Source organism: Galleria mellonella, unplaced genomic scaffold, assembly GCF_026898425.1.
Source record: "Galleria mellonella isolate WM207_F2 unplaced genomic scaffold, CSIRO_AGI_GalMel_v1 utg35, whole genome shotgun sequence".
Lineage (NCBI taxonomy): Eukaryota > Metazoa > Arthropoda > Insecta > Lepidoptera > Pyralidae > Galleria > Galleria mellonella.
The window spans coordinates 1,338,743-1,627,100 of NW_026442082.1; the positions used below are offsets into that span (position 1 = coordinate 1,338,743).

The 288,358-nt window shown below is 31.7% G+C and overlaps 5 protein-coding genes across 5 annotated transcripts in view; 1 reads left to right on the top strand and 4 right to left on the bottom strand.

The window, feature by feature from the left end:
* Positions 1–36,182: 36,182 nt before the first annotated feature.
* On the bottom strand, positions 36,183–206,368 carry LOC113514404 (dopamine receptor 1-like). The gene is made up of 8 exons (XM_026898488.3): positions 206,108–206,368; positions 81,268–81,425; positions 55,578–55,665; positions 51,071–51,251; positions 49,845–49,973; positions 44,893–45,138; positions 38,483–38,730; positions 36,183–36,778 (listed from the first exon to the last, which is right to left on the bottom strand). Exons 2-8 carry the CDS (start codon positions 81,295–81,297, stop codon positions 36,471–36,473), a joined length of 1,230 nt encoding a protein of 409 aa, XP_026754289.1. The 5' UTR covers positions 81,298–81,425; positions 206,108–206,368; the 3' UTR covers positions 36,183–36,470.
* LOC113509474 (uncharacterized) lies at positions 117,557–123,757 on the bottom strand. The gene is made up of 4 exons (XM_052896816.1): positions 122,674–123,757; positions 121,395–121,895; positions 120,740–120,855; positions 117,557–119,775 (listed from the first exon to the last, which is right to left on the bottom strand). The coding sequence occupies exons 1-4, from the start codon at positions 123,755–123,757 to the stop codon at positions 117,871–117,873; spliced, it is 3,606 nt and encodes a 1,201-aa protein (XP_052752776.1). The 3' UTR covers positions 117,557–117,870.
* On the bottom strand, positions 124,418–125,414 carry LOC128201100 (uncharacterized). The gene has a single exon (XM_052896817.1). It carries the CDS (start codon positions 125,396–125,398, stop codon positions 124,418–124,420), a length of 981 nt encoding a protein of 326 aa, XP_052752777.1. The 5' UTR covers positions 125,399–125,414.
* Positions 130,175–133,773, bottom strand: LOC128201110 (uncharacterized). Its single transcript, XM_052896837.1, has 2 exons — positions 132,831–133,773; positions 130,175–132,306 (listed from the first exon to the last, which is right to left on the bottom strand). The coding sequence occupies exon 2, from the start codon at positions 132,299–132,301 to the stop codon at positions 130,895–130,897; it is 1,407 nt and encodes a 468-aa protein (XP_052752797.1). The 5' UTR covers positions 132,302–132,306; positions 132,831–133,773; the 3' UTR covers positions 130,175–130,894.
* An 80,309-nt stretch (positions 206,369–286,677) lies between the features above and the next one.
* The window catches only part of LOC113514569 (peroxiredoxin-2-like), a 5,463-nt gene continuing 3,782 nt past the window's right edge, over positions 286,678–288,358 (top strand). Inside the window, exons 1-3 of the mRNA XM_026898673.3 lie at positions 286,678–286,842; positions 286,939–286,987; positions 288,187–288,328. Coding sequence (XP_026754474.2) covers positions 286,810–286,842; positions 286,939–286,987; positions 288,187–288,328 — 224 coding nt within the window. The 5' untranslated portion in view covers positions 286,678–286,809. The remainder of the gene's footprint in view (positions 286,843–286,938; positions 286,988–288,186; positions 288,329–288,358) is intronic.

A 288,358-nucleotide genomic window follows, 5' to 3' on the forward strand; every position in this document is an offset into this window, starting at 1 on the left:
GCCTATTCCTCCACCATAAACTCCCTTAGTCGCTTCTTACGACACCCACGGGAAAGGAAGGGATGGCTTATTCTATACCGGGACTTACACGGCTCATATAATATAATATGTATTTGTGTAGGTGTTTATATGCATGTATGTATATGTATTTGTATATGTGTTAGTATATATATATATATATATATATATATATATATATATATATATATATATAATATTATTATTATATGTATCACATCTTCCATATTTAGAACTAACAAAATTTTTCATCGTGCCTCCCACCAAATTGTTTATAATTACTCCTCTCCATCCAAAGGTTTCCTGGAAGAGATCGCTCTTAGCGATAAGGTCACCCATTGTTTTCTCATTGTGATTATTTCTTGTAATTATTTATATTTATAATAAGTTTACTATTGTAATCTTTTGGAAGAAACAATAAAGAGTGTCTATCTACTGTTTGTATGTTATGTTATATTGATACATTCTATCAACACTATGTTACCGATATGAACAGTATGCTATCATATAGACGATGACCGAAGCGATAAGTAAAGAAAATATAGAGAGTGTATACGTATTTTCCCGACTTGAGATAGCACGGTCGAAACTAAAGTGTCACTTTACAGCTGAAGTGAATTGGCAGGTGGTTTATAGCGAATGAGTGCGAGTGAGTGAGACCCCTAATCTATCCCCCGGGGAATCAAATGAAGAACACTTGAGTGATTTCTCAAAATTCCAATAGGTTTGTCGACGTTTTGTAGGTTAGTATAGTTGTACCTAGTATAGGTGATTACCAGATAATAAAGGGCGCAGTTTTAATTTATTTTTTGTTAGTAATGCGGACTACCAGTCCCATCGCTAGTAATATATCCTATCAGGTCGACCTCTACGTAGTCCCCCCTGCAAACCATAGTGTTTACTTCCAGGTGTATTCATCACGATGGATTAACTGGCCAGCCATTTTCATTCTCATCTATCATCCCTCACTGGTTACCCTCGCCCATTAAGTTCCCTCAGTGGCTTCTTACTATAACTACGGAAAAAAAAGAGTTGACCCATTCTATGCCGAGACGACACTGTATTTGTGTTTTAATAGAAGTTAATGAAAATGTAACCAAATTACGTTGAAGATTTCATACTCTTAGAAAAACTCTAAGCAAAAATTAATACAAATCGAATTATTCAATTAATCGATTTTTGCTTGGTATTACTATTGGATATCAACAGACTATCATGTGTTCACATCAATTTATTCATTTGTTAACACTTACATTACATTCTATTAAAACAGACTATAAAATATTAATGATAGAATATTATGCATATAAACAAACATATATCACTAATTATTTTACAACTAATTAATATTTTGTTTTAAACTTTAAAAATATCAAATTTTGATGGTAAATAAAATCATCAAAATGTCACATATCAATGTGAAATAATAATAATAAAAAAAAACTTATCCCATAATTTTTACATGTAATTAGATGCCTAAATCATTTTAATAGCTTTCATTTGAACGTAAAAAATCTAGTCATATGAACTGTAAATTAAAAAAAAAGAGGTCTTTTAAATGAAGGTTTTAGCATACTGAAAAATTTAATAACGTCGCGTACAGCGGTTGCAGTGGTGTTTATTGAGGTAACTGTCGCAAATGAATAGGCTGTGCACTTTAAATGAAAAGAAATAGTAGATACTCCAAAATAACAGGGACAATGTTGACAAAAGAATAATTTTGCTATATTACATAAACGGTTGACGTTTATATTAATGTTTGCAATATTTTGCAAAGAAAGGAGGTACTCAGTTCGAAATATATTTTTACGTTTTGTACATTTCTATTCGAAAACTCCTATTTGATTTGAACGATTCTTCTTGCAGGATCCATTGGCACATTAAATTTGGCATGATTTTTACGACGATGAAACAATCTTTAAATTGGTATGTTGTATAAAAAACTCGTAAATTGAAGTGTGAGAAGCCTAGAAGCCCTACAAAAAATTAAAACAGTCAATAAGTGCCGACCCAAACAGCTTACGAGTATCTGATACGAAAGTAAATATCGTAAGAATTTGCTGAGCAAATAAATACTGGCGAGCAGAGTTGCACGGTAGGTAAAGGAATATTCTGGTATGATATTTATTAACTTCAGCAGAGGCAGTGTATTTTTAAAATCTCGAGTAAATTGAATAAAATCGGTATAAATTTAATTAATATGATTAATTTTTCGGATGCCAATTGAAAAGGATATTAGATATGATAAAAGGCTTTGTATTGTACCACTTTGGTAATTATTAAAAAAATTTGTATGATGCCATAAGTTTAATTAATTTGATATTATAAATTATATAGATATCTTTCCTATCTATATTCTCATATAGATAGGAAAGGAAGGAGTGGTCCATTTTATGCCGGGATCAACACGGCAAGAGCTAAATATGCTGGGAAGAATATGGACATATCGAGTTTTATACTCACTACATTGGCTGGTTATGTGATTAGAATTATTTTGTTCAATTCCACTACAATTAGTATGTGTGTGATTGCTAACACTCGAACATTGACCTCCACTATCACTACCAAAGTTGCACAATCTTCCATATTGGCCATCAATCTCCGAATGCCATTTTAATCACTCACATTTTGCGACACGTGTATCACCTTTAAACGAGGCATTTTCAAGCAAATGAATAGATCCCTTTATTCCAGGAGCCCCGTGTTAATCATTCGGCGCCCAAACTGTGAATGATAGCGGAATTAAACAAAATAATTCTAATTAAATAACTAGTGATACGGCCTTCCGCAAGATAACACCTAGTTCAGTAAAATATTCACTACAATGGAGCCTCAACGACTAATGCCTCTGTTATCCAATTGAATATGTATTTTTCTAATATAAAATAATATGATTAATATATTGACGATGAGAGGTTACCAGAATACTGCCACATGCAAGAGTTCTCGATAATATTGAAAATTCTCGAATCAATATTAAATTTCGATAACGAACAAAAACTTTGGATTACCAATAACGAGAAACATTTATAAAACAGTTGGTGCCTACTCGAGGTTGTAATTTACTCGTATTTATTAAAGTACTAGCTCATAATATAGCTCAAAATATTTGTTAGCTGTTGTAGTATCTAATGGTTTTGCCACATTAATTATATATAATATTGTAAATGTGAGTTTTTTTTTTTATGGGTGCAAATGGAATGGTAACGCTGTGGAATGCAATGGAATCCTGTGCTAACGGGATACGCTGGCGGAGCACCAGTGAAAGGTGATAGATAAGAATGAAAACAGGCCAGTTAGCCCATCATGATGAATTCATCAGGAATTAATCATGATAGTTTCCAGGGGAAACCGCGAGGAGGTCGACCTGGTTGGGTATATTGCTAGCAATGAGATTCTCAATCTCCCTTACTAACAATCCCTTTCCCCTTGTAAATGTGAGTTTGTTTGTTTGTTATAACATTATAATGAGTTAACTAATCACTACAAAATTGAATGTACTCGTACACGTACCATATTAGATAAAAAAGGATATAAGCTACATTTTATTTCGTTTAGTAAATATATCTCGCTCATACCGACGAAGTCGCGCGTAAAAGCTAGTAAGGTATAAAATTAAAATCGTGAAATAGACAATACAAGTATTTTTTACAATTATTATGAGAAGAACCTCATCAATAGAATGTTTTTTTTTTAAACGTTTAATTAATTTAGCAATAAATAAAAAAATCGAAATTTAAAAAAATCTATGGCAATAAAAGGTGCCAGTATGTCGGCCAATTAGGGTTTTGCCATGTACCAAATTTTTGGCTATGTACCAAATTCAACTCATGAACATATATTTATATGGATATTATTTTATGTTATTAATAAGATTATAATTTTTGTCTGTATGTTTGCTACAGTCTGTCTGTATTGAATTAGATATATTTTTACACTTGTTCTATTCCTAAAGATCTAATTTAAAATCAAATTTATGTTTTATCTCAAAACCTACGCCATCTAAAACTATTTACTTTGAAATTCACATGTACAGCGGTAGCGGTCAGAAGCTAGTTTCTTCATAATAATAATTAATTAGTATAGCTAAATGTGAATATACAAATATATGTAAATACATTTACTGTTTACAGATAGAAAATGTACATTTTGGATGTATAGATTTTTCCTCAAGGGAAAAATCTTAGAAAAATAACCAGTATTATATGTATATAGATACATATATAAATGAGACCCTATCGGCTTACTAGCATTTAAGCCACCATGGAATTTCGGCCAGCCCAATACTGCAATTATCCTATCTCACCTAGATGCCTCCTGATGTAATCCCCGATCGATAGATACAAATCCGTTAGTTTGGGGAGCAAGCCCTTTGGGAAGTAATGAAATCAGTTTTTCAGATGGACAAGAGTTTAGTTTTTGTATTAACAGAATATCTGTGTGGGTGAAAAATAAATATTCGGACATATTACACAAAGTTACATAGATAGATACTCTTTATTGTCTCCTTTAAAAGATTACAATAGTAAACTTATTATAGATATAAACAATTACAAGAAATAATCACAGTGAGAAAACAATAACACTTGAGTCCTCAATGGCAACGCATGGGGGGGTATCATGGGCGAAATAGTATACTCTGTTATGTCCATGGTTCTGCTTATGTCTATAGGCGACGGTTACCACTTTCCATCAGGTGGGCCGTCAACTTATTTGCCATTCTAAGTTGTATAAAAAAAACAATGTTATAAACAGAGCTATCTAGATATAAAGCAAGTAGAGCTTGAACTATGAATTTCATATTAATTTCTAGTAGTTGACGCATTATCGTCATATCAGTCGTTAACTGTCCACTACGAAATATAGGCCTTCTCCTATTGGGACTTTTTGTCAGTATTTGTCACACTTGGCAGGCAGGTTGACAACGCAGTTAGGCTTTGGTAATATTTTAAGAGGGACGTTGCTACTGTCCCTTAACTATTAAATATTCACAGTCACTTCTCTTTCGTAGAGAGTAGATCATTTTTTGCCAGGACTACAGATCAAAGCCAAAGTATAGTAACAACTAATAAAAATACTTAAATATTTTTTTTAAATGATATGACTAGAAAATATTTAGAATATTTAGTAAAGAAAATGTGATATTAAAGAAAATTGAAGTAGAATGTCTACAAATTACATGTTCCTCAACAAAGATTAGCACTGTTTTCAACAAGTGTATACTGCATGGCTGTAAAAATACATAATCACTTACCAGAGTATTTTGGGAAATTAAATATATGTTATTAAATATGTATTATTATTCGACGAAGGAATATTTAAATGATAAAATAAGTACGTGATATAAATATGACATAACTCATTTTGTTTTCGCAATATAATATATGTTGTTATAATATTTATGTGAATTTATGTATAAAAATGATGAGTGAACTACAAATTTATACGCCGGAAACGGCAGGACGTGATTGGGATATTTATTTATAATTTAAGATAATTTTGTACCCATGTTCAGATAAATAAATGAATCGTAGTGAATTGAATTGACCAATATACACAGACATATCGTACTTAGGAATACAAATGTTTATATCATACAAGAATTGAACTTGTGACCGTTAAAAATGACGTGATATATTAAATCATCATCACCAAGATCATCCGTTATGTTATCTCATTATATCAGCCTTTAACTATTTTGCCAGTAATTGCCACGCTTGGCAGGCGGACTGGCAACCGCTTCTTTTAAAGGCTTTAGAGATGTTTAAATAAGGACGCTATTGCTCATCCCTCGCTCTTCTTTAGTCGGTTCTTACGACACCCACGTGAAAGGAAGGGGTGGCCTGTTCAATGGCTGGACCACACGGCAATAAAACATTATGTTATCTATAATATTTTACACCATCTATCATAAAACACGTAATTCTTAGGCCATCAAAGAACAGATGTATTACTTTTTAAGGGTAAAAATATAATAAGAATTAGGATGAAAGTAGTTCAGTTGGCCCTAGTAATGAGATTTTTAGACCCTTTACTAACAATTCCTTTCTTCCCACCATCTGAGGTTGTGCCTCTTGCTTTCTTCTATTTACTTATTTTATTATTACTGCTTTTTTATACCTACAATTTTAAATAATAACAAACTGATAAAACTGCACCACAGATTACACGTTAGTAGTCTATTTAATGCATTGCCATTCTTGAGATATTATGCTTCCGTATCCATAAAAAAAAACCATAAAAAGAGTTATCTGCAACGACTGTTTCGAGAAACCTTATAAACTTCTTTTATTTTCTTATATATAATTCGCATAAGAAACCGTTTCTATTTACGTCTTATTATAGTCTATGTAAGAACCCGTAATTGTGTAACAATGACTGGCGTTTTCATAGTCCAAAATTGCTATGTCCGCACGACAGTTTGATGGATAGGCGAATCACGCGGAGCTGTTATTTCAATAACGGTTTTGTAACCATTAATTTTTACGTTGAATCTTTTTTCTTTTTTAGAAAACAGATTTTTTAAACCTTAATGTTTTAAAAACGTAATAGTTTTAATTATTTCGAGTATTATTTGTAATGGAGGCTCTAAGGCGTAATGACACAAAGATTGCTTTGCGTAAATAGGATCATAAGTTCTATTCTCGTCATAATCAATCTATAAAGCAAACTTTTCAAAATTGATGAAATTTGTAGAACATAACGTACTTAAATTATTATGGTCAAATTAAAAATAGATAGATGTCGTCATTTTTATATAAATGTATGTAATCTATATTTACTGTTTTATATTTGTTACAGCGTAATTTTGTATTAAAATTGTTTTGTAAAATAAAATAGATGTAATAACATGTAATAATTTGTTACCTTGTAAAATGTTAATAAGAAAGAAACTTTACTGAAAGCTTCTTATTGTAAAGTTTTCTCCTAGGATTTTTAATTTTAGAATGTTATATGGATACATGATATCTGTCTTCGTTTCATTACATAGTAAATAGAGAGAACTAATAAATTGTATTTCTTAACCAACTGCAAAAAGAAGGAGGCTCTAAATTCGGTTGTATTTTTTTATATTTGTTACCTCATGACTCCGTCAGATCTAAACCGATTTGAGAAATTCTTTTTTATCTGAAAGGATATACTTACAGATTGGTCCCATAGATGTTTTATCAAAAACGGTATTTAATAAAAAAAAAAAACAAAAGTTTTGTCGCAATTGAAGTCGGTTTTTTGTTTTGTGAGTCACTTAATCTTGATCTTTAATTATAATAACTTGTTAGAATTCCTTAAGAATAGATATTATTTTGAATAAATAGATAGATTAGGCAGAAGATAGTCGTATACTTTCCATTGTGTTCATAGCAATATCGGGAAAATGTTTGTTCCTTCCAATCCTTCCATTCTCGTAGCTTGGTAGGGTTGGCACTTTATTCATTCACTCGTGAATGAGTGAGACGTACGCTCTAACGGTGTCGCGTCTCGCTCGCGAGCGTTGACTGATTTGGCCATTAAAAATAAGCGGGCCTTCAGTCATGGAAACGTTGGTTCTACGTAGATATTTATTCTTATCCTTCTTTCAGACATTTATTTTAGTCTTTCAGACTGTATAGTGATCTATTTGATTATGATTCGGCAGTCTAATTTTCCCCAGATTCTACTATATCTTTGTCTCCACAAAAAAGCAAACAAACAGTTTACTTGCCCAGTAATATCGTTATAATTTTTATTTTGTCTTTTTTTATACAACTTAGAATGGCAAACAAGCTGACGGCCCACCTGATCGAAAGTGGTAACCGTCGTCTATAGACATGAGCAGTACCATGGACATAACAGAGTATACTGTTTCGCCCATGATATTCCCCATGCGTTGCTATTCCTGAGGACTCAGGTGTTATTCCTCTGTACCCTGTAATTCTACTGTCATATCCCACCCTTCAAACCGAAACACAGCCATGCAAACACAACTGCTTCACGGTTGAAACACGAATGGGACAGAGGTACCCAAGCAATTGACTTTTGTACAAAGTCTCCCTCCGTCTATTAATGTCTCTTCCTTTTTATCAGCCACTAACTACAACTACTATATTTAAAGCATTACTAACGTAAATACAAATTGCATTCTAAATACAATATAGTATCACACAAAGACTGCGTTTAATATGGAAACCCCTAGATAGTCCTCTGAGGGAACATGTTAGTACCTATTGTATAGGGCTTTGATACAATTTTGATTAGAATTCTTTTTACTCAACATTTCTACGGTTTCTCAGTGGATTATCCTCATGCGAGTTACCTTAAATTACTAACCAGCGGCTTTACTCTTGAGTCTAATATCAGTATCAATCTAATCTATTGCCAATGACAATTTTATGCTGTTCTCATGTATGTACTACTCATGTCTATAGACGACGGTTACCACGTTCCATCAGATGGGCCGTCAGCTTGTTTGCCATTCTAAGATGCATAAAAAATAAATAGATAGATAATTTATTTGCATTACTTACAGCACACAAATAATAACAAACATTATACAGTAAAAAGAGATAAAAAAAAATACATATACAAAAAACACAATATACGATAATCAGTGAATTAAATTAGCTAATATTAAAATATATATATATTTTAAAAAGCTAATTTATGTAACGTACAAACAAATCCAAGGAGACAACATCAGCTGTATTTATGGGCGGATAGATTCAAGAAAATTGACAGCATCTTACGGTGTCAAAGTTGTTTTAAAGGATTTCGTCCGGCTTTACATCTTTGTCGCTACGAACTGTCAAAACGAATCGCATTTTGTTATCTTTTAGTTGATAAGTTTAATACTTCGGCTGAAGTTTGCTCGGCGTGTTTGTCTTTACTTCTATAATGACCTTGAGGGTATAGTTTCATCTTCAATTCAATGGTCGTATGTTCTATTCCCGCAGAGTATATAAGAATTTATAATCGTGAGTATATGTATCTATATCGGGCTTGGTATTTACTATCTAAACTAATATTATAAAGAGAAAAGATTAGATTTTTTTATTCATAATAGATAAACATGTTTTTTTATCTAAAAAAATCTTTAATCGGTCTATTATACATCTCACACATTTGTTTTATAATCCATAACTATGCGTGGAGATTATAATTGACTATTTATTATTATAATATACATTTTCTGTTATTGTTGGAAAAGATCAATATATAAATATAACTTCCAAATAAATAAACATAATTTGTAGTAAGCTATATTATCAGAACGCAAGATAGATAATGGCAAACAAGCTGACGGCACACCTGATAGAAAGTAGTAACCATCGCCTATAGACATGAGCAGTACCATGGACATAACAGAATATACTGTTTCGCCCATGATACCTCTCATGCATTGTCATTTCTGAAGACTCAGGTATTATTCCTCTGTACCCTTCTTATAAATTCTTCTATCTTTTAAGCTAGAACCTATCTATATACCAAATTTCATTCAAGTTGATTCAGTAGTTTTTCAGTAAAATAATGACAAATATCCATCTATTCTTTTTTTTTTATTTTTTTAAATATCTATTCTCACAAACTTTCACATTTATGATATTACTAGGATTTATAAAGAGATCAAGTCGGCATCAGCTGATATGATTTGATTTTCACGGTATATATTACAATTTATCATCCAAGACGAAATACAAATCCAAAGGCACATCGTTTGGAAATTCCTCTTTGGAAATCTCTAAGATATTGGTTCGGTACAAGTACTAGATCCCTTTTTCCGATAGTTTCTAAATTTACGACAGCCATCAACCTTCGATAGCAGAAGCTGTTGGAAGATACAATAGTGATAAGTGTTATCTGTTGAACTTGGCGTTTTAGTACATATTTGCATATTAGGAGCGTTCATGCTTTAGCTTACCGAGGTGTCGCAACGACGCAATTATCTGTCAAGTTTTAAAAGTAATCTAGCAATTTTCGTCTCGTACATTAATTTAAGATTTTGACTATTGAGTCCAATCAAAAAATGTTTGATTGTGGCCACACATGGTTTGATTTGGCAAATGAAACTGAAGAAAATTACTGATTTCACCTCTTGATTTATTTCTTTGTAAGCACACGTATTTTAATTATTTTTACAACTATTTTAAGTATTTTAGTTAGTTGACTTAATGCAATGAAAAAATGTGTCGCGGTCACGCCAGGACGTGGTGCAATCAACGTCGAAACGTCGGCAATAAACAAGCAAGTACTCATAATATGTAAATATTATTTACCTATGAATGATTTTTCGTCGCGTTAAGTCCCGATTGTGAATTTAAAATATGTGTAAACAACGCGAAAATTTAAAATTGACACTGTCAAGTATTCTGATTGAACAGAATTAAATGAATTATACCTTTATAATTTGCTGAATAACTGAAATATAATCACGGAGACACATTTACTTTTCCAAACGTCGAAGGGAAGAGAGCGGAAATCAACGAATTTCCTAGTTACTTTTTTTACTAGATCATAGACTAAGAGAAACTGAGATCCTGTCCATTAGGAATAAATTATGACTAATTGATCTGAATACATATAAAAATGAGATTTAGATATATTGAAGTATATCCTTTTTTTAAGGTGCCATCTTTTACCAGAAGTTGGCAATCATCATGGCGATTTTAACCTTAAACATCGCCATCCTGTGAACGGATTTGGTGCTCATTCCAAAACACTGCCTTAGATTTTTAAACAGGAGATTCGACGTCTCTCCCGATCTTCGGCAACCTTAGATCTTTCCCTGCATTATAAGCTACAGAAGTCCGTATTTTCTATTGCTCTTTTTTGTTTTGCTCTAAAACATACTCTTTAGACATAATCTACCTATAAAATATCTAACCGGTGCAATTGTAATAATATTTGTTTTATGCAACTTAGGATGGCAAACAAGCTGACGGCCCACCTAATGGAAAGTGGTACTATAGACATAACAGAGTATACTGTTATGTATATATAGTCTTTGTCTTTTTGTCAATGTCCTCTACCCAAAGGTTGTCTCGAAGAGATTGCTTAGCGATAAGGCCGCCTTTTGTATCACTTCTCATTAATATTTACTGTATTTGTTATTTCTCTTTTTACTTGGTGCAATAAAGTGTAAATAAAATAAAATAAATAAAATATGATATCCCCCAGGCGTTGCCTTTCCTGAGGATTCAGGTGTTATTCCTGTGTACCCTAAAAAATTAATTGTTTAAAACATATTATAAAATCCATAATATTACATCATCATATTCATTATAACAGCCATTAACTGTCCACTGTTGAACATAAGCCTCCCAATAATGCATTATTTGGGCAATAGTTGCCACGCTTGGCAGGTGAGTTGGCAACTGCAGTTAGCCTTTGATGATATTTAAAAACGGAAATTGCTGCCCATGTCTTGACCATTAAGTACCTACCCTTAGTCACCTCTTACGATACCTACAGGAAAGGAAGCGCTGTTCCATTCTATGTCGGAACTACACAGCAATAATACATGTCGATTAAAAATTAAACTGGGTCAGAGTGTAAAAGGCAGTGAATGTGAGTGACGAAAGTAAACCAAATAACGCTAGTACGTCGGAAATGAAACGACAGAAACTGTTAATAAGCTAGCTAGAATTAGGGATGTGTTGTATTCATCTTATTTGATACTCGAATATTTTGGTACTCGTTAAAACAGAATCAAGTTCTGACTCAAGTGAAAGGACTCGGACACGTACTCGATTGCTTGTTTGGGTGTTCGAAGTTTTTATTAGACTCGAGTAATGTTTTGAATGATTTCTGAAGCTTACTTTAACTAAACGAGATAAACGATGCTGTATAGTCTCGGCATAGAATGAGTTATCCTTTCCTTTCCCGAAGGTGTCGTAAGACGTGATTAAGGAAACTTAATAGTCGAGGGATGGACAGCAGCGCCTCTTAAAACATTAAAAAACACCTGCCACGTGTAAAAAACCCCCCTTATAGGCTAGGCTTATAATAATAATAATTTTTATTTTTTACTATTGAACTGTTAATGGCTGACATGATAAAAACGATAAAATGTTACGATGAAACAGATATATAAATTGTAGCACCATAGATGTTCAAAACCTGTATCCGAATATCTTTTATCTGAATCCTGTATATTGAGCACTCGAATATCTAGGTCCATAGTATTTTTTTCAGTCTATTCAATATATTTATTTTACAGACACAGTCCATTTTAAGTGCCGTATTCAAATACTTATAGTATTTATTCGAGTCAGTACTACTATTACTAGCTTGACTTGACACGTCACTAGCTAGAATTGCAAATTCGTTGTTCAAACTACGTTGAATTGATGTTACAAAACTAATAATAACGTCACTAGAGACTACAATGGAATTATAATCAATATTGTTAGATAATTGTCAAAGTTGTACAACTATGCTCTTAATGCGGAAACTTTGGCTGTCGATCTGTTAGTTCGTAGCTACTGATCGAGTGAACCAATTTTCAATGCGGTTTATTGGTTAAAAACTAGTTTAAATAGATGTCAGTAATCAGCTTAACTAGTTCCAGGAACCGGTTATTTGATTATAATTATTTTGTTTAATTCCGTTATCATTAAACAGTGATATAGTCTTCCGTAAGATAACGCCTAGTTCTGTAAAAAATGTATTCCAGAAAGATTAAAATAACTTTAATTAAATATAATTTAATTTACTTCGTAACGTTTATATCTAACCACCAATTAAATGCGGTGGTTTAGCAGTAAATGACGATGTTATTGCTATTTTAAACAAAGTGAAATTTGCAATTTGCAAAGTCAAATTGCGGTATTAGCGCATTATAATGAAGTCAAGTTGGATGGCGCATCGTGACGAATTTAGCCGAAATTAAACACAGCGGTTTCCAGGGGCCATGTGAATATCGACCTGACAGACTATATTGTTAGCAATGGGACTATTAGACCTTATGACTATCAAACCCTTCCTCCTTGGTATTGTTGCTGTAATATTATATATTGAACTAGCTTTTGGGATAAAAAGTATACTATATCTTCTTTTATTCTGTATATCAAATTTTATAGTGATTTCATATGCTTTTAAGATGCCAAGACTTAACAAACAAACTAAATCATCCTCACTTATCATCGTCCATTGATGCCCCGTCAGCGTATACAGGTGGGGTTACCGTTCCATTGTCACTCATTAAAAAACTCATATATTTATAATATTAATTAAGAAAATTGTACATGTGTCGCAAAACGTGCTTGGACGGAATGGCGATCGGAGATTCATGGCCAATATGAAAGATTATAAAAAGCCAATATAATAGTAATAGTCAATCTTCGAGTGTTCTAATTAACTAACCAGGGATATGGACTTCGCAAAATAGCACCTAGTTCAGTAAGGATTATTAATTTTGAGATAAGTAAATAAACTTTATTAAAAACAAACACTACATCTAGATAATCTTCCAATTCAATATCAAGAGACTCCGCGAAAATTGCCGCCCCGTCTGAGTGCAAATAATTTTCGCTTATAGCTCCTTAACAGGAATTAATTTAGCGATGGGTTTTTCCCAACAATTTTGCACTTCGACATCAGCAATTTATATCAATAGGTCCCATCTCGTGGATCGAGAATCCGAGAGGGCGATGCGTATTCGTACCCTGACGTTTTGTCCTATTGTGTGCGTATGCTTAATATTCTCAATTCGTCCCAAACTGTATTCCTAACTACCGAATAGATTACTTTTAATTACATTCTTATCGTAATAGAAATGTATTCCTTATCTATCCCAATAGTCGACTCGGGGGAGAAAGAGTTTGTTAGTAATGGAGTTTGACAGCCCTATTGCTAGCAATATGCCCTATTAGGTCGACCTCCACGTGGTTACCCCTGGAAACCATCGTGAACAATTATTGTTGAATTCGTCACGATGGGCTAACTGACCTGCTTCACCCTCACCTATCATTCTTCACTGGTGCCCCGCCGGTATATACAGATAGCGCGGGCGGGGTTACCATTCCATTATCACAGATTAAAAGAAAAAAAATAGTTGATTCAAACATAAGACAGTCTACTGATCTACGTACAAAAATAGCACAAATCAAATATCTCTAAATTGATTAATCGTTTTAACTTGTTGTACAAATAAAAGTAAAAATCTATTATTTATTAAATATATCGATTTATTACTAATTTAATTTAAAGAGTACTTCTGTATTATATTTTAACAAAATTTTATTATCTTTTCGATAATTGACACGGATAACATTAAAAAAATACATGAATTAATTTAAATTTTTAATACAAAAAGTGGAATAAAGTATAAAAATGTTAGTATAATATTTTAATAATATTACGTGATTGATAGATTAAAGTATTCTCAATCAGTAGAAATAGAAGCAATCTGGGAATTGATAAAATTACTGTACAATAGTAAAGTAATTTCGTGAAAATATATGGCAGATACAAAGTGAAATATCGTCTTCCGCAGACAAAATATTCCTCATCTAAGTCGTTGTGAGAAGAGAAGAGGTCTGATGTATGGACAACCCTCGCCATATATATTTGTCTAACACGTAGAAATTATGGTATTGCATGTTGAAACGCATAGTTGCGTGCAATTACTCGGCTAAAATAAAATAATCTTATTTGAAAACTACTTTCAAAACATGCTTTTGTAGTGTAAATCGTCATTTTATGTCTACGATCATTTTAAAATTATGTAAATTATTTTGTGGTTATCTACACTTTAAGCTCTTTTCTAGGATTAAATATCCACTAGCCGTATTTCATGGCTTCGCTCACGCGAATTATGAAGTATCCTATGTGCTGTGTATAACTTGCCCGTGTGCCAAAATTCATTCAAGCTTTTGCGTGAACATGTAACAAACATTCATGCATCCATCCATCTATGTTTACAAACTTACGCATTTATATCTAATATTAATAGAATATTAACAGGATTGACAAAATATATACTATCCGCCATTTTGTGGTGGCAGCCATTTTGTAATTGCGATATTGAGTATTGCATATTGTACCATCAACGGAACTAAGGTATACAAAATTTCAGCACAATGATTAGGAACAACTTGTTTTAAATTAGTTTGCAAGATTTAACTTAAACGAATTAACATGCAATTAAAGTCAAATAAAAGTTTGTAAAAACGTTTCTAGATAAAATATCTAATAGATGTCGTGACAATTGTTAATTCATTCGTAGGTGTTTGATCCAAATACTAACATACTGAACTAATTCTGATTTATTTTTTATGGGACTAATCTGAATGTCTATTTTTGCAGATTAAAAATATTTTTTCTTACAGATAGAAAAGAAATTAACAGAGTTATATTATAACAAACATAAAAAAAAATTAACTGAATTAAGAGCCTCCTACTATTTTGAATTCGGTTGAAAAGTTCACATGAAATATTAAATTGCACACCACCTTTCATCATATTGCCGCTTTATAAGCCCGCCAGTCACATTTTGTCACAAATTCATTTATCTTGTGAGCGTTTAAAACAAAATTTCATTAATATTGATTTGACGCCTTTTTCCGGACGTGACGCGGCGGCCGCGACTCGCTCAAAACTGTTAATTATATTCATCCATAATGAATCGGGTAATGGATGCGGTAATTAATTTATTGGAATAATGTATTTATTGTCAATTGTTATGCGAAAACCCCTTTGTTCTATATATTACTATGTATAAGTATAATGTTTGGCTCAAGTCTTATAAGTAACATTTAGAACTATTATTTATTTATTTAACACTTTATTGCACCAACATAGCATGATTTATTGTAATTTTATATACTATTTACTATATTGTTTTTATATCATTATTATCATAATATCAGCTTTTAACTGTCCACTACTGAACGAATTAATTAATACTGGCAGCTTGGCAACCGCAGTTAGGCTTTGCAGATGTTTTAAGAGGGACGCCGCTGCCTGTCTCGTCCTCCTTAGTCGCCTCTTACGACACCCACGGGAAAGGAAAGGGTTCTATTCTATGCCGGGACCACACCTCATCACATCATGTACACAATGTGTTTATTATAATTTGTTAACTCAGTCATAACGTAAATAATTACTAATATTATAAACGGGGGGAAAGGGGTTGTTTGTAATGGAGATTGAGAATGCCATTGCTAGCAATATACCCAACCAGGTTGACCTCCTCGCAGTTCCCCCTGGAAACTATCATGATTAATTCCTGATGAATTCATCATGATGGGCTAACTGGCCTGTTTTCATTCTCATCTATCACCCTTCACTGGTGCTCCGCCAGCGTAACTCGTTAGTGCAGGCGGGGTTACCATACCATTTTCACCCATTAACAAAAAAAAATTATAAACATAAAAGTGAGCTTGTTCGTTTGTTTCTTGCCTGTTATAGTTTTATGAAATTTGATATATAATACATATACTATATGGGATGGAGAGGGACATAGGTGATTTCTTATCCCAGTCAGTGAATATATCTCGGTGGCGAAAACGAAGTTGTGGACGCTGGTAAATAATATGAAAGTATACAATTATAATAAACTATCTGATCCTACAAATATTAATTTGATTCCTACTGTCATATAGAAGGTGCGTTTTTCTCTTATCGCGATAAAAATTATCCTGTCTCTCAAGCTGGAAAAAACAATACACTTTTACAAAATTTCAAAAACAGTTGAGATATTATATATAAGAGATTGGTGTGAACAAACATCAAGATACAAACATATTAAAGAAAAGAACAATTATTGGTCAATGATTAGGTAATTATGACAGGCGTGACGGATATGTATTTATGTGTGATTACATAATTAATACCAAACAGGAAATGTGCGCACATCTTATTTGTAACGTAGGCGTCTGTGCGTAGATCCCGTGTTGATCTTCAGAATACGTGATTGAATCCTATTCATTCACTATTAGCCATCAAGATAAATCTATGGAATATAAAGATTGTTGTGTCAACTAATAAATACTATAACAGAAATCCATTTTCCGAATCCCAGATCAGGGGAATCAATCAGTTATTGGATATCATTGTATTGTTCGATGACAATACAATAAATGTGATATCTAAAAGCTGTTATAACATCGGATGTATAGGACCAAAAGATATTTGAAAGACTCATCCTAAGTGTAGTAACAATACTTCATCATCACATCATCTGTTAACTGACCACTACTGAACTTAAACCTCTCCCTATTTTTTTTTTGTTGTATAAAAATGGTATGGTTTTTCCAAGAGACTACAGCATGGAGTTCTTCAAAAGGGGAGTAAAGAGGTTTCTTCAGAGTCGGCAACGCACGCGTAATGCCTCTAGTATTGCAGGTGTTCATAGGCTACGGTAACCACTTACCATCAGGTGGGCCATATGCTTGTTTGCCACCTCAGTGGTATAAAAAAAAATGGCAACCCCGCCTGCGCTAACGGAATACGCTAGCGGAGCACCAGTGAAGGGTTACCAATGAGAATGAAAACAGGCCAGTTTGTCCATCATGATGAATTCATAAGGAATTAACTGTGATAATTTCCAGGGGGAACCGCGTGGAGGTCGACCTGGTTGGGTATATTGCTAGCAATGAGATTTTTAGTCTCCTTTACTAATAATCTCTTTCTTCAACCTCTCCCTATTAAGGGCTTTTGCTAATAGTTGCCATTCTTGGTAGGCAAGTTGGTAACTACAGTTAAGCTTTGGTCATAATAATAAATTGGTCCTATAGATATCAAAATAGCTTCAGTGGTTTAATGTCTAGAACAAAATAACTGGTTTTGTCACAATTGAAGTAATTTTTCGTGGAACTCAATTATTAATTATAATAATTAACTGAATCTAAAGAAGAAGAAAATGTTCGTTCAAAATGAAGACAATATTGTGTATTTTCATAAATAGAATGTCATAAAAATATTAGTAGCTTAATGTAATAAAAGTACGCCATTGACGTTGAAAATTAAATTATCTGCTAGGGACATAATAACCAGTAACCAGCACAATGCGCGGTATTTGAACTGTTTTAAATGCCAAGAATACAATGCTTTTTTAAATCTTTATTAAAACAATTTGGCCGTGGTAGAAAATTTTTTTTAATAAAGAGTTCCTGTAATGTAGTAATAAACTATATGGAGACGTTAAATTTAAACTTTCGCGTTGTTTACAAATATTTTTTTTAAATACACAATCGGGACTTAACGCGATGTCTTTACATATATATAGTGCCTACATACCTCGTCGTCGTGACCACGACGTGGTGCAATTCACGTCGAAACGTCGGCAATAAAGAAGCAGTGTGTAGGTATAATTTACCTGTAAAAGCTTTTACATCGCGTTAAGTCCCGGTTATGTATTTAAAAAAAAATATATATGGAGATATTATGTAATACTTGATTTATATCATAAAGTAAGAAGTATGGTTATATCATGCGGAAAAATGAAAGTCATGTTTTAAAGATGTCAAATATAAAAGTAAACGAATGTAAAATGGCATGACGAAAGAATGGGTCAAGGTGATATGTATAAAAGAGGAGTAAGCCCAGTTTGATGACTAATTTGTAAAAGAGGGAAATATAGGCCGACCCCAAATAATCGAGAAAAGACAAAGGAGTAATTATATAAAAAGTAAAATGTTGATTTTTAAATAAATAATAAATATATTATTTAAAATTGATAAAAAAATATTTTAATGTAATAACTACTTTTAACTACGTTTAACTTACGTGTATTGTAGTCGATAAAGCTCGACTAGTTTCGGGACTATCCGGGACCCTTAGTCATGAGCTACTATGACGCGACTAGGCTGGCCAGTTCGACTTAGGCTCTCTCTCAACTCAAAAACACGTTAGTTAAACCAGTAATTATTAAAATATACATTATAATTATAATATACATTAAAATATAATAAGTGCTTGCAAAATTTCTAACAATAAAAATTACATTTCAGTATTTTTTTATATTTTTTTACATGTACCTAAAAAGTTAACAAGTAAAATTTTGGGGACAGTTTATTCTCTATTCAATCGCTAAAACATGATTGAATAACAAACATCTAAACATTCAAACTTCTTTCAGATTTATAAAGAAGGAAGTTATTAGTATAATTCATCTCCATTAGATAAAAATAGGAGCAGGAAAAAATCTTGTTATAGATTTATTATACCTAATTAACTTTTCCATACTTACAATAGCAAATTTATATTCGATTAAATTAAATTCAATAAAAATGTCTACATTTTCTTAACTCTTATAAAAGTATTTTTTTTTTTTTTCTTCAAAACTCGTTAAATTGCGCAAATTTTTTTCCTAATAACTCTTCGTAAATCTAACCATTTAAATTAAATTGGAGAAGCGGAATGTTTTTTCAAACGTGGAATATTTTTCCGATCTTCGCATGTAATTTATCACTCTCTTGGAAACTTTGTATATAAATCTTCCATCACATTTAAAACACTAATTACATTTCAGTAATAATCACTTATTACCATTAGGCGTATCTTCTTTTAAAAACCTTCTGAAATTACAAAGATAAACCACCTAAATATCTGATATATAAAAAAAAAATCAATCGCCGAATGTATGTAATCTAGAACGGCTGTATGTATTTAGCTAATTATTTTTATAATTGTCAAGACCATATTTGTATAAGAGAAAATGTTTAAAAAATCAAAAAGCTATTTGAAAAATTCAAACTTAATTATAAGCAAAAAAGACTACTTAATTATAAGCAAATATTAATGATAAATTTACATTAACCATAATTTTGTAGTAGATAAAGAAAATCAAACCAAATATCAAAAAATGTATTTAAACAGCTTTTATGCAACATATTTGTTTTATAAACCTCTTATATGACGATAAAATGGTTCGTGGCTTTCAGAAATTGCAACGGATGGAAGAATATACTGTGACGCCATGATAACCTTATCATGATCATCACAGTGTATTCTGTGACATCCGTGGTACTGTTTATATTTATAGATATTACCAGTTATCATCAAATGGCTCGTTAGCTTGTTTACCATTCTAAGTTGCTTAAAAAAGTCATATATGTGCATAATGAAATATATGTCTGCTATCAGGTAAACTATGTTTTCTCCAGCTTGGTGGTATGAAGAGGAAATCCTATATAATTTTCGTCTACAAAATAAACCAGCCTTTCTTTGAACTTGACGTCAAAATCCATTTAACAATAATCCGCTCCTTAATTCGTAATTCAACATCATGATTTGACAATCGACTTTAATATTTCCGCCCCAAATATCATAAGGACGGCCGTGCATTTACGAAATATTTTCCTTTATTAGATTGCGAGTCCATTCCAGGCTGGAGTTGGGGCAGTTTATAAAAACAAAAGGACAAGTGTGACTCGATTCCGCCCACTCGAGGTGCCGTAGTAGAGAAAAATGCTATTGCGTTGCGAGAAATTTGAGGTGTAATCTATGTATGTATGTATTGTAAGTATATACGTAAACAAAAAAATGGCCAAAAATATTTTTGTTACTATAGTATCTTAGATCTATCTACATAATATGTAACGGGAAATTAATGAACTCACTGTGTTTTTGTCTTGTCCAATAATTATTCCAACTTCATTCGAAAGACTTACCTGGCATAACACAATTCATTAATTTCTCGTTACATATGTAGATATATATGTATAGACATTAGATAAAAATGAACATAATCTTTCAAAATAGTATCTTATCTTACTAATCCTGTTATTATTATCTAGCGTAAAATGTAAGGATGTATGCCCTTTACGTAAAAATCACGAAACAATTTGAATGAAACTTGGTACACGGTTATATTAAATTCTCAGTCAAATACTCAGAACACAGATGAGTTTAAACAATGATTCACTCAGGCAAAACCACGAGTGAGTAGTAAGTGAGTTTTCGTACTTTGCGGCCTTTATTCGCGTTAACAAGATATGTTTTTTGACCGGGATAATAACCTTATTTCCTTTTCCATCCCAAATAGTACATGTACCTTTACCAAATTTAATAACGATTGGTCGAGTTGTTAATGCGCCAATAGGCAACGAACAAACAAACTCACTTTCATATTTATAATATTAATAAAAATGGTAATAGTAGGTATAGACCAGTATACTCTTCATATATAGAGAGACCCGTACCCACCTGTGGGACGCTAATGGGTTATTACAGAAGTAGGATAAGCTACAAAACAATTTGTTTTTGCTGCATATTCCATTTCCAACAGTTCAATTATCAAGGGTTTATTTTAATAACCGCTGAACCCTAAAAAGGAGCGCAATTTGGCATCAAATGTAACTTCGCCAGTTATGATGGGGCCCTCCAATTAAAACTTGTCTCACGATTAACTCCACAGGGCCTTAATATTTTTTTTTTTCATGAATCAGTTTTATTATAGACTAGATGACCTAGTAAACGCTATTTTGAACCTCACCGCCACCTTCTTAACTAAATAAAAACTATTAAAAAATCTTTATTATTTAGAAGAGAGAAGAGCTTCTGCCACCCAACTCCATTACCATCAATAGAAGACCACACCGCGTCATCCGAAGAGAGCTTAGTACAGTAACCCGGGGGTAGTTGCCCCTGGAATTGAAGCCGGAGCCTCAAGGTCCTCACCTAAACCTCCTAGGAAGGTCTAGATGGCCCGAATTGATTGAAACTACGTTTTCTCTTAAATCTATAATATCTATATTATAAGTGAATATAGAAAAGCATATAAACAAATAAATCATGTTTAGACGCCTTGTTACAAAATAGTGTCTATTAACTTCTATATAAACAAATAACTTTGTTTTATTAAAAATAAAAGATATTTAAAGGAATCAATTTTATCATTTTGAACATCTTTTATCTTCTTTTTATGGAGGAAGGGAAAGAGATCTCTTTGAACTATTTGGTGTTCCATTGTTGTAATTTATAGACTATTATACTATAATTACAATTAAATATTGTTGCATCGATTAAATTATGTTTAATTATTGCATTCTGTTGGAAACTGTTTATATTATATATACTGCTGTAACTGATTTAAATTATTTTTGTGGTTAGGCTGTATATGTTAAATAAATTCAAGGGCTTCACTTAGGTGACATTGAATTTCGCAGTTGATGACTGAAACGTGCTTTATAACTTTATGATCAGAATAAAAGAGTCGTAAAGACGGATTCTACGCTGCACGTCGGCTCCAGTTATCTAGTACAAGGTATGAACTCGACACGACTTTAGAACAGTAAAATCATGTCTGTTTTATGACGTTTATTACTTCATATTATTAACGTAAGAAGGAGCTGGTACAAATAAAAAGTTTATGCTGAAAAGAGCTATAGTGTGGATTTTTTCTGAGGGATTTTTATAACAGGATGCAATTTAAATGGTAACCTCTCCAGAGCTATCGCTATATACTAGCGGGACCCCAGTAAATGATAACAGGTGTGCATAAATTTAATTAAGTTAGCCCTTTGTGACAAATTCATCAGGAAGTAACTATGATAATTTCCAGGGAAGATGAAACGGAAGTCGACCCAATACAACTAGAAATGGAACTGTTTCACATCAGCCCTTAACTATCTACTGCTGAACATAGGCCTCCTCCATATGGGGGGTTTTGTCAGTAACTGCCATGCTTGGCTGGTGAATTAGCAACCACAATTATTCTTTGGTGATTTGTTAATAGCGAAGCTGCTGCCCATCTGTTGGCTATTAAGTTCTTTTAGTCATCTCTTACGACAATTACAGGAAAAAAAGAAGTAACCCATTCTGTGCCGGAACCACACAATAACTGGGTGTGTTAGACCCTATTATATAGAGGAATAGGCCTCTAAAAAACTGAATCAAACTAAACCAAAATATAAAAGAGCTATATCGGTATAGCTAAAACAATTAGCAAACTGAAATAGGAATGGGTTTGTCCATAACTTTTTTCTATCGTTGAACTGACCACTCTCATAAACTCATCATTTACTTGCACGTCAAAACCGGATACTCTTAATGTCTGCTTCAGACAGTAAATGATTTATGTGGTCACAATGCGTAATATAATATCACATACTACTTAAATAGCGCTTAACTGGGATATGTAAATCCTGTGATTGAATTTCAGCCTAAAGCTATGATATTTTTAAATTCAATAACCCATATCATAAATCTTTATAAATATCAAATCCGACTTAAATTTTCTTGACACTAGAGGACAATACTTTCACATCAGTTATAATAAGGTGATATTCATGGCATTCTTCATATTTATAGTCGACAGATTCCATCCATTCCGGCTGTCTATAAATCTCTATTTTCAATAGATAATATGCTTATAAATATGTTAATAACAACCTTATCACCTTTTGTTGGTACCTTAATATTTATACAGACATCGAGTTTGAAGGTTGAGTGACCTAATAATGATATACTGAAATGTGCGCTCAATTTCTCGCTAGCTTCAAAACATCTGTTGTCCTACTATCTTTTATTTTAAGTACTATTTTCCCGTGTTCCGTCTTCATCTTCCACTTTTATTTTCTCTTGTTGTATGTGTGCTATTCGGTATGTGTATGTTTATATATATATATACACACATATATATGATAGTGTGCTACCTACCCTTTGTTTATTTTTTCTCAATGCCCCCTACCCAAAGGTTGTCTGGAAGAGATTGCTTAGCTATCAAGTCACCTTTTTTATTACTTTTCATTAAAATTAATTTTATTTACACTATTTTAAAATGGTACAATAAAGTGTAAAATAAATAAATAAATACTTAGTACTTAGTTATAATTTCTTTTTTTAAGTTAAATTTAATATTCATTATAACGCAATACCGCCTTAATTCTTATGTAAATTGTACCACTCGCCTTGGGTTGAGATTTGCTGTAGCAAGAATGATGGCACCAGAAATGGCGAAATAAATGTTATAATTGTGATGAACATGCTTTACTTTCTTACTTGTGCAGTTCCAGTGTACTTTTCTACTTTGTCGTATTACCTTTATTTTTATTATGAGGCTTAGACTAGTGTTACTACTTACTTTTTATTTTATTTATAAAAAAAACTGGACCGGATAAATGGACCGTTACCATTTAATATAAATTGATAACCACCATCAATAGACATGAATAGCACTAAAAACATCACAGAAACACTGTGGTAGCCAGGCACCTCTTAAACGTTGCTATTTATGAGCTCTACGGTATTATGCCTCCATATTCTGTGAAATTAGTTATACTTGTAATATCTTAGCTTGAGAATCAGGCAATTGAAGTGATTTTATATTTTTTTTTTTAAAACAAATGGTATGGAACAAGTACTAACCAGAAACATTTGGCCATCATTTAAGCACATTTGTACTAATCATAATAAAACGGAAAAGTGTATCTTAACTTAGTACAAAAGATATTTTATTTTAAGATTCATGTATGCTGAGCCGAGCGAAGCCACGGGATATAGCTCCTTATATGTATACCCTTATATACATACATGTAGGTAATAGTGGATTTATCTAAATTTGCTTAATTTTTTCTGTTTGAATGCGCTAATCTTTTGAACTATCAGTCGGAATTGAAGAATTCTTTTTTGCATTTGATACCTCATTTCTTGAGGAAAGATATCGGCTATTCAATAGCACGATACGGCCACAGGCAAAGCCATAGGATACAGCTAGTAATGTATATCTACATTTTGTTATCCATAGATAATCCTAGATAAATTAGACAAGATACTACTATCACGTGCATTTGTTTACTGTTCAGGAAGGATCCCAAACTTACCTAAGTTTGTTATTTAGCTGAAACACAAGTAATTGTTTGCTGAACCCTTGTACAGAGCCGTATCTTGTTTACTTCTTGTTTACTTGTGTATAGTTGTTTAATTAGTACAAGTAGGACATTGATCCCGTTAATGATAAATTTATTTAAATTTATTGCCAACTGGGTTTAGACACAGAGGATGTTCCTCTATGGTTTGAGGGCAAAGTACGATTGTCTAGTGAATTCAGTCTTAATTTCTAATTGTGTTATTTAAAAAGAAGCAAAGTTAAAAACAAATTTGAAACCAACTTTTTGTCATGCAACATAATCTATAATTATTAAAGTCGCCTTTGTAATATATGATGCTATTGTAACATTCGATCTTTAGTTTCTGTCATTTGCCAAAATTGAACATTTTACACGTGACATTCCTAGTGATGCAGTCGTCCATAGGCTACAGTGACCATCTACCGTCTGACGAGCTGTATGCCTGTTTACCACATTTTAGTATAAAAAAAAAACAAGCACTTTTATAATAACTTAATTTTTTTCTACCGGCTAGTGATGAAATAAGAATACAACAAATTAACAGTACACTATATCTGCCTCTTACAGAAAGACTCAACTCCAGCAGTGGAAAAATAATAAAGCATTAAAGTCAAGGTATCCTTATTTTTATTAAGATATGAAATCTCTTTCTTACATAGGCTCGCGAAGTTGATAAAATAATTATATTCGTCATCGTCACCATTATTTCAGTTTTTCATTGTCTATTGTTAAATTATGACCTCCGTGGTGCAATGGTAAGCACATTGCTTTAGGTAATGAGATCCTGGATCGATTCCTGGTCGGGCCAATACAAAGAATGAATTTTCTTAATTGATTCAGGTCTAGATGATTTGGGTTGTGCCCTCAAATATTTTTTAGCTGATTTCTCATAATATAGGCATCCTAGCTTGAGTTTCAGACGATCGGTGTAAATGTGAGACATTTTTCCCGCTATTGCAATTATTAAACATAGGTTTATCTCATAGATAGAATATATACTGAGTTCCTGCAATAAGACCTCAAACTACTCCATTGATTTCCTTTCTCCCTCATCAGTTGTCTTTCGAACTATTTGGCTGGCCTATTACTTCAAATTGCCACTTTGGGTCTTCTGCGGACATACTCATTTCCGATTCTATCACGAGGCAGATTACATATGCTGCTCGTGTTTCTGCCACACCGAAGCTGTTGTATGTTTGTTTTAGTTTGAACGGTGGGATAATGGTGGTGAAATTACCGGTTATAATATTTTAATTCTCAGGAATGACAACGTATGACAGGTGTCAAGGGTACAACACTATGTTACATATATGAGATCCATAATGTTGTTCATGTCTCTAGTAAACGCTAATAAATAATAGACTTAAATCATATAATTAAATATAGTTTATTTTCGACTAGAAACTCTTAGTAATACCAAACACCATCTTTGGCGTTACAATTCCTTCATTACATCAAAGAAGCCACGTGAGAAACATTAAGAAGTAGAAACTTATATTTACACCATTTAATGAGAACTAACATTGCTTACTTCTGGTGTCGTAACACTTTGATTTCATTTAGTTAAACTGCAGTGTATATTATTGTAGAAACGTATATAAATGTATATATGATTAATTTATCATTGATTTAAAGTTAATTTTTTTTTTAGTTAACAAAGTGAAATTGAAGTTATTAATACTCTTTTAAGAACTTTGTGAGACTAAATGTTTCTTTCAAAAAAATTTAGAAAAAAAGATCGACAAAAAATTTGAGCCTCTCATACTAAAACTACTAGCTCAGCTATCAAATAAGCAGTATGGAGTATATAAGAAAATTTGTCATTGTTCGCCCTTGTTTCCTAATTTTTTTCTCAAGAAATATAGGTAACAAAAACGACAAAAAATTGAGCCTGTTATACTCGTATTATAATGGCTATTATGTTGGTCCAGCTGTAGGTACGTAGGTAGACTGATAAATTATTCGTGTGGAAAAGTATAATTATTTGTCGTTTTTGACTCATATTTGTTAGAAAAAATATTCAGCTTCGCTGTTACAATATATTACAAATTATTTATTTATTTATTATTATTTTTTTTACCTTTAAACTTAAATACTTATCGTATTACAGTGATACCCAAAAACAGAATTAACATAACGGAAGACTCTTCGGGAAAAGTCTTTACTCGGGTCCCGTCAGATCCTGTTAGTCACGACGAACATTTCCGAAAACCCTACTAAGCGGATATCTAAGCTCCTTTGTTTAAAAATTCAAGTTTCCTATGTATTACTTGTTGTTTACTTCAAAAGACTTTAAAACGAAAGTACTTAGTTTTACTTTGAAGATTTTGGTAATGTAAGTAGTTATAATAGTATTGTGCCTATGTTAGAATTAATACACTGCAATTAAACAGACGTATCGTGTATCCAACTGAAAAATTATATCACACTGCAGTTTAATAAAATGATCATTGACCATTATTCACTATTACCCTTTAATTAAATATACCATTTTTAATTAAATATTATATACAGAAATCAGTTTAGTCGGAGTTTGAACAGAAATTGTAACATTCGACCATTTTATTACATTTAATTACAAGTTACATATGTACCATTTAAAATTAAAATACACATTATTTTAAAAATAATATTATCTTATATTATCAATTATAGTATATAGAATCATTTACATTTATTTAAAATTATTTATTCCATCTGTTTTGCAGAGATACAACTGTATTATATAGAGTTCTTTACATTTTGTATGTAATCTAAGATTCGGTATAATTATTACATTAGAAACATGTCATAGATTGATAAAATATATTTGAATAATGTATGAAACAAATATAAATATATTTTCTTTGTAGTTAAATTATATCATAAGAATAAGGATAATTGTATAGTTATTTTATCAAAAGCCATATAATATTCAAATAAAGTTATCCCTATTTTATTGATATATTATATCTTGTTCTAAATATATGAAATGTAAGTATCTCTACGAGGTATCTATTTTAGTATCTATTATTTTGAGAAAATACTTGAAATTGGACAACTTTGTGTTTGAAAAGTCGCAGTTCTAAATGAAACGTCTCTGTGTATTATAATAAATAAACAATTGTAGATAATAATTTTAGCTAAATATTAATAGCTTCGGCTATGTGGTGATGAAGAAAGAATGCAATATGTCACCACTTTTTTTCATCGCAAGGTTATTGAAAGAGGCAAATATAGAAACTAAGCACAAGAGATGGAAAATTCGAGATTATTCGAGATTTAACCGACGTGGTGATAGTGGACGTTATCCGTTCCCTGAAACTCCGAATGTGTCTTAGTGAACGAGTAATATATTTATTAAGTCGCTATCACACACGAAACGTGCGTCTAGAGAATATAAAAAAGGAATACATATAAACAATAGATAAATACTCTTTATCGTACCCTCCAAAATATTACAATCGTAAACTTATCATAGATACAAATAATTATAAGAAATTATCACAATGAGAAAACAATGGGCGGCCTTATCGCTGAAAGTGATCTCTTCCAGTCAACCTTTGGATGGAGAGAAGTGATTATAAACAGTTTAATCCGAGGCATGATAAAAATTCTATCATTTTAAATATAGAATAGAATTTAAACATAGCATTAAAAAAAATATATATTTATCATGTCGCCAGCAATATTCTTATTTTGAGAAGAGACCGATATACATCAGTAGGACGTTAAATGTTTGATTAAATAACCAGAATTGCTGGCAATAAACAGACACTTTGAATGAGAATAACTGGATTATCTCTCTTGCGTATGCAATCAAAATACGAGTAACAGTCTGTTGAAACATAGTTAAAAACTTCAATACAGGAACATTCGCTTTTGATGAACTATTTTCCTGTTCGTTATTTCCAGTGAGGTGACGCGACCTAGTTCATATCTGATGCTAATAAAATTTCTATTTCTTTTTTTATAAAATGCTGGCTGAATTCTGTTCTAAATATAAAAACAGATTTTTTTTTAATTGACAACAATATATGAAACATCATTTTTCATCAGAAACAAAATATTTTTAAGATAAAATATAAGACATTAATTGATGTTAAGTTTTTCCTAGACCTTTCATTGAAAATTACGTACAATTTCTAAACTTTGCAGTGTGCTAAAAATAAATGTTTTTTGACTAGAACTTTTGACAAACTTAATAATTAGGGATGTACCATTTGATTACAAATAAGGTACCTAAATTATCGATTGTACTATGTATAAATACCCGTAACTGGCGATCGTGTATGAAAATATTGATGAATGTGGAAGAAGCTAAAGAGACTTGTTTGAATCGAAGCATTTGGCGTTCTATTATTAATCTAATTCGAGACAGGCGTGACAGATTATCAAATGGTATATTAATAATCTTAAAATCTTCCATTTAATATTTTTCAAATAAAATTAACCCCAACACATTAGTTTACATAATGCCAGCGAAAACGTGGCAAATTAATTGTAACAGCTAACAATACCATTGATAACCTAATCAGTGATTACAGTCGTAATATAGTTTCTTATTCGTTTCTGTCAAAGCATTAGTTGCTGTCAAAACATAGTTCTAAAGCAATCCACTTAATGCATTAAACGGTAAACAGATGGAAACATGTATGAATAATTAAATACAGGAAAATGGTATTGCGTTGGTGTAATAGATTTGTTTAGTAGATATGATAAATGTTAGGTACGTTCACTTTTTATTAATATTCAAGATACGGTCTACGATAACGTGAAATATCAGTGAAAAATTGAAATGTTCCGTTTGACGTAGATATTACTTTCTAGTAGATATCTATCTAGACATTTATTTCTATTATTTCTTATGAACAGTTTCATTTTGCTTATTTTATTATAGAGGGTTTTCTAAAAAGTCGGTAACAATAAAAGAATATTTAATTCATTTAATACTATGTAATTACGATATCGTTTAATGATATGAAGTTGTATGATATGATGAAGGATGCTTTAATTACACAATAATTATTCTGTTTTTTTTTTTTTAATAATATGTGCAAGGAACAAATTACGTTTAAGTAAATTCTATATATGGTACACATAATTAAATTCTCTATTTACACAGACTTGAATTTTGTTTCTAAAAACTTATATGCATATATATATATATATATATGAAATTAATAATCTTTTCTATTCTGTAAATATTTTCTAAGCCGTTTTTATTATTTTTAATTTAGTAAATTATTAAATGTGAATAATTTTAATAAGTTATAGATACGTAATACATTTTTCTGCATAATACGTATTATTTGTTTCTAAATTATTTACAATTGTGCAATTAAAGAATTATTAAGTATTTTTTATCTATGCTATATTTATTTATCTTATGTTATTTATTAAATATATTTACATTATATTACTATTTATAAATTCATTCGGAATGACTTGATATGTCCTACGATATTTAATACTGACACGTAATACTTATAAATTACATGATTTATATATAATTAATAAAGTTCATTAGCGCTTTTCCCCATTTTATGTATTAAATTATATAATTTTTTTTTTTATTAATTAACACAGAGTGCATCTAATTGGTTCGATGTGATTTTAGGGAAAGTACTTATTATGATGAAATTACTTGAATAAAGCGAATGTTTATTGAATTGTTAAAAATTAATGCGCATTCAATTCAAAATGTACTCAACTAATTTTATGTACGAAGAATTCTCAATCTTAAAGATTCTATTCTGAAAGTTCTTATTTTAAAGCAATTGTTTAAAGGAGCTTGTCCATGTATAATGTTCGCTATATTTTTGCCAACTATGAGTATATTTTGGTAGATTTTTCTTAACCGATCGAGAGTTTATTTCCATGTTAATCACATATTAATTTTGTTGTGATTTATATAGCTGTTTATTTTTTTTTTTAGTCTAAAAATATTATGTCGTATTAATGTTATTGTAATATATAAAAAAAAGTAGTTGACATTTTTTATTGCAATTATATTAAAATTACATTAGTATATTAGTTTTTATTTATTTTAGACATGAAGTAAAATAAATATAAAGTAATATATGCATGAATACTGTTATGGATCTAAAGAGCATGCAAAATATACAGCCAAATGAATAACCTCCTGTTTTAAAGTCGGTCAGTGAATTCGCTTTACAAAAGCAATGATATCGATATGTCCATAGAATATGGAAATAAGAAGACGGTACATATAATCTAATAATTTATGGGTATAGTTACAGTTACACATGAACAATTACTTTCAAAGTTAACGGTTAAAATTAACTGAACTAGAAACCGTGCTATTTAGAGCGACAAATCATATTTAACACATGAAATAATTTACCGTATATTTCTGAAGCATCAATTGAGTTGATTCAAATTTCTGGCTAACTCCACAATAATAATAAACACCGCTAACAAGTTTGCTCCAAGAGAGGGCGGTGGGCATGTTGGATTCTATACAAATAGCAAAGTTGCCAAGTATTATTTACAAAGCGGTGACAGTTGATATTAGTTGTTATTGAAATAAATTGTCATTCATTCATTTCATAATCAAGTTTTATTGAAATTATTTTAAAAACATGCAAAATGCTATCAGTTACGAGCAGATAGACAAAGGAATCTTTAGGACATCGGCAGATCGTCTAATATTCGAATCTAATATTTCTTTGCTTACATTTCATTAAGTTCTATTGAAACGGATTACCTATATCTGGTGTAAAAGTTAAAAACGACTGCTTTACACGAATTATGATTCAATTTATTTCATCCTCTCGTCCAGGGGGTCTACCATGAAATGAAATTCCGAAATTTCGAACTCAATTTCGTATTTTCGTTTATATTGAAATCGGCCTAGTAAATGAAGCTTAACATTTCGTTCCTCATAAATCCTACTGTAAACCTCTTAACGGAATGATAATTAAATATTTTTATAATTTTTAAATGGTATGTTTTATGTAATTTTAACATTAAATTTTTATTTTCTTCGTAATTTTCCCAAAATTTCAAAACACATTTCATGGTCGGCCCTCTGTTTAAAGGCATCACGCGCCGAGGATCAATTATCGGATTAGTACTCAACATTACAATTAAAGGCGGATTACAGCCATTAAAAAAAAATTAAAAAATTAAGTATACTTATTTAAGCAACACCCATTAAGGTCATAAGATTTTTTTATGTCTAATTATTAGATATTAAAAATAATTAAATAATATTTTAAGTAAAAATATAATACGTAAATATATAAATTTAAAACAGCTCTGTCTTGTCCTTTATAGACAATAGAGTGTTTATATCATTGTTATACTATTTATGAAATAAAATTATTTAAAAGGCATCCAGTCTAAGATGTCACAGCGTGCTAGTTTATCTCTTAAATTACTTCATAATGAAAATATTCATTTTAAATTAACTAATTAATCTCGACGTGATTAATTGACAGTATGTAATAATTATGTTAACGTTATTACAAATATTAGCTTAAAATAAATTAACTGTCAAGATACGATTGACAAATTGGCGGGGCTTATGAATGAAGCATAATATTAAATTAAAAATACTTGCAGCAATATTTTAACCTGTCAGAATTGTTTTGTATGTTTTTTTTTAATTATTTAAGATATTAAGTTCTCATCTGAAACTCAAAAATATTTATTCATTTCAGTGTATTTAGTGACTATTTGCATTTAAAATTTAGTAGATTCACTCAATTTAGACCAAGGCATAATAATAAATATTTTTTGTTATTATTAATCAAATTCAATATTCATTCACTGTAAAAGGAATATTTGAAGATCTTTTCACTAGATATCAAGCTTAAATATTTAAAAATAAATAATAATCTCGATATTGATATTGATCGTTAGAAAATTTAAAAATAAATTTTATTTTATTAAAAAATAAATTAGACATCTGAGCGCTGCGAGAGCTCATACTAGATATTATTAAAATATAAAGTTACTAAAATATAACCGCCTGATGGCTTTTAAAACATTATTTTTGGTATTAAACAATAAAGTTTAAAATTAATCGTCAATTAAATTTGTGTGAGTAACATAACAAACCAACGATCACATACGAACACATATATAAATTATTATTTAAAAAATGCACGGTAATCAGCGTTGAGCTTATTATTATAAATGTAGCTTAATTTATATAATTAATTTATATCTTATTCTTCATTTATTATATTTACAAGATTATTCGCAAAGACTAAAATTATTTACAAAAGTATCACAGGAGTCTCAAAATATGATTAAATTTGGAGGGAATATAAATAATATGCGAGTTTTCAGACAGAATGCTCTATCTTTATTCCGATTTAAGAGACAAGCAGTGTCTAATAATGGATTATTATTTGCTATTAATTGTTTTTTCCATATATTTGCTACATTAAATTATAATATTAAATAAAAAAAATATGTGGATATATTTGAATACAAATGTTTGATAATTTTTGTAACTTAATAATTGTTAAGTAGGCAGCAACAATATGTAAAGTCTTTTCTTACTTTTCTCTAAATAACCATTGCGAAAGAATAATAAAGGATAATTCTATGTAAATTAGATTTGAATAAATGTATTGCTGATGTTGCTGTCTCGGAATCGGTGGGCTCGATGACAACCAAAATATCATGTGTATATATTTTGGTATAAAGAGAAGTAAATTAAATAAATAAAATAACATTAACGATATCTAATCAACATTGTTATTACTGGAATGTGAAATAAAATTAATTCATCAATAAAAAAAAAACTTATTTAAATCTCCCAATAAAATGCCATAGAAATCGTAACTGTACTATTATAATTTGTACTAATAAAATAAATAAATGTATTAAACACTAGTTAAAGTTATGTATAATTTGTATAGAATTAATTAAAAGTAATGTATCTTATTTGATATGTTTAGTTTAGAGTTAATAAAGTTTTCAATATGGAAATAACACACCTTTATCTTTGCGGAATCCATTTTCTTTGTTTCCTGCGGGAATTTCGAAAACCTGCACTTAGTCGATGCTTACACGATATTAGAAAGCTCTGTATAAAATTTTAAATGTATACTTGTTGATTAAAACCTGTGGAAAAGTACACAAGTCACCTACGAGTATTATAATACATTCGGTAGTTCCTAGAATGAATAAAAATGTAATAATTACTTACTAAAATTTATGTAACTATGTACTAAAAGTTTAGCTGTTGATATTGACGACTAAACTATTTAGGTCATGGTGCCTAAACAAATCAATTAAATTTGTTTACTTCGTATATATAGCTCAATCCATTTGGCTCTTGTAGTTTAACTTTATGTAATAGTCACATTAAATTAGTAAAAATTAATTTACCTAAATAATTTATTTAATTGATTCTCTTTTTAAGTAACTGAAGTCACTATTAAGTCAACGAATGATGGATAAATAAACTAAAAACATTAAAGTAAAATTAATAAATTTAGATATATTGAATAATTTACTTTATTTATTCTATTATTTATCCCTATTATATCCCTATTTATTAGGCAATCAACATGAACAGTTACAAGATTATGTCTCTGTATTCAATTAATTGCTGATGTCAAGTTCGATTGCCCCCGGACAATAAAGTTAATTTGGTTATGTTCTGAATTCAAATTTAATAAAATAACGTTTTCAGTATAAAAAGGCGGAATCACAGATATAGAAAAAGATAGATAACACAAGTAAGTAACACGATAATATAAAACCTAAGCCAAATGTCATGCTATAACTAAAAGACGTGCTGTGATGTTACATATGGTAAACTATTTAACCCTCTCTTGTACAATAGTTATTTGAAAAATATTATCTTTAAAACAGTTTTTGATAATGATAATAACAAAAACTTATTGATGTATTGATCCCAAATGATAAAATAAATGAATAAAGTATATTTTTCATTATTAATAATAATTATACATATTTTAATTATACATATTTTTTATTAAATTTGAACGCATTTAACTACAATCTTACCTGGTCTTAAGTGACATTGAGGTCTAAAGCGTAACACGCAAACTCAAATAATGTCTATTCACTGTAGCTTTCGAAAATCCTTGTTAAATTAATCTGAATGCTCGCTGGAAAAAAGTACTTCTCTTTGACTATTTATATAAGAAATAATGAAGCCATATATGATGATGTATAAAAACCTAAACTTATTCGGCATAAATTTCATGTAGAAATTTCTCAACTATTCAGTCAAAAAAGGGGGTATATTTTGAATGTCTGTGAAAGCAAAATTTACACATAAAGCACGAGTACTTGCGACATCTATTTTAAAACTATATCTGTGAGTCAGAAAGTTGTACCCATAAATAAATCTGGATAATAAAATCATCCGGCATTGACTTACACACTTGGTATTGTTCCACTGCAAAATATAAAAATAAATGACTGCTTTGTCTTTTCCATTTTGTTAAATTAAATTAGTTATAATCTAAAATTAGTAAGCTCGCATAGAAATATATTAAGGAATATCAGATAGGATTAAATTAATTATTTAATCATACTTATCATTAATTTTGTGGTACAATTTAACTAATAACAGAGAACGAAGTTTAATAGAACTAAATAGAATTACAAGGACTGGATTTGTTGACCGAAAATAACTTGAACATAAATTTTAGTACCACGTGACCTGCGCAGTAATATTTTCACATACAAAATCGTTTACTGCGCAAGCTTAATTGTCCATGGTTTTGTCATAGGAATAAATATACAGGTAGAACTGACACTCTCATAAATTCAATAATACGAGTAATACCTGCGTTGGCACGCTGACGGCCCGCGTCCTATTAGGAGCCTTCATAACCAAATATGGCAACGTTGCAATCATCTGTCAAATTTCAAAGACAATTAAACATTTTTCAATATTTTTGATTGATTGTTTAAAAAGTGCTCTGCTGATAACTTAAAAGGTTAATAATACAATAATATTTTTTATCAAAAATGTATTTGCAAAATTCCAAAGCAAAATATGAAGTAGATGCAAAGTTTTAATAATAGATCTAAATGCAATGTTATCTATGATTACTGTTTTAATGCGCTAGCAGAGTACTTTTTAGCCAATAAGTTTTTTTAAATTCATTTGTGCAACTTAAAATGGAAAACAAGGTAATAAAAAGTGGTAACTGTCACTCATGGTAATATCTATAACATTGATAGAAAATTGTTACGTTGTCACCCTTCGATAAGCCAAAGTTATGAACGCTCTTAAAAGCTAAATGAGACAGTAGGCAATAGATACCAAAGTAAGGGCATGTCTATCGCTCACTCAAACGTAGATAGTGTGAGTTACGTATATAATGCGACATAAAATTACTGGTCAAACTCAAATAAATTTATGACAGCTCTTCCATCCTACGCGAGAAGAAGTAAGTGTACACCTTGGCGGTAATATTGCATTCACACGTGCATGCACTATGAGTGTTAGCTCAACCAGTCTATTTATTCTTATAGTTTCCTTCAAGTATGATATTTACTGCAAACTACACAATTTTTCTTAATACATTAAATATTTAAAGATAGCAAGCAATTATTCAAGTTCCATAAAATTTTACATCATAATTGATGCAAATATTGCTCTTCGCAATCTTAATACCTATTTCAAACAACATCGCTTTTATCGAGTAGCCCGTTGTTGCTACTCCCGTCTTCTTGTCAGATGTGGTAATCCCTGAGTGGACGCACTGATTCTGCTGAAGACCTTGGAGTAGGATCGATGCCGGACAATCCTAAGGAACCGCTGCGTCGGACCACTAAAGTCTTCGTGCCATAATCAGTGACAAAGTTCTCGTTTCTCGTTGGAGTGTTCGCTCTTACTGTTTGATAGCCGCAGCATGGAGGGTACTTGGAAGTTAATATCTTCTTGAAGGCTTCTCGAAATTCCGTGTTGAATATCGAGTATATAATTGGGTTGAATGCGGAATTTGAATACCCGAGCCATGTGAGAATTTTAAAGGCAAGATCTGTAACAAATGTGTTTGATTAGTAATGGGCCATTAATAAGTAGCTTCAACGAACCGTTAAACTATGGGGAAGAAAGTGGGGATACTGTGGCGTATAGTTCTCCATTAGATGAAGCAGTGACTTTAAATATGATCAATAGTAGTCTTTGGAAAAGAAAATAATTATAAATGTGACCTAAGGTACTTAATCTATGTTCAGCTATATAAGTCTGAACGAAATACTTTTTTAGTACTGTTTTCATAGTGAATCCAATTCAAACAGATCTCTTTTGCTTCCTCTATATTCACATTTAACACGCTCGCTAGTAATAGAAAGAAAGAAAGAAAGAAAACATTTATTGACAACAACAAAAAGTTACATACATTATGAATTAAAAAAAAAAAAAAAAAAACTTTACATTTATTATTGCCAACATGGTCACCACTCAGCATGTGCTGCAGCAATTTAACTACAGCGCTTATTCTGTGGTGCCCAACGTGACATTACGAACGACGACAGCAAACATACGCATGTATATATATTATATATATATATATATATATATATATATATATATATATATATATATATATATATATATATATATATATATATATATATATATATATATATATATATATATACATCCACATATACACATATACATACCTACATATACATACATACATACACTTAACTGACAAGATATACCCATATAGATATGTACAACAATAATACAATAACAATACAACAACACTACATTATACAACGAAGCAGCAATGTTATGCAATCACAAGGAGCTACATGCTTTTTGTAGATTTAAATAATAGTTTTTAGCATAATTTTTAAAAGTATAAGTTGTTTTTAAATTTCGTATGGGAGGCGGGAGGTCATTCCAGATCTTGGAAGCTGCATATTTGAACCCTCTCTGAAAACTTGCAGTTCTATGTCGTGGTACCTTTAAACGTATAGAAGCTACTCTTAAATTATATATACTATGCTCTTGCGCCCACGATAATTTTCGTAAAGGTATTGAGGTTTACCTGTATTTATTATATTAAACACTAAACATGCAAGATGCAACTTCCTACGTGAAAACATTTTCATGATACCGGCATTGTTTAAGAAAGGAGTAACGTGATGGCGCGGAGGAATGTGATAGCAAAACCGGGCACATGCATTTTGCACTCTCTGGATCAGTCGTTCAGTTCTAGACAACAAGCAGGGGCCATACACTACATCACCATAGTTTAATTTGGATAAGACAAGAGCCTCACACAACTTTTCCCTAGTAGACACAGTTAGATATTTCCGAAATCGATATAGCAACTTAAGACGATAGAAACATACTTTCACCGTTTGCATAATATATGTTTCAAAACGAAGATGAGGATCAATGACTAATCCTAAATTACGTGCTTCTTTTAATTGATCAATAGGTTTATTATTGATTTTAATACATGGTTTATGTCTTTCTATATCAGCTATCAACTTTTTTGTCCCAACAACCACAAACTTACATTTATTAGGATTAAGCATCAAACAATTTTTATCGGACCAACTGGAGATACGATCCAAATTTTCATTTAGTTTTTTAATGGCACATGCTATGTTACAGGGGTCAAAATGAATGACATATAATAGGTACTTTTAAATTGGTCCTTTTTCGCCATGTTATCTACTTGGTGGACATACATCTAGGGTGGTTCCTACTCATAACTTACCTGGTATACAAGTCTTGCAGAATGCAGCTACGATGTTCACACAGAAGAATGGCACCCAACATAGCAGAAATACGCCCATTATAATTCCGACTGTGATGGCAGCTTTGTGATCGGACACGTGATACGGAGACGAGTGGACGTGCGTGTGTACTCTGGTACGAACTGATTTCGTCCGATTATCCGGCATTTGCACCGTCCGGGTAACAGCACGGATAGACTTCACGTGTTTTTGAGCGTAGCAATAAAGCCTGTTGAAATAAATTCTTTGTTTTATAAATTCAGAGCAATGATCAGGACCAATGGTATACTAACTAATGTTAGATAACTAGTGTGACCTATTTATAGTGGAACTAGGGATCTCACGTACATATCACCCTTTTTTTTATTGTTTCATTGATTTCCATCTCGTAATTATTTATGTTCACAGCTAAGTTGCGTGCAGTTTTACGCAACTAGTGAGCTGTTTGACGTGCGGGGCTTCTCATGACACAGCATTGAACTACGCTCATGAATAAAAGCTCGGACTATACCCTTGTGATTGGAATATGTTCATTGAGCAGAATAAAGAGTAATCTATGTTTTGTTTCTAAATTTTATAGTGATTAGTTAAGAAGTTGAGGATCCAAGAGATTACAATAATCAAACTCACCTTGGACACACACAAGACAAAATGGACGAAATCAACTTTCGTGTTCGTGAAATTGATTAATTGTTTTATGAAAGTGATTGTTTAATAAAACAAACTAGTTTTTACTCCGCAAAAAAGAACTTTAATGGTTACAAAATCACGGAAGTAATATCAAAACCTTTGCAAATAATGAAGATAAGACGTATCTACATGCAAAAATGAATTGGGAATCTGCTCTCTCCTTTTTATAGTTATAAAATGTTGTAAACATTTGGAGTATTATTTAATAAATCGTTAAAATATATATTTAAAGAATGACAAAACTCAGTTGTAATGGCAACTTATCAATTCGAAACACGCAGAAATCGCGCGAGCGACTTTGAAATTTACGAAATAATTAACGGTCTTTGGAAATTATTTAGCACATGAACTAATCTAATCCTTAGAGGAATGTTATCATGAAATATTCGAAACTTTCGAATGTTACGAATTCAAATTATTTCTATTTAATATTACGTATATTAATTTTATGTATACCTTAAAATTTAATATATTCGTAAATCATATATACTCTTTGATGAAATATGGAATATGCAAGAAGGTCCCAAAAATAGTCGATAACACTCGGATGCTGCATAGTTTTTTATACTAAGTACATAACTGTTATGAAGATAGTGATATAAATAAAGAAACGTCATTTTTTAATAATAAAAGTTATAAATTATAAGATTAATACAACTTTGAAAGTACACCGTTAAAGAAAATGTTAGGCTGTTTTCTAAGCATTTGTGGGTAGACACTACATATCTAGATGCCCCTAATCTAAGATGTGTAGGTGCAGTAAACAGAATGAAATTAAAAACGATAGCATTCACTTTAAATGAGTATTTTACTGATGAAATTTAACATTTGCACTAAAGAATACGGGTTAAAAAGGGACAAAAATAATGCGACAGTACAGGGATTTTAATTGTACGTACTACTAACTAGGCATGCGTAAAATACATAAGTCCCGCTCCAATATCTATATTCTAAGTTTTGAAGTTAAGAAAAACATCATCTCCCATTTCGATATCGCCTATAATAATTTAATATCTCTATTAATTTCGATTTAGTGCTTTATTTTGTTTTTATATATTGGATAACTGACAATCAATAATTCGTTCTAAAACTAATTTACTTACATAGATACTAAATGAATAAACGAATGAAAACCATTTATTGCTCCCTTGAAATGAAAAAATTGATACAGATTATAAAGATTAACAATATTTACACAAACAAAATGAATAATTAACTAAATAAACTTAATCACATTAAAGCAAGATAAAGAGGCAACAATGGGCGGCCTTATCGCTATATCGCAAATAGCTATCTTTTCCAGGCAATCTTAGGATGGTGAGGAATAATTAAAATTGTGTTTGGTTAAGGCATAACAGAAAAATAATAGGTCTAAAGAAGAAAGAAAAATGGGTTAAAGATAAATTTAAACGCAGAATAAATAATAATACATCCAATATATAAAATTCTCGTGTCGCGGTGTTTGTTATCAAACTCCTCCGAAACGGCTTTACCGATTTTTATGAAATTTTGTGTGCATATCGGGTAGATCTGAGAATCGGCCAATATCTATTTTTCTTACCCCTCAATGATAAAGGTGAGCTTCCTCAAATTTTTTTTTTAATTTTTTTGTCAATTTTTTTTTTATATTTATTTTATTATGATTTAGCATTGAAAAATACATAGAAATTCAAATTTTCACGCTTTTACCATCAACTCCTGTTTTTTAATCGCGATTTTTATATGCCGCAATAGAGTTGCAAGATGGCAATTGAATATAATAATTGTAGTACGATACATTTTCATGTATAGTTCTCGAAATAATGTATATGGCAAAACAACATTTGTCGAGTCAGCTAGTATTCATATATAATATATATATGTATATTGTTATAGGTGGGCCGTGTGCTTGTTTGCCACCTCGGTGGTATAATAAAAATCCTCGTATATTATGCAACCTTCCCGCTAACGATTTCGATTTCTATGCTTGTATACTCACCGAGTAAATTTTTGAAGTGTCATGCACAATCATATCTGAAATTATAATCGAGTATAACTGTTCACAACAACGGTGCCAGTCAACAAATGGTGCTGACAACCCCATTAAGGGTTATAGCAAGTATACATATTTATTTTGTTTATATTTTATACTAAACCACAAAATATATATATAACCTTAGATATAGTACATTACTTGGCTAAAATTATGTTACATTCCCGTATGTCGCATTATCTACGTGACTTTTAAGCCGAATTTAAATACGTGTACGTTCCATTGTATAATTCTGTAGTTAAATGTACCGTGAGATATCATGCTGTAATTCGCGAAGGCCGAATTAAATTGCGCGTAACAAAAGATCAATTAGTTTGATTCCCCTCAATTTCGCTAACAATAAGTTCGAATACCAAAGTTTCCACGTACGACGTTATTCAGAGGCAATTTGTTCGATGCATATTCGCTTTTCAGGAATGGGCTCATTTAATTTTGATGTGTTTGAAACCTACTGTTATATATATAGTGTTAAAATATTTCTTTACACGAATCTTTAATCAAACCACTAGACTTACTGATATAAAAGATAGCTGTTTGGTCTTGTGAGGGGCTACAGAAAAAAATTTAAAAACACATTTTAATTTATTGGACTAAGCTGGAAGTTTACAATTTTCATTTAACACACGATTTTGATTGATTTGATACACTCTTATGCTTACATAGCTATATTGTATATTAGGCTAATTTTGTTTAAGGAAATAATGTTATTGTTATTCTTATTGCGACTTATATAGACTTCAAAGATCAGAACTTTGAATATAACCATCGATAAAGACTGGAAAACTTTAACTGTCGATTCGAATTGTAATAATTTTTCGATAAAGAGAAGCAAAATACTATTGGCAAAGCAAAAAATTATAAGTAGTTATTACATTGAGATATAATGTGTGCTTACGATACTTTTAACAATAAAACCAAAAAATGACTGAAAAGTGAAGTTAGTTACAAATATGTATGTTTAATATTAAATTCACTGCGACAGTCTAAGAATGCCTTTGACTGGAGGAAGGATTTGTAATTTTTTTTTATACAACTTAGAATGGCAAACAAGCTGACGGCCCGCCTGATGGAAAGTGGTAACCGTCGCCTATAGACATGAGCAGTACTATGGACATAACAGAATATACTGTTTCGCCCATGATACCCCCCCCTGCGTTGCCATTCCTGAGGACTCAGGTGTTATTCCTCTGTACCCAGTAAATTCACGCTATATCCCACCCTTCAAACCGAAACACAGCCATGCAAACACAACTGCTTCACGGTAGAAACACGAATGGGACAGAGGTACCCAAGCAATCGACTTTTGTACAAAGTCTCTCTCTGGTACATAACGGTGGTGGTGGTAAATAACGGGGATTAAAGGATCCATCGATAACAATATACTCTATTAGCTCGATCTTCATGTTTCCCATAAAAATCATTATATTAGATTCATCACGATAGGCTAACTGATTTGTATTGGGGGGAAAGGGATTGTTAGTAATGGAGACTGAGAATCCCATTGCTAGCATATACTCAACCAAGTCGACCTCCTTGCGGTTCTCCCTGGAGGCTATCATGGTTAATTCCTGATCAATTCATCATAATGGGCTAACTGGCCTGTTTTCATTCTCATCTATCACCCTTCACTGGTACTCCGCCAGCGTATCCCGTCAGCGTAGGCACCCCGCCTACGCTGTAACCCCTACCATACCATTTTCACCCATCAAAAAAAAAAACTGATTTGTATTTTCATTCTCACCTCAGTATTTTCCCGCTAGTGTATCGTTAATACAGGCAGGGCTGCCATTTCATTATTATTCATTAAAAATGCCTTTGACTACCTAAAGAAAAGAATGAAAGAAAGAACTACCTCATTTCTAATTAAATTATTTATTTAATTTATTTTAAGATTCGTTTGAATAATATAGCCCATGGAATTAATCTCGCTTTGAGTTGGACATTTAAACCGACTTGAAATGGCATAGATAACATATTTCTATAGCCCTGGGAATGCTTTAAACAGACAGTCCACTGTCTACAATGTACCCTAATTTCTACTATATAATGCTAAGAAATAGACAAAGTTATGCTTTAGAAATACCTTAGTCCTTACTACTATTCTAGAAACTGAACTATCTTTTGTGTCGAAAATTATTTATCTTACCCTTCAAGTAAACTATAATATAAGCTAATGTAGCTAACGAACTATTATGTAAACTTATTATGAAAATTCTTATTATTGTTATATAAACATTAGTTAAGATGCCAAAAAAATGCAAACAAATGCATAGAATAAATAATAATTACGTTAATCAACTGTATATTAACTTATATAAATTATATTTATGCATGCATATTAGTATTTTTTAGTATTCTGTCACTATTTTGTATACTAGTTGTATCCTTTAGTTGGATCCATTTACATCAAGCTAAAAGAATCCTGTACGTTAAATTAGGATAAAGTCAAATTCCAAACGGCTTTTATGTTTACATTATAAGGTAATTTTTTTATGATTTTACAAGATAAATGATAAATATTTGTAAAGATTAAAATTTCAAATTTCTGCAAGCTAGTAATCTGTACAAACACTTCGTAAGACCTATTTTTGAAGCTTTTCGTTCCGGCGTTAAATAAAATTACCATATGACCTCTCGAAGAACAATGTTCAGGGTCATTAATATGCACGTGAAACCCTTATAGAACCCGTTTGAATTAAAGTAAAAAATTCTATGCTATGTATTAATGTAATATAATGTGTCCCTTGTGGATGAGGTTGAGAGAGATACATTCATTTATTTAAACTTTATTGACTAATGACATATAGTACAAAACACAGGCTTATTATTACAGCTATTCTCTCTCAGACGACCTTTATATATTTAGTACTTAATGTATACTGGAGGAAAAAATTAAGGAATATAAAAAAGAAATCTAAATTTTAAGTCCGTATACCAAAAAAAAAAATTTAAATTATTTCAAAAAATTTGTTTTTATTATATTCATTAAGATTGTGCGATACGTGTTACTTGGATTTTTTTGCAAGATCCAAAAATTAGAAACATCAAGTTTCAAATTGCCTTTTATGACCAATTTTATCAAAAATAAAAAATAAATTGAAAAATTGTCGAAAATTTAGATTTCTTTTTTGATCTCTTAATTTTTTCCACTAGTGTACTTTTTAATGAATCTAATTTATCATCTAGTTTTATTACTCGTCTCATACATACATTCCACTTTCATTGACTCTTAACTTCTCCCACAAATAGCACCTGATCTATATGCTCAATATAAAATAGTCTAGATCTCTTCCGAGATATCAATCCTTATACTATATACCATACTAGCAAATCACTCCAATTTTGTAATTTTTTTTAATAAAATATATGTTACTCGCTAATAATGTAATCTTCTATAGGTGATATTTTTTTAATAAAATTTTTTTTTAACTATTATTTGTGGAGATGAACTCTTCATCATATCAGCCTGGATAGATAGATAGATATAAGGAACAGTTCTGAGCCACCTGCACCTACTGACTCTCTGCAGTACATTTGAGGTCGTCACTCCATCTAGAGGGGAATCGTCCCACATTACGTTTGTAGGTACAAACCTACCTGTACCTGTAGAAGGTTGCCACTCAAGAACCTTAAAATAAACTTAAAATAGTTTATAAAGAAACTACTGACCTGCAATATATACTTATCATCACAATACATGGGAGTATAAAAGATATGCAGCTGGAGACGACCGCATAGGTTGGAGTCAGTACCAGCGCGCAGGTTGGATACCTCGGTGGTCTTTGTGTGGCTAACGCCTCTTCATCAGGCCGATGGAGCCCAAGTGAGATGGGAAGGAAACTGACTAACGCAGCGAGGAGCCAAATCATAGCAATTGTGATTATAGCCACTCTTCGAGTTACCCAACGACCGTATCTGAAACAAAAAGATCATTAATAGCTAAGAAGTATAACTTCACGATCAGACAGAGGGGAATCAAAAGATTTTATGGGTTCCCAGGATTGACGTGTACATACAAAAATGATTATTAAAGTATCATTGGCACTTGGTCCTCTGCCTCTTCCACAAAGAAGCTCATGTGAAGATAGATACTCTTTATTATTCCATGTGGAAAACTTAGCAGAAAAAAATATAAGACATATATCATATAGATCTTTCAACATCCTTTTTCATTTCATGCGATCTTCTGTTGAAAATCGGCGATCATATAAACTAACTTAACCTAACTTTAAAGACTACCATCCACAAAAGGAATCTGGTTTTTACCATGAATCAGTCTACAGAATTTTTAAGCCAGGAAATTCTAATGTTTCATGGAGCCGATTGATAAATTGTTTAAAGGCACGATATTTTAATTAATCTATTACATTCTGATCGAGAAATGGCAAGGTTTCTCATAAGGAAACTGCACCTACCCGAGTGCTAAACTTTAGCTTTGAAAAAAAATAAAAGAAAACTTCGCAGTATACGTAGTTTATACCATTAAGTTACTGGAATTTGTAGGGAAGAAAATTTTACTTATTATTTGATTAGAGTTATTTTGTTTAATTCCGCTATCATTACTGTGTGTGTGTAACTGCTAACACTCGAACACGTGTCGCAAAACGTCCGTGAATCAAATGGCAGCCGGTGATTGATGGCTAATGTAAAAAGCTTTTTTTTATTAAACTTAGAATGACAAACAAGCTGACGGCCTACCTGATGGAAAGCGATAACCGTCGCCTATAGACATAACCATGGATATAACAGAGTATACTATTTTACCCATGATATCTCCCATGCGTTGCCATACCTGAGGATTCAGGTGTTATTCTTTGTACCTGGAAGTTATGGAATTTCTGGCAGTAACAGTGGTGGTCAACCGTCGAGTGCTGGCAGCCACATACATATTAATGGTAACGGAATTAAACAAAACAATTCTAATTATTTTGTCAGTGATATAGACTTTCGCAAAATAATATCTAGTTCAGTAAAATATTTTGAGAAAATTATAACTTTTATACTGCAAAAGTAGTAAATCGGCATACTCAGTGATTACAATAAAGCAATGACCTTAACCTATAGACGCATACAGCACAAAGTATATCACATTACCAAAGAATACTCTTAATGTACAAGAAAACAACCAAAATATATTCGTAATAAAATTCATCAAATCTAATCTTCAATATACCAATTTTATTTCCACAATATAATCCGTCTGACCAGTAAAAGTTTGTTATCTGACAATATATCCTTTTCGATATTAAATTTTCGTCATTCAATCCGGTAGGCCTTTCCGGGAAAGCAATAAAGTTACACTCTATCGAATTTTAGTTAGCTCCGTTGCGTTTCTAAGGATAGCTTCATTCAACTGACAAAATTGGAGATGACTCTGCAAATATATGTATTTCATTAAGCTAGTTTTTTTTTTATAATATACAGAAAAATCAGTGTCAAGGTATGAACTGTCCATATACTTATGTAAGTGTAGATTACAACAAATTTTATCAATTCTCGAAGTCTGTAATCGCCGTAGTCACATAAATTTATGTAAGTACGAGTAATCTTTTTTTTTACAACATAGGAAGCAAACGAGCATGCGGCTCACCTGATGGTAAGTGACTACCGCCGCCCATGATCACCCACAACACCAACGGCATTGTAGGTGTGCTGCCGGCCTTTTAAAAAGGAACATGCTCTTTTCTTGAAGGTTATGTTGTCGTAATAATCTGTATTAATACTAGCATTTTCCCGCGACATTATCCGCGTGACTGGCATGTGTTCACTGACAAGTAACAAAAAGTAGCGTACGTCCTCCTCCATTAATAATATACAACAAACAAACTCTCTCACATTTATAATATTAGTAAAAATTTGTAATGTTATTTAATATATCACATATTTCTCATTTTTAATTATTTATTTATTAGAGCCAATAACAAGGCATCCACTATGATTACAGTTTTTATCTCATGCAAAAAGTTCAGGTATACAATGTTGGCTTAAGGTTGGTTACCATGGTATGCATTATTTTTTCAGAAAAAAAAAGGAAAAAAATATTCTAGCCAAAATACTCGTAACATAAAAAGATGACGTGCATAAATATATATGTATATTTGAATTTATGCTTATTTACTTCATATTAAAGAGATTAACTATTTATTTATTTTATATTTTTACACTTTTATAGGAAGGATGGGCAGCAGCGTCCCTCTTAAAACATCGCTAAAAACAAACGAACGGCAACTACTGACAAAATATGGTGAAGGCTACATTTAGCAGTGGACACTTAAGAGTTGATACATTAATTATACTTTTATACTACTTAGAATATCATATAGGCTGACATTTTATCTTAGGGAATATGGTATCTAACAGTTACCAATTACGTTTTAATTACAAAAACAGTCTATGATCACAATGCATGAAGCATTGTCATTCCTATTTATTTATTTATAATTTACTCACCACACTTACAGTATCAGTACGTATAGGGAGCCATCTGGTTTATTTAACAAACTTAAAAATTTTAAACAACATTTAAAAAATATATCTAATTTATAATGTCATTAAATATCTGGCTGCTGAGCAATCAGAGAATTGAGCAGAGACTATGGACTAAGATGTTACGCCTCCGTACCATGTAATTTTACTGGCATGTACTAATATTAATACCGAATACAATCATATTAGAACTTTCATGGCTGCCTGAGCTTTGTCTGTTACAACAGCTACTTGGCGACGGAAACACTAGTGAGACAGAGATACCCTCAGACGACTCTTATACATACAATCGCTCTAAATCTTTGAAGCAAGGTTTGTTTGGAAAGTTATAAACTATTCAACATAAGGATAAGACCACAGGCGAAGCCACGGGATATAGCTAGTTCACTATAAAATCATAATGAAATGAAAATATATTTTTTCCGTGGTAAACTGAGTAGATTTTTGTTTAAAAAGATTTTATAATTTTAATTTATTGTTATACATAAATTCTTTGAAATTCTACGTAAAAATATGTAAGTAATCGGATATTATTTTATAAAGAAAAACATGTTTTGGATAATTCCGGTTAAAGGATTTATAATGTTTTTATGAAGAAGAAAATAAAAACATTTTAGTTTTACCGGGAAAGGTACTTTTTAATTCTAATTTTAGAAATAAATTCTGACAGCTTGTTTACCATACGAGTCGTATTAAAATAATATAAACTTTATGTTTATTAAAACAACTTGTCATATTTATAACAATATAATTAGACGAAAGAGTTTATTTTCTTGAATTTAATTTATAGGCACAAAGAAAATAAACAAAAAAAAAGCATATAATAATAGTTTTGAGAATATAAATGAATTAATAAGTATATTTATTTAAGGATAACCAACAAAGCATACGTTTATATTAATTTAAAATACATGATAATATGGTTACATTATAAAATGCTTAATTAAAGACCGATTATTATTTTATTTTTATTACTTTACTTGCATAATACATTATAGGAAATAAGCAAGACAATAAACGTAACGATACAATTACATAAGTAGAGTAAGGTGGTCTTTTTGCTGAAAACAAACTTTTCAAGACAACTTTACCTTAATAGCATAAAATGTCTAAATTTTAAATATATATAAAATAATTAGCTTATTTATTTATTTATTATTATGTATTTACTAAAAGATTAAAAGACATATTTGAACCCGCTCTCAAACTTAACTAAATGACTGAAACTGTCACTAATTTGAAAAATTTACTTTTTTGCATTTGATAGTTAATTTCTAGAGATAAGTTATTACGATACAATCACGGTAGAACACGCGGTATACATATAGTATTATAGAAACTAGTCGATGATATTATAAATATGAAAATGGAGCGGTCGCAGCTAGCTTGGAGAGCGTTTGATTTTGCGGTACGGTAAACCTAAGATTGAATCCCAGTCTAAACATCTGAATTCATAAATTCAATGTTAATATATAAATGATAATAAATGTTTATAAATTTCATGTTGTTGTTTTATTCATTCTTGGGAAAATATGTAAAACCGTTGTCAGGCAAGCTACGTCAAAGGTCTTCTTATATAATGTTAATTTACAATAAATCTGCGGAAAATTATTAATATACACTAGTTTTTAAAGGGAAGAAGGGATGGTTAGTAATATGGATCCATTGCTAGCAATATATCCAGTTAGATCGATCTCCCGTAATCCCCTTGGAAACCATCGTGCTGAATTCCAGATGTATTCATCACAATAGACTAACTAATCTGACTTTCCATTCTCACCTATTTTTCTCTCTGATACTCCGTCAGCACAAATGGGGTTACCGTTTCAATACTATCCGGGGGGGGAGGGGGGAAAAGGGATTGTTAGTAATGGAGACTAAGAATCCCATTGCTAACAATATACCCAACCAGGTCGACCTCCTCGCGGATCCCCCTGGAAACCATCATGTTTAATTCTTGTCGAAATAATCATGGTGGGCCAACTGACCTGCATTCATTCTCACCTATCATCTTTCACTGGTGCTTCGTCGGTGTATACCAATAGCGCGGGCGGGGTTACCATTCAATTTTCACCCATTTAAAAAAACTAGTGTTTCTAATTATAATAAAGTATTATTTATTATTAAAATATTACCTCAATGGATCTTTGATATGTATGTATCTGTCGAGTGATATGGCGCAAAGGTTGAGTATTGAAGCGGTGGAACACATGACGTCACAGGCCACCCACGTGTCACAAAACTGCTCTCCGAACACCCAATACCTGAATAATAAATAAAATAAATAAACATTCTTATGACATTTATGTACTTATTAATTATTATTATGGTCGCGTACAACGCGGTTTCAGAGATGTTTTCTTCCACGAATGCTTAAGTTATGGAATGAGCTCCCTGTCGAGGTTTTTCCAAAAGACTAAAGCATGCGGTTCTTCAAAAGGGGGGTAAAGAGGTTTCTTCAGAGTCGGTAATTCACGCCTAATAATCCTAGTATTGCAGACGTTCATAGGCTATGGTAACCGCTTACCATCAGGTGGGCAGTATGCTTGTTTGCAACCTAAGCGGTATAAAAAAAACTTATTAATTATAAATTTTATTTATCAGAAGATAATATTGCAAAAAATAAAGATTTATCTTTATTTTTTACTTTACTTAAATACATTTTGACAAAGGAAATTCCATTTAAGCATACTAGGATTCCCTGTGTCGTGGAGTCTTAGTCTCTTCGTAGGTAAGTTTATTTAAAAGTAGATAACAATAATTTAATCACCATTAGACCTATTACCAGATGGAGACTTTGTACAAAAGTCGATTGCTTGGGTACCTCTGTCCCATTCGTATTTCTACCGTGAAGCAGTTGTGTTTACATGGCTGTGTTTCTATTTGAAGGGTGGGTTATGGTGTGAATTTACAGGGTACAGAGGAATAACATCTGAGTCCTTAAGAATGGCAACGCATGGGGGGTATCATGGGCGAAACAGTATACTCTGTTATGTCCATGGTACTGCTCATGTCTATAAGCGACGGTTACCACTTTCTATCAGGTGGGCCGTTAGTTTGTTTGACATTCTAAGTTGTATAAAAAAAATATTAGGCTTCAATGTTGTTGAGAGTGTTGGCAAGCGATTCGTGTGTCAGAGGAACTTTTATAAATTATGCATTTAGTTTGATGAGCTCGGTTGCGCTGCGGTAAGCATTTTAAATTTGAAAACAATTTTTTTTTATTGGCTTGGACGTGGGTGTTCTTGGCTGTCGCCACAGAGGTCCTAGTTTCTCATAACACAGAGTATCCTATATTAAGCACTAGGCAATTGGCAATATTGTATGATACTTGTTTAAAATAAATAAAATATAAACTAACCCTAGTAGATCATTGACTCCAGCGAAAGTCATGACTGCAGCGGCCACTAACATATCAGCAATAGCAAGCGATGCCAGGAACAAGTTGCCAATACGCCGCAACCCTCGATCTGTGTATATGGCGATGCACACCAAAATGTTGCCAGCGACACTCAGGAAGATAAGCAACGAGAGAAATATACCTGTAAGAAAAAAAATTAAACTCTATTATCTTCTTCTTTTTACCCTTTTCCTGTAACTGTTAAGGGTCAGTGTGATATGTTTTCTTTGTTTCAACTATATTTGCAGTTATTTGATTATTTACTTCCATTTCATGCCATCTATTACACAGTATGTCTATTTCTTTCTGGGTCATCCTCTACATTTGTAATCATCCCCATTCATACGTAATATATGTTTGATAAAACATTAATAAATACTCTGGTTGGTGCAGTTATAGTACTTAATATATTTATCGGTTTTAGTTTTTCTTAAATAGTTACATTATAATAAAATTTACAGAGCAATAAGACAGTCTTGTAGTAGTATAGTGTCACACAGAGGGCGTCTCAACCGCACGATGAATATAAAAAAATGCAGGGTAGTATGGTGATTTATTGCGTTGCGCTGTATTAATATGCACGGCCTACCTGCTACGTTTATGCCGGTCCGCCATTGTCTAGGCATGTATTAGTGTCAACATACCATCTTTGAAACCGTTCAATCGATTGTACGGAAATTTTTTAAAGTTGTTCATGACGTTACACTTTGATAAATAACATAGGTTTTATCATGATCATTATAAGAACTCAGCAAAGTGCAAAATAGTGTTAACGGGGTCAGCTAGTTTAACAGAAAAAAAATCGAAAATGTTACAAAATTTACTCATAAAACTGTACCGAATTAAAATAGGTACACTTATTCCGTAATCTAATATTAAACTGCTTTAAATTAATTTTTAAATACTCGTGTCAATAAATTATATCTTAGACAAGTCCAAATTAAAATACTAAATTAATACTTTTAATTTATAGTAACATACAATTCTAATTAAAATACTAAATTCTAACATATTATTAATAATCTATATATATATATATATATATATATATATATATATATATATATATATATATATATATATATATATATATATATATATATATATATATATATATATAATATATTTCAAATATATCAAAAAAAAGTCAGTCCCATTCATGATCTGCCATAATATAATCATAACTAACCTTTAATCACAACCAAACACATACGAACGATGAAGATATAAATATATTAGATACACATTGAAAATATTTCAATTTGGAATACGGAATCGTGTTTTGCAAAAAACAGTTTGATTTTTCCATTCTCTGAATTACGTTAAATACTTAATATTACTTTTATATATCTACTTTTTATATAGGTATTTTTTTATGGGTGAAAATGGTATGGTAACCCCGCCTGCGCTAACTGGATACGCTGGCGGAGCACCATTGAAGGGTGATAGATGAGAATGAAAACAGGCCAGTTAGCCCATCACGATGAATTCATCAGGAATTAACCATGATAGTTTCCAGGGAGAACCGCGAGGAAGTCGACCTGGTTTGGTATATTGCTAGCAATGGGATTCTCAGTCTCCATTACTAACAATCCCTTTCCCTCCTATATAGGTATTAGCATAAACAAGATACAATATACAGGTAGTGCTGGTACACTAAATTCGGTAACATAATATAGGTATGTGAGAGCCCGTCTGCTGCAATTTAGAATTTAACAAAATGCAATTCTTGGTTAGCATTGCTTCTCCGAGTTGCATTAGACCGCATTTAATATTAAAGTGAGGATCTACTCTCCAGTAAATACTTTGCAGAGAGACAAGTACGCTACACTTAAATAATAAAATTGTCTAATACCAACTTCACTGGGCAAAGCATGAAAGTATGATACTTCCTCTTTAAATAGGATAATGTTGAAACGACTCACTCAATATTAACTCAGTATTTATATTGTCATAAAATGGACTCGAATACTGTAGTGCATTAATAAAATGAACAACAATTGTATTTCTGTATAATAATATTTGAAAATGTATTTAAAGTTTCATAACCCTTCATTTCCGTGTGGTCCCCGCATGGAATAGGTTACCATTTCCTTTTCCGTGGGTGTCATAAGAGGCGACTAAAGGGCAAAACTAATTGCTGGACATAGTCCTCCCCCATAAGAGCGAAAATAGTAAATTTTATGTAAAAAAAAAAAATTAATTAGTAGTTTAAAATTTAATTAAAGCGTAGTACTATTATTTACTAACCATTGAACGAATGAACTTGCTAGAATTCGAAAACTAAATCCCATATTCTTAAAAACATTTTAAGTCTTATAAACATTCTATATTTTGTCCCTTTCGTTTGCGCTACTTTTTCAATTCGACAGACAGTGACAAAACGCTCTAATCTACACTTATAATAAATCTATACTTGTAATAAATCTGTAGAGAGGTCAATTCTGTACATGAAATATATTTACAAAATAACTATCAAAGCTAAAAATGCAATCAGTAAAATTTTTGCCTGTCTGTCTGTATGTTCGTTATAAAAACAAAAACTACTTGACGGATTTTAACGAAACATAGTAGTTTTTTATATTTCTGGGCAGGTTATAGTATATTTTTTACCACGCTACAATCAATAGAAGCAGAGCAGTGAAGGGAAATGTGTCTGTTACATCAAAACCACTGAACCGTGAGGAAGGACATAGGCTACTTATTTTACGAAAAATGACGGAAACGCGGACGAAGTCGCGGGCAACAGCTAGTAGTTAATATAAGTTTATAGAACGTTTTCAATGAGTAAGGAAATAAATGTTCTCATTAGAGATATTTTGTCTTTATTTTTATTAATTACTAGCTTTTATTGACGACTTTGTCCTTGTGATCGGGATATAATTACAGACCGGGATAAAAAGTCCGTCTTTTTACATTTTGCATTAAAACATACAGTAATAATAACAATTATTAATAACGTAAGCAAAGTTGAACTTATTCCTTACAAAGATCTCTTCCAGTCAACCTAACACAGTGAAATAGGAAGTAAAGGAAGGAAGTAAATACCAAATTTCACAGTGATCGGTTAAGCTGTTAAAATGCTAAGAGGTAACAAACAAACACGCTTTTACATTTAAACATTAGAAAGAATTAATATTAAGAAACATTATTTTATATGAAGTAAAAATGTTTAATTCTATTACTCGTCCTAAAAAACTCAAATTAATAAAAATTTACCTTTTAATTTCAATTTAGCATAATTGTTTTCATAATTAAGAAGACAAATTATTCTAATACATCAACCTCTATTAAAATGAACTGTTTGCTAAAACACAGTGCTCAAATAATTTTAAGTTAGTAAAATTTTAAATAAAGAAAAGTAAATAGACTGTTCTAATTTTTAAGTAACTGTTTAAACTAGAATAAATTCGTATTTGTTTTTAAATATTTTATTTTATTTATCTTAGAACTTTCATTGTTTTTCTCTGTAATTCTCCTAGTGACCTAACAGGTTATATTACTAGCAAGGGGATCATTAGTCCCTATTACTAACAATCTCTTCCTCTAAATAATCACTATAAAACCCGATTTATGCATCATCATCATTTCAGCCATTATTCGTCCACTGCTGGACATAAACTTCCCCATAGACTACCATAAAGAACGGTCCTGAGCCACCTGCATCCATTGACTTCCTACAATGCATTTCAGGTCGTCACTCTATCTAGTCGGGTTGCCCTACACTGCATTTACCTGTACGGGGTCGCCACTCAAGAACCTTTCTTCCCCATCGGTTATCGGTTATTCGAGATATATGACTAGCTTATTGTCACTTCAGCTTGCTTATTCTTCGGGCTATGTCGGTTACGTTGGTTCTTTTGCGGATATCTTCGTTTCGGATTCTATCACGCAAAGAAACTCCGAGCATAGCTCTCTCTATAGCTCGCTGAGTAATTTGAAGCTTTTGTATACGGACAATCATGTAAAATACCGTCGTCTTGAGACTCGGAGGTATTTTAGATAAAAATATATGGCGTAGTTTTCAGATTTATGCATACTATGTGTAAATTATCGCAGAAATTTAAAAAGTTTTATGTTAAAAAGATGTTTAACCTCGAGATAAAATAGGTATAATTATTCATAATTTTAATTATACATTATTGCATAAAAGCAGAGGCATGCTTTCGTGTATATACTTGATGGTCGGCAAAAGTAGAGGAACTCCATTAGCAACTAGGATACGTTATTTAAATATTTTATTCTGTAGTTTAAACTTTATGTGGTACTAATTCTACTCTAGTAACGGTGGCGCCCTCTAAGTACAAGAATTTTAAGAACAACCTCTGTTTTATACGGAGGTCTCTCACGTGGCTTTCCGGGCAATGACTTTACGATCCTCATATCTCTTATGTATAGATATCGTATAGTTAAAATTTTCTTATATATATATAGAAATAAAAATAAAAAAATATATATATATACATACCAACAAGCAGTATGGAGAGTAACGTTACCGCATCTGGCTCTTCACCATCGTCGTATTCCACCGTCGTCTCGTTCAACTCTATCGCCAACTGAAAAGAAAGTTAAATTTAGTTTATACACACGAGTACGTTCTGCTCTGCAAAAAACTACTTGATTTGTGAACACTTTTTTTTTAAATAAATGATTAATGACATAAAGCAATAAGTGACGTGATATTTCGTAGATACCCTACATTTTTAACAGGCTTCAAAAAAAAGATTCTCAATTCTTTTGTATTTTTTTTTTTTTTTATTTGTTACCTCATATTGATATTGATATGTAAAATTCTTTGTTATCTGAAAAAAAAAAAACACTTTCCACGAACGCTCAGGTTATAGAATAAGCTCATTGTCGAGCTCTTGAAAAAAGTGACCACAACATGGGGTTCTTCAAAAAAAAAAAAAAAAAGGTTACTTCAGGGTCTGCAACGCTCACGTAATGCCTTTGGTATTCCAGGCGTTCAGAGGCTACGGTAACCGTTTACCGTCGTATACTTGTTTGCCACCTCAGTGGTATAAAAATAGAATATACTTACAGATTGATTCTATAGAAATTTTATCAAAACAAGTTTAGTAGTTTAGTTTTTAAATCAAAATCACTGGTTTTGTTACAATTAAAGTTAGGAGTTTTTTTTTTTTGTTTTTGTGAAACACTTTCCTATATTTATAAATATATAATTTATATGATACTTTAATCTTCAATAAATTAATATAAGATGAACGCAGAAGTAAACCCTAATAATTATAAAAAGAATTGCAAAATTTATTCAATATTGGAGACGTAATTACTTTTTGACGAATTGAAAGAAAAAAATAAGGATATCAAAGTGCCTTCGGTTGAGAACGATTAATTTTTAATTTGCACATATAAATAAATTAAAGTATTAATTAAATTCATGACATGACATGACACCAGAACAGAATAAATAAAGATGGTATTATATTTATTCTGTGACATTAGTCTACCGCAGCAGCAATTCTCAAAGTACGCTCCACGAAGTCCCGAGTTTCAAGACGCCACAAGCCGTCTACGAGAGATTTTCCGTAATAAGTCCCAAAGAACAATATACGAGTACATTGTACACGACGAGTAATATTTTGTCTCAGAGAAAATGGTGTGTGACGGAATTAAATATTACAGTGAGGAAATGTAAATAACTTTATTTCAAATTTATAGTAGAACAAACACAGTGTCAAAGCTACTTCGTATAATTTTCGTTAAAAAATAATCATAACATCAGATTTTTCTATTTAAAAGTTACGTAATATATTATATAAAAAAAAGGGTTGTCATCAAAAAAAATTTATATCAATTTTCTATGATAATTCAAGCAGAGACAGATTGTGCAAAAGAAGCGAAAATAAATAGCTGGTTTACCGGTAGCTTTTCATAGTAATATGCAAATCACTCGAATGAGTGAGATCACCTTATCGATTTTTAAAATGCAATAGTTATTATATTATTGAGAGACGAGCTTTTTCAAGCATAAAAAACTTATAACAATGTGACTTTGTTCTCGTCCTTTTTTAGCTGCTATTTCCTACTAATGATAGCAATTTTATGATGTTCTTCACAACGATGTTTTTTTATCTCCTCAGGGTATAAAGAATATTTTTAAAAGGAGATATATCGTTTATATATGTGTGGGCTACAACCACAAATTGTACTACTGCTACAGTGTTATTTCCTCATTATGCAAAATATGTAAAACTTTTTAGGCATTATCCTAGCTTGACAATGTATTTATTTAGTTTGCAGTTTCCAGTAAGAGCTCTAATTCTATGTGTATATTACACATATTATTTTTACTCAAGAGTTAATTACAGTAAATGCAATTGTTGCACGTACCACAGAGAAGTTGTACAAATTCCTCAATTTATTCATTAATTATCAAAAGTTATCTGCTGTCCTTCTTATATTTTTGCCACAATGTACCTGTGTATAGCTGTGTTTTGGTTTGAAGGGTAGCAGTCTTCTTCATATTCGTCGTCAAGAGGATAGATGTTTTTGAAATTATAGGGCTACAGAGGCAAAACATTTTAATCGTTAAAGATGGCAAGACAATGAGAGATATCTTAGGAATCACAGTATATTGTGATGTCTATAGTACTATTCATGTCTATAGGTAAGGGTTAATTTTTTCGATCAAATACACTGTCAACTTATATCTATGGTATTCCTTTATATTACTATAAATTTTTAGCAGTGACTTTATTTATATAACAAGAAGAACAAGTAGCCTATGTAATTCTCCTTCGCTAAAAATACATGTCGCCAATCGCATCATATTATTGTAAATCGTTCATTCAACGAAAAGTAACAAGTAAATATAGAAATAAACAAACATTTGCATTCATAGTCATAATATTAATAAGGACACCAATAAAAGACTGTCAAAAGAAAATGCTTAAAGTTATTGTAACCGGTGCGTTTCCACGAATAACGGTTAAACATTATAACGGTTCGTGATCGCATTACAACGTAATCCGTGCGTGAAATTCATTGAATATACTTATCGAAAATCGATAGATACTTACTTGTTTAAGACTTACTCAGACTTCATTTTAGTAAACTGTTATAGTTTACAAAGTTTCTGCATCGATGATGTTCATGAAAATGTACTTGTTGCATTTAAAGTACATGTTTAACGAGATTGGAAAATCAACACGTTATAACTTAAGCAAAAGTAACAGCTAGTTAATAATAGTTATTTATGCTTCATAAAAACGGAACGTATTTTAAATACACTATCGGAACTTAACAGGATGTAAAAGCTTTACAGGTAAAGAATACCTACATACCTGATTCTTTATTACCGACATTTCATATTAAAATATTCGTAAACAATGCGAAAGTTTAAAATTAACTAAAAACAGAACGGTTATAAAATTAATATTTATTCAACTTAGAAAATATCAAAATCGGTTCAGAACTGGCAACGTTATACGTAATATAACTATAAATAAATAACAGGTAAATTGAGATTCCTCGTCTTTCGCTAAGAGTTAAAAATCAATACGTTATACGAGTAATATAAATCAAAGTTAACGACCAGAGGAGAATAGTTATTCTTACTTTGCAAAGAGCACCTGCAGATTCGATTGTTACAAAATATATGAGGCTAACATTGGAGTAAAACCTATCGACACAAAAAAATTATCAAAGGCAAATTCAAATTAGCAATGTTACTATATAACATAGCCATAAAAACGAAGGCTAATTGACAATAATTCTCTTCACTTGGATCAAAATTGGTAACTGATAATTTCCACTATTTGGAATTGCTTAAAAATTTAAACAGTTTAAGAAGATCGCCTTAAATATAGCCATTTCGCTTAATATCGAATTTAAAAACTAGGTACTTAAAATTTATTTGTCTGTTTTATTTCTATTTAAATTAAAAAATATAAATAGCTTATAGTACCTAATTATGGTGTTGACAATTATTTAGCCAAGTTTAATTGTTGACTTGGTGAAATATCGAGTTTATACTCATTGTAAAACAACAAGAGGTTTTTAGAATAAATGTAATTTATTATTATTAACTTTAACCAGCAAGGTTTAAAACAACGTAGCGAATAATGAAAAAAAAAAATACCCGATGAAGGAAACGCACTTAAGACTTAACACGCAAACCTACTACCATGATAATCAGATTAAGTTTAATTTAAATTTTTACGACTTTCGTGACAGAGCGGTGAGATTGTCGCTTTGTGTGCTGAGTTTGATTCTTGATTGGATCACTTGATTATATCAATCGTACTGTCGACTACTGGATTTAGGTCTCCCCTTTGGAGAGTTCTGCCAGTAGTTGCCACGCTTGGCAGGCGGGTTTGCAACCGCAGTTATGCTTCGTTGATTTTAAAGATGAATGCTACTACCCATGTTTCGACCTTTAAATTCTTTTGATGGCATTACAAACATCCATGGGACAAAGCGGTGGCCTATTCTATCCCAGAAGCATACGGCCAGATTACCACTTAGGTAATGCATATGCTAAAGTTTGGTAATGCTTCAAAATTGATAAGATACATATACAAGTTCTAAATCGAATAAAGTCTGGGTAATATAAAACTTTTGATGTTCTTATATAAGATAAAACTGTTGACTGTATTATACTTAAAATGTATCATGTTAACGTATAATATAATACTGATAACTAAATTCACGTCAAGTAATAGTCACGTTAACGACTAATCTAATTGTTATAAGAAATGAGAATTAACGAGACCATTCACGTGAAATATGACCTAGGTTTATCTTGACGTTTCGACCGTAACACAGCTGATGTAACGTTATTGAAAATTATATTTTACCAAAATAATCGTATCAATTCCACGCCTCTTATAAACCATAAATCATGTAACCTGAAAGTTTAAAAGTTAATATAAATAAATAGTTTTCTTACATATATTACCAAATAACACACAACACAAAGTAAGCCGTTAATTGTCCACTGCTGAGTATAAGCCTCCCCCTGTTTGGGGTTGCTAGTGGTTACCATGCTTGGCAGACGGCTTGACAACCGCAATTTATCTTTTGGCAGCGTTTTAAAAGGGACGCTGCTGCCCACATCTTAACTATTCGACCACTAAACTCCTTTAGTTGCCGCTTACGACACCCACGGGAAAGTAAAGGGTGGGCCATTCTATGCAGAAATTACATGGCAATACATATATTAATGGAGTAAAAATACTGATACGACGTATCACGGTCTCCATCCCTAATCATCTAATATCCTGGGGATAGGATATTTTTTTTTATAGTTGGAGGTACATGTGTTCAGGCATCCCGTCCTCGCTATTTGGTATGGGTGGCGGGATACCTGCTCTATTGGACACATAAAGTATATATATTTAAGTATAGAGTGCAAATTAATGGACAAAAAGTACGATCGGCGGCCTAAGACTGCTACTGAGATTAGAGTGGTTAGGCCTCGATTGGGCAACCTCAATCATCTTCCGGTCTCACATTCGACGATCGACTGCTCATATTAAAAGGTAACTAAGATTACAAAGTACCACACCCAGTGCAAAAGAAGTAAATCTCGAAATAAAACGCTATTATACTAAGCCATATGACCAGCACAGTATTAAAACTGCTAATACCTTCTTATTTTTTTATACAATCTTGTACCCAGTTGTGATGGTCCCCCCTTACACCCCTTATAATAACTACCCTCTAAACTAAGCTACACATGGAAAACCTACAAAGCCTAAGAAAAGCCTACGAAGGCTTTACCTAATGAAATCTATGAAAATATAATGAAAATCTACCCTAAAGAAAGGCCTAACACCCTCAATATAGCCCATACCTATATTACCTTATACACCCTAAACATCTTATGAATCTTTAAAACCCTTACAATAAACACATAATATTGAACAAATCTTTAGTAGAACACTTGATCATCTGGCCAGATAAATAAATGTGTGATCGTCTAGTAATGTAGGACCCGTTGTGTGTGTAATAACCAAAAGGTTCTTTAATTGGTATATGATAGGAGTTAAATAATGAAGATGATTGGTAAATATTTAAGGATTAATAATAATTAATGAATTATACTCATAATTCATGTAACTAGGAAGTTAGAATATAATATATTAATTTAATAGTAAATTACAGAATAATTGTAATAATAAAAAAAATGGGGGAGCGGTCGGGCCCCTCACACGCCCGGACCAGTGGAAGACTTTCCAACTATCTATAACTCTTCCTCCTAAAAGGTAGGGAAGGGTATTACTATTTATTAATGCACTCTGATGATAATAAAGGCATGAGTATTCTCAGTTCCAAACCAAACATAAGTACATTTACTTCAACATTACAGTGGCTCCACCAGCCCCACGATGCTTCCAGTATAAATTGGAGTTTGCCAGAGGCAAAAGGATCGGAACTGAAATCCCAGGATCACTCCGACACGAGAGCTTACTCATGGGCGATGACCCTTTCAGTCCTATATGGCGACATAGAGATCACCCACTAACAGTACGAAACTGTTTCCCAGCGTCACCCTGTTACGAGCTTACTCAATGGGGTTTCCCTTCGGCTCCACAAGAGATCAGACCAAGAAGCGAGATCACCCAGACACCAGAACCTACTTTGATGGGACATAACCCTTCGGCCCTATAATGTGACATTAGAGATCACCTGTGAAGACAGTCCGATAGAGATGAAGATTTGTGTGATAGGGGATACCTTCCACACCCTGGAATTGGCCAAGCCATATAATGTTGATAATTGCTATATCATAACATAGCATTGTCAATTTAATATTATTTACTTAATACCAAGAATACTCAAGGTTCAAGTTACATCTGTTGATTAGGCCAGAGCCTAAGAACGAGTAGTCCAACCCATAGGTCGAGAGCTACTAAAAGTAATGAGTGCTATTGAATGAATTATAAGTCCAGTCAATTATATATAATATTATTGTTGATTAACCACATTGTGAATTAACCAATTATTTATTCAGAGAGATATATCTAAAGGAACTATAAGTCCTTTAAAAGACACTGATTAATCACAAGTTAACAACGTCTCGTGAAATAACCAGTTGGGTTTTCTATAAGTTTGAGAACACTAAGTCCAACAAGCTATTATTGTGTTGAGAGTAATAGAGATCTTTTGTAATATTTGTAGAGGTTTGATTAATCACATTGTGAAATAATCAGATTAAATAATTATGTAGCTTTATAGAGAGGACTATAAGTCCTAATTGGTTGTTGTCATAAGTACTGATAAATTACACATTAAAGTGCTAGGTCAATTATTATATATAGGTATATAGGAAGGACAATAAGTCCTATTTGTGTATGTTGTAGTAGTAAAGGCAATATATTGCATAATTATAATGTGAAAGATATAGATTAAATATATATTTGTATAGAAAGGACAGTAAATCCCATACAATTATTGTAGCTGTACTATAGTTATACTATATCTACTTCCTTTTAGTGTCTTAGTAAACCTATTTACTAAGAGGATTTCTCAGATAAACAAGTGTTTTAGTGTTTAAATCATCATGATTAAATCCCTAAGAAATTAGGTCTTTAAATAATTATCATATCATTTAAGTGAAATTTCTCATATAAATAATTCCAATATTTCCCCTACAGTTATTATAAAATAACAGAAAATTATATAAATTTTCTATAGACTTAGATATAGAATCATAACGTGTATAATCTCCTTTTGTTTGACATCTGTCACATTAATGACGTATTGAATGACGTATTGATGTATTGAATTGAATTTTGATTATCTATCACAACTGTCAACGTAACAAATACTAGCAAGTTTGTTTATTTGTATTTGTTTAATATAATTAAATATAAAATCATCATATATCAACCGTAATATACAACATATTAGTGACATAAATAATCATGGTTTACACCAGAAATAATTAATAGTATCCAGTAATGCTGCAGTTTTATATTCATATCAGTAGCCAAGCTTACTTTCAAATTCAAGAATGAACAGAAGATTAGAAGTTTAACATTCTTATTGCAATTGTACTTGCAATAATATATACATACAGTACTAATAATCAAGAACATTCCTCAAATACATGTGTGGTGAAGATTTCCCAATATGCTATCTATTTGATTCCTAACCTCTAATGTAAATTTATTAAAGAAGTGAATAATCAGTGTTAGTGTTTACTTTATTAATATTTAAAGTAATTGTCCTAACTTGATATTAATAGGATAATATCTCCTTGGATACAGTCCGACATAAACATATAACTCAATAATTAAATTTATAAATATTCAAAACATGTATATTAAATATAAATCCAGTAAATATTCACTAATATTAACCCTGTCTGAACTTGTCTAGTCAATATAACATGAACAAACAACACACATACAAACCTTATCGCCAGGACAACTTCCTTTCTAAATATGAGTAAAATACATAGCTTCACAAGTGTCATACAGTACCAATTTTATACTGAACCTCATGCCTAGTTAAGAGTAACTATAGTCAGAGAATCTTTTAGTACTTTTATTACCATTAGGAAATAAATCCACACCTATAATATCAGCATAATTAAATATTATTAGTAATCAGTAATACACACAGAATTGTTATTATCAGCTTGCTTACTACAACAAAATCAATATTAAAGTTTATAATAAATCAAGACAAAATATCTATTTAAACAATACAGGCTTGTTTACCATAAACACCCCACAGTCACATGAATTTATCTAGTAACACAATTAATAATGTATTAAAAGTATTACATTCACATAATATCACTTGCAACAGTTAAGCTGTCTCTTTGTACATCTGGTGTAAAACAAATCCCCACATGTAGTCATGGATAATCAAATATAGACTAAGAATCATTAATCTGGTCGACCGAGTAATGGTATAAAAACACTTCACCATGAAGCGTTAAGTATGAACAGATATTCCAAACCAACACTGTAATAGTGTAATAAATACAAATATTTCATCATCATCATCGTCTCAACCATCACCAACCCACGACTGAACACAGGCAATTTCCACCGACTGACACAAGGAACGGCCCCACAATACACATAAAACAGTCACTCCAAACAATGGAGGTAGCCCACACCGCACTTGCATTTACAGGGTCGCCACTCAATAACCCCTCTCTCTCATCAATGGCTGTTTCCCCAGCAATGAGACCAGACCATAGTCACTTTAGTCTATTATCCTCAATAAATAAATACTTTATAATAACTAGATATGAAACTAGTTAGTATTGTAATAGTTCAATAGTTGATTCAATAAGTATTTTCCAAAACTGGACAATTAGAACATTGAATCAAATTGATGGAGTTCTATCAAACGACCATATAATTGGATTTTGTATATGAGTAGAATAACGTAAGTACGTAAATTATATTGATGTAAACTTTGTTCAAATGTGATTGCATTTAACGATATACGCATTACCTAAAGGTATATGGACTCGACTAAATACGTATTTTAATAGTTGTTGGGAAAAATATTAAGTATAGACTTTGGCTGTGATCACAGTCAAAAATCTAACTACGTAGTAATAAATGGAACAAGCTCACCGGATTCTCCAGTCTTCTATTGATTAATTTCACACACTTAATCCATAGTGATACACTAAGATCTCAAACCCCTTCATCGAACCAGTCCCTCCTAGATCTATATCCCAGTTATTTTTTTTTATTTTATTGCGCAATCCCTAAAACAAGACTCCCGCGCCATTTGCCGTCCTCTTTTTTTTTTTTTTTTTTTTTTTATTCCGCAATTCCTAAAAAGCGCTCCCGCGCGCCCGCCGATCTGCCGTCCTTTTTTTTCTATTCTTTCTCTAATAACGTCATAGATTATGTCACCGAAGGGTAGATATTTCAATAATCAGATTTAGCCTATTATTCGAACTGAACTTTTCTTTAAATTCAATTTAATTATATGTTAACGTATTTTGGTATTTTATATTAAATTAATTATCGAATTTATAAAACTTTAAAGGCTCTCATAAACCTTATTAAACTGTGTTGTATGCATCCTTTTTTACATCTGATGAGAAAAAGGTAAACTATAATTTAGTTATATATAAAATATAATATATTTTTGTTTAATTTATTAAATTTTCTTGTGACATCCACTACACTTTGGAAACACATCAAAGGAGTTTCCTTTCTGTGTCAATATTTCATATATGGTAACGTCTTCTCTGTACGCTATTGTGAACCTTGACTTTAAAGTTTGTTTATATTAAATAGCTCAGTTTTCGTAGCGGTCACCCATAGGAACCCCTGTTTCTTTTATGTACTTATGGTATTAAACCTATTGTACTATAGGCGAACCGTCACATCCGGCCCCCTAATTATCAAGGAGTTTACCGGATTGATAATTACAACAAGATAAGTTTATTGTTACAATTTTTTTTTCCAACCCTAAAAATGTACTTCACATATGTGTATATAATTTAACTTTACAGAGCTTAAGATCATCATTTAAATTTTTCATTGATTCATCGATACTAGCCTAACACTCTGACATTCTTAAGACTCAAAACAATAAAAGTATTAAAAAGATCTTTAAACCCGAAGTTATGTGTTGTTGAATGATATGTGTATGAATAGCCTTAAAATTTCTACTCAATATATTAATAATTAAGCATAATATTTATTTATGAATAGATTTGTAAATAATTATTTATAATTAATTTGCATACGCTGTAATGATAGAGTGAATCCATTAAATTTTATAATTACAATTTTTTATACTCGTTTATTTATATGTATTAAATTCAATGCATGTAATTACAATGTCATAAACAGCATAAATGAATACAATCCTAAATGTGTGTAAAGGAGTCTATAAAACCTAAATGTATGAAAAGCCTAAGTATGTGAGGAGTCTAAATGTATAAAACCTAAATATGTGAAGAGCTTCAAGTAAAGAACCTAATAGACACGTCATTTGTATCAGTAAATTTAGATAAAGTATCTATTTAAAAGATACGAGTCAAAACATCTAAATGGAAGTTCATAATTAAAAGCTTAAATGTATGAGTATAACATATCAACAATCGAAAGAGCCTAAGTAAAAAAATCTATAGCGAAATGAAGTGAAATAATTTAAGCATTAAAATGTAATAAATGCAAAAAGGAATCCTAAAATAATTGTCTAAGTGTAAATAAATGATTAAATAAAATCCCAAGTTAATTAAATATTAAAATGAAGATGTTCAAATAAATTTGTTAAAATAAATTTAAACAATACGAATAAAACTTTATGAAGCGTCTAAGTAACCACAAATACATATTTCATCTAAGAAATAACCTAGTGTTCATTGAAAAAAAAAATAATAGTCCCTAACAAAATTCAAATAAATTTAATTTTTATTTATTAATTTTAATCATAGAAGTAAAGCTTATATAAATAATAATTTATCACCACCGGCCCTCCTGTCTGACAAATTTTGCACGGCCCCCCAATTTTAAGACTCCTATAAATATGTTGCATAAAATAATACAAACGGCCCCATAGTTTAAAACTCTTATCTGTCTGACAAATTTTTCACGGCCCCCCAATTTTAAGACTCCTATAAATATGTCGCATAAAATAATACAAACGGCCCCCATAGTTTAAAACTCTTATTATAAGAAATTTCTTTAATATACTTAAACTACCAATGACTATTTCTTAATACTCTCAGAAATAACATGATCAATAAGTTTTATAATAAAATATTATGTAACCCCATTAGATAGGTAGATAGACCCCCCCCATCACCTCCTCCAAAAGATCACAACAGCAAACCCAACATAAATACAACCAACTATATTAGATACATCAATTAATTTATTTTGTACAATAAATTATCATTTAAAAAGATACAAATGTCTTGTGTTATGTGCAATTACAAAGAGCAAAATAAACTAAGTGTGCGCAACATCTAAGTATGTAAAATGCTTAGGCATGTAAAGAGTGTATATGTATAAATAACCTACAAAATCTCCCTCTGATATAAGTATAAAGTTTTTTTTTTTTTCTTATATTAAGTGTCTAAGTCAAAATAAGCGAATAATCAAATAAAATCTGAAATATAATTGTAAAGTGGAATAAAGAAATTATGTATAGAACCATAAATAAAATATTATAATAGCATCCTAATAAATTGTTGGAATTAAATTTAACAACATGAAAACACCTAATTAAATTTTCAAATTTAGGTAATCAAATAAAGTAACTAAAGGCCCTAACTAACCTTAATGACATTTTATGAAACGTCTAACTTTCAATTTGAAACCCCTATAAAACATTATATAAGCTATTTAAACATCTTAGGATGATCAAAATCAAATCATAATTATTTAATATTATTTTTTTTTTATATATATATATAATCAATGTCACTGCATCATAAAAGTTTATGAAATAAAAGTCAATTGGATATTTCCTCAGAAATAAATAATATCATTAATTCATCTTAAATCATTTCTTTCACAATAAAAAGAATTTAATAAATTTTATGGATAAGTCATTATAGCATAATTATTGTTTATAAAATTTATATAATGTTAAATTAATAGTTCGGTAAGTAATGAGAATTAATGAAGCAAAAGAATAATAAATGTGTCCTATAGCATAAAATTAGATCAATGTGAACTGAATATAACCTAGTAAGCTATCCTCACTACTATTGTTATGTACCTATTAGTGTAATACTTAATATTATTTACTCAATTGATATAGAGTAAAATAAAATATAAACCAAATCATGTAAATTTGTTGTATAATTGACTCCAATAGGTAACCACTGAATGAATTTGATAAATTAAATCCTAAGAACATGAGATAACAGTAAAATAGGCTATTTACCTATAGACATAGAAATCATGAAATTAGGTCCAAATCCTAGATCTATGACGGTATAATTATTTAGTCATAATCATCAAAGTTGGTTTTGAGTTATACTATTAGCAGATATTACTGTTTAACTTTATACTCCTTCATATTTTAATAACCAATCCCTGAAGTCACAAGCTCCAATTGTGACCAAGTGTTCATATTGATCTGATATGTAAATAGCCATGAACCAATTATATCCTGGTCACGGCACCAATTGTGATGGTCCCCCTCTTTTTGTGTGTACCCCTTTATAATTATAACTACCCTCTAAACTAAGCTACACATGGAAAACCTACAAAGCCTAAGAAAAGCCTACGAAGGCTTTACCTAATGAAATCTATGAAAATATAATGAAAATCTACCCTAAAGAAAGGCCTAACACCCTCAATATAGCCCATACCTATATTACCTTATACACCCTAAACATCTTATGAATCTTTAAAACCCTTACAATAAACACATAATATTGAACAAATCTTTAGTAGAACACTTGATCATCTGGCCAGATAAATAAATGTGTGATCGTCTAGTAATGTAGGACCCGTTGTGTGTGTAATAACCAAAAGGTTCTTTAATTGATATATGATAGGAGTTAAATAATGAAGATGATTGATAAATAATTAAGGATTAATAATAATTAATGAATTATACTCATAATTCATGTAACTAGGAAGTTAGAATATAATATATTAATTTAATAGTAAATTACAGAATAATTGTAATAATAAAAAAAATGGGGGAGCGGTCGGGCCCCTCACACGCCCGGACCAGTGGAAGACTTTCCAACTATCTATAACTCTTCCTCCTAAAAGGTAGGGAAGGGTATTACTATTTATTAATGCACTCTGATGGTAATAAAGGCATGAGTATTCTCAGTTCCAAACCAAACATAAGTACATTTACTTCAACATTACAGTGGCTCCACCAGCCCCACGATGCTTCCAGTATAAATTGGAGTTTGCCAGAGGCAAAAGGATCGGAACTGAAATCCCAGGATCACTCCGACACGAGAGCTTACTCATGGGCGATGACCCTTTCAGTCCTATATGGCGACATAGAGATCACCCACTAACAGTACGAAACTGTTTCCCAGCGTCACCCTGTTACGAGCTTACTCAATGGGGGTTTCCCTTCGGCTCCACAAGAGATCAGACCAAGAAGCGAGATCACCCAGACACCAGAACCTACTTTGATGGGACATAACCCTTCGGCCCTATAATGTGACATTAGAGATCACCTGTGAAGACAGTCCGATAGAGATGAAGATTTGTGTGATAGGGGATACCTTCCACACCCTGGAATTGGCCAAGCCATATAATGTTGATAATTGCTATATCATAACATAGCATTGTCAATTTAATATTATTTACTTAATACCAAGAATACTCAAGGTTCAAGTTACATCTGTTGATTAGGCCAGAGCCTAAGAACGAGTAGTCCAACCCATAGGTCGAGAGCTACTAAAAGTAATGAGTGCTATTGAATGAATTATAAGTCCAGTCAATTATATATAATATTATTGTTGATTAACCACATTGTGAATTAACCAATTATTTATTCAGAGAGATATATCTAAAGGAACTATAAGTCCTTTAAAAGACACTGATTAATCACAAGTTAACAACGTCTCGTGAAATAACCAGTTGGGTTTTCTATAAGTTTGAGAACACTAAGTCCAACAAGCTATTATTGTGTTGAGAGTAATAGAGATCTTTTGTAATATTTGTAGAGGTTTGATTAATCACATTGTGAAATAATCAGATTAAATAATTATGTAGCTTTATAGAGAGGACTATAAGTCCTAATTGGTTGTTGTCATAAGTACTGATAAATTACACATTAAAGTGCTAGGTCAATTATTATATATAGGTATATAGGAAGGACAATAAGTCCTATTTGTGTATGTTGTAGTAGTAGAGGCAATATATTGCATAATTATAATGTGAAAGATATAGATTAAATATATATTTGTATAGAAAGGACAGTAAATCCCATACAATTATTGTAGCTGTACTATAGTTATACTATATCTACTTCCTTTTAGTGTCTTAGTAAACCTATTTACTAAGAGGATTTCTCAGATAAACAAGTGTTTTAGTGTTTAAATCATCATGATTAAATCCCTAAGAAATTAGGTCTTTAAATAATTATCATATCATTTAAGTGAAATTTCTCATATAAATAATTCCAATATTTCCCCTACAGTTATTATAAAATAACAGAAAATTATATAAATTTTCTATAGACTTAGATATAGAATCATAACGTGTATAATCTCCTTTTGTTTGACATCTGTCACATTAATGACGTATTGAATGACGTATTGATGTATTGAATTGAATTTTGATTATCTATCACAACTGTCAACGTAACAAATACTAGCAAGTTTGTTTATTTGTATTTGTTTAATATAATTAAATATAAAATCATCATATATCAACCGTAATATACAACATATTAGTGACATAAATAATCATGGTTTACACCAGAAATAATTAATAGTATCCAGTAATGCTGCAGTTTTATATTCATATCAGTAGCCAAGCTTACTTTCAAATTCAAGAATGAACAGAAGATTAGAAGTTTAACATTCTTATTGCAATTGTACTTGCAATAATATATACATACAGTACTAATAATCAAGAACATTCCTCAAATACATGTGTGGTGAAGATTTCCCAATATGCTATCTATTTGATTCCTAACCTCTAATGTAAATTTATTAAAGAAGTGAATAATCAGTGTTAGTGTTTACTTTATTAATATTTAAAGTAATTGTCCTAACTTGATATTAATAGGATAATATCTCCTTGGATACAGTCCGACATAAACATATAACTCAATAATTAAATTTATAAATATTCAAAACATGTATATTAAATATAAATCCAGTAAATATTCACTAATATTAACCCTGTCTGAACTTGTCTAGTCAATATAACATGAACAAACAACACACATACAAACCTTATCGCCAGGACAACTTCCTTTCTAAATATGAGTAAAATACATAGCTTCACAAGTGTCATACAGTACCAATTTTATACTGAACCTCATGCCTAGTTAAGAGTAACTATAGTCAGAGAATCTTTTAGTACTTTTATTACCATTAGGAAATAAATCCACACCTATAATATCAGCATAATTAAATATTATTAGTAATCAGTAATACACACAGAATTGTTATTATCAGCTTGCTTACTACAACAAAATCAATATTAAAGTTTATAATAAATCAAGACAAAATATCTATTTAAACAATACAGGCTTGTTTACCATAAACACCCCACAGTCACATGAATTTATCTAGTAACACAATTAATAATGTATTAAAAGTATTACATTCACATAATATCACTTGCAACAGTTAAGCTGTCTCTTTGTACATCTGGTGTAAAACAAATCCCCACATGTAGTCATGGATAATCAAATATAGACTAAGAATCATTAATCTGGTCGACCGAGTAATGGTATAAAAACACTTCACCATGAAGCGTTAAGTATGAACAGATATTCCAAACCAACACTGTAATAGTGTAATAAATACAAATATTTCATCATCATCATCGTCTCAACCATCACCAACCCACGACTGAACACAGGCAATTTCCACCGACTGACACAAGGAACGGCCCCACAATACACATAAAACAGTCACTCCAAACAATGGAGGTAGCCCACACCGCACTTGCATTTACAGGGTCGCCACTCAATAACCCCTCTCTCTCATCAATGGCTGTTTCCCCAGCAATGAGACCAGACCATAGTCACTTTAGTCTATTATCCTCAATAAATAAATACTTTATAATAACTAGATATGAAACTAGTTAGTATTGTAATAGTTCAATAGTTGATTCAATAAGTATTTTCCAAAACTGGACAATTAGAACATTGAATCAAATTGATGGAGTTCTATCAAACGACCATATAATTGGATTTTGTATATGAGTAGAATAACGTAAGTACGTAAATTATATTGATGTAAACTTTGTTCAAATGTGATTGCATTTAACGATATACGCATTACCTAAAGGTATATGGACTCGACTAAATACGTATTTTAATAGTTGTTGGGAAAAATATTAAGTATAGACTTTGGCTGTGATCACAGTCAAAAATCTAACTACGTAGTAATAAATGGAACAAGCTCACCGGATTCTCCAGTCTTCTATTGATTAATTTCACACACTTAATCCATAGTGATACACTAAGATCTCAAACCCCTTCATCGAACCAGTCCCTCCTAGATCTATATCCTAGTTATTTTTTTTATTTTATTGCGCAATCCCTAAAACAAGACTCCCGCGCCATTTGCCGTCCTTTTTTTTTTTTTTTTTTTTTTTTTTTCCGCAATTCCTAAAAAGCGACTCCCGCGCGCCCGCCGATCTGCCGTCTCTCTTCCTCTTTTTTCTTTTTTTTTCTATTCTTTCTCTAATAACGTCATAGATTATGTCACCGAAGGGTAGATATTTCAATAATCAGATTTAGCCTATTATTCGAACTGAACTTTTCTTTAAATTCAATTTAATTATATGTTAACGTATTTTGGTATTTTATATTAAATTAATTATCGAATTTATAAAACTTTAAAGGCTCTCATAAACCTTATTAAACTGTGTTGTATGCATCCTTTTTTACATCTGATGATAAAAGGTAAACTATAATTTAGTTATATATAAAATATAATATATTTTTGTTTAATTTATTAAATTTTCTTGTGACATCCACTACACTTTGGAAACACATCAAAGGAGTTTCCTTTCTGTGTCAATATTTCATATATGGTAACGTCTTCTCTGTACGCTATTGTGAACCTTGACTTTAAAGTTTGTTTATATTAAATAGCTCAGTTTTCGTAGCGGTCACCCATAGGAACCCCTGTTTCTTTTATGTACTTATGGTATTAAACCTATTGTACTATAGGCGAACCGTCACATCCGGCCCCCTAATTATCAAGGAGTTTACCGGATTGATAATTACAACAAGATAAGTTTATTGTTACAATTTTTTTTTCCAACCCTAAAAATGTACTTCACATATGTGTATATAATTTAACTTTACAGAGCTTAAGATCATCATTTAAATTTTTCATTGATTCATCGATACTAGCCTAACACTCTGACATTCTTAAGACTCAAAACAATAAAAGTATTAAAAAGATCTTTAAACCCGAAGTTATGTGTTGTTGAATGATATGTGTATGAATAGCCTTAAAATTTCTACTCAATATATTAATAATTAAGCATAATATTTATTTATGAATAGATTTGTAAATAATTATTTATAATTAATTTGCATACGCTGTAATGATAGAGTGAATCCATTAAATTTTATAATTACAATTTTTTATACTCGTTTATTTATATGTATTAAATTCAATGCATGTAATTACAATGTCATAAACAGCATAAATGAATACAATCCTAAATGTGTGTAAAGGAGTCTATAAAACCTAAATGTATGAAAAGCCTAAGTATGTGAGGAGTCTAAATGTATAAAACCTAAATATGTGAAGAGCTTCAAGTAAAGAACCTAATAGACACGTCATTTGTATCAGTAAATTTAGATAAAGTATCTATTTAAAAGATACGAGTCAAAACATCTAAATGGAAGTTCATAATTAAAAGCTTAAATGTATGAGTATAACATATCAACAATCGAAAGAGCCTAAGTAAAAAAATCTATAGCGAAATGAAGTGAAATAATTTAAGCATTAAAATGTAATAAATGCAAAAAGGAATCCTAAAATAATTGTCTAATAAGTGTAAATAAATGATTAAATAAAATCCCAAGTTAATTAAATATTAAAATGAAGATGTTCAAATAAATTTGTTAAAATAAATTTAAACAATACGAATAAAACTTTATGAAGCGTCTAAGTAACCACAAATACATATTTCATCTAAGAAATAACCTAGTGTTCATTGAATAAAAAAAATAATAGTCCCTAACAAAATTCAAATAAATTTAATTTTTATTTATTAATTTTAATCATAGAAGTAAAGCTTATATAAATAATAATTTATCACCACCGGCCCCCCTGTCTGACAAATTTTGCACGGCCCCCCAATTTTAAGACTCCTATAAATATGTTGCATAAAATAATACAAACGGCCCCATAGTTTAAAACTCTTATCTGTCTGACAAATTTTTCACGGCCCCCCAATTTTAAGACTCCTATAAATATGTCGCATAAAATAATACAAACGGCCCCCATAGTTTAAAACTCTTATTATAAGAAATTTCTTTAATATACTTAAACTACCAATGACTATTTCTTAATACTCTCAGAAATAACATGATCAATAAGTTTTATAATAAAATATTATGTAACCCCATTAGATAGGTAGATAGACACCCCCCATCACCTCCTCCAAAAGATCACAACAGCAAACCCAACATAAATACAACCAACTATATTAGATACATCAATTAATTTATTTTGTACAATAAATTATCATTTAAAAAGATACAAATGTCTTGTGTTATGTGCAATTACAAAGAGCAAAATAAACTAAGTGTGCGCAACATCTAAGTATGTAAAATGCTTAGGCATGTAAAGAGTGTATATGTATAAATAACCTACAAAATCTCCCTCTGATATAAGTATAAAGTTTTTTTTTTTTTTCTTATATTAAGTGTCTAAGTCAAAATAAGCGAATAATCAAATAAAATCTGAAATATAATTGTAAAGTGGAATAAAGAAATTATGTATAGAACCATAAATAAAATATTATAATAGCATCCTAATAAATTGTTGGAATTAAATTTAACAACATGAAAACACCTAATTAAATTTTCAAATTTAGGTAATCAAATAAAGTAACTAAAGGCCCTAACTAACCTTAATGACATTTTATGAAACGTCTAACTTTCAATTTGAAACCCCTATAAAACATTATATAAGCTATTTAAACATCTTAGGATGATCAAAATCAAATCATAATTATTTAATATTATTTTTTTTTTTATATATATATATAATCAATGTCACTGCATCATAAAAGTTTATGAAATAAAAGTCAATTGGATATTTCCTCAGAAATAAATAATATCATTAATTCATCTTAAATCATTTCTTTCACAATAAAAAGAATTTAATAAATTTTATGGATAAGTCATTATAGCATAATTATTGTTTATAAAATTTATATAATGTTAAATTAATAGTTCGGTAAGTAATGAGAATTAATGAAGCAAAAGAATAATAAATGTGTCCTATAGCATAAAATTAGATCAATGTGAACTGAATATAACCTAGTAAGCTATCCTCACTACTATTGTTATGTACCTATTAGTGTAATACTTAATATTATTTACTCAATTGATATAGAGTAAAATAAAATATAAACCAAATCATGTAAATTTGTTGTATAATTGACTCCAATAGGTAACCACTGAATGAATTTGATAAATTAAATCCTAAGAACATGAGATAACAGTAAAATAGGCTATTTACCTATAGACATAGAAATCATGAAATTAGGTCCAAATCCTAGATCTATGACGGTATAATTATTTAGTCATAATCATCAAAGTTGGTTTTGAGTTATACTATTAGCAGATATTACTGTTTAACTTTATACTCCTTCATATTTTAATAACCAATCCCTGAAGTCACAAGCTCCAATTGTGACCAAGTGTTCATATTGATCTGATATGTAAATAGCCATGAACCAATTATATCCTGGTCACGGCACCAATTGTGATGGTCCCCCCTTACACCCCTTATAACTACCCTCTAAACTAAGCTACACATGGAAAACCTACAAAGCCTAAGAAAAGCCTACGAAGGCTTTACCTAATGAAATCTATGAAAATATAATGAAAATCTACCCTAAAGAAAGGCCTAACACCCTCAATATAGCCCATACCTATATTACCTTATACACCCTAAACATCTTATGAATCTTTAAAACCCTTACAATAAACACATAATATTGAACAAATCTTTAGTAGAACACTTGATCATCTGGCCAGATAAATAAATGTGTGATCGTCTAGTAATGTAGGACCCGTTGTGTGTGTAATAACCAAAAGGTTCTTTAATTGATATATGATAGGAGTTAAATAATGAAGATGATTGGTAAATATTTAAGGATTAATAATAATTAATGAATTATACTCATAATTCATGTAACTAGGAAGTTAGAATATAATATATTAATTTAATAGTAAATTACAGAATAATTGTAATAATAAAAAAAATGGGGGAGCGGTCGGGCCCCTCACACGCCCGGACCAGTGGAAGACTTTCCAACTATCTATAACTCTTCCTCCTAAAAGGTAGGGAAGGGTATTACTATTTATTAATGCACTCTGATGGTAATAAAGGCATGAGTATTCTCAGTTCCAAACCAAACATAAGTACATTTACTTCAACATTACAGTGGCTCCACCAGCCCCACGATGCTTCCAGTATAAATTGGAGTTTGCCAGAGGCAAAAGGATCGGAACTGAAATCCCAGGATCACTCCGACACGAGAGCTTACTCATGGGCGATGACCCTTTCAGTCCTATATGGCGACATAGAGATCACCCACTAACAGTACGAAACTGTTTCCCAGCGTCACCCTGTTACGAGCTTACTCAATGGGGGTTTCCCTTCGGCTCCACAAGAGATCAGACCAAGAAGCGAGATCACCCAGACACCAGAACCTACTTTGATGGGACATAACCCTTCGGCCCTATAATGTGACATTAGAGATCACCTGTGAAGACAGTCCGATAGAGATGAAGATTTGTGTGATAGGGGATACCTTCCACACCCTGGAATTGGCCAAGCCATATAATGTTGATAATTGCTATATCATAACATAGCATTGTCAATTTAATATTATTTACTTAATACCAAGAATACTCAAGGTTCAAGTTACATCTGTTGATTAGGCCAGAGCCTAAGAACGAGTAGTCCAACCCATAGGTCGAGAGCTACTAAAAGTAATGAGTGCTATTGAATGAATTATAAGTCCAGTCAATTATATATAATATTATTGTTGATTAACCACATTGTGAATTAACCAATTATTTATTCAGAGAGATATATCTAAAGGAACTATAAGTCCTTTAAAAGACACTGATTAATCACAAGTTAACAACGTCTCGTGAAATAACCAGTTGGGTTTTCTATAAGTTTGAGAACACTAAGTCCAACAAGCTATTATTGTGTTGAGAGTAATAGAGATCTTTTGTAATATTTGTAGAGGTTTGATTAATCACATTGTGAAATAATCAGATTAAATAATTATGTAGCTTTATAGAGAGGACTATAAGTCCTAATTGGTTGTTGTCATAAGTACTGATAAATTACACATTAAAGTGCTAGGTCAATTATTATATATAGGTATATAGGAAGGACAATAAGTCCTATTTGTGTATGTTGTAGTAGTAAAGGCAATATATTGCATAATTATAATGTGAAAGATATAGATTAAATATATATTTGTATAGAAAGGACAGTAAATCCCATACAATTATTGTAGCTGTACTATAGTTATACTATATCTACTTCCTTTTAGTGTCTTAGTAAACCTATTTACTAAGAGGATTTCTCAGATAAACAAGTGTTTTAGTGTTTAAATCATCATGATTAAATCCCTAAGAAATTAGGTCTTTAAATAATTATCATATCATTTAAGTGAAATTTCTCATATAAATAATTCCAATATTTCCCCTACAGTTATTATAAAATAACAGAAAATTATATAAATTTTCTATAGACTTAGATATAGAATCATAACGTGTATAATCTCCTTTTGTTTGACATCTGTCACATTAATGACGTATTGAATGACGTATTGATGTATTGAATTGAATTTTGATTATCTATCACAACTGTCAACGTAACAAATACTAGCAAGTTTGTTTATTTGTATTTGTTTAATATAATTAAATATAAAATCATCATATATCAACCGTAATATACAACATATTAGTGACATAAATAATCATGGTTTACACCAGAAATAATTAATAGTATCCAGTAATGCTGCAGTTTTATATTCATATCAGTAGCCAAGCTTACTTTCAAATTCAAGAATGAACAGAAGATTAGAAGTTTAACATTCTTATTGCAATTGTACTTGCAATAATATATACATACAGTACTAATAATCAAGAACATTCCTCAAATACATGTGTGGTGAAGATTTCCCAATATGCTATCTATTTGATTCCTAACCTCTAATGTAAATTTATTAAAGAAGTGAATAATCAGTGTTAGTGTTTACTTTATTAATATTTAAAGTAATTGTCCTAACTTGATATTAATAGGATAATATCTCCTTGGATACAGTCCGACATAAACATATAACTCAATAATTAAATTTATAAATATTCAAAACATGTATATTAAATATAAATCCAGTAAATATTCACTAATATTAACCCTGTCTGAACTTGTCTAGTCAATATAACATGAACAAACAACACACATACAAACCTTATCGCCAGGACAACTTCCTTTCTAAATATGAGTAAAATACATAGCTTCACAAGTGTCATACAGTACCAATTTTATACTGAACCTCATGCCTAGTTAAGAGTAACTATAGTCAGAGAATCTTTTAGTACTTTTATTACCATTAGGAAATAAATCCACACCTATAATATCAGCATAATTAAATATTATTAGTAATCAGTAATACACACAGAATTGTTATTATCAGCTTGCTTACTACAACAAAATCAATATTAAAGTTTATAATAAATCAAGACAAAATATCTATTTAAACAATACAGGCTTGTTTACCATAAACACCCCACAGTCACATGAATTTATCTAGTAACACAATTAATAATGTATTAAAAGTATTACATTCACATAATATCACTTGCAACAGTTAAGCTGTCTCTTTGTACATCTGGTGTAAAACAAATCCCCACATGTAGTCATGGATAATCAAATATAGACTAAGAATCATTAATCTGGTCGACCGAGTAATGGTATAAAAACACTTCACCATGAAGCGTTAAGTATGAACAGATATTCCAAACCAACACTGTAATAGTGTAATAAATACAAATATTTCATCATCATCATCGTCTCAACCATCACCAACCCACGACTGAACACAGGCAATTTCCACCGACTGACACAAGGAACGGCCCCACAATACACATAAAACAGTCACTCCAAACAATGGAGGTAGCCCACTCCGCACTTGCATTTACAGGGTCGCCACTCAATAACCCCTCTCTCTCATCAATGGCTGTTTCCCCAGCAATGAGACCAGACCATAGTCACTTTAGTCTATTATCCTCAATAAATAAATACTTTATAATAACTAGATATGAAACTAGTTAGTATTGTAATAGTTCAATAGTTGATTCAATAAGTATTTTCCAAAACTGGACAATTAGAACATTGAATCAAATTGATGGAGTTCTATCAAACGACCATATAATTGGATTTTGTATATGAGTAGAATAACGTAAGTACGTAAATTATATTGATGTAAACTTTGTTCAAATGTGATTGCATTTAACGATATACGCATTACCTAAAGGTATATGGACTCGACTAAATACGTATTTTAATAGTTGTTGGGAAAAATATTAAGTATAGACTTTGGCTGTGATCACAGTCAAAAATCTAACTACGTAGTAATAAATGGAACAAGCTCACCGGATTCTCCAGTCTTCTATTGATTAATTTCACACACTTAATCCATAGTGATACACTAAGATCTCAAACCCCTTCATCGAACCAGTCCCTCCTAGATCTATATCCCAGTTATTTTTTTTTATTTTATTGCGCAATCCCTAAAACAAGACTCCCGCGCCATTTGCCGTCCTCTTTTTTTTTTTTTTTTTTTTTTTATTCCGCAATTCCTAAAAAGCGACTCCCGCGCGCCCGTCGATCTGCCGTCTCTCTTCCTCTTTTTTCTTTTTTTTTCTATTCTTTCTCTAATAACGTCATAGATTATGTCACCGAAGGGTAGATATTTCAATAATCAGATTTAGCCTATTATTCGAACTGAACTTTTCTTTAAATTCAATTTAATTATATGTTAACGTATTTTGGTATTTTATATTAAATTGATTATCGAATTTATAAAACTTTAAAGGCTCTCATAAACCTTATTAAACTGTGTTGTATGCATCCTTTTTTACATCTGATGATAAAAGGTAAACTATAATTTAGTTATATATAAAATATAATATATTTTTGTTTAATTTATTAAATTTTCTTGTGACATCCACTACACTTTGGAAACACATCAAAGGAGTTTCCTTTCTGTGTCAATATTTCATATATGGTAACGTCTTCTCTGTACGCTATTGTGAACCTTGACTTTAAAGTTTGTTTATATTAAATAGCTCAGTTTTCGTAGCGGTCACCCATAGGAACCCCTGTTTCTTTTATGTACTTATGGTATTAAACCTATTGTACTATAGGCGAACCGTCACACAGTAACGGAACTGATTTGTAATGCAAAGTTAAAAAAATATTTTCAAAAATTCCAAATCATTTTCGACTTGGTATACTCATACTTGGTATACTAATCCTAGATAAGTGAATAATATGGTCATTTAATCTTAATATTGTACAACAAACTGGAATTATATAATACGATTATACAAAGACAGTAAAGATAAGATGAATACGGATTAAGGTAATAAGTATACTTAAGCCGGAGACAAGGCCACAGGTGTCCCTTTTAAGGTAACTTTGAAATATTTTCCATTTAACGAATACAAGCGAATGTCTGCTGCTGAAGAAATAGTTTAATTTCACCAGAGGGAGACTTTGTACAAAAGCCGTCTTCTTGGGTATCTCTGTCTCATTCGTCTTTCTGTGAAGCAGTTGTTTGCATGGCTATGTTTCGGTTTGAAAGGTGGGATATGACAACGATATTACAGGGTACAGAGGCATAAAATCTTAGTCCTCAGAAATGGCAACGCATGAAGGATGTCGTGGACGCCAGAGCATATTGTGTATATATACATGAATTTTACCATTGTACTGTTCGTATCTGTAGGCGACGGTTACCACTTTCATTCAGGTGTAGTGGTGGTGTTTGAGTTGTAAGTTATTTAAGTAATCAAGACAAAACCAGTTATTTTGTATTAAAAACTTAACGACGGAATCGATTTTAATAACATTTCTATGGCACCAATCCATAAATATGTATATCCTTTCAAATAAGAAAGAATTTTACAAGGTTTACAACTAAAGAAGTTATAATGTAATAAACATTAAACACGAAAACATACAAGCAAATTGATAACCTCCTTATTTTTGAAGTCGGTTGAAAAACAATACTTACATTGGTAGGGAAAATAGAGGCGAACTCCATTTTAGTCCAGGAAGCTGGTCCGGTACATCATCTTCAGGTTTTGGTGTCTACTTTCAGCAGGAATATTTGCAGCCCACTGTACCGCCACGCGATGTGTAGCGACGCCATGGTGTTACGAATTTACATTTCTATAACAACAAGAAAATAAATAATTAAATTGTGTTCCAAAAATAAAAAATACTACAATTGTGGCAAAACCAGTCATTTTGATTTAAAAACTAAACTACAAAATCGATTTTGATAAAGTTTCTATGATACCAATCTGTATGTATATTTTGTCTGATAAAAAAGAATTTTACATACCAAAACATTACATACAGTCTGTCACATTCGTGTTTCAACCATAAAGCAGTTGTGTTTGCATGGCTGTGTTTCGGTTTGAAGGGTGGGATATGGCGTGAATTTACTGGGTAGAGAGAAATAACACCTGAGTCCTCAGGAATGGCAACGCATGGGGGGTATCATGGGCGAAACAGTATACTCTGTTATGTCCACGGTACTGCTCATGTTTATAGGCGACGGTTACCACTTTCCATCAGGTGGTCCGTTAGCTTTTTTGCCATTCTAAGTTGTATAAAAAAAAAAGTTTACAACTGATCATATAAGGTAACAAAAAAAAAAAAAACAAATGAATTGAGAACCTGCTTCTTTTTGAAGTCTATTCGAAATGTAAGATATCTATGATATCATATGATACGATTTTGATAAAATTTTTTCTTGGATCCATCTGAAAGTATATTCTTATAGATAAAAAAAGAATTTTCCAAATCGGTTAATAACAGACCGAGTTATGAGGTAACAAACAAAAATACAACCTTCTTTTGATATCAGTTGAATAAGGTACAGAATTATCTGTGTCTAAAAAAGAAAGTTTATTGAAATGTAATTTTTAAATTCTGTTACAATTTAGTTGTACATTTTCTTTAACGGATGCCAGCTACAGAGGATCCGGCCTGTCATATACGCCCATACACATCGATGCTTCGAATAGATGCCAGTTGGAACGTTTAAAAGACAACTTGGCGTTCTTCTATCAAATTTTATGGATATTTTATTCACGACTTTATTTTTGTAAGTCACGTTTTGGTGTTTGGTTTATATCAATATATTTATACTAGTTTTTATCCATGAATTTGTCAACGTGAAAGAAATATTTTTGACCGATATAAAAATAGCCTGTGTTTTTTTCTATCCCAATTATTTATTGTATACTAAATTAAGTAATTTCATTAAGAATAATTGAGTCATTAAGATGTAAAGAAGTAATAAATAGCTAAATAAATAAACTCATACATTTATAATGTTAGTAATAGACTCCTATTGGGAGGAAAGGGATTATTAGTAATGGAGACTAAGAATCCCATTGCTAGCAATATAACCAACCAGGTCGACCTCCTCGCGGTTTCCCCTGGAAACTATCATGGTTAATTCCTAATGAATTTATCATGATGAGCTAACTGGCCTGTTTTCATTCTCATCAATCATCCTTCACTGGTGCCTCGCCAGCGTTTCCTGTTAGCGCAGGCGGGGTTACCATTCCATTTTCACCCATCAAAAAAAAAATAGAACTCTTTACTCCTATTGCTCAATGAACAATAAAAAGAATTACTCAATTTTGCATACAATTTTACTTCTACATCATGTTTATTGATTATTCTGAATTCCTAATAACGATCATATATGTAGTTATAGTTATATGCTTTTTTAAATGTCATTGACAAAATTATTATAAAATAATATTTCTTTAAATGTTGTAATTAAAATTATTAACTAATAATGGTTTTACCTATTATGTGTTAAACAGTTTAAAAGTTACATAAACAAATATTGCACCCGTGCGAAGCCGGGGCGGGTCGCTAGTTATTGTTATAAAAGAACTGTTAATATTGAAAGGAGATTGCGATCATGTTCATTTTTATGATGGGGCAAAACCATTAAGGCGAGGTCATTCGATATCCGAAGGATTCCGCCCACTCAACATGAACGCTTATTGCTTTATAATTAGGTTATTTCAGAATTGCGAAACGTATTAATTTTTATTGAAAAATAAGTCCACGGAACCTTTTCAAAATTCAATAACATTTATTTCTAATATATTATAAATTAAAAAAAAAAGTGCAAATAATTTAGACAGAGCAATAGCACAGTGTTAGGAGTATACAAAAGCATACATAGATATATGAAAAGCAGAATTCTTTATACTATGCTTACTCCCGGCCTAATGATACCTATACTATCCCGACTTATAAATTCGAAAGTACGAGAATTCGAATCTAGCTGACTCAAAACCCGTTACATGCACCATAACGACAATTGCTGAGAAATACCTCTGACTAATTTATTAAGAATTGTAGTTGTCTTAATAATTTGAATACATAATAATTAAAATAATTTTATTTCAGGCATGCACCCAGAATTTATATCTAAATCTTTAGTATAATTTAATTGTATTAAAGTAAATTTATACATTAGACAAATATAAATTAATAAAATATGAGTCAAAATAATCTATATGTATACGTAAAAGAGGATGCAATATAAGTAACTGGCTCATTATCATCACACAGCCGAAGCTACTGAATCTAAAGTCTGGAAATTTTGCAAACAGGTTCTTCATATCATCATCACCATGTCGGTCGTTAACTGACAACTGCTGAACATAGACTTCTCTCATAAAAAGAGTTTTGTCAGTAGTTGCCACGCTTAGCAGACGGATTGGCAACCGCAGTTAGGCTTTAACGATGCTTTGAGAGAAACACTGCTGCACATCCATCGACCATTCAGTGTTCTTAGTTGCCTCTTACGACACACACGAAAAACGAAGGCACTTTCTTCAAGTTCTTTATATAGCGTAGGTGAAAAAAAGGAATTTTTAAAATCGAATCCCTAAGGTGGAAAGCAAAGTCCACGCGTACGAATTCGCGGGCAAGAGCTTCATTTGCTTCGTTATTAAATTCTTTGGTCGTCAAATACGAAAAATAAAATTTGTACTCAATTAAAAATGGATATAAATTTTACTTCACTACAGATATTACTACGAAAAATAATCATATATTGGGAACACTAATGAGAGACCTTAGTAGTATTTTCTTTTCTTTTTCAATATAAATTCGCCACAGTTTGAATGTAAAACCGGATTTTCTTAACAATAATTTTGCTAATTTCCGAGGTATCTCGCCTTAAATCATTTTTAATGGATCCGTTATTTAGGAAAAGAAGAACACTAATAATATAAATCCTCTATATTCTTGAAGACTGCCGTGTCTTACTGGCATAGAATAGGCTATCCCTATCCTTTTTTATACCACTGAAGTGGTAAACAAGCATACGGCCTACCTGATAGTAAGCGGTTACCGTAGCCTATAAACGCCTGCAATATCAGAAGAATTACGCGCGCGTTGCCGACCTTGAAGAAACCTCTTTACTCCTCTTCTGAAGAACCCCATGCTGTAGTCTCTTGGGAAAACCTCGGCAGGAACCTCATTCTATCCTTTCTTGTAAACGGATATTCAAGGCCAATAGATAATTGGATAGTTTTTTTTATGGATGATAATGAAATGGTAGGCTGCGCTAACAGTATAAGTTAGCGGAGTACCAGTGAAAGATGATAGATGAAAATGAAAAAGCAGGTCAGTTAGCGCATCGTGATGAGTACATTTGGAATTAAGTACGATGGATTCCAAAGAGGCCATGTGGAGGTCGACCTGACAAAGTATACTGCTAATAATGGAATTTGTAGTTCGCATTACTAACAATCCCTTTGCCTCTAAGATTAGATAGGTTTGTTATCTGTATATTTCTCACAACAGATTTTTTTAAGACTATAGGTATAGAAACAAGGTATTTCTTATACTATGAGTAACTACGTATAATAGTATAATTAACATTAATTACATAGTCATTTTTATGTAAATTTGACGTCATATAAAATAAAAAAAACCAAATCTTTTTACTATTGTAGCATGTCAATAAAGTTTTATCGAGAATTTTATAGGTACTCTGATACATATATTTGACTAGTAGTAACTATAAAAAAAAAATTATGTAAATCCACGCTTGAGAAGTAGTGAATGAAAAGATTTTTTTTATAAATAATAGGTTTATAAAAAAAAATATTAATCATACTCGTAGATTGGAAAACAAGTGCGATTAAAACTTATTACATTTTTCATCTACATCAATACAAGTATCTTTTAAATTCGAGGAATTATTTAATTTATCAAAACTGACACGAACATTTGAAACGATACATCAATATAATATTCAATTTGTCCTGAATAAATAAGCTTACTGGAAGCAACTTTTATTTCAACGTAGGCGTCGAGGAGATCGCAACTTCTTAATCGGACGGAATCTTATTCGGTTTCACCTATATTGAAAGATCTTGTAAACACCATGAGAGTTTTCCTTTGTATATAATACACTCGTATTTATTTGAGAAGACATTTCTCGTTGTACAAATGGATACTAAATTGAAACGTGTATATAGACACGAATTTAAGATTATCTTCCACAAAGAAATAGGATTTCAAATTAGTGTGCAGAATAACGGGACGGAGCGTTTCTTTCAATTAAACAAAAAAGAATAGAAACAGTGTCAAAAAATGTACGCTAATAAATAAAAAAATATATTTAAGTCTATTGAAAATATACTTACCATTCCTAAAGACTGCCGTTTAGTTCTGGCATAGAATAGACCATTCCTATACTTTCCCGTGGGTATTGTAAAAAGCGACTAAGAGAACTTAATGATCGAGGGATTGACAGCAGCGCCCTTTTCAAAACATCACCAAAACCTAACTGCGTTTGCCAATCCGACCGCCAACCGTAGGAATTACAGGTAACCTCTCTGGCTGATGTAAAGGTTCTTGAAGATAAGGATGTCATGCCTGAGTAATTGATCAGCAATATGTACTATTTGAAACCAGAACTTAGCGGAGCACTTTATCGTATATCAGGTAGAGTTTCCAAGTGGTCCCTAGAAACCATCGTGGTTAAATCTTAATAAATTCATCACGATAGACCAACTGACCTACTTTCATCCTCACCTATAAGTATTATCATTCACTGGTACTCCACTAGCGTATATCGACATCGCAGGCGAGTTTACCATTCCATTTTCATAGCTAATAATAAATTAAATACACCCAGACAAGCACCGCTTAGCAACAGTATTACCCGTGAATAACGTAATGATTTACATAAATGACATATTTCAATATAACATATGGATCTCTGCTCAAGGTATGAGCAATGGAGGCACCTTTAAGTAATTAGTTTAAGACGGGACAAAGGAAGTAACACAAATTATTCGTGTACATAATGACACCCTCGGGACGACCGTCATATGTTTCGAAATGTGCGAGTGAATATTTGAACTGTAATACCTATTTACCTAATATTAGTATGAACTATCTATCAAATCTATATATATTTATAACAGGAATATTGTGATCTTACTATGTTTACCACCTGCATCCATTGCCTCCCTGCAATGCATTTGAGGACGTTACTCCATCTAGTGGGGGCCATCCTACACTGCACCATATGGAGTCGCCACTTATTATTTGTTTACCCTTTGGACTATGACGATGATTTTGGTTCTTTTGCGAATATCACCATTTCCTCTATTACATGATATCTTCGTCAATTATAAATCGTTTTTGATATTTCTTTTATAACTGATACTATCTCACCTCTCTACCGAAAAAAGTGTTTGGTCTTTAATTTATTTTGTCATAAGCGAATTCACTAATGTTTTTTTTTTTTGCAGAGTATTATCAGCTTGGCTATCTTTCTCAGGTACACTTGTATTAAATTGTCTATTCTATTGCCACTGATTGCAATCCCCACTAATTTTATAAATGTGAAAGTGTTTTTTTTATTTATTTTGTTTGCTATTCTTTATTTATGTTTTCATTTTTACTACAAAGACAGAATAACAGTATCCTATATAGTAGATAGTTTATCCTCAAACGCATTAATCTAAATGGTCACGTACAGTGCAATTTCAAGAGAATTTTTTTCTGCAAACGCTCAGTTTGTGGTATGACCTCCCTGCCGGGATTTTCCCTGTAGACTACAGTATAGGGTTTTTCAAAAAGGGTATACTAAAGTTTCTTGTAGGCGGCCATAGACTACAGTGAGCATTTATCATCGGATGGGCTGAATGATAGTTTGTCACATTTGTGGTATAAAAAAATATACAATTTCAATTAAAAGTATCTAATAATATTATAGGTATCCCATTCTCCCTACTGGATACCGGTACGATACTGGACAAGATATTTGTAATAGTAGGTACATTCCGTTACAATTTGAGCGCGATATTTAACGATCATAAGGAAATTGGGTAAATCCCCGGAAACTACAACAAATGAGAAGATAGTCGGTCTCCGAACTGGCAACCTCCTTCATCTATCGGTCTCCAATTAGAAGAAATGTGAAAGTGAATTCGCTTGTTTGTTACTTTTTGGTACCTTAACGTCTTAACAAGTCGTCATTAAATTTGATACTTATATAAGTACTCTATGGGATCTAGAAGGATATACGCCACTTATTATCTCGGTCACGCGAAAGTAGTCGCGAGTGTAAGCTGGTAGATAATAACAGTTTATAAAACTTTCATTTTATTCTGTGATAACTCCTAGTATCAAGTACAGAACCCGCAAAAAGTACTTGAAAGTCTAGTATAATATTATTATCTCGGTAAAAATGAAGACAATTTCTTCCACAGCTTCAGAAGTTGAGAAACTCGAATCCGATAGCTATAAAGTGTTTCAAAAGTAATTACGGACATTAATTTGTTAGGTCAAGTTCTTTATTCCACTTAAAAAATGTCGTGGTCCAATCAATATTTCGTTAGACGTCTTCGTTGATCAGTGATTAATATATTTTTACCAAAAAGGTTCTTCAAAAAGGGTATATTAAGGTTTCTTATACGTCACAATACGTGCGTGACATACCTGGTGTTACTAGCGTCCATAAGCTACGATAACCCCGTTTAGCATTGAATGAGCCATATACTAAAGTTGTTAATCGTATTACGTACGTACATATCTTTGTCCTCATGGACGGCAACATATGAGATTTACTAAGGATGTAAAAATGTATTATAATAATAATAACTTTATTGCATAAGCATGATTGTAACAAACTCAGCACTGGAAATTACAGTAAAAGTAAGTACGAATTCATTTGTACATTTGGATCAGCTTACGCATTTATGTCTGAACTAGGTTTTATATTAGGTTATGTTATATTATGCTACATCTGTTTAGTATTTTTCATTTGTTTTATTTGCTGGCATAAATTCTTTAATTGCATCTAATGGATTCATCATAAAAAAATAAAAAAGGAAATGTGAAGCTTTCGAAATCTTTGATGTGAAGTTATAATAGTTGAATGTAGTCTTAAAATAATTCAACTGACAGCTGTCATACATATGACAGCTGTCAATTGAATTGTTTTAACACATGTTAAAAAAAAGAGTGTCAAAATCAACGTAATTACGGTTGGCTCATTAACGGTCGCTTTTTAAAAGAAACAATAAATATAATTAATATATCTAAAAATGTCACGAACATTTAAGTTTATTAATAGAACAGACGTGAAGCAAACACTACCATTTTATACAATCCTGAACTAGCCAGGATAACTGTCTACAAGAAGACATTCGTTCGGCTATTGAAGGTGAGTGGCTTCTATATTTCTCATTATCTTTAACAATATCTCTAAAGTCGTTGTTGTCTATAGGCGACGGTGACTACTTTCATGAGTTGGCCATAAATGCTTTGTTACCATTCAAAGTTGCATTAAAAAATATTAACGTAAGTACGTATTACTTTAAAGATCTTTAGTCTTATATAAGAAAGCCTTTTACGTATATAGGTGTTTATTATTTTTAATATATCACACAGCCTAAAGTTTTTTTTATATCTTCTGAATATACTAAATTTAACTCATTAATAGTCTTACCTGCTAATTAATTTAATAATACATTCATTGTACTTGATATTAACTAGCTTAACACAAATTCAAACTAAATATTCAGTTAATCCTAAAGATTACTATAGTATAATTATATATATATATAATAGATATGTAGTGTACTCATAAGTATGTGTACAAAGATAACGTATAGTTAATTTAGATAAATTCAAAATTATACAGAATGGAATCGAAATTGTTAGCATTTTTTAACTAATTAAGCAGTAAAACTATACAGTTTTTCAAATAAACAGGAGTTACAAATTTCGAAAATATTTTTTCTTTGCAAACCATAATAAAATATGACTTTCAATAATAAGAAATGAGTATGAAGAAGAAAAATCCTTACAATAAGAAATTATATACCTACATATCCGTCACGCCTGTCTTTCGTTAGAGTAAGCAAAAAAAAAACAATACAACGACAAATGCTTTTATTCCAATAGATAGATCTCTTTCACTTCCTCTACATTCATCAATCTAAGAAATTATATTATGTAGTATAATTATAAATAATAAAGATGTAGGTAGATATTGCTTACTTGATCACGCTGCGTTTAAACTAATTTCAACAATATTCTAGTTGCTATAAAACAAAAAAAAAAACACGATTTATAACTAATAATTTATAATAACTTATGACACCTATTTCAATCAACACGATCACGCTCCTGAACACGTCATTACACACTCATGAGATATGAAATTCATATCTGAAAGGCAAATTTTCACATGCGGTTCCCCACAGGAATTGAAGGGCCTAAGCAATTTCTGAAGGAGGAGCAACTAGTGATATGTAATGCGTATCCGTGGATAATCTATTTTATTATATATTAATATTTAGAGATATTATTTTTTCGTTCAATGAAAATAAATAAAATTGAATTTGACAGATAGCGTCTGTCACATTTAAGACTGAATATAAATAAATACAATAAAATATGAAAAAGAAAACTAAATAGAGATAACTTTTACAAAAATCAGGTAGGTATATAAGTATTAAAAAAATTTTATTAACACGTAACTGTAATTCTGATTTAGATGAGTTATTTGTTATGAATAACTAAATAAATTGATTTGAATTGAAAATTTTTATTTATTTATTTTATTTATTGCATAATTATAATATGATTATACATAACACTGATAAAACGTAAACTACAATTATTTAGTTTTACCGTGTCACTTGAAAAATCATCTTATTTGTAATTATAAATAATATTTAAAAAAAATAAAGATTAATGGCACTATATTATAATATATGCATATATAGATAGATAGATAGTCTTTATTGTTTCCTCCAAAAGATTATAATGATTATATATGTATTATAATATATATTATATAAAGATTTTATATGTAATCTTGTATTCTGCAAGCGAGTTAGCGTGAAGAAATTTATAGATAAAAATCGATATCCTTCCGTCGTAACCACATTCAAAATATCCGTGATTGATACCGTATTGGTGCATCACTACGAATAAGTCATCGTACGCGTACAGAATATTTAGGATAACAAATTCACACGCAACGGTATTTGCTTAAATATTTGTCAAGATATTAGGTATTCGGGGAATATGCAAATATTGAATTATAAGAAAATAAGGCCAACATTTGATATTTCGATGGAAACATTTTTGTAGTACATTTTATGGGGTTACTTTATAGATTATATTAATTTGTAATTTAAATGTTACATAAAATATATTATTCTATCTTATTCTTAAAAAGGCGGTTGTCAATTTGGCTGTTTATTTATGTGTATATGTACTTGTATACACACGAATATACAAGCACATACAATACATATATTTTTTTAATTATTATATTTTATTAACTTTTACCCGTGACTTCTTTACTGTAAAAATGGGTTGATTGATTGAAATAAAAAGTGATCTATGTCCTCCAAAAAGTACATGTATAACAAATTTCATTGCAATTAGTTAAACTGTTAAAGCGTAACAAGGTAACAAACAAACTCACTTTAACATTCGTAATATTCATAAACATTTCATATATCAATTCTAAACTGATTTAAATAAATCAATTTCATATATACATTACTGTTTGCAAGCAAATTTTCGCAACAAGCAAAATTTGGTTAGCAAAATAAATTATTGTATGATATGATGAAAGTAAACAATTTTATAAAACTTTTTTAACACCCTGCTATATCTACATGTGTATAATTTGGACATACTATATAATATACCAAAGTTGGCTTCCAAGTCGATTTTCCTCTCTGTAACCATCGAGATTTGCTCTCTGTGATACAGAGTGATATGCCCTAAGGACTTTTACTATGTGTCGATAAATTTTAGTGCCGTTAACCCTGTCAGGGAGATGTTATAGAATCCCTAGGGAACCAAACGACGCCAGGAGGTATACGGACTCGTATTAAAAATACATGAGAAAGTAAAATCGTAAGATATCTAATTACAAATGTTTTTTTTAATCATTGACTGACGATAGTGTAATGGCTTTGAGCTTTCCGTCTGTGTCTGTCTAGATATATAGATCTGTCTGTATCCCTATAACCCCAATAGATAGAATGAATGAATGAGTATATTTTTAATAGTTAATTTATAAATATACAATTGTATAAGTATAGTAGTGGTAGTAGGTGGTCTTATTGCTAAAAGGAATCTTTTCAAGACAACCTTGGAACGACAACCTCTTTTCAACGGTTGGACTGATTTCGATGCGATTTTTATATTCAAAAGTTTGTTTAAATCAACTGCTTCTTATCTTAATTTATTAAAATTTATCTTACTTTGATAATATTGTCTTTGATTTTTTTATTCATTTCAAAAGTATTGAGAAACAATAGTCGGCTACCGTTGTTATATGTCACTTTTTATATTTTATAGGGAATACAAAATTTCATTATCTTAGTTATTAAATTAATTATTAGCCATGTACATACCATCATCATTTTAAATATATACGACCGCTAATAAACACAGACATTTTCCATATTGCCTTAAGGCTTCTGAATTACCTAAACCTATGTATCATCATCATATCAGCCGTTAACTATCCACTGCTAAACATGGACCTTCCCCATGAGGAGGGTTCTGCCAGTAGTTGCCATGCTTGGCAGGCGGATCGGCAACCGCAGTGAGACTTTTGGTGCTGTTTTAAGAGGGACGCTGCTGCTCATTCTTCAGACTTTCACGAGAAAGTAAATATACGTACATATATTGACACACATATAATATTTTAGAGGTTCACTTCGTCGAATACACTCGTACACAACAAACGATATTATCGATAGATACATTTTCGTTAGCATATGAATGAGAAAGAATGATACCGGACGTTGCTGTCTCGTTCATTTAGATTGTCTAAATAAAAATTATTGATATATATGCTACATAACTGTAACTTGCGATAACTTATTGAACGAATTCAATTATTATAAATTTAACATGGAATTTCTTTTGTATTCCTCCAGACTCATTCAATTTGCACCCTAGTTTACTGTCAATCCTCTATAAAATTCTCTTTTTATTCCCAGCGGCGATTCACTCTGCATTTGCTAAAAGAAATAACATTTTCCAACAGTTCTTTTCTTACTTTAAGAAAAATATGAGACAGATATTGTAATTTGTAAGACCATTAACACAATAAGGCATAGTTATAATTTATTTATTAATAGAAACGTCGAACTAACTCGAAATTAATAAAACTCGTATTGTTAAATACAGATATAACTCAAAACTAGCAAAATAGTCAAAGTTTATTTTGAAAGATATCGACTTTAGATAGATTAGTGGAAGATAAAAAATATGGACAAAAGCAATTCAATTTTATTAATTGTCACTTCTTGTATGGCATATACACTACATATTTACCATAAATTTCAAAGATTTGTCAATAAATTTTTATTATTTTTTACATAAATAAGGACGCAAACATAAAATAAGGTCGTAATCTTTGAGAAAGATAACTAATGGTCAGATAAATTTATATCTACGATATATTGTGCTACTAAGTAAAGTACCTAAACCCCTTCAATATGTACATACAAAACCAAAACGGAACATTTAAATTTCCATGTAATATAAAATACACTGCCAAAGTGGAAGAACTCAGGTATCGAGGGAGACCTAGACTAAACTATATTTAAGGCTTCGTAAGAGAAAAGTCAAGAAAGTTCAGATTCAATAACGTTCTGTAAAAATAAAAATAAAAACTTAAAAAAAAAACGTTCGTACATAAAATAGTTTGTAAAAAGGCTTTTATTTTCTTCAGATAATAATTTATTTAAATATATGCTTTTACACGAGACTCTCTCTGTTTTACCAGAATACATTAATTGATAGAGGATAAATAATAACTTATGTCCTTCTTTCTTCATTTCAAATAATACGTAATTTCATGATGATTACTTGAGCCATTAAACAAGCAACTGGTACGATATTATTCCGAAAAGAAAAACAACAGCATTAATTGCAACAAACTGAACCATTTAGGCAACGTGGGTTAATTCTATCAATTGTGAAAATTGGTACCAATTTAAAGGAAAACCTCTTCCTTTCGAAAGAAAGAAATTTGAAAGAAAAATAAATAATTAATAACAAAGTACAATATACCAGTAAAGAAGCAAATCCCGAAATAAGGCACTATGTCAATCCATTAAGGCAGTTTATTAATTGTGAACTACTACAACCTTCTTTTATTTTAGCCTTTGTAACAATATAAATATAATGTTGTATTTTTTTTAATTCTATTAGGGTGGGATTCAGTAATGTTATTACAGAGTACGGAGACATAACACCTTAGTTCCCAGGACTGACAACGCATGAGGGTATCATGTATGATACAGTAACTCTGGTATTCTCATGGTACTGTTCCATTACCAATTTATATCAGATGGATCGTTGGCTTAAATGGCAAACCATTCTCAGTTGAATAAAAAAATAATAATAAAAAATCCAACATGAAACCTTTTTGAATGTACCTTTTTTATGACTCCAAAATCACTATCAAACGCAGAATAAATATATTCTTATTTTTTGACGAACAACCAATCAGATTTCCTTTTATCGGCTGAGTGTGCACGCAACCTAAAGTCTTTTGCATGTGAATACGTTGTTATTTTTATCCCTAAGTGGTTCGCGACCAAAAGGAACGGCGCACTTGAAAAGGCCAATGTTCCTCTTTATCAAACACAGTTCTCATAAACGTTGAATACATAATATATAGAATATTTACTAAATATACAAACCAAAACCCACGTGTTCGTTCATAATAATTACATGAGTATATCCACTATACGATATTGTCTCATTATTAGGTTTTTTTTTTTCCTCGATTAAAAATAATGATATAATAATTATGATATAATTGGTTATACGATAAGGATAAGCAAGTTGAAGTGGCAATAGGCTGGTCACATAGCTCGAAGACCCATGGGAAAGAAAGGTTCTTGAGTGGCGACCGCATACGGACAAACGCAGTGTAGGACGATCCCCCATTAGATGGAGTGACGACCTGAAATGCATTGCAGGGAGTCAGTGGATTCAGGTGGCTCAGGACCGTTCTTTATGACAGCCTATGAGGGAGGATTATGTCCAGCACTGGACGGTTAATGGCTGAAATGATGAATTGGTTATATATAAACTACTTAAGTTTAGTCTAGTTTTTTATTTAAAAATTGACGCATTATTGTACACCGCTCTATTCGTTGATATTGATAGTCCTTTCTACTTTGAATTTGCTGGAAGAGAACTCTTTTAAAGTTAAGCTCGCCTTTGTACATATTCTTTTCCCTGTCATATATTTTATGTATTATTTGTGTCTACAATAAAGTATATTTTTTATGCAACTTAAAATGGTAAACAAGCTATAAATAAAAACATCTTTACTTACTCTGTAAAATTATAATTATTATTGTTACGTTAATGATGTTTGTCTCTAAGAATTCTAACGTTTGAACAAAATAAAAAGTTACTTGAAATTTATACATACAATAACACCTATAAATTATTAAATCTTTCAGATAAATCCTTATAAATATTATTCTCTAGCTTTTTGGCCCGGCCTTAATATGTACTTTGCAAAATTATTATTTTGACCTCTCATACTCTTATTAAAACCCCTTATATCAATTTTTCTTAAATATTCCCCTTTTAAAGACATCGTTTTGTTGCAGTTTTATTATATTAGTAAGATAAGATGAGAAAGTCAATTTGTCTGTTGGTTTATTCATTTGGTACCTCTTAAAATCTTAACAGCATAGCCGATTGTTAAGAAATAATTGGTATACACTATTATTTAAGATGGAAAAGGATATAGTACTTTTATCTCGGCCAAACAAGATTTCACTCACATGAACGAAGTCGCAGGTAAAATATTGTAAAATAAGTTACAACTTAAAAACTTAAATCTTAATTATTCGAGTAAACAACAAGTTAGCCAATAAAATTATAGTTATCGTATTGTGTAAATATTTCAAGTGTTAATTATATTTATTGTCGAAATACGCAAAAATATGTTTGAAAACTTAATAAATGTTTAATTTGATTTGATCTGTTTAGTTTCATTTCTTTTAATCATTTCTCTAAATCATCATTTTCCATAATGGTACAGTTATTACCTTACTTTATTTTATGTATGTTACATGTTTTACCTTATCTCAGTGAATCTACTTTTATTAAGGATATAAAAGGAACTCCTAGTTACCACTACTCACTACTCTTATGTATTAATTTTAATAAAAACGTCGACATATGTACTTTTCGCTGAAATACAATTAAATAAGTATTTACTAGGAAAGGAAATAAAAAATAGTAGCAACACAACATTAAATATTTTTTCTCGATTTACTTATTTCTTCTTTAGTTACTATACGAACAAAAACTCCGAGATATATGAACATGATTCAAATCGTGCAACCAACGACATTTTCATTGGGGAAAGTGTAATTTCGGAAAGTTCGTATAAAAGTGTTCTGGAATGCGAGAAAGAGGAGTGGGGAGGCCAGGTAAGCGCAGGACCCCTTCCTTATGTCCCTAACAATGCTTCGGTTCTGGTCTGACCGCCATGAAGTTACCTCTTATGGAGCCCGCTTCCGAAACCCCGTCGGCAAGAATGGCCGTGATAAATATGTTAGAAAGCAATATCATGGCACATCTGTAAATAGGAATAGTGGAAACGAAATATCCACAGAAAGTATACGACAATTTTCTCAATAGATTATCCTTGACGCACAGTTTTGCAACTTTCTTAACGTTTTTCTAATATACAGGAGTATCTCGTAAAAAATAAATGTAATATGACTATGTCTATGAAAGTACATAGATTTAAGAAAAAAATATATGCGGGATCTTAATAACGGAGAAATTGAAGCCAAATGAATAATATTTAGAACATTTGTCTGTCTGTATATTTGTTCCAGTATCATACAAAAAATATTATACCAAACTTAATGTAATTTTTACAGTTGTATTCCTGAAGGGCTAGTCTAAATATTTATCTAGAAGTATAGAATATCATTAAGTCCACCTTTAGCGCCAAACATTTTTTGTAATGTGGTCAATAAAGAATGAATAAATAAATATTATTAGAAATACTTTCTTTCTTTGTGTAGTTTTAATATTATTTCTACCTTAATATACCGACCTTGTCGTACTTTAATGTTTTTTTCCAATTATACCTCGACTTATGTTTCATTAGAATGGTGATAACGCACACAGATAATGCTTAACTACGGTACGGAAATCCCAAAATCGTAATCCAGCGCAGAAAAATTATCTGATGCAATGACATGCAATAAAAAATATTTAGCTTTTTAAATGTAATATTCAGAATTCAATTTTTAAACCTTATGTTCATTTTTAACGATGTTCGTAACGAGAATTTTATTAATTTACCATGTTTGTCATTTCCTGCACAGCGATCTGCAGCCTGCAATACGAGACGAAACGCTGTGACGTAATATGGCGTATTTCCTCTAAAGAAGACTTCCAGATAAAATTAAAACAATTGTGAGAAACGACAAATATACCTAATAAATTAATAAAATTCCCGTTATACATATATATTGATTTCAGAATAAATTTTAAATTTAAACATACAAGTCGCTAACTCAATAATTCTATTCACTGTATAACCATTAACAACAATTTTATATCTATATGATAGAAATATCGAATTTTACTATTGAATTTTGAATGGAATTCCTCAGATACCATTAAACGTTCAGAGAAGACATTAAAGATTTTATGAACTGGGGTCGTATTTAGACATCGCATTGTATTTTCATAACTACCTAGACGTTCCAGCAATGAATTTAAAACGAATTTCACACAAATCTGCATGAATCAAATATTAGATATGTTTTCTAATGAATTTTGTATTGAATCAAAATCCCATTAAATGTTAAGAAATAGTACTAAAGCTTTTATGAACTGGAGTCGTATTTAAATATCGCGTTATACCTATGATTTCGGTGACAATCCTGTATGGAATTTGAAGGCGATTTCACACAAGTCTAGTTGAATTGAAACATACCTACTTTTATTACGACACCACGAAATTTTATTGGTCGTAAACTTGCCGTAATTACGTCGTCGTCGATCGATACCTGAAATACAAGAGATAATGTTTTCTGAAATCGACTACCAATGCCAAAGGTCATCAAACAATAATGCTCACAACATTCAGGGTTATAATTGAGAAATTTGATGACCTTTAGGAATACAATATAATCTTTTTTACGTGTTCATTCCATAATAATAGTAAAAACAAACCCAAATACCTAAGAACTATCTGGAGATAGCCGGATTTTTTCTGAAACTAAGCTTAATCTTTATTTAGAACTAGCTTTTATCTGTGATTTCATTTGCATGACCAGAATGCGTTGATTGACCGAAATAAATAGACTACGAGTATGTCTTTCTCCATTCCAAATTAAACATGTATACTATACTGCGTAGTATAGTATAATTACGTAGCAATTGATCGAGTTGTAAGTGAAACCTAAAAATAGAGTTTTTACATTTTTCTAAATAATTTTTAAAAATTTTCTATTAGCAAAAACCCATCTCAGACTATCATAGACATATCAGACTCATTAGAATATTTGAAAAAAATAATTTGCCAAATTAGTCCAGTCGTTCCCAAGTTTTGTGCTTAGCAACACATTTAGTGATTCACTTATATTAATATCCGTTTGTATAATATTTCATTAATGAAATACAAATCTTAATATATTATGATTAAATATTTCCTTCGGATAAATCCGCGCGAATTCGTCTTACCGTCAGAATTTCAAGAAATCCTTTCGTAATTGCTCACTTACTCTGTAATAAAGAAATCTAAATGTAAATATATATTTATTTAATATTTAATCTAATAAAAAGTAATAATACATATTTATATAGAATTATTAGACATATACCTAAAGTAAATTTCAGTGTTTTCAGTATATTAATAAAGTAATATGCTGGAATTGCTAACAGATGGCGAAAGATTTACAACACAGGATTCCACAGGGAAAATGCTGGCAGGTCGGTATTTCTATAATAACTGATAATATTCAAGTATAGTTATGTAACAGATAATAACAGATAATAGTCTATTTTCTGCGAATAATAGTATTAATACAGGCTTAAGACTATAGAAGATTAAGTGCTCTCAAAGAATATACGTAAGTACTTATATTGACATAGGAAAATAAATCTATGATCGTTATCACTCATTCAGAACAAATAATTTTATACTCTATTCACTACAGGAAACGATAATTTTTACAATGTAATCACTATCTTAAGTACTGGCGATTTGTATTAAATTATAAGGCCGTGTGATTCCGGCGTAGAATGAGCCACTCCTTCCTTTCTCGTGGGTGTCGTAAGAGGCGACTAAGGGAACTTGATGGTCGAGAGATGGACAGTAATGCCCCTAAACCACCATCACCAAAACCTAACTGTGGTTGCCAAACCGCTTGCCAAGCGCGGCATCTACTAACAACATGGCAAAATCCCCTAACAGGGGGAAGTCTATAGATCGGTAGACAGCAGAGGTCGCCAGTTCGGGGGCCGACCACATACTCTTTTTTTTTTTATTGCAGTATGCGGCCGTAGTACCTTCCTAATGCTCCTCAAATATTGCGTCTAAACTGCGCCCACCATGTACCCTCTTGTATAGGCATTCCATCACCCGTATCCAATAGCAAAGACGGGATGCCTTAAATACTGTACCGCAAACTATAAAAAAAAAGATACTACCTATATCATAAAATGTTTAGATTTTATCATTTATTTAATAATATATAAAAAAAACTTTAGATACACAAGCAGAGACGAAAAAGTGTCATTAAAATTAAAAGGCATTTTAATTTAAAAGCCGCTTTTTCGGCTGACTCAAACTTTGCAACTCCTTTATATTTTTTTTTTTATATTTATTCTTTATTCATTAGAGAAGAAATGGAGTGAATTCTTCATGTACAGGTATTCGTGTCACCTATTAGATAAACCAAGTCTTTTAATTTTAATTTCATTACTGCATCTAATGACGTTTATAGTGAAGTATAAAAAAATATTCTTATAAATTTTATAAAAATATAACGAAATTTATATTCCTAGTAAAGTAAGTAAGTATTCGCTCCATTTTTTCATGTCTAGATAAAAAGTATTCTGTTTAATAATTTAAATCAAATAATTTATTATTTACAATTTGAATTTATAAAATTTCATTAAAATCAGTTGGGTGGTTTTTAAAATTAGCGTGACATAGGGTTTTTGTATATTAAGATATTTGGAATAATCTTATATGAAAGTTTTGTTTTGTGAATCTCTGTGATATAGATACCTCCTTGGATTTATCATCTGTCATTATTAGCTCTTTCTCTCTCAATTTATTTCGAGTCAATAATTCTCTCGCAGTTCACTAATAAAAAGTTACAAACGGAAGTTTCAGAGAATCTCCTAAGCAACTTTAACTGGCTGTGTAACTGAATAAAATGAAATAAAGTTTGAAAAGTTGAAACACGAATTTTCACTGTTTGAGATAAAACTTTTCTCGTTGTCTATTACGTGTATTTTTATTGGAATTCTTTACTAGAGCTCTTATTTTTATCACCACTCAAAATTTTCTCAACAGAGATCACTGAAGAATAAAACTTAGTGAAGTTAGATACAATTTCTCCGCAAAAGAAAACGAACTTCAATCGTGAACACGCACAAACACACATTGGTGACCCATATGTATGTGTCATAGTTACATTAGATTTTAAACATTTGAATTTAGAACACGGAATCACGTAGCTAGAAAATCTTATAGCCCCACCCTTTCGCGTATTTTTAACCTTAGATTATGTAGATAGAGATTCGAGGATCAAAACCAGTCATTTAGGTAACACTTTTTTTAATCAATACAATGCATACTTTTTCAATGTTGCATGCAATTAGATTTAAAACAATCCTACATCAGTTCGACTTTTTTAAATCGAATTTCGAACATTTATTATATATATATTTATCTACATGTATTTTTTATGCAACTTAGAATGGCAAACAAGCTGACGGCCCACCTGATGGGAAGTTGTATCGTATTTATTTTTCAATTTAACCTTATAAACAATTTTCTCCCTCGTAGTAAAAATAATGGCGATGAACTTTTTTTTTTTTTTATACAACAGAATGGCAAACAAGCTGACGGCCCACCTGATGGAAAGTGGTAACCGTCGCCTATAGACATGAGCAGTACCATGGACATAACAGAGTATTCTGTTTCGCCCATGATACCCCCCATGCGTTGCCATTCCTGAGGACTCAGGTGTTATTCCTCTGTACCCAGTAAATTCACGCCATATCCCACCCTTCAAACCGAAACACAGCCATGCAAACACAACTGCTTCACGGTTGAAACACGAATGGGACAGAGGTACCCAAGCAATCGACTTTTGTACAACGTCTTCCTCTGGTATTTACAACTGGCAACATTATAACGAAATTTAATCACAGAACATTTTGACAATTTTCTTCTTAATCTCTACTATTATCTTCACTATTATTTGCTTGAGAAAAAAATATAATACGAATAAATTAAATTAAAATCTAATATAACTATACTCAAGCACATGACAGTGGAAAGAAAAAGTTTAAAAAGCAGGTAATGATAGTATTTAGGTCAACAGAAGTAATTAACCGGCCTCTTGCGCTGTTAATATCTCTCTAGGAGTTCTCTCTCTTTCCTTTTATTTTCGTATTTACTTTGTACTCAATAAGAAGTTTCATTGAGCACAAAGTTGCAATACTTCTGTTTATACTATTAGTACTATTATGTCAATAGTTTCTAGGCCATCTTCGTTATAAACGAAGGCCCTGATGTATATTACTGGACGACTCGACGAAGGCTTTATGTACCCTTCAAAGTACGAAATGAGTAACAATAATTTGTACTACATACTTTTATTTATATAAATACATATTATATAAGTAAAATTTTAGTGATTACCGGAAAAAGAGATAGACTAACTGTTATCTTAATAGTAATTAAACAAAGTTTGTTATTTATATTGTATATTAGATTTATTAGCACTAAAGTTTCTCATCTCTGATGTGATGACTCATCTAATTTTTTTTTTTTTTTTTGTGTTATTAACTAAAAGGGAAATAATAGCCAAATTTCATAGCTATCATCTAGTATTGTTCTCTAATATTTATTTATTAAAGTACGTATTTATTTTTTCTTCTTACTAATAATAGTAGTAAATCTTCGAGTGTAGCAGACGGTAGCGGAATTACACAAAATAATTCTAATCGAATAACCATTGATGTAGATTTCCGAAAAGTAACATCAAGTTTAGTAAATTTTTAAAGAAGCTATTTAATTATTTAGGTACTACTAAGATGAATTTTTTTCTTGTTTGTGATAAATAAACTCACAATAGTTTAAAAACCCGTTTAAAAATAGTATAAAAAAAATAATTATAAAAATTCTTTCATAGAAAGCTATATTACCAGTGCACAATACCGTCTGTATTTGATTTTAAAACGAATTCGAGCTCTTCTATCTATCCATGCGAAACCGGGACAGATCACTAGTTTGCTATAAAACACTCTTATAATAAATCCCATCGTGTTGTAAATGAAGTCCATCGAAGTAACTCACTCTACTTGGAATAAGATGAGCTCCGCATAATGTAAGCGACCCAAACAAAAGTATAGCTTACAATAGAATAGACATAGAGGTATTACCTGTTGATTATACGAAGGTAAAAGAAATAAAAGTATATCGGGGTAGAAGTAAACAGCCTTTTGCGATCTCTATCTACTATTCCATGTTTTTTTTTAACCAAATACTTGATACCCTCAGTAACTAACTGAGAATTAACCACGATGATTTTCAAGGAGGAATCGCGTGGGAGTTAACGCAATAGAGTATATTGCTAGTAATAGAGTTGTTAAAACCCATTACTAACAATTTCTTTTCCCCCAAAATAAAGGGATTAGTATACTGTACAACTAGTATTTTCATTCTAGACATATATTTTTGTTAAAAAATAAAAACTCTTATAATTGGACAAAATTGGTAAAGATGTCACGTAATACACAAAGAGATATTACTAAGAGATTACTGCATGTGATATTTTTTTAATGGATGTTACATGCACACATTACAATGTTCATAGCTTTGTTCTTGTCTGCAGACGACTGTTACTATTCATGTAAGAAATATAATTAAAAAAAATCTAATTAATAATCCTTTTTTTAGCGTTGGTTCATGCGGTCTAAATTAGAGATGTTTGTGGATTTCGTAGTGCCTTTGATATTGCGAAATATACAGAATTATTTTCTTAAGTAAACTAATAAAGTCCTTTCATTCCAATTTGTGTCTATGGGGTTAGAGATAAGTCATGTTCTGTGGTCCCGCATACATTAAGGCTTTATTGTTTTGACTAGTAAAGAGGCCGTCAAATCGAGGACCGAAATAAAATTAGAATATTGAATTAGGATAACATCTTTAGAGTTAATAGTGAGAGATCTTATAATAATACTAGCTATTTCCGACAGTTTTACCTACGTGTATAAGTATAAGAACCGTCCTGTGTCTTGACTTAGGATATGACCACTATTATATCCTACGTCATGCCGTGTAGCCCCGGTTTAGAATAGGCCACCCCTTCTTTTCCCGTAGGTGTCATAAGCAGCGACTGAGGGAACTTAATGGTCAAAGAATGGGCAGCAATGTTCCTTAAAACTTAACTGCGGTTGCCTACTCGCCTGCTAAACGTGGCAAAACACCCTTTATGGGAAAAATCTAGTGACAGTTAACGGCTGATTTATTCCACTTTCATAATCATAATATATTATTTATTTATTTACGGTTTCATGTATATAAATAATTTAAATTATATAATAGATATAATGAACTTCCATCAAGAATGCACAAAACAAACAGTGAATTAAAAAAATAAGTACGACTGTAAAGTTGTAAGCATATTTTATAAATTACTTTGAATCCTCTTAAAAATAATCTTTCGGCTCTGTTATTATAAATTTTCATGATAATTTTTATAAACAGAAATAAATTTCGAGTACCATGTAAATTTTTTTACGGGATAGGAAGGAGTAACCCATTGTATTTTAAATAATATCGTATAATAATTTTTTTTTAAGTCGCTAATGGGCTAGTCAAAGACCTTTGTTAAGTATTATCGTTAAAATAAATTCAAATGATAATCATAGACTCGCCACCTGCTACATTAGCTTCAAATATTCTCGAAAATTTTATTCTGTATAACTAGTAAAGCTTGAATCCAATTAAGCGCAAGTCCCATTGAAAGCTAAGCTAAGCGAACCTAACGTAATTGTGTGAACTGCGTAATTCCTAATCCGACAATACAACAAGTAGCTAAGTTAACTTCCTTCCTTGCGTGACAGTGACTAGAAATCCTTGCTTATTACTATATCTCTTATTTGTTCCAAGTTGCATCCCAACCATCTCCCATAAGTAGTGGTCTTCCACCGTGCGTTTTTCAAGAAAATTTCTTCCACGTGCAATGACGCTTTGGAATCAATTTGCAGCAACAATATTTCCGAAACGATACAATATAGTGTTAAGAAAAAAGCGTATTCCTTTTTAAAAGACCGGCAGCATACCTATAATTCCTCTGGTGTAGCGGATCTCATGGGCGATGTAAGCTATTTACCATCAGGTGACACCAAGCTCGTTTGCTACCTGTATTATAAAAAAAATATAAACTTTTGAGTTAGGTAAATAAAATTATGTAAACTACCTATATTTTTTTTAATGGATGATAATGGAATGGTAGGTAATGATAGATGATAGATGATGATGAAAGCAGGTCAGTTAGCCCATCGTGAAGAATTCCACGAGAAGTAATCACGATGGTTTTCAGGGGGAACCACGTGAAGGTCGACTTGATTAGTAACATTGCTAGTATTGGTGCTGTTGACCCCATCGTTAACAATCCCTTTCTCCCAAACTACCTATATTTGTCTTCGTATAGCTTGCTTAATTCGCATAGTTGGCTCTACGCTAAGTAAACTAAGTTAAAAACGGTTTGGTTCGCTTAGTTTAGTGTGACTTGGGCTTTAGGAAGCAACAACAATAATTTTCTTTCTAAAAAACCTCGTAAACTCGCATTTCTATGTAATAACCTTTTCCTAAAAATATTTCCTCGCGTTTAAATATATCCTCCTTTGTTCGATAAGAAGGTAATTTTTTGCGTATAAAAATAACCGATTTGCCATCGGAAAGGGGAGAAAATGTAGTGAAAATCAACTTTGGGATCATGGAAGGGTGGGATCACGGTTTTATGGGGGACAATAAAAAAGCTGTTATATTTACTACAAGAGTAATTTTTATATAATGGGTTTGCAAATAAAATATGAAATGGAGGCTTATGTTGAATATGTAGCTGAAGATTTTGGATAATATTGAACATTCTTAAGCAATAAAATTATCATAATAACCTACTCTTTACTACTAGCACGCTGACAGGCCTTGGCATGATTGAGAATTGGAAGTGTGATTACGTCACTAATTTTGAATCGATTTTAAAAAAAGAATCCAACTTCTAAATAGGAATGTGGTAGATCCGATATTCGACTAATAAACTAACAGATAGAAATAAGCAATTCACTCCTTTTTGGATGACGAAAAGCGCTAAGCTTTAAAGGTGAAACACATGTCGCAAAACGTGCGAAGATGAAATGGCAATTAGAGATTGATAATACGGAAGGTTGTGGACCTTTTGATAGTAATAGTAATGGTCAATCTTCGAGTGTTAGCAATCACACATAAACTAATATTAACAGAATTACACGAAATACTCCTAATCCAATAACTAGTAATATGCGCTTCCACAAGTTCATATTTCAACAAAATATAAATTATATTCAAAATTGGATATACAATAAATAAACCCTTCCTTATTTTAACTGCCTTAAATATGGCAGACTACTTTTAAAAAACTCCAAAAACATAAACTCTTCCAATTCCATTATTTTTTATTATGCAATTATTTAAACATACGTTGTCCAAATATATTTTTAAAGTAATAAAGGTAGAAAATAAAATTGTTCATAAATTTTTAATTTTATTTATGTTTAACTAATTTATGATAAAGGTAGAAAATAAAATTGTTCTTAAATTTTTAATTTTATTTATGTTTAACTAATTTATGATGTACTTCTTGTTTATAAATTAAATTATAAAGTGTTTCCAGTAGAGTTTAAATTGCCTTATCAATAATTAACCACTGATATTAATTTTTGAATGATGAAATAATTTTTGGTATGCTCTCAAAAATATTCCTTTGAAGTCAAAGGACAAAAAGTCTTTCAACTTTTGAGATTATAAATATTTAATAGCGAGTAGCTAATTAAAAAACATTTTCGAAAACAAAAAGTTCAAAGTTTAATTCCTGTAGATGAAATTGGATATCGATGACGCAAATATTTTATTTTTTCTTAGCTAAGATAAGATTAATTAATTAATTAATCTTATATTACTAATATAATAAAACTGTAACTAAGTGATGTCTGTACTTGGAAGATATTAAAGAAAATCTGGTCTTAATGGATGCGAAAACAGTCATCATCATGATTTCAATCATTATCCGTCCACTGCTGGACATAGTGAAAACAATATTGTTTAGTAATTTTTATACATATCTATCACGCCTGTCTCCCATTAGGGTAGGCAGAAACAATGGAACGCCAAATGCTTCAATTCAAACTCCGGTATTACGCAAAAACTGCACCAAATTAGATGCAGTTTTCAGAGTTCTGTTCCTGAAGGTCTAACTTAAAGTATGTTTGATCTTAACATGCCTTCTATAAGAAGTCTACTTCGTTGGTGTTCTTAAACCACGCATACGTTTCTTAAACTTCTGAAACCACGCGTACGAATTAGCGGGCAAAAAGCTAATCAGTAATAAGAAATTTTCTAAAATATTATGTTATTTTCAAACCAAAGAGAGACTTTGTACAAAAGTCGTTTGCTTAGGTACCTCTGTCCCATTCGTGTTTTAACCGTATAGCAGTTGTGTTTGCATGGCTGTGTTTCGGTTTGAAGGGTGAGGACATGGCGTGAATTTACAGAGTACAGAGGAATAACACCTGAGTGCTCAGGAATGGCAACGCATGAGGGGTATCATGAGCGAAACAGTATACTCTATTATGTCCATAATACTGCTTATGTCTATAGGCGACGGTTACCACTTTCCATTAGGTGGGCCGTCAGCTTGTTTGCCATTTTAAGTTGTATAAAAAAAAAGAAACAAAGAAACTTTTGAAAATTCCGTCAAGCTGCTTCAAGTGCAAGAATTAAGAGCTAAATATTCAGAATAATCACGAAAAAAAATTACCCTCTTTTCTTTAGCAATCGGGTGACCCAATGTATTCAATATGAGACACGAATTCGAGGACAATACACTGCTAAATCCATTGCATTGTGTATCGATCCATATCATAACCGCTGGTCGAATTTATATCAAAGTACTAATATTAGACCGACACCGTATTTCATAGTGGGAAATGGGCGATTCGACAGCAAATCGATTGCGGTAGCATCCAATTTCGAATTATGGAGTGGGCCGCCACTTTCATTCGTATCATGGATTTTATATAATCACCCTAAGTAACCACTCCACGGATTGCCATAGCCAGTGATGGAATAAAAACAAAGAAAAGTCCAAAAACATGGAAAACTAGTGTAAAATTTTTAAGTGATTCCCAAAATATGCATTTATATAATATATCGTTTGATTTTCAACCAACTTTAAAATAGGAGGAGGTTTTCAATTCGGTTGTGGTTTTTTATATTTATTATTATTTCAGCCATTAAGTGTTCACTTCTGGACATAAGAGAAGTTTTGCTAGTAGTTGCCATGCTTTGCAGGCAAGTTGGCAACTGCAGTTAGGCTTTCAGAGATATTTTAAGAGAGACGCTGCTGCCCATCCCTCGCCCTCCCTTAGTCGCCTCTTACGACACCCACAGTAAGGTAGGAGCGGCCCATTCTATGCTGGGGCACACACAGCGAGTTTTTTATATGTTACTCCATAACTCCGTCAGTTATATACCAATTTGGATCTTTTTTTATTTGAAAGAATATATATACTTTCAGACTATTCCCATAGAAATTTTATCAAAATCGATTCAATATTTCAGTTATTAAATCAAAATAATTAATTTTGACAAGATTGAAGTGAGCGTTTATTTGTGGTAGTGTTTCAATTATTTGTAAATATGTACGCTACGCGTTTAAGTTATCAATTCAGAGTAAATTTTCATAATTAATTTTGCAGTTAATTGAATTCATTTCAGTGTTGCCATCATTGTAATTTGGTGATAAAATAATTAAAAATATCTCCATACAATTGCGTTACATTTGTTATCCTATTTTACTGTGACTCGTATGACATCGTGACGTACTGTGATAAATTATAAAAGCATCCATTAAGTCGGCAAACAATCTATAAAATGTTTGTAAATAACATTCATGTAGCAACTATGTATTTAATAACAATCAAAACCGTATATGTACGATCACAAACTAAACACATATTTAACTAAATAAATAATTAGAATTATTTACATAGGAAAATAGTTCGAGACAACTCGTAGTGAAAAGTTATTAAAGTCTAATTGTTAAATTAATTTATTCGTATTTTTTTTATATCGTCTAATATTCTCTTTTCAGTATATCGCATTCATGGACCATTTTGCCTTGTGTGGTTACATATGTAACCATGCTATAACTATAAAAAAATTTATGACAGCCATATTTTTTAAGAGACTTCGAAATAAAGGAGCTTCTTAACTTTTGTGAATTTTGTTGTAATTACATGATGCGATTATGTCATCAATTCTGAACCATATTTTATAAATAAATTTGCTACAGCTAAAGCTTTAGGGTTTTTTTTTTATTTATAGGTAAAAATGAAACGGTAACTCCGCTTGCGATATTGGTATTCGCTGGCGGAACACCAGTGAGAGATGATTAGTAGATGATAAAAGCAGGTCAGTTAGGTCATCGTGACGAATTTCCCAAGAATGATTTCCAGAGGCAACCACGTGGAGGTCAACCTGATACTAACAGCTACCGTTTTCTCTGCTGAACAAGAACTGTTCGATGTGAAACAAAATTAACTTGGACTCGCAATTCTGAGTTCTAAATTTAAATATTTTCATTAGTCTACACACCTTACAAATGTAATCTACAAAACATCTCCTTTATGTACATAGAACTTTTGTATACAACTTATAATGGCAAACAAGCTGACGGCCCACCTGATGGAAAGTGGTAACCGTCACCTATAGATATGAGCAGTACCATGGACATAACAGTACACACACATACTGTTTCGCCCATGATACCCCCCATGCATTGCCATTCCTGGGGACTCAGATGTTATTCCTCTGTACCCTGTATATTCACGCCATATCCCACCCTTTAAACTAAAACACAGCCATACAAATACAACTGCTTTACGATAGAAACATGAATGGGACAGAGATACCCAAGCAATCGACTTTTGTACAAAGTCTCTCTTCTCTTTCATCGGTGGCTTTAAGTTAACGATCAGTTAGTTTTTTTCATGAAGTAAAGTGAACAGCAGTTTATTAATAGATGACAGTCGATTGGAAACAATGATTACGATTTAGTTCTACTAGTAGGACAGGTTGGACTGAAAAATCCGTTCTGTTCTACTACAATAGTAGAACAAAACGGACTAAAAGCCTAGTTGTATGAGTAAGAAAGAAAGAAGAGAGTAATTATATTTATTTACATCTGACTTGTTTAATGATTTAGTTCCACTTTTTTTTTATAATAAAATAAGAACCCTTATTGTAATAAAATATTTACGTGTATATAATTACAATAAAGAAATAAATATGTTTTATATAAATGTTATTCTAGAAAAATGGAAGCAGATTATGGTTTAGTACATTAGAAAAAAAAACTCGGGGGTAGTTTTTTTACATGAGGGATATAAATGTTATACAAATCGTATTTATCACAATTATAATCTTTAATATAGTCAGAGACATTTATTGTTTGAGACCGCTGCCAATATAGTTAAAAATTATATATTCAAATAATTAATTAGATAATATTTAACTAACGAGAAACTATTATTAGGTTTCGCAACCACTGATTCGAATAAATCTATCATGCCCATTAATTTAATTAAACAACTCGACCCAAATTTGGTTACCGAGTACAAGTTGTACCTAATCTTTTGAAGGAAGTAATAGCACATTACCGTCGAGGTCGGAAATAAAACCATTGACGGCCCAATATAAACATTGAAAGGATAAGGCGAAACCGAGGACTTGGCCCAGGAGATTTCAAAAAGACAAAACGCAAACCGAGCCCTTTTTAACTAAACGATGTGGTTAATTGCTATTTCGGCAGAGATTTGTATAATACTGTCCTTCAATTTGCAAATAAATAATAAAGATAAATCAAGAGACATGATATATAACTTTATTCGTATTAAATTATGTTGCAATTTGTTCTGTATCTACGCGGATACGACAGTTTGTTTTTGCTATTTAAAATTGATATATTTTTCTATCGAGTATAGATTTTTTTGCCATTCTAAATTTCATAAAAAAATTATGTCACAATGACATTGCAATAAGTAATCTACTAAGTAACATATAAGCACTTATTGGACAATAATGTCCTTAAGCAAGTCTTAAAGTTAACTTAATATAAACCTACTTACGTCTTGAAAATGGGAGCGCAGTGCATTTCACGATCTAACTTACGTCCGTAAACTGCACACGTAGGTACTTTATACAATAGATTATACCTGTTATGCCCATACATAACTCACGTTGGCTTACATTCCTAGTTTTCCAAGTAGTTACCCGAGCCAAATTCTAGAAGGCACAATACATAATTATTCAGAGTAGCAGACATGCGAAAATTATAGCAATCAGAGTTCAGAATGGAAATTATTGAAGCAATTTTATTTCAAACACATACAAGTAAACGTCTATTTGTATTTTAAATTAAAAATAAAATCTTCTCGTTTTTAATAAACGTCCCTAAGTAACATCGCGAATCTACACACACGCGCGTATCTAAATCTGATCTTATTGTAGTGTTCGACATGAAAATATTTTACAATATACAAGAAAATTACAGAGTTTAGGATAGTCATCATCATCATCCTATCAGCCATTAACAGTCTGCACTCAGTAATTAACACTGTAGAACAAAGGCCTCCCCCTATTTTGGAAGTTTGCCAATCGTGGCAACGATTGGGAGGCGAGTTGGCAATCTCAGTTATGTTGAGGACAGTGTCATCTATTAGTTGTCTATTATTAAATAATACTATCTATTAATTAATAAGTATATCTAATTACTATTAATTACTATTTTAATTGCAATTTTGTTGTAAATACAAGTACCTACTAGTATAGTAGTACTACTAGGAAATTTTTACTTGTGTTGATGCACAAGTAAAAATTTCCTAGTAGTACTACTAAATATAAATAAAAAAAAAAACAAATAACGAATGGTCACAGCTATCTCTAATTACTATCACAGATACATGTATGTTTCTGTGACGTCACTCACAATTCATTTATTGCACTATAATTATTTAATAAATATAAAGTGACAGGCATGCAAATCTTTGTTAAGATAACTGGTTAGAAAAGTCTCAATCAATTTTATTACTTTTACAAGTAAAGGTGTGTTTATATTTTAAATTAAAAAATAAACACACCTTTGCATCTCATGCACTCACGGAACGTTCCTGAGAAACGTTACGATTTAATAAGCAATATGAGACGTGTACTTCTGATTTTAGCTCATAAGGGCATAATTATTAAAGGGCACAATCATTATTATACAAATAACAGACATTTAAATTATACAATATAAGAAAATCACAGCATTTAGAGTAGATAGTAACATTTAATTAATATTGTTACAAATACTTGTATTTCTAACTAGCTTCTCATCCGCCACTTCGTACACGTAGTTTTTAGAATAGAAAAACCAACAAAATAGACTACTTCTGTTATTCTTCACTTCTAGGTGGTATATCACAATGAAACATACACTAGATTAAGTTAGACTTTTAGGAGCCCAGCTGTGAAAACTGCATCCAATTTGATGTAGTCTTTATGTGTTGCCGGAAAAAATGTACAGTCAGACAAACGGAAAGAAAAAAATTGAATAAATGTTGTTTTAACATCTATAAGTCTTATTAAGACCTGGTATTCTTTTTTCTTAAGTATCTCCCGAGTACATACATAGTCTAGTTACAAACTTTTTATATTAGTAAAATTATACTTGTAGTATCAAATTGGGGGGAAGGGATTGTTAGTAATGTGGACTACCTGTCCCGTTGCTAGCAATATACCCAGTCAGCTCGACCTCTACGAGGTTCCCCTGGAAACCATCGTGCTAAATTCTTGGTCAGGTGGCCCATTACGATGGGCTAACTGGTCTGCCTTTTTATTCTCGCTTATCATCTCTCACTGGTGCTCCGCCAGCGTATACCGTTGGTACAGGCAGGAGTGCCATTTCATTATCATCCATTAAAAAAACTCATAGTATCAAATGTCTATACGTAACGGTTACCGACAGATTCAGTATGTAGTTCGTTTGTGCAGTTACCACTTTCCATTAGTGGGGCCGCCAAATTGTCTATTATTAGAAGTTGTTAAAGAACAAATAATAAACAAAAACACCACAGACACTTCTGATGTACTTACACGACATCTGACCTTTAATGCTCTATTTGAATTTCAACCAAAATACCGAGTCGGAACAGTTCTTATTCGATTGTTGCGCGACGGAATGCTCATTAGCTAAAACGTTTTAAAATGGATTCCATAACGATTCATTTAGATCTTGAGGATGGCCTGTAAAACAGTTAATTGCTCAGCTTAATCTGCCATCAACTCTAAACGATTTCATTAAAGACAGATTGCGAATACAGATGAAATCTATTAATAATAACGCTATAAATATAATATCGTTGTTACTCATAAAATCTTCGTTGATACTTTAAATTGTTATTTATTACCCCAGTGTTGAAGAAAGCTGGAGGATAATATTTTCGAAATATCCTTACTATATTAATTTAGAAATTTTATTTCAAATTAATTTGTATTACAAAATAATAAAAACAGAACTACAATTTTGTATTTGGTGGCCAATTTTGTTTGTTTGGTAACGCCACACTATTTGATGTGTTAGTAGTTGTAGTACGAACTGTATATATATATATATATATATATATATATATATATATATATATATATATATATATATATATATATATATATATATATATATATATACAGTAACAACCAATGTTTAGCTTATCCGATTAATAATCATATCCCGGTCACTAAGACGAAAATAAAATGTAAATACTAACTGTGCCTACGAATATTACTGCATGACTTATAGGAAAAGTGGCCTGTATAAACGAATATAATGTATAAATATAACATTTGTGCTAAATTTCATAATTATTGTTTGTAACAAACAAACTCACACATTATATATAAATATAAATAAAAAAGAAATACTCTTAGACATATTATACAGCGCTACCTAATTCTAAACTAAGCAGAACTGTGGATATTACTAGAGAAATGATGTATTTATTTTTAGATACAGATACGAACTTGATAAATTTTTACGAGTACAAATTTGCAGTGTGTTCCTATAAATTCGTCTTAATTATAAGAGTGTGACAACGCTGTCTTTTTGACAGATCATTTTGCCGCGCAAAAAGGTTATGCTATGATATGTATTGGGAGCGAAAAAACGTTGTTGTAACCTGTTGAATTTTTGTCTGTATCCATTGTTTCTCTTGCATGTACGGTGTGACATTATATCAAAATATTAATTATGCTTGTATACCATAACACTACTGTTTGATTGCACTTCATCCTCATCGCGCGATCTCCGAAAGGGTATATATTTCCTTATAACAAAATACTTACGAAGCTAAAACAAATTTTAAACATATTTTAAGAATTGTAGGTTATTTCGTTCATGCATACGATACTCTTTCGAAAACGATGGTCTTGAATTTTTACTCTGTTTTTGTGTTACCATTTCAAGTATAATAGTATAAAAATAAAAAATATCAACAATGTAGGTACTACTAGCTATTTCCCGCGGCTTTGTCTGCACGGGTCCTGTTATCTCCCGTTCCCTGAGAATAGAGGGAAATCCCTTTTTAGTATCCATTTACGGAACCCCTGCGTAAAAGATTAACCAACCAATTAACAAAGACCTCTACATTCTATACAATGTCATACAGTGACGGTGTCAAGCTATATCTGAGGATTCGCCGACATACATACGAGTATGTATACATCCTAGTTTTCAAGTTTGGTTAATACCTACACATTATAATATTGTCTTTAAATCCCTTCGATTTTGTTATGAAAAGGAAAAGGATAAAATATATTATTACCAAATTTTCTCTCTCTTCCCTAGTTTTCAGTCAGCCAACTTGTCCTTAAAAATAATCCAAGTACTTATAAAATTTTCAAACCTTACGATTCTATTATAGTGGCCAGTCTATTATATTCCAATTCTCGTGGAGTTTATTTTGCAAACAAAATTGTGTAAATAATATTCAATTCGTAACATTTTCATTTTACTATTGTTTTTCGAAAACTATTTCTTTCCGTTAACTGTATGATGTTAAGTACTTACTTACTTAAGTACGAGTACTTAACTACTTACATTGTATTATATATGTATGACACATATTGTATAGTTCAGTTATATACATATATATGTAAATTTCTGCTTTCTCTGTCACAGGAGGTATAAGGCAACGCGATGGATTAAAATTAAGCTCTTTAATTTTTTGGAATAACTAATATTTTTAGAAAAGTTTATATTAAAATATAAACTTTTCTACAATATTTATAATTATATTAATTTATTACATTATTTTCTTGTAAACCTAATCGTATATCGACTTTCTTATACTTTTACAAAGATCCTTAACTAGTTTCGTGATTTATGACAAAATAAAATAAAATGGATTAAAGCTATACATTGAAATTTGAATTTAAATGTAACCACCAAAATTATACGAAACAATTCGGCTTATTTATCTTTATGTTCTCAATTCCGTTACAAAAACTTATTAAGAATATTATTCAAGGGAAATAGATAAAAATTAAAGCTGATACATTCAAATTTTAGGTGATAATGTATTTAAAAAAATATATTTTTTAATTTTTTTTTATTTTAAAATCTATACGAAAAATTTATCAAGATTATTTTTCAAACATGATATAAAGAAAAAATATTAAAGCTAATATATTAAAATTTTAATTTAAGTGGTATTATGTCATCAATTTAGCTATAAACTGGATGATGAATGAGAACCAAGGGTACCCCAGTGAGTCCCTCGGCCCGTTCTAGTGGAAACACTTTCCATGCCACTGGGTTTTCTCGCCCAAGCACACTGGCCCGCTTTGAACTTATTTTCCACTCTGGGAATTTGTTTTCTTTCTCTTCTATAGGTTTTCGTTATATTCGAACGCATGTGTTCAGAGTATTGAATGATTTTGAATATATCACTTTGTAGAATATTTTGTGATATATATCTAAAGACACCTAACTTTAAACTTAAGCAATATTGAATCAACAATATAATAAACTTTTATAATTGAAATAATAAATCAAAATTTTTCGTCAATTGTCGAAGAGAGTTAAAGAGGAATTACGCTGAATTAAAATCTTCCTGCTTGTTGAAATCATTTCGAAATAAATAACAACATAAAACTGTCAACAATTTCACTAATAATTGTTTTCAACATTCAGGTAAAAATAAAACAACGACTTCATATAGTATATGTTAATAAACTCTTACATTTCTTATAAATATAAATTAAATAAATATAATATTTAGATTATGTTATATGTGTATATATAAAGACAGTTATCGATATAATATTCTTTATAATATTCTTTATTATATTTTAACACCAGCTCTACGAAAATATAAAATTTTGATTGTTTATACCTTCGATCCGCTTCTCAAATGATCCCAATTATTGTTCATTTAATATTAAAATTATCTTAATTTCTTCTTGTTATATTAATTTAATTTTAATTTTGAATAAATTTGCTTTAATGATAAAATAAAATACCGCCTATCTTAATATTCAATCTTATAATAAAATTAAGTAAAAGATTCCAAAAGGCTTTGCCCTCTGTAATTAGATGATCTTTCCACACTTGGCTGTACCTTGTTCCTACGAATATTTAATTTAAAAATGTGTACAATCGTATAATTATATACGTACACTGTCCTAAACAAAGACTTGTATATATTTTCTCATAATAGTACTCTTAATAAAATATGAAAGTTTGTAAAAATAATATTTAAAATAATTTGAATGAAGTTTTGAACACAGATAGAGCTTGTTCAAAATTTATATATACTTTTTATGGAAGTTTACATAGATAAATATAATAGGTCCTTAATACAGCTATTATCATTACTATAAAAGGACTAGATTATATATATATATATATATATATATATATATATATATATATATATATATATATATATACTTACATTTGTAAAGGAATGAATATAACAAGCCGCTATCTAGTGATAGTATTTGTTAAACTGAATAAAAAGAACACAAAGAAATTTTATACAAATCACAAAACAATCACGGTAGCACCGACATAGCTGCAGCAGCAGAAATATAAGTGAGGGAAGTGGTTCCCAGGCTGACGATTCAGTAGAAAATTCCTCTGTGATAAAGTTAGTATTTTATTACAGCAAGATTTTGGTTAATTTAGATCAATTAATCTGAGTAATTTATTAAGTAAAATCTAATCGATTGAATATTTTTTTATAAATTTATTTTATTAAGAAAATAATTGTTATTGAATGAAATTGCATGTAATATATATTTTTTTCTTTTCTTTATAATGGGAAATAAAAAGCTTTTTTATTTTATTTATTATTTATTAATCCGAGTAACGTTGGTAGACTAGCCATCTGCCACTTTAGATTTCAATAAGCTCATCGATGGTAGTAATCTACAAATACCTTTGACTACCTATTTAAATATTACAATCATGAAAATATATTTTATTTTATTTATCCTTCTTTTAATGTATTAATACTAACTGTAAGCAAGTATTATTAGGAAAGCATGAAGAAAATTTTCCCAAATCAAATAGGACGTGACGCGTAAAAACCGCCCAAGTCAAAATAAATCCAACCTAATATAGACCAATCATTCTTTCACCTGCACAAACTTCACAAACTTCTAACATCCATTATATCCAACAGTGTGTACACACGCACGTCAAATAATAGGAAAGTTGTTGCGGACGAGCAAAAAGTTTGTTCACATATATCTCCTGAACTTCTATAGATGACTTATTTATATTACATAGCCATTAGTTGATCAGTCACACACTTTTTTTTGTATTAAATTCTTCATTATAAACAAGTAGATGTTACTCCGTATCAACGCAATTTTAAACGCATACAAGCAACCAAACTGAATGCTGCTGTATTTCACTATCGTGCAACCAACCTTAAACTAATGTTCCATCCCAACCATCTAGATGGATGGCAGTCTTCCGCCGTGTATTTTTCAAGACACTTTCTTCCACGCCGAAACCACGCTTTGGGATTAACTATTAACCTATTATTAACTATTTATTGTTAACTTCCAGCAGCAGTTTTTTGAAAATAAGTTAAGTAAACTAAAATGATAAAGGTTCGGTTCGGCTTAGCTTAGTGTGAAATTCCTCCGGTGTTACGGACTGTTATACGGATTACCTCAATTGGGTTTTTAAAAAAAGGAATGGTTTACACACACGATATATTAAAATAAAGGACTTAGGACAAAATAAGTTTGTATGTCCTTAGGCAACCGTTCGCTTTGAAAGCTCGAGACAGACTGACTTAAAAATGGCCATTGCTCGTCAAGGGAAGCAGAAATGCTGACCAAGGTGGGTTAGAGCGCCAACGCAGCACTAACCCGTACAGGGCTAGGGTATAACACCTCCCCCTTTAAGAAGAGACTTGGGATTGATCCGAGTCTCTTTCAAATTCTGGTCCTTAATGGGGCAATAGGTGTAATTACTTCTATTTCAGAGTCTTGTCTGTTAGTTGTGTTGTCTATTGTTTTGGGAGCAGATATGGGAGATGATTTCTTAAAGTTGAATCGAAAGTGGCGGTTGCTGCCGGCTCTACAAAATTCCTTAAAAATTATATATGCTATAATAATAATAAAACACACTAAGATTATAATTATAAAAATAGAATATTGTGTCCCATATTTAACAATATGTGGGCTTTGAGGATGTTCAATTGCCCTTAATTCATTTAAAAGGGAATTTATAATTATTTTATTTTTTGAACTAAATTCATCTAAATCAATATTTTGTAGTTGAACAGGAGACACATTATTTGAAAATATATTTAACTTAACTAAGTTGCAGCAAGTGTCATTAATCAAATTAAATTCTGGTACATGGTTAATAGGTGAAGTGATATTTAGAATGTTGTGTCTTGGTATTAGTGTGGTGCTTTTACAGTATCCAATACAATTATCCGGGATGCTCAATATGCCTGTGCCTAAAATGGTTGTTTCGTATAATTTTGAATTTAAACAGTCTATTGAAACTTTATTTGGTTTCGATTGAATATAGAGCCACTTATTGTTTTTCAAAGGTTTCCAAACATCCAGTTCTCCTATTATTATTTTGGTTTCACATTGTACTGGTTTTTCACTTATCACTTTCGCCAATAATTCACTTTCACATACAGGTTTCGCATCCACGGAATACACATTTTCAATGTCGCATATGTAACTTCCCAAACTTACGGGTTTACAGATTTCCATATTGTCGAAAACGCAATAATGGGATTTGTCTTTGGTCATTGCTATATATTTATTTTCGGGTATGATTAAGCTAAACGAATCTGGTTCTTTAGGGTTGTACGGTGTCGGTAAGCTAATACTATGAAATAATACATATTCTCTGGTATTGACCAGTGGCACTTGCAAAACAAATATAATCTTATTATTAACATAATAGCATAATAGTTTAGAAATACTTAAAATAAGATAAATTGACTTAATATCTAAGTTTACAGGCAATTCGAGATCGCTGGGCAAGTATCTGTAGTTATCGGCAAGCTCTCGGTATATCTGACTTGGTGTTATCATTGCAGGGTGCAGGATATTTTGACTACTGAATAAAATGGCGTTAATTATGTCTTCTAATTGGAATGATAAAGCGAGTATTGACGTCTCTAGGATACCAACTATCTCATTAATATTGGCCAGTAATTGTAATTCATCGGTGGTTTCTTTAATGTTTTTTACATTTAACGAGAGTTTGTCGATAGCTTCATTAAGATTAATTTCATTATCTCTTATTTTACTTAAAGTATCATTAAAATGTGTTAAAATAGAGGCAGTAACCAAAATATTTTCCTTCATTAGTGAAGCCAACTGTTTTTCATTATTTTGTAAGGATCGTATCGCTTCGTCATATTTTAATCCATCGTTTTCATCTAAGGAACCTACAATATGTTTTAGGATTGTTCCTATACCTCCTATCCAAGCGTTTCGTCTGAATCTGTTATCCATTAAATGTGAGATAGATGCAAAGTCTCTATTCATATCGTGAAGTCTTACTGTTAGTGGTAGTAATAATTTATGACATTCCGCATCAATTCCTTTTCTGGTTTGGTTACATAACTGTTCTGTAGTATTTAAGGCAGTTTCAATGTTTAGAATATTTGGGCCGAAATGAGAAATGTCTACAGGTATTAGTATTTTTAACTCTACATTATTAATCTTAAGGTTCCCTAGATAATCATAGTAAAGGCCTGAGCTTGTAGTAATTGGCTGAATGTAATCTTGTTGTGAATGACCTCGAACTGGGCTGTAAATAATGGTTGTATAGTAAATAAAAATAATAAAAATAATGCTTATAATTTACTATTCCTAATCCTATTTGCTTCTTACTTCTACTAACTTATTAGCCTAAGATATCAAAATTAACTACTAATTTGTGACACTAACGTCTGCTGCCTTCACTTGATCGAACTGATGGGTCACATGGCGCCGGTTGATGAGTAAAGTAAGTGTGTTATTATTATTTATAATTATTTTGTAGGGGCCTTTCCATTGTGGGGAAAGGGCTTTATTCTCAAGTGATTCCTTAAATATACATACTCTCCAACCTTATATCTGATTGGACGAGTATGGCTATCATAGTATGATTTGGAAGATTCTTTAGATTTCTTATGAATTCCAGAGCCTTTTCTCTAGAGTATTTTAATCGATTTTGAAGCATGCGAACATAATATATATTTAGCGATTTCGTAAATAGAGTTTGGTATGAATGGTTTGTTTCCGAACATAAGTTCGTAAGGTGTGAAATGAGTTGTGCAATGGACAGATGTATTGTAAGTGAGCATGGCTGTATAGACGTAACGGGGCCAGTTTGTTTGTTCTTCATTAACATAGGATCTTAGATATTCTTTAAGAGTTGAATGACTACGCTCTAAAGCGCCTTGAGTTTGTGGGTGGTATGGGGAGGACCATATTCTTTATTTTTCGCAATCTTCTTGAATAGATCGGAATTGAAATTGGTCCCTTGATCTGTGAGTATTGTTTTAGGAATACCAAAGATGGATATGTAGTGAAGCAAGCATTCGCTTGTTTTCTGCTGTGATGCTGCGAATTGGATACGCGGAAGAGAATTTGGTTATCATCTTGTATAGTTAGGATATATTTTAGTTTTGCTGGTCCTGCTTCGGGAAGTGGTCCGACAATGTCAAGAGATATTCTTTGACACGGTTCGGTCGAAGTGCTGGTGATTTGCATGGGTGCTCGATTAAAAGGGCCTTATTAGTCCGACATTGAGAACATTTCTTTACAAAAGTCTCAATATCACCAATGTTTTTCCAGTAAAAAGTTTCCTGAATTCTTTTAAGCATACAGTACTACCAAGATGTCCCGCAATTGGAATATCGTGGTTCTCTTGAAGTATTTTTGGAATCTCAGAAAGAGCTGGGTATATAATTTTGTTTTTAAATATATGTATATTAATACCGGTATTGTGGAACAAATATAGGAGCATGTTATAAATCTTAATATACTGGTGAGTATCAAAAGGGTTCTTAAATTCGGTTTAGCAACATCTAAATTAATATATATATATATATATATATATATATATATATATATATATATATATATATATATATATATATATATTAAATGATAAAATAAGAGGTCTTTCTTTATTCAGTATTTCAGAGCTGTCAGGTAGACTATCAAGAGTATTTTGAATGAATGGGTTAGATTCATCCAGATCAATGGAAGTGGGTAAGACAATGATTTTGTGGGTTGATTTACTGATGTCTTCGTTGTGTTCTAAGATATTCGTGTTAAAGGTGTTTTCCTTTTTAGTAATTGTTTTCAGGAAGGTGGAATAGTCGTCGTTAGGTAAATCTGGGAAAGACGTTCGTAGGTGACGTAGATACAGCTTCAATATATAGATGGCTGTGTGGTATTACCATTGGGGGAATTAATTAGGTCAGTTTCACCTCTCTGTACACTAGAGTGCTGATTTATTTCAGATGGCGCTGGAATGTCTTGATTAGGATTTAAGGAAGATAAGGTTGTTCCAGGTAATGTGGGAGTATCCTGGTTGGTATCGAGAAGATCTGTTGGAGATAAGTCTATTTCAGGTAAGGGCAAGATATCCTCACCAGCTACCAGGTGGAAATCGGTCGGGTTAAATGAAGGAGGTGATATTAATAAGTCCATAAGATCTTCATCTATTGAAGGAGATTCTCTTTGGGCACTAGGGGCGTTTTCAGGTTGGATTGGGTTAACAGGAAATCGGGACAGGGCATCCGCATTAGTATTAATTTTCCCCTTTTTATATTGAATGTCGTATTCGAACTCTTCCAATTTCAGGCGCCAACGGATAAGTCGCGATCCCGGGTCTTTGCACTTGAATAGCCATTCTAATGGTTTGTGATCCGTTAGAACAGTGAAACGATGGCCATAGATATATGGTCTGAATACCTTGGTGCCAAAGACTACGGCAAGACATTCTTTTTATATATAGTTGCACTCAGCTTTATTAAGAGTTCTAGAGGCGTACGCGATAGGACGGTCTTTTCCTATGGGACCTTGGGATAATATGGCAGAAATCGCGTAATTTGAAGCATCACATGTTAGGAGAAAAGGTTGCGTAAAATCTGGGTATGCCAGGATGGGAGCGGAGATTAGTTTATTTTTCAAATTTTCAAAAGCGAGCTGTTGCTCGTTTTGCCATTGGAATGGGGTATCTTTCTTTAAGAGAGATGTTAGAGGCTTGGCTAATTTTGGAAAAGTATAAATCTTCTATAATACGATACCAGACCTAGAAACGACTTGACGTCCTTGGGAGACTGAGGAATAGGGAACTCTGATACCGCCTTAGTTTTTTCTGGGTTTGGTTTTACACCGTCTTCACTAATAACATGTCCCAAAGGAGACTTCTTTTCTTAGGAATTACACTTCCCTGGTTCGAGTTTTAAGTAAATTTACGAATTCTATCAAAGATCGCTCTTAAATTATTAATATGGGAGACAAGGTCAAGTGAGTAAATGACTATGTCATCTAAATATACGAAACATCGAGTGCCTTGAAGACCATAAAGACAATTATTCATTAGTTTTTGAAATGTAGATGGAGCATTCTTAAGTCCGAATGGCATTCGGTTGAATTGGAAATGGCCCTGAGGTACGGAAAAAGCAGTTTTGGGAGCATCCTGGGGGGAAATAAGGATTTGATGGAAGCCAGAAGTAAGGTCTAATGTTGAAAAATATTTACAGTTTCCCAACTGATCAAGTATTTCGGATATTTGTGGGATAGGATATGTCTCGCCGATGGTGATATCGTTTAATTTCCGATAATCGATAACTATTCGCCATTTTCGTTGACCTTGAGAATCTAATTTTTTAGGGACTATCCAGATTGGTGAACTCCATGGGGAAGATGAATGTTCTATGATGCCCTGGTCAAGCATCTTGTTAATTTGTGACTCTACTTCCTTTTTGTGAAATTCTGGGAATCGATATGATTTTGTGTGAATAGGAGTTTCGCTGCTCGTCTTAATTTTGTGGTCAAGGGCGGTGGTATAGGATAATTGATCATTGGGGAGGTGAAAAATATCCGAATATTGGGAGCAAAGTTCAATAAGAGCTTCCCTTTCTTCTTGATTTAAATGATCGGTTCTTAGTGAGCGAATAACTTCATCAGTTCGTTTAGATATCTTTTGGGTATTCGGAGTTACTGGGAACACAGTAAGTTCTAAAGGTTCAACCTTGAGGTTTAGGTTTTTTTTGATATTTATAAAAGACTCTGAGACATTTGCAATGGTTAGATTAACACAATTGTTGTCTTTAATTTTAACAATACAGTTAGATATCAGAATATTATCGGAAATGTGTTGATCGGTAACTATGCCTTCTTTAAGATTGGTCTTCTTAATTGAACATTCAATAACGGTTTCAGTTCGAGGGGGAATTACATAAAAAGGTTCGGAAAAATGTAATTTGATATCGAATTTACCAATTTTCAACCTATCGTTAGTATAATCGATTTTACAACCAAAAGTGGTCAGGAAGTCGGTCCCTATTATTCCATCATAGGGTAGGTTAATGTCTCTGATGACGTGAAATTTAAAAGGCACGAATTTGTTATCACTTAAATTGAGCTTGAGTTGGAAATGACCTACTGTTTGGGTCGGTTCGTCGCCGGGATCTATACCCTTAAGTTTAATGGATTCTTTAATTATCTTTTGGTTATTATGGATACTGGATTCTTTTAGAAGACATATAGCAGAGCCTGAATCGACCAGTAAGGACAATGGGATATCTGAGACTGGTGAATCTAGTAACACATGCGGTAACATTCTCTTTGATGTATCTATGTTTACCTCATAGATATTGGTCTCATTGCGCTTAGAGATATTCTCTAAATTATGAGTATCAGAAGGAATAGCTTTAGATATTTCTTGGATGCCGGTTCGAGACTGGTTGTTTACCTGGTCCCGAGAATTAATATTATGGGCACTTATTTGGGGCTGGTTACCCGTGTGGTCCCGTAGATTAATGGAATGGGCGCTTATTTGGGGCTGGTTACCCGTGTGGTCCCTTGGATTAATGGAATGGGCGCTTATTTGGGGCTGGTTACCCGTGTGGTCCCATAGATTAATGGAATGGGCGCTTATTTGGGGCTGGTTACCCGTGTGGTCCCTTGGATTAATGGAATGGGCGCTTATTTGGGGCTGGTTACCCGTGTGGTCCCGTAGATTAATGGAATGGGCGCTTATTTGGGGCTGGTTACCCGTGTGGTCCCTTGGATTAATGGAATGGGCGCTTATTTGGGGCTGGTTACCCGTGTGGTCCCGTAGATTAATGGAATGGGCGCTTATTTGGGGCTGGTTACCCGTGTGGTCCCGTAGTGTAGAAGGTTTGAATACGGCATCGACTTTAGGCTTTTGTCTCGCGCGACGCCAAATCGAGACATCTATTCGTTTAAAGTATCTACTTCATCACGGCCTGCGTCTTCATTAGGTTGGTTTTCGAGGAAGTTTACGTGGGGATGCCCCATAAGGATTTTGGCTAGATATAGGATTTTGTGGGATTTTGAAACGATTGTTATTATATTCGCGTTTCTTACACATGGAGATATCGTGACCGGGAATTTTACAGTATCGGCAAAATAGGCTAGAGCTTGCTTGCGATGCAGGGTTAAAAGGTTTGTATGAAGATGGGGATGTATTACTTGATTTATAATGTGTTGGTTTAAATTTGTTGGCATTACTGTTATTAGGTTTTGATTCTGGTTGTGGGCGTCTGTACAGTGTTTGTTGAATTCGCTCTTCGGAAACGGCAAAATTGATAGCTTCATTCAATGTTTTAGGAGATCTGCATCTCACAATGTTTGAAATTCGGGGGTGAAGCCCCATAAGGAAATGATGGAGAGCTAAATCCTCCATGGCTGCAGTGCGGCCAGGTAATTCTTTTACTTTAGTATTGGACAAGGATATTTCGGTCAACAATTGTGAGAGGTAGGTCTCTACGCGAAGGGCATATTGGCTTACATTATCTTGCGGGCCTTGCTTGCTCTCTTGGAGTTCAGTGAGGAGGTGCGAATAGTGCTTACGTTCACTGAATTGGGTTTTTAGGAATTCCTTGAGTTGTTCCCATGATGTAAAATCTTTAATAGAACAAGCAACCTCCGCTTTCCCGTTCAATTGGCTAAGAATAAATTTAAATAGGATAGGTTTTTGAGATTCTGTAGCTAAATCAAAAGCGTTATCACAGTTTACTAAGAATGAATTTAGAGTTTCCCTGTCGCCATTGTAAGACTTGATAAATTTAAATAGAATGCTAAGTTCTAATTCGGCCATAGCTAGAGCTGCTGCTGCCTTTCTAGTAATACGAGGAGAAGAAAGTGGTGACTTCACTAATGTATTGGTAATATCTTGATCTACTGTGGCAGTATCAATAGTTAATGTATTTTCTTCAACCTTAGGAAATTTTGGCATAATACTTAAATTACAGAGTAGGTCATAAACTGGTTAAAATTAAAAATTGTAATAACAATAAAATTGGTACATAAAATAAATGTATTGATATAAACTAAATGCCTCACAGAACCCTAAATGTTGAGTTAAGATAAACAATGACCAAAGACTTACTATACGAAGAATACGTAGGCGGCCGATAAGAACGCTACGACGGCGGCTGGCTGCATTCCGATGCGATAAGGTCACGTCGCCAATTATTACTTCCAGTTGTCGAATTAAGATGATCTGATCAATGGATTTTTCTTCAGGAACAGGATACCAAGATGAGCAGCACGAAGTAGGATAGAAGTTTCTTCTTCTGCGAATCGGGAATTGAACACGCTGCGTAGTTAGGAACTTATTCGTGGTTTAGAATTCACACTTATTCACCAACACAAAGTACAGTTATGATTAGGATACTATAGTTCATTAAGATGTAGGATCCAGAGAAGGAGTCTGTTGAACGGTGCCTGGCTACTGGAATTTCCGGATCCCACCGCTGCCACCAAAAATGTTATACGGATTACCTCAATTGGGTTTTTAAAAAAAGGAATGGTTTACACACACGATATATTAAAATAAAGGACTTAGGACAAAATAAGTTTGTATGTCCTTAGGCAACCGTTCGCTTTGAAAGCTCGAGACAGACTGACTTAAAAATGGCCATTGCTCGTCAAGGGAAGCAGAAATGCTGACCAAGGTGGGTTAGAGCGCCAACGCAGCACTAACCCGTACAGGGCTAGGGTATAACAGGACGCTCATGAGCGGAGGCATACAAGCATGCGGCTCATGACTATCAAGTAAGCCGCATGATTGTTTGTCCCATGTTATAAAAAAATCATTAATTTAAAATTGGTGAGCTCATTATATCCTCAAGAGAAATCAAACATTCGAGATCCTCTTTAGTTTGGCAGTGTCTTAAGGAAAATTATATTATAAATATAAGATCCAAATAGTACATAATCACAACTCAAAAAAGAAAGCACTGTTTACTTCAAAGCAAAGTGGCTATTAGTGGCAAGTTGATGAGCAATAAAATGATGCGTGGTGCTGGTAATAAAACTTGTTATGGCTTTCAGAACGTTTCACTTGCCGTATGATGGCCTCGTATAGAAATTGTGTTTTGTTTTTTTGTAATTGTACCTATTTTAAAGCGATTTCCAAAAAAATAGTTCTTAAATCGTGTTATTTTTTAAATCTATATTGTATTATTTAGCTATCTAGGTCCCGACATAGAAAAGGCCAACCCTTTCTTTCCCGTGGATGTCGTAAGAGATGACTAAGAGAGAGCATATGATGGGCAGCAGCGTCCCTCTTAAAATATTACCAAAATAAAAACTGCGGTTACCAATCCGCCTGCAATGCATGGCAATTACTGGCAATACCCTTCTTATAGGAGATGTGTTCCATATATATTCAGCAGTGGACAGTTCATGACAGACAATACTTTATATGGTTACGTCGTCGATTTTGAATTTTGGGTATTCTTTCTTCTATCCATAGAATATATTCCTTTATTTAATTACGTCATGAAGTCGCTTTATTACGTCGCGTATTTCAAATTTCAAATATTACATTCTTGTTCATATAAACTCTAGGTAAGTGTCAAATTTAATAAAAATATATATTTGGATATTCGTAACTCGATCACTTTGAAATGGAAGGAAGAAGTTAAATTATATTTAGTATGTTTATACCAACGTCTGTACGTGAAGTGGTATTTTTATTTCAATAATTCATACGAACAGAACTTTACGACATAATCCTTATTAGTATTATAAATTTAAAAGTGAGTTTATTTGTTATCTCTTAGCACCTTAACGGCTCGACCGATCGTCATGAAATTTGGTATATACGTACTATAGGGAATGGAGGCTGCTATTTATCCCAATAAATCAACGTATCCCAATCACGAGAAGGAAGTTACGGATAAAAACTAGTCTATTAATAAATTTTTAAGAAAAATATTCTCGTACCTTACACACGAGGAATTTGTAATGTGAGCTCATTTGTATTGCAAAGCAATTATCACTGTACTGTTATTAATTTTAAAACATTAGAACATAAATAAAAAATATATATATATTAAAATAAATAAATGTTTATAACAATTTTATTTTAACAATCCAACAAGTCCTCGATCTCACAAATTGTGAAAACTTTATTCTTCCGCTCGGCCAAGTAAAACAGTCTTATGTACAAACGTTTTGCAATAAATAATATATACTTTTATTCCATTATAAATAAGGTCGATATTTTATTGCGTCAGCTGCAAATATAAGTGCGCAAGTAACTACATCGTAAAGTACCCATTAAGGGAAAGCCACTGCTACCATAAATGTAGTATAAATCGTTATACTAAACTAAGAGCACGGGTATCCGAGCAGAGGTCGCCAAGTTTAGAACCGATGTTTAGCGCCAGTAATTGGTCTTTGGGGTTGGAGATCTGGACTCGGTCCAAATCGCTATATATTGCTTTTAGTTCGAGCTGTTTGAATTAGTTCGAAATTCAAAATTGAATTAGATTGTATGAAAGTTTGTTTTCTTTGTTTGGAACACAGATGTACGTCTAGGTACATAAGTTGGAAAAGGAAGAAGTTTTTTTACATACAACATGACTTGTGAAGTAACAATTCTAAATTATTTACTTTGAAGGATTATTATCTATGTGTTTGTTTCAATAATATACAAAGTAAAATCATAATAATTTGGATCCTTTTAAGATAATGTTCTACTATAAGAATAAATAATGTGAGTATAAGTGACACTCATATACTTTCCTTTGTAAGTGCACCGATGCCGACAAAATTTACCGCACCTCTCCTCACTCAAATAGGGTTGTCACAAATTTATACTCATTTAATAAATTTCTTTATCATACTTTATATATTTATCAACGTTTGGCTAAGATTGTGTTAATAACACAATCTTAACCAAATGTTAATACACCTAAAATAAAAAAAAAAATTACTATGTTCAGCAGTAGACTGATAACGGCTGATAGGATGATTATTATATTATTATTATTAATTAATTCATAACATTGTAATTCTATTTTCCTACTTCATCATCTCAATAAGGTTTCTGGCGACATTGAATAAATAATCTTGACATAATTAAATTAAACATCCTGAAGCGATTCCATAACTGTTTGTAATGAATACTTCCTAACACATAATTTTGTAATAAATTATTTCACTTTCGTTTTAATGTAATATAAACTTAAATATAGTTAACAAGCTTCTACCCGCGACTTCGTTCTCGTAACCACAATGTGTTGACTGACCGAAGTAATGTGATAGCCTATTCTTTTTTTATTCTCAAATAGTACATCATCATTATCATCATATCAGCCTTTAACTGTCCACTGCTAGACATAAGCCTTCCCCTTGGGGAGTTTTAGTAGTTGCCATGCTTGGCAGGCGGATTGGCTACCGCAGTTAGGCTTTTGGTGATGTTTTAAAAGGGACGTTGCTGCTTATTCTCAAAATTGACAGTAAAGGATTTAGTTGTTAAGGCGTTATAAGGCAAGAAACAAACCAACTCTCATTCACATTTATAATATTAGTATAGATACTACTGAAAACATATTGGTCACACTAAATATGTACATATAATACAGACACCTCCAATTAGTTTTCCTTCCATAATACGAAGCTTGAATACTGGCTACCACCTTTATAAGGAGGTCTTTGTACGTCAGTATGAATCTACATAGCAGGAACCAATCATACAAATAGAGTTCTGTGCAATTGGTATGCAGTTATTAATTAGTTAGGTACTGCAAGGATGGACTGCTTTCAAATTAAATGTGCAAATATATTCAACTACCTGAGTATCTGCTGAATGTATTGATATGTAACTTGATATTTGAAATCACTTTGGTAATTCTATATCTCTTCCATAGGTCATACATAGATAGACTCTTTATTGTTTCCTCCAAAAGATTGCAGTAGTAAAGTTACTATAGATAAAAATACATACAAGAAATGATCACAGTAAGAAAACGGGCGACCTTATCGTTAAAAGCATATACTCATACCCTTCACCAGAAAGAGACTTTGTACAAAGTCGTCAGCTTAGGTACCTATCTCCTATTCGCGTTTTTGCCGTGAAGTAGTTGTATTTGCTTAGTTGTCTATCGATCTGATGGTTGGGATATAGCAATGAAACTGCAGGATACAGAGGCATAACACCTTAATTATCAGGGATGGCACCACATGATGGGTCTCATGGACGGCACAGTACACTCTGTTATATCTATAGTACTGTTCGTGTTCGTACAGTCCAGTCGACGGTGGTACTTACCATGTCTACAGTCGACATTAAGTACTTTCCATGAGATGGACCGTTAGCTTCTTTGCTATTCTCACTTGCATAAAAAATTATAATAGATGGAGCGCCGAATGTCAAAAAACGCCCAGAAAAACGATTCGCCAATTATTGGCTGACGCGTCGTTTTTTCATGCTGAGTGTACATACACAATTTCATGCCAAGGTATATCAAAGTCTGAAGCTATATAATAAATATAAATAAATAAAATTAGATTTATTTATGATAATAGTCACTAATTGATTTAAATAACTTTCTAACAGATTCTGTGTTTCTTGATATAATTATGTCAACTTTGATTAACATTTCTTCGCTGTTACTAATAGAACCAACGTTTCACTACACACTGAGTACTGTATGTTCACACGAGTTGAAAATTTATATGCGACAATACAGAAACGTTTTATTACCATTCTGCTAGAGATGGGCAATCCACCTGGGTGGGTTTAAAGTCTGGTGGGTAAAAACCGGGTGTTTTGGGTTTATTGGGTTTAAACCCCATAAACACCCAAATTTTTGGGTGTTTATGATTTTGTACTTCATCATCGTCATCTCAGCCGCAAGACGTCCACTATACTGGACATAGACAATATTATTATGCAGCCTACAGAATAAAAAACTTTTAATTTGATTTTGAGTTTATTAAGAAAGAGATGAAAGTAAAATGTAAAACTACAGTCAATCACTGTCAGATTCAGAGTTATTACAAGCGATGAATTGTATAGGTTCGATAGGCTCTATTTCGTCTAAACTGTTATGTTCATTTACTTGCTCAATGAAAGCTTCTAAGGTATTTTCTTCATTAAACTGAATGTCCTCGCATTCAGCTTTATGTTTAAGATTCCAGTTATAACAAATGAATGAAATTTTTTCAGTTCTTTCAGTTGTAAGTCGATTTCTTTTGTTATTATGTATGTAGCCTTGGATACTAAAGGAACGCTCAGTGGCTGCCGAAGTACAGGGAGCTGATAGAATACGAATCGCTACTTTGCTTAACTCAGTGGAACCACAAATACCTTTCCACCATATTAGGGGCTCAATGCTATCTAATGAGCTCCATACAAATCCTCTGGCCCAAAAGTTTTCTTTAGCTTTATAACACGCCAAATCTGCCATTACATTTGACAAACTTAAGTGTTGGCTTAAATTGTAGATAAACTCCATACCCTTAAGTTCTTCCTCTTGAGTAAGTTGACTCCTAGAGTCCTGGGGTCTAGAATATATGCTGCAAAATGTATTGGCCTCATTGCCATATTGCATCTTGAAGATACTGATGTTAGAATCTGCTGTTTGCTTTCTTCGCTCAATGTCGAAATCTCATTTAATGCAAAACGTATCTTAGCTTGTACATCTCTAAATGTAATGTATGTGCGATGCAAACGATTCTGGTCGCTCTCTAAGTAAAATATGCTTTCAGTGACTGGTTCCAAAATACTTATACATTCCCCTGTCTTCGTCCAGAAATCATCACTTAGAATTAAATCTTTAATATCTCTTGAAATTACCACATCTTCTCTAACTGTTAATATTTGCAAAGCTATCTTATTTGCTTTCAAACTTTTTAACGAAGTAACATGACTTCCCCATCTTGTAGCACAAGGCAATTTTAGTGTTTGTGTAGAATCTTCACCCTGCCTTGATTTTATCAACAAGGAACTTAATCGTTGACTCCTTTTAACAGTTTTTATTATATTTATGGCTTGCATAATAAACACAGTTACTTCTTGTATCTTTACAATATCTTGGCACAACAAGTTAAGGATATGTGCACAGCAACCGAGAGGAACAACATGTGGATATTTGAGTTTTGTTAATTCGAATGCCTTTTGTATATTTCTAGCGTTATCGCCAATAAGTACAAGAAACTTATTTGCTCCATACACTTTCATTACTTTTTCAACTTCTTGGCTAAGGTATTCACTAGTGTGAGGATTACTTTCTGTATTCAAACTTTTAACGTATGCAGGTTGAGGTTTTGATATAAGAAAGTTTATTATTCCTTCATTTCTTAAATTAGACCAGCCATCGCACTGAAGGTGTAAGTAACTACAAGCATTTAGTTCCTCATTTAACTCAAAACGCATTTCTCTATATATTTTATCTAAGTATTTTGTCGCTAAAGCTTTACGTGAAGGTATTTTAAATTTTGGTTGCAATTTTTCGAAAAATTGTATCCATAAAGGATGTTGCACCATCGATAATGGCGTCCCTGTTACAAATATAGCTCTCGCTAATTCTGTTTTTATATGATCATCGGTGTCTTGAAACTCAGCATTTATTGTAGTGTTAGCAGACGACGAGGGGCTTATAAAAGAATCATTTGTCTCTATCTCTGACAGTCCAGACATTTTGGTTTTGGACGAGCTATCTTTTATAAGTTTCATAGAGTCTTTTAATGTTTCTGGAGATTTTGGACAAGTGATAAGATGTTGAAGCATTTTGGCAGCATTACTGAATTTGTAGACCTTATTACAAAGCTTGCAAGAAACAGACTTGTTTGGTAAAGTACGGTAGTGCTCCCATATGCGTAAATCTTTAGGTCTCCCCATTGAACCTAAAAAAATGAACGATGATTAGTTGGTCTGACGAAAATTCAACAATAGAGTGCCTATTTTTTTACAATGATTATTTCTTGTTATTTACAATAAATTTATTAAAAAAATAATAAAATAAATACAAAAAACCTTTGTAAAATTACATCTCCTCGGAGGATTAAACGCAGACGCTAGTTTATTATCGTATTGTTCTGTATTTTTCTCAGCAACTTCTTTAATTCGATTAGGTACTTACGCATATTATGTTAAAAATAAATATCTAGTACACATCTTAGGCTATCCACCATTATTATCCAATGACGACTCTCAGCTAACTATGCACTATCATCCAAAATAAACGTGTATGGAAAATTTTATCCCAGTCGGTTGAGGATTGAGGATAATTGCATCAACATACGAACATACCTACATACTTTTATTTACATAACGCAAGCTAAATAAAAGCTTGTAATAATACATCTAATTTTAAGTTAAAATTGTTAAGTGATCATGATATAATTGTATCATTCAAAAATCCACTTACCTTTAATTATTTCTTGTTAAGTATAAATATTATTTCAAATCTGCTCCCTTAATATGCACTTTTTTACTGCTTTTCCTACCTAACACGTTACCAGGAAGTCACGTTACCAGAGTCAGAGTAATAGTGAACACGTTTGACAGTGATTGTCGTCGCCTCATATTCAGCGTCGACGAATAGGGGAATCCCCAGTCATAATGTATTGCATGCGTGGCGGTCTTACTTCAAATCCATAAACAAAGAGATAATTACAGAACTCGATACTAGATGGCGCTGTTTTTGTTTGAAGAAAGTTTGCGGGCTAAAATACATAGAATTTCATCAATGACTTCCACAAAGAACAACATTTCTGTTTTTTCTAAGTCCGTATCTCTTCCGTATATTTCATAAGATATAAGCTTGGGCTACATTGTTATGCAACGTGATTTTGTCGCTGTCTTGCTAGCAGGGTTGACAGATATACGATTTAAATCGTACTCATACTATTATTTGTCTATTTTTTAATGTACGATCGTAAAGATTATGATCGTAATTCGCACAAAAACATACGACTTTTTGGTTACCTGGCAACATTTTTATTATGAAACGAACATGCTCACATCATCAGTCACATGCAACAATTTATTGGGGTTTTCCCCTTCACATCTGGCAGTCCTGCTTGCTAGAATATAGGTAAGTCAGTCACAGTTACTGACGATCGATATTTAAAGGGTATTGTTTTTGTGCTAAATATTTCATAAAAACGTTATTTAATACTTTGTGGATTATTAATTTAGTTGATAATCACTGGAAGTAAAATGGATGCTAATTTGAGAGATCAAGATCTTCGTATAAAACAGTTAATAAAAGAAAATCTACGTAAGTACTCTTTTTATACCTAGGTAGGTAAGGTATAATAAACACAAAAGGTACTTAGATCGCGTGTGTTCGAAGCATTTATTCTAATAAATTTAATTTAAAATTGTAGAAAGAAAAAAATGTCTGCCAAGCCGTAGCCGAAGCCGATCTCCAAATATATTTGGCGATAGTGAGACCCAGTGTCCAGATGATTTACCCAGCGTCGTCGCAACAAAGAAAAAAACGAGGATAAAGTAAAAGAAAATTTACTGAAAGAAGAAACAAACTGTTCTAAATGCTTAATTTATGGAGAAGAGGATAAAAGAAATGAGTATTTCGGACTGTTAGTGGCTCAAGAATTTAAATATATACGGCCATGTGTGCGAACGAGGTGTTATGAAGAAATTTTAAAGTATCTACGGGAAGATTCTGCCAACATGTTGATCAACTGCAACATGAAAACATGAAAATTAATTACTTTCATTTTATTATATATAGATTTTTAAAATTTCCTGAAATATTATTAGTTAACGTTTTATTTAATATTGTAGAATTGATCAATACAATTTATAAAAATAATTTATTGGTATTACTTACATATTTTCAAAAAAATACGTAAAAACCTATTTTTTTGGGTGATTATGGGAGTTTCTGGGTGTTTATTGGGTTTTTACCAAAGCACCGGGTTTAAACCCGGTGCTTTGCCCATCTGTACATTCTGCACAAAAACATTAGTTTGATGAATAATATTCGTGTACGTGTACATTTATGATTTCTAAAAGGTTCCTATATTTATACCTATGTTTATTCGAAAAGACTTTAAGCACGATAATTTCATTCTAAATGTACTTGCTATGTAATGTAAATACAATAGTAAATTATAATGTTCGTGTACTCTCATGAGAAATAATTACCTATAGCATAATTACTTGTAGTTAGAGATAGCTTGCAATTTCGTTCCTATATGTACAATTTGAATAATGTGTTATAATATATTAATAACTTTTTCGGTCGGTCGATTCGACTTCAAAAGTCGGTTAGACTTAAAAAAAAAGGAGACGATTCTAAATTTGACTATATTTTTGTATGATTGTTATGTACTTGTATTGTGTACCTTAGAACTCTTTATTTATAAAAATTTTTAATAAGTTGTTTTTTTATTTGTAAATTTAACTAACTAGTTTTGCCACATTTTTTGTGGAACATAATTAATTATAATGATATCGCCTTTAGATGATATTAGATATAAAAAAAAATAAAAGTAGTAAAACGAGATATCTTCAGCTAGACGTTTCCTATGGGGAATCAATCCGAAGATGCAGAAGTTTTAAAGCTGCCATATCCGACGAATAGACATATTATAACAATTTTGGCCCTTATTTCGTCAAATTTAACAGATTTAAAAGTCGTCTGGTTATCTTAGCTCTTGATTTTCTCGTTTAACCATTTAGCTCTAAAGCCCTAAAAACTGTATTCATTACAATTTTAATATAATTCTATAAAAATGATACCCAATATTTCGTCAATATTTTATTAAATTAAAACAATATTCCAAAAATTTCCAGTCATTTCGGTTTAACGATTATCTTTATCACAAAAAGAGGTCTTTTACGAAGGTAAAATGATACACATTCTTAAATTTGAGGCGGGTGGCTCCCAAAATAATATAAGGGACCCGCTTCTAATAAAATGTCATAGCTAATTTTACCTTCGATCCAATAAGTAATTTAATCAATATATGAAGAGAAACAAAATATTTCCGGCAGATCGCCTGTCGGCTGTTTCTTTAATCAAAAACATAGATTACCTTTAAACAAAACATTATTTTTTTAAAAATGGAATGTTCTGTATTTGAATTATATTTTTCTGTCTATATAAAACCGAATTAATTTACAAATCAAATATATTGTAAACCTAGGTATTATTTTCATCTGAATAATAGAAATAATTATTCAAATCGGTTTACAACTGACGGAGTTATGAGGTAACAAACATTAATAAAAATACAACCGAATTAAGAATCTTCTTCTTTTTGAAGTCGCTTGATAAAACTATCATTCGTTTATTTAAGAATTCAGCAGTATACAAAACTGTTTTGAGTTCATAAAACTAATGCATGCATTATAAATGTTTTCACGTGACACAAGATAATATTAATGTTATGTAAATAATGTTATGCCACTAGTTTTGTAATGTAAATTCGACTTAAAAATTCAACAACTTAAAATTCAAACTTCTTTAACAAATTCAAAATTTCTTTGACATGTTATCTCCATATTTATTTTCAAAATTTAACGCAATGTAATTTCACTTTTTATTTCCGAATATAAATTAAAATGTGTGTAAAAAATGTAAAAGTTAAAGACATTATATTTTAATTAAAATTAAAAGATAATTCTATTATTTAATTTTAGTATAATAGGCAGGATTTATTTTATTCTGTAATACGTATTCTATTTTCAAATTTCGCTACAATTTAAACGGATACGATTTCCGGTACTCGCAAAACGTTATTGATGATTCAATTTAATTCGCTGTATATTGGAAATGTGATTGAATTTCTTCAACTTGTTCCGTATTTATGTTTTCTTATTCCTTATTTCCTGTGAATCCTTTGTAAATCCCTTATGGAACTTTAAAATCATATCTTAATACATATTTAAATACTTACAAAACTCAATCTTCTATAGTTTAATACAGCATACAGTACCTGCGTGATAAATAAATATCATTTATAATTTTACTACATAATTGCTAATTATTATAGAAATATTATAAAAAAAAAGCCTTTAACTATTCACTGCTGAATAAAGGCCTCCCCCTTTGGGGGTTTTGCCAGAAGTTGCCACGCTTGACAACCACAGTCAAGATATTTCAAGATAGTTTAAGAGGGACGCTGCTGCCCATCCCTCGTCCTCCTTAATCGACTCTTATGACACTCACGGGAAAGAGTGGCCTATTCTATTCCGGCACCACACCGCTGAAATAATAATAAAAAATATAATCATTAACTATAAAATATACTTATTATTCGACTACAGTTACAGTACATAGTTTGAGTCATATTAAAAAAAAATACTATTTTTACCTTTAAATCTCAAAAATAGAATCATTATAAAATTTTAAGCTTACTGATGCATCATGACGACGTCAAAGCCGGTATTAGCACGGTATTAGCCAACTCATTGTCAGCGTCCACTAATCACCCAAAGCGCGGTAGGCACTGTACTTGGATCAATAATATATATTACAAGTAGATAGAGCATCTTACTAGGATTTTTTAAAAGGCACAATTGTGAATAGACTTAAAAATAATAATACGATAGTATTGATCTTGTTATTCGTGACTTAAAAGTAATTTCATTTATTTATATTTATTACTAACTTTTACCGGCCGAAAAAACTGCATTATCGACGAGTAACAAACATCCTTACTAATATTATAAATATGGAAGTGAGTTTGTTTATTTGTTACTTGTTAGCTCCTTAACGGCTTAACTAATTACTATTAAATTTGGTATACACGTACTATATGGTATGGCAAAAGATTTAAGCTACTTTTTATGCCAGTCAGTGAACATATTCCGATCACGCAAATTAAGTCGCGTTAAAAGCTAGTTAGTAATATACTAACTAGCTTTTAACGCGCGCTTTTAATTAGTAATATAGTAAAAAATGAAATAAATTAATCAATTAATTATTTCTTATATTGCCGTATGGTCCCGCCATAGAATTGATCACTACTTCCTTTCTCATGGGTGTCGTAAGAGGCAACTAAGACAACGGTCTGAGTAGCTAGAAGATATTGCAGACAGGCAAGGTAGGACTATGTTTCGGTTCCATAAGTCATTACTGGCAACACGCACTGGTTAAAAACCTTCGTCTTCAAATTTTTAGGTATTTTGGATGAAAAGATGTGGCGTAGTTTCCCGAACGCTGCCCAGCTGAGTTGGATTCGTCAGTGTGTGTGTGTGTGTATAATAATAAATAACAATAGTATTATTACCTACTAATGACCTGCATATTATTAATCAGGACATTTGTCTTCATATTGTAGAAGACAATCGATTGTAACTTGTATAGCTGCTTAATTACATTGAGTTCCAGTGCTGCCCTAACTGTATGATTTAATTAACACAACTTAACTCGGTACGTGCCGTATCAAGACATGAATAAACTTGTATAAATGGTGCTAATTCGATTGCTGTATGGAACTGTATCGGATAGTACTTGGTTATCCGTGGCTTTGTACGCCTGGTGTCGTGTTTTTTATGTTGAAAATTTCAAAAATCTTTTCTCAAATCCGCTAACACAACATAATTTACATACATAATATCTTATAAGGTAAATATTTATAAATGGAACTTATTATTATTATTATTCAGAGTCGGGATTTTTTAGGCAGAGAAACCTGTGACACTGCGACATTTCTATAATCCCTTTTTTAAATATGCTGCAAATTTTTCCTATCAGTGATAGAAATTTTAAGATGTTTTTTGGAGCGATGTTTTTTATCACCTTAGGATGTAATGTATGAGTGAGCTACAATCACAAATTAAGTACTGTGGCGTAAATTGGACCATAGTTAAGCAATTGTGTAACTTACTATTTTGAATAAAAATTATAGATTATTACTATTAAATTAATTACCTATTAGAGTCAGTTTACAATTGGCAACAATATTGCTTATACAAAAACATAATCGATTGAAAAATTACTCCTTTTTGAATTAGAAATATATTTAAGTGTTGGAACATCTGCGAAAGATTGCAAAGTACTCAAAGTGTGATTAAATTTAAAGCAGCCAGTTTGTAACAAGGCGTCAGATCAAATATTTAACTTTCCGATTTCTTAACGAACCCTAGTAGGTATAATAGAATTCCCTTTGTTTGTATACTCATGCTACCGGAGAATAAGTTTATTAGAAGATTTTAAAAAGCTCTCTCACTTTACATTCTTTTTTCAAAATATCCACATAAAATACGTTTAAAAAGGAGAAGCTTATCAATTCGTTTATATTTTTGAGGCTTTCCCTGAAAACTAAAATATAAGGTTCTGAAAAAAGATTATATTATATTAAGGTTTCTGCAGTGTTAGCAACGTGCACATAATACCACTAGTGTTGCAGGCGCCCATAGGCTACAGTGATAATTTACCATCAGACGGGCTGTATGCTGGTATGCCACCTTTATGATATAAAAAAAATGTTTTGCTACTATGTCACTAATATCGAATGTAAAATTTTCAATTTTTATTTCAACTTTCAGGAGTTTCTCAATTCGTTTGCTTTTTTTGAGGCTATATATACTACGAGATTTTTTTCTTGCAATAGTTAGGCTATATTAGAGTTGTCACAATTAATCTTGCCTTTTACGTAACATCTTACATTGTATTAATTATGTTTCATTCTATATCTATTATGTAGAAAACTAACAGCTCTATTAAATTAACGTGTGTAATAATAACAATATTAAATAAAACAAAAACTACCTTGTGGATATGCAAGCTACCGTCCATAACTAAATTTATACTAATGACCCTTTTTGCGCGCTACTACGTACGCGAGGATTTCGTATGTGGGAAAACCAATGAAATGAACACCAGATTTTAATTTGGACCTTCAGAAATACGACTATGAAAACTACATTCAATTGGTGCTGTAGCTTATTTATTTTTTTTATTTTTTATACAACTTAAAATGGCAAACAAGCTGACGGCCCAGCTTTTGCGTGATGCAGAAATAAACACAGACAAACAGACTTTTATACTGCCATAATTTTTAAAAGTTATTTTGACATCTGTAGATTTTATTAAAAAATCTCATATATTTTTTTCTTAAATATCTCGCATTTCCCTATTTACGATTTTATTAAATTCAGATAATTTTTAAACAAAAGGACTTGTTTACAAGCACTTTTAATTTGTATTTTTTTTGTAATCCACTGCAGGGTTCAAGGTAGTTGTTATCTGCTAAGAAGAACCCGCAAGAAACTTGACAGTTGCTCTTTTAAATTTCTGCTAACATTTATTTATTTATTAATAAATATATCTAAAATTACATGGTCATTAAAAGGTCCATGCATGAAATTAGCAAGATTAAGAGTAAAGATTTCATTATTGTCGATGAATGGAACTAAAAAAAATATTGTTTACAAAATTTTATTTTATTATCTCCATCTGTCCGAGGTAACGGAATTATGTGTTAAAAAATATTCCAAGTAGTCTGCTGGCGTGCTCCTAATATGTCAAACATACGGAGACGACGTTACGCGCTGAATTCTAAACGCTGTTTGCATAATATAGACATAAAAAATGGATTATTGAATATGTTTTTAGCTGAGTACCACAAGAAAGAGGGTATTTCATTCAATGTAATATTGTAGGACTAACTTTTACACGCGACTTTGTCCGGGTGATCAGGATATATTAATTGACTAGTATTTTTTTTATACAACTTAGAATGGCAAACAAGCTGACGGTCCACCTGATGGAAAGTGATAACCGTCGCCTATAGACATGAGCAGTACTGTGGTCATAACAAAGTATACTGTTTCGCCCATGATACCCTCCATGCGTTGCCATTCCTGAGGACTCAGATGTTATTCCTCTGTACCCTGTAAATTCACGCCATATCCCACCCTTCAAACTGAAACAGCCATGCACACAGCCATTGTACAAAGTCTCCCTCTAGTAGCAAATTAAGTCATTCTCTATCCAAAATAGTACGTTTACACCACATTTCATGAAGAAAGTGAGTTTATTTGTTACAAGAAGTAATAAACAAATTCACTTTCACGTTTATAATGCAAGTTAATAGTAATTCTGTATATAGACTATCTTATACGGTAAGTTAGAATATAATCTATTCATGTAGCAAATTTTGAGAAAGGGTAACATACATCTATCTATCCGATTCATCCAACCGAACAATATGTAACATTCTCAGAAACTTACGCATTTATGATAGTTATGGGACTGTGTATAGTACACGGATGAACTCACTAAAAGATGTAATATTTCTTTTTCTCATCAACTTCATCCACGTGACTGGGATCTACTGATTGAAGAGGATATTTAAATTAAAATCATCTTTATTCAAATAGAAAAAAAAAGTTTAAAAGCACGTTAAATCGTATTTTTTTTTAAATTTACTGCGAGTTTTGTTAAGTTGTTATCTATTGAGAAGAGCCCGCAAGAAACTCAACAATTACTTTTTTAATTCTCTGTTAACAGTATATGATAAATACATACTAAATTATGTCCTTCTCGACAGAGATATCAAATAGTAAGAATGTATATTTCATGATGATTAGTTAAGCAGGTAAGACTCCAATAAAGCAGAGACAAACTCACTTTCAAATCTATAATATTGGTGTTGCTGGCAACTTGACCATTTGGTCTTTTTTTTCATCGGACTTAAAAAAAATAGAATCTCAATTTGGTTGTATTTCATTTATATTTAATAACTTCATTAAATTAAAAAATCTTTTTTTTTTCTAAAAGGATACAGATTGATTTCATAGAAATACTATTATAATTGATTTAGTAATATAGTTTTTAAATAAATATAACTAGTTTTGTCGCATTTAAAGTCGGGTTTTTTAAGTCCCGGGATGGAATAGACCATCACTTCTATTTATGTGGGAATGGAGGTTCATAAGAAGCGACTAAGAGAACTAAATGCCCGAGGGATGGACAGCAACGTCCCTCCTTAAAATATCACACACACTATTAACTGATATCATACAACTATTTGTATGTTTATATTCTATTTTCATTTTCTTTCTGATATCTTTTTTTTTTGTATAATTAAAATATACAGTTTTAAGTGACAGTACAGTTTTATTGATCCCGTGTCACAATATGATTAATGCTTCCATTCAATTCTTTATTACTTATAATTTATGGAAAAGCACTTTGCCGTATTTAACTGTGGTATAACAATGGCCATGTGCACTCTCTCACGTCGGCCATCTGGTGAAAAGTGTACTGTCATTAAATATAATTCCATTTGATAGATAACGAAAGTATGGTGACGTTCAAATTTAATCCATACTCCAACGACACAGAGTTGAATTTCATTAACATTCAAACGGACCTTCGTATTTTGGAAGAGTGCTGTGGTATTCACGGAATTCGCTATATTAATTATGAATCTGTATGCTTGCTTAATGCCATTTTCTTATCTTAGATTTTTTCTCGGAGCGCCTTATCATCCCATCATTATGTTAATAAGTAATATTGTGTAACAAGAAAATAGTTCGCTATTTATATCTACTTGTAGCACTATTCGTCTTTATTGTAGACCTATTCAATGGTTTCCCATACGACAGCTTTTTTTTATTTTTTTATACAACTTAGAATGGAAAACAAGCTTTTTTTTACAACACAGGGGGCAAACGAGCATGCGGCTCATCTGATGGTAAGTGACTACCGCCGCCCATGATCACCCACAACACCAGCGGCATTGCAGGTGTGCTGCCGGCCTTTTAAGCTGACAGCCCACCTGATGGAAAGTGGTAACCGTCGCCTATAGACATGAGCAGTACCATGGACATAACAGAGTATACTGTTTCGCCCATGATACCACCCATGCGTTGCCATTCCTGAGGACTCAGATGTTATTTCTCTGTACCCTGTAAATTCATTGCCATATCCCACTCTTCAAACCGAAACACAGCCATGCAAACACAACTGCTTCACGGTAGAAACACGAATGGGACAGGGGTACCCAAGCAATCGACTTTTGTACAAAGTCTCCCTCTTACGTACACTCCACAACACGAAGTGAGGAACAATCATTTTTAAATATGGTCTATGAGAAACAGGAATTAATGCGCTCATTTAGATGAATTGTGTTTATTCACCTGAATTATCTCGACATTTCGGCCATGTTACTCCGACCGTGGTCACGAGTAGAATGATGTAGCACTGTCACATCTACGCTTCCAAGGCAAACATTTTTTCTTCTACCCACTCATTTTCCCAAATCATAATTTAGTTAAATTATAACAGTTTACCTAAATGATTGCATTTATATCCCTTTCGTATAAATCCTAAAACATATAACATGAAAGTCTAAAAGTTAACATTTTTAAACTTTCCAAAAATGAATTTTTAAAATTTCTAATATATAAGTTGTGGTTACTACTACACTAACACTTTATTTATTAAGGATATATAATTAATATATTAAAAATCACACATTTGTTAAGTAATCATTTAATCTGTGTAAACAAGTATTTCATAATAAAAGTTTTCATTTTGATTAAAAACAAATTTAAAACATCCTTCAGTTTTCGTCATATTGTAAAATTCAATGCCCATATTTCAGTACAATACATATATGTATATGATATTTCTGAACTCGAGCATTTGTTTATTCATGTTTTTTGAGATTTATGACAGAAAAATCCTTGCAGCAAGAAACAGGCCAAAAGATTGCATTGTAAAAACATACAGTAGAATTTTACGAGGCAAAATATAACATTACTCTTGTTACGCTTTGCCCCGTCGTAATGTGTTTTTACCATAGCTGGGTTTTTCCGTCAATTTTATTTGGGGTATATAAGAATGTTGTATAAGGAGTGAAGGACAGATTTAAGGCCTATTTTAAAAAGACGAGTCCCTCGGAATACTTTTACGGCGGGGTTAAAATACAAGATGGCGTTCCACTTGTTGAGTGCCACCTTATACGTAAGTATATCAGCTACAGGCTTATAACAACACATCACGGTTTATGTACGTGCAGCATAAAATCTGAAAATTTTATTACAAACGTCGAGAGTATGAAGATTTACGACGCTCGGTTATTTGTGTAACTTTAAATAACTAAAGCTGGCCACGTGTAATTCATTTATTTGGTAATTTATTAACCAATTATAAAAAGGTTCCTTTTAAAACTCGAACTGCGTACCGGTTGTTGTGACCGGTGTTTTAAATTCATTATTTAATATCTCTGAAATTTGTTTCTGCAGTTTTAGGTATACAAACCACAAATAGATAATTATAGTACTTTTTAATTGTAATTTTTCCGCATCATACAGTATAAAGTGGTAAATAAAAAGTCACAAAAACTTAACTATCTATTACAACAAATTTCGGAGATATTAAGTAATGAATTTAAAATACCGGTCACAATGACCTGTTCGCGGTTCGAGTGTTAAAGGAGAAGGCTTCTAATCCATTTTATTTGTTGTTTGCAACACTCATATGAGTGGTCGAAGTGATTTTAATTAGATTACTTTTTCAATTAATAGCATTTATCATATATCCATCGATCTAGCGTGTTGCAAAGCAAAATAAATAGTAGTTATACCAACTTTTTACATTGTTACTGGTTGGCGTAGCAAACGCTATTTTGCCTCCTGTTGCAACATACTGGATCCATTTTTTCATAACCGAATAAAAACTTCTTATCTGTCAAATTGAAACTGTCCGCACACATTTACAAGACCTCATTAAAATCAGTTGAAAGATTTCAGAGATTAGCGTGAACGAACAACAGGACGCGGGACTTTTACATATTAAAATTGTTTCTCTTTTCAGTTTTTTAGTTAGTCATTTGCTGTGAGGACGGGCTGTGTATTGTGTCATGTTATATTATTTTACGTTTTTATTATTATCTCAGTGCGCACAGTATGTACCGGGTTTTATAAAAACGAGAACGGGATTTTATTGTCGATGCCTAATCTCTTATTTTTATTTTATCATGAAGTTTTTGTTGATATGCCGTCTTTTGAATTATTTAAAAATCTTTTGGCACAATTCTTGTACTAAGGCTTGTTTTTGTGGTGTTAAAATATGTCCTTACTTTAACTATTTTCATAACTCGTCTTTTATTGTTAATGCCGGCTCCAGAGACCCTCATCTACTTGACAGTATTCTTAAATCTATAGTAGTTTCATTCAACATTCTTTTCTTAAGTCTAAGTTGAAATGACATGCCCTTTCTCATTTTTACACTAACATTTTCTTCAGACTAACTTGCTTTTCTATTACGCATACAAAAATAAATATCAAATTTAATAAACTAAAAAAAATGCATACTGTAAATAATCGTTAATAATTATTTTTCAAATTGTTTTAGTTTTCTTTTATTGACCATGTATATATCATCTCATGATTGTAATTGGTGATAAATTACTGATGTTTATGATGTCCCAAGGAGGGGGGGTAATTTAAGCTCGCCAATCAATTTAGATGCCAGTTCGCTTCCTGTTCAATTTCATGGTATTATTGCCAATTAATATCATCATCATTTCAGCTATTATCCGTCCTCTGCTGGACATAAGGCTCCCCCATAGACTGCCATAAAGAACGGTCCTGAGCCACCTGCATCCACTCCCTACAACGCATTTCAGGTCATCACTCTATCTAGGGGGGGTCGTCCCACGCTGCGTTTGCCCGTGCGTGGTCGCCACTCAAGAACCTTTTTCTCCATCGGTTGCAAATTAATATAATTGGCAACAAATAACATGTATTATAGTTGTGGTAGGAAAAAATAAAAGTTATTATTATAATTATTGCACTACAGATATTTTAATACATGAAAATGGAATAATAACCCGGCATGACGGTTATGTCAATAACGAATGATGTCTGAAGATGTGAGGAGAATATTTATCACGACGAATTCACTAGAAATTAGCCACGACGTCTTCCAAGGGGGACTGCATGGAGATAAACTTAGAAGGATATATAAATAACAATAGCATTGCTAGCACTCGTTAGACAAATCTTTTCTTCCCAAAAACAAGACATTAGGTACTTTTAGATTTGTAAATAACCTTTTTAGCAGAAAAAACAGGAAACACCATTTCAATAAATAAAATTAATAAGAATTCTACAAAAAACCATTAAGTGGAAGTTAAGCCTTTTAATGCTTATTTGGTTGCGGCAAAAATAAGCAAAACATTTTTAGGTAACTTCGAGAGAACAAAGCAACGTAGGTTTTTATTTGTTTTGTAAATAAACTTCTACCAGATTATTTTGGGCTTGTACTATACCAAAGGTTATTTTGGTCTTCAAACTAATATAAATTCGCCCACTTTGGACCTAAAAGAAGTGCCCTTTTAAGACTACGTTGATATATTTTTTACGAATTTATACCTAACGTTAAATAGAAATAACTTTGTTATGATTATAATTTTTCTGTTTCATAATAAATGTTCTAATTAAACTTGTTATATTCGAGATTTTTCTTTGCTGATATATACTCGTATAATTATGTTTACTGTTTCAAAAATTATAATGAAATAATGGTTATATTTAAACATAATAAGTATAATAAATATTTTTATGCAATTTAGAATGTCAAACAAACTGACGACCCACCTGTTGCAAAGTGATAACCGTCGCCTATAGGGGAGAAAGGGATTGTTAGTAATGGAGACTGAGAATCCTATTGCTAGCAATATACCCAACCAGGTCGATCTCCTCGCGGTTCTCCCTGGAAACTATCATGGTTAATTCCTGATTAATTCATCATGATGAGCTAACTGGCCTGATTTTCATTCACATCTATCACCCTTCACTGGTGCTCTGCCAGCGTATCCCGTCAGCGCAGGCGGGGTTACCATACCCTTTTTACCCATAAAAAAAACCGTCGCCAATAGACATGAGTAGTACCATGAAAATAACAGAGTATACTGTTTTGCTCATAATACCCTCCATGCGTTGCCATTCCTGAGGACTCAGGTATTATTCCTCTGTACTCTGTAAATTCACTGCCATATCCCATCCAAACCGAAACACAGCCATCTAAACAAAACAGCTTCATGGTAGAAACACGAATGGGACAGAGGTACCCAAGCAAACGACTTTTGTACAAAGTCTCCCTGTGGTAAATCTGAACTGGCAAATCTCTCCTCTAAGTTGAAGTCTATTTTTTTTTATGGGTGTAAATGGTAAGGTAACCCCGCCTGCGCTAACGGGATACACTGGCGGAGCACCAGTGAAGGATGATAGATGAGAATGAAAACAGGCCAGTTAGCCTATTATGATGAATTCCTCAGGAATTAACCATGATAGTTTCCGGAAGAACCGCGAGGAGGTCGACCTGATTGGGTATATTGCTAGCAATGGGATTCTCAGTCTCCATTACTAACAATCCCTTTCCCCCCTGAATTCTATATTCAGCAATGGATAGTTACCGAGTTATATGGTATAATGTATGATACGTAAGTAAAATCGACTGCAATAAGAATTACCTAAATCAGAATAAAATACAAATGTATTGAAAGCCTCCTTTGGACGTCGCTTAAAATACGGCCTAACGAACGACAATTTTCCGCAAGCTACCCTCCTCTATACCTACGAGCATTATCGAGGGCATCCAGTCTCGCTATTTATATAACGATCGGAGCCAATCGATGTATTAAAATTAACAACGTGGGCTAACATGTGACATAATGGTCACTTGTATGAGTATTTTTTATGATACTTAGAATAGCAAACAAGCTAACGGCCCACCTGATGAAAAGTAGTAACCATCGCTTATAGACGTGAACAGCACCGACTTTCGTGTAGTTTATTTAAAATATATAAACTTGACAGGATCGTTCTCTATGGTAGTCTATGGGGGAGGCCTATGTCCAGCAGTGGACGGATAATGGCTGAAATGACGATGATAACATAGACTTTATAATAAAGTTAATCCTGATTATGTAATTAAATAATAAATACTAAAAACGAACGTATTTTAAATACCTAGTTGATCAGTTAAAGAGTTGAGAAGTTAAAAACTCACCTTATATATATATATATATATATATATATATATATATATATATATATATATATGAAGCGGATTACTAGTATGTATATATTTAGTATAAGTTCTTTTTCAGTAGACTGATTGCCATCGATTTCGATATATCGTTGACATTTTAGATTTTCCACGAAGTTCTTAAAAATAGCCGGAATGTTTTTTTTTCGAGCTCAATAATCTCAAGTTATTCTTGATGTATAAAGCTTATTATTTATTATTTTAACTTCTTCGAACTTCGAAATCTTATATAAAGTTTTCATTTATAAAAAATTTACCTTCATGCGAAATTCATTTAGTACTCCGCAATAGAGGCAGAGAGAATAAAGTGCCAAAGACATGTCTTGTTGTTATTTCATGCTTTAAAAAATAATTTTATAATTCCAATCATAAATCGCAATAATATCATATACTTACATACATAGACAAAAAATAGTCTAATTATGAACATCCTTTTTTTCTGATACCTATTGAAAAGTTTGACAATTGAATGCTATATCAGAAAGTACGGAACTAATAAAAGTGTCTAATATTATCTTTATAATACATAAATATAAGTATATAAAAAAAATATTCAATTTTTTTATGATACGTTAATTATTTAATACTTTTACTTTAAATAATTTAATATTAATAAATTAAAATAATGTTTAAAATTTTTAGTTGGGCAAAATTAATTTAATTGTATAAAAAAGGTAAAAATTACAATTTTCTACAAAAATAAATTTGGAACAAAAGTTACATTAATATAATATTTGCCTAAGATTTGTAATCCATTGAATATAAGTTAGTAACACGAATATTCTCCTCTCTCAATCATATTAAATTACTTTATGTAAAATGATTTACATAATATGAAATAAGAATGTGTATAAAATGTGTATAAACAATATAATTTTAATAATTATTAAAACTTTTTTTATAATTTATTAATCAGAAATTCAGGATAATATGTGACTTATACGAGTACATTATAAGTATCCAATTTTTTTTTATAAATATATTTTTAAAAGAATATGATTTACAAATATTATAATAATAAATCACATAAACTTCGCTGATGGAAAACATCGTTAATAAACCTAATTAAATAATAAATCCAAGAGGCGGCGCTAGGGTCGCCGCTATTACCGTTGGATTCAAATATATTCGGCGAAATATGGGATTACATCCATATCGTTATTTCGAAAAAGCGGCTTCTCGATTGCTCTGTATTTTATTTTTATCGTATATGTTACACGATATCATTGACAATTCTTTTTGCAATCAATAGGGTGGGTCCGTGTTAATTTTGTTACGTATGCGTATATATTTTTTTTCAGCATCAAATCTTAAATTATTACCATCTTACTATAAAAAACTTTAACTTGCAATATACAGCTATTTAATACTTGTTTAGAGGGGGAAAAGGGTTTGTTAGTAATGCGGACTACCAGTCCCGTTACTAGCAATATCAGATCGACCCCTACGTACCCCTCCCCCCCTGGAAACCATCGTGTTGAATTCCAAGTGTATTCATCACAATGGACTATCTGATCTGCCTTTTGATTCTCACCTATCATCTCTCACTGGTGCCCCGCCAGCGTATACCGTTAGAGCAGACGGGGTTACCACTCTATTGACATCCATTAAAAAAAATACATGTTTAGACAACTTATTACAAAAGAAAAAAGAAATAAAATAATCTATTTAGTGTCATACATAGAATTAAAACAAACTAACAATAAAAACAAATTCTGGTCACTAAAAGGCCCTTACTCAGCATGTGTAGAGAGTCCTTATGGCTCACCGGCTCTTCCGTAAAACCATATACAATGAGTGCTATGCGCAACAATGAAATTAAAAAACAAGCAACAATAAGACAAATATTTGCGTTAGGTTAAGTTAGGACATGTGTACTATATAGATAAAGACATAATAAGTGATATGGTAAAAAGAAAATATAAATGCGAAGCTAAACTTGCCTATTACTATATTGTTTCTGTTTATATAGAAGATACTTAACAGATGTTACATCTGAAGCGTATGTAATATTTGTTTAAACGTAAACAAAAGAAAGTCTGTGTTATTAAAAATAAAAGATGTTTAAATTTATATATTTAATTATAATAATATATAGCTTTTGACCCCTAATTTACACTAATTAAACAATATTTAATCACTTTAATGGAGTTATATAAAACACTATTTAGAAAAGCAGTGTTTTAATATTTTTTGTCGTAAGATCATTATTTTTATGTTTTTCCCCCCTAAGGTGGTAAACAAGCATACAGCCCGACTGATGGTAAACAGTCACTGTAGTCTATGGACGCCTGCAACGCTAAGGGTGTCATTGCCAACCCTTAAAGAAACTTTATTACATCCTTCTTAATGAATCCCATACTGTAGTCCCTAAGGAAAACCTCGATAGGGAGCTGTCGATGTTCGCGGAGCGAAACTCCTCTGAAACCGCTTTGGACGCAACAATTTGGTTTCTAACTTGTGAGGATGAATGTCCTGTAATTAACGAACGATGTGATGATAAAAAGTGGTTGTGAGCATCATTTCACCATTGCATTTCATTATGTTATAATAATATTAAAAATTTTATACACAAGTTCCTCTATTACATCCGTTTATCACAATATTGGTGATGAAGCGATTCACCAGACTGCTGTAAGAGTAAATAAATTGGATAAAAGTGACACATATATATGTACTTTCCTTTGTGGTTGCTGTAGCGCTGCCAAAATATATCCTTCCACCTACAAACCCCGCATAGAATTGAAGTTTTTCACAGATTATGAGGCACCTCAAATGTGAGTGACCGAAACGCGCTCGCACTTCGGTATCTGTTGCTTGCAAACCCTGACTGATTTAGCTCTTAATAGGACACGAGCCGTCAGTGCGCTATCCTTCTCGTAGGTATTATTATTGAATTCACAGGAGTGTCAGTTCTACTTGGACTTTTTATTCTTTTGACATTACCTCGCCTTTCTATGAACTATGATAAATACAAACACTTATATTTATAAATTACCTATGACTTTGTGAATACAAATTGTTAAATAAATATATAGATTTCTAATTCTCTATATATAATATGTATTTACAAATAAAATATAAGTATGTTTATAATCGCTGTGTGATACTGGCATAGAATGGATCATCCCTTCCTTTCCTGTGGATGTTTTAAGAGGAAACTAAGTTAAGACTAAGGCAAGTTAATGGTCGATCAATGGGCAGCAGCGTCACTTTTAAAACATTACGAAAACCTAACTGCAATCCGCCTGCCAAGCATGGCAACTACTAGCAAAGCCCTCCAATAGAAAAAGGGCTATGTTCAGCAGCGGACGTTGTGATTATTTCTTGTAATTATTTATATTTATAATAAGTTTACTATTGTAATCTTTTGGAGGAAACAATAAAGAGTATCTATCTATCTATCTATCTATGTATCTTTTCCCCACAATACCATCTCACCTTAGTGTATAACGAATTAGCGTGCTATAGTACATCCAGTGACATCTATTTATTTATAAGAGCTAAATTTCTAACATAACATTCCTCAAATTGTTTGATATCTAACCAGCAAACGACATCCACACCCAACCATCCAAAGAATCGACCGACCTCATAAAATTATGGTAATGTATTCTATAGGCTGCGAATACTGCTGAAATCTCCATATAATGATGAGAGAATCCATAGACATACTCGTATATGAACTCGTGTAAGTCGGGATTTGTAAGCAAAGTTATTTTAATAATAAAGAACACTCAAAGTGGAAAAAAAACACATATTGTAATGTAATTTTAGAACCAAATGATATTCAGATAGAATATCATAATTCCTTAGTAATACCACTACCATAATGTTTCTTTTTTTTATTGATTACACTGCCCGCTGGTAATCAACGCTCCTTTTCACTCAGGGTTTGCTGGAATAGAATTCTAATACGGGAAGTCTTAAGCTCTCCTGTTGCACATCTTTATTCAAAACAAATTATCACTATGTAATCTTTATGTACAATGAAATATAAATAAATAAAATGTCTGTTTATGCTTAGACAAAAAGAAACTTTTTTAAATGATAATTTTTATTATAACAAAATTTATTTATTAGTTCACTGACCTTGGTAGTCTAGTAGTTTAATATACTCGTACTGCCTCATACATACATGCCAAGCAATACGAATATTATATTCATAAATAGAGTATATATATATATATATATATATATATATATTGATAATTATAGTATATAGATGTATATATTACTACTTATTGTGTACAATAAAAAATAAAAGAGATTAAACATTTGTAAAACCAATATAAAAAACGGCGCGTCAGCAAATAGTTGGCTGACTATCTTTCTTCGTTCCCTTTTTAGACATTCGACGCTCCATCAAGACGCCTTTATATGATCTAAGTAACTAATCCCGCAAAATTCTTTCAAAACTGAACCTTACAAAATTAACAATTCGAATATCGAACAGATGAATCGAATATATTTTTTATTTATTTCACAATATTTGTATTTAGTCCCACAGATATTTATTAGCATAATTTTATTTTAATTTATAATTTAATTATAAATTTAACTTTTTAATTGAAATTTATAAATATGTCATTACGATCATTGAACCAATTCTTGAAGTGAACATATTAATGTAATACAATCTTCTCCATATTGAAGTCAATTGAAAAATAGAATGTCATATTTTGAAAATTCTTTACGTTTTATTATGTTGTTTTCTTTTCTGTTTGAATATTTTATGAAAATATAATTCTTCAAGATAAAATTTAGATTATTATTGCGAAATAATGAGACGTTATTGGTTGAGTTCATATTATTATATTTAATTGGCGTGTAATGTTACATGGTATATAATTTACAACGAATAATTATGTACATATATCTTATTTATGATATAATAAATAAATATTTATATTTTTATATATATAACGATGGATGGATGGATAGTTAATTTTAAAAGTTCGCGTTGTTTATACATATTTAAATAGTATCGACACGATGGTTTCCAGGGAAAACCGCATGGAGGTCGACCTGTTAGGGTATATTGTTAATAATGGGCTTATTAGATCTTATTACTAACAAACCCTGTCCTTCCTGTAGGTACTGTTTACTTGCAAAAATTTTTATCGCGCTAAATACGCCGATAGCGTATTTATATATGAATAGATGAATGTTTGTTACTCTTTCGCGCAAAAACTACTAGACAGATTTGAATGAAATTTGATATATAGGTAGATTATATTATTAATTTACTTCATTCTTGGCTAATTTGCCGGTTTTCTCAGACAACCCGTCTCAAAAACCTTTGGAAAAAAAGCTGAGACTCCAACCCCTTTTATTGTGTGTATATATGCAAATATGCACACACATATATATTACTACATTTATATTATTTTTATACTTCATAGCTCTATACGTGTGTGTGTGTGTCTGTAGCGGAGTGATGTGGTGCATCTTGTAAGTTTAGTGTAATTATTGTATTTCCTAGTACTTTACATATTATGGTCGAGGAATGAATGGCTGCTTGTTTTTGTAATATACCTATATTGATGTTCGCATGTAGTTGTTCGCAATACCTACTCGAGCTATTCACTATTACATCTGTCGCTTCCACTACTATTGGTACTATCGCTTGTGTTTTCCATAATCTAGTAATTTCGGTCTTTAATTTATGATATTTATTAAGTTTTTCCATTTCTTTAGCTCCAATATTATTATACTCTATATTATATGATTATATTATTATTAGTATACTCTGTTATGTCCATGGTACTGCTCACGTCTATAGGCGACGGTTACCACTTTCCATTAGGTGGGCCGTCAGCTTGTTCGTCATTCTAAGTTGCATAAAAAAAATTATATAATATTATAACTTAGTACATAGTATGTACTGATTCAGGAGGATAAAGACGAAAGGGATGCAGCTAGTTAAGTTATACATTCATGATAAGTACTTTTCTATTTAATTTTTATATCATTCTCCAATTGATTGCACGAAAGAAAATAAATGTAAACAAATCATTGAATTGAAACTGTTCAGATATTATAACAAATTGTTGAAAAGTACACATGTTGTTATAATGAGAATGTATGTATTAAAAGTTTATGTTCACAAAATTTGTTTACGGATTATATTACATCTCCTGCATTATTCATATTGGATGTGCAATAATATACTTAATATATGACGTGAAAACATCTGTTGGTCCAGTAAAATGTTTCGATTTGGTTATTCTCTCACGTTAAAACATATTGGTTAAAACTTTTTTCGACAGACCTTAGGGGAAAAGAAATATATGCACATATTTTTACGGGAATCTGTCATAATGCCGTTTTGTATGGTTGTCGATGGATGTTTATCCATATTTTGTTTATATAATATATACACACAGCAAATCTCCACATGTTATAATTATATCTTCCGACCAATTTTTCAATTAGAGTCATTGCGTTACTTGTAGACATCTCTTTTTTATTTTAGTTGAGTAAATTACCAACAGGGTACTGAAACACGTGGCGTTGAGGTTATGTTTCTTCCGACAATTCTGCTAGGTAACAATTAACACTTTTACTTTTTTATTTTTATTATCAATAAAAATACAAAGATACAGAAATTATGTTACATTAGCATTCAGAAACCACGTAGGTTTATATTAATACTAAATACTAGTTTAAGTACTTTATACATTAAATATAGCAAATACTAAGGTCCATAACCTGTTGTTTTATTTAAACTATTTTATTATTTATAACAAGTTAAAATCAGAATCCGCAGGAAAACCTTTTATTTTACAAGTGAACAATACAGATTAAATAGAATATGTCAAAAGTCTCGACCAACTATCAATCTATGTTAAACGTCAGAACAAAATAGAAGGTTGCCGCCTTCTATTAATTGAATTATTATATTATTAATGTTATTTATATAAATTATAAACTTAATAATTCATTATATAATATTAATTATAAAATATTATATAATGAATTATCAATTCAGAAATGACATACATAAAAAAAAAATTATGTTCTTAAAACATTCCAGTCTTATATTTTTTTTAAAGAGTTGTCGACCATTTACAAAGTGCTTAACAAGAATTTCAAATAAATTTACTTGTGTGTTTATTGTTTATATATTAAACAATGCCTTTGCCAATTGTAGAATTATTTTAACTTATTATTTTTACAATCGATTGAATTTATTTCCGTATAGATCCTACTTATTGCGACTATTGAAGTAACAATTTTTATTTTGCGAAGCTAAATATTGAAGTATTATTATCATTATTACATCGACCGGTACCTGTCCATTATTGAACATAGGCCTCACCCTCGGAGAGTTGGCAACCAACGTGAAGCTTTTGTAATGTTTTAAGATGGACGCTACTACCCATCCTCCGACTAATGAGTTCCGTTAGTCGCCTCTTACGATATCCACGGAAAAAGAAGAAGTGACCTATTCTATACCGGGACCACACAGCAGTATTATAAAATAGTAATAAAATATGATACTCCTGATCAAATACTTACTATCTTATGAATTCCTAAAGCCGTTTTTCAAACCATGTTTTCATTTGATGATTTTTTTTTATTAATTATAACGAAAGAAAAACCGGGTTAACTTACGTGTATTTTAGTCGAGATAGTTCGACTCGTTCGAAACCATCCGGGATCCTTACTCGTGACGTGAAATTAGACTCCAGCTCGCGTCTTTTCTCGCCAGTTCATGACAGCTAATGATTAAGGGTTCGGATGGTCTCGAAACTAGTAGAGCTTTCTTCTCTTAAATACATATAACTTAATCCCTTTGTTCTTACACTCAAATGTAAGGTGTACTTATGAAAATTTCAACAATAAAATTTGCCATTAATTGGCTGTAATTCCTATTAAAATAATTGTTAATCTGGTATTTAACATTAAAATTTGATTTTACTTATTGACAAATGAATTATAGATGGCAATACTGCCAATTAATTATATCGTACAATATTAACAATCGCTTCAGTCATTTGCACAATACCTACCATGCAGTGGGGGGTGGGGGTGGGGGGGAAGATTGTTATTAATGCGGACTACCAGTCTCATTGCTAGCAATATACTCAGTTAGCTTGAACTTCTCGTGATCCTTTTGGATACCATCGTGCTGAATTCCAGCTGTATTCATCACGATGGGCTAAACGACCTGCCTTTTCATTCTCACCTATCATCCCTCACTGGTGCTCCGCCAGCGTATACCGTTAGCATAGGCAGGGCTACTATACCATTATCATCCATTAAAACCTACTATGGAACAAAATATTGACGCGTGAATAAAACTGTTACAATTTCATATTTCAATTAGAATTGTAAATAACTTAATACATTGTCAATTGCTATTGATCAAATTTACACGCACTTTTTAATTAGAGGCATCAATTTATATAAAAGAAAATCTTAAAATACTCACTAATAAAAAAATATCACTCTTCTAGAAAAATTATATAAATATAACAATATTAATAAAATAAAGACATAAAATTCCCCCATGTTCTGTTAACGGGATCGTAAACCTTTTGAACCGATGTTAATTATCGCAATGTAATTTAACAGTCAAAATGTTTAGCACAAATGTCACGTTTCCTTTAAATCAAATAATTAAATTACAAGTATGATGATATACAATTTCATACAAAAGCAATATAATATCATGTACATATATATACATATATCTTGCACAATTGTTTTAGTTCTTAAATAATTCATTACTTATTAAAAACTGTATACAAGAATCATACTACTGTTCTATACAAAAACCCTCTGTATCTATCTTGTACCATTATTTTGATTTTTAAGAAATTATTGCTCCGAAATCGATAAGCTACGGTTATGCTAGTACAGTATTCTGTATCTATTTTAGATACACTATTGAGACTTGAGAAGATAGAAACATTTGCACGTATACAGTACCTATAGGACAGGGACAGGGATTGTAGTAATGAGATCTAACAGGCCGATTACTAGCAAAATACCCTAACAGGTCGACCTCCATGCGGTTTCCTCTGGAAACCATCGTGGTTATTTTTTGATGAATTCATCTCAATAGGCCAAGTGACCTGTTTCATCCTCATCTATCATCACTCACTAGTGCCCCTCCAGTGTATACCGAAAGCGCAGGTGGGGGTTATCATTCCATTTTCATTTATAAAAAAAAATAGTACCTACATATATATATTTCATATATATTAGTATTACTATATATATTATAAGTAGTATTTATGTGTTATATGTGTATTTCTTATGTATTATTATGTATAATTATTTCAGTATGTTGTTATAATTATGTCACATATTTTTCACCACATTTGCCATTCATAAGCTTTCTGATTTTACCTATTGGTTAGCCGGTAGAGAATGCCATATGGCATTAAGCTCGCCACTTGTACAAGGTTTTATTGTGCAATAAAAAATAAATAAATAAATACCTGTTCTTTTGATGCCGATGTTTCGAAATAGATTGCACCACGTCGTGGTCACGATAATGTATTTAAAATATGTCAACAATGCGAAAATTTAACATTAATGAGATTTGTGTCTAGTTCTGAATTTAGTCGAAACTATACTGTGTCCTACAACTTTATGATTGAATGAAAAAAAGTATTCTATGTCCTAACTAAAGGACTATTCTAACCTATCCATGTCGGGGATAAAGGGATTGTTAGTAATACCGTCTAACAATATAATTGTTAACAATATACTTTAACAGATCGACCTTCATACGATTCCCCTTGTTAACTATTGTAGTTTCGTTGTTACTACTCTTAGATTACGCTTAGGGCATTATCCAAATGCAAAATTCGCTTTTCTTATGAAAAAAGTTAATAATCCGAATTGTGATGTTTGTAACACATTGGATGATGTTCATCATATGATATCTGAATGTACGAAATACAAAACACAAAGGGAAGTATTGATACAGAAATATAGTCTCAATAGACAGGAGATTGGTTTATTTTCAAATATACCTACTCGCAGAACCACATTCCGGAACGGCAAAATCTTTAATTACTATATTTTTGTATCAATAATTCCCTTTATGAAAATAGACTACTAAAATATTATGTATTATTTATTTATGTATCAATGTTTTAAGTATGTGAGGTATTTTATAAAATTAGGGTATAAAGAGGCTGACATATCCTTATAGGAAAAGCCTCTAAATAAAAAAGATGAAAAAAAAACTATTGTAGTTTTCAAGGAATGAATTCATCATGATATATCAGCTACATCCTTACCCATCATCTCTCACTGATGCTACGATATCCGTTTACCGATACCGCAGCGTAGGCGAGATTACTATTCCATTATTACTAATTAAAAAATAAAGTAACCAATCCGTATATCAAATTTCATTCAAGTCCCTTCAGTAGTTTTTACATGAAAGAGTAACAAATATCCATCCATCCAAACAATCTTCACATACACGTTTTTATAATAATACTAGGATTATATTTTGACTAATTTGAATAATACATCAATGTATTATTCTCAAAATCATCGTGAACATCAAACATTTGTTCGCTAAATTTGTTATTTCAATGCTACAATCGTGAAAACCTCACGATATATATCCGGGGACATAAATAGATGTGCATATAAATCTAGAGCCGAGGGAATATGACGCTTGCTGACATTAATCATGGTGTTTTTATTCTCATTTGTTATCGTAATATTTGTACTTATACTATTTTTACTTTACATTTTTATTATACAATACATTAATCATAATCATATTAAAATCATCAAAATAACATCTGCCATGTAGTTTGGGTATAGAATAAGCCACCGGTTCCTTTCCCGTGGGTGTCGTAAGAGGCGACTCAGGGAATTTAATGATCGAGCGATAAGGAGTAGCGTCTGTCTTAAAACATTACCAAAAAGCTAACTGCTAACTGCGGTTGCCAACCCGCCAACTCTAAACAAACCCCCACTTTTAGTAGTTCTATAGGTCTATGTTATTAAACCCACTTTATAGGTCTATGTTCAACAGTGGACAGTTAGCGTTTAACATAATGATGATGACATTAAAATAAATCGTCTAATCAACACGTTTATTTGTAAAAAAGAAGCTTATTTTTACGCCTCTTTTTATTTGGATTCACATTACTAGCTAAATGAGTAATAAAATTTGAAATGAAATTATATGTATTTACTGTGTATGTAGTACGTAATGGGATGGAATTAATGATAGATAATAATTGGCTTGCACATTCAGCCAGTTTGGCATGCAACATCATTATACATAATTCATAATATTAAAATATTTAATATTAGTTGAAATTTGTGTTCATATTTATTACCACATAACTGCGTCATTTATAACCCGATTTTGACTTTTTTTATAAAGTTATACTTTAAAATTAGTCCCGAAGAAATTTCATAAAAATCGATTTAGTAGTTTATTTTTTAAATCAAAATAACTAGTTTTGTCAACATTGAAGTCTGTATATATTTTTATGGAACGAAATCTTAAATTATTTCTATATAATTTTCCATGATACTCCTTTCATTTTTATTGCCTAAATTTGCTATGGATATCTCTTGCGTATTCGAATAAATCCCTATGTGTGGTGTCCGGAAATTATTTAAAATACGATGAGATTGACATGCCTAAAAAAATAAAAGTAAATATATAAAGATAAGTATATATACATTAAAGATAAGAAAAAGAAGAAGGCAAAAATATCCTTTATCACTCGCAGGGACTTCCATGTTACTAAAATAAAAAGTATCCATCACTGTAGAAACTTTCTTAAAAACGATAAGACTGAAATATATTTCTCTAAGTCAGAACCACCAGAAAGACATAACGTAAATTTTTAAGTTCCCGAATTTATAATTAACAGAATAAATTCCTCATACAAATGTTCAATTTCCACTTTCTTCTTCCACAAGTAATGTACAAATATAACGTGAAAAATGAAGAAAACTGTATTCCTTGGGTTTTCTATAGAACAAAATGGTAATGCTAAGAAACAATGAATGACGCTATGGGAAAACCATTCAGCACAAAGCAAATTTTTCCGAGCATTAATTTTTCAGTATTTTTCTTTTTTACCGGCTTCCACGATCTCTGGATGGCACATTTTGTAGAATCTATATTTGCAACCATTACTTACTTTCTTACTTATAAATAGGAAAGTAAGTTTTTTTGTTATCTCTGTAGTACTTTTTGATTCAGAAATATTTTTGCTTGATCTTTTTGAAAATTAAATGATACATCTTTTGTTTTATTGCGACATAAAACTGCATTCCTTTTTTAAAAATATTTATATTATATAATAATAGGTGACGGCGTGTATATAATATATAGTATGTTTGTGTGCATGAAGTATGGATGTAAGATATATATATTTGAATGGGTAGGTGTGTGGACTGTATGTTTTTTTAATGTGTTATAATGCAATGGTAACACTACCTGCGCTATCGGTATATGCCCTGCCAGGGGCACCAGTGAGAGATTATAAGTGACGATGAAAGTAATTCATTTACCCCATCGTGATGAATTTCACTAGAATTAATTACAATGGTTTCCAGGGAAAACCGCATGGAGATCGACTTGAAGGGTGTATGCTAGCAATGAGTCAGTTAGACCCTATTACTAACAATCTTTCCCCCCTTGTACTGCATGTTAGGTTTACATACATATATTCTTTTATTTACCTTTATCAGCAATGCACTATAAATAGCTACCACAATCTCTTAGCACGACAACGGCTCAATAAATCATCATGAAATTTATCATACATCTACCTAAGTCCTTCTTTATTCCAAATAATATATTTGGTATAGAAAATTTGTTTATCATTCAATATTCAACTTTTTTATCTCAATAATGCAAAGTTGCTAACATAGCCTGATCCTAATGTATTTTATTAAAAAACACTCCATTTAAATTTATTAATTTACAATGAAATCTAATAAAAAGATCATTCGGAATCAAATAATTTAGCTCGACAACTCAAATAAAGTTAACTGGATTGATTGTAAACCAAAACAAAATCTAATCACAAACGAATTGTAGCTTTTAAAACGAGCAATTGATAATTTTGTTTACTACGATATAAAAAAATAAACATTTGAATATATTTTAATTTTATTTGTATAAAGCCACTTTGTGCTCACTTTATTGAAAATTTAAACGTTTTTATAATATATGAATTTAGAATATAAATTAATATTCTATAATGAAATTACATATTGTTCTAAATATCTTTGATTTTTAGACTTATTTAAGGGAAGACCGACCGGGCGCGGCCAAAGAACTGAAGGGAACTACGAGTACAAGTTTTTTGCAAAAATATATTTGAGACTTAGATTATGTTAAATAGAGTATCTCCATACAAAAGCTTCGGAAAAAGCGGATAATTTTTCATACAATTTTTTAGCTAATTTGACAATTAGTTGACAAAAAATTTACTTGCTTTTAAGACTCGATACTCTATCTATAACATATAATCTGAGATTTTAAAGTACATATACGCCCTTTTAATACATTTATTATAACAATAGCATTAAATTTAATTAATCTAAAGCCTAATGTAGTTCTATGGCATTTGAATAACAATACGTATATGATAACAATCTTTTCATAAATTTTTATATTCTGCCATTTGCTCTGAGAAAAACATGTTTGAAGTTTTGAAATTCTTTCTTTCTTCTTTATTGCACACAAAAAGCAATTATATCAGAATAATAATTAAACATGATAGTGTAAAAGGGTGAGCTTATCTTTAAAAAAGATTTCTTCGAGAAAACGAAATATGAGCACTTTGAAAGGTAATAATTCTTCAGACTCGATTTAAAAAGCCCAACAATGCTTAGGCTATTTCTATTGTTTTTTTTTTTCTATTTTATTAATTCAAATTCTATCTCATTATTTAAGTTATATGTGTAGTATTTGTTAAATATGTAACTTAATAATAAAGAATAAAAAATGAACTTCACAGATATCTACTCTCGCAGAATTTAACTACCTAATAAAAGAATATAACTGAGTTTCACGCAACATGGCAGCAGTGTATAATTATATGTCAATTTCTTCATTTATAATTTTAGTATGATAGAGGATTTGAGATATGTGAAATATTAAAGCCTACTATTGTGTCTAATATTGTAATCTACATAATCCGCCTCACTCACATTCTGAACTTCCATTGATGTACAAAACAAATTAATTTGAGACAATTAGTGGGGATTCTCATTAGTAACTTTGTTTATATTCAATTACTCGGATTGTTTTCAATTGTTTGTTCCGAGAAATTTTGTAGACACCTTTTGTATAATAAGTTCTATACAATTTTCAGCCTTATTCTCATAAATGGATAGTTCAGAACTGTATGGAATCAGATAATCTGACTAATACTATAAATTGGAAAGTGAGTTTGTTTATCTATTTTTATTTGCCTTACCACCTTAACCAATCGTCATGAAACTAGTATTCACGTAGTAATAGAGAAAGATTTATATATATATAAGTATTAGTGTATATAACGTATAAAAAATTACGAAGCAAACGGTATCTGAACCCGAACTTTATATACCATATCTACTTCGGTGGTTCTTGCGATATACTACATCTCAAGAAAATGTCACAGAATTAACAATCATAATATTTTTTTTATTATTTCCCCAAATATTTTTTTTTTTATAACACGGGGGGCAAACGAGCATGCGACCCACATGATGCTAAGTGACTTTCGCCGTCTATGAACGCTCAGAACACCAGAGGTATTATAGGTATGCTGCAGCCCTTTTAAAAAGAAATGTGCTCTTTTCTTGAAGATTACAATGTCGTATCGTTTCGGAAATACTGCTGCAAAAAGTGTTCTTAAAAATATTCCAAAGTGTAGCTCAGTAAGTAAAAAATCCACTTAAATCTAAATCTTTATACTTAATAGTGTTCCCCCACTGGGTATTACAGAATAAGTACTATACTGCATACTTTATTCATAAAAAGTTTTCATAACAAAAGTTAGATTACAAACATGTTAACCTAATTTCCTTGAAAATGAAGTACGGTTAGGTAATTTAAGTTAATAATAGATGCTTGTACGGTGTGACATTGACATAGATCCAACTAAAAGTGGGGTAAAGGTGGCGATCATTTGAACTGAAATATACATGAAAGTGTCAATATTTTACACAGTTTACATAAAAGTACAATTAGTTTTATTTATAACTATTGAATTTGAACCGGTAATGTAAATATAATGCTAGTTTACAGAAAGGCTTGATTTTTATCAATCCATAATTAAAATTTATTGAGACCATTATTTTACTTACAACTTAAAAAGCCATAATGATTGTTTAAATATAATAATTAATTTTACATAGTCAATTTTAAACTTCTGCGTTCTTTACATATATTTTAATAGAAATCAGTTATATACCTAGGTACTATTTAATTAAATTAAGTCCCGAATTTAAAATTAATATCTAACTGTATAATTGTTATATTAAATCTTACTTACTTCCGAAATAGGTTTCTTGTAGATAATTTCAATCGAGGTAAACGAAAATAATATAATGTAGTTTGTTTTTAATATATATGTATGTATATATGTTGAAAAATTTACTGCATTTTAATATTAATCATTTTCAACTAATATAAATTAATCTAATGTTCATTCACCTAGAATGGCTATCGTTTTGACTTCTATAGGACAACTAATTGGAGTTAACCAAATATAAAAGCAGACTTAAAGAGCATCTTCTATCTCTATGAACATATATTTATTTATCTATATATGTAGGTATATTGTATGTATATGTGTATGTATGTGTATGTATATGCATAGATGTAGGTATATATTTATGTATATGTATATGTATTTGTACGATAAAATATAATGTAATTCATTTAATGTAGCCTGTTTAAAAATTGTACACTGCTGTATCCGCTGACATTGATGCTCCTTTCCACTTTGGGTTTGCTGGAAGAAAACTCTATCAGAGTTAAGCTCGCCTTTGTACTTTTGTTTACATCTGTCATATTTATATAACTAATGTGTACAATAAAGTATTAAAATAAAATAAATAAATAAAATAAAAACGTACGCAAAGCAAGACAAAATATATCTCCGACCTTGCTCACTCTTCCCTGTTTTATTCACAATTGTGTCACGTTTTAACTATTACTGTCATTACGTATCATGCCTATTAGGACCACAGGTACTTTTCTTAATTTATGGAAAAGAACAACCCAATACTACTTTTGAGTTTTATTTATTAATAAATGAATCTATTTTTCGCAATTCAAGGCTCCGTCTCAACTTTCGTTTATTAAACAGCATAATTTCTTAAATTCTCACTCAAAATTGCTCTTACCTTTGAGATCGGTTTATTAATACGGACTTAAGACTACTAACTCTCACTTAATATTTAAATTAAGGGAAGAATTTATTTTTATGGCGTCGAGAACTCGTGACCTTGCGGTTCATTACCGCGACGAAGGATCAGGAAGGAATTTAGCTTTGGCTCACAGTGAAAGTGTAAGGGGGGATTTAGATTAAAAAACAAAAAGCATAAAAATTACTTAAATGTGAAACAGAATTGACCTACTACATGTTTATATTATATATCATGTGGCTTATCAAGTGTTAACAAAGAATTAAAAATCAATCTAATGAAATAAAATAGTGTTATATTAATCTATACTTTGGATAATATACACGTAATAATTCTTTTAGATAAAAAAGATCATTTTTTCCAAATCAGTTTACAACTGATGTAATTATAAGGTAACAAACGTATAAAAATACAATCGAATTAGAGCCTCCTTCCATTTGAAGTCAGTTGAAAAGTGCCATCTTTTAGTGTTACGAGTAATTAAAAAATATCCATGGATTTTTAAATTTTATATTTTTTAGTTAATTTTAAACTTATTTTAAAGTTAAAAAATCGCCTTAAGTCCCGTTAGTGTATTTAAAATATGTTTTTTTTTCTCATGTAATTTACCTATATATTAATTATAAATTATATAGATTTAAATTCTTTCAGTAATTCTGACAATTATCAATCAATATATAATAAAAATAATAGGTTCATTCGTGAACATCAATCAAAATACAGACAATAACAATACTATACTAGTAATCAAAATAATTGATGAAGTTAAACATCATTATGAATTATAATGCTTTTTACTATGTTCCTTCAAATATAAGTTTTTTTTATACCACTGAGGTGGCAAACAAGCATACGGCCCGCCTGATGGTAAGTGGTTACCGTAGCCTATGAACACCTGCAATACCAGTGGCATTACGCGTGCGTTGCTGGCCCTGAAGAAACCTCTTTACCCCCCTTTTGAAGAACCCCATGCTGTAGTCTCTTGGGAAAACCTCGGTATAAGTATTTTGTATTGTTTTTATTATACAACTTCTTCCAATACACTACACCGAAGTGACGTACCCAAAATAGCAATGCCTCTCTATAATATATGACAATACTTACTTTCTAGCGCAAAGTACCAACTCCACGTCTTTTGTATCTAGTATCTAGAGTCTCTTAGACTAAGACAGTTGAGAATAAGGAGATTAAAATAGCTACATTACACGAATCCTAATACCATTGCTTTGATTACCCACCCAAGTGTAATAGGCATCTTATGCTGAGAGCGTAATATTAACAGACTAGTACATTTTCATCAAAGGGTTATACGTAATTATTCGTAGCGCACACTTTAACCTCCAGTTAACTAAGGGCTATAAAATAAAATAATTTTAATTTTCACGACGTGGCCGCGCTAAATGAACTGGAGAGTTCTGATAATAGCAATGTCGTTACGAGCGGAGACTAAATGACTTTTATTGTCATTTATACATTTTGTATTCGCATGACCACGTTCACGTGAAAATAATAAATTAAATGATACCACTGGACGTATTACGCAACACCATCCAGAGACAAAATAAGCAGAACATTTGCTATCAATACTCTACAACTATTGTCTCAAAAAATATAATTTAAATTAACAAATTAATATGTTCATTTCGACTTTTATTTGTAACTAGTTTTTTTTTTTTTTTATACAACTTAGAATGACAAACAAGCTGACGGCCCACCTGATGGAAAGTGGTAACCGTCGTCTATAGACATGAGCAGAACTATGGACATAACAGAGTATACTGTTTCGCCCATATTACCCCCCATGCGTTGTCATTCATGAGGACTCAGATGTTATTCCTCTGTACCCAGTAAATTCACGCCATATCCCACCCTTCAAACCGAAACACAGCCATGCAAACACAACTGCTTCAAGGTTGAAAGACGAATGGGACAGAGGTACCCAAGCAATCGACTTTTGTACAAAGTCTCCCTCTGGTGGTGGTCTAGTTGACAGTTAATAGTCTAATTTTTTTCTGCTTCTTTTTTTTATTGTTTACGTGAATCATTTCGATATTTTAATAGTAATTCTGCTATTCGAGGCGGAGAACAACAAATCATAGATCTACAAAATCTGTCCAGCTATTCTAGAGTTATAAATGGTTTAACTAACCAGACTTTGATGATGATGATGCCGAAACATTATCAGCTATGTTTAACCCGACTATGTTAAACCAAAACGCGCCATTTTTTTCAGTGTTGCAAGTAATTGAACTATAAATTTCCCGATCAGGCCAATTTTTAATTTTGAATCGGGTACTATTTTTCTGGCATAATATAAAAATAATTTATACATGTATACATTAAAATGGCTTTATTTTCAGTAATTTAAAAACGAAAATATATTTAAAGTTAATATTCGGATATCAAAGTAATCAGTAACAATTATTTTGTTTTATATTCGATCATCATTATGAATTATTCTTTTTTTTTTAAATATACCTTTTTGATACAAGAATTTTGCTTCTTGTTTATTTTCCACTTAACCTTACAATATTATTTTTTCCACACACTGAATTATAACGGTACATTATGACATCTTTATTCACGCACACATGGATAAAAAAGTAGACCGGCTTTTGGTGAAACATTTGTATGAAAATATTCCATTTAAACCTGTAATCTAAGTACACTACAGATTACGACTATTGTGCGACTAATGCAAGGTGCCCTTAATTAATTTCTTTTTCTAAAACTTATATAAATTAGGTAATCAGAAACTGTAAGCTATAGGGGTAAGGATTATTTAGTGAATCTAAGATTTAACAACCCGCATTTCGTCTTAGATTTAATGTAATGTAACTGACCAAACAAATCTGACGGCGTCTTATTTCAGTTAAGTTTATTGCCAATATCTTATACTATACCATACCATATCAGCCGTTAATTTTCCACTGCTGAACATAGGTCTCCCTCTATTGGGAGGATTTGCCAGTATTTGCCATGCTTGGCAGGCGGGTTGGTAACCGCAGTTAGGCCTTGGAGATATTTAAAGAGGGACACTGTTACTTATCCCTCGACCATTAAGTTCCCTTAGTCGCATCTTACGACAGCCATGAGAAAGGAAGGGGTAGCATATTCTATATCGGGCTCACAAGGCTATAGTTATATTTATAATTAATTAAAGTTTTATACAAAAAAATTTAAAATTATACATTTGAGGTAACATCCATCATCCAGAAGCGCAAATTAATCAATACTAATACTATAAAATCACAATGAGTTAATTTTTCTATTACCTCTTGCCGCCTTAAAGGCTTAACCAATCACTATGAAATTTAGTATACAGGTATTATATGGGATACATAGGCTATTTTTTTAAGTATGCCCGGCCAGTACGTATTCCACTCACGCTGATGAAGTGACGGATAAATACTAGTTCATATATAAGTACATTTTACTGTGCATAAAAAACTGCAACTTAACTACTGAATGAAGAGATGGCAACAGGCTCATGATATGAGCAAAACAGTATATTCCGTTATGGCCATGGTACTGCTCATGTCTATAGGCGACGATTACAACTTTCCATCAGGTGGGCTGTCAGCTTATTTGCCATTCTAAGTTGCATAAAAAAAGAAACTCGTGCAAATATTTGAAGGTCAACTTGGTATTGAGCTCATCGACCTCATAGACCTCATCGAATGAAAAGAAAATCGTCAAAACTAGTTCCGATTTGACAAAGACATCGCGTAGATAAAATGCGCACAAAAAATACAAATAAGCTGAGTAGAAAACTTCCTGACTTGTTTTTTTAATAACTAAACTGTCAAAACCGAATATTTACTTGAAAATTAATTTTAAGCCAACTTAGAAAATATTATTTATAAGAGACATCCAAGAGAAAGGAAATATGCTTATATTTTGTGCGCGCCTATATTATTTATACTCGAATTTTCGCCGATTCTGAACCAAATTTTATGATCCTTACTACAATCGACATAGTTTACATTCGTAATGATAATATATCATTTTGTCACCGTTAACGTCATTGTTTTTCCACCGACTTAAAAAAGAAGGAGGTCAGTTCTAAACCCATTTGGAAAATTCTTTTTTATCTGAATAAATATACTTATAGATTAACCCCATAGAAATTTTATCGAAATCGGTTTAATAGTTTAGTGTTTAAGTTAAAATAACTGCTCTTATCATAATTAAATTCGGTTTTTTTGTGAGGCATAATCTTTATATAACCATGGTGTACTTAATTAAACTCGTGTTTGAATGTTCAACTGTATGTACCTCAGATGCCCATTTTCTTACCTCAGAGTATCCCTAGTTGACGACCAGGCAGTTGGTATGTCGGGCAGGTATTATTATTGTAATAGGGGATTTGCATGTAATTTCCCATCGCTTTCAAATTATAATCCACCTTTACAGACAAATTAAATCCCTAGAATCCAAAGTTTGGATATTCCAATATTAAATTATCAGATTGGAAATAAAATAAGAAGAAACGATAAATGTAAAGATAAATGTACTTAATCATTAAATATAGAGGTTTAGTAATAGTCAAAAGACATTTATTTTTCAAAGCTAAAAGTAAAATAGCTCTTACTCGAGAAATATATTCTTAAACTAATGTTTTAGAATGTAATTTAAATAACTATGTGATAATTAACATTGGTAAATTAAGAATCTCTCTAGTATTCAATGGTTCAAGAATTTTGTTTAGATCTGGCAAACAGCAAGATAACGTAATATTTTGAAGTACGGTTAATAAACATTTAGATCGGCAACGCGTACATGACATCCCTGGTGTTACAGACATCCGTAAGGTTACAGTAACTCCGTTTACCATCAGACGGGCCGTATGTATGTTTGCCACCATAGTAGTGTAAAAATATATGAAAATTATGCTTTTAAATATTGAGTGTTTTAATTATATTTCTATAAAAAAAACTTAACTGATTTAATTGTCAGTCAATCTGTAAATACGAGTAGCTTAAATATTTGATTCATTTCTTAAAGTCATTTTGAATCCAACCAATTAATAAATAAAAGTATAAAACATCAGATCTATTAATTGTTTGAAAATCCAACCAATTAACGAGTCTTCAAGCATAGACTTATGGAATGAAAAATCAGACAAAGAAATTCCGGGGGCATAATCCGAAGCCCAAAGACCCAAGCCAATTTCGAAGAGTTCATTTTCTAAATTGATCTGACCGAGAATTGAACCCAGTGAATATGGCACCAAGCAATTTTCCATTATATCCCCCTTGTGAGTATTCAATTTGCCCACGAGGTGAAGATAAATCTGTGCCATTTGTTTCCATTACATTTAGTTCTATTCTTGCGGGAGTTTCAGCACAAAGCGCTCCGAAAGAATTCCGGAACAGAACACATTTGGTGCAACATAAATGAAGTTTCACATTCTTATGCCTAATAACAAAAGTTCACTTTATTAATATATCTTTACCAGGGGGAGACGTTGTACAAAAGTCATTTGCTTGGGCACCTTTGTCCCATTCGTGTTTCTACCGAGAGGCAGAGTTCTTTTTGTAGGGCTGTGTTTCGGTTTGGAGGGTGGGATATTGCAGTAAATTCACAGTAGGAATAACACCTGAATCCTCAGAAATGACAATGCATGGTACTGCTCAGGTTTATAGGCGACTATTACCACTTACCATCAGTTGGGGCGTTAGCTCGTCTGACATTCTAAGTTGAATGAAAAAAACTACAAAAAATATTACTTCGTGAACGATAAATAATATTTTGTAAGTGCCTTAAATATTAAAAATTTTAATTTAAAATAGCGTATATTTTTTTCTTGTAACAAGCATTTTGTTATAAAAATATAATAAAAATATCTTTATCAGAGACTATAATGGCTCAATTAGTAACATAATCTTGCCCAATGTTAGTTTATCTATCTTGCAACAAAAAACGATTTGACAAATTTGGTTACCGCTATGGTATTCCATTTGAAATGCCACAACAGTAACCAATGTAAGAGAAGTCCAACTTGCTTGCAATCATGTTCATATAAAGAAACATTCATTATATAAACGATAACTTTAATCGTTATATGGGAACACAAGAGAAAAACCAAAACACGAGATATTGTGAAAATTAGTTCAGGTTTGTTAACTTAATCGCGTGCATATAAAAAAAACCAGACGAACAAAGGAGCTCCTTCTCTTAGAAGTCGCTTTAAAATAGTATACTTAAAGTATTTTTACAAGAACGAAAGCTTTATTAGACTTTGCATGAATTTGTGATATTTTTTTAAACGTCTCACGAAAATTTTCTTACCATTCACAGACGAAACGTCCTTCAATTTTGTATTCAAGTCCTTTTGTATTCAGAACATTTGATTTATAAAAGGTAGATAAATTTGAATGTATCCATGATGTAATTGTTGCAAACTCCTTCGTTTTTTATTTTTTCGAGTATATTTTTTATACTTTTTTCGTTTTATAATTATCATATTGCATTTTTACTGTCTCAATCTGTCCGTCTTCTATAGTTTCCCTTTCAACCCATTATTTTCTTATTTTGTATAATGTATAAATACGTACAGTTCATAATATCGCTCACAATAATAAAAGTTGTATAAATATAAAACGTCAAGTACCAAATTGGAAAAGACATACTACAAAATTACTAAGACCGACATGACAACATGTTTAATATCTATTCAAATATTCCATCTAGCATTTTTTATGATCTGCCACTGGTGATAAATGGGAAAGCGCAACGAATATTTTATATTCAAACACATTTAACTTTACTATGAATTCTCTAATACCGTTATAGTTATATTATTACTTACGTATTATTGTTCAAGGTTTATGTTACAAAAAGGAGCACTTATACCGTGTTATACAATTATTATTAAGATTTACTTCCAAAAATTTATTAACAATTTTTCCATAATTACAAAGTTTATAATAAATCCTACTGGTTTACTTTTTTAATTTTTTCAAAATCAGCAATTTAAAACCTTCTTTTTGTTGTTTCATTTGGAACAAAATTACTTATCTTTTTTTTTTGTTTTATTTCTAAACACTAAAAACTCTATAAACCTTCATAGATCCATAGGTTTCATAGATTGTAAACCTACATGATAATAACTTATTTTTATGAGTGAAAAGGAATTTTCATAATCCCTTCATAATTGACGATGATAATCATCATCATATCATCGTCATATCGTCATCATGATATCGTCACCATATCAGTGTTAAGTATTCACTGCTGAACATAGACCTCCCCATGAAGGGGGGGTTTTGTCACCCCCGCATTATCGGCACCGCAGTTAGGCTTTCCCATCCCTCGACTATTAAATTTCCTCAGTCGTCTCTTACGAACCACGGGAATGGAGAAGCCTATTCTATGTATGGACTACACGGCAATAATGCGTAACATAAAAAAAATTGTTATCCCTTAAACGTATCCAATGATACAGATATAGTAGTCTACTTCGACTCCGATAAATATAAAAATAAATATTTTTCATACACCATTACACCATATCTCATACCTGAAGTGCCTTCAATCAGACCAGTGATGTTTGTTTTTAAAAACCACGTCTACCGATATATCTTTTCCGCCTCGACCCTCGCTGTATATGGGATTGGAATATACTCAGCAAATGTATTACACATTTGCCGAGTATATATAACGAAAAGAATTACAACCAGTATCATTTTATGCATCTTAAAAAATTTATGGATTTGAAAACTTCTCAAAACGCTCACAACTATAATTTCTAACGCGGTAGTGAGCAGCATTTGTCGAATACGACTTGTTGTAATGATTATCATTAATAATAATAATAATAGAGAATGTTTTATTCGAGTAATTTTAATAATAAGCATTTATTATAGTATTTTTTTATGAATTTACCACCTAGTTCAGAATGCAATTTCAGTTAAGAAGAACGGGCAAGAAACAAAGCTGTTGCCTTTTTTCAAATAACGTAAACTTTTATTACAAAAAAGAAAATGAATGGATAAAACAACTATCACAAACTTCGTATTGATAAAAAGAAAGAAAATACAAACAGACCAATCCCTACTAGAAGCACCTATTCACGAGTATGACAGATGAGGTTGCCATCGTTGTGTTCAACCATATTATAGGGAACCCAACGACCCAGCCCACCACACCGCCACCAATCTGGACATTAAAATGAGCATGACTTGTTTCAAGATACGCAATTACGTCAGAAATATCGATACCAAATCGAATGTAACGATCTGTATACCCACGCATTATAACATTAAAATGTTATTTATATTTGAATTATATATAACAATATGTCAGTTTTTTTACGAATTTACTTTTTTGTGGAGTAAAATTGGAATTGATTTGGAATGACACTTTTAGAATGCATGAATTAGTTGACCAGAAAAGAAGGAAAGTATAAAATTAAATATATATATATACACGTACTGTATGAGATAAAAGGATATGGATAGGAAAGGATAAGGATACTAGGTAGGCTACTTTTTCACACAGGAACCCGGTGACGCAGACGAAGTCGCGGATAAAAGCCAGTGTCAAATATATCACAGGAAACCTCATGCGATGCACTACTTACAAGTTCAATTTATCTTTCAAGCTTTCTCTCAAGCGATTGCTTTCTTACGCTTGTTGAATGCAGGAACGGTTCTTTAAACACAGCAGTCACTGTACGGCTAAATGTTAGAGATTGGCTGTATTTATTGTCGACTGTACTTTGAGTTATTTATATTTATTGTCAACTGTACTATGCGAAAATTATTACCACCTTTATTTTTATCTTTAATACAAGTCACTTTCCATATATTGTGTCTGTTTCTCGTATTACATGAAACACGCAACGGATTTTGATAAGGGTCACGGTCATTTAGATATTTTTTACAAAAGGTTTATATTAACAATTTGCACCGTATGAAGTCGAGGTTAGTTAATGTTGAGAAGACATACATAAAAGCAATGGCCGTGTGGTCCCAGCATAGAATAAGCCACCCCTTACTTACCCATGGGTGTCTTAAAAGGCGACATAAGAGGCGTAAGAGCGTCACTCTTAAAACATTTCCAAAGCATAACTGCACTTGCCAATCCGGTTGCCAAGCGTAGCAACTACTGACAAAACCCCCCAAGAGGAAAACTTATGTTCAGCAGTGGACAGTTAAAGGCTGATATAATGATGATGATGATAAAAAAACAATGATTATTTATTCATACTTTTAATACTCTGTTATTATATCTGTTTTCCATTGAAATTAATATATTACATAGATATGCTCATGAAATCACAGCAGGAAGTATTTTTTTAGTATTCCCAACGGTTATTAAATATGTTTATTTATCACGCGAGCCTCCCTCAGTTCATTACCCGCTCGAGAGTCACTACAATCACCTGTATAAAATATTTACGAACTTTTCTTGGAATCATCTTTTTATGAAGAAATAAAAATCTTTAGATCATACTCGTAATTACAATAAGATTGTAGTTAAATGATTTTTTTTTATACTACTTAGAATGGCAAACAAGCTGACGGCCCACCTGATGGAAAGTGGTAACCGTCGCCTATAGACATGAGCAGTACCATGGACATATCAGAGTATACTGTTTCGCCCATGATACCCCCCATGCGTTGCCATTCCTGAGGACTCAGGTGTTATTCCTCTGTACCCAGTAAATTCACGCCATATCCCACCCTTCAAACCGAAACACAGCCATGCAAATACAACTGCTTCACGGTTGAAACACGAATAGGACAAAGGTACCCAAGCAATCGACTTTTGTACAAAGTCTCCCTCTGGTGAATTAAATGATTAATGATTCATAATTATGATTGCTTATGATTCTTTGTATAGTTCATATACTACTATATCAGTATACTCTGTTATGTCCATGGTACTGCTCATGTCTATAGGCGACGGTTACCACTTTCCATCAGATGGGCCGACAGCTTGTTTGCCATTCTAAGTTGTATAAAAAAATAAATCATAATTTATAATTTTTCATTTAAGTAATAAAATCTTACAAGAAACAAAAGTCTTAAACCCCTTTTTTTATAGTCGCTTGATAAATGTTTAGATATAACTTTTATACCCATAAACAACCCAAAATATTTCCCCATTCTACACAAATTTGTTGTAACATATTTCAAAATACAATTGGGTTTTGTTTTAAACGATTGTTAACCCTCGACGCAAAAAGAAGGGTCTAAAAGTTTGAGGCCTTCCTATGACTGTTTATGGCATCGCAGTCCCAAAAGGGTTGGACCGATTTTAATGTTTTGTTTTTTAACTGAAGGTTCCGTGGGCATTTTGCGATGTTGAGTAATTTATAAAATTAATTTAATAATAAAAGAAATATTATTTTGTAAAATAAAAAAATGCGTGGGTCCTAATAACCTTAATAAAGAATTTATTATAATTATAACCCTCCTCAAGAAATAAACTATCGAGTATAAAAATAATTTTAATATAATTCAAATGCGACCGATAGTTCTAGAGAATAGTGCGTTTAAACAAATAAACTCTTACGCTTTATTAATCAATACATATAATAAAATCGTAACTGATCGCTGTCTGTACATGGAAGATGTATTTATTATAAGGAGGGCTTTATGAATGTAACAGAACCCAGAACAGTGAATTTTAGAATTTTTGTCCGTTTGAGTGTACGTTTGTGCACGCTAATCTCAGAAACGGCTTAACCGATTTGAACACAATAAGTTAATAGTTAGTTATAGTTAATAGGTTGCGGTTTACTTCACTTAATATTTAGTGTTTGTTTTATTTCAATCACTTTATAAATAAAAAACACATATCAATCTAAAGAATCACATATAAAATGCTATTAAATAACTGATAAATTGAATTAGCCGAAACTTTATTAAGGTATTAGGTACATAATTATCTTTTAAGTATATAATACAATATAAGACCGGATTCATAAAAAAAAACATAAATTCCAATGGGAATGATATGCGGGAATTATATAGTCAGAAACGTGCAATGCTACAGGAAACGACTAGCATATTAGTATATCTATATATAGTTACTATTTTAACCATAGATACAAAAATATAGCCTTAATTCACTGTCTATGTTGTGACGTCTTGACGGAATTTTATTATTAGCGCATCTATTATCCACTCTAACATTATAAAAAGTTACTTTAAAAAAAATACATCGCTTACCACTTATAGTAATTACAAACCACTTAATTCGAAGCTAACAGCTGAAGCGGCGTGCCGTTGGCATCGGAAAATAGTGATGTCAGGCTGTCTCGAGTTCTGACTCGAATAAGTGATAAGTTCTCGGGTATTCGTATATTCAATTTAAAGAACTCTAATACACAATATTCGAATATAGGTTTTTTTTTATGGTTTGCGGTACAGTATTTATATATGTATATTCAGACGACAGTACAGGAGATACATTATATACCGGTCATGCAAAGATCTCGCGGGCACATACCGATGAGTGCCGGAATAGACTTGTGTCTGAAATCGAAACTTCACTCCATCAAGTTTCGATATGGGGTGAACAAAAACTTGTCCAATTTAACCCCAAAAAGACACAAGTCTGCGCGTTTACCGCAAAAAAGACGCCGTTTGTCGTATCTCCTCACTTTCAGGGCACTTCCCTTGATAAAAAGTCGAGTCTAGGAATTCTGGGCGTTGATATATCTTGCGACGTCCAGTTTTGCGGTCATCTGGAGGAGAAGGCCAAGATAGCTTCCAAAAAGTTAGGAGTGCTCAATAGGGTGAGACGATATTTCATGCCAGAACTCCGCCTGAAATTATATAAGCCAAGTCAGGCCGCATATGGAATACTGTTCTCACCTGTGGGCAGGAGCGCCACAGTACCAACTCCTTCCGTTAGACCGCATTCAAAGTCGGGCGGCTCGAATTATCGATAGTCAACGCCTTACTGTCCGACTTGACCCACTGAAACTGCGCAGAGATGTTGCATCTCTGTGCATCTTCTACCGAATTTATCATGGGGAGTGTTCTGAGGAATTGTTCGGATTGATACCTGCTGCTGATTTTCACCACCGTACAACCCGCTACAAACTAAAGTTTCATCCCAATCATCTGGACGAGTGGCGGTCTTCCACCGTGCGTTTTTCAAGGCACTTTCTTCCACGCACAACCATTCTATGGAATCAACTTCCAGCAGCAGTATTTCCGAACCGATACGACAACATAACCTTCAAGAAAAGAGTATATTCCTTTTTAAAAGGCCGGCAGCACACCTGCAATGCCGCTGGTGTTGTGGGTGATCATGGGCGGCGGTAGTCACTTACCATCAGGTGAGCCGCATGCTCGTTTGCCCCCTGTGTTGTCAAAAAAAAATTTAAGCCATCCCGTCCTCGCTATTGGATACGGGTGACGAAATGCCTATACATGAGGGTACTTGGTGGGCACAATTTAGACGCAATATTTGAGGAAGAAGGTAGATGGAAATTGAATATACGTTTCAAATATTACTCATATTTTTATCATATTTGTTTCTAGTTCCGTTTCAAAATTTTTTTCAATAAGCATTCTCCTTGATTACCAAAAGAAAAATTATGAAATTACTGAATATTTATTGTCTTCATATATGTAAGCTTAATAAATTAATTTAAAAACTACTCAAATCAGATAAAGTACACAGACACCCATACATGTGTTTCAGCACTAGTCTCTCAGAATCGAGTCCGGATCCTATTCTTATATTATAACGAGTACTAAAATACTCGAATACCGAATCGACCGCCTCGGCACATGACTATCGGCGAATAGATTTTACTACCTCAATCAACTGAATGGAAATGAAAATATTTTCTCCTCAATTGAACCTGAAACGGCAAAGTTTTCTGAGTTCTCATTTATTGTATCTCATTATATTATCAATCTAAAATTATTGAAGTGTAATTTTAATACGAGTATGTAAATTTTATCATAATAACTATTGTATGTTAATAAATTGATTTATTATTATTCTTATAGAACTTATTTACATAGGTATTAGTGATACATTAATTTTAATGTAATTATTTAATCCTATTTTTGTTTAATCCTAATGTGATATATAAATATATATATATATAATATATATATATATATATATATATATATATATATATATATATATATATATATATATAGAGAGAGAGAGAGAGAGAGAGAGAGAGAGAGAGAGAGAAAGAGAGAGAAATACTCTTTATTATTTCCTCTAAAAGATTACAATATACATTATATAGTAAACTTATTATAAATATAAATAATTACAAGAAATAATCACAATGAGAAAACAACGGACGATATGAATGATAATTATTTTTAATGTTTTTACTTACCATACAAAATTTTAATTAAATAATTTTTCAATAATATTTTAATTTAATTCTAATTTCAATGAAATTTTGTACACACATTGACCATATCCCAGAACAATGCCAGTACAAAGGCCATATTTAATCCTTATTCAGTCGGACTAAGTCGTAAATTACAATTATATATTTCAGTTGTAGAATCAAGAGGTATTGAATTTAATTAAAAATTAAATGACGAATTGACCAAAAAAGAAATAGACTGTTTACTTAAATTTTGTTTTTAGATTTTCTTTCTTATCACTAAATCAATATGCGACCAATACGGAAGAATAGCGTAACTCGGCCACAAAAAAATCAGAGTAATGACTACTTAAAATCTCCTTTGAATCGTCATTTTCCTACCCTTATCCCAATTATTTCTTATTGCGATCAACGTGTTTTCTTTTCACATTCTTCTCTATTCTTCTTTTTTGAGTAGTGGCTTTAAAATATAGATTATAAATATATAAAATATTAAATATACACAATGTGACATACAATATGACAATACATCTTTCTAAGCTTAAAAATAAGATTCCACAATTTATGGACACCATATATTAATTTATTAGATACTATCATTATAACCATACTGGCGCAATTAAAACAAAATTTGCAACACTCCACTCAGAGGGAGACTTTGTACAAAAGTCGATTGCTTGGGTACCTCTGTCGTGTCTTCAACCGTGAAGCAGTTATGTTTGCATGGCTGTGTTTCGGTTTGAAGGGTGGGATATGGCGTGAATTTACTGGGTACAAAGGAATAACACCTGAGTCCTCAGGAATGGTAACGCATGAGGAGTATCATGGGCGAAACAGTATACTCTGTTATGCCCATGGTACTGCTCATGTCTATAGACGACGGTTACCACTTTCCATTAGGTGGACTGTCAGCTTGTTTGCCCTTCTAAGTTGTATAAAAAAAATAAAATCATTAAACTAATACAAATTTATTATACATAAAAAATAAAACATTTACAGATATATAATTACAGATATATTTATTTATAATATAATCTATTTATTATATACACACCTTACATCTAAGTACTATAAATATTAAAAACAAGACCTTAAAATATTACTCAGACGTAAAAAAGAATCTTTGAGGTCACTGCCAACTAATAGGGTACCTAGAAGATTTGCTGCATAAGTGATTTTTATAGTATAAATAGAAACTTTCAATAAATCCACTTGCAAACCTTATCTACCTACTTACTCTCAGTGATAAATATGCAAGCCCTCACGTTTCCATAATAATTTATATCTTCACATTCAATTTCCTATTTCCGATGTGAAAAGGCATTAGGTCACTTTGAGTACATCTCAAACGAAAGGTAGGAAATTGAAAAGTGTGAATCATTTAATTTATTTTCTCGAAAGCACGACTCATTGGAGAGGCGCAATGAATTAATTCTGACAAATAGTATATGGTAAACCCTGCTAAATATTGGATTTTTTATAGAATAGAAATATACATTGCGTGTATGTATATCCTATTTCAATAGAACTTAATGGAAAACTTAATGGATTGCAGCATGGGGTTTTTCAAAAAAGGGATAAAGAGGTTTCTTTAGGGTCGACAACGCGCGCGTCATGCCCCTGGTTTTGCAGGCGTTCATAAGCTATGATAACCACTTACTATTTGGTGGGCCGTATGCTTGTTTGGTTGTATAATTGACTCGACTATAGTACAATCTGTTAATGTCCCATAATAGTACCATAGGAATAAATAATCTGAGAACGATCGCGGTATTTGGCGTAAGAGAGATCCAATAAAAAACGCTCATATTAATAAACTTAATATGCTAATATAATATGCTAATGCATACCTTACATACCCATGTGCCCGTGTGGTCCCGAAATACAATGGGCCACCCGTTACTTTCCCATGGATGTCGACTAAGAAGAGACGATTAAAAAAAATAACGGTCGAGAGATCGTATGGTCCCGGCATAGAATGGACCACTCCTTCTTTTTCCGTGGGTGTCGTAAGAGGCGACTAAGGGAATTAAACGATCAAGGGATAGACAGCAGCGTCCCTCTTAAAACATCACCAAAGAAAAACTGTAATTGCCAAAACGCCTGCCAATTGTGGCAACTATTGGCAAAATCTCCAATAGCCCCCTAATAGGCCTATGTTCAGCAGTGGATAGTTAACGACTGATATAGTATAATATATCTTACTAGCTTTTATCTATATATGGAAATGTTCTCCACCTCATATAGTATATATGTACCAAATTTCACAGTGATTGATTAAGTTGTTAAAAAGCTAAGAGTTAACAAACAAACTCGCTTTCATTTTTATAGTATTAGTAAGCATTTGTTAATATTATATATATCCTGTCTCTCTATCATTCATGTCCATTCAAACGTAATTTAGTAACAAACATCCAAATATCCTTACAAATTTTCACTTCATATAATAGTTATACAAGTTCGTACATACGGGTTTTGATTATATTTAATAGAATTGATTAAAACTAAAGACTCTGAGAATTATACTATCGAAACTTTATTTAATGAAATTACATTATATTGAAGCATTTGTATATTAACTGAATAGATGTTTCACATCAAACGATAAATACGGTAAATACAGCTATTAATTACATTAGATTCTGTTTGACATCAAAGAACACGCAAGAATACCGTACCTTAGTAAGAACAATAGGTAACAATAAGGTTAATTTGATATCACCCTGCTATGAGAAGGTGGGCCTTTTCATTTAGTAATGTTGACCTCTGCGGTTCACTGGTGGATTGCTTTGCACAAGAACGGTTCTTGATTTGATTAGAATTAATTAAAAAAAAGATTTTTTTGTTTTTCTAAATTTTCTTTATTCAAATGAAAGTGACAAATAGGCCCACTTACTAGTAAATAGAGATGAGTAATATACAACAATATCTATATATTATAGATACAATATCTGTATATATGTCTAACAGCAGATATGCTAAATATCAGTTGTCCAATATATATGTCCTAATATTGAAATGCAGCACCTGACTGAAACGAATGGAGATATCTGACTATGTATGAGCGATATCGAAATGGATGAAGACCTTTTTCTCCTTTATCAAATTCTAGAGAAACCCAATATATAGATATCGAAACAGTACTAATATTACCTATATTGTCGCTGTATAAAAAACAGCAACATTAAAATCGCTGAGTGCACTTAACCGCCCATTGAACCTTTCATAGTACATGTTATGCCTACGTCATATCCCACCCTTCAAACCAAACCATAACTGTATACTTAAATGGCCAGAACACATAATTATGTATCCTAGATTTATCTCCTAAAATGATCATTGTTTGATTTCCTAGCATTATAGTTAGTAGTTAGACAAAAATTTATCCTGAATGAATGTCAATTAAACCTAACCTAGTAAAAAATTTGAAGAATTTTTCTTTGCGAAAAAATATCCTGTTTGTAGTCATGCGTTATAAATTTAATATTTTCAATCTAATTCGTCTACGTTCTTTAACTACCACTATTTCTTCATTTATATAATATATTCATTTTAAAATAAGAATTGTAGGATTAGTAGTCAATATAAATTTCTTTGAATGCTACGAGACCAGAGGGAGATTATCTACAAAAGTCGTTTGCTTGGGTACCTCTGTTCCATTCGTGTTTCTACCATGAAGCAGTTGTGTTTGCATGACTGTGTTTTGTTTTAAAAGATGGGATAATGGAAATTTACTGGGTACAGAGTAACACCTGAGTCCTCAGGAATGGCAACGCATGGGGGGGTATCATGAACAAAACAGTACACCCTATTGTGTCCATGGTAGTGCTCACATCTATAGGGGTTACGGTTACAACTTTTCGTCAGATGGGCCATCAGCTTGTTTGTCATTCTAAGTTAAGCTTCTAAAGCATACTCGTATTTATCAATTTTACCAAGATCATACCGAGTCACTGTATATGTATATTTGTAAGGCTTAATTTACTCATTCATTTACAATAAGCAAAGTTTCTCTTTACAAATACAATTCACTGACAATTTGTCAAATGTTATTGCTTTCCCCCATACTTACACTGACGTTGTTATGTGGGCAAATAAGTTAACGACGACAGACGGTCAGATGGTCGTCTAACGATCGCTGTTTATTACAATTAGTGGTAGCTGGCGAGTTGTTTATTTAGTTGTTAGTGAGTGAAGGTTTACTCTTCGGTATAACGTGTGTATTCGCAAACAGAATATAGCTGTAGAAATTCTTCCAGTGTTTAAGACGATAAATTTTCCTTAGTGCAAATAGAATTGAATGGAAATATTTTTTATTCGAATAGATTTGTTTATAAACTCTATTAAATCGTAATTTTTTATGAATTTACTGCTAGGTTCAGAATATTGTTGCCTTTTAATAAAAACCTGCAAGAATATGTATAAAATAATTTTACAATTGTATAGGTACGGTACTAGTCATGTAGGTCCCAGTATCGAATGAGCCACACCTTCCTTTCTCCTGGATGTTGTAAGAGGCGACTAAAGGAACTTATGGTTGAGGCATAGGCAGCAGCGTCCCTCTTAAAACATTACCAAAGCCTAACTGCGGTTGACAACCTGCCTACCAAGCGTGGCAACTACTGGCCTAACTCCCCCTATTGGGGAAGGCATATGTTCAGCAGTGGCTAGTTAATGGCTGAAATAATAAATAATGAAACATAATATACTTGATTACGCGGACGACAACCCCGGTTAGATATTCTGGCAAAACAATTTTAATATACTTTTACCACGTTGACCTTGGATACAAAAAAGCTTTATTTTTAAGTTTTCTTCTCTTGTCGGGATGCATTGTGTTTTGTTTCCATAGTCGGCTTTTATAATATCCTAGGTACAATAAAGGTGCTTGCGTTCCATTCGTTAAACAATGCATTGTTATAATTACAACACACGTCTTGTAATTTAGTCTCAGTGATAAATAATCTTTTTTTATAACACAGGGGCAAATGAGTATGCCTGATGGTAAGTGACTACCGCCGCATCATGAACACCCGCTACACTAAAAGCATTTGCAGGTGTGCCTGCCGGGCTTTTAAAAAGAAATATGTTCTTTTTTTGAAGGTTACCTCTGCAATCTTGGACAAAACATTATTTACATGTTCTTTTCTATGAACATATTATTATATTTTTAAAAGAGTATTCTGGATTAATAATAATAAATATTTTTTCAAAGAAATATGCAACAACTTTTTATGCATTGATTACATATAATATAGATTATATATAACATAGGTGACTTGCATTGATTTGTTTCAATGCGAGTCACCTATACTAACATGACACACCATTTAATACAAGAGGCTCGATTTCGCCCTGTATTCGCGATACTTGATTCCCTCAGATACACTACCAGTTTGTTTGTCATTTACAAAATTGCTTAAAAATTTCACTTTAATTATTAATGACTTTTCAACTATATTTCATTCACTTATAAATTTATAGTTTATGCCTGAAAAGTCATAGTTTAATAAGATTTTTAATTTCGTCAATTAATGATTCACATATATACATGTTATCTAAATATCAGGTTGGTACATTCAAATTTGCGGCTACATCTAAAGCAACTTCGATAACATTATTCACTACATAAAGGTCGAATCCCCAAGGAGTTTAACTCAATCTTTACCTTCGAAAATCACGGTAAACTTATTCATAAAGGTAACATATTCAATTATCTACCGTTATTCAAAATGTTCAATAAAGTATGTACAACACAGGTGAAATCGAAGTCGTTAGCTGTACGTAAAATTAAGAATCTACTCATATTATAGAAATTATTAGAAATGAAACTTTGTGCATCAAAAATTTAAAAACGACAAAAGTAATTTAGTCTTTCATACTAATTTTAAACTTGGACTTGCCGTGTTAGTATGGGAGACTCAATTTTTGACGTATTTTAACTCATGTTCCTTTAGTAAAAATGTTCACTGCTAATAATTAGGATGTCACTTTGCATAATTAAGCTAAATATTTTGATTATTTTATACATATGCTTTATAGAATGACGCTGGAAACAATTCACTAACACCGCATACAACAAAGAATTGAGTTCACTTTTGTTTTAAATAGACGCTTATTAATTTACATCAGATTGCTTACCAATACAAATTACTTCAAAAAACAAATACCTACATACAATTTTAAATTAAATTGTTAGTCATTATCATCATATTTTATTGTTAAAAGTTTCATTAATATTGGTATCCTATGCATTGAATTCTATTTAGACATTTATATATTATAATGAAAGAAAGAAACTCAAATAGATGAACCTTAAAAACATTACACTTCTTTTTGCGAAGTCATGTATAAAAAGTAAAATCTTTTATCGCCTATCCTTAATACCTGAATACAGTGTGGGTAGGTTACCCAGTAATTTTACTTCTATGTCTCACCAAGTGTCGGTTTCAGCATACAATACTGCTTGGTGGCTGTTATTAATATTTAAGACGACTGCATCCATGCATACAGCCGTATGTGAACGCTCCTGCTCACTGCCACAAAATAAATAATAGTAAGTACCGACTATCATGTCTCTAAATATTTGTCACTTTGGATTCAGCGAAATATGGGTATATTATGAACTGGTCCTTAATTAAAATGTAAACAATATAATAGAAATAATAATAATATGAGTAAATGATCCGACCATAAGACAGTTATGCTTATATTAAATAAAAAAAATATGCAGAGGCTTTGTACAAAAGTCGTTGGGCACCTTTGTCCCATTCGTGTTTCTGTCATGAAGCAGTTGTGTTTGCATGGCTGTGTTTCAGTTTGAAGGGTGGAATATGACAGTGAATTCACAGGGTACAGAAGAATAACACCTGAGTCCTCCGGAATAGAGGACTCGGGTGTTATTCCATCCTACTTTCCATTAGCTTGTTTTGTCATTCTAAATAACATATAAAAAAGAGGAACATAGAACCTTCCTTTTTTGAAATCGGTTAAATAGTAATACAATGACTAATTAATTGATTGAATGTTTCGATATGTTAGTAATTTAATTCTTTGATAATTTCAATAAAACTAGATTATATTTTTACTAAGTTCTTTTGAAAATTTGCTCTCCACAACGGCAACAATCGAAAATTGCTTCAAATTACCCTATTTGGGATTATGGTCGTGAGCATATTGTTTTATTTAATTAAACACATGTATAAAAAACCGCATTATAGCTATTATTATCCTGGGTGTAACAAAAGGGTAAGGCCGAAGGTCGAAACACAAAAAATACTCGCATCACAACCGCGCGGTCACGTCATACGAGTGAAACTTAGGGGCGAAATATTCAAAAATTGTTTTCATATTACGAAACGTCCATTGGAAAGTTATTTAGTTTCATCAATGCTCTTTCTGTTTCGTGTCATACTCGTGTAATAATAAAATTACCCTACCTTTTTTAGTATCCAATATAAATGTTTGGGAAACTTTATCATTCAATAGGTATTATGTCGAAGTCATATACGAAATATAATTGCAACTTACTATTTAAATTTATTGACATGTGACCGCACTATCCTCAACGAATACAGAAACATTATGGCCCATGAATATGATCAACCGAAAAGAGCATGTTCTTCTCGATGTTAGTATGCACAAAAAGGAGACATCTATCTAGCATACTGATACATAAATGTTAAAATGAATTGTAAATTATAAATACTCTCAACGATAGACTACACTATGCTGACCCATTAAGTGTTTTTTTAAGAAGTTCAATCAAACTATCTAATTTAATGGCCGCGTTGAATTCCAAAAATAAATAAAAAAAATATGTTATCAAAATGCGAAAGCTTATTATTCCGGCACTCATCGGTATGTGCCCGCGAGATGTTTGTATAACTAGTATACAATTCATCACCTGTGCTGAATTACATTATCCATCGCATGAATGCTATTTCAGTTAAGAGGAACGGGCAATTCTATATTTCATAAATGCATAATACATGAATTACATAATTGCTGTTCTTGCTAATCAGTAATTAACACTTAGCCCGACATATCCAGACTGGTTGGGGCGTATTAACATAATGTTTATGGATACCGCAAGTAAAACCGCATCTGTTTGCGGTGTGTCCGAACCGACTGCGGTCCGAGCCACCTCTAGGTTTAGAAATGTCGTGGTGTAAGCTTATTTTGTATTAACAATATAATTCAGTTCAAACACAATTACATTGTATTGTAATATGTCTCTGCTTGTAAATGTCCTTTATCTTTGCAGAATTGATAACACATCAAGGGAGTGAAAAAAAAACTTGTTTTAAAAATCTAATAAAACTTACATACAACTATTGTTATTGCTTATAACAACTACCAATTTAGTTGATATAAAACAGAGATTAATAATGGTAATGCCACTGCTGAATATAGACCTTCCCTATAGAGGAGAAGGTTGCCGGTAGTTGCCAAAAGTAGTATCAAATAGAAAGGAAATAAATTATTTACGTCTTCATCTTTAGTTTGAAAAATGTAATTCTCCATTCCTGACCTTTTCTTGTATTTCTTTTTATCCAAACAAAAGGTTTTAATGCGGCTTTTACTATTATTTGGATTTCTCTACAAAAGATTTGTATGTACAATTTATCCTATTTCGTACCAGTGCGAAACCAGGGCGGATCGCTAATAATACCTAAATTTTGTTACTGCTATACTATGTTTATGGCAGTTACACATAAACTTATTTTTATTTTAGTCTCTTTGGTATGAAGCTATCAATTAGATCAAAAATTATTACTTTAAAGAAATTTTTTATGGATCTCTAGTTAAACACAGATTTGCGACTTGTGACAAAACATATTGTAAGGCATAAATTAAGGTTAGAACCTGTGGCATTCTCTGACTACGTTGTAAGGCCTTTATAAGACACTTTATAAGATAAGTGATGTTAAAAGCAACTGCCAAAAAAAATTAAGTAACAAGTCATAAATAATATTACATTGGAAATAAACGAGTTGACATTCTTAAAAGTATCTACCACACGCTACGTAAACAATTTATTAATAAAAATACAAAGAATTATTTACGCGGTAACTAAGAAATAAACCTACTTTTACCTTATTACTTAAGGTAGAACAAGTTCGCTAAATGGATATTATCACTATATTATACAGTACAGTGGTTTCTAAACTTTTAAAATAACGAAATACCCACCAAATTTTATGGAAATTTAAATTTAATGATTATAAATCAAAGACACGGTAATAAAACTGTAATTTAACGCACTAATTACCTATCTACTTACATAGTAGAAATAAGTTAACTAATTAAATAATTTGCATTATTTCGAAATAATATTTGTACTTAACTATAATACAGCCAAAAATAAATAATTTCGCGGAAAACTGGTGACTTTTCTTACGAACCCTTAAGTTTCGCCGAATCCACTATAGGAATCGCTAGTGTACTAATAGTAAAGGCAATATTATTTTTAATATAATAAATTTTTTGAGAGTAAACAAAAATAGAAGTATTTTGTAGCGACTGATAAAAGAATATTTTCACGAACAGACACCCAAGAGGAGTAACACTCAAGGAACTTTCGTTATCAGTTCCGTATGCAAAAAACCGAAATCTTTAGCCGAAGCCGACCAATGTTGCCATAGCAACTAAACTTGCGAGTTCAGGGGGTTGATTTCCTTTAACACCAAATACTGCACGAACGCTTTTCAAATGAAGATTAATTGTCAAAAAGTGGCATTTCGTAGCACGACCGCCTCCTAATTGCTAAATGAGTTAAATACACTTTTTTCAACAACAAACAAATGGCCATGCCATTGCGATAAATGATAAAAGACGAAACAAAATGAAAATAGTAATTTTAGTTCCTAAATAATTTTATAGAGGCAGCACCAGCGCTCGTCAAAAATTAAAATTGACAGCAAATATCGTTCAGTATTTGGCTATCACGAACTACGAGATGGGTAATCAGAAAGCGGATATCCCCATTTCGGATCCAATCACATTTGGGAGCATAGGCCTGTGAGTAACATAAGTTTGTATTATGAAGCGAATTTCCTAAACATGTCCGCAATAATGCGGTAAGTTTTCATAACATCGGGTTGGGAACATATGATACAAACCACGCCGGTTTGCGGTGTGTGCATTCGCGCGTCCGCCATGTAGGTCATTTCCTACGGAAACTTTGTCGATGTTATTGAATCGTGAGGGTAGTTTTGTTTGTGTTGTTAATGCCGGTATAGCGAACAGTCCATAACAATATACAACATGTGCATTTATAGTCGCGTAAGTATTTATTTTGAAATAATACTTTCTTTAAAAACTTCACTAAAATTCATCAAGGTAGACTAGTTTAAAGTACTAATAGTTCTGTAAAGATACTTAAAAACCTATCAATTAATGCAACAAAAATATAAAATATAATTCACTGTTTGTGTTAGAATTTCCCTATTAAACTTAATTAAATTTTATTTAATTATTTATTCTTTAGTATAAAATATATTTACAAGGAGAACTTAATGTTAAATGCATTCTCTCCCAGTCAATCTTAGGAGGTGTTAAAATGCTCGATTGCGGTATTAGTAATAATTGAAATACGTACTGTACTGACTGACTGTAAAACATTATTCAAAATACTTGTGTCTTGTTGTAAGCTTATTATGTTTTTCTCCAGAATCCTCATTAATCCCATATTACATCCCAAATGCCTGTGAACCTAATGACAGTAAACATAAGTGAAATAAAACCAGATTTTTCTTTTTCACAATATACCTCCTACTCGTGTCCTAAATCCAGCACCGACCCTCTGTAAGAAAATCTCTTGCCGTATTCTTATTTATTAGGTAGAACTATTTTGCAAGTAGATTTAATCCTGACTAGTAATACGACACCTGACATTGCTGAATTGAAAAATCTTATGTACCTAAACCGCGTTTTCAACCATTTTTATTTGCACCCACCCAAATAAAATTGTTCAAAATATACTACGAGTACGAGAGATACATACTCGCATATATAAACCACTTTTTTAAAGGAATAAAATAAATGTAAAAATTGGTTTCTTTTTTTTCTAAATTGTATATATTCTTTATTGCACTTGTAAATCACATTGTTAATGCATTTATAAATATTGTGAGTAAGGGTGGACTTATGTCTGGCAAAGATCTCTTCCAATCAACCCAATGCAGTTAGAAAGGATGTTATATACTTATATACTAGCTAATCAGGTAAACGATATTTTACCTTATACAACTACATACCAAGTCTCTTCTCATCGAGCTAAAAACTATCCTATTCCTCAAACTGAACCAAACAATATTCTTATTAAAAAAAAATACTAAAATCAGTTACGCAGTTTTAGTCATTAATATGAACATACATCGAGATACGGAATTTTTATAAGATTTCTGGATTCTAAATTATAACTTATGACATTTTGCATCATGTAAAAATAATAGAAACTTAAACCTCAACGAAATTAGGATCAGGGACCGTGCTATGTCCCAATCACGAACATAGTAAATTATGTGAAACAAGTCATGTCAAGCTAGTGACACCGTGGCATTTTTGACATTTTCCCGTGTCACACATGAAGATCCCTGAGGGTTAATAGGCACAGCGAAATTTTAGCGTAAGACTTTTTCCGCGTGCATTTTTTCCTTATACCAACAGTCTAATATGTAATATATCCTATAAACATTATATGAAGCTATACGCGCTGCGGAAAACCGTGCTAGAATAAATACTCATCCATACAGAAGTAATGCAAGTGAAAAAAAAGCGAGAACAATCTAAACCTATTCAAATATTGAAAAAAAACCTTATAAAAATAATCTATACTTATCGATACAAATTAAACCAGAAAATAATTACCGTTGATTACAGTAACATAAAAATACTTAATTTATTGGTTGCTTATTGTTATTTATCTATTTACTAACTGTTTCCCGCAGCTTTGCTCGCATATATCAATGTATGAAGTATCTTACATGTTAAATTAAAATATACCCCACCCGTGTACCAAATTAAATTCGAAACTGTTCAGCAGTTTAAGCATAATTGAATAAAAAAAAAAATACAAACATCTAAACATACAAACGTTTAAACCCACATTTATAATATTAAGTAATATTACAAACTTAGGAATAAATATCCGATTCAATTGTAATAATAACTGTTATATTTATTTATTTATATAAAAAAAGTAATTAATATTATATATCTAATACTTAAATAATTATTACAACAATTGGATGAGCTTTACAGACTCTCAATACGCTCACCCAGGAATATAACAGGCCCATATAAAGGACTTGTAGATATCATTACCCATAAGCCTCTTGTACCACAATTACAAAATAATTGGCTATACAAAAGCTGTATATACAGTTTCCTAGTTAGTATATCCGCCACAATTCCGGTCAAATTATGGACGAAGAAAACAATTGGCGAAGCCCGAAACAAATTTCTCACGTCGAGATTATCATATAAATGTATTTACCAAATTCTCACTGCATAACAGGACCCTATTAATCCTGTTGAGATATGACGTGTGAACAGCAGATTAGTTGCGTATTAGTTCTCAGTACTGAAATGTACTGATCTCGTCGTGGATTAGAACATAATTGGAAATTGAATTCCGTTAGTGATTTTAATCCGTGCGGTGAATATGGTTTATCCTATAATGGTTTATCGACATTATTATAAATATAATCGTTGAAACATAGCAGTAATCGTTAAATCAATATATTATATACAGAAAAATATAAAAATTAGTTTACACTTGGCAACTTAATCATGTAACATATCCATAGATTTTTTCACAGCCTTTGATTGGCTTAAGATGGTAAATGATTACTGTAGTCTATGGACACCTGTAGCACTAGGTGTGTCACTTTCCCGTTACTAAATCTGAAGGACCCTAATTTGAAACGCTTTGAAAGACTATGTATTCTAGGGAAAACCCTTGCAGGGAGTTTATTCCACAGCCTAAGCATTCGGGGTAGAAAACTCCTTGGAAACTACACTGTACGACCATGACTGACTGACTACTGACATGACTGTGACCATTTCGGAATAACGAATTGAAAATCTCTTACTTTTAAAACTGATATAAAAAAGAAAAAACAAATATTATTAAAACAAATATTGTGGATCAATAGAATTACAATAATTATAAACCTATATTCAAAAGACACGTATTGTATCTTTCAAAATGTTCATACACATAACTAGACACATTTACAACTATTGTCGCCATCAAATACGAGTATTCCAATTATAACGTGTAATGTTACACAGTATTTAGCTAAATAAATATTTAATGGAGCATAAGTAATACCCATTTACAGCGCGATAATATATTTCACTTCATTTACATTCATCAATCAACTCTCACACGCGTCTAAAGAAGCCGCTCACAAAGTAAATATCCTCAGGAACGTTCAGACATCAAGAGGGCTTGTAGCTCATGTTTTAAAAGCAAATTTCCTACAGATATTTAAAATACTCCGCTGTAGGAGTTGTGTTAGAAACCGTATAATTAAAATAAAATATTGGTCTTCAGAATTACTCTAAATACGAGTGAAATCGTTACGTAATTTATGATGTCATCCTTATTTGGAGGTATCATTTGATATCTTAGATAATTCTGATTTCAATAACACCTCTAATTATACTCCTAGAGGAATATGTATAAAGTTCCAGTCGTTTTTCTACTGTGAAGCAGTTGTGTTTACATGGCTGTGTTTCAGTTTGAAGGGTGGGATATGGCAGTGAATTTACAGGGTACAGAAGAATAACACCTGAGCCCTTAGGAACGGCAACGCATGAGGGGTAACATGGGCGAAACAGTATACTCTGTTATGTCCATGGTACTGCTCGTGTCTATAGGCCATGGTTACCACTTTCTATCAGGTAGGCTGTCAGCTTGTTTCCCGTTCTAAGTTGCATAAAAAGTTATTAGTTGTCTGCCAGTACCTCTAACTCAACTACAATGTAAAAAATAAAATTCAAATTAATATAAAACGTTCTTTTGAAATAATCTTATGCCAGTTAGCCAAGTTCACTTCAGCCTAATTGAATGTCTCAAGTAAGTATTGATCGAAAAAAAATTAATTATTGACTTAAACAGTAAACCATAATTAAATAAATTTAATAACGAAATGCGCCTTATTTGACTCAAAATATTATTTCGTCTTTTTTCAACTCATAATTCTTTGAAGAAAATGTTTAATTTCTTTGACAGAATTATTCCATAAAAATTCTAATAGTATTAATTTTAATCTGTACTTGTACAAAACAACTTCACTTTCACGAAATATAAAGAACATAGCACCAAATCAAGATATATATATATATATATATATATATATATATATATATATATATATATATATATATATATATATATATATATATATATATATATATATATATATATATATATATATATATATATATATAATATATTGTAATTCTTACTGATTTCTTTAACTCATAAATGAGTATTTAAGTATAATATTAAATAAAAAAATTCAGTTATTAACATTGCGCTTCAGAATGCATCATTTATTAATTGTTTCATTGTTATAAAAAATGTTACATAGAAAATATTCACTAATTGTTCCTTTCATAGTGAACATCTTAATATTTTTTACGTTAATTAGTCAAATTACGGTTTAGCGCATAATTAATAATACCTCTATGAATCGGTATTATTTAATAAGCACTAATTGCAATTATGTCAATTAATTAAACGTATACTCAAATAGGACCAATTAATTTCAACGGTCATCTTATACAAATGTACCTAAATACACTTTCATAAGTATCTTAACATATTGGTATTTATATTCTGAATTTATGCATATATTTATTTTTATTATTACAGGAAACTTGCACCTTTAGTAACTTAATGAGTAACTATCCTGTCTAGCTATATTATCTTATTTCTAAAATTAAAAAAAAAGAATCACTATAGACAAGCCAATTATAAACAACCATAAACAAAAAACGTGATTATGTAAGTTTTAGAATAAGTAAATATCTTCTTTTTACATTTAATATAATTCCGAATAAATAATTTGCTACTGTTAACAATATATCAATGTTACATACAAGTATATATGTATGTGTTAACGGAGAAATAACGTAATGGAACGGATTTTGAAGCATCGTTCCCCATTTCTGAAATTAAAATTATAATTTGTTATTACAGTGAAATAATTATCCCAAGGACTATATTGTAAAGGACGTTAAAAGAATAAAAGATGGCATACTTGTGCAATACAAAAATTTCGAAATGAAGCTTTATAAGCCAGTATGTAAAATAAATATCTTATTTAATATTATAGCACAAATTGCAATTAGTGAATTAATGCTTCAGACTACTCCATCTATGGTTACTGTCGTGAGCTTATGATTTACTAACAGTATATCACGGCTTCACCCGCATGAACCATAATATATACATAAAGTATACTAAGTTTTAAGTTAGAATATAACCTAACCATGTACCAAATGTCATTCAAATCCGTTCAGTATGAAAAATGCATGAAAAAGTAACAAATATCTATACATCCTTGCAAACTTTCTCGTTTATGTATTTCATATGATTTCTTTCTACATATCAAATGAATTTGAGAATATTTTAAAGGATAAAGTTTAAAGAAATTTTGGTAGGTAAGAGGCTCTCCTCTAACATATTGGAAACTTAACGTAACGTGGGCATATAGTTTTATGTCTACCATAATGAAATCAGTGCTTCTGTCTACCCGATTAGTGGTTATAGTCGTGAGTATATTAATTTTGTTTTATTATAATATACAACCCAGTTTGTTGGTGACAACAAAAACCTTACCCATATCAATGTAACACAGCAATAAATTGTATTAGAGATAATTTTCAAACGAGATACATTGTATACGAATGATTTATCTATGTTATAAATCTATATTATCCAAGACCCGGTTCGCGGCAATGATTCCCAAAAGTCGATCCCGCATCTATCAAGTATTAAATATTTGGGTAACGTATCAAATATTTACCACCAGTGTGAAACTCTTGATATCTCTACTAATACACGTATTACTGGTATAAAAGTGAATATCAGTTTGTATTTTTCCGATGCAAATTTAATGACTTGACAAATATTGATAAAACTTACATAAAATAAACTTACACTTATAGTATTTTGCTTGTTTGACGTATTTTGGTGTGATATTAGGCCATATTATTATATGTACCATTGCGCAATTATTTTTTCAATTTTGCATAAAACTATTGTTTATTAGGTAAACGATTGTGGTGTAGTGACGCCAGTTTAAAATTAAAAACATAATTTATATTAATATTTGTGCCTACTCGCTTTTCGTTATATATAAGGGATAGGTACTTTGCATGCTCGCAATTTTAATAGTAATCTGTGGGCTATGATCTGATTGTGTCCGATCTTTGTCGATGATGAGAGGGTACTCTCGCGCCGATCGCTTCTTCTGTTTCGAACTTCGCATGAGTAACCGCGACTGGCCGCTCTCCTACAAATTAATTAACGAATAATATATTTCTGCTGTGTTTCGTGTCATCTTTCTGATCATCAGAACACAGGATCCTGTAGAGAGCTGCTGGAATTGTTCGCAGGTGAGTACCTATCCTATTTTTCAAATTACGAAAAGCGAGGTAAAAACCAGCCTGCGACCCGGTTCAAATATCGAAAGGAAGGTGAAGTAACTTAATCAAATTGTGATTATGATTAACTTCACCACGGTGGCTAAGTTAATAAACATCAAACCACAACAACAGCGTTGTTGTTACCAAAGAGAAATAATGCTTTAACATACAATTTTAATATCTTCAAGTATTCTGCTATTACAAATGATATAGTACTGGTCGCTGATAGTGTAAAGTGTTACTGGTATAAAAGTAAATATTCATAAAACTTACATAAAACAAACTTACACTTATAGTATTTTGCTCTAGAGTCACGTGACCTAGATACAGTGCAGAACTTTGTGTACCTGGGTTTTGTGATGACTAATGATAGGAGCTGTATGAAGGAAATGATACGTAGACCGCAAATGGTTTGTTCGTCGTCGTAAAATAGAAAAGATATGGCGAAACAGGAATATACCAAAACACCAAGGTCAGGCTAATGCTCACCCTTATTTTCTCTATATTCTTATTCGCCATTGATATATTCTAACTTGATATATTGGAAGCCAAACTTGAGAGCTAAAATTAATGAAATATGATATTAGCGAAAAATGTTGGGAACTTCGAATGATGAACGGAACGCCACAGCGATACTTTGTTTTATACAACTTAGAATAGCAAACAAGCTGACGACCCACCTGATGGAAAGTGGTAGCCGCCTATAGACATGATCAGTACAATGAACATAACAGAGTATACGGTTTCGCCCATGAATATTCAATTTATAAAATTTTAATCTTGACACATTTTTTTATTTCATATCTAGTGAGTATATAATAGGTATAAATAATTAATTTTATCATAAATGTATTTATTTTATCTTAATAATTATGTGTTAAAATATAAAATCGTTTTTAAAATCAATTTATTATCAAATGATATTAGAAAAGTGTAATATAAAAGACCACATGATATCCCTAGTCGTTCGCAAAATGAATATCTTTCATAAAAATAAATGAAAGGAGAACTAAGTGACTCCACAAAAGCGGCGTTGATTTATTCATGAAACGAACTATCAAAAATTACAAAATGAAAAGAATAAGTTATTATAGCCATTAAAGTACACATACGAGAATAAAAGGGAAAAGAAAATCAACTTTAATATAATTACATAGGATATATTCTGGAACGCTCCAATTTAGGGTTATTTGGATTGCAAAATAGAAAGCTACAAATGAGGATATCAGGTTAACAATAGTTTTTAATAATATAGACTTAGAATTGAAGCGTGGAATATGGCATTATAATTACAGTGTACGGAAGTATAACATCTTCTTAATTAGAAGTAGTAACAAATTACGAGTACTATGGTTAACACAGAAAATTATGCTATGTCAAGAAAAGAGTATATTCCTTCTTAAAAGGCCGGCATTATACCTGCAATTTCTTCGATATTACGAGCGCTTATGGGCGGCGATAATCACTTACCATCAGGTGTGCCGCATGCTCATTTATTCTAAAAAAAATGTGATCTCAGTGGTACTGTTCATCTTTACATACAACCGCTACTATATTCAATCATGTGAGTCATCAGCTTATATTCACTCTTATACATCCTCACACGCTTGAACCTAAATGATCACGTACAGTGCGATTTCAGATAAATTTTCTCCCACGAAGTCTGTGGAATGAGCTCTCTGCCTAAGTTTCCCTAGAGACTACAGTATGGGATTCTTCAAAAAGAGTATAGTAAGGTTTCAGTAAGGCTTCAGGGCCGGCAACGTGCAAATGACACCCCTGGTATTGCAGGCATCATTAGCTACAGTACGTTTACCATCATACGGGCTGTAACCTTCTTTGCAACCTTTGTAGTGAAAAAACTTCATTTAAAAATAGCAAAAATTTTACCACAGAACACCAATATATCTCCGGTGTTATCTGATCTAAATTAAACCATAAAACTTCTATTTTGCATAAATTATTTCCTTTATCCTTGAACTGGTCTACAACGGCCACTTTATACAGGATATACCAAACCCTTATCAGCATGTCGACGTATGCTGTACTGGTAATGATATATCTACCTATTTAATTAAATAATCTCACCTTATTCAAAATTCTTCGATACTTGTGCCCAAATAAACTCTTGCTGTTTACACGGTAAGTAATACCTACATAATCAATTTGTCTTTAGAATTTCAATTTCATTTTTTTTAATTCACAAAGTACGATACTGAATAATGGGTATTTAATAAACTAACTGCGTTTGTCGTTTCCGACAATTGTTTCGACTTCTTCCAAATATCTTATTTCAGTGTCGTACATAAATAAATAACATAAGTAAGTTTTAAAAATAATATCAAATACAATGTATTTTGTTATAAAAATAAACTTCTTTCATTTTTATGCCTAAACGGTACATCTTTTAAGGTCATAAGAAGAAGGATATCAATTTGTCTTTATTTATTTCTAAGATTTATTTCTGTTACAGCCTTTGATTATATAGATAGAGTGTCTCCATAGAAATGCTTTGAGAAAAAAGGGTCAACTTTTGTATACAATTTTGCGTAATAAATAGTTATGAGTGATTCCTTTCTAACTTCTATATGTAATTTGTCTTATAAAATCCGCATTTTTTTAATACGTAAACACTCATTTTATTTATTAAATAATACGTCAATACACATTTTATGCGTAAGAATACTGATAAATCGAGTCAGCTAACTTGACAATTAGCTGAAAAAAAATTTGACCTGTTTTTGAGGCTCGATGCTCTATCTATATGATCTAAGGTTACAGCATATCTTCGTTAAATCTAAACCGACTCTAATAATTTAACAAATCTTTGCACCCTATAAAAACTGCATCTTTTGTTTTTGTTATAAAATTATAATGAAAACAACAACAAAGAAAGAAAGAAAACATTTATTACCAACAAAAAAAGAGTTACACTTATTAATAATAGAAAACTAACTAATAACTTTATATTTATTGTTGCCAACATGGCCACCACTCAGCATGTGCTGCAGCAAATTAATTGTAACAGTGCAGATATTCTGTGGTGGCCATGTGGTTGTCAATCTACCTGCCAAGCGTGGCAACTTTTGCAAAACCCTCCAATGGTAATAAATATACTCGCGGGAAGTTCAGACAAATTAAAATTAAGGAGATTTTTCTTTAGAGGTTGTTTAAAAATATTTGTAGACACGATTTTGCGTTCTAAATTCAAATGTTTCAATCTAATGTATTTAGGAAATCTCATTCATATATTAAAGTCAATATTAATTTTGTCTCATTTGACATTGCTGTTTTTTACGGAGTTGAATCTAATTATTCTTAACATAGGTTTATTCCTCATTTTTTAATTTAAGAGAAATGCTTGCCGTCGATACACCAGCTAAATTAGCAATATTTTAAATATATAATCGCGTTCTATTTATCTCTTGCTAACACAAAAAAGGCGAAGAATATTTATAATTTATTTCCAGATCCCTTATGGACCTTTACTTCATAAGCATAAGTATAATAGGATTTCCTTCTCCAAAACTGAAGAAACGGTCATAACTTCCGAGCCAATATGCGATGAAACTTATAAAAAAAAAAAAATACAAGAGCTGGCATGCATCACACAATAAATTATTACCCAGAAAAAAATATAACAAACTTGAGTAGGGGTATGGTAAAAAATACATAAATTTGCTTCTTACCGTACATGCAACAAAGAACGTGATCACAAAAAAAAAATAAAAAAAATGAAATATGTTGCCACCAAAACTCCAAAACTTAGTAACTGTAAATTTCGAGTATAGTGTAATTATTTAATTACAACAGGTTGCAATTAGCTCAACTAAGCAGAGTATTGACTCGACACGATGTAGATAGAGCGGTTACAAGGAAAAAAGATACAAAAAAAACATGCCCCATGTTCCTATTTCGATCTTTATCATTTACGCAATTCTTTTAATATTACAAATACGAATGTTTACAAGGATCGATGGATGGATATTTGTTACTCTTTCATGCAAAAAATAACGAATGAATTTGACTGAAATTTAGTACACGGAGACATTATATCCAAACTTAACATACAATTTCTTTATGTACTGATCCACGCAGGCTAAGCCGCGAGATACAATTAGTAATTAAATATAATTAACATATTAATAATATTTATGTCATGATTGATGATGATGTTCGCCATGTAGTCCTGGCATGGAATAGGCCGCCCTTTCCTTTCCCGTAGGTGTCGTAAGAGGCGACTAAGAGAGAACGAGGGATGATCAGCAACATCCCTCTTAAAATATCTTCAAAGCCTAATTGCAGTTGCCAATCCGCCTGCCAAACGTGGCAACTGATGGCAAAATCTTCCCAAAGGGGAGGCTTATATTCAGCAGTGGACAGTTAAAGGCTGACATGATGATCCCATGATATCTCAAGAGGTAGAAAGATTATTATGTTTCATAGATTGCATAGCCCCTACAACGTTAAGGCATAAAATAATAAACATTCAATTTCCTATATATTTTTATTATAAAATCAAACGTGAAAATTATTTGTTCAAATTTCGATCTAAAATAACTAACAAGGTAGTTAACTGGTGCCGATTACATATATATTAAATCTACATTTTCAACTTGACACTTACATATTTATTAGGGCTAACATTTCCAAATGTGAGCGACATTAAATGAATTATAATAATATATATATATTAGGTTTATATTCCGAGTTAACAATTTTTAAAACTCACATGCAACGTACCATTTCCTGTTCTACTTACGCTTTCCTAACACTATGGGGCCGTGAAAACTGCCATTTAAAGGCTTGGTAACGTGCGTATATTAAAGGTTTGTTGTGACCATTAATTGTATGTTAAGGAAATGTGCCTAGTCACCGGAATATAGCCATTCATACACGTAGGTTTAGCTAATGGCTGGGGTTTACTACTGGCATTGCAGAGGTTTCCGTTCTATGGACACTGATAAGTGAAATTCCTAATATATGAATGGACTAACTGTTTAGATAACCGTAGTCAGGGTTTTAGTACTTGTTTCGTTATATATATAGTATTAAATAAAGGTATTAAGCCGTACGATAAACTAAAAATCTATTCATGATATCTAAACTAATATTGTAAGGAGGAAATATTTTTTTGAATAATGAATAAACAAAAAAAAACACTTAAGCGATTTTAAACATTATTTCATCTTCAACATGGGCTATATTTTATTTACAAAAAAAGAAAGTGAAAACGAGGCGAGGAGCAAGTGGAAATATATTAGGGGTTAGGATAGATATTTATAGCGCGATAACTACATATGTTTTTATTATTTATAAACCAATGTTTTATTGGGACAATAATTAAATAACACTCACTTATAAATATGCTCATTAATTGGATATCACCCAGTATATCTCTATACATTGAAATCACTGACATTATTTTCTGTTTGAAACTTATTATACACGTATATTCCTTTTCAAAGGACTTAAAAAATCTCAATTCATTTGTACATATTTTAAATTTTTTCGTCATTACCTTATAAGTCCATTTGTTCTAAACCAATTTAGAGTTTTTTTTTTCTTAAAGGATATACTTATAGATTAGTCCCATAGAATTTTTATCCAAATCGTTATACTAGTTCAGTTTGAAGATTAAAGTAAATAGTTTTATCACAATTGAAGTCTTTTTTTGTGGAACACAATCCTTAATCATTTATAATCCTTACTACTACTTACGAATAAACCTCACCAAGGTGTAGAACAGACAAAGCTAAATATTATTCTCCCATATTTGAACTGAGTCTTCTTAACAATATACCTACTCTATAAGTATCCATAAGTAGACTTATTCCACTGTACTAATGAGGAGGTTCACTGAATGGTAACGGAGTTCATTTCTGGTATTAATTAACATAAAATTATTGTACATTACATGAAATAAATTTGTATAAAACCTTGTCATGCGAATTGATAAATGCTTGACAAGATGTTATTATGTAATTAATAAATCATTAAAATTTAAATAACATAAAATTAAATTTGTTCAGCTTGACCAATTTTACTGAAACTTGATAAACAAACAACATTTTATATTATTATTATAGAATCAATTCTGCGGAGCGAATCATAAGATGGATATAAGAAAGGGTTTTCCAGAATTCCCGCGGGAATGGGAAAAATAGATTCCATTACGGGTACCAGTATTCGAATAATAAATTTTGAAAGTTCATCTCTAAAATGTTAGACAATACCACTTCCGTCGTCAAGGACTGTTATTATAACTTAATACCAACAGCGTTTTGTTCAAAATCCAATTAGTTGACAGCTGAAGAACTTTTGGTTAATGGACTGATACTTAAATATTGAATTTCGAAGACTTACATTTTAATCTACGAACAATTTGTTCTTATTAATTTAATCACTCTGTGTACTTTGACTTTCTATGAAACATTTTTTTTTTCTTTCCGTTACTCTATACGTATAATATATCTTATTTTTTTATTATAACATAACATGTGACCACATCATCCTGAGCGAACGCAGAAACAATATGGTCCATGAATGTGGTCAACCGAAAAGAGAATATAAAAAACTCATATTCTTTAAATATGTTATTATCCCCATAAAAAGGGGTGTTATGAAAATTAAGTATGTTGTCTATGTATCTCTGTATAACTATCTACAATATCATCCCCTCTAAATAGATTGACGGAAGCTGGGGGATTGTTAGTAATGCGAACTACTAGTACCACTGCTAGCAATATACCCCGTCAGGTCGTTCTCCACTTGGTCCCCCTTGAAAACTATCGTGCTGAATTCCAGGTGTATTCATAACGATGAGCTTACTGACCTGCGTTTCTATTTACACTTATCGTCCCTCACTAGTACCTCGCCAGCGAATACCGTTAGCACAGACGGAGTTACTATTCCATTAACATGCATTAAAAAAAATTATCAACGTGAGGAAGGGGATTATTAGTAACAAAGAGCATATTCCTTTTTAAAAGGCCTGCAGCACACCTGCAATGCCGTAGGTATTGTGGGTGACCATGGGCGGCGGTAGTCACTTACCATCAGGTGAGTGACTACCGCCAGGAGCCGCATGCTAGTTTGCCACCTGTGTTGTAAAAAAAAAACATGAACTAATGGCTCTATTGCTAACAATTCACTCTGACAAATCTTCCGGTCCAATCCCTCTAGAAAACGTTGTAATTAACTGCTGATAAATTCATCACGATAGACTTCCCGTTCTGACTTCACTTCAACCACTCATTTCTCACTGATACCCCATCAGTGTAAACTAACTGCGCAGACTGGCTACCAATCCATTTAAATCCATTAAGAAATTGATATGAGAGTTTCCACATCTGCTTACAATACAGAAGACATATTAAGTGTCAAATTATAGAGACTTTAAATATCAGTTTTGTATGGATTCCAAGAAGCAGACATAATTTGCTGTAATATATACAGCCAATATCTTGCTGTAATATATACATACATAGAAAACAACGTTATTTTAAAATAATTTAAAACAATACGATATTATCTATATAATGTATTGGACATTGTACCTAAAAGCAAGGCAGGTATTAGGTTAATATCCCTGCGTCATCCCATGTCCTTAAAGATAGTCTAGTCTAACCTTTATTTATCTCAGAATATTAATTTGTCAGGACAATCTGCTCAGTATTATGAAAACTATTTAAGTAACTAATACCGATACTTATATAGATATTAAATATAATATATAGATGAATATCTACATATAATGTTATTAATATACGCTTCTATATGAAAAGTAATTACGCTACATCAAGCGTAATTATAGTAATTAACTGATATCTACTTTATAAGTCTTGTAAGTTTCACGCTCAATATAAACTAAACTTAATATAAACTCAATATATTAAAAATGATCAGCACAGCATGTCACAGAGGTCGCAGTGTTACAGGTTTTTTTTAGTGGGTGATAATGGAATGGCAGCCCCACCCGTGCCATCGGTATATGCCGGCAGGGCACCAGTGAGGAATCATAGGTGAGGATGAAGCAGGTCAGTTAGCCCATCGTGACGAATTCAACAAGAATTGCTCACGATGGTTTCCAGGGGGAACCACGTGGAGGTCGACCTAATAGGCTATTGCTAGCAATAGAGCTGTCAAACTCCTTTGCTAACAATCCTTTTCCCCCCTAGTGTTCCAGGTTTTTCTGCATGACAAAGGCCATTACTCAATATTGATAAATATATAGTGTTGCTAGCAACTGGCAACGATGCTAATAAATGTTTTTGTTTTTCTTATATGTGTTTTAATATTATTTTTTATTTTGGCTTCTTATAGCTATATAAAGCAAGAAGTATAATCCAATTTTAATTTTTTTATCCACCACAATTGTCCATTCCCTCTGTTCTAATGGACAAATAATGTCATTCTCATAAAATAGAATAATATTAGGCATATAAAAATTCAATACTTTGTTTTATTTCTAGAATATAAAATGAAATAAAGTTAAAGAAGTAAATTTTATTTAAATATTAAATAAAAATTAATATAAAATCTTAATACTAAAATTTATTGTAAATTGAAATTTTAAACTGTTATTACAAAATTTTAAATTTAATTTTAAAATATTCATGCTCCGAATAAGTGACTGTGAGATTGAGTTGTAACAAATTATTTTGATATTTATTTATTATTTATATAAATAGTTTATAAATTTCAAATGCAAGAATATAACACTCAAAGAGAACATAATAGGTATACTGTTTGAAGGGAGTGGTGTCACAGTTCTGTGATGGCTTACTAGCGTGCAGCAAGCTGCTGTCGTTAGTGACGTCACCATAGGATTGAGTTTATTATAATAGCACATTACTTTGCGTAAATGAGATTTACGCAACGTAATGTGCCCGGATTCGATTCTCAGTGGAGCCAATAAGGAAACTATCGTGGTTAATACCAAGAGAATTCGCCATCATGGACCAACTAAGCTAACTTCATCCATATGTAGGTACCTATATTATTATTATATTATATTTTTATTATTATCGAAACAATTGTCGGAAACAACAAACACAGTAAGTTCGTAAAATTCTCGTTATGCGTGTATGTATATAGACTTAAAAAATGAACATTAGTTTTAAAAATAATTTTATAGTATTTATATAATTAGGGAGACAAACGAGCAGACGGTTCACTTGCTGTTGTTGCTAGTGCGTTGCCAGCTTTTAAAATGTGTTAAGGCATATTTTTTCCCCATATTATATTATAAAGGAGAAACTGAAGACGGGAGCTCATTCCACAACCTAGATGTACAAGATAGAAATAAACACGGACAGATGCACGGAGAATTGTACTATGCCATGCATTCAAGAAATGAAGGTGAACTCCAACTCTATGGCGAGAAGTACGGTGGTAAAAGGGTATGGCCGTAACTAGGGGAGGCATTTAGGGGCAACGCCCTACCTAAAAAGGCCCAATGTCCTACCTTACAATGATAAATCCAAGAAAATTAGACAGATTCGATTTTTCGAAGTATTATGACTTCTGTTCTACCAAACAGTTCTTTTGCCCTACCTTAAACTTGGGTCTAGATACGGCCCTGTAAAATTGTGACAACATACAATATATTATTATTACCTATCCCACCTTTATATTTATATCATTAGTATGTGCATGCTTCAATTTTTGTCCATAAAACGAAAAATTATCTGAAATGTTGCTGTTCATATCGTACAAAGGATTTCATATTTCAGAGGCGTATTCCAGCGTATTGGGCACAAAGGCTATAGAATTTAACACAAATCCTACGACACCTGTTTCGCCTTTAAACATGGCGGCCAAACAACTTTAATCCATTGACTTAGCACTGAAATTGACATGTTCAGAATAATATTTAAACTAAGCACACCGTACATAATAACAAGTTACTCATACTTCTACGAGGTTAAATTTTGTAGTTATTGAAGTAAATTTATATTATAATCTTATATCTATATAACTTTCAAATAAATAAAAAATCTTTCCTCATTGAACACTTTGTAAAGACATAATGTCTTACTGATATTATAAAATTGTAACATTATACATGGGAAATATTTTGAAAAAAATAATATATCTTGATAAGAACAAAGAATCCAAAACAATAACTTAGAGAAATTTTGTCTGTATAAATACTCCGGTATCACGCAAAAAACTATTACAAATTCGATGCGATTTTCATAGCGGTATTACTAAAGATCCAACTTAAAATTTGATGCATATTTTAACTTAATATGCCATCTAAACATGGTGTAATTATTTGGATTTTCTACTTTTGAAATCGAAGTGTAGGGAATAGCGAATAAAAAATAAAATAACAGAAAGAATTTAGCACTATCTGTCTTCACGATTGTGACTAAAATTATTAAAATTACAGACGCTCTATTTTATACGTTTAAATGTAATAAATTTAAAAATCGAATAAATTAAAAATAGAAGTAGATTGATAGCCGACTGGCCATCTAATGACCAATATTCGATATTCAAAATTAAAATCAAGTTGTAATCAAGTTGATAACAATTTTGAATATCGAAACATTTTTAATATATTTAATATATTATTAATAATATTTAATATTACTACAAGTATTTTTACACCAAAACTACTAAGCACATTTGAATGAATTTTAACGCAGGAGTAGATTATATCCTAACTTAGCATATATGATAATTTATGTACTGATCTATGCGAATGAAGCCGCAAGATACAGGAAGTATTACATGTTTCTACGTTCTTCCAGTGCATACCAATATACTGCATATTCAAAATTTCATTATCTCTGATCGAAAGGATAAACAGCCAAAAGGTAATAAATAACGCTTTCATATTCTCACTAATATTATAAATATGAAAGTAAGTTTGTTTGTTACCTCTTGATGCTTTACCGACATAATCTATTGTCATATAGTCATATAGTATTTGTAATGGAAAAACATAGGCCAATTTTTGTCTCAGTATATTGATATATAGATAGATAGATACATACTCTTTATTATTTCCTCCAAAATATTACAATAGTAAACTTACTATAGATATAAACGATTACAATAAATAATCATATCTCAATAATGCAAATGAAATCGCAGGTAACAATTAATAATATAATAATAAAACTGTTTGTTTTGTTTCCTTTATCTTCCTTTATTATTCCAGATAAGTACATCTATTATAATCAATACTAGATTTAATGCCTGCTACTTTATATGCCTAGATTTCTAAAGTAGAAAAGCCAATGAAATAGGTGGTGATTTATTTATTTCCAGATGGCGTATCAAAATTAAACATTTTTATTTATTTATTTATTCATTAAAAATAATTATAACATTATAACATATACAGTATATTAAATTAGGCATTCAGGAAAACAACTATGAAAACCACATACAATTTAATGTAATAGTTTTTGCGTAATACTAAAACAAACATACAAACAGACAAAAATTTTTAAAATTATTATTTTTGGTATTTTTTAGTCTGAAGACCTTTTTATATATGTTTTTTATAAATATCGCCCATGTACAAGCATTGTTTAGTTACAATTTTATTATATTAGTAAGATAAGTTATTAATATAGTATATTTTTTTTTGTTAATTTAACTTTTTAATTAATTTACAATAGTAGTAAGGATGTACGCACATTTTTTACAATACATAGATGCTATATTCATATCATATAAGACGTCAAACCGAATAAATCAAATCATTACTCATCTGAAATCTCACCAAGAGTTATTGCCGTATACATAGCTCATTTGAATCAAGACTTGAAGTTAGTGTTGTACTCGTACCACAACAGAAACGGCACGCTTTGACGACATCGAAATTAAACACAAAGACAAAGGCGAAGGCGGTTACGCCTAACATTTAATTTTACTGCCAATACCGTTTGTGTTCCAAGAAATTTGAATATAGAACACTATTACGATTTAAATTACTATTTACTTTTATTTTCTAAAAGTCAATAGTAATTTGATTCAATCTAAATAATAAATTTTTATAATATATTTTTATTTCTTTTGTTATATTATTAACTTTTTAAAATTTCATTCTTTAATTTAAATGTATTTATCATGTAATTCTAAAAAAAATTACTTTATACTTCATAATCAAATGAAGTGCTATTATTTTAGGTTGCACAATTTTGTCAACTTTGTATAAAATCAAATCAGCTATTCGTTAATATATAAACAATAAGTTTAAGTTTTTAAACAGTATGCAATATTAAAATAATCTTACTTATCTATTTACCTGTATTTCGTCAATCTTCAGACTAACTTGAAAAACTTCGTTAAACTTCCTAATAAAAAGTTTACTTCACTCTAATACCTATTTAGTTTATCACATCACTTACACTGTCCGTAAATTCAAAATAAGAACTTGTAAATTTTTCGCGAATAAAAAATTCTTTATTCAAAATTAAATTAGCTAAATGATATAGTTCCTTTAGTTATAAATTAATATTAAAGATTTTGAAATACGAATTTCGAACTTGTAACTGGCTGCACTGACGCCCCGATGGGCGTTCTATCCAGCGCCCTACAGTGTACTGACTATGGGCGGGCGGAGTTCACCCGAGTAGGTATAGTCCGCATCGACATGCCAGTTTCGTGGTTATCGCTTAGAAAAGCTACTTTTTTTTATTACATAATTAATTAATCAACACAGATAAATAATTTTAGTAATAATTAATAATTTAAACATTTGTAATTACTGTACATCAAATGTATCAGTAAAAAATTTTTTGCATTTGTATAACGTGAAATTCTCACTACTCATATCAATATATAATATAATATTAAAGACTTATTGAAAAATAAGTTTTTTTAAAGACTTGTCTTAATATAAATGTAGTATCTTAATATATCATTTATTGTGTTATAATTTTTTTATATATTAAAATTATATTTCGACGATAAATTAAAATACGATATCTATTAAAAATATCTATGGGTTAAGCTGAATTATTACTATAGCAGAATACCACATAGACGTGAAATCATAAGAATTTTGTTAATAGATTTTCATTAATATACATATATTATCATAATTAATTATCATACTAGACGAATAATTGGCTGTGCCCACCCAGCTGTTCCCACCCGAGAGCCTTTTAGTTATACTGTATTGCAATTGTATTTTTATATGGGTATAAACTATGACATAATCATAGACGTAGATTAACGTACTTATGTACTAACAGATTAGCAGTGCAATCACAAATCGAGACAAAAAAAAATATTACACTAGTGTGCGTTTTGTAAATGTGTGCATGTAGCAAGTCTAAATTTACATAGAATCTAAGTTGCATAAATAGCAAAAATTCACGTATTTGTTCTCATTTTTATTTCAATTCGAGAACGTTCAGAACTTTATTTAGATTAAATTAAATAGTTTTTTCTACTAATTGATATACAAAATATTTCTACTAGTTCTATAATATCTTATTTAAAGAGATAAATATTTATACCATAATTACGTGATAAATATACAATTTTGTCAATCTTTCTTTTCTAATGTAATAATTCTAATTAACTAATTAACATTCACTTAAAACTAATTCTGCTTCGAAACTTAAAATTAATTTGTCTTCTTCATATTTCCGCTGAATCAGCTTCGAGTTTAAATTATGCAATAAAGTGTCCTACTTGTCTATCTCGCTCTAAAATATTTGTTATTATGTATTTTCTCTTTTACATTCCTAATCTATATACCTTATAATCTAAATATTACTAGTTTGCCAGGTTTTAATATACTGAATTTCTTGTAACCACAACTAGAATAACCTGATTGAAACATCGAGTGATGTAAATAAATTATTTACTATTAGCAGTATTATATTGATTGCCCAGAATAAAAAGTCTAAACTATCCTACTTTATTCCATGTTTGGGTAAGTCAAATTTTGAAATGATTTTTTTTTATACCACTGAGGTGGCAAACAAGCACACGGCCCACCTTATGGTAAGCGGTTACCGTAGCCTATGAACGCCTGCAATACCAGAGGTATTACGCGCGTGTTGCCAACCCTGAAGAAACCTCTTTACCCCCTTTTGAAGAACCCCATGCTGCTCATTGCATAACCTGAGTATTCATGGGAGAAAACATCTCTGAAACCGCGTTGTACGTGACCATTTAGGTTGAACAAATAAACAAACTAACTCAGTTTCATATTTATAATATTAAGTACAAATAATAATATGGAATACCACCAAAAGCCGAAAATCGACACCGTCGATACAATAAAAGAGAAAGTTCATTTTCATGGATACTACCGCTGGATTACGGACTGTTAAACCTTCCCATTATCCCTGTATTTATATCTTTATGCGATACTGAACGTATCAGTCGAAACACAATACTGTATTTTTTTTTTATTTTGTTCTCTATATCCGTTCTGTTATTCAACCATAATACTTCAATCGTCTTTGTAGTATTTTTTGCAGTATGCATATAATGTCCATATGCATATATAACGGGAGTTTAACGAACTCACTGTCTGTGCATAGATGTCATATAAAAAAAATTAAGACTTATATTTTTTCATACTACTATGTTAGTAAATAGACATACAGCCCGTTTGATAATAAATGGAGCTACCGTACTGGGGTAAATTTAAAAATTGGTTAAGTATTCCTTCATTTATTTATTTATTTAGTTATTTTAATAGAAGGCCAATCACCTTAATCTTAAAGAATAGCAATATATGTTATTCACGTTGATAATTGACTTTCTATCAGGTGAACCACTTTCCATCTGGTTTGTCAAATTTCAAAAGGAACTTTTTGACGACCCACCTTATTTTTGACATTCTAAGTTGCACAAAAAATTATAATAATATTAATATTTTGTGTTCTTTAATTAATTGTTTTTTAAATTTTATTATATATTTTTTTTTGTTTTTTTAAATAATTACTTGTTCTTTAATGAATAATGTATACATCAACACTATAACATTAATCAAAGGCCAAATTGAACATAAATCTACCACTAATTCTTTTAGAAACTTGATAATGCTTGCGTTGCCAGACAGTTCAGTATGAATGGTTTAACAAATATATATACATTTGTTATCTATTCAATTGCGTGTGTAAAGTAAATGACTGAGTAATTAATGATTCTTTAAGGGCGTTAAGGTGACTTTGATTGAACGACTCCTCTTTTCTACGTACCTCAGTATCACAGGTGACCAAATACAATTGAGATAAGTCTTTAAGGGATAAGTTCGCCTGTGTACATTTTCGTTATAACCTAATATCTATATTATAGGTGAATATAAATAAAGTTGCGAATAAATACTAAAATTTAGATTCTTCATAATTGAAACCCCAATATCTTTGTGCAAATTTAAACGTTGTAAAATTTTTATAATTTTGTTTTTTTCTTTTTACTACTATGGTGGTAAACGAGCATATGACCCATCTGATAGTAAACAGGGACACCGTAGCCTATGAATGCCTGTAACACCTAGTGTTGCAGGCATTCCGTATTCGTCCTGGTGTGATGCGTGTGTTGCCGACCCTCAATAAAGCTTAATACAGCCTTTTTGAAGAACTTAATCCATTTTATTCTTTCTTCGACAGAAATCACCTAACATATATCGTCTTAAGATAACATAAGATTTTTAGATTAAAGAACAGTAATAAAAAATAGTAGTGTAGAGTCATGTACTGGTTACATGCCGAGATAATTTTTATAATACGAAACTGATACATGCCTATAAATGGACATTTTAATAATTTATATAATTTTTATTGTTTAAATTTAATATTTTATTTTGTTAATTTATTAATTCTAATTATTTATGAATGCATCATGAAGTTATAAAGATGTTAATATATGAATTGAATGTCCTATACATAAACCGTAATAGGGTTAACAATTACAAAATTAAATTAGAAATGTTAATTTAATTTTCTAATTTAATTGTTTAGTAAATTGCAATTATTTATGTTTATTTTACCTACTTGCTGCCTATAGTATGTTGGAGTACCAACATTCTCTATAATCTATTGGTATAATTGTATAATAATAAATATTTAACAATTAATGCTCTCAAATCAGGAAGTCTAGAAGAAATATCGAATACGAAATTAACACCCGTATCCGTAATTGCTCAATGCTTAAAGAGCTTTTTTCTCCGCTAAAAAAAAGCTTCATCAATCACTACAAAATAAATATGGAATAATAACAGAAAATATTCACTATCGTATGTAAAAATTTAATAATTTTTTTGGACAGACCCGATGCTGATTATAAAATAAAATGTGCGCATAAAATACAAGCTAATTGAGATGTCCTTTAAAAATGACTGTTGATAGATGGGAAAAATGTGCCTAACTTCATCTCATACAATAGGGTTCCTTCATAAAACATTCTTACAGATAATAAACTAAAATTATCTCTCGTCTAAAGAAGTTCGGACTTTGACAACTTTTGTGGTGCGCTAAAGAATTGCTACAATGTTTTATACGAATCAAAGTATCAAAGTCATCTTACCAACTTTAGAAACCTTGGGCCCGAAATAACGTCCTGAAGACTATTTAATTAATCACACTTCAGAAACAACTTGGGACATAAAACTAGAGCGTCCTCACTAAATAAACTATGCTTCGTGAAAACTGAATTGTACATGCAAACAAGATCGCTGCACCCAATTTATATTTGATGACGCATCCACTGAGGTGAGCTTCAATAATACATATGCAAAGGGCACGTGATATGATGCAAGCAAGTTTCACTACTAGAATAATAATTATACGGAACTGCACACCAGGTGGCTTTGTCAATTTAAGTTCAGGTAATATTAAACAATTAACGATCCAGGAACTATTACCAGAGAAACTATCGCTTTGACAGTTTGTATAAAGGATACTGCATGAATTCCTCACTTTCTTACTTATATTTCAACTACAAAAAAGATTATTTGACAATATTTTAGATTGACAAGATTAAATGAGGAAATTCTTGGACGACTGATGCCATTGTATATTTTTAATTTATGATTTTAAAATGTTAAAAATTCTTGAGTATTAATTGACTTTTAAAGCTTTTTTAAAGTCTCGGAATGTCTTCGAAGAAAATTAAAAAGTAAATCCATATAAAAATTTTGTTTAAATTTATACAAAAAAGCCGTTCAGTGAGTTATTTTTACAAAAAAAATCTTAAATTGCAAATATCTTATCTATCTATATATCTACATGGGACAGATAAAAGAAAAACTAGGTGGCATGTCGTATAGGTAGGTCAAGCCTGGGATAGAACTGGCTGGAAGAAGATGCATGAATTAGTTGCCCCGACAAGAGGAAACTCTTAAATGAAAAGAAGAAGATCAATATTCTGTAATTTACAAGTGCAATAAAGAATATAACATATAATAATATCTGAAAACCTACTCACTTCACACCATACATATTGTATTACATTTCCGTCATTTTAGATATTCTATCACATCCTGCAAGGAATATATCTACTTCCCAGTAACCCGTGTATATTATTTTTTGCGACATAAGACACAAACGAACATATGTCTCACCTCATGGTAAATGATTACCGCTACCCATAGGCACCGGCAACATCAGAGAAATTGAACGCCTTTTAGAAAGGAAATAAAATAAAATACGAACATAATTTAATAACTGTATAAACGTTTATTCCTTTTAAAATAAACGTGTGTGTTTATATTGTGATTTATATCTTTGTACAACTATACAATGGTTTAAAACTACTTTTGATTATTATTATTATTATATTAGCCATTAACTGTCCACTGCTGGACATAAGCCTTCCCCATAAGGGGAGTTTTTCCAGTAGTTACCACGCTTGGCAGTCGTGTTGGCAACCGCAGTTAAGCCTTTGAGGATATTTTAAGAGGGACGCTGAAAGAAAGGAGTGGCCTATTCTATTCCGGGTCAAACACGGCAACTACTTTTGATTAGGTAGAATATTAATCACCTATTTAATAGTCTTTGATACTTGTTTCTTTTTGCCTATCTCCAAAGAACTCTGGATAAATATACCATACCGTAACACATTTAACAGTTTAACAGAGAAGTTTCAAGTTTTACCAGTCCTCAGAATTCTACTTTATACTCGTATATCACATGTTGCATTAGCAGTCACTGTAAGTAACTGAACTTATAAACTCAGGTGGAACTTAACAGCGCGCTAACTTGAGAGTTTGCATGTTTCAAATAGAGAGATTACCGCTTTATATGTGACTCACGTGTAATATATACCGGTAGTTAATGTTACTGTAATATTGAATTAAATTTATAGTAGATAATTGATTGATAGCGATATCACATCGCATCTATATATTAGACATCAATATATATCAAAATATAGTCTAACAATTTACGTTATGATATCAACATTTAGGTTCGATGAGATTTTGATAGCAAAAAAAATTCTATATCACCATGACCAATCCATCTATTCTATTGTAACCTCTAATATGATATCGTACCCCATATATAAATATCTAATCAATATCTAATATATAAATATTATATTACTTAGTCATTCACTACTGGACTTTCTAGTCACTATTTTTTAGTTTGTTAAAAACTACTGACCAGACATGTTGAAACCATACTATGTTCTAATAGTAATAAATACAGTACTTGATATTTATTAAATTTTATATTATACATGATGCGTTTTTCACTTTAAAAGAACTGTGGGGTTACTCTTGAAATAAATTCTGATGGATCGATATTAGGATTGAGACATATCGTACTCTCGAATTACAGTACTAGCACCATAATGGTCTTTTTTTTTATACAACTTAGAATGGCAAACAAGCTGACGGCCCACCTGATGGAAAGTGGTAACCGTCGCCTATAGACATGAGCAGTACCATGGACATAACAGAGTATACTGTTTCGCCCATGATACCCCCTATGCGTTGCCACTCCTGAGAATTCAGGTGTAATTCCTCTGTACCCTGTAAATTTACGCCATATCCCACCCAGCCATGCAGGCTGTGTTTCGGTTTGACACTAATGTACATTTAATAGAACATAATGGTGTCATATTGTTCTGACAAATGTACATTAGTGTAACTTGCCAGTGCAAACTGATTCCAATTCAAACCTAATTCCTAATTGTTGTTTCATGAGTGCAGTGCAAAATTATCATTGACAATAGATTGAATATTAGACTCAAGAATAGATCTGTTGAATTGAATTAAATTTAAGGAATCCAAGTCAATCTAATATCTTAGCGTAGTTACCAAATCAATATTCAGTTTAATAATAATATGTAATTTTTTTAATGGCAACAATGGACTGAAAGACGATGTAGTGACAAAAATCGAAAAAGAAATGTTGCGTTGATTTGGTCATTTGGAGTGGATGAATGAAAGAAGAATTACGAAAGAGATTTATCGAGCAAGAATGAATGGAGATGTCGGTGGGGGCCGCCCTAGACGGACGTATGTTGACCAAATAGGCGACTTGCTGAAGAAGGGCCAAATTAAAAGTACCCGTAAACGGCGAGCGTGTATGAAAAGATTGGTGAATGTGGAAGAAGCGAAAGAGGTTTGTTTGAATCGAAGCATTTGGCGTTCCATTGTTTCTGCCTACCCTAATGGGAGACAGGCGTGACAGATATGTATATGTATGTATGTAATAATATGTAATTTCTTATGGTCGCACGCTTTCTTAAATCCCTAAGCTTCAGCTCTAATTTTATCTTTTTGTATTTCATATCTTTTTTGTATTTAATATCTTTTTGTACGGTCTTCATGACCTGTCACGTACACCATAATACACCGCGTAGAGTGTAATAGTTTGAAAAGTAGGTTCAATCAGTCACACACCACACGGGCCCCCATGAAAGATTAACGGATAAAATGGCACCCTCGAGGGCCTTACGATTGATGGTGGCGGTGGAATACAGGCTTTTTTTGTTTCTTATAATAATCTTTATGTACTATGTTTCAAAATATAGATATTTATTTATTAAATTCCATCAAATAAATGTTTAGGCTACATTTTGTATCTGACAATCGAAATACATCTTACTTATAAATAATAAAATTGACTGGTCGATGTCTGTAAATAGAATATATTTAAGAAGAATTGATATGAAAGGTTATATTAGAGCCATAAAGGCTAAATAACAAATTTTAGAATTTTTGCCTGTCTGTCTGTACGTTTGTTCCAGCGTCACTCCAAAATTACTGCCTTGTTATGTTTCTTAAGGTCTTACTTAAGAGCGTTCCTAGCAAAGTATGGGAATATTCTGTGTACACTGTTTTAATAATTCTATGTTTTAAGTATTCTTATGTTATCACTTGTATGTTTATTTATTGTTTTGTTGGTGTCAGTTTTGTTAATACGTAATCGATGACTTAAGAAAATGTGTACATCTGCAATTGGTGTAAATGCAAGATGCAAGCCCTGTATATCAATTAAAAATAATGTCTGTATTTACACTGTTGATGTACCTATTAAAATAAATAAAAAAATAAATTTATATTCGTTAACGGTAACAGTTAACAAATACCTCAGATTACCCCTTTAAATTGTATCGATTCCAAAGAGAAATATGAAAATCGGTTTAGAATTGGCGCCGTTAAGATGTAAAAAGCCACAAGAAAAATCATATGAATTAACTTCTCCACCTTTTGAAGTCAGTTCGAATGAAGACCGTTACTACAAATTACGAGATGAGAATTATATAGATATTGTTATATATTTCTTACGTAATTCGATAGTTACAATGCAATAGTAATATGTAGTTATAATATTGATCCAATAACAGACATTATTAAATATTGATTATCCAATATATAATATTGAAATAAAGATCGAACATACATACATACATATCTGTCACGCCTGTCTCCCATAAGGGTAGGCAGAAACAATGAAACGCCAAACGCTTCGATTCAAACAAACCTCTTTCGCTTCTTCCACATTCACCAATCTTTTCATACACGCTCGCCGGTTACGGGTACTTTTAATTTGGCCCTTCTTCAGCAAGTCGCCTATTTGGTCAACATACGTCCGTCTAGGGCGGCCCCTACCGATATCTCTATTCATTCTTGCTCCGTAAATCTCTTTCGTAATTCTTCTTTCATCCATCCTCTCCAAATGACCAAACCAACGATAAAGATCGAAATACTGCATATAGATATCCGATTGGTACGGGCGACCTCTTTTTCCTCTATTAATGTCGAAAGAAACCTAATATATAGATATTGGAACGGTACCAATAATACCATCACTACTATGAACATTTTTTAGAAATTTATCAGGAGCATATATTTTTTATACACATTCACACCCAAAAACTTTACCCCTCTTCATATGGCAGTCGGATAATTGTGTGGAATTTAGATTCCATTTCCTGAAATGGCCCATCTAAGAATCAATTTTCCACATGCTACGATACACAGATCGCCATTAGATAAATTTTAATCAAAAATAAAACATTCAATAGCAATCCAAACGCTGGTGGAGCGATTACAGTAAATTAGTTTTGCTAAAAGTGAAGAGAAAAAGGAATGTTAAAAATAATAACGTGGTTTCCATTGAGGTGCACGCCACGTGCTACGTGTAGCATGAACACGCGTGAATTTGAAGGTTTTTCATTGCGATTAACATATATAACCGTAAAAGCTTCGAATACACGCAATTAACTCATTTTAATTTGCAGGATTCTTCATATTTAAAATTATTTTCCTGACCACGGAAGTGTAGGTTCTTAAAAAAGAATATACTCACACATATGTACTTTGTACATAGTTGATAGCTCTCACGCATATGCTGGGATGTGCACTAGATAATTCTAGAATAGGCACAGCCCATCCGCCCCCAAAAATAAGTCTATGCAATTCTATAAGGTGGTATTAAATACTATTTATTCATTCACAATTCCCTCAATTTATAAGAGATTTTTATAAGGGCGAGGGATGGGCAGCAGCGTTCCTCTTAAAACATCTTGACAACTGCAGTTGCCAATCCGCCTGCCGAGCGTGACAACTACTGGCAAAAAAACCCCCAAGGGGGAGGCTTATGTTCAGCAGTTAATGGTTAAAGACTGATTGATGATAAGAGATTAATTTCTCAATTCTCCTATATTTTTGTAGCTATATTATGCAAATACATGACGTATTGTAACTAAATTTAATCATTCTTTTTGCAATCCATAGAATTTACCTACGTGTTGACTGTTGCTATGTTAATTTAATTACGATTGAATTTTTGTTTGCTGAACAAATATTGCAATGCGAAATCTACTTGTACATTTCTGTATTTAAAATTAAAATATTCACGATGTATGTACGAAACGTCACGCCGCTTATCTATGCTTTTGTTACGATTGCTGTTTGCGTAGAAAAAAAATGGTACCTAATATATGTATCATAATTTCAGCCCGAATATATCCACTGCTGGGCATAGGTCTTCTCCAATGACTTATAGCATAGTAACCTTTACGCATGAATAGCGTAATAAATTGGCAACTACCAAATTTTTTGGACGTTAATTAAGGTTTACCCTTACCCTTGTGAAAAAGAGGCATGACGGATATATATATATATATATATTATATATACACTAATTTTACAAAAAGCAATTTAATACTTACAAAATTATTACATATGTACATATGTCCACTCACTACTTTCTATGCCACTGTGTTAAGTTGACTGGAAGAAATCTCTTTTACATATATATATCTTTGTCTCACCTAGTCACACTTCTACACCATACAGCCATGCTTGCAGAGCTATGTTCTGGTTTAAAGGCTAAAATATATTGTAAAATGGCATATTACATCGACCCCAAATAATAATCGGGATAAGGGTAAGAATGAAAATGATGATGATAATGTGATTGTAAAATAACTAAGAACTGTGACTCGAAATCTTCACCACGCAGTACTAGAGTGACGCCTCTGGTGTTGCAAACATATAATTACTTAATTATGGCATACCATGGTAATTACTCGTATAGCCGCTTATCATCAAGCGAACTGTATGATTGATAGCCATCGTCAATCATCATCACAAATAGATTACACTCCGCAAAAAATGTATCAAACAAAATTAATATTGATTTATAATCTCACTTTATTTTGTTTTTTTAATAAATTGATCGGACCGATGGATGGCGATATATATTTTTTATAATATATGTAAATCATTTTAATTTAAACTGTAAAATATATCTCTATATGAAAATTTTAAGGGGTGAAGTTTTTTTTTTTTATTATTTAAAATGGCAAACAATCTGACGTGCCACGTGATGGAAATTGATAACCGTCGCATATAGACATGAACAGTATCATGGACTTAACAAACTGTGTCACCCATGATACCCCTCATGCATAGCGATTCCTCAGAACTAAGGTGTTGTTATACCTTCGTATTCTACAATTTCACTGCCATGCAAACAACTGCTTCACGGCAGAAACACTAATGGAACAGAGGTATTCAAGTAAACGTCTTTTCTTTCCACGCGGTTTCCCCTAGAAACTCTTGCAGTTGATTCTTGTAAAATTCGTCATGATAGTCTAACTGCCCTGCTTTCATTGTCACTTATCCTTCATTGGTACCCTGCCAGCGTATACCGATAGGGCAGGCCAAATTTCCATTCCATTTTCACGTATTAAAATAGACTTTTGTTTCATTTTGCAGCAGATTTCCAAAAGAAGTCTTCAATTCCATTGTACTTTTTAAACCGATTTAAAATTTTACAGATTGGTCCTATAAAAATTTTATTTTACCGATTTAGTAGTTTATTTTTTAAATCAAAATAGCTGATTTTGCCACAATTGAAGTCGATTTTTTTATGTTAAACACATTCTTGAATTATAAGCAATACCGTCCGCAAAGATAAATGGATACAACAGTGATAACAAAATTAATATGGGCCAATACAAAAGTAAACTTTGTCGATTGTAAAATGATTTATTGAAATAGATTAAAATACATATACACTGTCTCCCATTGTGGTAAACAGTAACAATGGAACACCAAATGCTTCGATTCAAAAAGACGTCTTTCGGTTCTTCCATATTCGTCAATCTATTCATACACCCGCCGGTTATAAATGCTTTTAATTTTAACTAATTCCTACAAAAAAGTGCTTTATCTAAGAAATAAGAGCACTATAAAACAAAAGATAAGCGTAAAATCTTACTGTATTCAAGATACCTATCTACCACTTCATCCCAAAGATTGACTGATCGAGAATGTCAGTATTAAATACACATTTTGTACTATGCTTCTTTGGTCAATAAAGTTATTTAAATACACAAATACCTACTTTACAATAGAATTAATAAGAAGAAAACACTGATATTGTACAATTCCACTGTGACCTCTAAAAACTATAACAATCTGTTTTTACACAATCCAACCGTAATAAAATCTCCACTTTCAAAAACTACGATTACACCATGAACCGTACTTTGCTATAGGACCCTAAAACGTACAATTTTATGTGTGTCATTCTCTTTTTTCTTTTTGTATTGGCTGACGGGAAAAGAATGATAAAAACAGTCACTTTTTTACCAATGTGTGATAATGAAAAGGCAACTCCACCTGCACTAACGGTATCATCATCATCATCTCAGCCATTATCCGTCCACTGCTGGACATAAGCCTCCCCCATAGATTACCATAAAGAACGGTCCTGAACCACCTACTTCCACTGACACCCTGCAATGCATTTTTGGTCGTCACAGCATCTGATGGGGGGTCGTCCTACACTGCGTTTGTGACAGTCGCCACTCGAGAACCTTCACTAACCTGTACTAACTGTATACGCTGACAGAATACTAGTGAAATAAAATACGTGAGGATGAAGTAGCAGGTTAGTTAGCACATCGAGATGAATTCACATGAAATTAGGCGAGATGGTTGCTAAGGGAAGGGCATGGAAGTCGACCTGACAGGATATATTGCTAGCTATGAGACTGACAGTTCCCATGACTTACAATTACTTAATCCCTCTCCCCCCCCCCCCAACCTCGTCATCAAGCAGTTTTATTTTTAATGGATGATTTTAGAATGGTAACCCCGCCTGCACTATCGGTATACACTGGCGGAGCACCAATGAGGGATGATTGGTGAGAATGAAGCTGGTCAGCTAGCCCATCGTGGCCAATTCAACAATGAATCAATAAAGGTGGTTTCCAGGTGGAACCGCGAGGAGGTCAACCTGATAGGGTATATTGCTAGTAATAGGGTTGCTAATCCCCATCCAAATAATCCCTTTCCCCCCTTTATCAAGCAGTTGGCTCATCATGACTAATTCTCCAGGAATTAACGACATTGGTTTTCAAGGAGACGTTACTAGGTACTTTGTATGCAATGGGAGGAAGGGACTATTAGTAATACGGACTACCAATCCCATTGCTAACCTCCTCGCCGTGGTTTCTCTATGGAAAACATCGTGCTGAATTCCAAATATATTCGTCACGGTGGGCTAACTAACCTGCCTTTTAAGGGGGAAAGGGATTGTTAGCAATGGAGTTTGACAGCCCCATTGCTAGCAATATGCCCTATCAGGTTAACCTCCACGTGGTTCCCCCTGGAAACCATCGTGAGCAATTCTTGTAGAATTCGTCACGACGGGCTAACTTACCTGCTTCATCCTCATCTATCATCCTTCACTGGTGCCCCGCCGATGTATACCAATAGCGCGGGTGGGGTTACTATTTAATTTATCACCCATAAAAAAACCTGCCTTTTCATTCTCACCTATCATCCTTCACTGGCGCCCCACCAGCGTAGACGTTAGCGCAGACGAGGTCACCATTCCATTATCATCGATAAAAAAATTGCTAGCAATGGGATCCCTAGATCTCATTACTAACAATCCTCTCCCGCCCCCTGTGTGTCATTGTCATTATTACGCATAATAAATACATAAAAGCTATATCTATATTGTCTGTTGTGAAACCGACACTTTATTTATAAACTGGGCCACGCCTTGCTGCGGACATTAGGGAATGATTTGCAAAAAAGATATCGTTAGCGACTATACTTGTATTAGAATCAGATTGCCGCTACTTCGAAAGGCACGCGTAATTACGCTTATACGCATCATGCGTGCTATATAAGTTAATACACGTACATGTCGCAGGCAAATGAGGATACTAGGAATTTCTTAAAATATCTAGGAATATTATGAAATACTCCCAATAAGGGGAGGTTTATGTTCAGCTGTGGACAGTTAACGGCTGATATGATGATGATGATTGCGAACTATCTTTCTTAGCTTTCTGTTTTTTTTTTCTTTTATTCATTGTTTTTATACTTATTTATTTGAGTTTTTGTTTTTTTTTTCTTTTATTTTTTTGTGTAATATCTACATCAATAAATATAAATATTTGATAATGAAACGGTGCCCCGTGTAAGTGCAAACTGAAAATTAGCGCTGAACGAACATCAGTCCAGCAAAAGCTGAGTTTGTACCTATTGTTAGGCGCATACGAATACTGCACAATATATTGATTAATTCATATATGTACATTATAATTTCTGTGAAGAGTGGCAATAAATTTAATTATTATTAAAGCAAAAAAACTACAATTCTCTCATATTAATATGGCATAGGACTTTTTTGTCGTTTTTGGACAGTGTTAGACAAGGTAATAGGATCAACAGTATCGAAATCATAAGCATCCTGCAAATCATCCCTTAAAGAATGCCTATGATTTCGAATTTCTCCAAAAGATTGAATAAATATTAGGGAAACCGATCTACTCTAATTGACTACGAGTAATTTTTTTTTTTCATTTTTAGTGTAGACTCAATGTGACAATTCCAATAAGAACCATCTGTCCAAATAATAATTCATAATCATTTTGTTCAATTTAATAGTGAATTTAATAAAGATACTGTTACTTCATATTTTAATTGTTTTTGTGTATTATTTTTGTATCTTCGCCAGTTCTGAGTTTATTTTGATGTTTCTATTTGCAGTTAATATGGTTTGTGTTTTTTTTTTTTATTCTGAGACTATGTAGGTTTTCTGTGCAACAAAATTAATAACAAAATAAATTAATAAACTGACCTGAATGTGAACTGTCTTCGCTGAAAATCGTTAAAAATAAAGTACAATCTAATTCAAACCCTTTCCCTTTTGTGAACAGTTAATAAAATGGTATCTCTTCGAGACTAGACTGGACGAAGAGATTGTTAGTAATGGGAACTTAGGACCCTAGCTATACACCCAACCAGAATGACCTGCACGTGGTCCCCCCTGGAAACCATCGTGCTGAATTCCAAGTGTATTCAACAAGATGGGTTAACTGACCTGTCTTTTATCGTCACCCATTATTCCCCACTGGTGCCCCGCTAGCGTATACCGTTAGCGCGAGCGGAGTTACTATTCCATTATCATCTAGTAAAATAAAAAAACTGTTCGAGACTCCATGTAGTGGCTAAAATATTATTTTCTCCTCATACTATTGTCTTAGGCGAAACTACACATAAAAGCTAGTAAACACATATTTTACATGAGATGAAATAGGAATGTAAATGTCTATTAAACTAAAATAGAATTTACAAATTAAATTTATTTGGGCCCTTAATATAATTTGAGTAAATTCGAACAAGAATAAAATTGGGTCAACCTAAACAAATTAGGAACCTAATGTAGTTAACCTATTAAATTTCAATAAAGTTATATATCACCCACCAACTAAACTGCTTCCTAACTTATGAACCCTTAATTATACTAATAATAAAATTATAGAATATCCATATCTTTAAGTTAATACAGGACACGAAATCTACAGTACTAATAATTTATTATGATAAAACAAGTAATTACATTTTGACAAATATTAGGTAGTTTCGAAATGATATTTTAAAATGTCAATAAAATTATTTTCTTAATCTAGAAGATAATCTAACTGTATTAGTACATCAATTTTCATTAACATTCATTTAGCCACTTTTAAGAAATAAACATTTTTAAATTTATTTTTTTTTCTCCATTTCTAAATTATTTAAACCACTTCGTTACAAAGACAAAAGCAGTTTTTTTCCACTATCAACGAAAAATAAACAGAAATAGATATTATCACGCAAAGTAACGTTTTCAAGTGAAATAAATCTTACATTTCCAATGTTCCAGAAGGATCGGGGGCAAAAACTTGAACACGGCCCCTTCCTTGTTACTTATCATGGCATCTAAACAAGATCCTTGACCTGAATATCGTCGCTATTAGAACAAATGTCATCTTTATCTCATTCCTAGAAGATTAAGTAACCGAAAAGTACTACATACACTGAGAGAGAGAGAGATGATACACACTACACGAATTTGTAACACTACATTATTATATATGTGTAAAAAAAAGTCCAAAAGTCAATACAGTTTTTGGAATTTTTATATGCAGCATGGAAATATAAATAAGTTGACGGTCCACATAGTGGAAAAAGGTAAACGTCACCTATAAGTTTAAATAATATCATCATAGTATACGCACATTTTAAGTCAGCGTTTCATCTAGCCAGAGTCATTTTACATTGTATTTGGCTGTACGGGATCGCCATATATATTTCTTGGAGCTTTCTATATTATCAGCTATTTAATATACAGTTAATTTATTATTCATTAGTATTTTTATAAACAGCTGGTCTGCTATTGAAACTTAACATTTTCTCTAAAGAAACAATAGTTCAAAATAAACAAAACGTTATCCGTTATACTGATAATAATACTCCAAAAGCAATAAATACCAATTAGTACAATTTCTGCCTGTATAATTATAAACAAAATAATGACCTAGTGTGAACCGATTGTACATCTTGACCGGTTTATCGCAGTCAAGCCACGTTTTCCTCGGCCGTATATGTACGCCCTATTCACAGATTGGTCCCATAAGCTTACTGGACAAAACATGACATTTTGTTATTATTAATGTGTCTTTGTAGTTGTATAATAAAATTATACGTATGAGCACATATGTAGTACTCGTATACTTTTTCTACCATCGTTTATTTTTTACTTATCTCAAAAAGTGTATTATCATTATAATTGTAGTGTATTATTTGTGATTTTTTTTATATACAACTTAATGGCAAACAAGCTGACGGTCCACATGATGGAAAGTGGTAACCGTCGCCTATAGACATGAGCAGTACCATGGACATAACAGAGTATACTGTTTCGCCCATGATACCTCCATGCGTTGCCATTCCTGAGGACTCAGGTGTTATTCCTCTGTACCCAGTAAATTCACGCTATATCCCACCCTTCAAACCGAAACACAGCCATGCAAACACAGCTGCTTCACAGTTGAAACACGAATGGAACAGAGGTACCCAAGCAATCGACTTTTGTACAAAGTCTCCCTCCGGTATGAATTTACTTTAATGGTCATAGTTTCTTATTCATTTATAGTTTTTAAAATTGTTACACTTATACATACTTTGTATGTCAAAATTTAAATCTAGTTTAAGTTTTTTTTCCATAATCTTAAGGCATGCCATCTATCGCTAATGTGCTTTACTCATTACCTCAGTTATAAAAATGTTTATTTACTTAAGTAATAATTCTCTTGTTAAGTGTTTAATAAAAATGAGATTTTTATTTCTTTTTGTATTTTCGTACATATGTCATATATCTTTACCGATTTTTTCAATTTCTTTTTTTTTTTTTTTACAATCGATGAAGTAGAAACCATAATTAATAATTTTGACACGATTGAAGTCGCTGTAGATCTTTGCATAAGTAAAGATCTACAGCGACTTCAACCGTATTTCAAAATAGTTATATTTTATCCATATGAAATCTCAAACAAATCTAAGTCTTATATATACCAATATTTTGTTAATTAACCGATTAAAAACACCATTAAACTTCGAACAAACACATTGATTCGAGAAATTCCTAAAATGAAATAACTAATGCAGTATTAAACTTTACGAGATTGAAGACAAAGTTACGAGAAAGCACAAAGAACAAAGACTTTTGCAGAATGGAATCGATAAATGCTGAAAACTTTGTTACTGGCGAAAAGTTGTTGGACAGATCACAAAACAAAATCTCAAAATGTTTACCAATCTGTGCGCATTTGTCGATAAAAATCAAAGAGAAATAGATGAGAAATAATTTAATATTTTGTTAAAGGGCAATATGGGACGAACACCGCAATAAATTTTAATTATCATTGAATCAATAAGAGGCCCACACGGTAGTAAAATATATCAAGTGAAAAAAGGAATGAAACACGGTTCGGAATTGACGAAGACATTTCGTAACAAAAGAATAATACAAGCGAATTAAAACCCTTTTGCATGTACATTACCGCTATTTTTTCTTTCCAACCGACTTTAAAAAGAAAGAAGTTGTCAATTTGGTTACTTTTTTATGCTCGTTACCTCATAACTCCGTCATTATAAACTAACTTGGATTTTTTTATCTGAAAGATTAATTATTATTTAAATGAAAGGATTAATTATATTATTCAAAGGATTAAAAGGAAACTTATCAAAATCGATTGTATAGTTCAATTTTTATATCAAAATAACTTATTTTGTGGGTTTCTTTTTGTGAAACACAATCTTAGATACATACATTATAATTAGTAAAAATACGTACTAATTAGTAAAAATGGTCAATAGAAGATTTTCAATAATTCGTTATTGTGGGCGACAAAGGAAAGCAGCAATGAACATTGGAAATATATACATGTATATTATAAAAAATAACTTAGAAGACTAGGGTCATGAAGGGATGTCAAAAGAGAACAATAAAAAGATGAATCAATTTCGAATGTTGTGAATAATAATAAAAAAACTATAAATAATATATGTGGCCTGTATTCCACAATTATCATCTTTAATATGTAATTTTTTTCTTACACAGAAAGCAAACGAGTGTGCGTCTCACATAACAATAAGTGACTACTGCTGCCGATGTGAACCAGCAATACCGAAGGAATTTTGGTGTAGTAAAGTACACTTGGCAGGCGGGCTGGTAACCGCAGTTAGGCTTTGGTGAAGTTTTAAGAAGGGCGCTCCTGCCACACTCGACCATTAAATGTCCTTCGTCGCCTCTTACTAAATCCACTGAAAAGGAATTGGTGACCCATTCTATGCTAAAGCCACACGTACTTACACTTGTACGAGTAGTTACAAAACTGTACTTGTAAACTTGAACACACGAAATTTCGCATTCTAAATTCAAATATATTTTTATTTTTATTTTATTGTGTCTACGAAATACCCAAGTGATGTTGCATTTTTTTGCGAAATAAAATACACTTCTTTCTAATAAAAAGGATTCAGCCAGTGTTTTGCAAACCATACTCATATATCACTAAGCTCCAATCGCAATCCCCTAGGTGCATGGCGTGCTAAAAGAGAACAAATTGCATTTAACTTCGTAGCCGTTTTAGCTGTTAAATATAACTTTATATGCACTAATGGAAAAAATTAAAGGATCAAAAAAAAAGAAACTTTTAGGTGATTTTCAATGGGCTGTAACTTAGAGAAAAATCATCGTAGCTCTAAGTGCAAAGTTTTTGGATCTAAACTCGAAAACTTTTTCATTTCAATTTTTTTCAGGTAATTAAAAAAAACACTAAAGACACATCAACACATACAATTTCAGAGAAAAAAAAATTGTGAAACCTTTTAAAAAGGTATAAATTCTTCAATGTATCCATTATTTTGCCATACTAAAATTACATTTTTTTTTATTTTTTGTAGGTTTATTTGTTTATAATTGATAAACTCGAAACTATTTAACGAATTTTAAAATTCTTCTACCTATAGAAAGCTATATATTAGCGAGTAACATAAGCTACATATTACTTTAAAAAGCAATTAGAAATCCCTTTGAAAATAATAAAAATGGAACCCAAAGTATCAAAATTTTACCTATTAAAGCCAATATAAATACTAATTTATATTTCTGTCTATCTATCCGTGCGAAGCCGGAGCGGATCACTAATATTTATAATTGTATGTAAGTATGTCAAAATCAGTATCTACGTATTTTAGAAAAGCTGTAAATAAACAGATCGACAAATGGTGTTTACCATCACATAAAATTAACCTTAAATACATAAATCATTTCTAAAAACTTTTTCCAATTTCCTGATTCATAAAACAAATAAAAAAAAAACACTGATTAGAAATAATTATTCCACAAAATTTAATAGGTTCCTTATAATTATAAGACAGTGTTCCATGAAATTATTATCTGACTCCAAATTTTAAGCAGTATTACCTACTACTTACCTACTACTGATACTACTAGTAATTATTTATTTATTTATTTACACTTTATTGCACCAAGTAAAAAGAAAAATAACAAATACAGTAAATATTAATGAGAAGTGATACAAAAGGCGACCTTATCGCTAAGCAATCTCTTCCACACAACATTTGGGTAGAGGACATTGAAAAAAAGACAAAGAGTAGGTGGCGCACTATTATATAGATATTATCATATACAAACATATATAGATACATACATATATAATATATACACAATTAAATATATACATAACATACATACATACATACTAGTAATTAGTATATAATAAAGAGAAGGAAGGCATTATTAGTAATAAAGACTAACAGCCTCATTGCTAATAATATGCCCAACCAGGTCAACCTCCACGTGATCCACCCTGGAAAAAATCATGCCGAAATCGTGCTTTGTGGGTGTCATAAAAAGCGCAACTACTGGTAAAGCCCCAAATAGACTTATGTTCAGCAATGGACAATTAACGACTGATTCGATGACGATGATGATATGGGAGAGACCTATGTTCAATAGTGGATAATAAACGGTGCAAATGACTCATCTCATGCATGCTTGGCAGTTCCAAAGGACTCGTCTTTCACAGATAGAGAAATGTAACATGTTTTTATGTATATTTTCAATTATTTGTATCAGTTTTACTCACGTATTTATTTTCAAGATTAACTCCAGCTTCGATATGAGCTCTTTATAGATATTGCGTATAACATAGCCGGATTCTTAATATTTACTGCAAAAAAATTATTTTGCCTCACCGAATAAAATGCGAACATCAAAGTTTGTATACAAACGTGAATTTGAATCGTCTGATTAAAAAAAACTGGCTACATATAGAAAAAAACTACAAAGGTTCATGTTTACCCACGGGACCCTGATATTCGTTCAACTTTTTCAAATATTTGCCCAATTTAAATTCCATTACGACCGACCGCATTTGGCGACGCAAATAATTCTTAGACCTTAAATGTAGGCAGTGGTGTTATTCTACGAAGGATCTACTCGTTTATTTCAATTATTCAAGCTTTGATTGGTACTGCGCCGAGTTCAATTTGATTATAAAGTTGTACATCAAACATTATTATATAGAGAAATGTAAAAGAAATAACACTACATTTTTTTCTTACAATAGCCTTAGATATTGGTAATGAGGAGGTCCTGCTTAGAGTTAAGGAAAAGAGACAAATTATAAAAACTATTGAATACAGAAGGGAAAAAATGCTGGAACACTTGACTCAACACGACGAACTTATGAACATTATAATAGAAGGTAAGATAGAAGGAAGGAGGGGAAGAGGGAGACCGAGGTATAGTTACATTAGGCAGATCAAAGAAGGAGTTGGTGTAGTGTCGTATCAAGAGGTGAAGAGACTCGCTGAAAATCATAGTAAGTGGCAAGAGCTCCACCGATAAGAGCACAGCTCTTAAATAGGATAGATAGTTAGATAGCCTTATGCATTCTATGATTTATAATAACTTGTGGAATTGTTTAACATATAATTCGCCTGACTATCTTTATCATTGTATCGCTCTCCATCAACAAAGAATTTCATCCTCACACCTTGTTTTGTGGTCCCAGCATAGAAAGGGCCACCTCATCCTTTCCCGTGGGTGTCGTAAGAGACAAGTAAGGGAACTTAATGGTCGAGGGATGGATAGCACGTCCTCCTTTAAAACATCACCAAAACCTAACTGCGGTTGTCAACTCGCCTGCCAATGGTGGAAACTGTTGGCGAAATCCCCAATAGGGAGAGTTTTGCCAGTAGTTACTACGTGAACAGTGAACAGATAAGAGCAAATATAATGATGGATAACTTCATAGTATACCAATGGTGCAGTTGAAGTTACCATTAAATTTTTATCCCATTAAAAAACTAGCTATATAATTGTTGACCATCTTTGTTATATAAAAAACTAGTAAAAGCTAAATTCATTATATTTTCCATAAACTAAATCAACGCAAAAGTTAAGTAAATCTAATTTACCGTTTTTCTTTACTGGAACCCAACCTGTGTAAACCAAGTATGCCGACGTCTTTACCATTCCTTTTACATCCATTACTAAACTTATATTCTCAGTACTTTAATCTTAGATTATATAGGTAGAGCATTGAGTCTCAAAAACTGGTCAACTTTTTGTCAGCTAGTTGTCAAATTAGCTCTTTTTTTATATCAGTATTCTGTACACTTACGCATAAAATGTATTTTGACGTATTCTTTAATAAATAAAATGTTTGCGCATTAAAAGAATGCAGAATTTATAAGACAAAATAAATATAGAAGTTGTAAAGCAAATTACTCATAACTATTTATTACGCAAAATTGTATGAAGAGTTGACTCGTTTTTCTCGAAGCATTTCTATGGAGATGCTCTATCTATAATTATAATGTCAGACTTTAATATATGCACTTATGTATAAGAACAACAAATATATCGTACACAGACTTTCATTATAGCTTTTCATCATTATCTAATTAATATGTAGTTGATTAATTAATTAGTAAGGTTCAAACAAGTTCTTGTACGCTTTTGTAAAAGTACATTCATTTTATGTTCATACATTATTTTAATTTTTTTTTACACAACTTAGAATGGCAAACAAGCTGACAGCCTACCTGATGGAAAGTGGTAACCGTTGCCCGTAGACATGAGCAGTACCATGGACATAACAGAGTATACTGTTTCGCCCATGATACCCCCCATGCGTTGCCATTCCTGAGGACTCAGGTGTTATTCCTCTGTACCCTGTAAATTCACGCCATATCCCATCCTTCAAACCGAAACACAGCCATGCAAACACAACTGCTTCACGGTAGAAACACGAATGGGACAGAGGTACCCAAGCAATCGACTTTTGTACAAATTCTCCCTCTGGTAAACAAGATTTTAATATGTTGATATTAATGTAATTCTGTAGAAAATTCTATTTTATTTCTAACTTTTGAAAACTTGTACTAACTGCCTGATTTTCAACTGATTTCTAAATAGAATTCAACAAAATTTTGTACCTTCTAATATCAATATCTCTCAATATATTTGTGTATACAGGAAAAAATAAAAAATTTTAGCATCGTTTTCAGAATTGTATGTTACGAAGGAAATCTATTATATCATAAAGACTGTATTTTAGACAACTATAAACCATCAGCCATTGTTTGATATTTTTAATTGTTTTAAAAAAATGCCTTACTAGTTTCAAACTATCTGTTAAATTCTACTACTTCTCCCTTTAGTACTATTTTCCTGTGTTCTCACTTCATGTTCCTTCGTCATTCTCTTCTGTTGTATGTGTGCTATTAAATACGTGTATATTTATGTATATATTTAATTATATATGTATACGTTTGTATACAATAATATCTATAAGATAGTGCACCACCTACCCTTTGTCTGTTTCTCAATGTCCTTCTATCCAATGTCTTCTTCCTAAAGGTTGTCTGGAAGAGATTGCTTAGCGATAAGGCCACCTTTTGTATCATTTCTCATTAATATTTACTGTATTCATTATTTTTTTACTTGGTACAATAAAGTTTTAAGTAAATAAATAAAGCTATTTTGTCAGACTGTAGCTTCATTACTAATCTCTGTTTCAAAACATTGGACAATTACAAACTTTAATCTAGATATTAATTCGACTGGACTAACTCGACGGGACAAACTTTTGATAGAGCAATAGTTAACACTATATTACAGAAAGTTCCACTAACTAACATTAATATAGTTCACTGAATTATTACCTGTCCTCGTTTGTATTTAAGGGACAGGATAAGATATAATTTTCACTGTACTTATTGTCCGTTGAAATACAGTAGTAATAGTACATATAATGGACGAAAGTACATAGAAATTCGTTTACTAACAGAAAATGTTGTCCTTTACTTCATCATCATATCAGCCGTTAATTGTCCACTGCTGGACATAGAAACATAGGCCGTACCCTTAAGGAGGGTTTAACTAATAGTTGCATTTACGCTTGGCATGCAAGTTGAAAACCGCAGTTAGGCTTTTTATTATCTAATTTTCGCGACTCAATAGTTCATTTATAATATATACACATTATAATATTTTTAGTATCTATTTAACGGAGGATTCCACCTGAGAACTGAACATTTTTTCCAATATTTATTTATTTTTATTTATTCATAAAAAATAATTACAACATTATGATAGCAAAAGCCAAATCAATGTTATAACCCTAGTGTGCTAACATACAAAATTATAATCAAAGTATTTAAACCGACTCCAGGTGGATATATGGACGAAATATGGCGTGTTCAACTATTTAATTAGTATAGGAGCTTCAATGGTCATAAAATAGAAACAACACAGAAGTAAACTCCATAAATATCAAAAAGAATTATGTAAATCGGTTTACAATTGAGGAAGATATGACATAAAAAATAAAGGCGATTAAATAAAATCCACCTTTTGTGAAATCGCTTACAAAGGATCATAAAAATCGGTTCAGTAATGCTGAAGATTTCCAATATTATGTTGTATATGTTATACCATAGATACATAAAAAAATAAAGGAAAGGTAGTCAAATTTATAATTTCGGTACTTTTTAAAATTGATTTAAAATTAACTTTTTTTATTAAATACTCGTAAAATTATTTTATGTTTAATAGTGTTCCCTGAATCGAACAGTTGAAATTCGTTTCATATGAGAAAAATAACTTGTGAATTTGAAAAATGACTTTAATTGAATTCATGATATTATAAGAAACCATGCTTTGGTGTTATATGTTATAAAGTTCTTTTTTAAACAAATAGTCTTCGTACAAATGAATAAATTTTTATTCTTGTTGGACAATATTTTGATCATTCAAGATCCTAAAAAATAATTCTTTGGCGTATCAATACGAGTACACCTTCATGTAAAATTAAATTATATCTTTTAGTTTATTCGTTTTTTTTTTTTTTATTTCAATGTTATTTTATCACTTAAATTTTCTATCTAATTTTAATAAAACAAATGACCTTTTTAAAAAAATCCTCACGAGATTACTATTGTTGAATAATTGAGACGAAGAACTTTCTTTGAACAATCCTCTATTTACATCTGTACCTAGATTACTTCATCTAATGCCTATACCTAAATACGCTTTAATAGTTACCTATGTATTCAACATACATTTTTATAAATATAAAATTAAAAATAATAATTACAATGAAGGTACAGTAAGCTACGATTTTAACTACATTGAGATAAAAATAACACGTATGTTGCATGTAAAATATCTTTACAAAGTTTTACTATTATAATATTAATTAAAGAGTTAAAAATAAATTGAAGATATACATATAAACATAGTGATAATCCATATATCTTCTTCGGATAGATTACGAGGGGTGACATACCTCCGAAACCGTACGAATAACACTTAGAAATTTGATGAATCTAGAGATATAGAATACATGCATTTGCTATTCTAGTTAGAACTTACTACCTACACATATAATAAAACATATAGATATATAATATGACCCTCGCAAAATATATGCCAGTATTATTATACTACATTTTTTATTTAAGACTAGATAAAAATAATTACAAGCAAGAGTTAAGCACCGTAAAAGTTCTTTTATGTCATAAATCCAAGCCAAAATAAAAAATGCAATGAATTTTGCTGGAAAACGCTCTAATGGTGGGATATGCCAACAATGTTACGGTTACAGCGGCTCGTGCAAATTTAAAACCACACGCTTTGCAATTAAACTCTAAATTGAATGTGTCTTTTAATGAATTACAGTCGTATTTCATTAAAAGTTGGGGATACGATTTTTACAGACACGTATACAAATTGAATTTTAGAATATCTAACGCTGTGAACGGAAAGATCTACATATATAAAATTTGTTACCGTTTCATAATTTTGTTAAATGAATATTCTTAAGATGTTTCGCAATTTAAATGACGCGAGTATCTATTAAAATTTATGTTACAAGAACTATTTATTGATTGACAACTTTTCTTGCAAAAAAATCCTTTTGAAAATACCATCTAGCGTATTATTTTTCTTAATATGACTTTTATTTACTTTAAATAGTCTCATTATAGGTGCATAATTTTTGGAGTATCTTCGTATTGTTCTGAACTATCAAACATTTCTTATATTGTCCTTAATAATTCAAGCTGTTCCTTCAAAATTTATAAATTATACAATATTATCATACCTACTTGTACTACGTTTAGTGCAATACCCTAAGATTGTCTTGCAAGCTTTCAACAATAAGACCGCCTTACTGTACTTATATAATTGTATTGTTACATTTATTAACTGTCTTGCATATTTCCTTCATTGTATATAGCAAATAAAGTATACTCATTTATTTCTATCTCTTACTATCTTTTCACAACTATTTCAATCTCGAATAGATACCATAATCTAAGACGTAATGACAATTTGTCGAGTAACCAGATATCGAAGCCTATAGAATAAGCTATTATATCCCATGTTATGAGCCACAACCGTCATTACTTACCTTTATATCTGAAGGATGTAGAACTTACATGTATGGTAGATGATACCTACAACTTTCTCAATTCACTGGATCTAATGTGTAGCCTATTATCGTATTGCTTTATTCGATGGAAAATTGACAGCGGTTCATTATACTCGTACATGGACGGAGTACAATGTAACTTAATGTTTACATGGATATTGCTCAGCCTATATACAGAGAAAGGGGCTTATAAATAGAGTAATAAAACTGCTCACAATAGAAATGAAGTCTAGGTAAGTGGAAAATTGATCTGTAAGTATTTATACGAGTATCTACGTTATTACTACTATGTACACGTGATGAAATGTTACGGTATAATGTGTTGAAGTTTTAATACTGGCTGTTGACACTGAGGTTTTTTAGAACAATGTATTATTTTTAAGTTTTTTCTATGTCAGATTTTTATATGTCTCGTATTTTTTTCACTAAACTTATTATTTTATATCTCAAATACATATATGTTTTATTACTGCATTCTGTTATTTACAACATAATGTTTGTAACGACCTATGTTGACAATTGAATACAATTTATAAAATATAATAAATATAAATTATATTATATACTAAATAACAAAAAAATATATAAATAATAGAAATGGTGGATGACACATTAGCTTAATAGTTACGTTCAGTACTAATTTAGCAATTCTTCATTATCATATCATACGTTAACTCTCCATTGTTTAAGCCTATGGGCCTCCCCCATGAAGGGGATTTTTGCCAGTAAAAGCCACACTTGTCAGTCGAGTTGGCAACAGCAGTTTAGGCTTTTAGTGGGATGCTGTTATCCATCCTTCGACCATTAAATAGTTACGATACCTACGGGAAAGGAAGACGTGGTCCATTCTATGTCGGGACCTGCTGTACAGTGTAGCAATTATCCAAAAATTATCTTATTTAGCAAAATAAGAAATAAATTTTTTACCGTACTAAAGGTACTAATATAAATGTTACTCCATATTGTTTGTGTGTTTGTTTATGTTTATTATTTCTCACGTATCGTCATCATTGTTATCATATTAGTCATTAACTATCCACTTCTGAACATAGGCTGGAAGCCTATGGACAGCTATAAAGAACGGTCCCAAGTCACCTACACGCACTGACTCTCGTGGATGGTCGACCTATACTGAATTTGCCTGTACGCGGTCAGTACTCAAGAACTTTTCATCCCCATCGGTTATCGATTCCTTTATGTAATGATTAACTTGAAGCTTCTGCATACGACCAATCGTATTTTTCATTATACGCTAACAAAAACATATCTACTTATAATACGCATATTTTTAGCCCACGTCTAATAATATATATGTAATGCAATATCATACTTCTATGCTTTTCATAAATAGATATATTCACTGGTATAATACTATATACTAGGTATATAACTAAGTTAACAAAATTGATTCATAACTCCCACGAGAGTGATTCCGCATTCGCTGGCGGATACCCAAATGGCTTTCATTTCGTGCTGCTTTCCATCATTAAAGGTAACTGATGGTAGTCAGATCTAGTAATTTAATCTCTTAGTGTTAGCTCTATCCTCAGGGAATCCTCACGAACCTCGTAGAACATCAGTCTTCTCACTGTGATTCTTGATTTTCATTTCATTTATTTTACTACAATTTATATTATATTTAGATTCACAAATTTTACTTTAGGAATTAATTTTTTTTGAATTATTTTTCAAAATTGTCGCGTGGTCATCGATTTGTATATTCATCTAATTAATGTTTTGATTATATTTATTAAATCATCTACCTATTTATTCGTCTGCCAGTCTGTTGGCTTAATTTTGGCATTTTCATCTTAAATTAAACTTAACAAAATATAATTAACTCCGGCTGAATATCTGCTTAAAATTTATACATATTCAGCATGTAAAAAAATATATATAAAAATTTAAAAAGTTTAGAAAAAATTATAAAAGTTGCTAATAAGCAAATTATAAATATCAAATACAGAAATCGAAATAGCATTGTAACAAATAAACTGAACACTTTCCCCAAAAAAACATCAATCGAATAAAAAAATAATTAGATCTTTGCAGAACAAAAATCTGCTTATTATACCTATAGCAAAATCGATATACTTACAACATAGAATATCTTTAACACAAGTATGTATATATCTTGTATATTGTGTATATATATTTTAATCTTTGCAGATTAAAATTTAGTTATGTAATAATATTTAAAAAGAACTTACTAATTTGAATTAAGAGCCAACGACAGAAACTGGAGTAGCAAATTTAACTGGCTTTATACATTACAAAGAAACTAACGTAATAAAAACAATGTGATACAGCTCTGAAATATTATAAAATGCTCATATCTTGCCTCTGCAAGTTATAAACTTGTTATAATCTAGTTTTATGCAGTTAGCGGCATAACAAACTCGTGACAGCACTGAAACGAGGAAAACAAAGGGAAACGGGCCAGACAAGTTTAGTAAAAGGAAAAAGCAGAGTCGTTTCATGGAGAATCGGCTCGGAATTCCATAAAGAATGGACATTCTATTTCAAAGACAAATTCCTGTTTAGGGTGCGTTAATGAAATACATTTGTTAGCTCTTACCCGTACTACAAAATGTTCCGCTAAGAATTCGTACGGAATGCAGGCGAGGTTGATCGTTACTTATCTTTGTAAAAGGAATAAATACCGTTAAACATGTTACGTAGCGTCATCTAGTTCCAAACTTAGTGGATCTTACTAGTACTATAAGTACTTTTTATTTGATAATTAAATGGTAACCCCACCTGTGTTAACGGTATACGCTGCGAGGGATTAGAGAAGGATGATAGATAAAAATGAAAATGCAGGTCAGTTAGCCCATCGTGACGAATACACCTGGAATTCAGCACGATGGTTATTAGGAGAGAAACCACGTGTAGATCGATCTGACAGGATATATTGCTAGCAATCGGACTCGTATTTCGCATTACAAACAATCCCTTCCCACCCCCTTCTATGGATACTAAACAACTGATGCATATACTTGAATTTTTTTTTTGTAAATTCATACATATTGCGCAAAATTCGAACTCGCGATCATCGGGAACTAAAGCGATATGTTATGCTCCTAAATCAATACCTACCTGTTTGAACTTTTTACAATATAAATATAAATTATAGTAGTTATCAGCTGTACACTCAAATTTGTTCGCGTGGCTGGAATATATTAAAAAAATAATATGTCATCTATACCCTTAATTTAATTTATTAACCTATATCCTTCCTTATAAATGCTACGTATGTATGACAGTAAGTTCGTTTATTTATTTAATACCACTCACATCTTAACAGCTAATGTAACAAAATTTGGTGTAGGTATGCGTAATATTTGAGACGAACAAAGACATAAGGATAGGATACTTTTTATCGTATGCGTAATATTTGAGACGAACAAAGACATAGGGATAGGATACTTTTTATCCAGCAACAAAGTCGCGAACAAATATTGATATTAGATAAAAATTTATGTTTATATTTATATACATATATACATAAATTTTAAAATAATAAACAGTAGGAAAATCTTCTTATAATAGAAAGCGTTCTTACAAAAGAAAGCGTTTCTTTTTTTAATAATTAATACTATCCTATGGGAGCTACGAAAAAAGGAATTAAGTTTTCTTTTTCTAGAACTACAATGACGTCACAGCGAGAAATAAAACAAACATTTCCTGTGTAAACTTAAAACTTTTACGCTTGTTTTCATCAGAATCGAACAAGCAATTAAAAGTTGAACTCATCGCTAACAAACCATGATCATTGAACATAAATATAATGGATATGAAATGTATACGGAACATATTGTGAGATATTTTTGAAGATTAACATATAACAATTCAGCAAATATTTTACTAAAATTAATATAAATCTTGTTAATATGTTTTGTTGTTTCAATATTTATTACACAATAGCTTATACTCGCGACTTCGTCCGCGTGACCGAGTTATGTTTACTGACTAGGATAAAAAGTAGCTGATATCTTTCTCCGTCTCACGTAGTACGCGTATACCAAATTTCATAGTAATTGGTTAAGCCGTTAATGCGATAACAAGAATAAGGTAACAAACAAATTCTCTTTCTCATTTATAATATTAGTAAGAATTATGCAGGATTACACCCTGAATGAATTTTATATTCATATTTGGTACAGAAAATAGATAAGTCATATAAATTTTATCATATTTTTTAATTGCTAAAGATTAATTACTATAAAACTTTCTCTGTCACATAAGCAATTTACTATAAATTTTCTGTTAATATTATAAATACGAAAATTTATCAAGATAAATACGAAGATTACCATACAATCAGGCCCAGATAGACTTTTCAAAACCCAATTCTTTAGTATTGAAAATAAATTTGGCACACAAATTGAAAATTAATATGTAGTATACTTTTTCTACTTTTTCTTCTCTCTACCTGTCCTATAAGAAGCTTAACGTAATTATAGACAGACACACTATTCCTAATTCACGCAACAAAGCGACAGATTATAGCTAGGTAAATATAAATTCCAAGAAAATAAAGTCGTGAAAAGTTATCTTTTTAATTTTAATATTTCGGGTACTTTCATTCATAAAAAATTCTAATCTCTCTTCGCGCCCAGTCCCTTTTCATTCATTCCTGCCTAAAAGTGTGTAAGTACGCTTTTTCACATTCCAAGACCCGACCACATCTGTACTCGGCAAATCTCGTTACTTATTCACCAGACCAATATGACGGACTGGAGATGTAAAAAATATTTTAGGCACAAGTTTTTATTGTAGTTTCTTAGAAGACGTGAGGGGAATGCGTATTGAACTAAAAGTCTATATTATTTACTTAAATCCGTTAGACTGTATATTATGGAAATGTATTCTGACGTCAAAACGTAAAGAAGTACTCCAATCTGTCTCATAAGAGTGGACCAGCAAAAAAGATACTACGCTGAAAATACTCAATCTTTTTCAACTTGAAAAAGACTTCACCAAAATAAGCTTAAGTTCAAGCATTCAACATTCCGCAAGCGACCTTTAGCACTTTGTCTCTTAGCTTGTTTGGTATTTCAAGTACTATTAAAAAAAATTATCTACTAATCAAGATATTTTAAGTGTCAAAAAATACATTTTGAAACGCCATTCGCTAGTCGCGTATTCGCGTTTATTCTCTTAATATACACCTCGAAAATGATGGCAATGATCCGTTTCGTAGATGTTGAGAATTAGAATTATTAGCAATATAAATATTGTGACGCCACTGAACTACATACACTACCCAACAAATCTACTAAGCTATTGTCAAGCCATGCCAAGGAGGTATGCCAAAGTCAGCCTACATAAATCAATCAAATATCTTTTTTCATTCGACATTTACCATGACTAATTGTCTGACAAATAAACGATATCATTAAATTTTATATTTATTACGTATATTATATGCCTATCTATAGTTATTGTTCTTGGTTCGCTGCGAATATTTACTGAGCGGTTTTTTATAACGAAGTTAATTGCATGATTTATCTATGATTTTTCTATCGGATGGTGATTTCATTTTTGCAAACAAATTAAGTTAAGTACGTACATTCTAATAAAACCGAAGTTTCTCTAACAATAATTTCCTTACCAGGGAGAAAATTCCAAATTCAAATGTATCAAAAGCGATAAACGCGACAATAGAATTTCATTATCACCCTAAATCAATGCACAATCAAACGTCAAATCATTATTTTACAGTGTCATCGATCAGCTCGGTCGTTGAATAAATTAATCAAAGCGGGTAACGTATCGGTTGATGACACCTACTAATGAAGTGTTGTCACATGCATGACAAATAGCGCCTATACACGTTTATTGATACAATATAATATCGGAAACATTATTTGAAATTGAAATATTCAGTAACATCTAAACATATCTTAACAATCCATTAAAGTAATAAAATAAAAATTAGCGTATTATTATCATGCTGATTAAATGACTTATGGTCCTATAATAAACACACATCTTAAGATCACTATACTTTTTATCATAAGCCTGTAGAAATTTTAAACTGCCTTATTGTCTTCTAGATCAAATTAAGGACTAGACTAACCATACTTTTGTCTAATGACCTGAAACTATTTTAATATTTATTTTGTAGATACTAAGACCAACAGGATCCCTTTTGGAAATGTACAGCCATTTAAGCCACCTAATAATCTTCTATAGGAAGGATTGTTAGTAATGTGAAATACCAACCCCATTGCTAACAATATTCCCTATCAGGTCGACCTGCACGTGGTTCCTCCTGGATACCATCGTGATGAATTCCAAGTGTATTCATCACAATGGGTTAACTGATCTGCCTATTCGTTGTCACCTATCATCCTTCACTCTTACCCCGTTAGCGCATAGCCCGTTAGCGCAGGCAGAGATACCAATCCATTATTATCCATATTAAAAAAATGCCCTTCTATATTAATTTAGATTGGTTTAACATTCTCAAATAAATCCTAAAGTCATTAGGATCTCTAGTCTTCTGGATGAATCTTATATAATAATAGGCATATTCACGTAATAGTCTAACCTATAACTAATATTTATTGCTTGAATCCTAAAATAAACAGAATCCCGTTCGGAAGCCTACGGTAAAATTTGATAGATAGATACCTACATTTATTTCCTGGAATACTGGTTTTACAAATCGTATTCTTATAAAGTACAAATGTTCGCCTTATAGTACAAGGCACGCAAATTTATTGATGACTAAGTACAAGTTATCACGTTTACATCATTTATTCGTTCCAAGTCAATAGCAATAAAATTAAGAGGAAATAGAAAAAATAGTTAAGCCATTTTATCGTTTTCTGGATCAAATTAAGATGGCTGAACTAATTACATTCTCACGTATTGTCCTAAACTTAGCCGAACATTAGTACAAGTGCTTTTACAATGGCCTAACTAAAACGCCTAAGTTCGAATGCCTAATTATATCACGCTTCATAGAACAACCGATCTAGTTTTCAGTGACTACTACGTATATATATACATATATATCGCCACAAAAGGTAGACAAGCGCCGTTAACACACCTAATTACTCTACGAGACAGCATTAGGGTCGTCCTCTAATACGCTAGTTTGGAAGCTTACTGAAACATAAGCGAGTAGTGGGACACTGGTGCATTTCACCGTTCAGTACATTAACTTCACTTACTCGTATCTCTTGCAGTTATGTGAATAAATTATTTTTGAATTTCCTAATAATACATGCATAAAGACGTACATTATTTTTCTATTTCCTATTTTCTTTTCTATCTCGAGCTAATAGATCTTTTTAATCTGGAGTGAATAGACTATAGATGAAGTCAATGAAGTTTGTGTGCTCCATTTTAGATGAGACTAGGATCAACGATATTAAAAATTCGTAATAAATGAAGTTTTATGTATTTCTAAGCAACAATAAAAAGGAAGGGGTATTCAATTCATTTGTATTTTTTGTATGATATCTTTGCCAAATAATTCGTTGTTCTATGCTCATTTTGATCAATTTAAATATAATGTATCTATTATTTTTACCTCATCTCGTAAAAATTGATAATAGTGAGATAACTGGACTTATATTAAGTTTAAGTATAATTGAGGTTGCCTTTTTTTTGTAAGAAAAGTGATATTACTTTATCGCTTTTTTATTTATTTTTAATTTAAAAGCAGATTTAATAAGTTTACTAGCTTTTATCCACTTCTTTGTCCTCCTAACCGGGATATGTTTACGAACCGAGATTAAAAGTAGCCTATATCCATCATATACACCATCCCATATAGTCCATGTATACCAAATTTATATTAAATAATTATTTACGCTATAAGGTAATAAACAAACTTGTTTACAAATTTATTTATATTAGTAAGGAGAAGGATATAAAAGAAATGTAATGTACTAATAGGTACTAATAGGTAAAGGTACTAATAAGTAGGTACTCTATACAAAATTAAAATAAAAAACTACACAATGTAAAATTGAAACCTCTGCCTACTAAACTATGTAAAACCCATCTCTAACACATGGACAGATCAAGTACTCCCTCCTTTGAAATTAATTATAATTATATTTTAGTAAATATGTACTCGTATTGGAATAAGTCTCGTTCATTATACCTCGTACCTCGTGAGCATACCGAATACAAAGTGAGGACGTTAAATTCTTTAAATAGTTCCCGCACCGACTCTTTGGTCCCATATTATAAATGGAGCGTAAAAATGCTCTTTTCTACAATATAAATATAGTTCCAATATTAGCCGCCTTACGCCATAGTAACATACGACATAGGGGAGAGAAGGGATTGTTAGTAATGAGGATTAGTAGCCCATTGCTAGCACGAGGAGGTCGACCTGACAGGGTATCAGGTTGACCTCCTCGTGGATCCCCCGGAAATCATCGTGATTGATTTATTGTTAGATTCGTCACGTTGGGCTAACTGACTTGTTTCATCCTTACCTATTATCCTTCACTGGTACTTCGCTAGTGTATACTGATAGCGCAGGCGGGGTTACCATTCCATTATCACCTATGAAAAAAACATACGACATAAGATCCAAAGATACAATGTTACGATGATTAAACTATCAATACTTGTTTATACTTGTATCAGCCGTTAACTGTCCACTGCTGAATATAGCCTCCCCCATAAGGGGGATTTTGCTAGTAGTTGCCACGCTTGGCACACGGGTTGGCAATCGCAGTTATGCTTTTGGTGATGTTTTAAGAGGGATGCTACTGCCCATTTCTCAACCATAAGCTCCCTAAGTCGTCTCATAAGACACTCACGGGAAAGGAAGGGGTGGCCTATTCTATGCCGGGACCTACATAGCTATATCAGTACTTATTTAGTTGACATTTATAAAATAACCAGTTTTTTAAGTTTAGTTTACTGCCCGGCATAAAAAGCAGCCTATATCCTCCTCCATGTCATATAGTAGGTGTATATCAAGTTTTATATTAATTAGTTAAACCGATATGGCGCTATAAGGTAAAAAACAAACAAACTCCCTTTCTACCGTGAAGCAGTTGTGTTTGCATGGCTGTGTTTCAGTTTGAAGGGTGGTATATGGCGTGAATTTACAGGTTACAGAGGAATAACATCTGAGTCCTCAGGAATGGCAACGCATGGGGGGTATCATGGGCTAAACAAATTAATAATATTAGTAAGAATAAAGATTGTAGAATTTTTTCAAACTTCTTCGGCAAACTAACCAACGGTGCTCTTGATGATAAGAGATTACGGCACCTATTTATTGTCCTTTCCTGTATTATATAGAGAAATTCTTTTGTTCCATTATATTGTGAATTGATATTACAAAATATTTTTTTTTTTTTATTTTATTTTATACAAAAATCCACAGCTCTTAAAAAATAACTTACATGCTAAGTCTCTTCTGAATACAGCCAATAACGGATTTTATTTACACAAACAAAAATGTTGATTCCAAAGTGAGGTAGGCAAGTTAGAGTGAGTGTATGCAAGTAATATAAGCACATGTATGAAGGAAACCAGATATAATAGTGAGTGTCCATAAAGTTAAGTTAATTGATATATAAAATAATTAAAATCCATGTTGCTAAAGTTCAGATATTGACAGCAATGATTAAATAATACAAATTCATGGTCACTAATTGTAAAAAGACTTAAATGTATGCAGTATAAACAACTTTACCAAAAAGAGACTTTGTACAAAAGTCGTTTGTTTGGGTACCTCTGTCCCTTTCGTGTTTCAACCGCGAAGCAATTGTGTTTGCATAGTTGTGTTTCAGTTTAAATGGTGGGATATGGCAATGAATTTACAGGGTACAGAGGAATAACACCTTAATCCTCAGGAAAGGCAACGCATGGAGGGTATCATAGGCAAAACAGTATACTCTGTTATATCTATAGTACAGCTCATGTCTATAAGCGACGGTTACTCCTTTACATCAGATGGGTTTTCGTCAGCGTGTTTGCCATTCTAAGTTGCATAAAAAAAGTACACAAATATACATACATAATAAATTTAGTACACTGGTAAGTTATACCGTAACTTAGAATACTATACATACTCTTGCTTTATATACTAAATCACACGAGCGAAGGCACTAGATAGAACTATTTCATATACATCAGCAAGCATTTTAATAACGTGTTTATTACATTTTTTCTCTCTGTATATTTTCAATGTACCTACAATAAACACGTCGGTTATAAATCTTCAATTCTGTTATTAAGAAATAGAAATGGTTTTGAATATTAAATGAAACAGATATTACTTACTCGACACAATATTTGGGCTGAGAAATAAATCATTCAATCAATCATAATAATGTTACGACTCAGACCTATTAGATACTCCGTAAATAATCACTGTAAAAGCTTTTCCCGGAAACGTATAAATACAATTTGAGATTTTACTTCGCGAAAGAAAACTGCGTTTTCAATCATGACAAAATTAACATGAGAGTAAACTGTAAAAAAATGAAAATCTGCTCACAATTGTGACCAGTGATATCGTAATAGGCAAAAAAAAGTAAAAAAAATTAAAATCGTAAACACACACTGACGAATAACAAGACATATCTTATAGATTATAGATATATCATATATAAGGCCGGCAGCAATCTGCAATGCCGCTTATATTAAAAATATTTTAATCTCGTTTGCCCTGTGTTGAGCTTATGACTTATATTTTTAATCTAATTAATTAAAAAATAATTAATTTAGAGCACGATATGGCATGAATGAATGAATGAAAAGTCTTTATTTTAAAAATAATTGTGAAAATCGTGAAATAATCATATAAATAGAAGAAAATAATCAAACAAAAATCGTGTTTATTTTGAAAGTCACTTAAATAATAAAAACGGACGAATTGAAAGAACTTCTTTTAAAGTCACTTAAAAATATAAAAAGTTCTCTCCAAAGTAAAAAGTTCAGGGATAAACAATAGAAAATGTTACAGAAGTGAACCGAAGTGCCCTCTAAAACAAGCATTTATAGTTGTACGAACTCTTTGAAGATTTCCCTGGGCGATTCGAATTGTTAATCTGGACATCCGTGCCCGATAACTTCAATATGAGTACATTTCGTTCCGCAAAAAAAATAGCAACATCAATCACGATAAAATACACCAACAAACGAGTTAATTAAAAAAAATTTATTTAAGATGTATAATCTATTGTCTATAAAATTTACTTCATAAGAAACAAAAAGAATAGCAGTAATTATTTACATGAGACTAACATGATAGTAATCCCTATAATTATTAAAAAAAAAAAAGTACAATTAAAAACGGTATAAAATAGGTGACTTATGTACACATAGACGTACATAGGACGTAGGTGACTTATGTACATTTAGTTTAATTTTTTTTTATCTAAATGTAGTCAGTGAAATGTCAATTTAGATAACTGAATAATAACAGTTTTTGACACTTGGTGATCTATCTATATAATCAAAAACTATAAAGTACACAACCAAGATAAATCTATGCCACCACCCAGATAAACTAAAACTTCTCTTTAATAACAATACAAACATATCTTATGTACTTGAGTAATGTTTAAGTTTGCAATGTATTGCAACATTTGCAATAGTAGAAAAGCAATTTATGTTCGGATATTGGAAAGTTTTAAACAAAGCGAAATAATAAAAGGAAGCAAAATATTGTTACGAGAAAATTGAAACTGGTTCGGAGTCCTTCATATCTCTGCCTGACAGTAACGTCTTAGTGTTGAATGATTGAGGATGTCTTTACTGCTTCGATTTATTTTTCAGGTCTCACATCGATGTATACCAACGCGTTTATGATGATTCCTTATGAATACAATAAAATATATCACTGATAATGATTAACATACATGTACTATTATATTATTATTATTATATTATATAATAACAGCGGTTAACTGTCTACTGCTAAACATAGGCCTCCCCTATATGGGGGGGTTTTGCCTGTAGTTGCCACGCTTGGCGTGCGAGTTGGCAACCGCAATTTTGGTGATGTTTAAGAAAGACGTTTCTGTCCATCTCTCGACTATTAAATTCCCTTAATAACCTCTTATCATACCCACAAGAAAAGAAGAGCTGGTCCATTCTATGCCTGGAGCACACTGCAATATATATGTGTATGATATATCATTTCATATTTTTATATTTACCAAAGTGAAACTATGTATAAAAGTATTCTGCTTTCCCAAACAAGGTGGAAAACTTATTCCACCTTTCTCTTTCTGATATCGCAGCACGAAAACTGGCCAGCCACTACATCAGTGCACGGTAGACCAGACACGCCCACGTAACAATAAGTTTGTCAACTCTTACGTTAACCGTACCCTGACGAAGTGGAATCGCCTATCCCGAGACGTGTTTCCTTCATCCTATGAAGTCGAATCCTTGAAACGTAGCGTGAAAAAGCACTTAGTGAGTCAGTATAGTGCAGTCAACCGTTGAATAAATCATCTCTTTTTGGTTGATTGTATTCATGGACCATATTGTCTCTGTGTTCGCTCAAAATTGTATGTTTACATGCCGTGCTTTAATTAAAAAAGGACCTAAGTGCTCTGCTGTAGAAGCACAACTGGGACTGAAGTCCCATTGCTAGCAATAAACTCTATAAAATCGACCTCCTCGCGGTTGCCCCTAGAAACCATCGTGATTGATGTATTGTAGAATTTGTCACGATGGCTTAACTGACTTGCTTCATCCTCACCTATCATCCCTCACCGGTACCCTGCCAGTGTATATCGATATCTTATCATTCATTAAAAAAAAAGCACAACTGCTTCACGGTAAAAACACGACTGGGACAGAGATGCCCAAGCAAATGACTTTTGTACAAAGTCTCCCTCTGGTAAAAACATAATAAAAAATAACATGCCTATCTGGTAAGACAAAAACTAAAACTGTGATGATTTTTTTATTTGATATACCTACGTTTTTATATAAATTACACAAAAATATACCACGCAGACAAAGTCGCAAATACAACTAGTTTGTAATATTAGAAGGATTTAAATAGGGGCTGATCTGCTTATATTGAATATACATATAAATAGAACTCAATTCCAGTTATAGTTACAGCACCTACACAAATGTGAAATTACGAGTATCTTGCATATAAATAAATTGAAAAGAGTAACTGTTGAATGTCTCGCGAATTCTTCTCAGAAAGTAACAATATTCCGAAACCACCAGTAGAATCATAAAAAAATGTTATTTATTAAAACTTGTAAACAAGTCTATTTGAATAAAAATTATCTCTATTATATTCTATATTTGAACTATCGTCATCATAGATAGATAGATAGATAATCTTTATTACCACTAATAATATAAAAAAATCAACAATAAAAAAGAAAAAAAAAACAATTCATCATATCAGCCGTTAACTATCTACTGCTGAATATAGGCCTTATAGGGGGACAAAACCTCCCCTTATAGGGGTAGGTATTTGTCTTGTTTATCTTTGTTTAGAGGAGATTTTGTCAGTAGTTCCCATGCTTGACAGGCGGGTTGGCAACCTCAATTAGGCATTTGTGTGATATTTCTCTCGCCTCTTACGACACCCACAGGAAGGGCAAGCCCACTCTATGCCGGGGCAACACAGCATATTTAGATTCTAAATATATATATATATATATATATAATATACCGAAGAATTACCTTCACCCACTAACAACTAAATAAACAACTCACCAGCTACTGCTAACTAATTGTATTAAACAGCGATCGTTAGACGACCAGCTGATTGTCTGTAGTCACTAACTTATCTGCCCACATAACAACGTCAGTGTAAGTTATTATAGGGAAAAGCAATAACACTTAACAAATTTCCAGTAAACCGTATTTGCAAAAAATAACTACATGTTTACGGTAGGTAAATAAATAAGTAAATTTAGTCCTCAAAAATAGATATTTTTCCATAAAAAACTTTGATATATAAACTAAATTACTACACACAGGTTTTAATAAAATTTCTATAAGACCAATCTGAAGGTCCCTTTCAGATAAAAAAAAAGTCCACATCGGTTTAAAGACAACGGGATTGCGAGATAACCAACACAAAAGAAAATATTAAAATATATTAACTTTTGATTTATTATACACCATTTTAATAATATTTCCACCACTATACGAATATATTCATTATAAGTTACTTATATATTCATTCTAAATTCATTATTTAAATGTGAATGTTTGTATAGGTATTCCAATAAAATTACATATTTTAATTTGAAACATCATTATTACAATGGAGTTTGTTATACCACGTCAAATAGAACTTTTTAACAGTTTATTAAACATAGATAGATACTTCAATTTATTTACACAAAACCGCGTGTAATAACTAGATCTATATTATAAATGCCTAATGAATAATGGAAATATTCAAATTTTGTTTTCCATTTACATAGTTTTTTCTCTATCTCTCCCTTAATTAAACCTCAAGAGCAGTAACTTGGAAATTCCACAATTCTTATAATACTTCATCAAGAGCTTCGTTTGCGAAGCGTCAAATTCCTTGCAGTAGTGCATCTTCTCGTAATTTAACAGCATATTTTGCTCTGTCGAGATTTGTGTGGAATGAATGATAAGCGAATAGCGAGCTCAACGTTTTTATATCCTTTTTTTTTTTTTTATTTATTCTATGCAACTAGAAATAACAAATAATCTGACAACTCACCTAATAGAAAGTAGTAACCGTCGCCTATTAAACACGAAGACATGCCATGACATCACATAAATGCAATGATATAACACATAATACTCCTCACGCTTTACCATTCTTGACACCTAAGATTATGCTTCTGTACTCTGTAACTTCAACCTGTAGTTATAAATTAATTTCCATACTGCTTCTCAGTTTACTTTAACAGCATTAACCTGCATCTGAAATTGAGACTTTGAGTATGTGTCAAGAACATTAACGATTCTCTTCCTCGAGAAGTTTACTTCAGGAACGTTAAATTTGAAGAAACAATGCATTCTATCTTCAGAATTTAACTGTCTCTACTCCGCTGAGATTTAAATGGGCCGAACAATAAGCGATTGGCGTGGTAAATTTTACTATATTTTTATTACGAACCGTATCGGAATATATATTTATTGTTTGTACTCTTGTGTGTTCTCCAATTCTGAATCGATTTATTAATTATTCTTTAATCGAAATAGATTACAAGTTAGTATCAAATAAGTTTTGTACATGTATTAATTTTTAACGAATCATTAGAATTTTATTAAATAATCATTAAAATTCAATTGGAGGTAAAAATAATATCGCATACAAAGAAACTATATTTCGACAAATATATCTACGCTATTAGCTTGTCACATAAACCCAAACAAAACTGCTTAAAGCTGCTAAAGCCTTGCACTAATGCTATAAAACTTGTGAAGTGTATACAAGTGTTCGCAATATACGTAGTTGAATATTTCATAAACAAACGATTCATTGCATTGCTGGAAGATTTTCATAATTAATTTGATCTGACTATAAACTGATCTTTGTTTAACACGGACCATAGTCTGGGGTTTTATTCTAAATATATAACTTCATAATTTGCTATGCAATCCCAGGTTAGAATGAGTCACCCCGTCCTTTTCTGTGAATTTATTGGTCGAGTGAAGCAGCGGCTCTCTTAAAACAACACCAAAGCCTAACTGCGGTTGCTAACCCGCCTGCCAAACATGGTAACTGCTGGCAAAACCCCCCAATAGGGAGAGGCCTATATTCAGCAGTAGGCAGTTAACGACTGATGCGATGATGATGATGTAGCTTACATAACTAGACAATCAACAATCGAATATGTCGAAAGATGCATTTTCGCTTTTATATTTATAATCCAGAACGAGACAGGAACATCTAATGTCTTATTCTTTTTTATGAGCATGCAAAAAAAATTACCGTCAAATCAGTTTACCACTTGTCTAAAAAACTTAAGATAATTCTAAAATTTTGATATGATTATGTGGATACGCTACAATCTAATGCTTATTATAATTTATATTTTCTGTTATTATTGGAAAAGCTACTAAAATTTATAACTCAAATACATTATATGTCTATAGCTTAAAAGATATTACTTACAGCTTTTCAAATTGTAAACTGGTCTTCCTTATAAATAAATAAATATTTATACAGAAATAGAGCCCGTAGATGGAAAGTGACAATTCGTTTGTCATAAACTCTACCGTAAAGTATCCGAATGATAGAGACTGTACCATTTCGGCAGCATCCATCAAATTTGCATTTCGTTAGACTAACAAATATCCGACAGTTTTTCGTGAGACGTAAACTGCATGTGATTTAACGAACTAAAATTTATCAGAGAACCACAACATAATTGTGTATCATTTCGAAGGGTGACTTATTGATCATCGTCATCATTATATCATCTTTTAATTAATCACTGCTTAACATAAACCTAATAAGAGGTTCCACCAGTAGTTGCTACACTTGGCAACCGGATTGGCAACCGCAATTAAGCTTTGGAGATGTTTTAAGAGGAACACTGCTGACCATCCCTCACCCTCCCTTAGTCGCCTTTTACGGCACCCACGGAAAAGAAAGGGGTGGCCTATTCTATGCCGGGACCACAGAATGTGCCACACAATTACTTTAATTGGGGGATAATGGATTGTTAAAAATGGGGATTAGTTGCCCCATCGTTAGCAATACACCCTGTCAGGTCGACCTCCTCGCGGTTCCCCTGGAAACTATCGTGTTCTATTCCAAGTGAATTCATCACGATAGGCTATCTGACCTGCCTTTTCATTGTCACCTATCATCCCTCAATGGTGCCCCGCTAGCGTATACCGTTAGCGCAGGCGGGGTTACCATTTCATTATCATTCATTTAAAAATAAATACTTTAATTGCTTGATAGTCCTTAAGCTACAATACTTCTGTTACGACGAAACAGGCAACGAAAATCCCAAGGGCATAACCCAGAACACCCAGACCCAAAGTAATTCAGAAAAGGTTATTTCTTAAATTAAACCCGAGGCCTCATTTATTAAAAGCAACGTACCCACCATACCATGAAGGTCGCCGATAATATCTTAATCTTCAGGAATGGTAAATGTGGAAAATCATTGTCGTCACAATTTATTCTGTAATATTCACGGTGCTGTTCAGGTATGTAGGGGATAGTAAGTACTTTCTACCTTGTGAGTCAACTTTTAACGAGATGATAGTAAAATGATAACTCCATCTGCGCTGTCAGTGTACACTGATGAGGTGTCAGTGATAATAGACGATGAAGAAGTAAGACCAGTTAACTCAATATGTTTAATTCACCAAGACCAGTTCAATTACCAGAGGGAGACTTTGTACAAAAGTCGATTGCTTGGGTCCCATTCCCATTCGTGTTTCAACCGTAAATAAGTTGTGATTGCATAGCTGTGTTTCAGTTTGAAGGGTGGGATATGGCGTAAATTTACTAGGTACGGAGGAATAACACCTGAGTCCTCAGAAATGGAAACGCATGGGGGATATCATGGGCGAAACAGTATACTCTGTTATGTCCTTGGTACTGCTCATGTCTATAGGCGACTGTTACCACTTTCCATCAGGTGGGCCGTTAGCTTGTTTGCCATTCTAAGTTCTATTAAAAAAAAAAAAAAAAAAAAAAAAAAAAAAAAAAAAAAAAAAAAAAAAAAAAAAAAAAAAAAAAAAAAAAAAAAGTCTAAGAAACGGATACTGTATCTAGGGATATCCGTTGCTGACCCTGAAGAAACCTTAATACACCCCTTTAAAGAACCCCCTCACTCCCTCTTCTGAGACATCAGGTTGTTTGTCATCCCAAGTTACTTATAAACTTGCGTTAATAATAAAGAGATGTTACCTGTCTTATGACCTGGTTTTGTGTCTCAGCGTCATTATACACTGATTATAATCAGTCATTGAGCGTCTACGAAATAGTGTTATTATTTTTAACTCATACGGTTCATTTCCTTTGCTGTAAATTCTAGTTCATTACGTTAAGTAACCCTTTTAAGCTACATTTGCATAGCTACTTAATAATTCAGCCAGGAACTCTTGGTTTTTTTCTTCATTGTTTGCAACTTAAGTGCTTTCGCTTAGTTGCACGTAATACTAGAGATACCTGCTATTTCAGATGTTCATTAACGTCTAGAAATAATAAAAAATCCTTAATAATATAGAATAATAAAGTTATAAAACGTAAAAGTGAGTTTGTTTTATTGTATACATATCTATGAAATTGGAACACAATTTTAGCATTGACCAATGAAGCATGCAAAAATTAATACTACCATTTTTATTAAATTAATCGATAGTGTAATAACTATCGATTTAACTTATGTGTAAGTAGATCGAGAAACTTTGACTAGTTTTGGGGTCAATACGTGATCCTTAAACATGAGCGGGTATGACGCGAGCCTTTCTGCATTTCTCCGTCAACAATCGATAGTAGACAAAACATTGTGTTTTAAAGGAAAATCATGTGAAATATTGCATTTTGTAAATGTCATTTCTAAACGTAACTCATTTTCGAGCTAGGATACCAACGAAAGAGAAGAATATAATAGAATACAAAAGAAACCAGGCAACAAACATCCAGAGGGCAAAACCCAGAACCACAGTCTCGAAATTCTATGCTAACATGAAATATATACTTCCGTCCTCCTTCTCGATCCTAAAAGAAATCTAAATTATATTAAGGTGCTAAAATAGAAAAAATCTTTATTATTATTAGCTTTGTTCGCAATTCATATGCCTGGATTTTGGAAATAGTAAAAAAAAATATAAAATAAATCACTTCTAGATAGCGTATCAAGATAAAAATTTTAGGTTTCACCTTCAAAAATACAACTGCTAAAACCACACCCCATTTAGAGCAGTAGTTCTTGCGTGATTCCGGAACAACATTATAAACAAACACACAAACAGTCAAAAATATATAAAAAAAATTGTATATATTTGTCTTACTAAGGTCCCTTATAACAATTTTTCCCAAATATTTCCTATTTATTTTTTTATTATGTACAAATATAACAACATTTTTTAACTCATTAGTTACATTTTTTCTGAAATTCGACGTGCGAGTATAATGCAAACGTTGCCAGTTACAGAGGATAAATCAAGGAGAGATGATTACACAGAATAATAGTACTTTGGTTATAACACGATTGGTTAATGTTTAAGGATCAACGCCCTTTACCATTTAATACATTTTTTCATTTCATTGCCAAAAATTAGAGGCTTTGTACGATGGCAATTAGCGCTGTAATGAGTTGCCACGCCAGTCATTCTTACTTAGAACGCCATTTTGCTTTTTTCACTTGATTTCATTTGGACAGTCATCGTACTAATTTGCTGCGCTTGTTTATTTCGAACCTACATTTATAAGAGTGACTTTCGAAATTTCTGGAAAAATTCGCAACCTAATTTCTAATACTCAACGTAACGTAACTTAATTTCTAGTAAGTCCTAGAATAGTTACATAAAAAGATCCTAATTTCGTTTTTTGATTGAGTTCATTTAATTTTCTGAATCAATTTATGATTATTGTTCTAGTTTTTAAATATTTCTTTAAAATAACGATATCCCTAAGCATGTGGCTTATAGAATTTGTTGCTTCGGCCAATCTAATAAAACAACATATGTTTGCATAATACTTTGAAACAGAACGCTTCTTCTACTCAAGCCTTAATCACTTAATCCAAAATACGAAGATGTACACGCTGTTTGCAGAAAATCTTGTACCAAAGTTATACTCAATAAAATAAAAAAAATATGCATCCCCTTGAAGGTGTAATCTACTAAAGAAATTAAATATTTTTGCAATGAAATATGTGTTATAAAATTATAAATAACTGTATGTATGTTTGTATGAATACGTATGAGCCTCCCATTCTAAGACAGCATGTAAATTAGTGTACGAAGTTGAAGTTTTTTTTGTTGTCTTCTACCTGTTCTTTTAAGAAAATTATTCTATATATCACCATTAAAACAACGCTTGTGACTTCAATTTTAATTTGTATACATGTAATTAAATGAAACCCCTCACTTACAGTATTAAAGCTCCATACAATTGATGATTTCCCGCCAAAAATTCACCCTAACATTAACGAAAATGTCATGTCTGACATATTGCCTTTATTTGCATTAGAGTGCAGATTATAATACTTAAGCCACGGCTTCGTTTCCAGATTGGAATCGTCGTTGTATAAGCCGAGAAAATCGTTTCTCATTCTCAGAGTGACGTATAAGGATTCCAATTGCCAAAATTCTACGAATACCCAATACGTATTCGGTGAAAAAGGGAATAAATACTTACTAAACACGATATTTTGCCGCAAAGCCCGTGAGTCGTTATTTAATCAATACATTTTCAGTGCAAAAATAGGACTAAAATCCTTTATAGAAATAATAAAATCTATACAAAATTTTCAATGTAGGTAGTTATTGATCTTTTAAATGCCTGATTAACTAGCTCATCAAATGATGCGTGGAGTCTTTCTTCTTTCACAATTGATTAACTTGCGATGTAATTATCCTTAAACGCGCTTTTCTATATGCCAGATACGGGCAAAGTTTTACCTTACGATAAGAAAAAGGAACATTTATTCTAATGGTTGACCCTTATCTTGTTGTTTTGAAAATAAATAAACAATTCAATTGTTTTTTGTAAGATAATATTTAGACATTGTATTTACAAAACAATTTTTTTATTTATAAATTGTACTTTATCCTACACAAAAATTACATCGTTATAATTTATTTTAAATTAAGATGTACAACAGGTGAGCTTAACTTCTTAAGAATTCTCTTCCAGCAAACCCTGAGTGGAAAGGAGCATTTATTATTATATGAATATAAAATATGCATTTTTTTTAAACAACTACTCGTATATTGAACAAGAAAATTGTGGTATCAAACACGAAATTAGTGATAGTAATATTTTCAATAAATGAACACAATTTTAAATTGGATCTCGAATATTATTAATTCTAATTGTAATTAAAATTAATAATATTCGAAACATAAACAAATTAAAGTCTTAATTTTATAATACCTCTAAATCTCATAATAGCCAATGCTATTAGTTAAAATTTATTCTAAGATAGGACCTTGCTTTTCGAAATGTAACTCAATGCAGTGATACAAGAAGATTACTCCAAGACCAACAGCTGGCCACCCCATGAAATTACATTTGTAAACTTTAATATATCTTAAAGGTACCAGCAACCATTATTATATAAAGTGGCAGTGAGACGACCATTCTTGGCATGTTTGCAATAGTAGATGGGAAAAGAAGGTCTTAAAGGAGGTCGTGTACAGGACGATACAGCGTTAGGCGCCTTTCTTCTAGATGAACCGATGATATTAAGAAGACGGCCGCAAATAGATGGATGCGAAAAGCAAAAGATCGCGTATGGTGGAAGGCATTGGAGAATAGGCCTTTCCCGATAGATAGATAGAGGCTGAAATGATGATGATTATAATATGCAGTATAACAGCTTAAAACATTTGCTTTTATTATTAATAATACATACATATACAATGTTGTTAAAATATTTACAATTTTGTTCCTGGGATCGATATAAATGTTCTGTTAGTGTGAGAGGAAAGCCCTACTCTCTCGAGCTCACGGAGATTAACTGTAAGGCCCCATAGGGAGTTGCCTAATATTATAAGGATTTCTATACGTGACTTTTATTATTTACCTCAATCCAAGCAGATATGTCTATTTGCTTTTTTACTTTGTGTAATCTGTTTGAGAAAACTGGATAAACGATTTCTTGTAGTTTATTTATACCAAATTTCGAACGAAGAAGTTCAATGGCCAAACAGTCAGATAATGTTGATTTTGTAGTAAACTCAAACCTCTCTGCACAAATAAAACGTGTATAAAATCTATATAGTACACATTTCTCGACAAACAAAAAAAAATCCTATATCTGAACCGATAGTATATCGAAACCTTCAAGAAAAGTGCACATGCTTTTTTAAAAGGCCGGCAGCACACCTGCAACTCTTCATTCTCATAGGCGGCGATAGTCACTTACCATTAGATAAGCCGCATTCTCGTTTGCTCCCTATATTATAAAAATAATAATAATTTTGCACAGTAAATGCTCTTGTATATAAAACTGTATATCATTGCGCAGGTAACGAAATAAAAAAATTATGTTCAAGTTATTTGTCGGTGTCAGAATACATAACTACAGGTAGATAATTATGGCATCAAAAAACAGAGACCAGAGACAATCCTTTTTTAAATAATTTAAAATCCAACATAATAAACCAAAAAAATAAAGGATGAATCATTAGAGAAACTCTTTGATGTACTTTCTAAATGTTCATTCAAATTTATTTTTATATAATCAAATATTATAAACAGGTAAGCAAAAAGTGCTTCATTAAGACACTTTCATCTCAAATGATTTCTTTAAAGTCGTCGTAAAGAAATCCGTTAATCAATTGAACTTAGAGTGACATTAATTGCTGTACAATCCTTTGAGCAAAATCCAATAAAGTTAAAGCAAATTGTTTTCTTTTAAATATTCTTAGAAGTAGACCTAATAGTGATCTCATTTTATTAAACGATTTCATAACCTCGCTTTCTTCACAGTCTCTGGTCCAAATTTACATTATAGCGATTTAGTTCCGCAAAGAAGCAGCGACTTCAAACACAACGAAAAATTTACATATTAATACATATCTAGAAATCTGTATTTATTTATTTAGGGGATATTATTATTATTTATCTATGGGCATCTATTTGTATACAAGCTTGTTGCTTGATATTATTTAATAAAATTAATTTTTATTATTTACTACATGTTAGGCACATATTTATGAAACTACGAAAGATATTCACATAAAATATTTAGCGTAATATTTCAACTTTAACATTAATTTTTAAAATAACAAAACAACTAAGTACAAATACTACAACAACGTAATTTTAATAACAATTCAGTTGTTATGTTATTTGAAACAACAATTATTTATCCCTATAAAACTCATCTAGTTTTCCCATTACGAGTCTAGACTTACAGCATGAGAAATAGGCTATTACACTCCTGAAATCCGACGACGGAAGAAAATAATGTTGCAAACCAGTCGTGCGTTAAGTACAGGATGGGGAGATTCGTTTAAAAAAAATGTAATGGCACACTCTAAGAATCTCGGATATTTGTGCGAGGTATCTGATAAAAATTTATCACTTAATTTCGTACGTATCCCATTTATAACTTCTTAGGATTTCTAAGAGGTGTATTTATGTATACTACATACTCCTATATATGTATGTATACTATACCTATATGTTTCTATAGGCGCACGTAGATACTTTATCTGTATCTAGATATACCTAACTAATTGATAAAACTCTTAAACATGGATTTCGACCCGTTTAAAGCAAAACTAACCTACTATTATGACGCTAGACAGATAGGGTATTCCAAATTTTCCTTCTCTACCCCTTGTATTTTTTTCTTATCCAACTAAGAATAGCAAAAATTAAATTGGTGCTTTGTTACCAAAGTTGTGCCTTACAACATTCTATATTTGTATTCCATCACACCTACAAATGTCTAATTCTCAAAACACCTATATTTTTTACATTACTTTTTCTTGATTACTTCTTATTCTTCTAAACAATACACACTTATGAAAAAAGGCTTTCTCATTCTCAAATTACAAAATTTTCAATACAGTTACTTATATCTTAACAGATATCTACTATAACAAAGCCTTCAAAGCTATTGCATAGACAAATATCCGCCTACATCCAAACGAAACTGGTTTTGTTTAAAATGCAAATTGAGATGAATATGGAGGTTTAAGACCATCAGATTATATGCTCAAAGATATACATGGTGTCGCCTAAACCGTAAGTAACCCGAATATATTTTAAGCAAAGCTGAACATAACGCTTATCATCAAACATTATTTTCTCAACCCGTACTCACTAAGAAGTGTAAACATGGCCGAATACAGAATTTTCTCCACAAAAAGCGTTAAATCGTAGTGACAATAAATAAATAGGATTTGGTCTTCAAAAGAACAGCTAGTTTCGTTTATCATGACAAAATTAATATTTAGTAGTCTCACTATTCTTACTTTAAAACGAATAAAACCCACCACCGAACGGTAATATGTTTCTTAGACACAGTCTACGAATAAATTTTGTTTAGCAAAATGGTTGGTTTATGGTGTAAGAAAAAAACTTTATTAATTTCATATTCTGGGTTTGCAAAATTAAAAGATTGAAAGCGATTGCGAAAAGAAATGTAGCGTAATCGCGTAACATACACACAAAAAATAAACATTATTACAGTATTGAGAAAATTTTTTTGAAAACTGCTAATTGGTATAGTTATTATGATTAACCCAAAACCCTACTTGTATTCATGAAACTAAACGGTTTTCTTCGGCCTAAAAAAATATCTTTTCATATAAACCGCGAAGTTCTTAAGATCAATTTTGTACGGGAGGTAAAAAAAAGGAATAATTATTTTCGAGTATTGACTATCCTTAGAACAAATTGTTCAACCAAGTTTATGGATACTATCACTGAGTTTCAACTTAGTACACCAATTACGACTAACTCTGTATAGACAAAGATATCTTCACCAAAGACCTACGAATCATTAAGTTATATTAAGTATCAGTGCTTATTTAGGCTCTAGATTAATAACCTTTAGTGCCTGAAATAGATCAGCATAATATTATTTTCATAATCTTCATAGTGAATTTAGCGTAGGTGCACCTAACAGTTTAATATCAAAGATCATTTATAAATTAAATAAAAAGTTCACTCAAAAAGGCTACGGGCAAGTAATTTTCATTATCAGTTTACTCATCACAGATAAACAATTTACTCGTCTGTAAACTCAAAAGAGAACGTAACATTCTATTACCCGGATCAATGGAGTGAAAAAGTTGGTTCAGAAAATTTTCACTTTTTATAGTATAACGGACGACATTAAAGTAAATGTTTTGAAACGTTATGCCTCCGGCTTCTTGGGTTTACCTTAAAGACAAAATAAGTGTGGTACAAGTCAAAAGATGATAGGATATTCCATTCATGTAATGTTATATTGGTTATAATTACACGAGCATGTCGTAATCAATATTCACCGATAATTAAACAAAAATATAAATCGGCACAAATTGGAACGAAAATAAATAAGTAATAAAGTCAGCCAAAGCTCTAAAAAATTATATTATATTCAGAGCCCGTAGTTAACAAGAAGTAACACCATCTAATTTTTTTTTTCTTTAATATAATACAAAATTTTAGTATATATTTTACAATGAGAAATATGGTCAACTCGTACACTCATATTTCATAAATCTTTGTAAAGGCAAACATTTAAAAGATTATTGTTACTTTAAGTATTCGTTTATAAATTATATAATTTATAACTACAGAATACATATTTAGACTTTTAGCTTTAACTAAGGTCGTTTTTTGCCAATAGAAATTTTATAATCAAATAATAACATTCTAACGCTTATATCTTGCGTTAGGAGTGTCTTTCTCTAGAAATCTGTCCGATTCTAGAATAAGGGCATACGGGTATGCAACCCCGACCTTCTGAGCCGCTGCAATGTTCCAAACCTTTCCGCATCTGCACTGTCCCCCCCCCCTTTCCTTTCCTATATAAGTCCCTTATTTCTCTTATTTACCAATTTCCTTTGCACATTTCCAACGTTCCTTTCCTTTTTTCCTTAATCCTTTCCTCCATACCGTAGGTGGCAGAAACCACCAATAAATACATTTCTAAAGAGGGTTAACGTGAGGCAGGCGGCCAGTAATAAAACTATAAGCCAAATCTTTTTGTAATATTAATAAAAAACATATTACGCCAATTCCAAATAATAATTGGGATAAGGATAGAAAGAAGATGAGAATATGAAGACGCTTATATCTTGCACCACACGCCACAACAGTCCCAAATAATCGTTTCACTTAACTTGCGCTGTAGTCGCGTATGCCATTCTATACAGACGTGACCCACTCGAGCTACCAGTCAAATATGCAACTAAAATATGTTATTCTGAAACGGGTATAACGAGCCAAAATTGATGCCAAATGATGATATTCATGAAACCGAACACGAATTTCCCCAAAAAGCATAATCGACTCGCCAAAATATTTTTAAAATCATTCATACCAAATCGATCATGTTTGTATAAAAACGTAATGAATTAATTAAAAGAGTTTTGAATCTTTCATACAAAATCAATTCAAATACAAAATAAGATTAACATGGAAATTTTAAAAATTATTTTCAGATTTCTATGTATGATTATTGGAGGAAGTTTTCCCTGCTTATTAGACATAGATAATATGTATACTAATCTGATATCTATATATTGAGTTCCTCTAAACGTTGATGGCAGAAAAATAAGGGAGACTTTGTACAAAAGTCGATTGCTTGGGTATCTCTGTCCCATTCGTGTTTCTACCGTGAAGCAGTTGTGTTTGCATGGCTGTGTTTCGGTTTGAAGGGTGGGATATGGCGTGAATTTACAGGGTACAGAGGAATAACACCTGAGTTCTCAAGAATGGCAACGCATGGGGGGTATCATGGGCGAAACAGTATGTGTGTGTACTGTTATGTCCATGGTACTACTCATGTCTATAGGCGACGGTTACTACTTTCCATCAGGTGGGACGTTAGCTTGTTTGCCATTCTAAGTTGTATAAAAAATTAAAAAATAAAAATGAATATCACCCAATATTATATCGCCCATATAGGTCGGATATTTATTTTCGAAAATGTTAAAAATCTGTTATCCAATATAATTTTTTAGATAACAGACTTTTAACATATCCGTTATTGGACCAGTTTATAGATATTGTAACCAAAATATATAGATATTGCTATATAATTATATATCCACCCCTGCTGAACATAAGGCCTCACAAATAGACCGCCATAAAGAACAGTCCTGTGTTCATATCCGCAGATATCGCTCCATCTAGTGAGGTGTCGTCTTCCGCCACATTTACATATACAGGTTGTCAATCAAGAACCCTTCTTCTGCTGCATCAGTTGTCGGTTTTGGAATTTATTTGTTTATTTGCGCATAACATTACGTCGCCAATATTTTTTTGTTATAAGTACCATAGTAGATAATACCATTTAAGATTTATAAGAAACGGGAATTTAGTGTCATTTAAATAAATAATTCTACTAGTTACCTTATTACCACGCTCTGTTTGTCTGGTTGTGTGTATGTTTGCTCTGGCATCACATAAAAACTACTAAACTGCGGGTCTACCATGAAATGAAATTCCGAAATTTCGGACCCAAATTCGTGTTTTTGTTTATACCAAAATCGGGCCAATAAATGGAGTTTAACATTTCGTTCGTCATACATCCTATCATAAAAATCCAAAGGAACAATATTTTAACATTTTTAATATTTCCAAACGTCATGTATTATGTAATTTTAACATCAAATTTGTGTTTCGTTTGTCTCCGAAATTTCGGAAAACATTTCATGGTAGGCCCTCAGGATACGGTATTCACAGTTGTAGTCCAGAAGATCTGACTTAAAATCTAATGCATATATCATATTGATATGGCATTGAAGTGGTCGTTTTCATTAGAATTCCTACTTCTGAAATCCACGCATACGATGTAACCGGCAAAAAGTTAGTATATAATAAAATTACAGCAAAGGCAATATATTTCTAAGTAAGCATAACGAAAATACGGAAGACCTGAACGCTTGAACGCGTGACCGCCTCCTACCTACGAATACGTGAAGACTAAATTGACGCCATCTTGTACGAACGTATTACCAGATAACGAAAAGTCGACGGACCTCTGTCCCATTCGTGTTTCAACCGTGAAGCAGTTGTGTTTGCATGGCTGTGTTTCGGTTTGAAGGGTGGGATATGGCGTGAATTTACTGGGTACAGAGGAATAACACCTGAATCCTCAGGAATGGCAACGCATGGGGGGTATCATGGGCGAAACAGTATACTCTGTTATGTCCATGGTACTGCTTATGTCTATAGGCGACGGTTACCACTTTCCATCAGGTGGGCCGTCAGCTTGTTTGCCATTCTAAGTTTTATAAAAAAAAAAAAAAAAAAAAAAGTATTATTATATTACTGCTCACAAGTACAATTTGCTTGATAAAAAAAATTTAACAATTGCGTGTTGGGTTCCACACGTTGATTATATATTCGAAGAAGTATTATTATATTATTATTATTTCAGCCGTTAACTCTGGACACTAACCGTTAGTTGTCTAACACTGCTGAACGTAAGCCTTTCCCATAAGGGGAATTTCCCAGTAGTTGCCACGCTTGGCAGGCGAGTTAGTAACCGCAATTAGGTTTTTAGAGATGTTTTAAAAGGAACGCTGCCACCCATAAAAAAAAGAAGAAGTATATGCGAAGCAAATTGATTATAACATTACAACTGCAAATAAAATTCATATGCACAAATTTTGAAAAATATCCCATGTTACTTTAAATATCATAGACATCTTACAGGTTTTCCTAACAACAATTAAAACAATATTCTTTCATTTTATTCATAAATAACTTTTATTCATAAATAACTTTTTATAAATAACTTTAAAACTATTTATCTAAATATTATGAAAATCAAATATATATTTGAGATTATCACAACAACCCCTTTCATTTAATATGTCACACGATATAGTTTGCAAAACTTTTTAACTTAAAAATTTACCTTTCAAAAGTGTTTATCATTAAAAAAGAATAATTAAAACTTGAGGTTTAAAATACGTTTATTTAGGTTACACGATATCTTTGTATCACCGACTTAGGTATTACCAAATTACAACTTAATCAATACAGTAGTTTCGAGGCAAATTGGCCGTGAGAGACGGATGGTTAGACAAACACGCGAGAGATCATATAAGGGTTCCGATTTAAGGTACGGAACTCTAAAAATCAGTGATTTCAAACATGAACACAATACATATAAAAAGAAATTTTTCGTAGATAAATTAAATCAAAGATATTTTAATTTAAAATTGTATAAACAGTATTTTCATCCGAAAAGAAAAACGACGATCATCTTAAAATTATTATAGAGTAGGTAAATACCGATAAACTTTATAAGAGGATTTGAAAAAAGTTACAACTGATTCAGAATTGACGCCATAAACACATAACATAGCCAAAAAAAAATAAAGACGAATCGAGACTTTTACCTTTTTGAACCGTAACAGTATAAAAACGGATTGCAAATTTCTATTCCGCTCTTCCATTTCGCATGAATATTTCTCCCCGTATTCTGCATGTACTATTTATTTTCACACAATTTTTTCCTGCAAAAAATAATATCTGAACGTGAAAAAAATTGTGTCGAAAAATTTGCAATGACTATGCATTAACTTTAGTGTCTAAACGACCGAAAGTTCACCATTTAGACAGCATTTTTTCCGTAAATTTTACAAAATCGTACGTCCTTTGAGTCTGAAACTAACGAAATTTCAAGATAGAATAAATTGTATTGAACAACAAGATATTGACGTTTGTAAATATTACCAACCACAAATTGTCTATACCAACAACGAAACTAAGTACAAACGACTTTTCTCTATCGCCTTTTTTACAGTCGTCTGTCGTTCCGACAAAGAATCTCACTCCGCCCAGAGGCAAGCTAAACATATTTAGGTTAAGAAATTAGACTGTTCGTCCCAATGGTAACATTTTTTTAATGCTTCTTCCGACTTTTACTCTCTTTGTCTTTATTTTTTGTTATTATTGTCGTTTTACTAGGTAGTAAAGATCTGTGACTCACCTGGGAATGCATTTGTTAAGGATAAGAAAGCTAGCTGCTACAGACAAGTGGTAAATTAATTTTCCTTTAACATAGATTAACAAATATAGTAGATTAAATACGCTTACTGAAATAATTGAAAGTATTTCGTGATTATGGTATACATATATTAAAACTATATCATGATAATACTAGCTTTTACCCGCAACATTGTCTACGTGGCCAGAATGATCCTTCCCCATCCATAGAGATTGGTTAGTCATTATTACACTAAGAACTAACACACAAATAAAGTCATTTTCACATTTCACATTAGGAATAATACACTATTTTCCGTATATATATCCCATATCGTATGTTTCAACCGTAATTAGATAGTATTGTGCTACTACAATAGTACTATTATTGCTGCTTTGTGTTTCGCAATTTTCGTTTGGAAAACATCGTGGATTATAATAAATTCGTCACGATAAGCCATCTAACCTAACTTTATAACCGTCTTAACCCCCTTTAGTCTTTACCAAAGTACCTAAATGGCAGCAACTGATGGGTTATAAATCTATTTAGAGAATTTATTAATTAATGTTAAGAAATTATGTTTAACCGTTCATATAAACATGGGTAATATCGCTACTGCTCCGATATCTATATTTTGGATTTCTCGAGACGTTGGTGATGGTTAAAATGTCATCACCCATTTCGATAACGGCCATACCAGTCGGATATCTGTGTTCATTTCGATCGAATTCTTCTTTTCGATATTATACATTGGATAATCAATATTGAATTTTTTTATAACAGGCAAACGACGGTCACCACTTTCCATCAGGTGGGTATTGAATATAGCATTATTGGGACAATGTCTAGAATTTTGTACAATATCTATATAAAAAAATATAAAAACATATTGTCTCACTATCACTATTACTACATAGTATAAATGATCCTTCTGTCCCTATGTCCATAGAGATTGGTTAGCATAGTATATCATTATTACACTGAGAACAGGGATAAATTCGACAACGGTAAAGTCATTCGACAATCAACTGCCACTATCAGATGATTTAGCGGTAACAGATCTGGATTCATTTTGAACAGTTGTGCCCTAACCACACCACATTAGGAATAATACACTATTTTCCGTATATATATCTATATGTATCGTATGTATACCGTCCAAATTTCATATTACCAAGAAGGAAATAATTAGATAGTATTGAGGGTAGCTACGACAATAGTACTATTATTAGCTGTCATATACCCTTTCAAGTCGGCTTCCACGCAATTTTCGCTGGAAAACATCGTGACTGATTCCTAATAAATTCGTCACGATAAGCCATCTAACCTAACTTTATTCCCACCGTCTTAACCCCCTTTAGTACTTTACCAAAGTACCTAAACTAACAGCAACTGATGGGTTATAAATCTATTTAGAGAATTTATTAATTAATGTTAAGAAATTATGTTTAACCGTTCTATAAACATGGGTAATATCGCTACTGCCCCGATATCTATATTTTGGATTTCTCGAGACGTTGGTGATGGTAAAAAGGTCATCGCTCATTTCGATAACGGCCATACCAGTCGGATATCTGTGTTCATTTCGATCGAATTCTTCTTTTCGATATTATACATTGGATAATCAATATTGAATTTTTTTATAACACGGGGCAAACGCACATGCGGCTCACCTGATGGTAAGCAAGTACCGCCGCCCATAATCACTCGCAACACCAAAGGTATTGAATATAGCCATTATTGGGACTATATCTAGATATTTTAAATACAATATAAGTAATATATAATATAATATAATATATAGTGATTCAAAATTGGCCGTACCTATGTTGAATCAACGACTATCAAAACGTTTATTACATAGACAGAAAAACCTCAAAACAATGATAGGGACAATAACGGGTCATTGTCCATTAAACAAACATCTATACACAATAGGAGCCACAGACAGCCCTCTATGTCGAGGCTGTTTCAACGCCGAAGAAACGGCTGCTCACGTAATCCTGGAATGTGAGGCTGTGGCCCATCAACGTTTAGAAATCCTCGGAACGGTGATAATTTGAAGAACCCAGAAGCTTCTGCGCTTCTGGACGTGATGTGCTGCACTAGCCACGACTGTGCACAATGGCCCAAATGAGAGGCTAAGTGCGGAAAATGGAGTCCCTTTCACATTCACATTCACATGTGATGTGATGTAATGTGAACCCGTGCGAGGCCGGGGCGGATCGCTAGTTTGTAATAAACATCTAAACAGCTTTACAAACTTTCACATTTAGTATATTATTATTACAATTATCTGCAGTAGTGCTAAAGTCCTCTAAAGCTACAAAGTGCTCCGCAATTTACAATCCAATTTGCATATTGAGGTGTAGAACTAAAGGCAATTAGGAAATTTCGTCCGTAGACGCTTTAAGTTTTTACCCTACTGCCACAGATAATTATCATACAAGGTACTCTCGAAGATAAGGAAACAATTTTAAGGTATAAATATATAGATATTTATTTATGGCCCAATCTTCGAAACAATTACATGTTACCTACGTAGTCTTACCCAGACATTATATAAATACAAATCCGGATTAGACTAGATTAGGCTTCCCTAATCAATTTGAGGGATTTGCACAAAGAAGGTTCATGCCGTTAGAGTCGTTTTAATTGATAATTATTATTAAAAAGTTATAGGCCACAGAATTTCGCTATGTTCTACTAATTATAAATGTGAAAGTTTGTAAAAATATTTTTATATTCGTTACTCAAACACGCATAAATTGCTGGATAGATTTGTATGAAATTTGGTGCACTTGTAATTTATATTATAATTTAATGCATGGGATATTTTATATACTTATTTACTAGGAAAAACCCATGCACACCACAACCAGAGGGAGACTTTGTATAAAAGTCGATTGCTTGAGTACTTCTGTCCCATTCGTGTTTTTACCGTAAAGCAGTTGTGTTTGCAAGGCTGTGTTTCAGTTTGAAGGGTGGGATATGGCGTGAATTTACTGGGTACAGAGGAATAACACCTGAGTCCTCAGGAATGGCAACGCATGGGGAGTATCATGGGTGAAACAGTATACACTGTTATGTCCATGGTACTGCTCATGTCTATAGGCGACGGTTACCACTTTCCATCAGGTGGGCCGTCAGCTTGTTTGCCATTCTAAGTTGTATAAAAAAAAAGTATCATCATTATCATATGCATTATCCACTGCTGAATATAAACCTCCCCCTTGGGGGTTATGCTAGTAGTTACGACAACCAGTAGTTGGCAACCGTAGTTAAGCTTTGGAAATGTTTTAACAGAGACGCTGCTGCCCATCCCTCTACAATAACCTCCCTTAGTCGCCTCTTACGACACCCACAGGAAAGGAAGGGGTACTCTATTTTATGCCGGGACCACACGGCAACTAGTATAAAATGAACTATACAGTAATAACAATATAACACTACCTAAATAAGGTTATTTTTAGAAGTTTCTATGGACGAGTTTATCGATCGCTAGTTAATTGTGCCTACAGTCGACTAATAAAGTCTTAATGTCAAAGTGACAGATCTGTCACCGAATTGACAAGCAATTACTTCGCATTTTATTTGGATGGAAATTATTTTATGTTTAACATTTAATCAGTTGATTTTGGATATTATTTGTTTCAGAATAGAGAAAATAAAGTTTAATCATACGACATTCCCGCTTCTTATCACTGTGTGAATAAGGTGCGAGCCAGACATAATGTTGTTATGAGTCGCTAGAAATGTGCATATATAGCGACATCTGAGGCAGCAAATTAATTAATAAAAAATTACCAGCAAAATGTACTGATTTTAATTTCTTTATTGTTGTTTCTTTTAACTGTAATTATTATCGTTGTAAGTAACAAAGAGATCTATCTGTTAAAAATAAAAATATTAACTGTTTCATGATTTTAGAATAAAGGAAATTGTGATAATTCCTCACCTTATGAGTTAATTACGACAATAGTAGCTATCCTAAAGGTTGACTGGTAGAGAATACTACTAGCGTTTAATTCTGCCTTTTGTACCCTATTTTATTTTGGTCAATAAATTTGTTTAAATAAATAAATATAATAATAAAAAGAAATGAACTTTAGTGCTTTTATTATTACTCGACTAACTTTTTGGCCGCTACTTCGTACACGATTTCAGAAAGAGAAAAACCAACTAAAGAGACCACTTGATAACGTATTATAATAAAACATACACCAGATTTTAAGTTAGGCCTTTAGAGTTATAGCTGAGAAAACTGCATCTAATTTGATGCAGTAGTTTTTGTGTAATGTCGGAATAAACATATAGACAGATAATTAGACAAACAAACAAAATTTCTAAAAAAAAATTATTTAGGCATCTACTGGTGTTATTAAGGCCGATCATATATTTTTTTCTTAAATATCTCCCAAGTCTACAATATTGTCTATTTACAACTTTATTTAAAAAAAAAAGTATAAACGTATTTATTATTAAAGTATGTTTGTATAAGCACAATGTTTAACATTGATTCCTACACTAGGCTAAGCCTATTATATTAATAAAATATAAAAATAGATCATAATTTTCCTCGATACCTAAAAGTTGGAATTATTTTTAAAAAAGGTTAACGGATCCGTACGCCCGGTAGCGACTACATCTGCTCTGAATTGAAGCACGACTCCGTAAGTGTGAAATCTTGTTCACGGCCAAAACCTACTGTCGCAGAGTTTGATCCTTTAAAAGGAGAGTCGTCGATCAATAGAAGCAGAAATCTGATTAATGTGCTAGTAATTTGATGCCGAAATAGCATTGTTATAAAAAAAAAGCAAAAGGTAAGTATAGGTGTTTCAATACAATAACTGTAGAACTGGCAGAAACAAAAAAAAAAAATAAAAAAGTATCAAGGCACCATATTGATTTTGTTCCGATTATAACTGGTTTTTAATAAGGGAAAAGGGAAAGGGATTGTTGGTAATGGGATTTAACAGCCCCATTGCTAGCAATATACTCTATCAGGTCGACCTCCACTTGGTCTCCTGGAAACGATAGTGGTTAATTCTTGTTCAATAGGTCACTATGGGCCAACTGACCTGTCTTCATCCTTACCTGTCACCTTTCACTGGTGCCCCGCCAGCGTATACCGATAGCGCAGGCGGGGTTACTATTCCATCTTCACCTATTGAAAAAAAATTGGTTTTTAATGAAATGATATCTTTAAATATGGTAAACCATATATTTTTTTTACTAATATAATAAAATTTTAACTTGACGATATAAGAATTTTGGCATAGAAATAATGAGGCTATTTACAATCAGCGATGTTATATATAGATACATACACACACAAAAAAAATATATTTATTTACTCTTTGTTGCACCATTTATAAAAATAATAAATACAATAAATGTTAATAAGAAGTGATGGTTTTCCCAAGAGACTACAGCATGGGGTTCTTCAAAAGGGGGGTAAAGAGGTTTCTTCAGGGTCGGCAACGCGCGCGTAATACCTCTGGTATTGCAGGTGTTCATAGGCTACGGTAACCGCTTACCATCAGTCGGGCCGTATGCTTGTTTGCCACCTCTGTGGTATAAAAAAAATACAAACGGCGTTCTTACCGCTAAGTAATTCTACTTATTGTAATCGTAAAAATTTAAATACAAATCTATTAGGTCTTTACAAAATATTTACGTATTTAGACCATTTTAATTCCGGGGACTCGTAGGGTCCCCGCGTAATAGGAAATTAAATATTAACGCATACTACGTCGCGAATAAAAAGTAGTAAATAATGAAAACCAATTTGCATTCTTTATTTTTTTTTATCTTCAATCCCCAGCGAGCTGCCGACTTTCTTGATAAGATAAACAAATCAGGAACAAAACTTGATGAAATTTTAGTGCTTTATATGGCTGCGAATTGGGTCTATAATCGATTAACTACGAATTTTGCTGATAAAATTTTGTATAATTAACCTGCCACAAAACAAATAAAATGATAACAACAATATTAATAGCAAAATAATATTATTAAAAGTACGTGGGCGTATATGGATGAGGGTCAGGTCAAAGGAGGTATCTACCTGCATGACAAATCCAGTGGGTAAGTTCATTTAATGTTGCTTTATTTCTTTAAAATTCACATATTCACTACTGTTTCACTGACGGGTACTAATCTCTTTCCATAACACAAAGATATAGCCTATTACTACAAAGTTTGGGAAAAGAAATTTATAAAAGTGATAAGCGGTCCCATTACTAGCAATATATCCCATTGAAAGGGATTGTTAGCAATGGAGTTTGACAGCTCCATTGCTAGCAATATGCCCTATTAGGTCGACCTCCACGTGGTTCCCCCTGAAAACCATCGTGAACAATTCGTGTTGATTTCGTAACGATGCGCTAACTGACCTGCTTCATCCTCACCTATCATTCTTCACTGGTGCCCCGCCGGTGTATATCGATAGCGCGGGTGGGGTTACCATTCCATTATCACCCATTAAAAAAATACTAAATATATATATATATATATATATATATATATATATATATATATATATATATATATATATATATATATACTCCGTCGTTGCACAAATAAACTTAACCCAGAATTCTACAAAAATAACCCGTCTAAAGCACCACCAAAATATATTATCTACCTAATTAATAAAACAATCAACGTTCACCTGGGGTTTTACACGCACAAACGAAAGTACTTAACCCTAATTAACTCAATATTACGTACTGGGATGATAACGCGGTTTTAGGGCTGTCCTATTATCATAATATGAATTTGAATCTGTCTGCCTCTTTGTACTTAATTCTGGAATGGTAAATAGACAATTTCGAAAATATGTAAATGTGTACTTGTAGTTTTATTTGTTTCAAAACTTAGTAATTATTTAAGGTCGATTTTCACAAAAAAAAATATTTTAGTTATAGCAAAACCAATTTCTATGGAACTAATCTGTAAGTATATACATTCAGATAAAAAATAATTTTCAAAAAAATATTCAAAAAAATATTTCAAAAAAATAATCAACTAAACTATAAGACAGTAATATAAATAAAAAATCGATTAAAATACTGAACATTCAGTAGTTACAATTTTTACTAATTGTAATCAAAGAGGAACTTTTTCCTTAAATTTCCTTGAAATTGATTATAATCTAGATAATTCTTAAGAATGGCAATGCATGACTGACGCTATGATATTCATCATCATCACCTTCATCATCATTTCAGCCATTATTCGTCCCTCCTTTATAGGCTGCCATAAGGAACGGTCCTGAGCCACCTACATCTACTGACTCCGTGAAATGCATTTGAAATGGTCATTCCATCTCATTAGATGACGCAGTTTAGAATGACCCCCTATTGAAGTCATCCTAAACTGGATTTGCCTGTGTGTTTTATTTATTTATTTATTTATTTATTATAAGTTACAATAACAGTTTGCAACCATTAAAAAGAAAACAATACAAAAATTTATCAATACGCAGTTTGCCAACCTTACATTGTAAACATCATTTAACACTAAGTTATAAGTAAACGTTATTTGCCACGTATATAAACGTCATTTTTATAGATATACATTACATTACTGATTACAATTATGAACTTATTCTATCCAAAAAAAAATCATACAACGACCTCTTAAACCCGTTATACAATTGACACATCCGATAAATGGGATTATTATGTGAGACATTATCATTGGTGGATGGAATACCGAATAGCCGAGGATGTCTAAAAGAATGCTTACACGCAATCAAGTTCAGAGAAGCTGTTAATGATTCATTCAACAATCCATTTGCAATCTTAGCAAAGCAAGCACAGATCACCAATTCTACGCCTCGTTTCCAAAGTTAAGATATGATATATGTCATGTTATTCTATAATTAATGGTAATCATGATCTATGGGTAATAGTTACTTCTTTCGATCAATTAGACAGAAAAGAAGTATTTTATTTTATTTTGCATAAAGAAGAGATTCTAATCCATTCATAATTTTAACCATCATCTTTAGAAATTACCAGTTATTCAAGTACCAATAACAACATGATATCGACGTAAATACTTTTTTAATATGAAAGTTTAATATCACTTCCCTTGCTCATAAATTAGTTTTTCCATTAAAGCAAGAAAAACTATCAATTTTAAACGTTTCTCTGACATCGAGTGTCACCTAGTTAAGTTTTAATCTATATCAGAAACGGGCTCTGTAATTAATTCTCCCCAGGGGCCTGCTCCCTGGAACGCTTAACGGATTTCATCGATACTAAAATCAATATACGATATCTTTCTAACGTGTACATTACTAGTACTATAATGGTTGTCTTAGCTTTACAAATACTTATTATTTTTTTTGTACTACTTAGAATGACAAACAAGTTGACGGTGGAAAGTGGTAACTAGCACCTATAGACATGAGCAGTTCCATGGACATAATAGAGTGTACTATTTCGCCCGTGATACCCCCAATGCATTGCCATTCCTAAAGACTCAAGTGTTACCCCTGTACCCTGTGAATTCACTGCCATATCCCACCCTTCAAACCAAAACACAGCCATGCAAACACAACTGCTTCACGGTAGAAACACGAATGGGACAAAGAGTTTTGTACAAACTCTCACTCTAGTATTGTTGTTCTATAGTAGATGACTTACTTTTTATATAAACTTTTATATAAAAATTCATAGATACCCCGCTTTCTGCCATTTATCCTTCAGAACTCCGATACTTATCTAATTATCTAAGAATTTATCCTCAATACTATTAAAACATTGTTTTTACATTAAAATCTGAATTCAAATATATAACATATTTAAATATATAACATATTCAAAAAGTATATTCACTACAATAAAAGTAAAGTAAAATATAATTTAATAATTATAGTAGAATAGTAAGATAGAAGGAAGGTAGGAAAAGGAAAGACTAAGGCATAATTGAATCAGGCTGATCAAGAAAAAAGTTGGTGTCCTGTCGTATTAAGAGGTGAAGAGACTAGCTGAAAAACGTAGTGAGTGACATGACACTCTTAAATAGGAAACGAAAAAAAGTAATGTAAATTTAAAATGGGCTAAATAGAGACTACCAAAACCGTAAAGCTAACTTTAAACAAACACTTTCACATTTACAGTATAAATAAAACAATTTAAGATTACAAACGAATGAACAAACTGACTTATTATTTTATAAAAACATACACTAACAGGCGACCCCATACTGTATTTTTTTTTAATAGATATCAATGGATTGGTAACCCCGCCTGCGCTTACGGTCTATGCTAGCGGGGCACCAGTGAGAGATGATAAGTGAAATGAAAAGGCAAATCAGTTAGCCTATCGTGATGAATACACCTGGAATTCAACACGATGGTTTCCATGGGAAACCACGTGGAGGTCGACCTGACAGGATATATTGCTAGCAATAGGACTCGTAGTCTGCATTACTAATAATCCCTTCCCCCCCACACTCTTATTCAGTACACAAAGCAAACTTTAACTCCACATCAAACTGTCGTGATTAATTCTAGTATTTCTTATTTGGAAATGAAATATTTGACTTACAAATTTTAAAAAAATGTTGTCGATAAGCCATGTGAAACATGGAGGCAGGAATTTTTAATGCTTCCCAACATGCAATCAAATGCTGGAAATTAATTTTCCGTAACAATGGCAACGTTAATTTCTATTGTCCCCCGCAAACCGTAATATGAGCTATGCATGAAATGAAATTGAAGTCTGATTGTTAATGCCTTTGAAACAGTATCCAAAATTCATGACTCAAATTATTGGCTAAATGTATCATTTATCTATGTTTGTAGAGTAATGCAACTGTTCTTGTGTTTCGATTTATCGATAGGTTTTACTTCGAAACTAGTTTTACGAAGACTTATGATGCCATTTTTAATTCCCCAAAAAGACAGAAGATTCCGCATTCTAAATTCAAATATTTTCTTCTTTACAAATCTTATGGTTTGATTGGTTTTTGTGTGGGTGTGTTTACTAATAAAATCACAATTTTTTAGTAAAATGTATTTTTTAGTTTCACATAAGATACTCGAATAAAGAGAAGAATAAACTGAAAACTGTGGATGCAAATAGACTATAAAAACCGAAACTATAAATGATTCTCTTTATCTATGGCGCCCAAGAAAACGATATAAATCCTTTTAACTAATAAAAATACAATTCACAGACACAAACCTCAACCCAAATAAAACTACAATCGATACGGTCCCTTTTGTATGGCTCGCGGATTAAACGTCAAGGCAAGCGCGCCCTCTACAAGTCAAGTGACTTCACCCCGCGATTGCGAGTGATATAAATATAAATATACAATATAGATGACAGATATAATATTATGGAAATGTCATAATTATTAAAAACCAACTTTATAAAAATAATAAAAAAAACGAACTTTTAAACGGCATTTAGACTACATTAAACTCTGAACACCACACAGAGTAGTTTTTGTGAAGACAAATCAACAAGTCCAAACATGATGGATTTATCATGCATAGTTCATGAGTTTAGATAGACACTTTTCATCTTCATCGAACCAGCTCCTTAGAACCATAATACTATTATATCACCGATCGTAAATATGTGAAATTTCAACACAGTCGGACGCCAGCAAGTAGTTAAAAAGTAAACTACAAATTTTATTACAGAAAGACGTATATATTAAAGCAAGTTAAATATAAAAACTTGTACAAAGGAGGATTAAATATAAAAAAATGAAAACTTTATCCAATACGAATCTCTGTCGCCAAGCAACGGTGCTCGCATTAGCTGTGTTTTAATTTGAAAGGCGGGATAGAGAAATGAAATTAGTAATAGGTAGTAGTATGAAGTATTAAGTACGAAGTAGTAAGTAATAAGTACAAAGGCACGACATTTTAATCTTCAGGTATAGAATCCCAGTATATTCTGCGATATCCGTGGTGCTATTCGCATTATATAAGAAACTCTTAGTAGTACTAAAAACTATAGATATCGTCTATTCCTTACCAAATTCTCATCTCAAACAATTTACAATTACGTATACCTAACCTCAATATCTCGGGGAGAAAGGGATTGTTAGTGATGGAGACTGAGAATACCATTGCTAGCAATATACCCAACCAGGTCGACCTCCTCGCGGATCCCCCTAGAAAATATCATAGTTAATTCCTGATGAACTCATCATGATGGGCTAACTGGCCTATTTTCATTCTCATCTATCACTCTTCACTGGTGCTCCGCCAGCGAATCCCGTTAGCGCAGGCGGGGTTACCATGCCATTTTCACCCATAAAAAAAACCTCAATATCCCAATAACGTCCCACCTATGGAAAAGGTTCTCTGCCTACAAGAGATGTATGTATAGTCTATTATTATTATTTTGGCCTTATTTTGGTTAGAATAAGGTTTTATTTCAAATTTTTCGTCTGCACTAGTATATTGTTGTTACCTTAGTCCCTTCTTAGAACATTCTAGTATAAAAAAGTGATGTCACATTACATTTTAAATATTTAATTAATTTATTATTTCCACGCCTGAATAGACCTTCGACCTTTATTTATATCCGTATTAAAACCCTTAATCCACAGTTGTTAACAAATTTGTGAAACTCTCGACATCATTTGCAGTCTGCAAAGTTTTCCTACCATAGATAATAATATTATTCGCATTTCAATATCTACTAATTTTGATTGTTAATATTAATTAAAATACAGTTTTCATCCTCTGAATTGTTTATTTAATTGGCTGTATTATGGTAAAAAAGAATTGCTCTTATTTTACCATAATATAGCCAATTATTCTAGATTGCAGAATAATAATTGAATGAAATATGCTCACAACTACTCGTATAATCCTTCTCTAATTAAGTAGTTGGAAACATTTATCGAGTGTTGCCATTATGATAAAAGTAACACTTGACATAGCGACATTTCGCCGAGCATATTCCAACGTGATTTCGAATCTCCTAGCAAAGAAAATAAAAGTATTATTCAATTGTTTCGTTTGCAAATACGTGGGTCAAAGATATTTAAAACTGTTCCAAATTTTAAAAGAATTTACCAGAGGGAGACTTTGTACAAAAGTCGATTGCATGGGTACCTCTATCCCATTCGTGTTTCAACCGTGAAGCAGTTGTGTTTGCATGACTGTGTTTCGGTTTGAAGGGTGGGATATGGCGTGAATTTACTGGGTACAGAGGAATAACACCTGAGTCCTCAGGAATGGCAACGCAGGGGGTATCATGGGCGAAACAGTATACTCTGTTATGTTCATGGTACTGCTCATGTCTATAGGCGACGGTTACCACTTTCCATCAGGTAGGCCGTCAGCTTGTTTGCCATTCTAAGTTGTATAAAAAAAAAAAAAACAACAATAGCAATATCTAGTTGTTAAGCTTATTGTAAAGCTGTGATTTGGTACAAAACTAAAATATCGTAAATATATATTGAAAATAATATACGGAATTTTCACTAAAAGCAAGCAAACAATCATTAACAGACAGTTTAATTTGTACCAATAACTGAATATTATTTTTGTTTTTAAAAAATCTTAGTCTTTTTTCTTTTTTCCTATTTTGTTTTTCTTTCAAAACAAAGAGGTTCTCAATTTGTCTAAATATTTTTTGTAGCTATGTAACTCGTTTACATCACCAACCAATTCTAAACTGATATTTACAGTTCTTTTTGTAATCTGCAGGTAAACCCCTATGTTGGACCCACATTAAATATTATGACAATAATTGTCCTACCATTTTTCTGAATTAAACTAAAACGACTTGTTACCAAGCAGAATCTATAAATGTTGCATTATAGTACTTTATCTGAGCCCAAATTTATGCATTGATAATTTCCCATATTCTTAATTCATATATAATATTTTCAATGTCTACGAAAGATCAAAGTGTGAAAAATCTTGTCCTTCATCAGTGGTGTGCGTGTGCGTTTATGTGTATGCGTGTGCGCACGCGCCCGTGTTTGTGTGTGTGTGTGTCTGTGCTTTTGATTGAAGACGCTTTTTTTACAGAACGAAAAGTATTACGTTTCTCTTAACTAAAACTCAAATAAACAAAATTAATAATCATTTAGCTAGATTATGCCATTCACGATCTCGCTAGTCATTTACTTTTATTAGGCCTGATCAGGCGATTATTTTTTAATAGCTCAATGGTTGCGCTAACAAACTGTGTGAATAATTTCCAGCGACACCAAGTAATGTGGGGCGTGCCACTTTAACAAGTGACTTGCTATTTATTTGTTATTCACGTACTAAGTAAGCGTAGTCGATTTAACAGGGAACGTTCTGAAATTCTTTCTATTAATATAGATCTGAAAGTGAGTTTGTTTGCTACCTCTTGGTATATTAACTACTCAACCAATCGTCATGAAATTTAACGCACAGTTGTTTTAAAAATGGCATAAGCCACTTTTTAATCTCTATACTCACTCAATCAATATATCCCCATTAGAGTTACAGTGCCGCAAATAAAAACTACTAACTATAACAGGATAAAAATATAATATTTAGTACACAGCATTTTTTTTAATGGCTAATGTTTAATTCCGCTTCAACTATCACCAATTAAAATAATATTTTCTACTTGGATATTGTAAATGGAGTAAATTATAACATACACGAATATTAGTGGTCCGTTAATAACGTCACAGGTCAACTGCTTTTACCTAAATGACGAGTTATCAATACACAATTATTTATCGATTATGTGATATTAATAAATTTTTTTCCACTGCCTTTATTATAAAATGTTTTATTATTTATTCACGCTACCACCATAATCTAAAGTTTCCACATAAACAATTACGTATACAATTTTACTATCGTTTTTTTTTAATTGAACATTGTTTATTCTGTCCCATTCGTGTTTCTACCGTGAAGCAGTTGTGTTTGCATGGCTGTATTTCTGTTTGAAGGGTGAGATATGGCAGTGAGTTCACAGGGTACAGAGGAAAAACATCTGAGCCCTCAAGAATGGCAACGCATGGGAGGTATCATGGGCGAAACAGTAAACTCTGTTATGTCCTTGGTACTGCTCATGTCTATAGGCGACGGTTATTATTTTCCATCAGATGGGCCGTCAGCTTATTGCCATTTTAAGTTGAATAAAAAAAATTATACGTAATTATTATGAATTTTTTGTATTTTATTTTTATAAAAAAAAAAAAAAACTTTTACTATTTCATAGTTCCCGTTAGCAACTTAATTAAATAGCACTAACAATTCTCTCTTTATTATCGTTTGAAAGTTCTATTTTCTGAATCAACTATAAATAGAGTTTGCTATGAATTCATAAATCATTTGAAACTGATAAACTATAATAGTTTAATAGTTAAATATTGAAATTAGCGTTTGCGATTTAATACAGCTGGCAGTCCAATAATATCAAATAAGCAGTTGATGACCGTGTGGTCCCGATATAGAATAGGCCACCCCTTCCTTTCCCGTGGGTGTCGTAAGAGGCGACTAAAGGAGGGCGAGGGATAGGCAGCAACATCCCTCTTAAAACATCTCCAAAACCTAACTGCAGCTGCCAATTTGCCTGCCAAGCATGGCAACTACTGGTAAAACCCCCCAAGGGGAGGCTTATGTTCAGCAGTGGACAGTTAATGGCTAATATGATGAAGTAATTGATATTAAAATTAACTATTAATTTTATTAAGATTTCTCGTATATTATTTTTCCAAGGAAAGATGGTTTAAAATTAAACGTCGATTTTAAACCTCTCGTATTATAAACACAACATATCGAGATATTAAGTTAGTGGGACTTAAAAATTCTCTTTGTATTTCTACAGCATTCAGCAGCACACTTTCTTAGTAAAGTGATGTATAATGATTTCAATTCAACTACAATAAATATAGTTTTTCAGTGACTGTCCTATTGATAAATTGTGAGGTTCTTCAAAACGAGTACAAATACCAGAGGGAGACTTTATACAAAAGTCGTTTGCTTGGGTAGCTCTGTCCCATTCGTGTTTCTACCGTGAAGCGGTTGTATTTGCATGGCTGTGTTTCGGTTTGAAGGGTGGGATATGACGTGAATTTACAGGGTACAGAGGAATAACATCTGAGTCCTCAGGAATGGCAACGTATAGGGGGTATCATGAGCGAAACAGTATACTCTGTTATGTCCATGGTACTGCTCATGTCTATAGGCGACGATTACCACTTTCCATCAGGTGGGCCGTCAGCTTGTTTGACATTCTAAGTTGTATAAAAAAAAATAAGAGTATATTAAGATTTCTTCAGGGTCGGCAACGCGCACATGACGCCCCTAATGTTGCAAGCGTCCACAGGTTACAGTAACTGTTTACCATCAGACGGGCTGTATGCTTGTTTGCCACCTTCGTGGTATAAAAGAAATTTTTTTTATATTATTCACTAGCATATCCCTAGCTTAAATGCAAATAATTTTAAATTCTTATCATGTCATGAGCACCATAGACATCAAAGAACTTAATTTAACGGCCATGGTAATGTGATTTCGTTCATGAAAAATTACTTAGATGTTATGTAACCGTACTTTGCAATTTCACTGCCGTACTTCACCCTTCAAATCTAATAACAGCCATGCAAATATCCACTTTGCGGTAAAAACACAAATAGAATAGACTTTTTTGGGGGTAGATGTATGTATTACGATTTTTGTACAAAATCTCTATAATAAAATTAAATACTTTGTCTTTCATATTTATTATATAATTACCAACAAATCACTAAACATTTTAAGAAATGCTATTATAACTTTTAACAATTTCTCACCATTAAAGAGGGGCGAATAAAGAATAAATCATAAGAGTTGAAAGCGCTTCTTAATGGCAAGCGGGAACGTTATGGCCGATTCTCGGAAAAGTTTTAATACTGATTTTTTTTAATAGTTGGAAAATCTATCTCGAGATTTAAAACGATCATCCGTAAGAAAACCTTTTTAAAACAAAATGTTTGGAAAGTAATTAATTCAAAAAGCTTCCTCTTGATAAATTTAAAGTTAAATTTCGCTCAAGATGTCACTTAAAATTACCTGCTGCTCTATAACTATATATAAAGTCACACTCGTTTTCTCTTTGAGATTAGTTTCTGCAAATAATTCATTTGCGTAATTCGCCTAGAGTTAGATTCTCTCTTAATTACCACCTTCTCACTTCTAAGAACTTAAGTAGTCTAACATTTTGACACACTATCTTCCCTTTCTGTGTGTTGTATTCGTAATACTATCTATTTGTATTGATCTGATCGTTTTATATGTAGTATCATCATTAAATTAATTTTAAAAGAATACAGGAACCTATCGATTGTTTTTTTTTTTTAATTAATTAAGATATCAATCCTTTTTTCCTTTTACTCCTTATAATCATGTGTCACAAGTTACATGAAAATATTTTTTTTCCTACTTAATATGAACATTATGTAACCATATGCGAGTTGCATGCATAGAATAGAAATAGAATCAATATGATCTGCTTGCATCATTTTTCTAGAAACGAAACAGAATAATGACGATATTTCATTAAGTGCCAGCTCTCAAAATAAACAGCCTCGAGGCTGAACAAACACTTCATTTTAATATCAATTTAGAATGACAGACGCAACATTTGCATTCCGAAACCCTGATGCAAATTGCGTTCGAAGCCGCGCTCATCTTGGAGCAGATATTATTAAAATGATAAATTAAATAATAGACAATTGTAGCAACCATAGACCAGTGTCAATAGTAATTAACAAATTATTTTTTAAACATTTATCATATATCATCATTTTAGCCGTTAATTATTTATTGCTGAACATAGGCCTACTCTTTTTTTTTATACAACTTAGAATAGCAAACAAGCTGACGGCCCACCTGATGGAAAGTGGTAACCGTCACTTATAGACATGAGCAGTACCATGGACATAACAAAGTATACTGTTTCGCCCATGATACCCTCCATGCGTTGCCATTCCTAAGAACTCAGGTGTTATTCCTCTGTACCCAGCAAATTCACGCCATATCCCACCCTTCAAACCGAAACACAGCCATGCAAACACAACTGCTTCACGGTAGAAACACGAATGGGACAGATGTACCCAAGCAATCGACTTTTGTACAAAGTCTTCCTCTGATAAATACTCCATAGATTATCATTAAGATCGCCCCTGAACCTGCATCCACACCCAGAAATCGATTTGATATCGTCCCTTCATCGTTCTTCTGCGGATATCCTCATTTCAAATTCTACATATCACAGCGAAATTCGAGCACAGTCTATACTTAGCCCGCTAAGCAACTTAAAGCTTTTACCAACACGAAACAGAAAAAACTATACGGTCATAAATCTTGAACTAGACCTGTTTAACAACAAACAGGAGTGAAACGTTGATATCCCTCTATTCAACTATGCAGATAAGTTTTTATCAAGCAAAAATCAAAAAGACAGTCCTTTTTAGGTATACCATTGTGAACGCGCCTTATGTAGACAAAAATGGAGAGAAACGCAACTATGCACTTATATTTTATTATTTAAGCAAATATATAACAATATTAACATTTCAATATTATTTTAAAATTACAAATTGATAATGGATATTTGCGTATGATTTTTTGAAAAAGGAATATAAATGTACTATTCTTTTTTTTTCAATTTGGCAGAATTTCTTCACGTAATGAAGTGTCAAAAAATATTAATGAGAACATTTGTCTATCTGTAACTTTCGTTTTCACTATTATTTAAGCGACTTTCAAAAAAATAAAAAATACGGAAGTAAATCCAATGATTATTACAAAAAGAATTGTAAAAATCGGTTTAGAATTCGCAACACAATTGCCATTTGAAAACCTCCTTTTTTTTCTATAAGAATTCTGTTAAAAATATATCACTATCCTACCTGCATTGTCGAAATAATAAATCTTAAACGCAATATCTAATCACAGTTTATGCTTGACATTATTCACTATTATAAAAAAAAAAAGTTTCATATTTCGCCTAATATTTCTCAGCGTCCAGTTCGTTAACGAGTTTGACCAACCTGTTGTCATGTTTCATACATAATTATGTATTCATGATTTCAATGTTTCCTTCCCTTTGAACATTTTTCTTGGCATTTCTCTTACGGGTTTATTTCACCTTCCATTATCGTCGTCTCTCGTGTTGTATTAACAATGACATTCAATTAAATCTTCGTAGTGTAAATACAACGCTTATACTAAGAAATACGTAAATAAAGTATAAAAAAGTAAAGTTCAATACTCAAAAGCCTGCCTACATTGAGTTCTATAAATATACGGCCATCTTAATTTACAGGTCGATTAGCTATAAATCAGAAATAAGCAATCACTGTCTATTCTCGCGCACTCACTTTGCAGTAAAAAATAATAGTATTATGTAAATTAATGTTTCCTAACCTCGATCAAGCAGTAATAGCAATAGGTGCCTACCTACATAGTTGACATTTTGGTATCTAAATTGCTCTGCAATAGCAGTATCAACACTCCACTAATGATATAAAAATGGAACGGTAACTCCGCCTGCGCTATCAGTATACGCTAGCGGGACACGCAGAAAGAGCATGATAAAGGAAACGTATATTGCTAGCATAGCTAAGGCTTAATCTCCATATCTAAGGATCCTTCCCCAAGAGTGAGGAACACCCGGGCGCAAGATCTTCGGGGACGCAATTAACTTCAATGTACTCTTCTACCACCAAAAATACTTCTCAAATCTTTAACAAGGGAATGCACAGAGTTGATTTTTGCGCCTCAAGGAGAAATAATATGCTTACATCGACCCTGTTAATGCAAATTAAATTTTAGCTTAAAAGAGCATATAGATACGGTATCTATACAGTAGCATAAGCTGATTACACAAACACCGGAACGCAGCACTCTCATACGTGTGAATCTTGTCACATACACCGTAAATCATGTTTCAAGTAGGTAAGCTTCAGAAATGGAGAACCGTGTCTTAACGAGATTAGAGTAAGAGAGGTAGGGCATGCCGAAATATCTGACTCGATAATATAATGTTTTTACTAAAAGGAATTGCTAAACTAAGATTTTTTTTATACAACTTACAATGGCAAACAAGCGGACGGCCCTCCTGATGGAAAGTGATAACCGTCGCCTATAGACATGAACAGTACCATGAACTATATAAAATTATTTTTAAAAATTATACATAGAAACACATGCAATCGACTTTTGTACTGGGATGGGACCATTGTCTATATAAAATTATTTTTAAAAATTATACACACATGTCATTGCGAAACTTAGCTCGCTTCCTGAAATGGCATGGAATCTCCCCACCCTACCACCTTCTTCTTTAAATACGTCTATGGATGGGACTAGAAAGATGTAAACATTTTCGAATAAAAAATCGAATATCAAGAATAATGAACGCCACTTAAGATACAGTCGAAATGAATATTTTTAAAAATCGATAAGAACCAGGGCTAACAAAAGAACTGAATCTCCATGTCAAAGAAGCACATTTCTCGCCCTTATCAAATAACTAAAAAGTTTTAAGTAAAATAGTATGTTATCTAATAGCACCGTATAAAGAACTAAGAGTAGGTCTTGTTACCACAAGAAGTTACGAAATAATTTCTATATAATGTTTCGGATACATTTTATATATGGAATACATTTCACAGATTCACTACACTAGTGTTACCACTTAAACAAAACGAAAACATTTCAAGCAGGGTTTTCCATATATTTTTTTAGAATATAAGATACTGCTTCAATATTAATTAGCTTTCTAACACATTTTAATTGTAATTCGAAATATTCTACTAAAGTATTCAGTTGACTAACATAATATTCACAGCGGAACAGCTTAATTTGCGGTCTACAAAACTAACCATATTTGTCATAGTCTTAATGCAAATGTAACAAAGTTTCAAGTTATACCATAATCTCGCCAAATAACTGCAAACTATGAACAAACTTTCATGTAGGTAATAGAAGTTTGGCAAAGTTCAAGTGAGTTCCTTTTCTGTGTATTCTAAGTTATAATGCAAATATTGACCACAAAATATCTGCTTAACTTAACAAATATAAGCTACCTACGAGTATACGGTATAGCGGAATTCTTTACTTTAGCGACCTCCATAGTATAGAGGTAAATACGCTACTTATGGCTTAATATAAATAAGGTAGAATTTCGATTCTCGCGCCTAATTAAAAAGAAACTTCTCTTAATTGAGATGAGTCTTGGTATTCTGAATTCTGTCATAGAAGAAACAAAAAATACCTCCAGATATTCGTTTATCGTATAGATTCTCACAAAATTAGATATCTTGAGGACCAGAGAATTTTGTGCCACTTATATTATCTACTATGTTGAATAATTTTGACACAGTTAACTCTTTTGCAACTAATTTAAAGCCAAAAACTAACACGCAAAATACATGTAGTTGCAGCATGTATTCAAATTCTACTGACAACTAACGTTTGTATGAAATTACTGCTCAAGCTCTTCTTGTCGTAGAAGTCGGCAACGAATGAATAATACCTCTGTTGTAGCAAGCGTTCATAGACTACGGTAATCATTTACCATGAAACGGATCGTATTCATAGTACCTACCCGTAAAAAAGAATGCTTTTTCTAAGAAATGAAAACGAAATAGTAACCCAGCCCTCGCTGTCAGTATACATTGGAAGGGTACCAGTAAATAACGATAAGTGTGGATAAAGTCAAATTAGTTGGCCCACTGTGACTAATTGTTTGTATCTATAATAAGTTTACTATTGTAGTCATTTGGAAGAAACAATAAAGAGTATCTATTTATCTATCTATCTAAAATGTCAGGAATTAACTACAATGGTTTCCAAGGAGGTCCACATGGATTAATATAAATAAAGTAGATATATTATTAGTCCCGTGTGGTCCCAGCATAGAATAGGCCACCCCTTCCTTTCTCGTGGGTATCGTAAAAGGCAACTAAGAGGGCGAGAAATGGGCAGCAGCGTCCCTCTTGAAACATCTCCAGAGCCTAACTGCGGTTGCCAATCCGCCTGCCAAGCATAACAATGACTGGCAAAACCCCCCTAGGGGGGAGGTTTATGTTCAGCATTGGATAGTTAAAAGCTGATTTGACGATGATGATTACTAGCAATGGAAAATCACACTTCGTTACTACTTTTCCACCAATTAAATCCGTTGTAATGAAAACATGATAATATGCACAGCAAAGCTTATGAACGGGCCTAATCAAAAAGTTTAATGAAATAACCATCAAAGTTGCTTCTTGATGCTTAACTAACCACATTGAATTGCTTCAAAGACGTTGACTTTGATATGACCTACAAAAACATGTCTAACTTCTGAATCGCGTTTTGTAATAGATTTTCCTTTGTACTAATAAAACAAAATCTATTTAGGTCTCTAACTACACGACATTGTAAAGCCCTAATGAGTTTTGTCCTGTCTAATTTCATGACATTATAAAGCTCTATCTAATGTATTTCGTTTGTTTATTTGTATAAGCTTTATTATACAGTTTCGTTTAATATAAATGTTAGATTATAAAGAAAATGACAAGTTACTCAAGCAAACTTATCAGTTAAAGGGATTTCTTTTAGTCAACTTTGAGAACCCCAAAGGAGAAAATATCTATAGGGTTTGTATGTAAAACGTAACGTAGCATAACATATTATGTCTAATTTTAGCTGAAATATTTCTTTTATCATAATTATCCATTAGGATGTTAATATTATGTACTAAATCACTACATAGTATAAAACAAAGTCGCTTCCCGTCTGTCTGTCCCTAAGTATGCTTAGATCTTTAAAACTATACAAGGTTTTGTTGCGGTTTTCTTAATAGATAGAGTTATTCAAGAGGAAGGTTTATATGTACAATACATGCATAATATAGTAGAAAAACACTGATAATTTTAGAGGTTTCCAATGTGACGTGATGTAATGTGCACCCGTGCGAAGGCAGGGCGCGTCGCTAGTTTGTGATAAAATTAGAATTTGGACAAAAATTATACTAGGTGACTGACTACATTGTTTATAATCTACTCATAAAAAAACGAATGATGTGAGGCAATAAAAACAAAAGCTTGTCCTATCTTTTTTACATATTTGTTATCATAAATATATAATGTAATATTATTAGCACGGGAAAGAGATTATTAACAATGGCGACTAGAGCCCCCACTGCGGGAAAGGGATTGTTAGTAATGGAGACTAAGAATTTCGTTGCAAGCAATATATCCAACCAGGTCGACCTCCTCACAGTTCTTCCTGGAAACTATCATCGTTAATTCCTGATGAATTCATCATGATGTACATTCTCGTCTATCGCCCTTCACTGGTGCTCCGCCAGCGTATCCCGTTAGTGCAGGCGGGGTTACTATTCCATTTTCATTCATCAAAAAAAAAGAGCCCCCACTGCTAGCAATATATCCTGTCAAGTGGACTTCTACGCGATTTCCCCTGAAAACCATCGTGGTTAATTCTTGACAAGTTCATCACGGTGAGCTTACAGACCTGCTTTCATTCACCTAATTATCTTTTACTAATGTCCTGCCAGCATATAGCGATAACATAGACGGAGTCACCATTCTGCTATCATCCATTTAAAAAAATAAACCTACATATTATACCTACAAATAAATTCACTCAAATATTCGCCAAAAATGAAATGGTATTAATTCATTAATGAAATAAAAAATTAATGTATTTATGCCAATAACAACTTTGCTATATTTTCATTAAACTGTAAAGCGATACAGAGAAATTCATAATAATGAGAATAGTAAAAGCACATTAACCAGTAATCTTTTGAATAGGCACTTATCCCCAAAAATCCGAAGGTCCAATCTGGGTCATTCAATTAGGTAATCTTATTGGCGTACCTAGTAAGCCGTGTCTACTCGCCGCTACCTTTTAAAGGATAGGATCGTAGCCAATTCATGGCTTTTTGTCTAATGTATCTTGCTATTCATTAAGAATATACGTAGGAATCTTCATTTATTTCCAAAAAAAGAACAGGGCAGTTAATAATTTTAATACCTGATGTAAATACAAACTTTTGTTCTAAAGTATCGTTTGTAAAAAGTTAATAGGTTCTTTATGAAAATGAGCTTTAAATGTTAAAGTAACAAAGAGTAAACAAGATATGTATTTTGTTTTATTAAAAAATACTTGTTAAATAAAGCCTATTTACGAGTTAACGGTTACTTTGAAGACAAACGTGCTTAATGTTAGTCGATCGTGGACGGACTTTTTAACATTTAACGGCCATGTTGTTTTACACATAAGTACCAAATTACGTTTAAATGAATACACATAATAATAACAGGTATTTGAAAAGATAATTAACTGTTAAATTCCTTGTCTCCATAGTTAACTTTTCGACACTACAGTAGAATTACAAAGAAATAACGACTTAAAAGGATTTTCGTATAAGATTACATTCACAGATTAAATAATTGACATCCAGCAACCATTCAAGTCGATCACAGTAAGATACCTTATCTTAGATACCAATCATTTTCTAATAGCTGTCAGTCAACGGATCCAAACGACTCCTCGCGTAGGAAATTAAAGAGAACGGTGCTCGATTAATTGCTTTCCAATATTGCATTGCAGCGTACAAGTGAGACAAATTACCTACCTACCTTCAAAGTACATTAGGATAATTATACTTTCAACCTATTTCAAATATGAAAAAGTTTCTCAATTCGGTTTTACATTTTTTATGCTTGTTACCCTATAACAGATTTATATTATTTTTTTTTATAAATTCATATTCTCTCCTATGAAGATCATAAATGTATTTCAAAGGAAGGGGGAGGGCCCTCGCTGGAATTATCTGGTGCCTACCTCAGAATATGAATAAAACTTTAAAAAGACATGTCTAAAGTACATGCGCGTTATTTTAAGAAGCTAAACCCACTTAAAATTTATTTTAAATATGCTTATGACGAAGAACAGGATAAAAGTGTTATAGGTAATACGTAGACAAAAATTAATCATCATGGTTTCCAGCATATAATATTCATACTTCATTTCATGATTGAAGGAAAAACAAATATGTAATAAAAATAAATATCTGTGTAAGAGAGAGACGGTTGTTCTGTCCTCCTTGATTTATTACTTAACTCTAATTAGATATTTAGGTAAGTTTACGCCTACGGAACTAGAATTAAAAAAAGCACGAAATTACAGGGATAGATTACAGAGTCAATCTAACAACGAGGAGTTACTGTCAATCGCTAAAAGAGAAGTACAGTTGCATCAAAAAGAACTGACGTTTAGGCTGTCAGTCTATGTACAGTTAATCAGTCCTTTTTTTATTTCTTACCTATTTATATATTATACTATAGTCATTCGCAATAATTTAAGAAATTGCAAATATTTATCTTGTTAAATTTAATTCTTTCTAATTAAGTAATAAAATAAGAAATGTCTTTCTTAATGAAACAATTAGTTCGCAAAGTGAGTGCTAAACTACATTATTAAATATTGCAATATCTGTAATATTCTACCTCTAAAATTTGTAATCGTAATAATTTTCGTTATTTGTGACCTCAGGTACTGTCGCCGGCCCTTTCGACAGCCACGAAGACAAATTTTTCAACAAGTAAATGTTTTATTATTTCTCTATTGCTCACTCTATAATAAATGACTTTTTATTACATAACCTCTTGAATGTTCGGCTTTTTTAAATTACGCTATAAAATAAATTAATAGCGGATTAACATTTGACTTATGCACTAGATTTGTGTGATTTGCCAGTCTTGCCTATTCCTAACAGGAAACTGTATGTTATGTTTCGGTTTGAGAGGTTCAGTTTGCATTCTTTGAGTACTGATAAGACCTTACACATCCATGTCCATCTGTTTGTTACCTATATAATTAATTCTTCTTATTAAATAAGCAATATAAACCAAAACATCCATCATTGTTTTCATCGATTTGATTACAAATAGATTATACCCATAATTGCGAACAGGACTTAAAAAAACACATATACCCACATACCCAATGTGGGTATCTGTGTTTTTTTATGCAAATTAGAATTTTAAGAAAAAAGATTATTTTTAAAAAAAATATTTTCTGCTTCACAATAGAAACACGAATGGGACAGAGATACCCAAACAAATGACTTTTGTACAAAGTCTCCCTTTAAACTGTGTATATTTAAATATGTATAATTTAAATATTTAATTGCTCAGTATCACAAATATGCAGTGGCACATAATAATGCAGGTTTATGCTGATTCTATCTTGTTTTTTTTTTTCAAAAGTTATCAAATTGTTCATTCTATATGAAGTATTCACAATGTGGCATTAAGATTAGATAAGGTAACAAATAATTTTGCCAATAAGTATTCAAGATTTAATTTAATTTAAATATTTTGTTGGCTACAGATCAATAAATAATGACAACTTTTAAACCATATCTATCCCTCAACCTTTGATATGCCAGGTGAATTCCTTGAATCCTGGAATCAAAACATAACACTTATGTATATTGGAATTAAAAGCAATTAAATATTCATATTTTAAAACATTTTATATTTATTTGTGGAATGTGAACAAAACACCAATCTTATAGTGAATTTTGCATAATACAATTCTAAATCTATTAAAGTTTCCTTAATATGAGACTGATATAGTTATCCAGATAAACTACAGTCTCAACAAACAAACACACAAATGAAATTGAAAAAGAATATTTTTTCTTGATATTATATACTTTAGAAATAATTTGCTTAAAATTATAAACTATTATTTTTTTAAATTAAATCATTAATTTCATAAAATTTTTAATTCCAGCTAGCGCCGCCTTTGTGCCCAGAGTCCAAAGACCTGCTCCTGACTTCGCTGCAACTGCTGTAGTTAATGGAGAATTTAATCAACTGAAGTTGTCAGACTTTTCTGGAAAATATGTTGTGTTATTCTTTTATCCATTAGATTTGTAAGTAAAAACTCTTTCTCAAAATAAATT

What these genes read in the sequence shown, in the direction of transcription:
- LOC113514404 (XM_026898488.3), bottom strand. Translation starts at nt 81,297, where the DNA reads ATGGAGTTCGCCTCTATTTTCCCTACCAAT. An exon ending in ACTCTCCATACTGCTTGTTG is followed by an intron (nt 51,252 to 55,577) that starts GTATGTATATAT and finishes TTTTTCTTACAG; the next exon opens with GTATATTTCTCTCGTTGCTT. An exon ending in CATATCAAAGATCCATTGAG is followed by an intron (nt 45,139 to 49,844) that starts GTAATATTTTAA and finishes TTTTTGTTTCAG; the next exon opens with ATACGGTCGTTGGGTAACTC.
- LOC113509474 (XM_052896816.1), bottom strand. Translation starts at nt 123,757, where the DNA reads ATGTTACCGCATGTGTTACTAGATTCACCAGTCTCAGATATCCCATTG. An exon ending in ACTTGATCAGTTGGGAAACT is followed by an intron (nt 121,896 to 122,673) that starts GTAAATATTTTT and finishes GTCTTGCCGTAG; the next exon opens with TCTTTGGCACCAAGGTATTC. An exon ending in TTTTTACTGGAAAAACATTG is followed by an intron (nt 119,776 to 120,739) that starts GTGATATTGAGA and finishes TAGGAATAGTAA; the next exon opens with ATTATAAGCATTATTTTTAT.
- LOC128201100 (XM_052896817.1), bottom strand. Translation starts at nt 125,398, where the DNA reads ATGCCAAAATTTCCTAAGGTTGAAGAAAATACATTAACTATTGATACT.
- LOC128201110 (XM_052896837.1), bottom strand. Translation starts at nt 132,301, where the DNA reads ATGGGGAGACCTAAAGATTTACGCATATGGGAGCACTACCGTACTTTA.